This window comes from Scyliorhinus torazame, chromosome 20, assembly GCF_047496885.1.
Source record: "Scyliorhinus torazame isolate Kashiwa2021f chromosome 20, sScyTor2.1, whole genome shotgun sequence".
Lineage (NCBI taxonomy): Eukaryota > Metazoa > Chordata > Chondrichthyes > Carcharhiniformes > Scyliorhinidae > Scyliorhinus > Scyliorhinus torazame.
The window spans coordinates 96,032,126-96,320,483 of record NC_092726.1 but is presented as its reverse complement, the minus strand read 5'-3'; positions in this window follow the sequence as shown (position 1 = coordinate 96,320,483).

Below are 288,358 nucleotides of genomic sequence, written 5' to 3'. Positions count from 1 at the left end.
CGACAGCAATCAATTGCATGCCTCTGTGGAAAGGTCGGTCGAGTGGGATTGATTGATCTGCTAATCTAAAGAGCCGCTGAGGTTAAACGGAATGAATGTCCTCTGTCGGTACTTCGCGCACTTTTAAGTTTTTAGTCGCGTCTGGCTGTGAGATGATGTGCACCAACACACTGGAGTTTCCCTCAATGCTACCCACTACGGCGATTATGATCACTGTAATCCTTCATATACAATGTGTCCATGCTTGAGACCAGCGTCAACTTTAGCTCACTGCTTACTTCTCAGCATCAACTTAATTGTAAGTTTAAACCTATCTTACCGTGGGCGCTGCCTTCCGTTTTTATTATTTTCAAAACATGTGTTGCATAAGTAAAAGTAGCAGCACATTTATAATTAGAAGTAGGTGTATTTTGTTTAGAGGTTGCATTAATTGTTTATAAAAGAGGCTTGTGCCCCGTGTTTACTTTCTGATCTCACACTGCGGAAACCCAAGTTCGAGTCCAGCTCTGTATAATACCTGACCTATCACACTCTGTCAATTGCTCACGACCTAAATGCAGGAAAAGAGCATGAAAGATTATCGATTATACAATTTTACATTCCGGACCAAGAGTGTCTACTCAGGCAAATTGATTAATCCATTATTTTCCACGTGAAACGCTGTGCCCCAGATCTCCAAGAACACCCAGTGAGTTCGAAAGCTTCCAGGACCAAGCAGTGCGCTTGTTTGCTCCTCCTGCCACAAGCATTCAATCCCTCAGCCACAGCCATCCCAAAATGCACCGCACTAACTCAACAAACTTCCTCAGGCAATTGTTCCTTCAACAGCACCTTCCAGACGTACGACCACTATCATTTTGAAGAACTAGACAAGCCCCTACTTGGAACAATCACCAACTGGAATTTCCCTCCAAATCACTCACCACTCCCACTCGGAACCATATTAACGTTCCTTCACATTAACGGGAAAACTTAATTGAGCTTCATCCATAAAGGCACGTTGGGTGCACCCAAACTTCAACGGCCTGCAACGCTTCAACAAAGCAGCTCACCACCACCTTCTGATGGGAAACTAGAGATGGTGAATAAATTCTGTCCTAACCAGCAACTCTCACATCCAGTGAAAGTGATATTTTTAATGCATTGGTGCTTAGAATTCCTGGGGCCCGGGATGAACTGTTCTCCATTCTTGAAACAAAAGTATCGTGTACCCAATTCATTTTTTCCTATTAAGGCGCAATTTAGCGTGACTAATCTACCTACTCTGCACATCGTTGGGTTGTGGGAGCATAACCCACGCAAACACGGGGAGAATGTGCAAACTCCACACAAAGAGTGACCCAGAGCCGGGATCAAACCTGAGCACACGACACCGTGAGGCAGCAGTGCTAACCACTACGCCACCGTGCTCCCCCTATTTGCCATTCTAACGGTGGAATGAATCATGTAACGTCTTCTTCGGAGGAAACTGGATCGAAGGTATTTCTAGCAGCATGAATCCTGGAAGATAGAAACAATGTGCTTGCTGCAGTAGGTGGAAGGTAATGGTGTGCAATGTATCCAGCAGTAAACGCTCTCTCCCCATTTCTCTCTTTACCTTTATTCTGTTTCTGTTTTGTTTCTATTGGTATCATGTGAAAATTTGATTTACCGTGGGTCTCTTGAGCAAGACATTCTTCATCATCTTATTCCAGTCAGACACATTTTGCGACTTATTTGCTATTTGCACGACTGTAAACATGATGAATAATTGTAAATTCAGAACACTGACGGAGGCTCTTTGTTCCACAATTACTGTGTCTGTGCCCATTGTTACTATTATACAGGTACATCGTCAGATTATTAAATGCAGGAGTTGGGACGTCTTGCTGAAGTTGCACAAGACATTGGGAAGGACACACTTGGAATACTGTGTACAATTCTGGTCACCGTAATATAGAAAGAGGGCAGAAATGATTTGCTCTGCTGCTTCTGGTCTTGAAAATTTAAGTTATAAGGAGCGGCGGATAGACTGGAACATTTTTCTTGGAGGCTAGGGGTGATCTTGACAACTGCTATAAAATAATGAGGGGCATAGATGAGGTAGATTTTCGCAAAGGTACTGTAATCCAAAACTAGAGGGCATAGGCTTAAGTTGAATGAGAAGAGAAAGAGAAGGGTCCAGAGGAACAATTGTTTCACACAGAGGGTGATGAGTGTCTGGAACAAGCTGGCAGAGGCAGTAGTGGAGGCGGCTACATTGTAGTCTTTTCAAAAGCATTTAGATAGTTATATGGAGAAGGTGGGTGTAGAGGAATATGACAAATGTGGGCAATTGGACAGGCTTTGTGTAGTAAAAACTGGGCGGCATGAACAAGTTAGGCGGAAGGGTCTATTTCCATGCTGTAAATCTCTATGACTCTAACCTGTCCCACCTTCCAGATCTGTGTCGCTGAAGATTCGAGCACTCCATCTAATGTCCAAATCGGTTTGAAATTTTGCTGTGGGGGTCTGCCTCCATTTTTCTTCTGGACAGTGAACTTTGAGGGAGTGGAAGTCTCTGAGGTACAGGCAGGAATTGACATTGAGGTAGAATCTCAGCTGCGATCAAACTTAATGTTGGCGCAGGAGTGAGTGGCCCTGTTGTAATTTGCTGTCAGTTCCAGTTGCCACAGCACTCGCAGGTGAATATAACTGCGAGATAAGATTTTTAAGTTATATCTTTCGAATAATGATTTCATTGTACTGGCATACAGATCAATTATCTGGTCCGCACTGCCTGTGAGATTGGTGGACGCAGTCACAACAATGGCTTTCAAATGTCAATGCGAGAAATGACAGGAAATCAAATGCATGCCTCTGGGGAAAGGTCGGTCCAGTGGGATTGAATGAACCGCTAATCTAAAGAGCCGCTGAGGTTAAACGGAATGAATGTCCTCCGTCGGTAATTCACGCACCTTCACGTTTCTGGTCACGTCTGGCTGTGAGATGATGTGCACAAACACCTGGAGTGTCACCTTAATGTTACCGACCACGGCGAGTATGATTACGGTAATCATTTATATACAATGTGCCCATGCTTGAAACCGACGTCAGCTTTAGCTCACTGGTTACTTCACAGCATCAACTTAATTGCGTGTTCGGACCTGTTTCACCGTGGGCGCTTCCTGGCGTTTTTAATATTCCCAAAACATGTGTATTGCATAAATAAAAGCAGCAGCACATTTATAATTAGAAGTACGTGTATTTTGTTCAGAGGTTGCATTGATCTGTTTGGAAAAGAGGCTTGTGCCACGTGTTTACTTTCTGATCTCACACTGCGGAAAGCATAGTTCGATTCCTGCTCTGTACACCTTGAAGGTGGTTTGTGGAGGAGCTGTTGTGAAGTGACAGTTAACACGAGTCACTTCTTCAGTGTTTCCCTCCCTACCTCCTCCTCTAACAGAAAAAAAGACAATCACTGTAAGGATCCCAGCCGAGTAACAGCCTACAGTAAAAGAGCGCGAAGAGAGCGGCGGGGACTCAGTGAAAGAGGGCGAGGAGAGCTTCGGGGACACACGATAAAAGAGCGCGAGGAGAGCGGCGGGGAGGCAGTGGAAGAGCGCGAGGAGAGCGGCGGGTACACAGGATAAAAGGGCGCGAGGAGGGGAGCGTGCAGAGAGGATAAAACGACGCGAGGATAGGGACGGGGTGAGAGGATAAATGAGCGCGAGGAGAGCGGCGGGGACACAGCTGCCGGAGAAGCGGCCTTCAGATTTTCGGCGGGAGCAGTGGCCAGGGGTCTGTCGGGAAGGTAAGTTTTCCTCTTTCAAAACTTAAAAAACTTACCTTGAAGAGTGACATCACAGCAAAGCAGTGATCTGATTGGCTGGGAAGGAAAGTGCTCCAATTAGCAGTAGCTGGGAGAAATTTAACTCTTTGTGTGTCGGTAAGTGTGGAAGGGAAGTTAATGAGTTACCAATTTAGAAGCATGCTGGGAATATTAACTATATTTTAACACTGCTTTTGAGCGAAAATAAGGAGGTCAAGTAATGTAAACGAAATACTGCTTAGTATGTGGTACTGGCCTTATTATGATAATAAGTTGTTCTTCCGAAGGACAACAAAATGCGGACTCGAATTGTTTTTAAACCAAGGGCAAAACATTCATATTTCCTCTTGCGTATGTTCCCAAGCTTTATCTCTTCAAAGTTGTTTCTTTCAACCTATAAATATAATGGTATTTGACTGCATAACTCAGAGTGCAGTGTCTTGGCTTTGCAGCTGAAACACTCTCTCTCCACAAGTATATTTGTGTAAATAAATTTCCTTAAATCGAACCTCGAGGAATTTGTCCTTATTCTGATTTTCATGACAAATTGGCGCAGTCGGTGCAGTTTCCCTAATTTAACGGGACGTGAAACCCGAAACGAATCTCTAAACAGGACTGTCTCAGCTGAAAGGGAGAGAGCTATAGCGCGACCCCAGCTGAAAGGGGGGTCTGCGGCTCGGCAGCCTTAATTACTGGCCAGTGACTCATGCTCGAAGAGCTAGCTTAGTGTAGAAATTAATGATAGCTGCATGGGAAGAAAAAGGTGCCTTAGAGACTAAAATAAATAAAAAAGACTTCGAGGTTCGTGAAAGGATAAATAGCGGTGTGCGCTCCCTGTAGTATTTGTGAATGATTTCCGATTTCCGCGGTTGTTGTTATTGTTATATATATGTTCTAAAGTATTTTCCAGAACGAACGATTAGCACTAAACTCACCGCTCCCTCACAGGTCCTCCCAAAGCCTCGGTAAAGATATCCGGAGCGAGAAAGAAGGTGAACTCCGTAAAGAGGACAGATAAGGGAGTCAAAATGAGTAAGAAAATGAAAATAAACAATCGTAAAGCAACGGAATGAGGTTGGTGAACCTATATGTCCCGCATAGGAATGTAATGAAGCTGACCCACTTTCGAAACAAAAAACAGGGGAGTAAAAGTAAATCGAAGATTTAGTTAAAAGCGAGATTTGTCTGTAGCCGTGAGATAAGGCTAACAGTTAACTGTGATATTTGTGAGCTGTGAGAATCTGTGTGTTTTGTTTAACCAATTCATTTTTGTCAACGCATGAAGTGGGTTGTATTTTTTATCGTCTGTCTTTATGAGTCGGAGATTATAAATTGAGTGATTTTTGTTGAGATTACTCGAATGAACGGAAACATAGGAAATTAAAATCCGTTTAAAAGAAAGAATATGCCTTTACGAATAAAAGTAATTGAATATGAATAAGTTTTAGATTATGTAAAAAAAACGTAAATGGCATCATTCCACGTCTCTGACACTTAGATTCTGCAGGAAACATGAACCATTTCAGCAGACAGTTGATCTTTTCTGAATTGACAAAGAAAAAATATACATCTCTAAGAATAGCTAATGCCTATAAAATCAATCATTAGAAATTGACTTAAATGTGTGCTATTCATAGCCCCCTCCCAGGGGATGTTTTGCTGCTTCTAACATACTCTTATGGTGCATCTTTGCTTTGAAGTTGGTATCCCACCCGGCATAGATGGGGCTGCGTTCCCAATAATGATAATCATTTGAACGAAGGAAATGCGTCCCTCGAACACTGGTTGGAAATAGAGGGAAGAGGCTGTCATGCAAGGGGCCAAGAAACATTTAACCCCCAGGAAGGATGTACCGCAACTGGCGACACCTGACCCTATTAGGCAGACAGACACTCTGCAAATTAGGAACGGTAATATATCGCATTGATAATGGAATGTTTATCGAACTGTCTCAAATACGAGCTCAGCGTCCCCTTCAGTCTATAGTTTTTATGTAAACTGTACACTACTGTAAACAGTCTGTGTAAACAATGCCTTACAGTAAATATTGTTCATGTAAACCATAGAGTGCTTTAAAGAGAGTATATGTAAATTGTGTCCTACTGTAAACAGTGTTTATGAAAAATGTAAACTACTGTAAACAGAGTGAATGTAAACAGTGCCTTACAATAACCAGTATTTATGTGAACCGTACACCGCTGTAAAAAAAACTCTATGTCAACAGTGCCCTAAATTGAATAGAGATTATTAAATCGTGTACTGCTCTAAACAAAGTCCATGTAAACACTGCCCTACAGTAAACAGTCCTAATGTAAACCGGACACCACGGCAAACAGCGTTTATGTAAACAGCGCCTCACAGGAAACAGTGCCGACGTAAACCGTACTCTGCTGTAAACAGAGTCTGTGTAAACAGTGTCCTGCAGTACAGTGTCTGTGAAAACCGTGTTATGCTGTAACTGGAGTCTATGTAAACAGTGCCCTACAGTAAAACTTTTTTGAAAAACGTAACCTGCTGTAATAAGAGTCTGTGTAAAGAGTGCACTGCAGTAAGTAGTGTTTATGTAAACCCTCTGATGTTGTTAACAAAGTCTATGTAAACAATGCCATACATTTAGATACACCGTACACGGCTGTAATCAGAGACTATGTAAACAATGCCCTACAGTAAACAGAATGAAAGTAAACCGTGCGCTAATATGAACAGAGTCTGTGTAAAGAGAGCCCTACAGGAAGCAGTATTTAGGTAAACTGTACACGACTGTTAAAAGCGTCAGTGTAAACAGTGCCGTACAGGGACTATGTAAACAGTGCACTACAGTAAACTAAATGTAAACTGTGCCCCACAGTAAACAGCGTCTATGTAAACAGTGCCCTACAGTAAAACGTTTTTGAAAAACGTAACCTGCTGTAATAAGTGTCGATGTAAAGAGTGCACTACAGTAAGCAGAGTTTATGTTAACCCTCTGCTGTTGTAAACAGAGTCTATGTAAACAATGCCATACATTTAGATACACCGTACACGGCTGTAACCAGAGTATATGTAAACATTGCCCTACAGTAAACAGAGTGAAAGTACACCATACACTGCTGTAACTGAGTCTATGTAAACAGCGCCCCACAGTAAACAGAGTGAAGGTACACCATACACTGCTGTAACAGAGTCTATGTAAACAGTGCCCTACAGTAAACAGAGTGAAAGTACACCATACACTGCTGTAAACAGAGTCTATGTAAACAGTGCCCTACAGTAAACAGAGTGAAAGTACACCATACACTGCTGTAACAGAGTCTATGTAAACAGTGCCCTACAGTAAACAGAGTGAAAGTGAACCGTACACTGCTGTAAACAGAGTCTATGTAAACAGTACCCTACAGTAAACAGAGTGAAAGTACACCATACACTACTGTACACTGAGTCTATGTAAACAGTGCCCTACTGTAAACAGAGTGAAAGTACACCATACACTGCTGTAACAGAGTCTATGTAAACAGTGCCCTACAGTAAACAGAGTGAAAGTCACCATACACTACTGTACACTGAGTCTATGTAAACAGTGCCCACAGTGAACAGAGTGAAAGTACACCATACACTACTGTACACTGAGTCTATGTAAACAGTGCCCTACTGTAAACAGAGTGAAAGTACACCATACACTGCTGTAACAGAGTCTATGTAAACAGTGCCCTACAGTAAACAGAGTGAAAGTGAACCGTACACTGCTGTAAACAGAGTCTATGTAAGCAGTGCCCTACAGTAAACAGAGTGAAAGTACACCATACACTGCTGTACACTGTGTCTGTGTAAACAGTGCCCTACTGTAAACAGAGTGAAAGTACACCACACACTGCTGTAAACAGAGTCTATGTAAACAGTGCCCTACAGTAAACAGAGTGAAAGTTCACCACACACTGCTGTAACAGAGTTTATGTAAACAGTGCCCTACAGTAAACAGAGTGAAAGTACACCACACACTACAGTAAACAGAGTATATGTAAACAGTGCCCTACAGTAAACAGTGTTTCTGTAAATCGTATACTGCTGTAAACAGTGACTATGTAAACAGTGTCCCGCAGTAAAACCGTGCAATTGCGGTAAGTGGCGTATATGTAAACAGTGCCCTACAGTAAAACAGAGCCATGTGGAACACAATCGATTCTAATGAGAAACGTGCCGGATTCGCCGGTTTCACGATTGACACTCAGGAGGCTGACAAGCTGCAGCCGCATATACACACTGCACTCCCCACACACACCATCACAACCAACAAGATGGCAGCGAGGAGAACGGCTCCAAGATTCACGCATGCCGAGTTGGAGATCCTCCTGTTTTTTTTAATTTATTAACAAGAACTTGGCTGAAAGTAAGAGGAATGGCAGGGAAGGGAGTGCAATGTTCTTCCTGCAGGATGTTTGAGGTGAGGGACGCCGTTAGTGTCCCTGCTGATTTTACCTGCAGGAAGTGCAGCCATCTCCAGCTCCTCTAAGACCGAGTTAGGGAACTGGAGCTGGAGTTGGATGAACTTCGAATCATTCGGGAGGCAGAGGGGGTCATCGATAGCAGCTTCAGGGAATTAGTTACACCAAAGATTGGAGATAGATGGGTAACTGTAAGAGGGACTGGGACGAAGCAGTCAGTGCAGGGATCCTCTGCGGTCGTTCCCCTGAGTAACAAGTATACCGCTTTGGATACTGGTGTGGGGGGGGGGGGCTTACCAGGGGTAAGCCATGGGGTACGGGCCTCTGACATGGCGTCTGTCCCTGTTGCTCAGAAGGGAAGGGGGAGAGGAGCAGAGCGTTAGTAATTGGGGACTCGATAGTCAGGGGCCCAGATAGGAGATTTTGTGGGAGCGAGAGAGACTCACGTTTGGTATGTTGCCTCCCAGGTGCAAGGGTACGTGATGTCTCGGATCGTGTTTTCCGGGTCCTTAAGGGGGAGGGGGAGCAGCCCCAAGTCGTGGTCCACATTGGCACTAACGACATAGGTAGGAAAGGGGACAAGGATGTCAGGCAGGCTTTCAGGGAGCTAGGATGGAAGCTCAGAACTAGAACAAACAGAGTTGTTATCTCTGGGATGTTGCCCGTGCCACGTCATAATGAGATGAGGAATAGGGACAGAGGGCAATTAAACACGTGGCTACAGATATGGTGCAGGCGGGAGGGATTCAGATTTCTGGATAACTGGGGCTCTTTCTGGGAAAGGTGGGACCTCTACAGACAGGATGGTTTACACCTGAACCTGAGGGGCACAAATATCCTGGGGGGGGGGAGAGATTTGTTAGTGCTCTTTGGGGGGGGGGGCGGTTAAGCTAATGCAGCAGGGGCAGGGGAACCTGGATTGTAGTTTTAGGGTAAGGGATATTGAGAGTACAGAGGTCAGGAGCACAGATTTGACATCGCAGGAGGGTGCCAGTGTTCAGGTAGGTGGTTTGAAGTGTGTCTACTTCAATGCCAGGAGTATACGAAATAAGGTAGGGGAACTGGCAACATGGGTTGGTACCTGGGACTTCGATGTTGTGGCCATTTCGGAGACATGGATAGAGCAGGGACAGGAATGGGTGTTGCAGGTTCCGGGGTTTAGGTATTTTAGGAAGCTCAGAGAAGGAGGCAAAAGAGGGGGAGGTGGGGTGCTGCTAGTCAAGAATTTTATCACGGTGGCGGAGAGGATGCTAGATGGGGACTCTTCTTCCGAGGTAGTATGGGTTGAGGTTAGAAACAGGAAAGGAGAGGTCACCCTGTTGGGAGTTTTCTATAGGCCTCCTAATAGTTCTAGGGATGTAGAGGAAAGGATGGCGAAGATGATTCTGGATAAAGCGAAAGTAACAGGGTAGTTATTATGGGAGACTTTAACTTTTCAAATATTGACTGGAAAAGATATAGTTTGAGTACATTAGATGGGTCGTTTTTTGTACAGTGTGTGCAGCAGGGTTTCCTGACACAATATGTTGACAGGCCAACAAGAGGCGAGGCCACATTGGATTTGGTTTTGGGTAATGGACTAGGCCAGGTGTTAGATTTGGAGGTAGGTGAGCACTTTGGGGACAGTGACCACAATTCTGTGAAGTTTACGTTAGGGGCAGCACGGTAGCCATGTGGATAGCACAATTGCTTCACAGCTCCAAGGCCCCAGGTTCGAATCCGGCTTGGGTCACTGTCTGTGCGGAGTCTGCACATTCTCCCCGTGTGTGCGTGGGTTTCCTCCGGGTGCTCCAGTTTCCTCCCACAGTCCAAAGATGTGCAGGTTAGGTGGATTGGCCATGAAAAAGTGCCCTTAGTGTCCAAAATTGCCCTTAGTGTTGGGTGGGGTTACTGGTTTATGGGGATAGGGTGGGGTTGTTGACCTTGGGTAGGGTGCTCTTTCCAAGAGCCGGTGCAGACTCGATGGGCAGAATGGCCTCCTTCTGCACTGTAAATTCTATGATAATCTATGATTCTATGAACGTTTATTGGATTAGCATATGGATGATGATGGCATAGTGTAGGTTAGATGGCTTTTGTTTTTTGACTTCCCATGTGGGTGCAACATCGTGGGCCGAAGGGCCTGTACTGCGCTGTATTTTTCTATGTTCTATGTTCTAAGGTATTTCTAACAGCATGAATCCAGGAAAACAGAAACAATGTGGTTGCGGCAGTAAGATGGAACGGAGTGTTGTGCAATCTATCATGGATTTAAACACTCTCTCCCGCTTTCTCTCTTTAACACTCTCATTTGTTCTGTTTCTGTTTTGTATCTCTTGGTTTCGGGTGAAGTTTGAAGTTGAGCAGAATATTGTTCCATATTTTCTGTTCAGTAAGACATATTTTGCGACTTTGTTACATTGTGGAACCATTCCAAACATGAAGAATAATTGGCACTACATGACACGAAAGGAGGGTATTTCCTCCATGATTACTGTGTCTGTACCCATCATTACTGTTATACAGACACATGGTCAGAACATTGAATACAGGAGTTTGGACGCCTTGTTGAAGTTGTACAAGACATAAGTAAGTCTACACTTGGAATACTGTGTGCAGTTCTGGTCTCACTATTATAGAGATGATATTATTCAACTAGAAATAGTGCTGAAACGTTTTACAAGGATGTTACCGTAAATTGACAGTTTGAGTTATAAGGTGCGTTTGGTAAGCTGGGACATTTTCCCCTGGAGTGTAGGAGGCATAGGGGTGAAATTCTCGAGGTCTATAAGGTTAATAGGGCAGAGGTAATGTACATCGTCAAAATATTTTCCCAAAGATAGGGGAGTGTAAAACAAGTGGGTATAGGTTTAAAGTTAGAGAGGAGACACACAAAAGTGTCCAGAGAGTAATGTCTTCACAAACAGTGTGCTGAGTGTCTGGACCGAGTTGACAGAAGCGGGTACTATGTTGTCTTATTAAAGGGATCAGGTGTTATGGGATGAATGCAGAAGAATGGGCAGCATGGATAAGTTGGACCGAAGGGCCTTTTCCATGCTGTAAACCTCTTGCACTCTGTGACCCTATCCCATCTTCCAGCTCTGTAACGTTGCAGATTCGAGCACTCTATCTCTATGTCCAAGTGATTTTGAAATTTTCCTATGGGTGTCTGCATTTATCATTCTCATGGACAATGGTCCCTGAGTGATTGAAAGGATCTGAGGAACAGGCAGGAAATGACATTGAGGCAGAAGCTCAGCTGCGATCAAACTGGATGTTGGGGCAGGAGTGAGTGGCCGGGAGGTCTCACTATGTTGTTATTTACTATCAGTTCCAATTGCCACAGTACTCGCAGATGATTATAACTGCGCGATAAGATTTTTAAGTTACATCTTTCCATCAATTAATTCAATGTTCGGGGATACAGTTCAGTTATCTCGTCTGCACAGCCTCTGAGGTTGGTGGAGGAAGATACAACAGTAGTTTTCAAATTTCAATGCGAGAAACGACAGCAATCAATTGCATGTCTCTGGGGAAAGGTCGGTAGAGTGGGATTGATTGATCTGCTAATCTAAAGAGTCGCTGAGGTGAAACGGAATGAATGTCCTCTGTCGGTACTTCGCGCACTTTTAAGTGTTTGGTCACGTCTGGCTGTGAGATGATGTGCACCACCACACTGGAGTTTCCCTCAATGCTACCCACCACGGCGATTATGATCACTGTAATCCTTCATATACAATGTGTCCATGCTTTAAGCCAGCGTCAGCTTTAGCTCACTGGTTACTTCACAGCATCAACTTAATTGTAAGTTCGAACCTGTCTTACCGTGGGAACTGCCTGGCGTTTTTATTATTTCCAAAACATGTGTTGCATAAATAAAACAGCAGCACATTTATAATTAGAAGTAGGTGTATTTTGTTTAGAGTTTGCATTAATTGTTTTTAAAAGAGGCTTGTGCCCCGTGTTTACTTTCTGATCTCACACTGCGGAAACCCAAGTTCGAGTCCAGCTCTGTATAATACCTGACCTATCACACTCTGTCAATTACTCACAACCTAAATGCAGGAAAAGAGCATGAAAGATTATCGATTATTCAATTTTAAATTTCGGAACAAGAGTGTCTACGCAGGCAAATTGATTAATCCATTATTTTCCTCGTGAAACGCTGTTCCCCAGTTCTCCAAGAACACCCAGTGAGTTCGAAAGCTTCCAGGACCAAGCAGTGCGTTTGATTGCTCCTCCTGCCACAAGCATCCAATCCCTCCGCCACAGTCATCCCAAAATGCACCGCAATAACTCAACAAACTTCCTCAGGCAATTGTTCCTTCGACAGCACCTTCCAGACGTACGACCACTATCATTTTGAAGAACTAGACAAGCCCCTACTTGGAACAATCACCAACTGGAATTTCCCTCCAAATCACGCACCACTCCCACTCGGAAGCATATTAACGTTCCTTCACATTAACGGGAAAACTTAATTGAGCTTCCTCCATAAAGGCACGTTGGGTGTACCCAAAACTCAACGGCCTGCAACGCTTCAACAAAGCAGCTCACCACCACCTTCTGATGGGCAACTAGAGATGGTCAATAAATTCTGTCCTAACCAGCAACTCTCACATCCAGTGAAAGTGATATTTTTAATGCATGGGTGCTTAGAATTCCTGGGGCCCGGGATGAACTGTTCTCCATTCTTGAAACAAAAGTATCGTGTACCCAATTCATTTTTTCCTATTAAGGCGCAATTTAGCGTGACTAATCTACCTACTCTGCACATCATTGGGTTGTGGGGCATAACCCACGCACAAATGGGAAGAATACGCAAACTCCACACGGACGGTGACCCGGAGCTGGGATCGAATCTGAGAACTCGGCGCCTTCCGGCAGCAGTGCTAACCACTGCGCCCACGTGCTGCCGCTATTTTTTAATTCTAACGGTGGAATGAATCATATAACTTCTACCTCCGAGGAAACTGGACCTCAGGTATTTCTAACAGCATGAATCCTGGAAGACAGAAACAATGCGCTTTCTTCAGTCAGCTGGAACTGAGTGGCGTGCAATCTACTCTGGCGTTAAACGGTCTCTTCCCCTTTCTCTCTTTACCACCCTCCTTTATTCTGTTTCTGTTTTGTTTCTATTGGTATCGGCTGAAGATTTGATTTGCTGTGGGTCTCTTGACGAAGATATTCTGCTGAATCTTTTTCCAGTCAGGCACATTCTGCGACTTTGTTGCTTTTTGGAACCAGTGCAAACATGATGAATAATTGGAAATTCACAATACTGAAGGAGGCTCTTTGTTCCCCAATTACTGTGTCTTCCCATTATTACTACTATACCGATACATGGTCAGATAATTGAGCACACGTGTTGGGATGTCTTGCTGAAGTTCTACAGGACGTTGGGAAGGACACACTTGGAATATTGTGCACAGTTCTGGTAACCCTAACATAGAAAGGATATTATTAACCTAGAAAAAGGGCAGAAAAGGTTTGCCATGCTGCTACCGGATTTGATGGTTTGAGTTATAAGGAGCGGTTGTTTAGACTGGAATATTGTTCTTGGAGCCTCGGGGTGATCTTGACGACCGCTGTAAAATAATGGGGGACATTGATCAGGTAGATTATCCCAAAGGTAGTGGAATCCAAAACTAGAGGGCATAGGTTTAAATTGAGAGCAGAGAGATACAAAACGGTCCAGATGAACAATTGTTTCATTCAGGGCGGTGAGTGTCTGGAACGAGCTGGCAGAGGCAGTAGTAGAGGCGTGTACAATTCTGCCTTTTGAAAAGCATTTAAATAGTTATATGGAGAAGATGGGTATGGAGGAATATGAACAATTGTGGGCAATTGGACAGGCTTTGTGTAGTAAAAACTGGGCGGCATGACAAGTTAGGCCGAAGGGCCTATTTCAACGCTGTAAACGTCTATGACTCGATGACCTGTCCCACCTTCCAGCTGTGTGTCGCTGCAGATTCGAGCACTCCATCTTTATGTCCAAATTCGTTTGAATGTCTGCCTCCATTTTTCTTCGCGACAGTGAACTTTGAGGCAGAATCTCAGCTGTGATCAAACTGAATGTTGGGACATGAGTGAGTGGCCGTGTAGTCTCCCTATGTTTTCATTTGCTATCAGCTCCAGTTGCCACAGTACTCGCAGATGAATATAACTGCGAGATCAGATTTTTAAGTTATATCTTTCGAACAATGATTTCAATGTTCTGGGATACAGTTCAATTATTTGGTCCGCACTGCCTGTGAGATTGGTGGAGGCAGATTCAACAATGCCTTTCAAACTTCAATGCGAGAAATGACAGGAATGAAATGCATGCCTCTGGGGAAAGGTCGGTCCAGTGGGATTGAATGATCTGCTAATCTAAAGAGCCGCTGGTGTCAAACGGAATGAATGTCTTCCGTCGGTACTTCACGCACTTTTAAGTTTTTGGTCACGTCTGGCTGTGAGATGATGTGCAGCAACACCTGGAGTTTCGCCTCAGTGTTGCCCACCACGGCGAATACCGATCACGGAAATCCTTTATATACAATGTGCCCATGCGTGACGTCAGCGTCAGCTTTAGCTCACTGGTTACTTCACAGCATCAACTTAATTATAAGTTCGAATCTGTCTCACCGTGGGCGCTGTTTGGCGCTTTTAACATTTCCAAAACATGTCTGTCTAAGCAGTAGCACATTTATAATTATAAGAAGGTGTATTTTTTTCAGAGGTTGCATTAATCTGTTTTAAAAAGAGTCGTGTGCCACCTGTTCACTTTCTGAACTCACACTGCGGAAAGCCAAGTTCAATTCCAGCTCTGTACAATAACTTTGTCAAACTTTGTCAATTATTCACAACCTAAATGGAGAAAAAGAGCTTTAACGATTATCTATTATAGCTTCTTTGACATTTCGGAACAAGATTCGTTACGCAGGCGAATTGATTAATCCATTTCTTTCCACGTGAAACGCTGCTCCCTCGTTCTCAAAGAACACTCAGGGAGTTGGAAAGCAAATGCACTTCAATAACTCAACAAAGTGCCTCGGGCAATTGTTCCTCAAGCAGCACCTCCAGACCTCCGACTACTATCATTTTGAAGAGCTAGACAAGCCCCTACTTGGGACAATCACCAACTGGAATTTCCGTCCAAATCACTCACCAATCACACTTGGAAACAGATAAACGTTCCTTCACGGTAACGGGGTAAAAAAATAATTTAGCTTCCTCCATAAAGGCACGTTGGGTGTACCCAAACTTCACCGGCATGCAACGCTTCAAGAAAGCAGCTCACCACCACCTTCTGAAGGTCAACTCGGGATGGGCAATGAATTATGTCCTAACTAGAAACTCTAACATCCAGTAAAAGTGATCTTTTTAATGCATTGGTGCTTTGAATTTCTGGGACCTGGGATGAACTCTTCTCCATTCTTGAAACAAAAATATCGTGTACCCAATTCATCTTTTCCAATTAAGGCGCAATTTAGCGTGACTAGTACACCTACTCTGCACATCATTGGGTTCTGGGAGCATAACCCACGCAAACACGGGGAGAATGTGCAAACTCCACACAAAGAGTGACGCAGAGCCGGATTCGAACCTGAGAACACGACACCGTGAGGCAGCAGTGCTAACCACTGCGCCACCGTGCTGCCCCTGTTTGTCATTCTAACGGTGGAATGAATCATGTAACTTCTGCTTCGGAGGTAACTGGATCGAAGGTATTTCTAGCAGCATGAATCCTGGAAGATAGAAACAATGTGCTTGCTGCAGTAAGGTGGAAGGTAATGGTGTGCAATGTATCCAGCAGTAAACGCTCTCTCCCCATTTCTCTCTTTACCTTTATTCGGTTTCTGTTTTGTTTCTATTGGTATCGGGTGAAGATTTCATTTGCCGTGGGTCGCTCGAGCAAGACATTCTTCATCATCTTATTCCAGTCAGACACATTTTGCGACTTATTTGCTTTTTGCACGACTGTAAACATGATGAATAATTGTAAATTCTCAACACTGACGGAGGCTCTTTGTTCCACAATTACTGTGTCTGTGCCCATTGTTACTATTATACAGATACATGGTCAGATTATTGATTACAGGAGGTGGGACGTCTTACTGGAGCTGTACAAGACATTGGGAAGGACACACTTGGAATAATGTGTACAGTTCTGGTCACCGTAATATAGAAAGAGGGCAGAAAAGATTTGCTCTGCTGCTTCTGGTCTTGAAAATTTTAGTTATAAGGAGCGGCTGGATAGACTGGAACATTTTTCTTGAAGGCTAGGGGTGATCTTGACAACGGCTATAAAATAATGAGGGACAGAGATGAGGTAGATTTTCGCAAAGGTACTGAAATCCAAAACGAGAGGGCGTAGGTTTAAGTTGAATGAGGAGAGAAACAAAAGGGTCCAGAGGAACAATTGTTTCACACAGAGGGTGGTGACTGTCTGGAACGAGCTGGCAGAGGCAGTAGTGGAGGCGGCTACATTGTTGCCTTTTAAAAAGCATTTAGATAGTTATATGGAGAAGGTGGGTGCAGAGGAACATGACAAATGTGGGCAATTGGACAGGCTTTGTGTAGTAAAAACTGGGCGGCATGGACAAGTTAGGCCGAAGAGCCTATTTCCATGCTGTAAAACTCTATGACTCTATGACCTGTCCCACCTTCCAGATCTGTGTCGGTGAAGATTCGAGCACTCCATCTAATGTCCAAATCGGTTTGAAATTTTGCTGTGGGTGTCTGCCTCCATTTTTCTTCTGGACAGTGAACTTTGAGGGATTGGAAGTCTCTGAGGAACAGGCAGGAATTGACATTGAGGCAGAATCTCAGCTGCGATCAAACCTAATGTTGGGGCAGGAGTGAGTGGCCCTGTTGTAATTTGCTGTCAGTTCCAGTTGCCACAGCACTCGCAGGTGAATATAACTGCGAGATAAGATTTTTAAGTTATATCTTTCGAATAATTATTTCAATGTACTGGCATACAGATCAATTATCTGGTCCGCACTGCCTGTGAGATTGGTGGACGCAGTCACAACAATGGCTTTCAAATGTCAATTCGAGAAATGACAGGAATCAAATGCATGACTTTGGGGAAAGGTCGATCGAGTGGGATTGAATGAACCGCTAATCTAAAGAGCCGCTGAGGTTAAACGGAATGAATGTCCTCCGTCGGTAATTCACGCACCTTCACATTTCTGGTCACGTCTGGCTGTGAGATGATGTGCACCAACACCTGGAGTTTCCCGTCAATGTTACCCACCACGGCGAGTATGATCACGGTAACCCTTTATATACAATGTGTCCATGTTTAAAACCGACGTCAGCTTTAGGTCACTGGTTACTTCACAGCATCAACTTAATTGTAAGTTCGGACCTGTTTCACCGTGGGCGCTTCCTGGCGTTTTTAATGTTCCCAAAACATGTGTGTTGCATAAATAAAAGCAGCAGCACATTTATAATTAGAAGTGGGTGTATTTTGTTAGAGGCTGCATTGATCTGTTTTGAAAAGAGGCTTGTGCCACGTGTTTACTTTCTGATCTCACACTGCGGAATCCCGAGTTTGATTCCAGCTCTGTACACATTGAAGGTGGTTTGTGGAGGAGCTGTTGTCAAGTGACAGTTAACCCGAAACATTTCTTCAGTGTTTCCCTCCCTACCTCCTCCTCTAACCGAAAAAAGACAATCACTGTAAGAATCCCAGCCGAGTAAAGATCAAGAGGGAGACTCGAGGGCAGGTTGAAGTGGAAAGAAGCTAAACTGTGACGTCACAGCCTACAGTAAAAGAGCGCGAAGAGAGCGGCGGGGACTCAGTGAAAGAGGGCGAGGAGAGCTTCGGGGACACACGATAAAAGAGCGCGAGGTGAGCGGCGGGGAGGCAGTGGAAGAGCGCGAGGAGAGCGGCGGGTACACGGGATAAAAGGGCGCGAGGAGGGGAGCGTGGAGAGAGGATTAAAGGGCGCGAGGATAGGGGCGGGGAGAGAGGATAAACGAGCGCGAGGAGAGCGGCGGGGACACAGCTGCCGGAGAAGCGGCCTTCAGATTTTCGGCGGGTGCAGTGGCCATGGGTCTGTCGGGAAGGTAAGTTTTCCTCTTTCAAAACTTTAAAAACTTACCTTGAAGAGTGAGATCACAGCAAAGCAGTGACCTGATTGGCTGGGAATGAAAGTGCTCCAATTAGCAGTAGCTGGGAGAAACGTAACTCTTCGTGTGTTGGTAAGTGTTGAAGGGAAGTTAATGAGTTACCAATTTAGAAGCATGCTGGGAATAGTAACTATATTTTAACACTGCTTTTGAGCGAAAGTAAGGAGGTCAAGTAATGTAAACCAAATACTGCTTAGTATGTGGTACTGGCCTTATTATGATAATAAGTTGTTCTTCCGAAGGACAACAAAATGCGGACTCGAATTGTTTTTAAACCAAGGGCAAAACATTCATATTTCCTCTTGCGTATGTTCCCAAGCTTTATCTCTTCAAAGTTGTTTCTTTCAACCTATAAATATAATGGTTTTTGACTGCATAACTCAGAGTGCAGTGCCTTAACTTTGCAGCTGAAACAATCTCTCTCCACAAGTATATTTGTGTAAATAAATTTCCTTAAATCGAACCTCGAGGAATTTGTCTTTATTATGATTTCCAAGACAAATTGGCGCAGTCGTTGCAGTTTCCCTAATTTAACAGGAAGCGAACCCCCGAAACGAATCTCTAAACAGGACTGTCTCAGCTGAAAGGGAGAGAGCTAATGCGCGACCCCAGCTGAAAGGGGGGTCTGCGGCTCGGCAGCCTTAATTACTGGCCAGTGACTCATGCTCTGAGAGTTATCTTAGTTAATAAATTAATGATAGCTGCATGGGAAGAAAAAGGTGCCTTAGAGACTAAAATAAAAATAAAAAGACTTCGAGGTTCATGAAAGGATAAATAGCGGTGTGCGCTCCCTGTAGTATTTATAAATTATTTCCGATTTCTGCGGTTGTTGTTATTGTTATATATATGTTCTAAAGTATTTCGCAGAAGGAACGATGAGCACTAAACTCGCCGCTCCCTCACAGGTCGTCCCAAAGCCTCAGTAAAAATATCCGGAGCGAGAAAGAAGGTGAACTCCGTAAAGAGGACAGATAAGGGAGTCAAAATGAGTAAGACAATGAAAAGAAACAATCGTAAAGCAACGGAATGAGGTTGGTAAACCTATATGTCCCTCATAGGAATCTAATGAAGCTGACCCCCTTTCGGAAAAAAAACAGGGGAGTAAAAGTAAATAGAAGATTAAGGGAGAAGCGAGATTTGTCTGTAGCCGTGAGATAAGGCTAACGGTTAACTGTGATATTTGTTAGCTGTGAGAACCTGTGTGTTTTGTTTAACCAATTAATTTTAGTCAAAGCATGAAGTGGGTTGTATTTTTTATCGTCTGTCTGTGTGAGTCAGAGATTATAACTTCAGTGATTTTTGTTGAGATTTCTCTAATGAACGGAAACATTGGAAATTACGATCAGTTTAAAAGAAAGAAAGTGCCTTTACGAATAAAAGCAATTAAATATGAATAAGTTTTAGATTATGTGAAAAAACGTAAATGGCATCATGCCAAGTTCTCTAGCAAATATAGGGAAAGAGGCTATCATGCAAGGGGCCAAGAAGCATTTAACCCCCAGGAAGGATGTACCGTAACTGGCGACACCTGACCCTATTAGGCAGTCAGATACTCTGTAAATTAGGAACGGTAATACATCGCATTGATAATGGAATGTTTATAGAACTGTCTCAAATACGAGCTCACCGTCCCCTTCAGTATACAGTCTTTATGTAAACTGTACACTACTGTAAACAGTCTATGCAAACATTGTCTTACAGTAAATATTGTTCGTGCAAACAGTACAGTGCTGTAAAGAGAGGACATGTAAATTGTGTCCAACTGTAAACAGTGTTTATGTAAAATGTAAACTACTGTAAACAGAGTGAATGTAAACAGTACCCTACAATAAACAGTATTTATGTGAACCGGACACCGCTGTAAAAGAAACTCCATGTGAACCGTGCCCTAAATTAAACAGAGTTTATTAAATCATATACTGCTGTAAACAAAGTCCATGTAAACACTGCCCTACAGTAAACCGTGCTAATGTAAACCGGACACCACGGCAAACAGCGTTTATGTAAAAAGCGCCTTACAGTAAACAGTGCCGACATAAACCGTACTCTGCGTAAACAGAGTCTATGTAAACAGTGCCTTACAGTAAACAGAGTTTAATTACACCATACACTACTGTAAACAGAGTCTAGGTAAACAGTGCCCTACTGTAAACAGTGTTTGCGTAAACCGTACAATACAGTAAACATGGTCTATGTAAACATGGTCGACAATAAACAGAGTGAAAGTTAACCATGCGCTGCTGTAATCAGAGTCCATGAACACAGTTACCTGCAGTAAAGTATTTATATAAGACGTAGCCTGCTGTAAACAGAGCCTCTGTAACAGTCCCCGTCAGTAAATAGTTTATATGTAAACCGTACACTGCTGTAAACAGAGTCTATTAAACAGTGTCCTACTGTAAACAGTGTTTATGTAAAATGTACACTGCTGTAAACAGAGTGAATGTAATCAGTGCCCTTCAATAAACAGTGTTTATGTGAACCGTACACTGTTGTAAAAAAACTCTATGTGAACAGTGCCTTAGACAAAACAGTGTTTATGAAATCGTATACTGCTGTAAACAAAGTCCATGTAAACACTGCCCTAAAGTAAACATTGTTAATGTAAACCGGACGCAACTGCAAACAGCGTCTATGTAGACAACTCCCTACAGTAAGCAGTGCCAACGTAAACCGCACTCTGCTGGAAAACAGAGTCAATGTAAACAGTGTCCTGCAGTAAACAGTGTCTATGTAAACCGTTCACTGCTGTCAGCAGAGTCGATGTGAAGAGTGCCCTACAGTAAACAGTTTTTAAAAACCGTACCCTGCTGTAATAAGAGTTTAAGTAAACAGTGCAACACAGTAAGCGGTGTTTATGTAAACCCTACACTGTTGTAAACAGAGTCTAAGTAAACAGTAACCTCCAGTAAACAGTGTATATGTAAATCGTACGCTGCTATAAACAGAGTATATGTAAACAGTGCACTACAGTAAACAGTGTTTATGTAAATCGTAACTACTGTAAAGAGGGTCTACGCAAACAGTGCCCTACAGTAAACAGTATTTGAACAGTGCCATACAGTAAACAGAGTCTATATAAAAAGTCCCAAACAGTAACCATTTATGCAATGCCCTACAGTAAACAGTCTATGTAAACAGTGCCAACAGTAAACAGTGCTGATGTGAACCGTGCGCTGATGTAAACGGCGTCAAGGTAAACAGAGCCCTGCGGTAAACAGCGTTTAGGTTATCCGTACACTGCTGTAAACAGAGTGTTTGTAATCAGTGACCTACTGGAAACAGTTGTTATGTAAAAAGTACCATGCTGTACTGAGCAGTGCTCCGAAAGCTAGTGATTTGAAACAAACCTGTTGGACTTCTTACTCTGCTCACCCCAGTCCAACGCCGGCATCTCCACATTATGTAAACAGTGCCCTAGAGTAAACAGCGTGTATGTAAAATGTACAAGGAAAGTCGTTGAAAACAGTGCCTTACAGTGAACAGAGAAATTAAACCGTGCACTACTGGAAACAGTCTATGTAAAAGTGCCCTCCAGTAAGCAGTATTTAAACAGCACCATACAGTAAACAGAGTGAAAATAATCCTTACATTAAAGTAAACAGACCCTTTGTAAACTGTGCCTTCTAGTAAAAAGTGTTAATGTAAACCGTACACTGCTGTAAAGAGAGTCTATGTAATCAGTGCCCTACAGTAAACAGTGTTTCTGTAAATCGTACACTGCTGTAAACAATGTCTGAGTAATCAGTGGACTACACTAAACAGTGTATATGTAAACAGTACACTGCTGTAAACAGAGTGTACGTAAACAGGGCCCTGTAGTAAACAGAATAAAAGCAAACCGTACACTGATGTAAACATAGTCTGTGTAAACAGAGCCTTACAGGAAGCAGTGTTTATGTAAACTGTACACTACTGTAAACGGAGTCTGTGCAAAGTGTGCCCTACAGTAAAACGTGCATATATAAAATGTACACTGTAAACAAAGACTATGTACACAGTGCACTAAAGTAAACAAAATGTAAACTGTGCCCGATGAAATGAAAATCGCTTATTGTCACAAGTAGGCTTCAAATAAAGTTACTGTGCAAAGCCCCTAGTCGCCACATTCCGGCACCTGTTCGGGAAATCGAACCGTGTTGCTGGCCTGCTTTCGTCTGCGTTCAAAGCCAGCGATTTAGCCCTGTGCTAAACAGCCCCTACAGTAACAGACTCTATGTAAACAGTGCACTACAGCAACAGGGTGAAAGTAAACCATACACTTCTGTAAACAGAGTCTATGTAAACAGTGCCCTACAGTAAAGAGAGTGAAATTAAACCGTACACTACTTCAACCAGAGTCTATGTAAACAGTGACCTATAGTAAACAGTGTTTCTGTAAATCGTACACTGCTGTAAACAGCGTCTATGTAAACTGTGCCCTACTAGGAAACAGAGTTTCTGTAAATCGTACACTGCTGTAAACAGTGACTATATAAACAGTGTCCTACACTAAACAGTCATCGTAACAGTGCGCTACTGTAACCAATGTTTATGTAAACCGTACACTACTGCAAACAATCTTTGTACATGTGCCCTGCAGTTAACATAGTCTATTTAAATAGTGCCCTGCATTAAACAGTAAACTTAAACCGGACATTTCTGCAAACGGAGGCTGTGGAAACAGTGCCGGACAGTAAACAGTCTTATTGTAAACCGTACACTGCTGTAAATAGTCTCTGTAGACAATGCCCTACAGTTATCAGTGTTTATGTAAATCGTACACTACTGTAAACAGAGTCTATGTAAATATAGCACGACAGTAAACAGTGTTTATATAAACGGTATACACTGGAAACACACTATATAAACAGTGTCCTGCTGTAAACAGGCTATATAAACAGTGCCGGATAGTTAACAGTCTTTATGTAAATCGTACACTGCTGTAAATAGTCTACGTAAACAGTGTCCTGCTGTAATCAGTGTTAATGTAAACCGTACACTGTTGCAAACAGTCTATGTAAACAGTGCCTAAAGTAAACATTGTCAATTTAAACAGTGCCCTGCAGTAAACAATATTTAAACCGGACATTGCTGCAAGCAGAGTCTATGTGAACCGGACTTGCAGTAAACAGTGTTTATGTGAACCGTACACTGTTGTAAACATAGTCTATGAAAACAGCGTACTTCAGTAAACAGTGTGTATGTAAACCGTACACTGCTGTAAAGTCGACGTAAACAGTGCCCTACAGTAAAATGTGTTTATATGAACCGTACACTGCTATAAATAGAATATACAAACAGTGCGTACTGTCAACAGTGTTTATGTGAACCGCACCCTGCTGTAAAAAGAGTCTGTGTAAACATTGCCCTACAAGATTGCTGACCATACAACTGTATTGGGTAGGATCTCGAACAGCGACTAGTCAGAATGCTGGACGGAGATAGAGAACACAGTGGTGTGGTTTAACGACAATAATCTCACCCTCAATGTCAGCAAAACTGAAGAGCTGGTCATTGACTTCAGGAAGTGAAGTATTTTATACACCCCTCTCTGCATCAACGAAGCAGTGGTGGGGATGGTTTACAGCTTCAAATTATTAGGTGTGCACATACAGATCATATGTCCTTCGTCGACGCTAGGACCAAGAAAGCACTGCAGCGCCTATACGTCCTCAGGAAACTAAGAAAATTCGGCATGTCCAAACTGACTCTTACCGATTTTAGTAGATGCACCATAGAAAGCACCCTATCTAGCTGCATCACAGCCTGGTATATCACCTACTCGGCCTAAGAACGTAATAAACTATAGACAGTCGTGAACACATCCATTCCATCACACGAACCCGCCTCCCGTCCATTTACTCTGTCTACACCTACCGCTGCCTTGGGAAAGCGGGCAGCAGAATCAGATACCCCTAACACCCGGTCTACTCACTCTTCCAACCTCTTCCATCGGGCAGGAGGTACAAACGTTTGAAAACACGCACGAACAGCCTCAAAAACAGCTTCTTCCCCGCTGTTACCAGACTGCTAAACGAACCTCTTATGGACTGGTCTGATCTATTCGCACGCTTCTCTACTGCGTAGTACTATACCTGTATGCTTCACCCGATGCCAGTGTCTATGTATTTACATGGTGTATTTTATGTTTACCCGATGTATTTTCTTTTCATTTCCGGAATAATCTGTGTGAACTGTACGCAGAACAATGCTGGTCACTGTACCCCGGACACGTGACAATAAACCACCCCAATCCAATCAGCTGTGCCCAATAACCTAAAGCCTGGGTTCCAGGATGTGCGCGACTGCTGCAGTCATGGATAACGAAAAATCTTAGGCTGAAAGACAACAAAGATTTTAGGACCAGAGCTGCAATTCGGCATTGTAAAAGCTTGGGCGAATGCAATTCTGTTTGGATTAAGGAGATTCCCTGTGGAGTTGCTTATCACACGTTGTCAATTGTTCACCACTTAAATGGAGGAAATGTTCATTAAGAATACTTTCTTTATGGATTATCTCATTTTTGAATTTAAGAAGAGGATGTTTACTCAAGCAAATTAATGAATCCATTTTGTGTTTTTCACGTGACACACTGTACCCCATAACTGCAAGAACACTCAAGACGTTCTGCTCCACCCAGGACCAAGCATCCCGCTTGACTGCGCTCACTTACAGAAGCACTGACCCTCCACCGCGGACGCACAGTGACAGCGCTGCAGACGATCACAAAATGCACTGCGGTAACTCATCAAGGATCCTGAGCCAGCACCTTCCAAATCCACAACCACTATCCTCTGGAAGGACATCAAAAGGCCGTAGGTGGAGGTCTTCCCTCAAGTCACTCACAACTCCCACTTGGAATTATATAATTGTTACTTCACGGCACCGGGAAAAATTCCTGAAACTCCCTCCCTAAAAGCACGGTGGGTGCACCTGCACCTCATGGATTGCAGCGGTTCAAGAAGGCAGCTCACCACCTCCTTCTCGAGGAGAACTAGAGATGGGAATTAAATCCTGCCCGAACCAGCAACTCGCAAACCCCATAACAGTTATCTCTTTAATGATTTGAAATTCTGCGAGCTGGTTTGTACAGTGGGCTAATCAGCTGGCTTCTAATGCCGAACAATGTCAGCGGCACGGCTTCAATTCCGGAACCGGCCTCCTCGAACAGGCGCCGGAATGTGACAACTAGGCGTTTTTCACAGTAACTTCATTGAAGCCTCCTTGTGACAATAAGTGATTGCCATTATTATTATGAACTGTTCTCAATTCTTCCGATGGAGTGCATCATGTTACTTCTACTTCATAGGAACCTGCATCTAAGGTATTTCTAACAACAGGACTCCTGGTACACAGAAACAAAGTGCTTGATGCAGTATAGTGGAAGGGTGTGGGGTGCAATCTAACCTGGCTTCAAACGCTCTGCCCCTTTCTCTCTTTAACACTCCTTCGTTCTGTTTCTGTTTCTGTTTTCTTTCTCTTGGTATCGGGTGAAGGTTTGATTTGCTGCAGTTCTCCTGAGCAGAATATTCTTCCACATCTTTTTCCAGTCAGACATACTCTGTGACTTTGTTACTTTTTGGAACCACTGCAAACTAGAAGTGCACTTGGAATTTCGCAACAGGATATTTGCTCCATCATTACTCTGTCTGTACCCATCATTACTGCATTACAGACACATGGTTAGGACATTGAATACAGGATTGAGACGTCTTGTTGAAGTTGCAAACGACATTAGTAAGGTCACACTTGGAATACAGTGTATAGTTCTTTTATTCAAACGACATTATTAAACCAGAAAAAGGGCTGAAAAGATTTACAAGGGTGCTATAGGTACTTAATGGTTAGAGTTGTCAGGAAAGACTGGATCGAATGGGTATATTTCCCCGAGGATCTTTGGAGGTTTAGGGGTGAACATATAGAGGCCTATAAAATAATGAAGGGCATAGATAAAGTACATAGACAACACCTTTCTCCCAGAGGTAGGGAGTCGACAACCAGAGGGAATAGGTTTAAGGTGAGACGGGAGAGATACGAAAGTGTACAGACGGCAATGTTTTCACACTGAAGGCGTTGAGTGTCTGGAACGATCTGTAATTGGCAGTAATCGAGGCGGTTACAATTTTGCTTTTTAAAAAGCGTTTTGATTGTTATATGGGTAAGATGAGTACAGCGGGATATGGGCGAAATGAGGGCAATTGGGACAGGCTTAGTGGTAAAAACTGAGCGACATTTGCAAGTTGAACCTACGGGCCTGTTTCCATGCTGCAAACCTGTTTGACTCTATCCCACCTTCCATCTCTGGAATGCAGCAGATTCGAGCACATCCTCTGTCTGGCCAAATCGGTTTGAAATGTTGCTGTGGGTGTCTCCATCCATTATTTTTATGGACAATGATCTTTAAGGGAATGAATGGATCTGAGGAACAGGCAGGAAATGACATTCAGGCAGAAGCTCAGCTATGATCAAGTTGAATGGTGGAAGAGGAGTCAGTGGCTGTGCAGTCTCCCCATGTTGTCATTGGTTATCAGTTCCAGTTGTCACATTACTTGCTGATGGATATGGCTGCAAGATACGATTTCTAAGTTACATCCAAGAGTTATTTCTATATTCATGGATACAGTTCATTTTTAGCCACATTATGTGGACCTAACGTAATTTGAGATGTGTCGAACGGATCTCACATCGTCACCTTTTATATGCAATAACGCAGCCCAAGCGTATCCCAGCATCCCGAACGGGGAACTACTAACCGATTCCCACAGCGAGTGGTTCTGATCTGGTCTGCACGGCCTGGGATTTCTGTGGAGGCAGATACAACAGCGGTTTCAAAAGGGAATGGGAGTGACAAGAATCAAATGCATCCCTCTGAGGAAAGGCGGTAGAATGAGATTGAATGATCTGCTAAATCCATATTGGCGCTGAGGCCAAACGGAATGAATGTCCTCCGTAGCTACGCCACGCACTTTTAAGTTGTTTGGTGTCGCCTGGCTGTGAGATGGTAGGGACCAACACCTGGAGTTTCCCCTCAATGTTATCCACCACGTGAGTATGATCACTGTAATGAGACCATAAGACCATAAGACATAGGAGCAGAATTAGGGTACTTGGCCAAAAGAGTCTGCTCCGCCCTTCAATCATGGTTGATATTTTTCTCATCCCTATTCTCCTGCCTTCTCCCCATAACCCTGATGCCCGTATTAAACAATAATCTATTTATCTCTGCCTTAAAGACACCCAGTGAATTGGCCTCCACAGCCTTCTGCGGCAAAGAGTTCCACAGATTCACGACCCTATGGCTGAAATAATTCCTCCTGATCTCTGTTTTAAAGGATCGTCCCTTCAATCGGAGTTGGTGTCCTCTGGTTCTAGTTTTTCCTACAAATGGAAACATCCTCTCCACGTCCACTCTATCCAGTCCTCGCAGTATCTTGTATGTTTCAATGAGATCACCTTTCATCCTTCTAAACTCCAACGAGTACAGACCCAGAGTCCTCAACGTTCCTCATACGACAAGTTCTTCATTCCAGGGATCATTCTTGTGAACTTCCTCTGGACCATTTCCAAAGCCAGCACATCCTTCCTTAGATATGCCCAAATCTGCTCACAGTACTCGAAATGGGTCCTTATACAGCCTCAGAAGTACATCCCTGGTCTTATTCTAACCCTGTTGACAGGAATACTCACATTGCATTTGCCTTCTTAACTGTTTTTCAAACTTTTATTTACAAGGACTCATTTTCAGCAAACGACCAACCTTCGGGACCCACTCCGGCCGACCTTCGTGACCCAGGAAGGCAGTCATTCGTGACCCACCATTTTTGCTTACCTTTAATGCGAGAGCTGAGCCTGCTTGGTCCTCACAATCTCACTCCAAGCAGGTTCACAGGGGGAGAGGGTTCGGCACATTCCGGGTTCTGGATTCAGCCGGGTCATTTCATAGAATTTGCAGTGCAGAAGGAGGCCATTCGGCCCATCGAGTCTGCATCGGCTCTTGGAAAGAGCACCCTAACCAAGGTCAACACCTCCACCCTATCCCCATAACCCAGTAACCCCACCCAACACTAAGGGCAATTTTGGACACTAAGGGCAATTTATCATGGGCAATCCACCGAACCTACACATCTTTTGACTCTGGGAGGAAACCGGAGCACCCGAAAGAAACCCACGACCACACGGGAAAGATGTGCAGACTCCGCACAGACAGTGACCCAAGCCGGATTCGAACCTGGACCCCTGGAGCTGTGAAGCAATTGTGCTATCCACAATGCTACCGTGGTGCCCCTTTGCGCCGTCTTCATCTTTGTGAGGGCGGAAATTCCAACCTCGGACACGGAGGTCGTTGTGAAGGGCAAAATCAACAAAATGCTTGTTTTACTCAGCTCCGGATACTCCTCGGAGACGCTACTCCAAAATGCTGACAGTTTGATTGACTCGTGCCGTGATTTTAATGTGCTGTCAAAACTGAGGCGCAGAAGTTCAGTCAGCTTCATTTGGAGTCAGCCTATCCAGTCCATCTACACTTTCCTTACTAATGCTGTTTTCTTTGATGTCCCGGGGCAGTGTGGGGGACATCTGGTGATTTTGGCTTTGCATCGCAATTCCAAACTTTCAATGGGTTTTGGAAAGCTGCGATTTCTTCACAGAGCGGAAAGCCATCACCATCCTTCTCTTGTTATTTGAGGTTCAGTTCATTTAGAATTGAAAAGATGATCGTTAGCATTCAAATTTCATCAGCAATCGAATCAGCAGAGAGGACAATTTCTCCAGGAGGAAAGTGTGGAATTCGTACCTCAGTTCGTAAACTCTGAATATTTCCCTTGTTCAGTGATCATTACTTCAAGCGGATGATGTCAACCGTCATTGGGATTGACTGGTCACTGTATCGATTCAATGCTTTAATGTAGTTTTAATGGTCAGCAAAACACTTTCAGCCATCCTTCGAGGGCGACGATGTGGTGAATTCCAAAGGCTCTCATTATATCCCTTGCCAAACGTTCAGTTCAGTGCATGGTGTGACCACGAGGGATATAGACTCTCTCCAGAGCACTTGAGTAATGTTCAGCGATGCAAAAAAGATCGAGATAATAGCCTTGTTCATCATCAGTGATCACCGCGCCTTCAGCCGACGCCATCCGCGATCGCACTTTGACCCAGGTTCAGGTCCCAACACTCCGGGCCGCATGAGCACTGATGAACGCCGCAAAGGCTGGCCCCGTGACCCTCCCGACACCCGCCCGCGACCCACCTGCGTGTCCCCACCGCCACTTTGACAATGCCTGCTTTATATACATTGTATCCGTGTCTGAAGCCAGCGTCAGCTTTAGCTCGCTGGCTAATTCACAGCGTCAACGTAGTTGTAAGTTCAAACGTGCTTCACCGTGGGCGCTTTCTGCCGTTTTTAATATTTCCAAAACACGTGTTTGCAACGATTAAAAGCCGACCCAGATTTCTAAATTAGAAGTAGGTGTATTTTTTAGAGGTTGCACTACAATTATTTTTTAATGCGTCTTGTGCCACGTGTTTATTTTCTGGTTCTCACTGAGGAAACGCAAGTTCGATTCTAGCCCTGCACAATAACTGACCTATTTGATTTAATTTATTAGTCTCACATTATTAGTCTACAGTGAAAAGAATGGTTTCTTGCATGCTATACAGAGAACGCATACCGTACATAGGGAAGGAAGGAGCGACTGCAGAATGTAATGTTCCAGTTATAGCCCTGGTGGAGAGAAAAGATCAACTTAATACAAGGTTGGTCCATTTAAAAGTCTGATGGCAGCAGGGAAGAAGCTGTTCTTGAGCCGGTTGGTACGTGACCTCACACTTTTGGATATTTTTCCTGACGGAAGAAGGTGGAAGATGGTATGTCCGCGGTTCGTGGGGTCCTTAATTATGCTGGCGTCCTTTCAAAGGCAGCGGGAATTATAGATAGAGTCAATGGATGGGAGGCTGGTTTGCGTGATGGATTGGGCTACATTCACGACCTTTTCTAGTTTCCTGCGGTCTTGGGGAAAAGCAGGATCCATACCAAGCTGTGATACAACCAGGAAGAATGCATTTTTTGTGCATCAGTAAAAGTTGGTGAGAGTCGTAGCTGACATGCCAAATTTCCTTAATCTTCTGAGAAAGTAGAGTCTTTTGTGAGCTTTCTTAACTATAGTATCGGCATGCGGGGACCAGGTCAGGTTGTTGGTGATCTGGACACTTAAAAGATTGAAGCCTTTGTACTTAATTCCCATTGATGTAAACCGGGGCATGTTCTCCACTACGCTTCCTGAAGTCGATGACAATCTCCTTCGTGTTGTTGACATTGTGGGAAAGATTATTGTCGTGTACCAGTTCACCATATTCTCTATCACACTTGGTCAATTATTCATAACTTTAATGGAGTAAAAGTGCATTAGCGCAATTTACTTTATTGATTATCTGATTTTATAATTTAGAAACAATATGATGTCGTGGGAGTGTGCCTTTAAGAAAGGTTTTTGCCTCATCACATGGCTTCAGTGATGACATTTTGTGGGTGAAGCTGAGCTGTGGTTGTGTGATGTTTTTACTTTCGCTTTCAATTTTGATTGTTGTGGACTCAGAGGAAAGAAGTGTTTTGACCTGTTTCTCTATTTTCACTGTTAATATCTGAGTCAGTTAAAAAAAACATTGATTATAGTTACCTGCTTTGCTAAATTAGAAAAATATAGTTTTCTCTCCGGAATGGTTTTAAACCTGCTGGTGAGACGAAATTAAATTCTCAGGAAAAGTCAGTCTTATTCAGGTGAGAATGCAGAGTGCTGGGCTACGGCCGTGAAATGTGGTTTTTCGTTCATGGGATTTCGATTTCGATTTGGAACAGTTAAGGGGGAATTCATTAAGTATGATACATAGATTACTGTAGCTGTATGGCCATGTTATGTTTGTAATTGATAATAATTCTTGCTGTGCTTGTTTATTTACATATGTTAACTAAGTTCTTAGAATAAAGCTTGTGTTGATTAAAGTGTTGAGGAAGACTGTTGAATCACACCTGAAGGGGAGGCTCTTGTGTTCATTCCAGCCAATTTCAACATAAAGGTTGTCGGTCAGTTGGACTTCATAACATTGTTTGGAGTTTCATAACCCTGGCCTATAACAATTATTTACTCAGGCAAATTTTGTGTTTTGTACATGATACAGTATTCCACATATCACGAAAAGCACTCAAGTAGTTCGACACCATCCTGGACCACGTATCCCTCTTGATTGCTCCCTCTTCCAGAAACATTCAATCCCTGCACCACAAACGCACTGTAGCAGCCCTGTTTACCATCCCAAAATGCACTGCAGTAACTCACCAAGGTTCCTTAGACATCAACCTCCAATCGCACGACCACTATCATCTTGAAGGACAATAACTCCCTAAAAGCACGTTGGGTGTACCCACACCTTACTGACAGCAGCGGATCAACAAGGCAGCGCACCGCCACCTACTGAAAGGCAATTCGGGATGGGAATTAAATGCTGCCCGAACCAGAAACTCGCAAATCCCGTAAAAGTGAACTTTTTATAGCATTGCTGCTTTGAATTTCTGGGACATGGGATGAACTGATTTCCATTATTATGATGTGGAGATGCCGGCGTTGGACTGGGGTGAGCACAGTACGAAGTCTTACAACACCAGCTTAAAGTCCAACAGGTTTGTTTCGATGTCACTAGCTTTCGGAGCGCTGCTCCTTCCTCAGGTGAATGAAGAGGTCTGTTCCAGAAACACATATATAGACAAATTCAAAGATGTCAAACAATGCTAGGAATGCGAGCATTAGCAGGTGATTAAATCTTTACAGATCCAGAGATGGGGTAACCCCAGGTTAAAGAGGTGTGAATTGTCTCAAGCCAGGACAGTTGGTAGGATTTTGCAGGCCAGATGGTGGGGGATGAATGTAATGTGACATGAATCTCAGGTCCCGGTTGAGGCCGCACTCATGTGTGCGGAACTTGGCTATAAGTTTCTGCTCGGCGATTCTGCGTTGTCGCGGGTCCTGAAGGCCGCCTTGGAGAACGCTTACCCGGAGATCAGAGGCTGAATGCCCTTGACTGCTGAAGTGTTCCCCGACTGGAAGGGAACATTCCTGCCTGGTGATTGTTGCGCGATGTCCGTTCATTCGTTGTTGCAGCGTCTGCATGGTCTCGCCAATGTACCATGCTTCGGGACATCCTTTCCTTCAGCGTATGAGGTAGACAACGTTGGCCGAGTCGCACGAGTATGTACCGCGTATCTGGTGGGTGGTGTTCTCACGTGTAATAGTGGTAACCATGTCGATGATCTGGCACGTCTTGCAGAGATTGCCATGACAGGGTTGTGTGGTGTCGTGGTCACTGTTCTGAAGACTGGGTAGTTTGCTGCAAACAATGGTTCGTTTGAGGTTGCGCAGTTGTTTGAAGGCAAGTAGTGGGGGTGTGGGGATGACCTTGGCAAGATGTTCATCGTCATCAATGACGTGTTGAAGGCTGTGAAGAAGATGACGTAGTTTCTCCGCTCCGGGGAAGTACTGGACGACGAAGGGTATTCTGACGGTTGTGTTCCATATACACAGGATCTGCTCAGACGAGGAGGAGCGTAACAGACATCTACAGACGTTGAAAGATGCCCTCGTACGAACGGGTTATGGCACCCGACTCATCGATCGACAGTTCCAACGCGTCACAGAGAAAAACCGGACCGACCGCCTCAGAAGACAAACATGGGACACAACCGTCAGAATACCCTTCGTCGTCCAGTACTTCCACGGAGCGGAGAAACTACGTCATCTTCTTCACAGCCTTCAACACGTCATTGATGACGATGAAAATCTTGCCAAGGTCATCCCCACACCCCCACTACTTGCCTTCGAACAACCGCGCAACCTCAAACGAACCATTGTTTGCAGCAAACTACCCAGTCTTCAGAACAGTGACCACGACGCCACACAACCCTGCCATGGCAATCTCTGCAAGACGTGCCAGATCATCGACATGGATACCGCTATTACACGTGAGAACACCACCCACCAGGTACGCGGTACATACTCGTGCGACTCGGCCAACGTTGTCTACCTCATGCGCTGCAGGAAAGGATGCCCCGAAGCGTGGTACATTGGCGAGACCATGCAGACGCTCCGACAACGAATGAATGGACATCGCGCAACAATCACCAGGCAGGAATGTTCCCTTCCAGTCGGGGAACACTTCAGCAGTCAAGGGCATTCAGCCTCTGATCTCCGGGTAAGCGTTCTCCAAGGCGGCCTTCAGGACCCGCGACAACACAGAATCGCCGAGCAGAAACTTATAGCCAAGTTCCGCACACATGAGTGCGGCCTCAACCGGGACCTGGGATGCATGTCACATTACATTCATCCCCCACCATCTGGCCTGCAAAATCCTACCAACTGTCCTGGCTTGAGACAATTCACACCTCTTTAACCTGGGGTTACCCCATCTCTGGATCTGTAAAGATTTAATCACCTGCTAATGCTCGCATTCCTAACATTGTTTGGCATCTTTGAATTTGTCTATATATGTGTTTCTGGAACAGACCTCTTCATTCACCTGAGGAAGGAGCAGCGCTCCGAAAGCTAGTGACATCGAAACAAACCTGTTGGACTTTAACCTGGTGTTGTAAGACTTCGTTCCATTATTATGGTAGAGCTCATCATATATCTTCTGCTTCATGGGAACCTGGATCTAAGGTATTTCTAACAGCAGGAATCCTGGAAAACAGAAACAATGTTGTTGCGGCAGTAAGGTGGAACGGAGTGTTGTGCAATCTATCATGGATTTAAACACTATCTCCCCCTCTCTCTCTTTAACACTCTCCTTTGTTCTGTTTCTGTTTTGTATCTCTTGGTTTCGGGTGAAGATTTAAGTTGAGCAGAATATTGTACCATATTTTCTGTTCATTAAGACATATTTTGCGACTTTGTTACTTTGTGGAACCATTGCAAACATGAAGAATAATTGACACTATATGACAGGAAAGGAGGGTATTTGCTCCATGATTACTGTGTCTGTGCCCATCATTACTGTTATGCAGACACATGGACAGAACATTGAATATAGGAGTTTGGACGCCTTGCTGAAGTTGTACAAGACATAAGTAAGTTTACACTTGGAATACTGTGTACAGTTCTGGCCTCACTATTATAGGGATGATATTATCCAACTAGAAATAGTGCTGAAACGTTTTACAAGGCTGCTACCGTAAATTGATAGTTTGAGCTATAATGTGCGTTTGGTACGTTGGGTCATTTTCCCCTGGAGTGTAGGGGGCATAGGGGTGAAATTCTCGAGGTCTATAAAGTTAATAGAGCAAGGTAATGTACATCGTCAACATATTTTCCCAAAGATAGGGGAGTGTAAAACAAGTGGGTGTAGGTTTAAAGTTAGAGAGGAGACACACAAAAGGGTCCAGAGAGTAATGTCTTCACAAATAGTATCCTGAGTATCTGGACCGAGTTGCCAGAGGAAGTAATAAAAGCGGGTACAATTTTGTCTGATTAAAGGGACCAGGGGTTATGGGGAGAATGCAGAAGAATGGGCGGCATGGATAAGTTGGGCCGAAGGGCCTATTTCCATGCTGTAAACCTCTCGCACTCTGTGACCCTACCCCATCTTCCAGCTCTGTAACGCTGCAGATTCGAGCACTCCATCTCATTGTCCAAGTGATTTTGAAATTTTCCTATGTGTGTCTGCCTCTATCATTCTCATGGACAATGGCCCCTGAGTGATTGAAAGGCTCTGAGGAACAGGCAGGAAATGACATTGAGACAGAAGCTCAGCTGCGATCAAACTGGATGTTGGGGTAGGAGTGAGTGGCCGGGTCATCTCACTAAGTTGTCATTTACTATCAGTTCCAGTTGCCACAGCACTCGCAGATGATTATAACTGCGCGATAATATTTTTAAGTTACATCTTTCCATCAATTAATTCAACGTTCGGGGATACAGTTCAGTTACCTGGTCTGCACAGACTCTGAGATTGGTGGAGGCAGATACAACAGTCGTTTTCAAATGTCAATGCGATAAACGACAGCAATCAATTGCATGTCTCTGGGGAAAGGTCGGTCGAGTGGGATTGAATGATCTGCTAATGGAAAGAGCCGCTGAGGTTAAACGGAATGAATGTCCTCTGTCGGTACTTCGCGCACTTTTACGTTTTTGGTCACGTCTGGCTGTGAGATGATGTGCACCACCACACTGGAGTTTCCCTCAATGCTCCCCATCACAGCGATTATGATCACGGTAGTCCTTCATATACAATGTGTCCATGCGTGATGTCAGCGTCAGCTTTAGCTCACTGGTTACTTCACAGCATCGACTTAATTGTAAGTTCGGACCTGTTTTACCGTGGGCGCTGCCTGGCGTTTTCATTATTTCCAAAACATGTGTTGCATAAATAAAAGCAGCAGCGCATTTATAATTAGAAGTAAGTGTATTTTGTTTAGAGGTTGCATTAATTGTTTTCAAAAGAGGCTTGTCCCACGTGTTTACTTTCTGATCTCACACTGCGGAAACCCAAGTTCGATTCCAGCTCTGTACAATAACTGACCTATCACACTTTGTCAATTACTCACGACCTAAATGGAGGAAAGGAGAATTAACGATTATCTATTATACATTTTTTTAAATTTCGGAACAAGATAGTTTACGCAGGCGAATTGATTAATCCATTTTTTTCCACGTGAAACGCTGTTCCCCAGATCTCCAAGAACACTCAGGGTGTTCGAAACCATCCAGGACCAAGCAGTGCGCTTGATTGCTCCTCCTGCCACAAGCATTCAATCCCTCCGCCACAGCTATCCCAAAATGCACCGCAATAACTCAACAAAGTTCCTCAGGCAATTGTTCCTTCGGCAGTACCTTCCAGACCTACGACCACTGTCATTTTGAAGAACTAGACAGGCCCCTACTTGGGAAAATCACCAACTGCAATTTCCCCTACAAACCACTCACTACTCCCACTTGGAACCATATAAACGTTCCTTCACGGTAACGGGGGAAACACTCATTTAGCTTCCTCCCTTAAAGCACGTGGGTGCACCCAAACCTCACGGCCTGCAACAATCCAAGGAGGCAGCTCACCACCACCTTCTGAAGGGCAACTTGGGATGGGCAATAAATTCTGTCCCAACCAGCAACTCTCACATCCAGTAAAAGTGATCTTTTTAATGCATTGGTGCTTTGAATTTCTGGGGCCTGGGAATGAACTGTTCTCCAATCTTCAAAAATAAATATACAGTACCCAATTCCTTTTTTTCCAATTAAAGGGCAATTTTGTGTGTCCAATCCACCTATCCTGCAGATCTTTGGTTGTGGGGCGAAACCCACGCAAAAACGGGGAGAATGTGCAAACTCCACACGAACAGTGACCCAGAGCCGGAATCGAACCTAAGAACTCAGCGCCGTGAAACAGTAGGGTTAACCACTGGGCCATCCTGCTCTCCTTATTTGTCATTCTAACGGTGGAATTAATCACGTGCAAACGTGATTTAACTGTTTAAAAAAGGAGGGAGGCAGAAAGCGGGTAATTATAGGCCAGTGAGCATAACTTCGGTAGTAGGGAAGATGCTGGAATCCATCATCAAGGAAGAAATAGCGAGGCGGCTGGATGTAAATTGTCCCATTGGGCAGACGCAGCATGGGTTCATAAAGGGCAGGTCTTGCCTCAGTAATTTAGTGAAATCTTTTGAGGACATTACCAGTGCGTAGATAACGGGGAGCCAATGGATGTGGTATATCTGGATTTCCAGAAAGCCTTTGACAAGGTGCCACACAAAAGGTTGCTGCATAAGATAAAGATGCATGGCATTAAGGGGAAAATAGTAGCATGGATAGAGGATTGGTCAATTAATAGAAAGCAAAGAGTGGGGATTAATGGATGTTTCTCTGGTTGGCAATCAGTAGCTAGTGGTGTCCCTCAGGGATCAGTTTTGTGCCCATAACTGATCACAATTTACATAGATGATTTGGAGTTGGGGACCAAGGGCAATATGTCTAAGTTTGCAGACGACACTAAGATAAGTGGGAAAGCAAAAAGTGCAGAGGATACTGGACGTCTGCAGAGGGATTTGGATAGGCTAAGTGAATGGGCTAGGGTCTGGCAGATGGAATACAAAGTTGACAAATGTGAGGGAATCCATTTTGGTAGGAGTAACAGCAAAAGGGATTATTATTTAAATGATAAAATATTAAAACGTGCTGCTGTGCAGCGAGACCTGGGTGTGCTAGTGCATGAGTCGCAAAAAGTTGGTGACAGGTGCAACAGATGATTAAGAAGGCAGATGGAATGTTGACCTTCATTGCTAGAGTTATGGAGTTTAAGACTAGGGAGCTTATGCTTCAATTGTATAGGGTGATAGTGAGGCCATACCTGGAGTATTGTGTACAGTGTTGGCCTCCTTACTTGAGAAAGGACCTACTGGCACTGGAGGGTGTGCAGAGGAGATTCACTAGGTTAATCCCAGAGCTGAAGGGGTTGGATTACGAGGAGAGTTTGAGGAGACTGGGAATGTACTCGTTGGAATTTAGAAGGATAAGGGGGGGATTTTATAGAAACATATAAATTTATGAAGGGAATAGATAGGATAGATGCGGGCAGGTTGTTTCCACTGGCGGGTGAAAGCAGAACTAGGGGGCATAGCCTCAAAATATGGGGAAGTAGATTTAGGATTGAGTTTAGGATGAACTTCTTCACCCAAAGGGTTGTGAATCTATGGAATTCCTTGCCCAGTGGGCAGTAGAGGCTCCTTCATTAAATGTTTTTAAGATAAAGATAGATAGTTTTTTGAAGAAACAAGGGATTAAGGGTCATGGTGTTCGGGCCGGAAAGTGGAGCTGGGTCCACAAAAGATCAGACATGATCTCATTGAATGGTGGAGCAGGTTCGAGGAGCCAGATGGCCAACTTCTGCTCCGAGTTCTTATGTTCTGATTTAACCTCTGCTTCAGAGGAAAGTCAATCTAATGTATTTCTAACAGCATGAATCCTTGAAGATAGAATCTATGTGGTGGAAGGGAGTGGTGTGCAATATAGTCCAGCATTAAACGCCCTCTCCCCCTTTCTCTCTTTACCATTCTCCTTTATTCTGCTTCTGTTTTGTTTCTATTGATATCGGGTGAAGATTTGATTAGCTGTGGGTCTGTAGAAGAGCAAGACATTCTTCTACATTTTTTCCAGTCAGCCACATTCTGCGACTGCGTTGCTTTTTGCAACCACAGCAAACATGATGAATAATTGGAAATTCCCAACACTGAAGGAGTCTCCTTGTTCAACAATTACTGTTTCTGTGCCCATTATTACTATTCTACAGATACATGGTCAGATTATTGAAGACAGGAGTTGGGACGTCTTACTGAAGTTCTTCAGGACAGTTTCAAGAACACACTTCGAATATTGTGTACAGTTCTCGTAACCTTAAGATAGAAAGGATATTATTATTAAGAGATCAGAAAATATTTGCTCGGCTGCTACCGGACTTGATGTTTTGATTTAAACGGAGCGGTTGGATAGACTGGAACATGTTTCTTGGAGGCTAGGGGTGATCTTGACGTCGGCTATAAAATAATGAGGGTCATAGATGAAGTAGATTATCCCAAGGTTAGTGGAATTCAAAACTAGAGGGCATAGGTTTAACGTGAGAGAGGAGAGATTCAAAAGGATCCAGAGGAACAATTGTTTCACACAGAGTGTGGTGAGTGTCTGGAACGAGCTGGCAGAGGCAGTAATAGAGGCGTCTGCAATTCTACCTTTAAAAAGCATTTACATAGATACATGGAGAAGATGGGTATAGAGGAATATGACCAAATGTGGGCAATTGGACAGGCTTTGTGTAGTAAAAACTGGGCGGAATGGACAAGTTACACCAAAGGGCCTATTTCCATGCTGTAAACGTCGATGACCCTATGACTTGTCCCACCTTCCAGATCTGTGTCGCTGCAGATTGGAGCACACCACACAATGTCCAAATCGGTTTGAAATTTTGCTGTGGGTTCTGCCTCCATTTTTCTTATCGACAGTGAACTTTGAGGGAATGAAAGTATCTGAGGAACAGGCAGAAATTGACATTGAGGCAGAAGCTCTGCTGTGATCAAACTGAATGTTGGGGCAGGAGTGAGTAGCCCTGTTGAAATTTGCTATCCGTTCCAGTTGCCACAGCACGCGCAGCTCGCAGATGAATATAACTGTGAGATAAGATTTTGAAGTTACATCTTTGGAATAATGATTTCATTGTTCTGGGGCACAGTTCAATTATCTAGTCCGCACTGTCTGTGAGATTAGTGGAGGCAGATACAACTGTGGCTTTCAAATGTCAATGCCAGAAACGACAGGAATCAAATGGATGTCTCTGGGGAAAGGTCGATCGAGTGGGATTGAATGAACGGCTAATCTAAAGAGCCGCTGAGGTTAAACTGAATGAATGTCCTTCGTCGGTAATTCATTAATTCATTCACTTTTAAGTATTTGGTCACGTCTGGCTGTGAGATGATGTGCACCAACACCTGGAGTTTCCCGTCAATGTTACCCACCAGGGCGAGTAGGATCACGGTAATCCTTTATATACAATGTGCCCATGCTTGGCACCGCCGTCAGCTTCAGCTCACTGGTTACTTCACAGCATCAACTTAATTGCGAGTTCGGACCTGTCTCACCGTGGGCACTTCTTGGCGTTTTTAATATTCCCAAAACATGTGTGTTGCATAAATAAATGCAGTAGCACATTTATAATTAGAAGTAGGTGTATTTTGTTTAGAGGTTGCATTGATCTGTTTTGAAAAGCGGCTTGTGCCACGTGTTTACTTTCTGATCTCACACTGCGGAAACACAAGTTCGATTCCAGCTCTGTACACTTTGAAGGTGGTTTGTGGAGGAGCTGTTGTCAAGTGACAGTAAACCGGAAACATTTCTTCAGTGTTTCCCTCCCTACCTCCTCCTCTAACCGAAAAAAAAGACAATCACTGTAAGGATCCCAGCCGAGTAAAGATCAAGAGGGAGACTCGAGGGCAGGTAGAAGTGGAAAGAAGTAGAACTGTGGCGTCAAAGCCTGCAGTGAAAGAGCGCGAAGAGAGCGGCGGGGACACAGTGAAAGCGCGCGAGGAGAGCGGCGGGGATTCAGGGAAAGAGGTCGAGGAGAGCTGCGGGGACACACGATAAAAGAGCGCGAGGAAAGCGGCGGGGACGCAGTGAAAGAGCGCGAGGAGAGGCGCGGGGACACAGGATAAAAGGGCGCGGGGAGAGCGGCGGGGACAAGGATAAAAGAGCGCGAGGAGAGCGGCGGGTACACAGGATGAAAGGGCGCGAGGAGAGACGCAGGGAGAGAGGATAAAAGAGCGCGAGGAGAGCGGCGGGGACACAGCTGCCGGAGAAGCGGCCTTCAGATTTAAGGCGGGAGCAGTGGCCAGGGGTCTGTCGGGAAGGTAAGTTTTCCTCTTTCAAATCTTTAAAAACTTACCTTGAAGAGTGACATCACAGCAAAGCAGTGACTTGATTGGCTGGGAAGGAAAGTGCTCCAATTAGCAGTAGCTGGGAGAAATGTAACTCTTCGTGTGTTGGTAAGTGTGGAAGGGAAGTTAATGAGTTACGAATTTAGAAGCATGCTGGGAATATTAACTATATTTTAACACTGCTTTTGAGCGAAAATAAGGAGGTCAATCAATGTAAACGAAATACTGCTTAGTATGTGATACTGGCCTTATTATGATAATAAGTTGTTCTTCCGAAGGACAAAAAAATGCGGACTCGGATTGTTTTTAAACCAAGGGCAAAACATTCATGTTTCCTCTTGCGTATGTTCCCAAGCTTTATCTCTTCAAAGTTGTTTATTTCAACCTATAAATATAATGTTTTTTGACTCCATAACTCAGAGTGCACTGCCTTGGCTTTGCAGCTGAAACACTCTCTCTCCACAAGTATATTTGTGTAAATAAATTTCCTTAAATCGAACCTCGAGGAATTTGTCTTCATTATGATTTTCACGACAAATTGGCGCAGTCGGTGCAGTTTCCCTAATTTAACTGGGCGTGAACCCCGAAACGAATCTCTAAACAGGACTATCTCAGCTGAAAGGGAGAGAGCTATAGCGCGACCCCAGCTGAAAGGGGGGTCTGCGGCTCGGCAGCCTTAATTACTGGCCAGTGACTCATGCTCGGAGAGTTATCTTAGTTAATAAATTAATGATAGCTGCATGGGAAGAAAAAGGCGCCTTAGAGACTAAAATAAAATAAAAAAAGACTTCGAGGTTCGTGAAAGGATAAACAGCAGTGTGCGCTCCCTGTAGTATTTGTAAATGATTTCCGATCTCCGCGGTTGTTGTTATTGTTATTTATATGTTCTAACGTATTTTGCAGACGGAACGATGCGGACTAAACTCGCCGCTCCCTCACAGGTCGTCTCAAAGCCTCGGTAAAGATATCCGGAGCGAGAAAGAAGGTGAACTGCTTAAAGAGGACAGATAAGGGAGTCAAAATGAGTAAGAAAATGAAAAGAAACAATCGTAAAGCAACGGAATGAGGTTGGTAAACCTATATGTCCCACATAGGAATGTAATGAAGCTGACCCCCTTTCGGAAAAAAAAAACAGGGGAGTAAAAGTAAATCGAAGATTAAGGTAAAAGCGAGATTTGTCTGTAGCCGTGAGATAAGGTTAACGGTTAACTGTGATATTTCAGGCAATGGGACCCTGTGTGAGAACCTCTCTGGCTACATCGAGGGCATCTTGAAACCCATCGTACAAGGTACGCCCAGCTTCTGTCGCGACACGACGGACTTCCTACAGAAACTCAGCACCCATGGACCAGTTGAACTAGGAACATTCCTCGTCACAATGGACGTCTCGGCACTCTACACCAGCATCCCCCATGACGACAGCATTGCTGCAACAGCCTCAGTACTCAACATCGACAACTGCCAATCTCCAGACGCAATTCTGCAACTCATCCGCTTCATTCTGGATCACAACGTCTTCACCTTCGACAACAAGTTCTTCATCCAGTCCCACGGAACAGCCATGGGGACCAAATTCGCACCCCAATACGCCAACATCTCCATGCACAAGTTTGAACATGACCTACTCACCGCACAGGACCTTCAACCGATGTTATACACCAGATACATCGATGACATTTTTTTCCTTTGGACCCACGGCGAAGAATCACTGAAACGACTACACGATGACATTAATAAGTTCCATCCAACCATCAGACTCACCATGGACTACTCTCCAAAATCAGTTGCATTCTTGGACACACTCGTCTCCATCAAGGATGGTCACCTCAGCACTTCGCTTTACCGCAAACCCACGGATAACCTCACGATGCTCCACTTCTCCAGCTTCCAACCTAAACACATTAAAGAAGCCATCCCCTATGGACAAGCTCTCCGTATACACAGAATCTGTTCAGAAGGGGAGGAGCGTAACAGACATCTACAGACGTTGAAAGATGCCCTCGTACGAACGGGATATGGCGCTCAACTCATCGATCGACAGTTCCAACGCGCCACAGCAAAAAACCGCACCGACCTACTCAGAAGACAAACATGGGACACAACCGACAGAGTACCCTTCGTCATCCAGTACTTCCCGCAGCGGAGAAACTACAACATATTCTTCACAGCCTTCAACACGTCATCGATGAAGATGAACATCTTGCCAAGGTCATCCCCACACCTTCACTACTTGCCTTCAAACAACCGCGCAACCTCAAACAAACCATTGTTTGCAGCGAACTACCCAGCCTTCAGAACAGTGACCACAACACCACACAACCCTGCCATGGCAATCTCTGCAAGATGTGCCAGATCATCGACATGGATACCACCATTACACGTGAGAACACCACCCACCAGGTATGCGGTACATACTCGTGCGACTCGGCCAACGTTGTCTACCTCATACGCTGCAGGAAATGATGTCCCGAAGCGTGGTACATTGGCGAGACCATGCAGACGCTGCGACAACGAATGAACGGACATCGTGCGACAATCACCAGGCAGGAATGTTCCCTTCCAGTCGGGGAACACTTCAGCAGTCAAGGGCATTCAGCCTCTGATCTCCGGGTAAGCGTTCTCCAAGGCGGCCTTCAAGACGCGCGACAACGCAGAATAGCCGAGCAGAAACTTATAGCCAAGTTCCGCACACATGAGTGCGGCCTCAACTGGGAACTGGGATTCATGTCGCATTACATTCATCCCCCACCATCTGGCCTGCGAAATCCTACCAACTGTCCTGGCTTGATACAATTCACACCTCTTTAACCTGGGGTTACCCCATCTCTGGATCTGTAAAGATTTAATCACCTGCTAATGGTCGCATTCCAAGCATTGTCTGGCATCTTTGAATCTGTCTATATATATGTTTCTGGAACATACCTCTTCATTCACCTGAGGAAGGAGCAGCGCTCCGAAAGCTTGTGACATCGAAACAAACCTGTTGGACATTAACCTGGTGTTGTAAGACTTCTTACTGTAAATAATATATAGGGCCCAGGGACCACTGTAAATAATCTCATACTGCCCAGGGACCACTGGAAAGAATGATACATTATCCAGGGACAACTCTAAATAATGAAATTCCACCCTGGGTCGGTTATAAATAGAACATAGAACAGTAAAGCACAGAACAGGCCCTTCGGCCCTCGATGTTGTGCCGAGCATTGTCCGAAACCCACATCAAGCTATCCCACTCCCTGTCCTTCTAGTGTGCTCCATGTGCCTATCCAATAACCGCTTGAAAGTTCCTAAAGTGTCCGACTCCACTACCACAGCAGGCAGTCCATTCCACACCCTAACCACTCTCTGAGTAAAGAACCTACCTCGGACATCCCTCCTATATCTCCCACCCTGAATCTTATAGTTATGCCCCCTTGTAACAGCTACATCCACCCGAGAAAATAATCTCTGAACGTCCACTCTATCTATCCCCCGCATTATCTTATAAACCTCTATTAAGTCGCCTCTCATCCTCCTCCGCTCTAAAGAGAAAAGCCCTAGCTCCCTCAACCTTTCCTCATGAGACCTATCCTGCAAACCAGGCAGCATCCAGGTAAATCTCATTTGCACCCTTTCCAATGCTTCCACATCCTTCCTATAATGAACTGACCAGAACAGCACACAATATTCCAAATGTGGTCTCTCCAGGGCCATGTATAATTGCAGCATAACCCCGCGGCTCTTAAACTCAAGCCTCCTGTTAAAAAACACGAACACACTATAAGCCTTCTTCACGGCTCTATCCACTTGAGTGGCAACCTTCAGAGATCTGTGGACATGAACCCAAGATCTCTCTGTTCCTCCACATTCCTCAGGACACTGCCGTTGACCCTGTAATCCGCATTCGGTTTTTTTCTACCAAAATGAATCACCTCGCATTTTCAGGCTTAAACTCCATCTGCCATTTTTCGGCCCAGCCCTGTATCCGATCAATGTGTCTTTGCAGCCTACAACAGTACCTCCACCTCAACCACTACTCCACCAATCTTGGTGTCATCAGCAAATCTACTGACCCACCCTTCAGCCCCCTCGCCCAAGTCATTGATAAAAATCACAAACAGCAGAGGACCCAGCACTGATCCCTGTGGTATACCGCTGGTAACTAGTCTCCAGTCTGAAAATGTTCCATCCACCACCACCCGCTGCCTTCTATGTGATAGCCAGTTACTTACCCAATTGGCCAAATTTCCCTCTATCCCACATCTCCTTACCTTCTTCATGAGCTGTCCATGGGGAACCTTATCAAACGCCTTACTAAAATCCATGTATACGACATCGACTGCTCTACCTTCATCTACACACTTAGTTACCTCCTCAAAGAAGTCAATCAAAGTTGTGAGGCAAGACCTATCCTTCACGAATCCGTGTTGACTATCCCGGATTAAGCTGCACATTTCCAAATGGTCATACATCCTATCCTTCAGGAGCTTTCCCATCATCTTCCCGACCACTGAAGTAAGACTAACTGGCCTATATTTACCAGGGTCGTTCCTATTCCCTTTCTTGAACAGAGGAACAACATTTGCCACTCCAGTCCTCTGGCACTATATCCGTGGACAGCGAGGACCTAAAGATCAAAGCCAAAAATTCTGCAAGCTCATCCCTTGCCTCCCAAAGAATCCTTGGGGATATCTCATCTGGCACAGGGAACTTGTCGACCCTCAGGTTTTTCAAAATTGCTAATATATCCTTCCTCAGAGCATCTACTTGCTCCAGCCTACCCGCCTGAATCACACGCTCATGCTCAAAAACATGACCCCTCTCCTTTGTGAACACTGAGAAAAGTATTCATTCAACGCTTCTCCTATTTCTTCTGACTCCATGCACAAGTTCCTACTACTGTCCTTCAACGGCCCTACCCTCACCTTGGTCATTCTTTTATTTCTCACATAAGAGTAAAAAGCCTTGGGGTTTTCCTTGGACCAACCAGCCAAGGACTTGTCATGTCCCCTCCTAGCTCTCCGAAGCCCTTTTTTCAGCTCATTCCTTGCTTCCTTGTAACCCTCAAGCGACCCGACTGAACCTTGTTTTCTCATCCTTACATATTCTTCCTTTTTCCTCTTGACAAGACATTCAACCTCTTTTGTGAACCATGGTTCCCTCACACGACAATTTCCTCCCTGCCTGACAGGGACATGCCTATCAAGGGCACACAGTATTTGTCCCTTGAAGAAGCTCCACTTTGTATTTGTGCATTTCCCTGACAGTTTCTGTTCCCATCTTATGCTCCCTAATTCTTGCCTAATCGCATCATATTTACCCCTCCCCAAATTATAAACCTTGTCCTGCCGTATAGCCCTATCCCTCTCCATTGCAAGTGTGAAAGGTGCCGAATTTTGGTCACTATCTCCAAAGTGCTCTCCCACAAACAATTCTAACACTTGGCCCGGTTCATTATCCAGTACTAAATCCAATGTGCCCCCCCCCCCTTTCTTGTCGTCCTATCCACATATTCTGTCAGGAAACCCTCCTGCACACAATGTACAAAAAGTGCCCCATCCGAACTGTTCGACCTATAGAGGTTCCAATCAATAAATGGAAAGTTAAATTCACCCATGACAACTACCCTGAGACCTCTACACCTATCCATAATGTGATTTACAATCTCTTCCTCCAAATCTCGATTACTATTTGGGGGCCTATAGAAAACACGCAACAATGTGACCGCTCCCTGCCTATTTCTAACTTCGGCCCATATTACCTCAGCAGGCAGAACCCCTTCAAACTGGCTTTCTGCAGCCGTTAAAATATCCTTGATAAACAATGCTACACCCCACCTCTTTTACCACCTTCCCTACTCTGACTGAGGAGCGGTTGAATAAACTCGGTTTGTTCTCACTGGAACTAAGGAGGTTGAGGGGCGACCTGATATAGGTCTACAAAATTATGAGGGGCATAGACAGAGTGGATAGTCAGAGGCTTTTCCCCGGGGTAGAGGGGTCAATTAGTAGGGGGCATAGGTTTAAGGTGAGGGGCAAGGTTTAGAGTAGATGTACGAGGCAAGTTTTTTATACAGAGGGTAGTGGGTGCCTGGAACTCGCTACCGGAGGAGGTGCTGGAAGCAGGGACGATAGTGACATTTAAGGGGCATCTTGACAAATACATGAATAGGAAGGGAATAGAGGGATACGGACCCAGTAAGTGTAGAAGATTGTAGTTTAGTCGGGCAGCATGGTCGGCACGGGCTTGGAGGGCCGAAGGGCCTGTTCCTGTGCTGTACATTTCTTTGTTCTTTGAAACACTGTACCCCGTACTTCCATCAGCCATTCCTGCCCCTGTTCTAACCATGTCTCCATATTGGCCACAACATCGTAGTCCCAAGTACCAATCCGCGCTCCAAGTTCACCTACCTTATGCCGGATGCTTCTTGCATTGAGGTAGACACAGTTCAACCCACCTTTCTGTCTGCCGGTACACTCCTGCGACCTTGATACCCTCCTCAATACCACACTACTCTCAACACGGGCTTCTGGACTACAGCTCACTTTTCCAGCCCCCTGACAAATTAGATTAATCCCCCCCACTCCGACCCTCGAAGAGCCGTAGCATATTTCCCTCCCAGGATATTGGTGCCCCTCTGGTTCAGGTGGAAACCGTCCTGTCTGTACAGGTCCCACCTTCCCCAGAATGTGCTCCAATTATCCACGTACTTGAAACCCTCCCTCCTACACCATCCCTGCAGCCCCGTGTTTATCTGCCCTCACTCCCTGTTCCTCACCTCACTAGCACGTGGCACCGGCAACAAACCAGAGATGACAACATTGTTTGTCCTGGCTCTCAGCTTCCACCCTAGATCCCTAAATTCCTGTTTTAAATTCCCGTCCCTACTCTTACCAAGTCACCGATGTGTACCACGACTTGTGACTGTTCCCCCACCCCTTTAAGGATTTTGAAAACTGAAAACACGGTCCGAGACATCACGGACCCTGGCACCCGGGGAGAAACATACCATCCGTGAGTCTCTTTCGCTGCCATAGAACCGTCTATCTGTCCCTCGAACTATCGAGTCCCCAATAACTATTGCTGTCCTGCTCTCCCTCCTTCCCGTCTGAGCCACAGGGACGGGCTCAGTGCTGGAGATCCGTTCACTGTGGCTTACCCCTGGTAGGTCGTCCCCCTCAACAGTATCTAAAGCGGTATACTTTTTACTGAGGGGAACGACCACAGAGGATCCCTGCACTGACTGCTTTCTCCCAGCCCCTCTCACCGTCACCCATCTACCCTGATTCTTCGCAGTAACCACATCTCTGAAGCTTCTACCAATGACCACCTCTGCCTCCCGAATGATCCGAAGTTCATCCAGCTGCAGCTCCAGTTCCCTAACGCGGTTTCCGAGGAGCTGGAGATGGGTACACTTCCCACAGCTGAAATCAGCAGGGTAACTGACGGTGTCCCTCACCTCAAACATTCTGCAGGAGGAACATTGCACTGCCTTCCCTGCCATCCCCTCTAGATAAAAAAAGAAAAAGAAAGAAAGAGCTTACCTGTTATTCACTCTACCCCTTAGGTTAAAGGAGGTGGAAGGGTGGGGGACACTACAAGTGTAGTGTCTAGGGTTCAGAAACTGCCCAACTTAAATACAGGTAAAAATAAAACACTTAACCAGCAATCACTGCACCCCGCAATCAGCTGTTATGGGCCTGCGTAAACAATTTAAATCTTCACTAGTTACCCAGCAGTCACCCTGTCCTTACTCCGATTGGCAAACTCTTGGCCGATATGCACCTTGATGACCCATCTCCGATGAAGAAAGACTAGTGCTCAGGGAGCCGGTGCCGTCCCTGACATTCCGGCACCACGACCTCAGCAAGAACACACAAACAAAGCAAGGCCAGCGGTCACTTAGGACAGGCCCAGCCATCAAGGCACCCGCCCCTTTATTGGCTTAGATCGATGGCAGTGATCGAGAAGCTGCCCAATTAATTGGGACCAAATTTAAGGCCCGCCCAAAAGTGCGCGAAGGCCCCGCAAGTATAAGAAGGAACCCTCATCCTGTCTTCGCTCTCTTGGAATTGGCTCTCAATCAGAGAGACCCTTCCACCTGCACCACCAGAAGCAAGTGACTTCAAGTTCAACGCTCGCTAGCAGACGGACGACGTTAGCTGTCCTCCTGTTACCACTTCGAACCCAACAGCCTCAGATCGGAACAACGGCCATTGTTCCTCTGACCAAAGTGGGCACCCGAAGTTAAGTATAGGTGTTAGTGATGTACCTAGTTTAGCCTGTAGTGTTATTATGCATGAGTAAATCATACTGTGTGTATATAAGTATCATTGACTTTGGACTAACTACCTGGTGTATTGGCGCTCGGATCGGAATTCAGTTGAACCTTGTCAGGCATCAAGGGATACCTGGCGACTCTGAAAGCATATTCATAATTAAGATTAAGAAAGGCGATCTTATTAATCGCTATATTTATAGCCATTAAAATATAGCACCATTTTCTTAGCCAATATCACATTCACACTGTCACAGACCCTTTAATACACGGCTTTGGGACTCGATAACAACTCTAATAAATGACATTTAATCACAATATGTTCCAGTACATGAATTCATATCAGTTCCCCCATTAGTCCTTCAGTTATTTTGAAATATGACTGCAATAAGAACATGCGATGTGATTTCCCACGAATCTCGCCGTGTTTCTGGTCACTCATTACACCATTTCCTCGCGAAGGAGCAATATTCCTGTCATCCAGTCTGACCCCTAGAAATGTCCTGGTGACTAACATTATACTGATTGCTCTGTCATTCCAGGGTTTATCCCTCTCTCTCCTTTTATAAACAGGATGGGACAGTGAAAATATCCCAGTTCCCTGAAACCACTCAGATATCAATGAGGATTGAGTATCAGGGTCAGTGTGTCCACTATTTCCACACTCCATCCCTCAGTCACTCACATACAGCCAATCCAGACCCGGTTAATCTTCTATTTCATTGTGATATAAAACGTTTTGGATTGAAAGGGGTGAACTGAGCCTGTTTGTTCAGTGATTGTGATTAATGTCAGTCTCCATGGATTCTAACCGTGTCACTGGAGGGTTTGTCTCTGCTATTAATAAAGGATTCATTTCACTGTGTTATCCCAAACTGTCAGCGGGAGCGTCAACTCCAACACTGACAGAGATCAGCGGCTCCAGAGAGACCGAGAAGAGGGAGCAGAATCTGGGAACTATCCACAGGAACGTTACAGCAATGGATCAGAATCTGGGAACTATCCACAGGAACGTTACAGCAATGGATCAGAATCTGGGAACTATCCACAGGAACGTTACAGCAATGGATCAGAATCTGGGAACTATCCACAGGAACGTTACAGCAATGGATCAGAATCTGGGAACTATCCACAGTGACGTTACAGCACTGGATCAGAATCTGGGAACTATCCACAGGAACGTTACAGCAATGGATCAGAATCTGGGAACTATCGACAGTGACGTTACAGCAATGGATCAGAATCTGGGAACTATCCACAGTGACGTTACAGCAATGGATCAGAATCTGGGAAATATCCACAGGAGCCTGACAGCAACGGGCAGGAGTTTATTCTGGGGTCTTGTCTATGTGTCTTTCCAAAATTTACCATACCGGCTCTACGGCGCACTGATGATAATTCAGGCGGGTTACTATCCCCTCCTGGCTGTTGTCGGTGCGTCTGGTAAGTCTCCCTGTCCAGTTATTTATTGTATAAACCACTTTCAGTGTATTATTGCTCTCGTCATTTACATCTTGGAAAGATTGAATCCACGTTCTTCAGTTCAGAAGTTTGTAAGTTCATAAGGTCCAGGAGCAGAATGAGGCCATTTGGCCCATCGCGTCTGCTCCGTCATTCGGTCTTGGCTGATATCATCCTTGGTTTAACGCCGCCGTCCTGCCCATTATCTAAAATTCTCAACCCATTGCCAATTCACAATCTATATAACTGCTCTTTAAATTTACTCACTGTCCCAGCATGCACCTCACTCTGGATAGCGAATTCCACAGATTCCCATCCCATTGGGAGAAGTAGTTTCTCCTCAGCTCTGATTATCATTTGCTGCCTGTTATCCTGAGATTCTGACCTCTCGTTCTAGAACGCCCCACAAGAGAAAACATCCGCTCCACTTCCACTTTACCCACAGCTTTTATCATCTTATAAACCACAATTGGATCTCCACTCCTTCTTAACAACTCTCTTGATAAGACACAGCCCTCATCTCTGCGATCAATCCAGTCAACCTCCTGTGAAATGCCTCTAAAGCCACTACATCTTTCCTCAAATCAGGGGCCACAACTGTGCAATGCTCCAGGTGCGGTCTGACCAACATCTGGAATAGTTGCAATAACACTTCCTTACCTTTAAGCTCTGTGCCTTTAGCTATAAATATCAACATCGATTCCAGTCACGGAGGTCATTCCCTATCCAGTGGCTCCACTCGCTCTCTGGTTAATATCGGAGGCTGTTCACAATACCTGCGCTCCCTTTGACAGTAAAGTTATAATAGCCAGACCTTCTCTCCATTCCCAATCCTGCTCACTTGCCATCGCCACCTCTGCTTCATCTCAGCTGCAGAATAAATCATCATCTGTGACTTTGTTAAATCCACACTCGACTAATCCAATGATATTCTGTCACACAATTTCTGATACAAATCTTCATGAAGAGCAGCTCATCTCCAACTCTGCTACCATATCCTAACACACACAATCCCAGTCACATATCATCCCTGTGCTCACTGATGTAGATTGGTTCCCAGTCTGGGTCCTAACCCTCACACAATCCCAGTCACCTGTCATCCCTGTGCTCACTGATGTAGATTGGTTCCCAGTCTGGCAGCATCTCACTATCTGAATTCTCATTAAGTGATTGAAATTCTCCAGTCTCACTGAATCAATTTAGAACAACCCCATGCCCAATTTCAATGAATGTGGAAATGAGTTATTTTTCATTACTTTTACAATTCTGTTATTGGAAGGTGAGTGGAGATGCTGAGGATGGGTTTCTGCAGGTTATGTTACTGGAAGGTGAGTGGAGATGCTGAGGATGGGTTTCTGCAGGTTGTGTTATTGGGAGGTGAGTGAAGATGCTGAGGGTGGGTTTCTGCAGGTTGTGTTATTGGGAGGTGAGTGGTGATACTGAGGCTAGGTTTCTGCAGGTTGTGCGGTTGGAAGGTTAGTCAAGATGCTGAGGATGGGTTTCTGCAGGTTGTGTTATTGGAAGGTGAGTGACGATGCTCAGGATGGGTTTCTGCAGGTTGTTATTGGGAGGTTAGTCAAGATGCTGAGGATGGGTTTCTGCAGTTGGTGTTATTGGGAGGTGAGTGAACATGCTGAGGATGGGTTTCTGAAGGTTGTGCTATTGGAAGGTTAGTCAAGATGCTGAGGATGGGTTTCTGCAGTTGGTGTTATTGGAGGATGAGTGGAGATGCTGACGATGGTTTTCTGAAGGTTGTGTGAGTGGAAGGTGAGTGGAGATGCTGAGGATAGGTTTCTGCACTTCGTGTTATTGGGAGGTGAGTGGAGATGCTGGGGTTGGGTTTCTGCAGGTTGTGATATTGAGAGGTGAGTGGAGATGATGAGGCTAGGTTTCTGCAGGTTGTGCTATTGGAAGGTTAGTCATGAGGCAGATGATGGGTTTCTGCAGTTGGTGTTATTGGGAGGTGAGTGAAGATGCTGAGGATGGATTTCAGCAGTTGGTGATATTGGGAGGTGAGTGAACATGCTGAATTTGGGTTTCTGCAGGTTGTGTTATTGGGAGGTGAGTGAAGATGCTGAGGTTGGGTTTCTGCAGGTTCTGTTATTGAGAGGTGAGTGAAGATGCTGAGGATGGGTTTCTGCAGGTTGTTATTGGGAGGTGAGTGGAGATGCTGAGGATGGGTTTTCTAGAGGCTGTGTTATTGGAAGGTGAGTGAAGATGCTGAGGGTGGGTTTCTGCAGGTTGTGTTATCGGAAGATGAGTGAAGATGCTGAGGGTGGGTTTCTGCAGGTTTTGTTATTGGGAGGTTTGTGAAGATGCTGAGGCTGTGTTTCTGCAGGTTGTGTTATTGGGAGGTGAGTGAAGATGATGAGGATGGGTTTCTGAAGGTTATGATATTGGAATGTTAGTGAAGATGCTGAGGATGGGTTACTTCACGTTGTGTTATTGAAAGGTGAGTGGAGATGCTGAGAGGGGTTTCTGCAGTTTGTGTTATTGGAATGTGAGTGAAGATGCTGAGGATGGGTTTCTTCACGTTGTGTTCTTGAGGGGTGAGTGAAGATGCTGAAGATGGGTTTCTGCAGGTTTTGTGATTGGACGTTTAGTGAAGATGCTGAGGATGGGTTTCTGAAGGTTGTGTTATTGGAACGCGAGTGAACATGCTGAGGATGGGTTTCTGCAGGTTGTGTTATTGGGAGTTTTGTGAAGATGCTGAGGATGGGTTTTTGCAGGTTGTGTTATTGGAAGTTGAGTGGAGCTGCAGAGGATGGGTTTATGCAGGTTGTGCTATTGGGAGGTGAGTGAAGATGATGCGGATGGGTTTCTGCAGATCGTGTTATTCGGAGGTGAGTGAAGATGATGAGGATGGGTTTTTGCAGGTTGTGTTATTGGAAGGTAAGTGAAGATGCTGAGGATAGGTTTCTGCAGGTTGTGTTATTGGGAGGTTTGTGAAGATGCTGAGGCTGTGTTTCTGCTGGTTGTGTTATTGGGAGGTGAGTGAAGATGATGAGGATGGATTTCTGTAGATTGTGTTATTGGGAGTGGAGTGGAGATGCTGAGGATGTGTTTTCGCAGGTTGTGATATTGAGAGGTGAGTGGAGATGCTGAGGCTCGGTTTCTGCAGGTTGTGCTATTGGAAGGTTAGTCAAGATGCTGAGGTTGTGTTTCTGCAGTTGGTGTTACTGGGATGTGAGTGAAGATGCTGTGGCTAGGTTTCTGCAGGTTGTGCTATTTGAAGGTTAGTCAAGACGCAGAGGATGGGTTTCTGCAGTTAGTGTTATTGGGAGGTGAGTGAAGATGCGGTGGATGTGTTTCTGCAGATTGTGTTATTGGAAAGTGAGTGAAGATGCTGAGGATGGGTTTCTTCAGGGTGTGTTATTGAGAGGTGAGTGAAGATGCTGAGGATGGGATTCTGCAGGTTCTGTAATTGAGAGGTGAGTGAAGATGCTGAGGATGGATTTCTGCAGGTTGTGTTATTGGGAGGTGAGTGAAGATGCTGAGGTTGGGTTTCTGCAGGTTTTGTTATTGGAAGTTGAGTGGAGCTGATGAGGATGTGTTTCTGCAGGTCGTGTTATTGGGAGGTGAGTGGAGCTGATGAGGATGTGTTTCTGCAGGTTGTGTTATTGGAAGGTGAGTGAAGATGATGAGGATGTGTTTCTGCAGGTTGTGTTATTGGAAGTTGAGTGGAGCTGATGAGGATGTGTTTCTGCAGGTTGTGTTATTGGGAGGTGAGTGAAGATGATGAGGATGTGTTTCTGCAGGTTGTGTTATTGGAAGTTGAGTGGAGCTGATGAGGATGTGTTTCTGCAGGTTGTGTTATTGGGATGTGAGTGAAGATGCTGAGGATGGGTTTCTGCAGGTTGTGATATTGAAAGGTGAGTGGAGATGCTGATGATGGGTTTCTTCACGTTGTGTTATTGAGAGGTGAGTGAAGATGCTGAAGATGGGTTTCTGTAGGTTAAGTTATTGGAAGGTTAGTGAAGATGCTGAGGTTGGGTTTCTGCAGGTTGTGTTATTGGGATGTGAGTGAAGATGCTGAGGATGTGTTTCTGCAGGTTGTGTGATTGGACGGTTAGTGAAGATGCTGAGTATGGGTTTCTGGAGGCTGTGCTATTGGAACGTGAGTGAAGATGCTGAGGATGGGTTTCTGCAGTTTGTGTTATTGGGAGGTTTGTGAAGATGCTGAGGCTGTGTTTCTGCAGGTTGTGCTATTGGGAGTTGAGTGAAGATGATGCGGATGGGTTTCTGCAGATTGTTTTATTCGGAGGGGAGTGGAGATGCTGAGGATGGGTTTTTGCAGGTTGTGTTATTGGAAGTTGAGTGGGGCTGCAGAGGATGAGTTTCTGCAGGTTGTGTTATTGGAAGTTGAGTGGAGCTGCAGAGGATGAGTTTCTGCAGGTTGTGTTATTGGGAGGTGAGTGAATATGCTGAGGATGGGTTTCTGCAGGTTGTGCTATTGGAAGGTGAGTGAATATGCTGAGGATGGGTTTCTGCAGGTACTGTTATTGGAAAGTGATTGGAGATGCTGAGGATGGGTTTCTGCATGATGTGTTATTGGGATGTTCGTGTAGATGCTGAGGATGGGTTTCTGCAGGTTGTGTTATTGGAACGTGAGTGAAGATGCTGAGGATGGGTTTCTCCATGTTGTGTTATTGGGAGGTTTGTGAAGATGCTGCGGCTGTGTTTCTGCAGATTGTGCTATTGGGAGGTGAGTGAAGATGATGCGGATGGGTTTCTGCAGATTGTGTTATTCGGAGGGGAGTGGAGATGCGGAGGATGGGTTTTTGCAGGTTGTGTTATTGGAAGTTGAGTGGAGATGCAGAGGATGTGTTTCTGAAGGTTGTGTTATTGGAAGGTTAGTGAAGATGCGGAGGTTGGGTTTCTGCAGGTTGTGTTATTGGAAGGTGAGTCGAGATGCTGAGGATGTGTTTCTGCAGGTTGTGATATTTGAAGATTAGTCAAGATGCTGAGGTTGGGTTTCTGCAGTTGGTGTCATTGGGAGGTGAGTGAAGATGCTGAGGCTAGGTTTCTGCAGGCTGTGCTATTTGAAGGTTAGTCAATACGCAGAGGATGGGTTTCTGCAGTTAGTGTTATTGGGAGGTGAATGAAGATGCTGAGGATGGATTTCAGCAGTTGGTGTTATTGGGAGGTGAGTGACCATGCTGAGGTTGGGTTTCTGCAGGTTGTGTTATTGGGAGGTGAGTGAAGATGCTGAGGATGGGTTTCTGCAGTTAGTGTTATTGGGAGGTGAATGAAGATGCTGAGGATGGATTTCAGCAGTTGGTGTTATTGGGAGGTGAGTGACCATGCTGAGGTTGGGTTTCTGCAGGTTGTGTTATTGGGAGGTGAGTGGAGATGCTGAGGATGGGTTTCTGCAGGTTGTGTTATCGGAAGGTGAGTGAAGATGCTGAGGATGGGTTTCTGCAGTTAGTGTTATTGGGAGGTGAATGAAGATGCTGAGGATGGATTTCAGCAGTTGGTGTTATTGGGAGGTGAGTGACCATGCTGAGGTTGGGTTTCTGCAGGTTGTGTTATTGGAAGGTGAGTGACGATGCTGAGGATTGGTTTCTGCAGGTTGTGTTATTGAGAGGTTAGTGGAGATGCTGAGGATGGGTTTCTGCAGGTTCTGTTATTGAGAGGTGAGTGAAGATGCTGAGGATGGGTTTCTGCAGGTTGTGTTATAGGGAGGTGAGTGGAGATGCTGAGGTTGGGTTTCTGCCGGTTGTTTTATTGAGAGGTGAGTGAAGATGCCGAGGATGGGTTTCTGCAGGTTGTGTTATCGGAAGGTGAGTGAAGATGCTGAGGATGGGTTTCTGCAGGTTTTGTTATTGGAAGGTTAGTGAAGATGCAGAGGATGGGTTCCTGCAGGTTGTGTTATTGGGAGGTGAGTGAAGATGCTGATGATGGGTTTCTGCAGGATGTGTGATTGGACGGTTAGTTTAGATGCTGAGTATGGGTTTCTGGAGGTTGTGTTATTGGAACGTGAGTGAAGATGCTGAGGATGGGTTACGGCAGGTTGTGTTATTGGGAGGTTTGTGAAGATGCTGAGGATGAGTTTTTGCAGTTTGTGTTATTGGAAGTTGAGTGGAGCTGCAAAGGATAGGTTACTGCAGGTTGTGTTATTGGAAGGTTGGTGAAGATGCGGAGGATGGGTTTCTGCATGTTGTTATATTGTAAGGTGAGTGAATATGCTGAGGATTGTTTTCTGCAGGTACTTTATTGGAAAGTGATTGGAAATGCTGAGGATGGGTTTCTGCAGGATGGGTTATTGGGATGTTCGTGTAGATGCTAAGGATGGGTTTCTGCAGGTTGTGTTATTGGAAGGTAAGTGAAGATACTGAGGATAGGTTTCTGCAGGTTGTGTTAGTGGGAGGTTTGTGAAGTTGCTGAGCTGTGTTTCTGCAGGTTGTGTTATTGGTAGGTTAGTGAAGATGCGGAGGATGGTTTTCTGCAGGTTGTGTTATTGGATGGTGAGTCGAGATGCTGAGGATGGGTTTCTGCAGGTTGTGATATTTTAAGGTGAGTGAATATGCTGAGGATGGGTTTCTGCAGGTTGTGTTGTTGGGAGGCGAGTGTAGATGCTGAGGATGGGTTTCTGTAGGCTGCGCTATTGGAAGATGTGTGGAGATGCTCAGGAAGGGTTTCTGCAGATTATATTATTGGGAGGTGAGTATAGATGCTGAGGATGGGTTTATGCAGGTTGTGTTATTGGAAGGCGTGTTGAGATGCTGAGGATGGGTTTCTACAGCTTCTGTTGTTGGAAGGGTAGTGAAGGTGCTAAGGATGGGTTTCTGCAGGCTGTTTTGTTGGAAGGTTCGTGAAGGTGCTGAGGATGGGTCTCTGTAGGTTGTGTTATTGGAAGGTGTGTGAAGATGCAGAGGATGGGTTTCTGCAGGTTGTGTTATTGGAAGGTGAGTGGAGATGCTGAAGATGGGTTTCTGCAGGTTGTGTTATTGGAAGGCGTGTTGAGATGCTGAGGATGGGATTCTACAGGTTGTGTTGTTGGAAGGTTAGTGAAGGAGCTGAGAATGGGTTTACCAGGTTGTTATGTTGGAAGGTTAGTGAAGGTGCTGAGGATGGGTTTCTGCAGGTTGTGTTATTGGAAGGTGAGCGAAGATGCAGAGGATGGGTTTCTGCAGTTGTGTTATTGGAAGGTGAGTGGAGATGCTGAGGATGGGTTTCTGCAGGTTGTGTTATTGGAAGGCGTGTTGAGATGCTGAGGATGGGTTTCTGCAGTTGTGTTATTGGAAGGTGAGTGGAGATGCTGAGGATGGGTTTCCGCAGGTTGTGTTATTGGAAGGTGAGTGGAGCTGATGAGGATGTGTTTCTGCAGGTTGTGATATTAGAATGTTAGTGAAGATGCTGAGGATGGGTTTCTTCACGTTGTGTTATTGAAAAGTGAGTGGAGATGCTGAGAATGGGTTTCAGCAGTTTGTGTTATTGGAATGTGAGTGAAGATGCTGAGGATGGGTTTCTTCACGTTGTGTTATTGAGGGGTGAGTGAAGATGCTGAAGATGGGTCTCTGCAGGTTGAGTTATTGGAAGGTTAGTGAAGATGCAGAGGATGGGTTTCTGCAGGTTGTGTTATTGGGAGGTGAGAGAAGATGCTGATGATGGGTTTCAGCAGGATGTGTGATTGGACGGTTAGTTTAGATGCTGAGTATGGGTTGCTGGAGGTTGTGTTATTGGAACGTGAGTGAAGATGCTCAGGAAGGGTTTCTGCAGGTTCTATTATTGGGAGGTGAGTATAGATGCTGAGGATGGGTTTATGCAGGTTGTGTTATTGGAAGGCGTGTTGAGATGCTGAGGATGGGTTTCTACAGCTTCTGTTGTTGGAAGGGTAGTGAAGGTGCTAAGGATGGGTTTCTGCAGGCTGTTTTGTTGGAAGGTTCGTGAAGGTGCTGAGGATGGGTCTCTGTAGGTTGTGTTATAGGAAGGTGTGTGAAGATGCAGAGGATGGGTTTCTGCAGGTTGTGTTATTGGAAGGTGAGTGGAGATGCTGAGGATGGGTTTCTGCAGGTTGTGTTATTGGAAGGCGTGTTGAGATGCTGAGGATGGGATTCTACAGGTTGTGTTGTTGGAAGGTTAGTGAAGGAGCTGAGAATGGGTTTACCAGGTTGTTATGTTGGAAGCTTAGTGAAGGTGCTGAGGATGGGTTTCTGCAGGTTGTGTTATTGGAAGGTGAGCGAAGATGCAGAGGATGGGTTTCTGCAGGTTGTGTTATTGGAAGGTGAGTGGAGATGCTGAGGATGGGTTTCTGCAGGTTGTGTTATTGGAAGGCGTGTTGAGATGCTGAGGATGGGTTTCTGCAGTTTTGTAATTGGAAGGTGAGTGGAGATGCTGAGGATGGGTTTCTGCAGGTTGTGTTATTGGAAGGTGAGTGGAGCTGATGAGGATGTGTTTCTGCAGGTTGTGATATTAGAATGTTAGTGAAGATGCTGAGGATGGGTGTCTTCACGTTGTGTTATTGAAAAGTGAGTGGAGATGCTGAGAATGGGTTTCAGCAGTTTGTGTTATTGGAATGTGAGTGAAGATGCTGAGGATGGGTTTCTTCACGTTGTGTTATTGAGGGGTGAGTGAAGATGCTGAAGATGGGTTTCTGCAGGTTGAGTTATTGGAAGGTTAGTGAAGATGCAGAGGATGGGTTTCTGCAGGTTGTGTTATTGGGAGGTGAGAGAAGATGCTGATGATGGGTTTCTGCAGGATGTGTGATTGGACGGTTAGTTTAGATGCTGAGTATGGGTTTCTGGAGGTTGTGTTATTGGAACGTGAGTGAAGATGCTGAGGATGGGTTTCGGCAGGTTGTGTTATTGGGAGGTTTGTGAAGATGCTGAGGATGAGTTTTTGCAGTTTGTGTTATTGGAAGTTGAGTGGAGCTGCAGAGCATAGGTTACTGCAGGTTGTGTTATTGGAAGGTTGGTGAAGATGCGGAGGATGGGTTTCTGCATGTTGTTATATTGTAAGGTGAGTGAATATGCTGAGGATTGTTTTCTGCAGGTACTTTATTGGAAAGTGATTGGAGATGCTGAGGATGGGTTTCTGCAGGATGGGTTATTGGGATGTTCGTGTAGATGCTAAGGATGGGTTTCTGCAGGTTGTGTTATTGGAAGGTAAGTGAAGATACTGAGGATAGGTTTCTGCAGGTTGTGTTAGTGGGAGGTTTGTGAAGGTGCTGAGGCTGTGTTTCTGCAGGTTGTGTTATTGGTAGGTTAGTGAAGATGCGGAGGATGGTTTTCTGCAGGTTGTGTTATTGGAAGGTGAGTCGAGATGCTGAGGATGGGTTTCTGCAGGTTGTGATATTTTAAGGTGAGTGAATATGCTGAGGATGGGTTTCTGCAGGTTGTGTTGTTGGGAGGCGAGTGTAGATGCTGAGGATGGGTTTCTGTAGGCTGCGCTATTGGAAGATGTGTGGAGATGCTCAGGAAGGGTTTCTGCAGATTATATTATTGGGAGGTGAGTATAGATGCTGAGGATGGGTTTATGCAGGTTGTGTTATTGGAAGGCGTGTTGAGATGCTGAGGATGGGTTTCTACAGCTTCTGTTGTTGGAAGGGTAGTGAAGGTGCGAAGGATGGGTTTCTGCAGGCTGTTTTGTTGGAAGGTTCGTGAAGGTGCTGAGGATGGGTCTCTGTAGGTTGTGTTATTGGAAGGTGTGTGAAGATGCAGAGGATGGGTTTCTGCAGGTTGTGTTATTGGAAGGTGAGTGGAGATGCTGAGGATGGGTTTCTGCAGGTTGTGTTATTGGAAGGCGTGTTGAGATGCTGAGGATGGTGAATCTACAGGTTGTGTTGTTGGAAGGTTAGTGAAGGAGCTGAGAATGGGTTCACCAGGTTGTTATGTTGGAAGGTTAGTGAAGGTGCTGAGGATGGGTTTCTGCAGGTTGTGTTATTGGAAGGTGAGCGAAGATGCACAGGATGGGTTTCTGCAGGTTGTGTTATTGGAAGGTGAGTGGAGATGCTGAGGATGGGTTTCTGCAGGTTGTGTTATTGGAAGGCGTGTTGAGATGCTGAGGATGGGTTTCTGCAGTTGTGTTATTGGAAGGTGAGTGGAGATGCTGAGGATGGGTTTCTGCAGGTTGTGTTATTGGAAGGTGAGTGGAGCTGATGAGGATGTGTTTCTGCAGGTTGTGATATTAGAATGTTAGTGAAGATGCTGAGGATGGGTTTCTTCACGTTGTGTTATTGAAAAGTGAGTGGAGATGCTGAGAATGGGTTTCAGCAGTTTGTGTTATTGGAATGTGAGTGAAGATGCTGAGGATGGGTTTCTTCACGTTGTGTTATTGAGGGATGAGTGAAGATGCTGAAGATGGGTTTCTGCAGGTTGAGTTATTGGAAGGTGAGCGAAGATGCAGAGGATGGGTTTCTGCAGGTTGTGTTATTGGAAGGCGAGTGGAGATGCTGAGGATGGGTTTCTGCAGGTTGTGTTATTGGAAGACGTGTTGAGATGCTGAGGATGGGTTTCTGCAGGTTGTGTTATTGGAAGGTGAGTGGAGATGCTGAGGATGGGTTTCTGCAGGTTGTGTTATTGGGAGGTGAGTGGAGATGCTGAGGATGGGTTTCTGCAGGTTGTGTTATTGGGAGGTGAGTGAAGATGCTGATGATGGGTTTCTGCAGGTTGTGTGATTGGACGGTTAGTTTAGATGCTGAGTATGGGTTTCTGGAGGTTGTGTTATTGGAACGTGAGTGAAGATGCTGAGGATGGGTTTCTGCAGGTTGTGTTATTGGAAGGTTTGTGAAGATGCTGAGGATGGGTTTTTGCAGTTTGTGTTATTGGAAGTTGAGTGGAGCTGCAGAGGATAGGTTACTGCAGGTTGTGTTATTGGAAGGTTGGTGAATATGCGGAGAATGGGTTTCTGCATGTTGTGATATTGTAAGGTGAGTGAATATGCTGAGGATTGTTTTCTGCAGGTACTTTATTGGAAAGTGATTGGAGGTGCTGTGGATGGGTTTCTGCAGGTTTGGTTATTGGGATGTTCGTGTAGATGCTAAGGATGGGTTTCTGCAGGTTGTGTTATTGGAAGGTAAGTGAAGCTACTGAGGATAGATTTCTGCAGGTTGTGTTAGTGGGAGGTTTGTGAAGGTGCTGAGGCTGTGTTTCTGCAGGTTGTGTTATTGGTAGGTTAGTGAAGATGCGGAGGATGGCTTTCTGCAGGTTGTGTTATTGGAAGGTGAGTCGAGATGCTGAGGATGGGTTTCTGCAGGTTGTGATATTTTAAGGTGAGTGAATAAGCTGAGGATGGGTTTCTGCAGGTTGTGTTGTTGGGAGGCGAGTATAGATGCTGAGGATTGGTATCTGTAGGCTGCGCTATTGGAAGATGTGTGGAGATGCTCAGGAAGGGTTTCTGCAGCTTCTGTTGTTGGAAGGTTAGTGAAGGTGCTGAGGATGGGTTTCTGCAGGCTGTTTTGTTGGAAGGTTAGTGAAGGTGCTGAGGATGGGTTTCTGTAGGTTGCGTTATTGGAAGGTGTGTGAAGATGCAGAGGATGAGTTTCTGCAGGTTGTGTTATTGGAAGGTGAGCGGTGATGCTGAGGATGGGTTCCTGCAGGTTGTGTTATTGGAAGGCGTGTTGAGATGCTGAGGATGGGTTTCTACAGGTTGTGTTGTTGGAAGGTTAGTGAAGGTGCTGAGGATGGGTTTCTGCAGGTTGTTTTGTTGGAAGGTTAATGAAGGTGCTGAGGATGGGTTTCTGCAGGTTGTGTTATTGGAAGGTGAGCGAAGATGCAGAGGATGGGTTTCTGCAGGTTGTGTTATTGGAAGGTGAGTGGAGATGCTGAGAATGGGTTTCTGCAGGTTGTGTTATTGGAAGGCGTGTTGAGATGCTGAGGATGGGTTTCTGCAGGTTGTGTTATTGGAAGGCGTGTTGAGATGCTGACGATGGGTTTCTACAGGTTGCGTTTTTGGAAGGTTAGTGAAGATGCTGAGGATGGGTTTCTGCAGTTGTGTTATTATATTGTGAGTGATGATGCTGAGGATGTGTTTCTATAGGGTGTGTTATTGGCAGGTTATTGGAGATGCTGAGGATGGGTTTCTGCAGGGTGTGTTATTGGGAGGTTAGTGAAGGTGCTGAGGATGGGTTTCTGTAGGTTGTGTTATTGGAAGGTGTGTGAAGATGCAGAGGATGAGTTTCTGCAGGTTGTGTTATTGGAAGGTGAGTCGAGATGCTGAGGATGGGTTTCTGCAGGTTGTGTTATTGGAAGGCGTGTTGAGATGCTGAGGATGGGTTTCTACAGGTTGTGTTGTTGGAAGGTTAGTGAAGGTGCTGAGGATGGGTTTCTGCAGGTTGTTTTGTTGGAAGGTTAGTGAAGGTGCTGAGGATGGGTTTCTGCAGGTTGTGTTATTGGAAGGTGAGCGAAGATGCAGAGGATGGGTTTCTGCAGGTTGTGTTATTGGAAGGTGAGTGGAGATGCTGAGGATGGGTTTCTGCAGGTTGTGTTATTGGAAGGCGTGTTGAGATGCTGAGGATGGGTTTCTGCAGGTTGTGTTATTGGAAGGTGAGTGGAGATGCTGAGGATGGGTTTCTGCAGGTTGTGTTATTGGGAGGTGAGTGGAGATGCTGAGGATGGGCTTCTGCAGGTTGTGTTATTGGGAGGTGAGTGGGGATGCTGAGGATAGGCAGGTTGTGTTATTGGGAGGTGAGTGAAGATGCTGAGGATGTGTTTCTACAGGTTGTGTTGTTGGAAGGTTAGTGAAGGTGCTGAGGATGGGTTTCTGCAGGTTGTTTTGTTTGGAAGGTTAGTGAAGGTGCTGAGGATGTGTTTCTGAAGGTTGTGTTACTTGAAGGTGAGTGGAGATGCTGAGGATGGGTTTCTGCAGGTTGTGTTATTGGGAGGTAAGTGGAGATGCTGAGGATGGGTTTCTGCAGGTTGTTTTATTGGGAGGTGAGTCGAGATGCTGCGGATCGGTGTCTGCAGGATGTGTTATTGGGAGGTGAGTGGAGATTCTGAGGATGGGTTTCTGCAGGTTGTGTTACTGGAAGGTTAGTGAAGAAGCTGAGGATGAGTTTCTGCAGTTTGTGTTATTGGGAGGTGAGTGGAGATGCTGAGGAAGGGTTTCTGCTGGTTGTTTTGTGAGCTGTTGCAGACATTAAGGTAGAACCGATAATGTGGTGACCCAGCTCTGAACGAGGTCAGGGGACTATAGTTACCGTGAATCAGAGAATGGAACATGACCAAGAAATGGAGCAAAGTCTGCAGAAAGGGAAGGTGAGTGAAGATGCTGAGGACGGGTTCCTGCAGGTTGCGTTTTTGGAATGTTAGTGAAGATGCTGAGGATGGGGTTCTGCAGGTTCTGTTATTGAGAGGTGAGTGAAGATGCTGAGGATGCGTTTCTGCAGGTTGTGTTATTGTATTGTGAGTGATGATGCTGAGGATGTGTTTCTATAGTGTGTGTTATTGGCAGGTTATTGGAGATGCTGAGGATGGGTTTCTGCAGGTTGTGTTATTGGGAGGTGAGTGAAGATGCAGAGGATGGGTTTCTGTAGGTTGTGTTATTGGGAGGTTAGTGGAAATGCTGAGGATGGGTTTCTGCAGGTTTTGTTATTGGAAAGCGTGTTGAGATGCTCAGGATGCGTTTCTGCAGGTTTGTTATTGGGAGGTGAGTGGAGATGCTGAAAATGGGTTTCTGCAGGTTGTGTTATTGGGAGGTGAGTGAAGATGCTGAGGATGGGTTTCTGCAGCTTGTGTTGTTGGAAGGTTAGTGAAGGTGCTGAGGATTGGTTTCTGCAGGTTGTTTTGTTGGAAGGTTAGTGAAGGTGCTGAGGGTGGGTTTCTGCAGGTTGTGTTATTGGAAGGTGAGTGGAGATGCAGAGGATGGGTTTCTGCAGGTTGTGTTATTGGAAGGCGTGTTGAGATGCTGAGGATGTGTTTCTACAAGTTGTGTTGTTCGAAGGTTAGTGATGGTGCTGAGGATGGGTTTCTGCAGGTTGCTTTGTTGGAAGGTTAGTGAAGGTGCTGAGGATGGGTTTCTGCAGGTTGTGTTATTGGAAGGTGAGCGAAGATGCAGAGGATTTGTTTCTGCAGGTTGTGTTATTGGAAGGTGAGTGGAGATGCTGAGGATGGGTTTCTGCAGGTTGTGTTATTGGGAGGCGTGTTGAGATGCTGAGGATTGGTTTCTGCAGGTTGTGTTATTGGAAGGTGAGTGGAGATGCTGAGGATGGGTTTCTGCGGGTTGTGTTATTGGGAGCTGAGTGGAGATGCTGCGGATGGGTTTCTGCAGGTTTTGTTATTGGGAGGTGAGTGGAGATGCTGAGGATGGGTTTCTGCAGATTGTGTTATTGGGAGGGAAGTGGAGATGCTGAGGATCGGTTTTTGCAGGTTGTGTTATTGGAAGTTGAGTGGAGCTGATGAGGATGTGTTTCTGCAGGTTGTGATATTGGAATGTTAGTGAAGATGCTGAGGAAGGGTTTCTTCACGTTGTGTTACTGAAAAGTGAGTGGAGATGCTGAGAATGGGTTTCAGCAGTTTGTGTTATTGGAATGTGAGTGAAGATGCTGAGGATGGGTTTCTTCACGTTGTGTTATTGAGGGGTGAGTGAAGATGCTGAGGATGGGTTTCTGCAGGTTGAGTTATTGGAAGGTTAGTGAAGATGCTGAGGATGGGTTTCTGCAGGTTGTGTTATTGGGAGGTGAGTGAAGATGCTGATGATGGGTTTCTGCAGGTTGTTTGATTGGACGGTTAGTTTAGATGCTGAGTATGGGTTTCTGGAGGTTGTGTTATTGGAACGTGAGTGAAGATGCTGAGGATGGGTTTCTGCAGGTTGTGTTATTGGGAGGTTTGTGAAGATGCTGAGGATGGGTTTTTGCAGTTTGTGTTATTGGAAGTTGAGTGGAGCTGCAGAGGATAGGTTACTGCAGGTTGTGTTATTGGAAGGTTGGTGAAGATGCGGAGGATGGGTTTCTGCATGTTGTGATATTGTAAGGTGAGTGAATATGCTGAGGATGGGTTTCTACAGGTTGTGTTGTTGGAAGGTTAGTGAAGGTGCTGAGGATGGATTTCTGCAGGTTGTTTTGTTGGAAGGTTAGTGAAGGTGCTGAGGATGTGTTTCTGCAGGTTGTGTTACTAGAAGGTGAGTGAAGATGCAGAGGATGGGTTTCTGCAGGTTGTGTTATTGGGAGTTGAGTGGAGATGCTGAGGGTGGGTTTCTGCTGGTTGTTTTATTGGGAGGTGAGTCGAGATCCTGCGGATGGGTGTCTGCAGGATGTGTTATTGGGAGGTGAGTGGAGATTCTGAGGATTGGTTTCTGCAGGTTGTGTTATTGGAAGGTGAGTGAAGATGCAGAGGATGGGTTTCTGGAGGTTGTGTTATTGGAAGGCGTGTTGAGATGCTGATGATGGGTTTCTACAAGTTGTGTTGTTCGAAGGTTAGTGATGGTGCTGAGGATGGGTTTCTGCAGGTTGCTTTGTTGGAAGGTTAGTGAAGGTGCTGAGGATGGGTTTCTGCAGGTTGTGTTATTGGAAGGTGAGCGAAGATGCAGAGGATTTGTTTCTGCAGGTTGTGTTATTGGAAGGTGAGTGGAGATGCTGAGGATGGGTTTCTGCATGGTTGTGTTATTGGACGGTGAGTGGAGATGCTGAGGATGGGTTTCTGCGGGTTGTGTTATTGGGAGGTGAGTGGAGAAGCTGAGGATGGGTTTCTGCGCGTTGTGTTATTGAGAGGTGAGTGGAGATGCTGAGGATGGGTTTATGCAGGTTGTGTTATTGGGAGGGAAGTGGAGATGCTGAGGATCATTTTTTGCAGGTTGCGTTATTGGAAGTTGAGTGGAGCTGATGAGGATGTGTTTCTGCAGGTTGTGATATTGGAATGTTAGTGAAGATGCTGAGGAAGGGTTTCTTCACGTTGTGTTATTGAAAAGTGAGTGGAGATGCTGAGAATGGGTTTCAGCAGTTTGTGTTATTGGAATGTGAGTGAAGATGCTGAGGATAGGTTTCTTCACGTTGTGTTATTGAGGGGTGAGTGAAGATGCTGAGGATGGGTTTCTGCAGGTTTTGTTATTGGAAGGTTAGTGAAGATGCTGAGGATGGGTTTCTGCAGGTTGTGTTATTGGGAGGTGAGTGTAGATGCTGATGATGGGTTTCTGCAGGTTGTTTGATTGGACGGTTAGTTTAGATGCTGAGTATGGGTTTCTGGAGGTTGTGTTATTGGAACGTGAGTGAAGACGCTGAGGATGGGTTTCTGCAGGTTGTGTTATTGGGAGGTTTGTGAAGATGCTGAGGATGGGTTTTTGCAGTTTGTGTTATTGGAAGTTGAGTGGAGCTGCAGAGGATAGGTTACTGCAGGTTGTGTTATTGGAAGGTTGGTGAAGATGCGGAGGATGGGTTTCTGCATGTTGTGATATTGTAAGGTGAGTGAATATGCTGAGGATGGGTTTCTACAGGTTGTGTTGTTGGAAGGTTAGTGAAGGTGCTGATGATGGGTTTCTGCAGGTTGTTTTGTTGGAAGGTTAGTGAAGGTGCTGAGGATGTGTTTCTGCAGGTTGTGTTACTGGAAGGTGAGTGAAGATGCAGAGGATGGGTTTCTGCAGGTTGTGTTATTGGTAGTTGAGTGGAGATGCTGAGGATGGGTTTCTGCTGGTTGTTTTATTGGGAGGTGAGTCGAGATGCTGCGGATGGGTGTCTGCAGGATGTGTTATTGGGAGGTGAGTGGAGATTCTGAGGATGGGTTTCTTCAGGTTGTATTGTTGGGAGGTGAGTGGAGATGCTGAGGAAGGGTTTCTGCTGGTTGTTTTGTGAGCTGTTGCAGACATTAAGGTAGAACCGATAATCTGGTGACCCAGCTCTGAACGAGGTCAGGGGACCACAGTTACCGTGAATCAGAGAATGGAACATAACCAAGAAATGGAGCAAAGTCTGCAGAAAGGGAAGGTGAGTGAAGATGCTGAGGACGGGTTCCTGCAGGTTGCGTTTTTGGAAGGTTAGTGAAGATGCTGAGGATGGGATTCTGCAGGTTCTGTTCTTGAGAGGTGAGTGAAGATGCTGAGGACGGGTTCCTGCAGGTTGCGTTTTTGGAAGGTTAGTGAAGATGCTGAGGATGGTATTCTGCAGGTTCTGTTATTGAGAGGTGAGTGAAGATGCTGAGGATGTGTTTCTATAGGGTGTGTTATTGGCATGTTATTGGAGATGCTGAGGATGGGTTTCTGCAGGTTGTGTTATTTTAAGGTGAGTGATGATGCTGAGGATGTGTTTCTATAGGGTGTGTTATTGGAAGGTGAGTGAAGATGCAGAAGATGGGTTTCTGCAGGTTGTGTTATTGGGAGGTGAGTGGAAATGCTGAGGATGGGTTTCTGCAGGTTTTGTTATTGGAAAGCGTGTTGAGATGCTGAGGATGGGTTTCTGCAGGTTTGTTATTGGGAGGTGAGTGGAGATGCTGAAGATGGGTTTCTGCAAGTTGTGCTATTGGGAGGTGAGTGAAGATGCTGATGATGGGTTTCTACAGCTTGTCTTGTTGGAAGGTTAGTGAAGGTGTTGAGGATGGGTTTCTGCAGGTTGTTTTGTTGGAAGGTTAGTGAAGGTGCTGAGGATGGGTTTCTGTAGGTTGTGTTATTGGAAGGTGAGTGAGGATGCAGAGGATGGGTTTCTGCAGGTTGTGTTATCGGGAGGTGAGTGGAGATGCTGAGGATGGGTTTCTGCAGGTTGTGTTATTCGGAGGTGAGTGGAGATGCTGCGGATGGGTTTCTGCAGTTTGTGTTATTGGGAGGTGAGTAGAGATGCTGAGGATGGGTTTCTGCAGGTTGTGTTATTGGGAGGTGAGTGAAGATGCTGAGGATGGGTTTCTACAGGTTGTGTTGTTGGAAGGTTAATGAAGGTGCTGAGGATGGGTTTCTGCAGCTTGATTTGTTGTAAGGTTAGTTAAGGTGCTGAGGATGTGTTTCTGCAGGTTGTTTTACTGGAAGGTGAGTGAAGATGCAGAGGATGGGTTTCTGCACGTTGTGTTATTGGAAGGCGTGTTGAGATGCTGAGGATGGGTTTCTGCGGGTTGTGTTATTGGGAGGTGAGTGGAGATGCTGCGGATGGGTTTCTGCAGGTTATGTTTTTGGAAGGTGAGTGGAGATGCTGAGGATGGGTTTCTGCAGGTTGTGTTATTGGGAGGTGAGTGGAGATGCTGAGGATGGGTTTATGCAGGTTGTGTTATTGGGAGGTGAGGGGAGATGCTGAGGATGGGTTTATGCAGGTTGTGTTATTGGGAGGGAAGTGGAGATGCTGAGGATCGTTTTTTGCAGGTTGTGTTATTGGAAGTTGAGTGGAGCTGATGAGGATGTGTTTCTGCAGGTTGTGATATTGGAATGTTAGTGAAGATGCTGAGGAAGGGTTTCTTCACGTTGTGTTATTGAAAAGTGAGTGGAGATGCTGAGAATGGGTTTCAGCAGTTGTGTTATTGGAATGTGAGTGAAGATGCTGAGGATGGGTTTCTTCACGTTGTGTTATTGAGGGGCGAGTGAAGATGCTGTGGATGGGTTTCTGCAGGTTTTGTTATTGGAAGGTTATTGAAGATGCTGAGGATGGGTTTCTGCAGGTTGTGTTATTGGAAGGTGAGTGAAGATGCAGAGGATGGGTTTCTGCAGGTTGTGTTATTGGGAGGTGAGTGGAGATGCTGAGGATGGGTTTCTACAGGTTGTGTTATTGGGAGGTGAGTGGAGATGCTGCGGATGGGTTTCTGCAGTTTGTGTTATTGGGAGGTGAGTGGAGATGCTGAGGATGGGTTTCTGCAGGTTGTGTTATTGGGAGGTGAGTGAAGATGCTGAGGATGGGTTTCTACAGGTTGTGTTGTTGGAAGGTTAATGATGGTGCTGAGGATGGGTTTCTGCAGCTTGATTTGTTGTAAGGTTAGTTAAGGTGCTGAGGATGTGTTTCTGCAGGTTGTTTTACTGGAAGGTGAGTGAAGATGCAGAGGATGGGTTTCTGCAGGTTGTGTTATTGGGAGGTGAGTGGAGATGCTGCGGATGGGTTTCTGCAGGTTGTGTTATTGGGAGGTGAGTGGAGATGCTGAGAATGGCTTTCTGCAGGTTGTGTTGTTGGAAGGTTAATGAAGGTGCTGAGGATGGGTTTCTGCAGGTTGATTTGTTGGAACGTTAGTGAAGGTGCTGAGGATGTGTTTCTGCAGGTTGTGTTACTGGAATGTGAGTGAAGATGCAGAGGATGGGTTTCTGCAGGTTGTGTTATTGGGAGGTGAGTGGAGATGCTGAGGATGGGTTTCTGCAGGTTTTGTTATTGGAAGGTTAGTGAAGATGCTGTTGATGAGTTTCTGCAGGTTGTTTTATTGGGAGGTGAGTCGAGATGCTGCGGATGGGTGTCTGCAGGTTGTGTTATTGGGAAGTGAGTGGAGATTCTGAGGATGGGTTTCTGCAGGTTGTGTTATTGGAATGTTAATGAAGATGCTGAGGATGAGTTTCTGCAGGTTGTCTTATTGGGAGGTGAGTGGAGATGCTGAGGATGGGTTTCTGCTGGTTGTTTTGTGAGCTGTTGCAGACATTAAGGTAGAACCGATAATTTGGTGACCCAGCTCTGAACGAGGTCAGGGGACTGTAGTTACCGTGAATCAGGGTATAGAACATGACCAAGAAATGGAGCAAAGTCTGCAGAAAGGGAAGAGCTGAACAGATAGAGGAGAATGGTCTCTGGACCAGCAACTTTGGGAATTACTAAAACACTTTACCAACATACTCCAAACCCAGGAGCAAAGTGTGAGGGAGATCTGACATAACAAGGAGCTGGTTACAGAACGGTGTCGCCTCCTTCAGCACGGCCTGGAGCCTGACACCAGGCTGTGGATGGTCCTGTCAAATCTGATATAACAAGGTGCTGGTTACAGAACGGTGTCGCCTCCTTCAGCACGGCCTGGAGCCTGACACCAGGCTGTGGATGGTCCTGTCAAATCTGATATAACAATGTGCTGTTTACAGAACGGTGTCACCTCCTTCAGCACGGCCCGGAGCGTGACACCTGGCTGTGGATGGGCCTGTCAAATGATATAACAAGGAGTTGACTACAGAACGGTGTCGCCTCCTTCAGCACGGCCTGGAGCCTGACACCAGGGTGTGGATGGTCCTGTCAAATCTGAGATAACAAGGTGCTGGTTACAGAACGGTGCCGCCTCCTTCAACACGACCTGGGGCCTGACAACCCAGTGTATTCGTGCCTCTGGTTACGTCTGTGTATATTTGTGTAGCAGTGTCGATCTGTGTGTCTGTGAGTGTGTGTTTTTGTGTTTGTGTGTGTGCCTGTGAGTATATGTATTACTGTTTCTGTGTGAGTGTGTGTATGAATGTATCTGTGTGTGTGCGTTTAATGTCTCTGTGTGTGAGTGAGTGTGTATATTTGCGTCTCTGTTTAGGTCTGTGAGTGTGTTTCTTACTGAATGTGTGTATCTGGATGTGTGTATTCGTGTCTCTGTTTCTTTGAGTTTTTGTATAAATGAATGTGTGTCAGTGAGTGTGTATTAGTGTATGTTTGTGCGAGTGTGTGTATTAGTGTATTTGTGAGTGTGAGTGTATGTGTGTGTATTAGTCTCGCTGTATAGGTCTGTGAGCGTGTTATTAATTTCTGTGTGTGCACATGCGTGTCTCTGTGTGTCTGTGAGTGGGTGTATTCATGTTGTGTGAGTCAGTGATATTGTGTATTAGTGTATATGTGTGTTTGTGTTTATTAGTGTCGCAGTGTGTCTGTGAGTGTGTGTATTAGTATCTGCGTGTCTCTGTGTAGTTAATGAGTCTGTGTTTGTCTGTGAGTTTGTACTAGTGTATCTGCGTGTCAGTGAGTGTGTGTATTAGTGTCTCTGTGTGTGAAAGAGTGAGTATTAGTGTCAGCAGTGTCTGTGGGTATGTATATTTCTGTCTCTACGTGTCAGTGAGTGTGTGTATTAGTGCATGTGTGTGTGTATTAGTGTGTGTGAGTCTGTGAGTTTTTATTCGTGTATCTACGTGTCAGTGAGTGTGTGTATTAGTGTCTCTGTGTGCGAGAGAGTGTGTATTAGTGTCAGCAGTGTCTGTGGGTACGTATATTTATGTCTCTATGTGTCAGTGAGTGTGTGTATTAGTGCATGTGTGTGTATTAGTGTGTGTGAGTCTGTGAGTTTGTATTCGTGTATCTACGGGTCACTGAGTGTGTGTATTAGTGTCTGTGTGTGTGAGAGAGTGGATATTAGTGTCAGCAGTGTCTGTGGATATGTATATTTCTGTCTCTATGTGTCAGTGAGTGTGTGTATTAGTGCATGTGTGTGTGTATTAGTTTGTGTGAGTCTGTGAGTTTTTATTCGTGTATCTACGTGTCAGTGAGTGTGTGTATTAGTGTCTGTGTGTGTGAGAGAGTGTGTATTAGTGTCAGCAGTGTCTGTGGGTATGTATATTTCTGTCTCTATATGTCAGTGAGTGTGTGTATTAGTGCATGTGTGTGTGTATTAGTGTGTGTGAGTCTGTGAGTTTGTATTCGTGCATCTACGTGACAGTGAGTGTGTGTATTAGTGTCTGTGTGTGTGAGAGAGTGGATATTAGTGTCAGCAGTGTCTGTGGGTATGTATATTTCTGTCTCTATGTGTCAGTGAGTGAGTGTATTAGTGCATGTGTGTGTATTAGTGTGTGTGAGTCTGTGAGTTTGTATTCGTGTATCTACGTGTCAGTGAGTGTGTGTATTAGTGTCCCTTTGTGTCTTTAAGTGTGTGTATTAGTGTCTCGGTTTCTGTGTGTGTTTGTATTAGTGTCTCCGTGTGTCTGTTAGTGTGTGTCTTAGTGTCTGTGTGTGTGAGTCTATTTTTGTATTAGTGTCTTTGTTTAGGTCACTGAGTGTGTGTATATTAGTTTATCTGTGTGTGAGATTGTGTGCATTGGTGTCTTTGTGTGTGTGTGAGTGTGTGTATTAGTGTCTATCTGTGTGTTTGAGTGTGTGTATTTGTGTTTGTGAGTGTGTGTATTACTGTCTCTGGTCTGTGTCTGTATTAGTGTCTCTGTTTCTGTGAGTGCGTGTATTAGTGTCTCTGTGTGAGTGAGTGTGTATTTATGTCCCTGTGTGTGCCTGTGAGTGTGTGTATTACTGTCTGTGTGTAGTAGTGTCTCTGTTTCTGTTAGTGTTTGTATTGGTGTATGTGTGTGTCAGTGAGTATGTGTATTAGTCTGTTTGAGCGAGTTTGTGTATTAGTGTCTATTTGTGTGAGTGTGTGCATCCGTGTCTTTGTGAGTGTGTATTAGTGCCTTTGTGTGTGAGTATATTACTGTCTCTGTATGTGTGTGTGTTAATGTATGTGTGTGCGTGAATGTGTGTATTCGTGTTTTTTGAGTCAGTAATTTTGTGTATGAGCGTATCTGTTTGTGTGTTTATTAGTGTCTCAGTGTGTCTGTGAGTGTGTATGAATGTCTGTGTGTGAGTGTGTGTACTATTGTCACTGTGTCTGTGAGTGTGTATTAGTCTCTCTCTGTGTGTGTATATGTGTATTAGTGTTTATGTGTATCTGTGAGAGTGTATTAGTGTCTGTGTGTGAGTATTATTCTGTCTGTGTCTGTGAGCGTGTGCGCCAGTGTCTGTGTGTGTGAGAGAGTGTGTATTAGTGTCAGTGGTGTCTGTGAGTATGTATATTTCTGCCTCTATGTGTCAGTGAGAGTGTGACTTAGTGTATGTGTGTGTGTATTGCTGTGTGTGTGTCTGTGAGTTTGTATTTGTGTATCTGCGTGTCAGTGAGTGTGTGTATTAGTGTCCGTCTGTCTTTGAGTATGTGTTTTAGTGTCTGTGTGTGAGTGTGTGTGTTAATGCCTCTGTGTGTCTGTGACTGTGTGTATTAGTGTCAGTGCGTGTCTGTGAGAGTATATTTCTGTCTTGATGTGTCAGTGAGACTGTGTATTAGTGTCTCTTGTGTCTGTGAGTGTGTGTATTAGTGTCTGTGTCTGTGTGTGTATTTAGTGAATTTGAATTAGTGTTTCTGCGTGTCAGTGAGTGTGTGTATTAGTGTCTCTCTGTATCTTTAATTGCGTGTATTAGTGTCTCTGTTTCTGTGTGTGTTGTATTAGTGTCTCCATGTGTCTGTGAGTGTGTGTAGAAGTGTGAGTGGGTGTGAGTGGGTGTGTGTATGACATGAAATGAAATGAAAATCGCTTATTGTCACAAGTAGGCTTCAAATGAAGTTACTGTGGAAAGCCCCTAGTCGCCACATTCCGGCGCCTGTTCGGGGACACTATTAGTGTCTTTGTTTAGGCATGTGAGTGTGTGTGTACTGGTGTATCTGTGTGTGAGATTGTGTGCATTGGTGTCTTTGTTTGTGTGAGTGAGTGTGTGTATTAGTGTCTATCTGCGTGTCTGTGACTGTGTGTATTTGTGTTTGTGAGTGTGTGTATTACTGTCTCCGGTCTGTGTCTGTATTCGTGTCTCTGTTTCTGTGAGTGTGTGTATTAGTGTCCCTGTGTGAGTGAGTGTGTATTTATGCCCCTATGTGTGTCTGTGAGTGTGTGTATTACTGTCTGTGTGTAGTAGTGTCTCTGTTTCTCTGAGTGTTTGTATTATTGTATGTGAGTGTCAGTGAGTGTGTGAGTATGCGCATTACTGTCTGTGCGTTTCTGTGAGTGTGTGTATTCATGTCAGTGTGTGTGAGTGTGTGTATTAGTGTCTTTGTGTAGGTCTGTAAGTGTCTCTATTAGTTTCTGTGTGTGTGTGTATCCATGTATCTGTGTGTCTGTGAGTGTGTATTAGTGTCTGTGTGAGTCAGTGATTGTGTGTATTAGTGTATCTGTGTGTGAGTGTGTGTATTATTGTGTCTGTGTTTGTGAGTGTGTTTGTCAGTGGCTGTGTGTGTGAGAGAGTGTGTATTCGTGTCTGTGTGTCTCAAAGACTGTGTGTATTAGTGTCTGTGTGTGTATTATGTAGCCACCTAAAATGGCTGATACCCGATTAATTTGGCCAAAACCCGATGTAAAATGGCTAAACGAAAAGGCTGATGGGAAAAGCAGTCAACAGAGCACAAACGGACAGCTGCAGACAGAAAAGCGTATTCGGCTCTGCGGAAGTCGGTCCAGACCGATACCTGCAACCATTAGCAGCACATCAACCCAGACATCTGCAGTTTAATCGGCTATCCCCGGGAACAATTGCAATATATCAGCAATTGAATGCCGATCCAGACCTCTCGGCGCCAGCAGTGGCCGAGACAAAGAAAGGTGAACGACCGCCCCCCGATCAAGGAATCGCCCCATTATTAGAGCATATCGAACCCAGTGATTGGGACCATGTCCAATCACTTGTGACCAGGGTCAAGGTCCGCCCCGAGAGGCGCGAAGCCCCTGGGGCCTATAAAAGATAGGGGCCAAGTTCAGATCGACCCTTCTCTCCCTTCTTCTCCTGCTCGCAACCTTTGCAAGAACCATCGAACAGCAACCGTAAGTTTGACTCCAGCGATCGCTACCCGATAGAGACTCCCAGCCATCGAACTGTATCAGCCTTTGAATCCCGCAGGCCAGACCCAATTCGATAAGCCATTCGTTTCCCTGACCTGGTGGGCCATTCCCAAAAGTTAAACATTGGCCAGTAGTGGTAGATTTTGATATAGAAAGTATGATTATTGTGTAAGTATTTATTGCTGTACATAATAAATGATCGCTGATTTTAATCTTACTAAGAGGTGTGCTGTCTTATTAATCATAACTACAGCTTGAACCACGTGGCGGTATCAGAAAGAGATATGGCGAGTCGTGAGCAAAGGTGACATAATTAGAGCGAATAAAACTAAGGCTAATAACAGCAACAATTAGTGTCTGTGTGTGTCGGTGAGTGTGTGTATTAGTGTTTGTTTGTGTATTAGTGTGTGTGTGACTGTGAGTTTGTATTAGTGTATTTGCGTGTCTGTGAATGCGTGTATTAGTGTCTGCGTGTGTGTGTATTAATGTCTCTGTTCCTGAGAGTGTTTGTATTAGTGTTTCTGTGTGTCAGTGAGTTGGTGTATTAGTGTATGTTTGTGTGAGTGTGTGCATTGGTGACTTTGTGAGTGTGTATTCGTGCCTTTGTGTGTGAGTGTATTAATGTCTCTGTATGTGTGTGTGTCTGTCAATGTATGTGTGTGCGTGAGTGTGTGTATTAGTGCTGTTTGTGCGAGTGTGTTTATTAGTGGCTTTTTGAGTGTGCGTGTGTATTAATGCCTCTGTGTAGGTCTGTGATTGTGTCTATTTGTTTCTTTGTTTGTATATGTGTGTCTCTGTGTGTCTGTGAATGTGTGTATTCGTGTTGTGTGAGCGAGTGATTTTGTGTATGAGTGTATCTGTGTCTGTGTTTATTAGTGTTTCAGTGTGTCTGTGAGTGTGTATTAGTGTCTGTGTGTGAGTGTATGTATTATTGTCTCTGTGTCTGTGAGTGTTTATTAGTGTCTCTCTCTGTGTGCATGTGTGTATTAGTGTTTCTGTGTATCTGTAAGAGTGTACTAGTGTCTGTCTATGAGTGTGCGTATTATTCTGTCTGTGTCTGTGAGTGTGAGAACGTGTGTATTAGTGTCAGTGGTGTCTGTGAGTGTGTATATTTCTGTCTCTATGTGTCAGTGTGTGTGTGTATTAGCGTATGTGTGTGTGTATTAGTATCTGCGTGTCTTTGACTGTGTGTATTAGGTCTGTGTGTGAGTGTGTTATTAATGCCTCTGTGTGTCTGCGACCGTGTGTATTAGTGTTAGTGCGTGTCTGTGATTGTGTATATTTATGTCTCTATGTGTCAGTGAGAGTGTTTATTAGTGTCTGTGTGTGTGTGTATTTAGTGAATTTGTATTAGTGTATCTGCGTGTCAGTGAGTGCGTGTATTAGTGTCTCTCTGCATCTTTAAGTGTGTGTATTAGTTTATCTGTTTCTGTGAGTGTGTATATTAGTGTCTCTGTGTGAGTGAGTGTGTATCTGTGTTCCTGTGTGTGCCTGTGATTGTGTGTATTACTGCCTGTGTGTATTAGTGTCTCAGTTTCTGAGAGTGTGCGTATTAGATTCCCTGTTCCTGTGAGTGTTTGTATTAGTGTATGTGTGTCAGTGAGTGTGTGTATTAGTCTGATTGAGCGAGTGTGTGTATTAGTGTCAGTGTGTGTGTGAGTGTGCATATTTCTATCTGTGCGTGTCTGCGAGTGTGTGTATTCATGTCTCTGTGTGTCTGTGTGTGTGTGCATTAGTGTCTGTGTGAGTCAGTGATTGTGGGTATTCGTGTATCTGTGTGTGAGTTTGTGTATTATTGTCTCTGTGTCTGTGAGTGTGTTTATCAGTGTCTGTGTGTGTGAGAGTGTCTATTCGTGTCTGTGTGTCTCAAAGACTGTGTGCATTAGTGTCTGTGTGTGTATTAGTGCCTGTGTGTGTTTGTGTGTATTAGTGTATGTGTGTCTGTGAGTTTGTATTAGTGTATCTGCGTGCCAGTGACTCTGTGTATTAGTGTCTGTGTGTGTATTAGTGCCTGTGTGTGTTTGTGTGTATTAGTGTATGTGTGTCTGTGAGTTTGTATTAGTGTATCTGCGTGCCAGTGACTCTGTGTATTAGTGCCTGTGTGTGTGAATTAATGTCTCTGTTCCTGCGAGTGTTTGTATTAGTGTTTCTGTGTGTAAGTGAGTATTAGTGCCTGTTTGTGTGATTGTGTGCATTGGTGTCTTTGTGAGTGTGTATTTGTGCCTTTGTGTGTGAGTGTATTACTGTCTCTGTATATGTGTGTGTGTTAGTGTCTGTTTGAGCGTGAGTGTGTTACTGTCTCAGTATGTGTGTGAGTGTGTGTATTTGTATATATTTATTTGACTTCCTCAACACCACGTCGACCATGATTGTAATGTCTTTCCCAGGGTGATGTATAATTTCATTGTGTGTTTCCCTTCCTCACAGTGAACCTCATCACAATTGTGATCCTGAAGAGAAGAAACTGTGGACTGTCCAAATGTGTGACTTGTTACCTGTTGGCCATGGCAGTGGAGGATCTACTGGTCGTTATTCTCGACCTGATATTGAGACACATTCCCATTGTTTTTTATGATCAGTTTAATTTCCTGCGGTCCATCCCCGTGTGTAATATCCACGCCGTCCTGCTTTATGCAGCCACTGACTGTTCTGTCTGGTTCACCGTCACTTTCACCTTTGATCGATTTGTGGCCATTTGTTGCCCGAAGCTGAAAAGTAAATATTGCAGCGAGAAAACGGCGGCTGTGGTTCTGGGAACAGTAGCTGTGCTGAGCTGTTTGAAGGACATTTCCTGGGGTTTTATGTACACCGGTCTGTATATGCTGGCGAACTTCCCCTGGTTTTGTGCTGTCACAGGGGATGTTATGTTGTCTCCTGTCTGGACAACAATCGAGTTCCTCCACAACATTCTGACCCCGTGTGTTCCATTCGCCCTGATTCTGCTGCTCAATGTTCTCACCGTCAGACACATTGTCCTGAGCAGCAGGGCCCGCAGGAGACTCCGGGCTCACAGCAGTGGGCACAGTCCCAGAGACCCAGAGATGGAGAGTCGGAGGAAATCCATCATTTTACTCTTTATTATCTCGGCCAATTTCATCCTGTTATGGTCAACGTTAATGGTTTATTCTATATGGTGGCGGATGCGGAATCTAGGGTATTACTCTGTACGGTTAGATGCTTATGTTCGGGAATTGGGCTTCATGCTGCAGCTCCTGAGTTGCTGCACAAACACTGCGATTTACGCTGTGACACAGACTCAGTTCAGACAGCAGTTGAAGAATGTGCTGAAAGTTCCCCTTAGTTCAATTGTTCAATTCATTAAAGCCTGAGAGGAACCCCCACCCACACGGCATCTCTCTCCTCGCACTACCGGTAAAACTGACCATCCCCAGCCAGCCTCACCCTGATTTACCATTCTGCTTTACCAGGAGGGACTATCGGTGGGTAGGTGTGTCTCCCCCATGGCCAATCAGCAGGGTCAGTGGGACTCCACCATGACCGATCAGCTGGGTCAGTGTGACTACCCCACGGCCGATCAGCTGGGTCTGTGTGACTCCCCCATGGCCGATCAGTTGGGTCACTGTGACTCACCCATGGCCCATCAGCTGGGTGTGTGTGACTCCCCGATTGCCGATCAGCTGGGAGTGTGCTTCCCACAATTCCCCATCAGCTGGGTGTGTGCTTCCCCCAATTGCCGACCAGCTGGGTATGTGCCTCCGCCATGGCCGATCAGCTGGGTGTGTGTGACCCCCCAATGCCGATCACCTGGGCAAGTGTCTCCGCCATGGCCGATCAGTTGGATGTGTGCCTACCCCCCATTTCCGATCAGCTGGGCGTGTGCCTCACACTTAAACACAGTCTGTGCAGCAGTATGTGCCCCAGATAGAGGCACAGGCAGAGACACAGACAGACACAGAGACACAGACAGAGACACAGACAGAGATACAGACAGAGACACAGATAGAGTCAGGGACACAGACAGAGACACAGACAGAGACATAGACACAGGCAGAGACAAAAACAGAGAGACATACAGAGGCTGAGACGGACACACATACAGAGACACAGACAGAGATACAGAGACAAACAAAAACACCGACACAGACAGAGAAAGAGACACAGACAGAAACACAGGCAGCGACACAGGCAGAAACACAGGCAGAGACACAGGCACAAACACAGGCAGAGACACAGACAGAGACACAGACAGAGACTCAGACACAGACACAGGCAGAAACACAACAGAGTCACAGACAGAAACACAACAGAGTCACAGACAGAAACACAACAGAGTCACAAACACAGACAGAGACACAGACACATACACAGGCACAGACAGAGACACAGAAATAGACAGAGACACAGACAGAGACACAGACAGAAACACAGGCAGGGACACAGACAGAGACACAGACACAGGCACACACAGACACAGAGGGAGAAAATAACACAGGCAGAGACACAGACAGAAACGCAGATTAAGGGACACAGACAGAGACACAGACAGAGACATAGACTCACACAGAGACCCCCTACTGACACCCATACTGAGACACAGACACAGATACAGACACCGACACGATACAGACAGACACGGACAGAGACACAGACAGAGGCATAGAAATACACAGAGCCCCAGACAGAGACGCATACACAGACAGAGGAAGAGACAGAATCACTGATAGAGACACACACGCAGACAGAGACAGAGACTCAGACAGAGACAGGGACACAGACAGAGTCACATACGCAGACAGAGAGACAGTCAGCGACACAGACACAGGCAGAGACATAGGTAGAAACGCAGACAGATACAGAGACACAGACAGTGATACCCATACTGAGACACATGCACGGACAGAGACACAGACACAGACACGGACACAGACACAGAAAGCGACACAGACAGAGACACAGACAGAAACACAGACATATACAGAGACCCAGACAGAGACACAGTCAGAGACACAGCCACTGACACAGACAGAGACACGGACAGAGAAAGAAACAGAATCACAGACAGAGTCACAAACACAGACAGAGGGAGAGACACAGGCAGAGAGAGAGACATGGACAGAGACACAGCAACTGACATAGATAGGGACACAGGCAGAGACACAGACACAGGCAGAGAGCCAGTCAGCGACACAGACATAGACACAGACACAGACAGAGACAGATACACGGGCACAGGCAGTGACACAGACAGAGACTCAGGGGCAGACAGAGACACAGTCACAGATATAGACAGAGACACAGGCATAGACAGAGAAACAGCCAGAAACACAGACAGAAACGCAGACAGATTCAGAGACACAGACAGAGATACAGACAGTGACTGAGACTCACACAGAGACCCATACCGAGACCCATACCGAGACACAGCCACAGATGCAGACACCGACACAGACAGAAACACAGACAGAAACACAGACAGGGACATAGAAATACACAGCGACCCAGACAGAGACACAGACAGACACACAGACAGAGACAAAGGCACTGAAACAGTCAGATACACAGACAGAGGAAGAGACAGAATCAGAGATAGAGACAGAAACACTGACAGAGACACAGATAGATACACAGACAGAGACACAGACAGAGACAGACTCACAGACAGAGGCACAGACACTGACACAGACAGAGACACAGACAGAGACATAGATACAGGCAGAGACAAAAACAGAGAGACATACAGAGGCTGAGACGGACACACATACAGAGACACGGACAGAGATGCAGAGACAAACACAAACACCGACACAGACAGAGAAAGAGACACAGACAGAAACACAGACAGCGACACAGGCAGAACACAGGCAGAGAGACAGGCACAAACACAGGCAGAGACACAGACAGAGACACAGACGGAGACTAAGACACAGACACAGGCAGAAACACAACAGAGTCACAGACAGAAACACAACAGAGTCACAGACAGAAACACAACAGAGTCACAAACACAGACAGAGACACAGACACATACACAGGCACAGACAGAGACACAGACGGAGACTCAGACACAGACACAGGCAGAAACACAACAGAGTCACAGACAGAAACACAACAGAGTCACAGACAGAAACACAACAGAGTCACAAACACAGACAGAGACACAGACACATACACAGGCACAGACAGAGACACAGAAATAGACAGAGACACAGACAGAGACACAGACAGAGACACAGGCAGGGACACAGACAGAGACACAGACACAGGCACGCACAGACACAGAGGGAGAAAATAACACAGGCAGAGACACAGACAGAAACGCAGATTAAGGGACACAGACAGAGACACAGACAGAGACATAGACTCAAAGAGAGACCCCCTACTGACACCCATACTGAGACACAGACACAGATACAGACACCGACACGATACAGACAGACACGGACAGAGACACAGACAGAGGCATAGAAATACACAGAGCCCCCGACAGAGACGCATACGCAGACAGAGGAAGAGACAGAATCACTGATAGAGACACACACGCAGACAGAGACAGAGACTCAGACAGAGACAGGGACACAGACAGAGTCACATACGCAGACAGAGAGACAGTCAGCGACACAGACACAGGCAGAGACATAGGTAGAAACGCAGACAGATACAGAGACACAGACAGTGATACCCATACTGAGACACATGCACGGACAGAGACACAGAAACAGACACGGACACAGACACAGACAGCGACACAGACAGAGACACAGACAGAAACACAGACATATACAGAGACCCAGACAGAGACACAGTCAGAGACACAGCCACTGACACAGACAGAGACACGGACAGAGAAAGAAACAGAATCACAGACAGAGTCACAAACACAGACAGAGGGAGAGACACAGGCAGAGAGAGAGACATGGACAGAGACACAGCAACTGACATAGATAGGGACACAGGCAGAGACACAGACACAGGCAGAGAGCCAGTCAGCGACACAGACATAGACACAGACACAGACAGAGACAGAGACAGATACACGGGCACAGGCAGTGACACAGACAGAGACTCAGGGGCAGACAGAGACACAGTCACAGATATAGACAGAGACACAGGCATAGACAGAGAAACAGACAGAAACACAGACAGAAACGCAGACAGATTCAGAGACACAGCGAGAGATACAGACAGTGACAGAGACTCACACAGAGACCCATACGGAGACACAGCCACAGATGCAGACACCGACACAGACACAGACAGAAACACAGACAGAAACACAGACAGGGACATAGAAATACACAGCGACCCAGACAGGGACACAGACAGACACACAGACAGAGACACAGGCACTGAAACAGTCAGAGACACAGACAGAGGAAGAGACAGAATCAGAGATAGAGACAGAAACACTGACAGAGACACAGATAGAGACACAGACAGAGACACAGACAGAGACACAGACAGAGACAGACTCACAGACAGAGGCACAGACACTGACACAGACAGTGACACAGGCACAGACACAGACACATACAGAGAGACAGTCGGCGACACAGACATAGACAATGACACAGGCACAGGCAGAGACTCAGGCCCAGACAGAGACACGGACACATATATAGACAGAGACACAGACCGAGACACAGACAGAGACAGAGAAACAGAAAGAAACACAGACAGAATCACATGCAGGGACAGAGACAGAGACACAGACACAGACAGAAAGACAGTCGGCGACACAGGCATAGACATAGACAGTGGCACAGGCACAGACAGAGACACAGGCAGAGACTCAGGCCCAGATAGAGCCACAGACACAGATATAGACAGAGACACAGACAGAGATAAAGAAACAGAAAGAAACACAGACAGAATCATAGACAGACACAGACTCACACAGAGGCACAGACACAGACAGAGACACAGGCAGAGACACACACGGAGACACAGACACCGACAGAGACACATACAGAGACACAAACAGAGACAGAGACACAAACACAGACAGAAACAAATACAGAGTCACAGTCCAAGATAGAAACACAGACATCCTCACAGAAACACACAGAGACACAGACAGATACACAGGCTCAGACAGGGACACAGGCATAGATAGAGACACACACACAGACACAGGCAGATACACAGACAGAGACACAGACAGAGACACAGACAGAGACGCAGACACAGACAGACTCAGACAGAGAGAGAAAAAGACACAGGCAAAGGCATAGACAGAAACGCAGACAGATTCAGAGACACAGACAGAGACACAGGCAGAGATAAAAACCCACACAGAGACCCATACTGAGACCCATACATAGACAGAGACACAGATACAGACACCGACACAGACACAGACAGAGACACAGAAAGAATCATATACATACACAGAGTCCCAGGCAGAGACAGAGACAGAGATACAGACAGAGACAAGTACACTTACACAGACAGGGACACAGACAGAGACACAGAAACAGACAGAGAGACAGTAAGCGGCACAGACATAGACACAGATAGATACACAGGCACAGCCAGAGACAGAAACCCAGGCACAGACAGAGACCCAGACATAGATATAGACAGAGACACAGGCAGAGACACAGCAGAGACAGAGAAAAAGACATAAACACAGACAGGATCACAGACAGAGAGACAGACAGAGGGAGTCACACAGATACATGCAGAGACACAGACAGAAACAGTGACACAGACAGATGCATAGACAGAGACACAGATAGAGACGCAGATACAGACACAGACACGGACACAGGTACAGACCGAGACACAGACACAGACACAGAGAGCGAGACACAGACACAGACACAGGGACAGACAGAACACAGACACAGACCAAGACACAGACTGAGGCACAAACAGAGACACAGACAGAGAAAGAGACAGAATCACAGACAGCGACACAAACACATACAGAGACAGAGACACAGACAGAGACACAGACACGGAAAGAGGCACGGACAGAGACAGAGACATAGACACAGGCACAGACAGAAACACAGACAGAGGCACAGGCACAGGCACAGGCAGAATAGCGAAACATGTTAAGCAATGGGTTAAGTGTTAAGTAATGCATGAAGAGACATTGCAATTAGTTGTCTCATTTATGTTAAGTATCCAATGATTGACACTGATATGTAAAGGGGCTTAAGGTGGCCCTTGTGTCAGGTGGTGTGTTGTTGGAGTTTTGTGCAGAGGTTGTGGAAGTGAAATAAATTGTGTTTTGGTGAAAAGGAACAGAAATTCTGACTCTTCATACAACGGTAATTAAAACGTACAGCAACGGTAGCAGAGGACGGTAGCTGTGCAAATGTGAAGGTTTGAAAGATACAACTTTTCCTGATCAAACCAAGGAGTGAGTGAGAAGGAAAAAAAAACATGGCTGAACCCAGGATAAAGATGGCTGGATATGACTATCCCCCCTTATTTTCTGAAAGGAAACTTACGACCAATGGAGAAGTGCAGTAATTATGTGGACTCAGGTAGACAAAACAAGGTATGGCATTGGCTCTTTCTCTATCTTAGGACAGTAAAATCCGAAGCTTTCTGTGCTGGAATTGGAAGAGTTAGACTCAGAAAAATGTCTGGAGACTCTATTACAGTATATGGATAAGATTTACAAGAACAATGACTTGTTAAGTGCGTATGAAGCACGGTCGGATTTTGATAAGTTCCGGAAAATAGAGGAATTATCCATAGAAGACAATATTATGGAATTTGGAAGACTACATAAAAGGCTGAAGAAACTCAACCTGGAATTTCCACAGTCTGTGTTGGCCTTTAAATTACTTGACTGTGCTAGAGTGAGCAACATGGATAGGCTCCTGGTTTTGACAGGAGTTCAGTTGACGGATGAGGTTACTTTATTCGATCAGATGACAAAAGCTTTAAAGAAGTTACTGCGGAAACATTCGATTCCGATGGCTCTGATGACTGAAATAGGTCGGTCTGCTATTAAGCAGTATATGGAAGATACACTACTTACAGGATAGCGAAACTGTACGGCTACGAACAAGGCCCAAGAGTATAGAAGGCGATAGAGACAAGGAAACTATGAAGACAGAACCCCAGTTAGAACCTACAATAGGAAGATGAATCCCAGAAATACACGGGGCATGATAAATCGATGTTTTCGATGTGACTCTCAATACCATTATCTCTTCAACTGTCCAAAACGTTATGATAGAGTGTTTGAACCGAAACATGACACGGAAGAGTCAGAAGAGGAAAAAGATAGTGTTCAGAGAGAAGACATTGTCCTATTAACAAGCAGTTTTACGCCGGTAATGAGGGTGTTGGTTGTAGAATCCTTCAATTGTGCTGTATTGGACAGTGGCTGCACATCTACTGTCTGTGGAATTGATTGGTTAAAATGTTACCTGGACTTCTTGAATGCTAAAAGTCGTAACAATGTTAAGAAATTTGAAAATTCCACAAGCTTCAGGTTTGGGGATGATAATACTCTGAAGTCGCTGAAAAGAGTGGTGCTCCCTTGCAATATTGCCGGAGTGAATCATTTCATCAGCACGGATGAATGTTGTATCAAGTGAGATACCTTTGCTTCTGAGCAAACTGTCGATGAAGAAAGCACACATGAAACTGGATAAGGCAACAGTTTTGGGAAAGACAGTGGACTTACAATTTACACATTCGGGCACTATTGTATTCCATTGCTGACAAATAATATTTCAAGTAGAGTGGTTAAGGATGTGTTAATGGCAGTTGAAAATGTGACTTTCGCTGATAAAAAGTTTGTTGTATTAAAACTGCAAAGGCAATTTGCACATCCGTCTCCTTGGAGGCTGAAAGTTTTATTAACGGATGCAGGGGTAAGGGATGGAGACTATACTAAACTGATAGAACATGTTAATGATTGCTGTGAAGTTTGCAGGAAGTACAGAAGGACACCAGCACGACCGATAGTAACCCTACCTTTCGCCAGAGATTTTAACGACATTGTGGCTGTGGACCTTCAGATCTGGGATAAGGCCATTTTTCCGAAAGGACAACTAGCAAACGTTGGTACAAAGGTGACATACTTGCCTGAAGGGTCCAGTCAATGGAATGATGCAACAGTTATTAGAGCAGGGAAGACCACTGGAAAGTATACACATTGGTTGAATGTATAGCATTCAGGGGAGGGAGTTAAGACAATGGATTGGGAACATGAAGTTCAAAAATGGATGTCACAAAAACGCAGTGCCAGTTCAGATAGTACATCGGTTAGTCAACAGGTCCGCAGGAAAAGGTCGAGAATTTTGAAAGGACATCCCATAGCAGATAGGAAAGATCAAGCAGTAACATTTAGGACACGTTACCAGGCGGGACAGGAGTCGTAGTTTATCAAGGTCTCGGAACATGAGTAAGACTACGAATACTAATAGCAGTAGAAGCCCACATGCACGTGAGATTTTGGTGGCTTCCAATCAATTATATGAAAAGTTAAACAGCAAGAACTGCATAGTTGGAGTGAATTTGGGGTATACACGGAAGTACCGGATAGGGGACAAAGAGCTCTGTCCCACAGATGGATTTTAACAGAAATGTTTCTTCCGGATGGAACTTACAAGGCAAAGGCCAAGCTTGTGGCAAGGGGATTTGGAGAAAGCTGAGAAGATCAGGATGTAAGGGTAGATTCACCTAAAGCAGGAAAGGCTAATTTTAAAGATCTTCTTTTAGCCACAAAGGCATGGGAATGCAAATCTATAGATATGAAAGCTGCCTTCTTGCAAGGGCATCTTCTCCAGAGAGACATTTTTCTCCGTCCTCCAAAAGAAGCAGCTAACACAGAAGGGGCATTCTGGAAGTTGAACACATGTGTATGTGGTTTAAATGTCGCATCTGGAGTCTGGTATTTTTCGGTAAGGTCAGTTTTGTTAAAGTTAGGCTGGTACCAGTTGAAAGTAGATCCGGTAATGTTTTACTGGCACTATAAAGGAAACCTGTCTGGCATCTTTATGAAGCATGTCAAATAAATTTTGTGGGGTGGGTCTAGTGATTTTGAAACTTTTGTAACCTCTGGTTTGAGGAAAGAATTCAGGGTCGGAAGTCAGGCTTCCGGTGCATTTAAATATATTGGACTGGAAATCGGACAGACTAAGTTAGGGGCAAATTTACGGCAGCAATCTTATTTGGAAAGCATCAGCCCAAAAGCAATTAGTCGTGACCGGGTTTCACAAAAAGATGCAAGGTTTCAAAGATGGAAAAGAGTAACTGCAAAGTTTAATTGGGCTACTGAATTGGTTAGATAGACAGACTAGACCGGACGTGAGTTTTGATGTCTTAGAGTTGAGTACAAAAATGAATGATCCCAAAGTGGAAGACATAATAAGAGCAAATAAAGCGTTTGGCCAAACTAAAAATGCAGGAGTGTGTTTTGATGTTCCCGATTTTAGGTGACCTTAAGCACTTGAAACTCATAGTTTATAGTGATGCGTCCTATGCAAATCAAGCACAGGAGGTTTTATAATTTTCCTATTTGGGAACAATGGTAAATGTTGTCTTCTTGTGTGGGAAAAAAAGAAAATAAGGAAAGTGGTCGAAGTACTTTGGCTGCTGAGACGTTAAGCTTTGTAGGGGCGGTGGATATGGCCTTTTATATATCTCAGATATTGACAGAAATGTAACTTTTGGATATTATTAATGAAGGGCGCCTTTTTCTGTGATTTTTTCTTCTTCCAAAAAAAAAGAATTTGAAAAGAAAGGTGGGGGGTGGGGGGGGAGATTTGCGTATGTGTTTTTGAGTTTATTTAAATTTTGTTTTCACCTAATTATTTTTTTCTCGAAGGAAGGGGAGACTGTTAAGTAATGGGTTAAGTGTTAAGAAATGCATTAAGAGACATTGCAATTAGTTGTCTCATTTATGTTAAGTATCTAATGATTGACACTGATATGGAAAGGGATTTCAGGTGGCCCTTGTGTCAGGTGGTGTGTTGTTGGAGTTTGCAGAGGCTGTGGAAGTGAAATAAATGGTGTTTGGTGAAAAGGAACAGGACTTCTGACTCGTCATACAACGGTAACTAAATCGTATAACATATACAGCCTCAGAACAAAGAACAAAGACACGTACAGCACAGGAACAGGCCCTTCGGCCCTCCTAGCCCGTGCCGACCATGCTGCCCGACTAAACTACAATCTTCTACACTTCCTGGGTTCGTATCCATCTATTCCCATCCTATTCATGTAAATAGGAAATACATCCCTGGTCTTGTATTCCAGCCCCCTTGACATTAATGTTAATATTGCATTTGCCGTCTTAACTGATCCCTGAACCTGCACATTAACCTTAAGAGAATCGTAAACAAGGACTTCCAAGACCCTTTGTGCTTCTGATTTCCTCAGCATTTCCCCATTTAGAAAATAGTCTATGTCTACATTCCTCCTTCCAAAGAGCATAAGCTCACACTTTTCCACATTGTATTTAATCTGCCACTTTATTTCCCACTTTCATAGCCTGTCCAAGTCCTTCTGCAGCCCGCTTACTTCCTCAATATTACCTGCCCTCTACAGATCTTTGTTTTATCTGCAAAGTTAGCAAGAGTGCCTTCAGTTCCTTCTTCCAGATCATTAATGTATATTGTGACATGTTGTGGTCCCAGTTCATACCCCTGAGGCACACCGCTAGTCACCGGCTACTATCCTGAAAAAGACCCCTTTATCCGCACTCTCTGCCTTCTACCAGTCAGTCAATCCTCTATCCATTCCAGGATCTTACCCTTAATATCTTGGGCTCACAATTTATTTAACAGTCTCCTACGTGGCATATTGTCAAAGGCCTTCTGGAAATCGAAATAAATCATATCCACTGCTTCTCCTTTATCTAACATCCTTGTTAACTCCTCAAAGAACTCTAACTGATTTGTCAGACAGGTCCTCTCTTTGACAACGCCGAGCTTACTCAGTCCTATTTTACCATGCTCTTCCAAGTACTCCGTGGTCTCATCCTTAATAATGGACTCTAAAATCTTACCAATGACCGAGGTCAGGCTAACCGGCCTATAATTTCCAGTCTTCTGCCTCCCTCCCTTCTTAAACAGCGGTGCTACATTCGCCACTTTCCAGTCCTCTGGGACCCTTCCTGCCTCCAGTGATTCCTGAAAAATCATCACTAATGCCTCCACAATCTCCTCAGCTATCTCGTTTAGGACCCTGGGGTGTAGTCCAACTGGTCCGGGTGATTTAGCCACCTTCAGATCTTTCAGTTTGCCCAGAATCTTCTCCTTAGTAATGGTCACTGCAGTCACCTCTGTCCCCTGGTTCTCCTGGATCTCCGGCATCCCACTGGCGTCTTCCACCGCGAAGACTGATGCGAAGTAACTATTCGGTTCATCTGCCATTTCTTTGTTTCCTGTTATTAACTCTCCAGCCACGTTTTTCAGTGGTCCAATGTCTATTTTTGCCTCTCTCTGACCTTTTATATGTTGAAAGAAACTCTTCCTTTTATATTACTAGCTAACTTGCACTCATATGTCATCTTCTCCCCCCTTATTGCTTTTTTAGTTGTCCTCTCGTCACTTCTGAATGATTCCCAATCCTCTGGCTTCCCAGTAATACTCGCCACTTTGTCTGCTTTCTCTTTAGCTTTTATTCTGTCCTTGACATCCCTCGTCAGCCATGGATGCCTTTTCCTCCCCTTAGCATGTTTCCTCCTCCTTGGGATGCATTTCCCTTGTGACTCCCCAATAACCACCCAAAACTTCTGCCATTGCGTTTCCAATGTCTTCCCTGCTGGGCTCCTTCTCCAATCAACTCTGGGCAGCTCCTCCCTCATGTCTTTGTAGTTACCCCTATTTAATTGTAGTACCGTTAAATCTGATTGCAGCTTCTCGCTCTCAAACTGCAGGGTAAATCATATCATATTGTGGTCTCTGCTGCCTAAGGGTTCCTTCACGTTAAGTTCCCGAGTCAAGTCTGCCTCATTACACATCACCAAATCCAGAATTGCCTGTTCCCTAGTGGGCTCTACAACACGCTGCTCCAAAAAACCATCTCTTAAACATTGCACAATTTCCTTTTCTTGGGGTCCACTACCAACCTGATTTTCCCAGTTCACCTGCATATTGAAGTCCCCCATGATCATTGTAGTATTGCCTTTTTTACACGCCTTTTCTATCTCCTGATTTATTTTCTTCCTCACATCCTGACTACTGCTAGGGGGCCTGTACATAACCCCATCAGGGTCTTTTTACCTTTGCGATTCCTCAACTCTTTTGCAACTTCAATTGCATGCGGGTAAAGTGGATCTGGGACCTGTGCTGAGGGCTCTCTTTCAAGCATCCACGGCATCCGTGTGCTGTGGAAGCCATTCCCAAGGTGCCTGCTTATTGAGAAGTTCGGATAGGGGTGCTGCATTTGTAGCGAATCCATCGATATCGTTTCGGCAATAGCCAACCAGTCCTAAAAATGACCGGGGGGCTGTTACGTTATGGGGAAGGGACAATTTGACGATCGAATCAATTTTCCTTTGCTCGATCTCGCGTTTACCATGTGTGATTACTTTACCCAAGTCAACCACTTTTTCTTGCAAAATCTGGGCCTTCTTGGGGTTGACTTTACATCCAATCTGTTTTAGGAGTACTATGAGTTCGGCGAGAAGAGAAATGTGCTCTCCTTTTGTGTCTGTCATCTACATACTGGACCAGACAATCGGGGCGGGAAAATGTTGCTAGTCCATTTGCCAGCTGTCGGTGGAAAATGGAGGGGGAGTTGTGGACTCCTTGTGGAAGGCACGTCCACGTATACTTTTGTCCCTGGAATGTAAAGGCGAATTTCTATTGGCCCGCTTTATCCAACGGAATGGACCAAAAGCCGTTGCTAATGTCCAAAACCGAAAAAGGTTTTGACTGGAGTCCCTGTTTGAGCATGGTCTCGGGACGCGTGGCAACCGTGGGGGCTGCTACTGCGGTTACTTTGTCCAGTTCCGGTAATAAATGGTCAGTCTCCATGATCCATCCGGTTTCCTGATGGGCCAAATCGGTGCGTTATTTGTGGAGGCTACTGATTGGAGTACGCCTTGATCAAGCAAACTCTCTGTTACCTTTGAGATTTCTCCCTCTGCCTCTTGGGGAAAACCATATCGCTTTTGGGGTCGGGGTTGGGACCTGTAATGTTCACTAAGTCAGCTATCTTGCCACAGTCGTGCTTGTGCTGTGCAAATGCTGCTTTGTGTTGCTGCAGGACTCCCCTAACCTATTTGTCCTGACTAATGGCTCGAGGGTCGAACCAGAAGTCTCCTCCTGAGCTAATCCTGTTTTCATAGCGTCCAACGGTGAGCGTGGCGGGGGCTCGTGCTGCCTTTGGCATTCTCCATACACATTTATTAACTGGAACAAAAGAGAGGTTGTGGGAGCTCATAAAATCGATTCCTAGGATGTGTTCAACTGTCTGGGGTAGATCGACCAAAACTACGGGGTGTTTAGTTGTAATGTTCCCTATTTGTATCGCTACAGGGGCTGTGATGTGTCCGTGTTGTAAGTGACCTGTAAAGCCGCTGAGTGTGATGGTGTCAGTTGTGGGCCACGTGTCTGGCTGAAACACCGTGGAGGAATTGAGCGGGACCCTCCTGTGTCCCAAATAAATTCTACGGGGTGTCCCCGGACTTTGCTTGCTACGACCGGTCTACCGGACTTGTCCCAAAGGGTGTCGCAGACCCAAGTTGGGGAGCCCGAACACCGTCAGTCGGTGCCGTTCAGGTCTATGTTCTCTGAACGGGCGCTAACGCTATAGATTGGCTTTGCCCTATTCCTATTTAGGGTGCCTTGCTGTTTGTTTCTCTGCTGCTTTTGGGATGCGTTGCTCTCTCGTGCAAAGTGTCCTAATTGGGCGTTGCGTGTCCTGGTAGGCCTTATCGTATTGGGTCTGAAAACTACTCAAGTGGGCGAGACAAGACTGGTGTGCAAACTTGGCATCACCCACCTCTCTGTCCCTCGCTGCTAACTGTTCTCTGCAATCTTTATTCTCTTTCTCAAACTCGCTCACATCTCCCTCACTATTTCTGACTCTCTTCTCAATCTCTCTCCGGAGCGTCCTAACGACCTCCGCTGTGCCTCGTAATTGTGCCAAGCAGGACACGATTGCCATCGGCTTGCGAGCTTTTCCCAAGCTCTTCTTGTGGATCTCTGTCAGGTTCTCCCACCAAGTATGTCCTATACTCCCGGGACCTGTTTCGTCATTCACGCAGGCTTCGATCCAAGGGGCCATCCTTTCCCTTTCAGGTACTTTCTGATTTCCTCTTCCCATACGGGACACTGTCCTACTCTACTGGTCGCTGCGACCTCGAATTCCTGGGGGTTCATAATGCGTTCCATTGCCTTCATTGCCATTTTCTCTATCTGAGTTCTGTACTGAATTTGGAAGAGGGGGTGAAAGAGTGGTGATGTAAACACGGGTACGGCTTCCGCTATTTTCCGGCCGACAAAATTCCCGACAGTTGTCCGCAACAAAATGTCTCAGGTTTACCTTAAATCCTTGTTAGTACGCACGCATTAACCCACTTCCGAATCTCGGAGGTTTGGTCAGTATTGTTCTCACACTTGTGGCTTTGCTGTTTCCAATTGGATTCTAATTCAAATTTGGGTTCTCTCGGAGTGAGCCGGCCACTTCTAAGTCGAGTCCCACCGGAGTCGCAAATAAATGTTGCTAATTGTGTTTCTCTTTATTAGGCTCAGAAGATGGCGGCCAATATGGTCGCCACTCTTAATTCTAATTACGTTTCGCGCTAGAGTCTCCAGGTATCTCTCGATACCGCCGCAAGTTTCAAAACCGAATACTGATCAAAGACTCGATACACCAGTTAGTAAGTTCAAACTCAATGCTCATTTATTTACACACAGTCAAATATACTCATGCACAAAACTCGACAGTCTAGACTATCACTACTGCTAAAGCCTATACTTAGCTTCAGGCGCCCACTCAGTCAGAGGAACAATGGCCGTTGTTCGGTTCTGCATCTGCTGGGGTTGAACTGAAATGGAATAACAGCTAGGAGCATCTGTCTGGTAGCGTGCATCGACCTTGGACTTACTTGTTCTGGTGCAGCTGTTGGGCAGGTCTCTCCTCAGTGAGAGCCGGAGCCAAGAGAATGATTCTCTCTTGGGGGATCCCTCTCATACCCAAAGGGGCTTTGCGCGCTTTTAGGCGGGCCATGAACTTGGCCCCAATTAATTGGGCAGCTTCTCAATCGTTCCTATTGATTTCTTCCAATAAAGGGGTGGGTGCCCTAGGTGGCCGTTGGCCTGCGTTATTCTCCTCTCCTCTGGCGCCGGGGTGTTTGCCTTGGTATTGTTCACTTAAATGTTACTCTTTTGTCCCCAGGGGTGGCTCATTAGTATTGTGATGGTTTTGCAGTTTCGGTCTTGACAGGGAGCTGCGGCCCCAATCAACAGACAAACCCTGCACCTGCTTTCTTTCTCAGTATTGTCCATTTTCCCTGCATTCTTTGCAGTGTCCATTGTGTAATCGGGACGTGGCCATCCCAGATGGCTACAACCTGCATTTTGAAGTCCCACATGATCATTGTAATATTGCCTTTTTTACATGCCTTTTCTATCTCTTGATTTATTTTCTACCCCACATACTGACTACTGCTCGGGGGCCACTACATAACTCCCATCAGGGTCTTTTTACCTTTGCGATTCCTCAACTCTACCCACAGAGATTCTATGCCTTCTGATCCTATATCGCTCCTTGCTATCGATTTAACTTAATTCCTAACTAACAATGCGACCCGCCCCCTTTGCCATCTGCCTATCCTTTCGATCGGACAAATATCCTTGTCTGTTCAGATCCCATGTTTAGATCCCAGCCCTGATCCCCTTGCAGCCACGTCTCTGTGATGCCCACAACATCGTAACGGCCAATTTCAATGTGCGCAATAAGCTCATTTACCATGTTCCGTATACTGCGCGCATTTAGGTACAACACCCTCAGTCCTGCTTTGACCACCTCCCTTCTCACACTTGTCACCTTTTTGCTCTGCCTGAGGGTGATGTTGTTCTATTATTTTTGTTCTCCATTTCCCCTTCAGATATGACACTTTGTAACCTAACACTCTGTTTCTCACCCCCTGCCATACTCGTTTAAATCCTCTAGTTTTAGCATCAACTACTTCCTGTGGTAATGAATTCCACAGGCTCACCACTCTTTGTGTGCAGAAATGTATCCTTATCTCTGTCTGAAATGGTTTACCCTGAATCCTCAGACTGTGACCCCTGGTTCTGGACACACCCATCATTAGTAACATCTTCCCTGCACCTACCCTGTACAGTTCTGTTAGATTTTTATAAGTCTCTATGAGATCCTCCCTCATTCTTCTGAAGTCCGGCGAGAACAATCCCAACCTGGTCAATATCGCCTCATATGACAGTCCCACCATCCCTGGAATCAGTCTGGTAAACCTTCGCTGCACTCCCTCGAGACCAAGAACATCCTTCCTCAGAGAAGGAGACCAAAAACTTCACACAATACTCCAAGTGTGGCGTCACCACGGCCCTGTACAATTGCAGCAACACATCCCTGCTTCTGTACTAACCCTCACCCCATCCCTAACCCTAAAGATGCTGCTGCTTTTCAATTGCTGCACTAACACATTTATTTATTTGGTGACTCTGTCCAAGTTCAGGGAGTAGGTCAACAAAGCGATGAAATATCTATCCCATCACATCAATTATTCAATTCACAAAGAAACATAACAGTAGCCCATTGGCGGACTCCATGGTTCCTGGACTGCAACACTCATCCTCAAACCCATCAGGGAGTTCCTCCTTGTGATCCGCAGCCGCCTCAGGGAATCTTGGAGCAATGCTATTGTGAATGGAAATCCACCTCTGCCAATCAAACATCCGGCCTGGGTTCTCTGAGCCCCTGATTCTCCGGCCTGCTGAGTGGCTCCGCCATGTCACGTGGTGCCGGCGACGCTTGCGCGGACCCGCGGCCGGAAGTGCAGGGCCCCGCATCGGCAGCAGGAATTGCGTGGAACACTCCGGGGCCCTGCTAGCCCCCTTAAAGTCGGAGAATTATTGCGGACTTTTTGGGGAAAAGTGCTGAGTGACTCGCCCCCGTTTTCTGGCGGGCATCTCTCTGAGGCAGCCTGTCGACCAATACAAAGTGCTGAACTGTGGAATTATGAATTTGTGTGTTGTCACGTGCACCGTGGTACAGTGAAAAGTATTGTTCTGTGTCCCGTTCAGGCACATCATTCCACACATAAAAAAATACATTGGACTTACAGGAATCCACAATGAAAATACATAGACACAGGCATCGGGTGAAGCATACAAGCCGGGAGTCTCCATATTGGGGACTAAGACCTCACAACGGCGGGAAAGCTGGCGCCAACCAATCAGGCGTCTACAGACCACGGAGGGGTTGGCGCCCCTCCAGCTGGTGACAAAGGGCCGGCTTGATTTCGTGCATGCGCAGATTGGCTGGCGTATTTTGGCGCATGCGCGGGAGGTTCTCTTCTCCTCGCCGGCCATGGCGCAGCACTACAGAAAGGAGTGCCCCCCACAGAACAAGCCCGCCCACAGATTGGTGGGCCCCGATCGCAGGCCAGGCCACCGTGGGTCGGATTCCCCCCCCTCCCCCCCCCCCTCCCCCCACCTCCGGCGAGGACCGCCCATGCATACTCACCTGCCAGGTCCTGCCACTGCGTGCGTTGAGTGATTCACGTCGGCGGGACTGGACATAAATAGACGGCCGCTCGGCCCACCGGATTCCGGAGAATCGCCGGAGGGGGGCGGGGGGGGGGGCTGCCAATGGCGCCCGATTGGCGTGGTGGGAATCCCGTCCCCGCCCGAAATACATCATGGGAGAATACGCAAGCCGGCTCCGGGGCGGCGGCGTGGGATTCGCGCCCCCCCCCCCCCCCCCCCCGGGATACTCTGACTCGGCTTGAGATCGGAATATCCCGCCCACGGAGTGCAGTACTACTCAGTGTGCAGATTTGTGAAGAGATCAGATCTGTCCATAGAGTCATGTATTATATCTCACCTTCTCTTCTTTAATACATGTTAATTCTTCTGTTCAAAGCTGGCTCTTGAGAATCTGTTCAGTAACTTCCATCCATGTGTTGAAACAGAAAGAAACGTTTTGCATCTATTAAGATGGTTTGCACCCTAGCATCTGATGTGCCAATAACAACATCAGCTGGGATGGTAACACAAGTATGGAGAATGGAATAAAAAGCTGAAGGTTCCGTGCAAGTACCCTCACTATTTATGGACCATTGTGCTCCACAATTAAACTCACCACAAAGCTTTTTATATTTTTTAATACCTTTTCAAATTGTGGGGGGAAAAAAACTGATGTGACGTCTCAGTAAAGCTGTGACCTGATTGGCTGGTAGAAAATCTGTTAAATTTAAAAATGAATATCATTGGAAAACTAATTAAACCTGCAGGTAGAGGAGTAACTAAACCTGAGGGCAGAGATTAGGATTTAGCATCTAAAATGTGCAGTAATAATCTAGCACCAGGGCCGTATAGTTAATTGTAACTTAAACTCACAATAATTTAAGTATTTATTTTAAATTAATTAACTAGTGCTTAAATGTCAATCAGTGGGGTGCAGTGCTGTAACTGTGAAGTGTGGGAGATCTGTGATGCTAAAAAGCAGGACCTCTGTGGTTGTAATCTCAGGATTGCCCCTGTGCCACGTGCCAGTGAGGCAAGAAAGAGGAGGATAGTGCAACTAAACACGTGGCTAAACTGGTGGTGTAGGAGGGGGTGTTTCAGGTTTCTGGACCATTGGGATCTCTTCCGGGGCATATCTGTACAAGAAGGACGGGTTGCATTAAATGGAGAGGCACCAATATTAAGACAGTCGTGAGAAAGGATATTAGCTCTGACAATGTGGAATCTGTATGGGTAGAGTTGAGAAATACCAAGGGGCAAAACACATTAGTGGGTGTCATATATAGACCCCCAAACTGCAGTGGTGAGGTTGGGAATGGCATTAAACACAAAATTAGAGATGTATGTAATAAGGGAATATTGGTGATCATGGGTGATTTTAATCTGCATACAGATTGCGCAAATCAAATTAGCCACAATGCCGTAGAGGAGGAATTCCTGGAGTGTATACGGGATGGTTTTGTTGACCAATATGTAGAGGAACCAACTAGAGAGTAGGCCATCTTAAACTAGGTACTGTGTAATGAGAAGGGGATCATTGCCAATCTGGCTGTACGAGATCCCTTGGGGATGAGCGACCATAAATTGCTAGAATGTTGTATCAAAATGGAGAGTGAAGTAGTTGATTCGGAGACTAGGTGCTGAATCTTAATAAAGGGAACAATGAAGATATGAGGCGTGAGTTGGCCTTGATAGATTGGGGAGAGTTACTTAAAGGGATGACAGTAGATAGACAATGACAAACATTCAAGGATCGCATGGAAGAACTACAGCACCTCTTCATTCCTATCTGGCACAAAAGCAACGGGGGTAAGACGGCCAATCCATGGGTTACAAAGGAGATTAGAAATAGTATCCGATCCAAGGAAGAAACATACAGATTGGCCAATAAAAATAATATGTCTGAGGATTGGGAGCAGTTTTGAATTCAGCAAAGAAGGACGGAGGGATTGAATAAGAAGGGGAAAGTACAGTGTGAATGGAAGCTTGCAGGGAACATAAAGACTGACACTAAGAGTTTCTACAGATATGTGACGAGAAAGAGATTGGTAAAGACAAATGTAGGCCCCCTACAGACAGAAACAGGGGAATGCATAATAAGGGACAAAGAAATGGCTGAGCAATTAAATACATACTTTGGTTCTGTCTTCACAAAAGAGGACACAAATCAGATACCAGAAATGCTGGAGAATGAAGGGTTTAGTGAGAGGGAAGAACTGAGGGAGATCAACATTAGTAGAGAAATGGTGCTGGGAAATTGATGGGATTGAAGGCGCCTGAAAATCTGCATCCCAGCGTGCTGAAGGAGGTGGCTCTGGAAATAGTGGACGAAATGGTGGTCATCTTCCTTGATTCTATAGACTCTGCAACTGTCCCTGAAGATTGGAGGGTAGCTCACGTCACTCCGATATTCAAAAGCGAGGTAGAGCGAAAGCAGGGAATTATAGACCAGTAAGCCTAACATCGCTGGTGGGAAAATGCTTGAATCTATTATCAAGGACTTTATAGCGGAACATTTAGAAAGCAGTGGCAGGATCAGTCAGAGTCGGCATGGATTTAGAAAGGGAAAATCATGCGTGACAAATCTGTTGAAATTCTTTGAAGATGTAACCAGCACAGTTGGCAAGAGGGAGCCAGTCGATGTGGTATCTTTGGACTTTCAAAAGGCGTTGGACAAAGTCCCGCAAAAGAGATTATTGTGCACGATTAAAGCGCATGGGATTGGGGGAAATGTATTGAGGTGGATAGAAAACTGGTTGGCAGAGAGGAAGCAAAGAGTAGGGATTGATGGATCATTTTCAAATTGGCAGGCAGTAACCAGTGGGGTACCACAGGGATCGGTGCTGGGACCCCAACTATTCACAATATATCTCAATTATTTGGATGAGAGAACAAAATGGATCATCTCAAAGTTTGCAAATGATACCAAGTTAGGCATGAGGCTGAATTGTGACAAGGATGCAGGGATCCTACATCAAGATCTGGACAGGTTGGGCGAGTGGGCAAATCAATGGCAGATGCAGTATAATTTAGATAAGTGTGAAGTTATTCACTTTGGAAGTAAAAACAGGAAGGCAGATTACTACCTGAAATGTTGTAAATTGGGAGAGGGGAGTGTGCAGCGGGACCTGGATGTCCTTGTGCACCAGTCGCTGAAGGGAAGCATGCAGGTGCAGCAAGCGGTAAAGAAGGCTAACGGTATGTTGGCTTTCATTGTGAGAGGTTTTGAGTATAGAAGCAGGGATGTGTTGCTGCAATTATACAGGGCTTTGGTGAGGCCACACCTAGAATATTCTGTGCAGCTTTGGTCGCCTTCTCTGAGGAAGGATGTTCTTGCTCTCGAGGGAGTGCAGCGAAGGTTTCCCAGACTAATTACAGGAATGGCAGGACTGTCATATGAGGAGAGTTTGACGAGGTTGGGACTGTTCTCGCAGGAGTTCAGAAGAATGAGGGGGCATCTCACAGAAACCTATAAAATTCTAACAGGACTAGACAGGGTACTTGTACCGAAGATATTACCAATGATGGGTGTGTACGAAACCAGGGGTCACAGTCTGAGGATTCTGGATAAACCAATTCGGACAGATATAAGGAGACATTTTTCACCCAAAGAGTGGTGAGCCTATGGAATTCATTACCACAAGAAGTAGTTGATGCTAATACTATAGGATTTAAACGAGTGTGGCAGGGGGTGAGAAACAGAGCGTTGGCTTACAAGGTGTCATAACTGAAGCGGAATTGGAGAACAAAAATAATAGAACAGCATGACCTTCAGGCTGAGCAAAAAAGATGACAAGTATGAGACGGGAGGTGGTCAATGCAGAGTTGAGGATGTTGTACCTAAACGCGCGCAGTATATGGAACAAGGTAAGTGAGCTTGTTGTGCATATTGAAATTGGACGGTACAATGTTGTGGGCATCACAGACACGTGGCGGCAAGGGGATCAGGGCTGGGATCTAAATAGACAAGGATATGTGTCCAATCGAAAGGACAGGCGGATGCGCAAAGCGGGCACGGTTGCATTGTTCGTAAGGAATGAAGTTAAGTCGATAGCAAGGAGCGATATAGGATCAGAAGGCCCAGAATCTCTGTGGGTATATTTGAGGAATCGCAAAGGTAAAAAGACTCTGATGGGAGTTATGTACAGGCCCCCTAGCAGTAGTCAGGATGTGGGGCGGAAAATAAATCAGGAGATAGAAAAGGAATGTAATAAAGGCAATATTACAATAATCATGGGGGACCAATATGCAGGTGGACTGGGAAAATTATGTTGGTAGTGGATCCCAAGAAAAGGAATTTGTGGAAGTTTAAGAGGTGTTTAATTTGAGCAGCTTGTTGTAGAGCCCACTAGGGAACAGGCAATTCTGGATTGGGGCTTAATATTTATGCTTAAACAGCTATCTTTTACCTATACTAGTTGTATTAGAGATACCTGACTTCTACTGTCAGCTCTTTGATAAATCGAAAGATTAAGTGAGATATATCAGAATAAGATAAAAGACATAATTAATGCGATAGGATAGATAAAAGCGCAAAGTACAACTCATTCATATTGTCATTGCACTTTTAAACAATAGAATGGACACTTAGCATTGCAACAGGCATTTCAAAATAATTATTATAATTAATAAATTAATCAAATTTGATCCTTCTGATTCAGTATTAATAAATGATACAATATGTTAATAATACAGTCAAATAGTCGATTGATCAGTAACATTTCAACAATAACATTTCAGCTCTAATTCATCAATTGGGGGTACAGTTGGGTTAGTTTGAATCATTCTTATAGTTAGTCCCCTGCGTTTAGCGAATACTTCTTTGATGCACATAGCACATTTGTATGCTGTGTAAATGATGAATACAGCTACACAGGAGAATAGGATTATTCTTATTGTGGACATTCCAGTGTGTCCAAGCCACTCGCAACTTTTATCCCAGAGAGAGATAAATGGATCAGAGAGAGATCAAGTTTTTTGATTTATTTTTGGATATGTAATGCCAAATCTATAACTTCTTTAGAGTGATCGGGAATGAGAGTGCAACATTCTGCACCAATCAGGGCGCAGGTGCCACCTTTTTCAGCTAGCACATAGTCAAGTGCCATTCGATTTTGTAATACTACGGTTAACATTTTACAGATCTTAACATTGATATACTGATTGAAAATTGATATCATGATTACATAATTCAACAATAAACAATTAATAATAACTTCATGTATACAAATAAAATGATTATACAATAAAAAATTGAACATATGATTTAGTAATAAATAGTAAAATGATTATCAAAATTGAACAATGAAACTTTGTATTGCATGTGAATTGTCAAGTCTTTGACATCTTCTGGATTATCCCCAAAAGCTTTTGAAAGGGTTAATTTTCTTGCAGAGACAAAAAGGGGCGTGAAGCTTGGAATGATGCCATTCACATCTCTAAACGTTTTTATATTTGAAAATAATAGTCACTCAAATGGACTGGGAGTAAAAGTTGGATTGCTGCCAAATTCCCGTTATCAAATGTCTTTGAACGATCTGTTCTTTTGGAATATAGATTTGTTTTTAACCAGAGTTTTTAAAAAAATAAATCAGCTTCCACATTGTTTGAAGTTTTAATTGCCAGGCTAATTTTAAACATGTATTTTAAAATATCAAACACAATAACTTTTTGAATATATAACTGAACCAATTTTGCGCTGTATCTTGGTTGTCTGTAGATCAATTCGTTGATTCTGTTAAAGGAAACACAGCTAACAAGATATGTTAATCTCTTTAAATTAATAAAGCAACGTTCAGAATAATGACAGTTTTCTTAAGTTGACAGTTCTTGGAAACTTTTTAGCGATACGTTGAGGTTTCTTTAGCTGCTTTGATGGCAGCTGTTCTGTTCTGAGTAAGTTCCCTTTTTCCTTTGGAAATTATCTGTCCCAAGGAAACACCTTCTTTCTGGGCAATTTGTGCTTTGTGAAAGCTAGCTTTGTGACTGTTAGTACTGAGGTGGTTCAAGACCACCCGTAAGTCTTTGTCATGATCAACTTTATTGATGGAGGTTATCAGAACATCATCTTCATACTGGATAATGGTGGAAGGCCGAACAGGCAGTTTCTTGAGATTATTCTGTAGAGCCATGTGGAAAACAGTTGGGTTATTATGATACTGTTGCTGATTAACTCTAAAAGCAAACCATGGTTGTAGTTGCTTAGCCAGTGGTACTGACCAGACGCCATATTGGATGTGGCTTGTTGGTAAGCGTTACATGGTTGATCACGAAGTGGAAATGTATTGTAGTGAACATTGTCTACTTCATTATCATCTCTCGAATCCATCCGTTGTTTATGATAGCATTTTGCCATCCAGTGTCCCACTCTACCACAGAAAAGACATTGTGGTATTTTCTTACGTGATTTTAATGGAGCAAGGGTACATGTTTGCCCTGGTGCTGGTGGTGAAATTGTAGTTACTGCTGATATTCCTGCAGGTGCTGCAGCAGCCTCCGCTGGAGCAGCAGGCAACATGGGCTGGATTTGAGCAATAGGCTGCATTTGAGCAGCTGCAGTGTTAAAAGTTGCCTGATTGTGCAAACCACGATCTATCTGAATGCATCGGTCAACTATGTCTCGGTATGTGCCAGCTGTGGCCCAAGCTGGTAAAACCAAATTCAAGACAGCAGAAACTTCAGGTTTAACACCGGCGATAAAAGCCGTTTTTAATGGACTTAAAGTGCTTGCATCCCATGTGTCATTTTCCTGGTCGAGTGTCACCCCTGAATATTCCATCCAAGTATGTAAAAATCTTTCCTCAAAATCCTGAATATCTTCATTATTTTTTTGAATGCAAGATGTGATCTTAGACCAATTGGTCCTCGGGTGGCGAAATTTTAATAGCCCATTCATGACTGCTAGCCAACCAGCTTCTAAATTTTGCAAATTGTCTCCAAGGGCAACTTCTACTTCATTTCTAAGGGTTGAAATTACACGAGTACCTAGCATGATAGTCAGAATTTGTACTCCATCAAATGGGTGGAGACTGTAAATGGCTTGTAATCTGTGAATTCCATCCCATGTGGTCATACCACCTTTTTAGGGTGTGGAAGATCTTTGGACCATTCGTCAATTTTTGAAGGATCTGTTGGTTCATGAACCCATTGGTGGTCAAATATGTTTCTCGTGATAGTTTCACCATTTTCTTCTATTTTTTTTGCTTCCAACTCTAACCCGCTTGCGTTTTAAAGGGGCTAGTCAAATTCATTTAGTATTTTGCATTGTAGGGACAGTATCTTCGTATGATTCATCTAACAAAGGAACAGATTTATTATTGACACTTGATCTCGGCTGTGCAATTTATGATAGAATTTTGCCATCCAGTGTCCTACTCTACCACAGAAAAGACATTGTGGTATTTTCTTACGTGATTTTAATGGAGCAAGGGTACGTGTTTGCCCTTGTGCTGGTGGTGAAATTGTAGTTACTGCTGATATTCCTGCAGGTGCTGCAGCAGCCGCCGCTGGAGCAGCAGGTAATATGCTGCTAGGTGGGGTGCTTGTGCCGCTTTCTCAGTTTGTACAGTTTGTTAAAATTTCTGCACAGAAAGATTGCAGTGTTCAGTGCCGTTGTTTATATCTCTTTCTAAAACACATCTTTCTTAGATTAACTTGCAATTTTCAAGTTCAATTCGCTCAGTTGTTAATTGCAGCTGTTGGTATTCTGACTCCACTTTGAAAACTTGAATTTCGAATTCTGCTATTTGAAAAGATAACTGCTGGAGTTCAGAGGTTCTATTTTGCAAATCTGTTTTGATTTCATCACTCAAGTTTGGATTTTGCATCTCGCAATTCTGTTTTAAATTCTTCATAATGCTCAAGTTTGGATTTTGCATCTTGCAATTCTTCAACAACTGCAATTAGTTGGTCTTTAGTGGACCTATACTCATCATCACTTCGCTCAGTATTTAATTGCAACGGTTGGTATTTTGACTCCACTTCAAAAACTTGATTTTGTAATTCTGAATCCACTTTAAAAACTTGAATTTGGAATTCTGCTATTTGAAAAGATAACTGCTGGAGTTCAGAGCGTTTATTTTGCAAATCTGTTTTAATTTCATCATAATGCTCAAGTTTGGATTTTGCATCTCGCAATTCTCCAACAACTCCAATTAGTTGGTCTTCAGTGGACCTATACTCATTATCACTTTTATTTTTAATAATGATCTCTTGCTGACTGCGTATCTATCCCGTAATTACCAGGGACCATTTGACACGTTCTGCGCGGTGTAATCGTGTGCATTTTCCCCATGCTCTCTTGATATTATCGATGGACAACTGTCCTCTGGGGATATCATACTTTGATTCAATTTTTTGGGAGGTTTCACATAGGTCAAATTGTCTACGAATGAAAGATCTACAATCCCCCAACATATCTTCAACAGAAACATCTGGTATTCCAGCACCCCCCCCTTGGATGTAGTGGGGAGTAATGTTCTGCTTGCTAAAGGCTCTGAACCTACACTTTGATTTGGATCAGCCATACATTTTCCTTGATTGTTGACTGCCGTCACTATTTTTTCAGTCCCGTTTTATTTTAGTTATTGCAGTGACTAATCTTCCAGCCACGTCCATGTTAGTCTCAATGACTGGCACCTGATTGATTTAACACAGTCTATAAAAATGTTCTTTTCAGGGGTCGAAGCACTGATTGATGAGGCTTTAAGACTTTTAATGGGTGAAAAATATATTTCTCACCCTCGTCGAGTCGTGGGTTCCGGCTGTCCTCCGGGCCTCCTCTGATTATCTCCGAAGCTTCCCGATGGTTCCGAGCCTCCTCCGATTATCTCCGAAGCTTCCCGAAGGTTCCGGGCCTCCTCCGATTATCTTCGAAGCTTTCTGTTGTCGTCTGAGCCTCCTTCAAACGTCGTTCTCAGTAGTCCCCCTTCTGCCGACTACGCCAAGTTGTAAGATTCCTATTATTGGACTACACCAAGTTGAAGGAATTTATAGTATTCCTTCTATTATTCGGTTACCAGCAGCACTTTGCGATTACTGGGACTCAGTAGAAATTTGCAGTTAGAACTTCTCAGGTGCCAATAGGAATTGTTTTATTAGTCTTCTATTGATTACAATTTGAAAGTCATTTAAAAGGCAATTCGTAGACAATTTCAAGCTTTCAGAGAATCAAAGACATGATCTTCTTGCTTAGGCAGACAGCTCGACAATAACTTTTAAAAGGTCAAAGTCTGGAATTGAAACATGAAAAAGAGAGAGAACTAAACTACAACTAAACGTCAAAACCTCAAAAACACTCCCCAAAATGGCGGGGGAATCTTTTTCAGTTATACGCTTTCATTTCTGTCATAAGTCATGTAATCACAATACAATATAATCCTAATTGGTTTGGGTTAGACTCAAACACATTTGATTTGTCGGCAAGCCGTCCATCTTCAATGTGCAACATTAGCTTTAAATTGTTTCATGTCTGCATGTTATGGAATGCGATTTTCTGCTTAATCTTTACCAACAAAAACTGGTCTTCTGCTGACTTAGCTGTTATCTGCATTGTGAACAATTATGCCTTCATGTTGCTATGGTGCCTGCTTCGTCCTTGATGTGATTACTGGTACAGCTCATTTCTTAATGTCAAATTGTATTTGAAAGTATCTTCGTGAAAATGTTGTCTTTATCTCCAATTAGTTGATGCATGTGTCAGGCCTTTGTGTGCCTCTGTTGAAGCTATTTGTTTTGTCATGACCTGTGGTTATGGGTGCGGAAATTCTCATTTTAAATGGGTATTTAAAACTGGGGCTTATTATTTATGCTTAAACAGCTATCTTTTACCTATACTAGTTGTATGAAAAATACCTGGCTTCTACATGCGCGCAGTATACGGAACAAGGTAAATGAGCTTGTTGCGCATATTGAAATTGGCCAGTACGATGTTGTGGGCATCACAGAGACGTGGCTGCAAGGGGATCAGGTCTGAGATCTAAATATACCAGCATATGAGCCCTATTGAAAGGAGAGGCGGATGGGCAAAGGGGGCGGGGTTGCATTGTTAGCAAGGAATTAAGTTAAATCGATAGCAAGGAGTGGTACATGATCCGAAGGCATAGAATCTCTGTGGGTAGAGTTGAGGATTCGCAAAGTTAAAAATGACCCTGATGGGAGTTATGTACAGGCCCCCTAGCAGTAGTCAGAAGGTGGGGCAGGAAACAAACCAGAAGATAGAAAAAGCATGTATAAAAGGCAATATCACAATAATCATGGGAGTCTTGAATATGCAGGTGGACTGGGAAAATCAGGTTGGTAGCGGATGCCAAGAAAAGGAATTTGTGGAATGTGTAAGAGATGTTTTTTTGGAGCAGCTTGTGGCAGAGCCCACTAGGCAACAGGCAATTCTGGATTTGGTGATGTGTAATGAGGCAGTCTTGATTAGGGAACTTCAGGTGAAGGAACCCTTAGGGAGCAGTGACCACAATATGACAGAATTTACCCTGCAGTTTGAGAGGGAGAAGCTGCAATGAGATGTAACGGTATTACAATTAAATAGGGGTAACTACAAAGATATGAGGGAGGAGCTGGCCAGAGTTGATTGGAGAAGGAGCCTAGCAGGGAAGACAGTGCAACAGCAGTGGCAGGAGTTTTGGGGGTTATTCGGGAGCACAACTTAACTTCAGCCCAAGGAGGAGGAAACATGCTGAGGAGAGGACAAGGCATCCAAGGATGACGAGGGATGTCAAGGACAGCATCCAAGCGAAAGAAAAATCATATAAAGTGGCGAGGATTAGTGGGAATCCAGAGGATGGGAAGCTCTTAAAAGTGAGCAGAGGACAACTAGAAAAGTAATAAGGGGAGAGAAGATGCAATTTGAGTGCAAGCTAGGAATATAAAAGAATTAAGGAAGAGGTTTTTTTCAACATATAAAACTTAAGAGAGAGGCAAAAATAGACATTGGACCAGTGGAAAACGTGGCTGCCGAAGTAATAATAGGAAACAAAGAAATAGCAGACGAACTGAATAGTAACTTGTCATCAGTCTTCACGGAGGAAGACACCAGTGGGATGCCAGAGCACCTGGAGAACCAGGGGGCAGAGGTGAGTGCAGTGACCATTACTAAGGAGAAGGTTCAGGGGAAACTGAAAGGTCTGAAGGTGGATAAGTCAGCTGGACGGATGGACTACACCCCAGGGTTCTAAAAGAGCTAGCTGAGGAGGTTGTGGAAGCATTATTGATGATCTTTCAGGAACCACTGGAGCAGGAAGGGTCCCAGTGGACTGGGAAGTGGCTAATGTTACACCCCTGTTTAAGAAGGGAGGGAGGGAGGCAGAAAACGGGAAATTATAGGCCGGTTAGCCTGACTTCGGTCATTGGTTAAATTTTAATGTCCATTATTAACGATGAGAAATGCATGATAAAATAGGACTGAGTCAGCACGGTTTTGTCAAAGGGAGGTCATGTCTGACGAATCTGTTAGAGTTCTTTGAGGAGTTAACAAGGAAGTTAGACAAAGGAAAACCAGTGGACGTGATTTATTTAGATTTCCAGAATGCTTTTGACAAGAAACTGCATAGGAGACTGTTAAGTACGTTAAGGGCCCATGGTGTTAAGGGTAATATCCTGGGATGGATAGAGGATTGGCTGACTGGCAGAATGCTGAGAGTGGGGATAAAGGGGTCTTTTTCAGGATGGCAGCCGGTGTCTAGTGGTGTGCCTCAGGGGTCCGAGCTGGGACCACAACTTTTCACAAAATACATTAATGATCTGGAAGAAGGAAATGAAGGCACTTTTGTTCAGTTAGCAGATGATACAAAGATCTGTAGAAGGACAGGTAGTATTGAGGAAGCAAGGGGGCTGCAGAAGGACTTGGACAGGCTAGGAGAGTGGGCAATGAAATGGCAAATGAAATACAATGTGGAAAGGTGTGAGGTTATGCACTTTGGAAGGAAGAATTCAGGCATAGACTGTTTTCTAAATGGGAAGTTGGTTAGGAAATCAGAAGCACAAAGGGACTTCGGAGTCCTTGTTCACGATTCTCTTAAGGTTAACGTGCAGGTTCAGTCGGCAGTTAGGAAGCAAATGCAATGTTAGCATTCATGCCAAGGGGGCTAGAACACAAGACCAGGGGTGTACATCTGAGGCTATATACGGCTCTGGTCAGACCCCACTTGGAGTAGTGTGAGCAGGTTCGGGCCCCGTATCCAAGGAATGATGTGCTGGCCTTGGAAAGGGTCCGGGTAGGTTCATAAGAATGATCCCTGGAATGAAGAACTTGTCGTATGAGGAACGGTTGAGGACTCTGGGTCTGTATTCATTGGGGTTTAGAAGGATGAGGGGAGATCTCATTGAAACTTACAGGATACTGCGTGACCTGGATAGAGTGGACGTGGAGAGGATGTTTCCACTTGTAGGAAAAACTACAACCAGAGGACACCATGTTAGGCTAAAGGGACTATCCTTTAAAACAGAGATGAGGAGGAATTTATTCAGCCAGAGGGTGGTGAATCTGTGGAACTCTTTGCCGCAGAAGGATGTGGAGACCAAATCACAGTGTCTTTAAGACAGAGATAGATAGGTTCTTGATTAATGAGGGGATCAGGGGTTATGGGGAGAAGGCAGAAGAATGGGGATGAGAAAAATAAGAATGGGGATGATAAAAATATCAGGCATGATAGAATGGTGGAGCAGACTCGATGGACCGAGTGGCCTAATTCTGCCCCTATGCCTTATGGTCTTTTGGCAAATTCAATCAATGGCATTCTCGCCAGAACCTTCGGATTATAGTGCACACTCACGTGTCTTGTTTCCTGTCTCCTGGAACGCCAATGTCCTCACGTGGAGGGGTGGCTCCAGTTTGTATTGAATCCCTGCAGTTCTCAAAGAGGCTATTCTGCCCACCGATGCCACACTGACCCTTTGAAAGATCACCGTACCTAAGCCCATGCCTCTGCCCTGTACTGGAAAACCTGCCGTCCCACCTGACCTGCACATCTTCGACACTAAGGGACAATTTATCGCGGCCAGTCCAACTGAACTGCATATCTTTGGGCTGTATAGGGCGGCACCTGACACAGTGGTTAGCACTGCAACATCGCTCCGCTGAGGACCCGCGTCCAAATCCCGGCACTGCGTCACTGTCCGTGTGGAGTTTGCACATTCTCCCGGTGTCTGCGTTGTTCTCACCACCACAGCCCAAAGATGTGGAGGGGAGGTGGATTGGCCACGCTAAATTGCCCCTTAATTGGAAAAATAATAATTGGGTACTCTGAATCTTTGGACTGGTAGGAGTAAAGCTGAGCACCCGCTGGAATCCCCGCAGACACGGGGAGAACATAACATTCCAGACAGACCTGAGGCCGGAATTGAACCCGTGTGTGTGGCATTGTGAGGCAGCAGTGCTAACCACTATGTCACTGTGCCACCCTGCTACATTGCCTTGTAGCTTTTGAACTGACGTACGTGACGATAGTGATGTTTAAGCGGCACCTTGACAAATACGTGAATAGGATGGGAATAGAGGGATGCGGACCCAGGAAGTGTAGAATATTGTAGTTTAGACGGGCAGCATGACCGGTGCAGGGCCGAAGGGCCTGTTCCTGTGCTAACTTTGCTTTGTTCTTTGTTCATTGTTCTTTGATGGAGGCATCTCGCTGATTGTCTGTTCCTCTGTTCCGAACTCCCTTTCATTCTAAATAATATTGGAAATAAGGTACTTCCAAGCTGTACGTCTGGCAACGTCATAACTTTGTGTTTGCTGCATGAAGAACTTGCCTAGGTTCCGGGTCTTGGACATGGGGAATCTCGCTCGCTATCTCCTTCCCTGTTCCAGGGTTTCGCTGTTCCATGTTTGATGGGCAATGCGGCTGTACGAGCTGCAACTGCTCGATGAGGAGGAAGCTGCAGCAGTGGAGAGAGCAGCAGTGTAGCGGGCAGCAGCGGAGCGGGCAGCAGTGGAGAGGGCAGCAGCGGAGCGGGCAGCAGCGGAGCGGCCAGTAGTGGAGCGGGCAGCAGCGGAGCGGGCAGCAGCGGAGTGGGCAGCAGCGGAGCGGGTAGCAGCGGATCGGGACGCAGCGGAGTGGGCAGCAGCGGAGTGGGCAGCGGCGGAGTGGGCAGCAGCGGAGTGGGCAGCAGTGGAGTGGGCAGCAGCGGAGCGGGCAGCAGCGGAGTGGGCAGCAGCGGAGCGGGTAGCAGCAGAGCGGGCAGCAGTGGAGCGGGCAGCAGCGGGACGGGTAGCAGCGGAGCGGGCAGCAGCGGAGTGGGCAGCAGTGGAGAGGGCAGCAGTGGAGCGGGCAGCAGCGGAGTGGGCAGCAGTGAAGTGGGCAGCAGCAGCGGAGCGGGCAGCAGCGGAGTGGGCAGCAGCGGAGCGGGTAGCAGCAGAGCGGGCAGCAGTGGAGCGGGCAGCAGCGGGACGGGTAGCAGCGGAGCGGGCAGCAGCGGAGTGGGCAGCAGTGGAGAGGGCAGCAGTGGAGCGGGCAGCAGTGGAGTGGGCAGCAGCGGAGTGGGCAGCAGCGGAGCGGGCGGCAGTGGAGCGGGCAGCAGTGGAGCAGGCAGCAGTGGAGCGGGCAGCAGTGGAGCGTGCAGCAGCGGAGTAGGCAGCAGTGGAGCGGGCAGCAGTGGTGCAGGCAGCAGTGGAGCGGGCAGCAGCGGAGCGGGCAGCAGTAGAGCGGGCAGCAGTGGAGCGGGCAGCAGCGCAGCGGGCAGCAGCGGAGAGGGCAGCAGAGGAGTGGGCAGCAATGGAGCGGGCAGCAGCGGAGCGGGCAGCAGCGGAGCGGGCAGCAGTGGAGCAGGCAGCAGCGCAGCGGGAAGCAGCGGAGAGGGCAGCAGAGGAGTGGGCAGCAATGGAGCGGGCAGCAGCGGAGCGGGCAGCAGTGGAGCGGGCAGCAGTGCAGTGGGCAGCAGCGGAGTGGGCAGCAGTGGAGCGGGCAACAGCGGAGTTCGCAGCAGTGGAGCGGGCAGCAGTGGAGAGAGCAGCAGTGGAGCGGGCAGCAGTGGAGAGAGCAGCAGCGGAGCGGGCAGCAGCGGAGCGGGCAGCAGTGAAGTGGGCAGCAGCACAGCGGGCAGCAGCGGAGTGGGCAGCGGCGGAGTGGGCAGCAGCGGAGTGGGTAGCAGCGGAGTGGGCAGCAGCGGAGTGGGCAGCAGCAGAGCGGGCAGCAGCGGAGCGGGCAGCAGCGGAGTGGGTAGCAGCTGAGTGGGCAGCAGCAGAGTGGGCAGCAGCGGAGCGGGCAGCAGCGGAGTGGGTAGCAGCGGAGTGGGCAGCAGCGGACCTTTAACCATGTTTCAGTAATGGCCACTAAATCATAGTCATTCGCGATGATTTGCGCCATTATTTACCTTATTCCAAATACTACGAGCATTCAGGTAAAGTACACTTATGTTGGCTTTTTTACCTCTGTTCTGAATCTTAATACCTCGATCAGTAACCTCTCCTAAGTTATATTTCCTCTTAACCTTTCTCCTAATTTTCCTTGTCGTTGAACCCATATCTTCCTGTAACAACCTGCCGCGTCGCTTACCATTAATGTTTTCACTTCCCGTTTTATTTATTTTAGTATTCCTGGTCCTATTCACTGAGCTCCCCTCAGTCACTGTACCTTGTATTGTCGCCGTTTTTCATTTTTGACTATGGCTTCTCTGCCTTACACTTTCCCCCTTACTTCCTTTTGTTTCTGTTCCTGTTTCACTACCTTCCAACTTCCTTCATCGGTTCCCATCCCCCTGCCACATTACTTTAAACCCTTCCCATTAACAAGGGGATTGAGTTTAAGAGCGGCAAGGTTTTGCTGCAGCTTTATAAAACTCTAGTTAGACCACACTTGGAATATTGTGCCCAGTTCTGATCGCCTCATTATAGGAAGGATGTGAAATTAAATGAAATTAAATGAAAATCACGTATTGTCACAAGTAGGCTTCAAATAAAGTTACTGTCGCCACATACCAGCGCCTGTTCTGGGAGCCTGGTATGGGATGTGGATGCTTTGGAGACTTATTTGTTCTTAAGGGCAGCACGGTAGCATTGTGGATAGCACAATTGCTTTACAGCTCCAGGGTACCAGGTTCGATTCCGTCTTGGGTCACTGTCTGTGCGGAGTCTGCACGTCCTCCCCCTGTGTGCGTGGGTTTCCTCCGGGTGCTCCGTTTTCCTCCCACAGTCCAAAGAGGTGCAGGTTAGGTGGATTGGCTATGCTAAATTGCCCTTAGTGTCCAAAATTGCCCATAGTGTTGGGTGGGGTTGCTGGGTTATGGGGATAGGTTGCTCTTTCCAAGAGCCGGTGCAGACTCGATGGGCCGAATGGCCTCCTTCTGCACTGTAAATTCTATGAAATCTATGAGACGGTGCAGAGTAGATTTACCAGGATGCTGCCTGGACTGGAGGGCATGTCTTATGAAGAAGGGTTGAGGGAGCTTGGGCTTTTCTCACTGCAGCGAAGAAGGCGGAGAGGTGAGTTGATAGAGGTGTACAAGGTGATGAGAGACATGGATAGAGTGGATAGCTAGAGACTTTTCCCCAGGATGGCAATGGCTGTCACGAGGGGACATAATTTTAATGTGATTGGCGGAAGATGGGAGATGCCAGAGGTAGGCTCTTTATACAGAGAGTGGTGGGTGTGTGGAATGCACAGCCGGCAGAGGTGGTGGAGTCCGAGTCACTCGGGACATTTAAGCGACTCCTGGACAGGCACATGGGCAGCAGTAAATTGAAGGAGTGTAGGTTAGGTTGATCTTAGGTTAGGATGAATGGTCGGCACAACATCGTGGGCCGAAGGGCGTGGCCATCGTGTGCTGTACTGTTCTATATTCTATGTAAATGCTCTCCACGCTACAGCGTTCAATGACATTGTTTAAACGTAAGTGCGTAAAGTATATCCTCCTGTTCCCCATTTAAGGGCAAGGCATTAATTTCTACTTGTGTAGGTTGTATATTAAGAATAAACATTTTGGAAAACAAACAGCAACTAAATACTGACTTGAATTGCTAAATTCAGAAGTTGGAATTGGAGTTCCAGAGGTGAATAAGATTGTTGTTCTGTTATCCAATTTAAAGTGCCTTCGAACAGCATTGCAGCAGTCCGTATATTAGGGGTGCTCCCGGAATGGCGCTATTCCTCCACATGGTTGGTCTTTTAAAACCCTTACTGCTGAGTCGCCACCTCCACTGCTCAACCGACCCACTTACCACCCCTACTGCGAATGAGTGGGGACTTGGGAAAGGTAGCAGATTGAGTCAATAAGAATTTACGATCTATCCACAATGTAAACTACCTTTATTACATGGGTTTCTTATGGAACGATGATTTTCATTTAACATGTCGTTATTAAATAAGGAAAACATTAGGAGTTGTAAACGAGGGGTAGCTGCAGTTCCATCACCCCCACGCCCCCCCCCCCCACCCACGCCCCCCTCCATCCCCCACGCCCCCCGCACCCCCATCGACACACCAGTTGTCCACCAACTGATGCATTCTAGTGTAACGTAATTTTTAATTGAATAAATATAAAATACGGCTAAAAAAAGTTATAATTCTTGAATGAGTGGACTCCCATCCATTCATAATGTAGCCACTCTTCCGTGGAAGAGCCCATTAACAGAAGTACAGAAGGTTGATGTGTTGGGTGTTCTGGATCACAAACAGGTCACCAACACTGGAAGTGGTGCAACTCTATTTTATTATACGGTTAACTATATTAACATACTTGAACTGTGGGTAAATACAATACCAGCTTTAACTGTTGACCCTTGCCTAGTCCGAACCGGTTGATGCACTCAGCACATGGTGAATGGCTGTGTTGCAGGCTGTGAGCTCTGTGCTCCGAGCTGGCTGCTACTAGAATGAGCGGGAACTCTCCTGTCCCCTGACTTTATAGTGCGTGTGCTCTCTCTGGTGATTGGCTGCGGTGTTGTGGGCGGACGAACCAGGAATGAGCGGGGAGACACCTGCCGAAGATCCACAGACGTTGCAGACCAGCCACCCTCCGGAAGATGGATGCGGACATTGTCATCCGGCGCCAGAGCAGTGAGAGCAGTCGCCCGAGCGTCATGCGCCGCCTTGTGTGGTGCAAGAGACTGTTGCATCCGCTGACGGACCGGAACGTGGTCGAGGTCTGGGACGTGAATGGACGGCACCGTGGTCCTGAGAGTGCGACCCATGAGCAGCTGGGCTTGCGACAGGCCCGTGGAGAGTGTGGCCAAACGATAGGTCAGCAAGGCGAGGTAGAAGTCGGATCCTGCATCGGCAGCCTTGCAGAGGAGCCGTTTGACGATGTGGACGCCCTTTTCCGCTTTGCCATTGGATTGGGGATGCAGGGAACTGGATGCCACATGCACAAAGTTGTACCTGCTGGCAAAGTTGGACCATTCCTGGCTCGCGAAGCAGGGGCCATTGTCCGACATCACAGTGAGTGGGATTCCGTGACGAGCAAAGGTCTCCTTGCAGGCACGGATGACCGCCGATGATGTGATGTCGTGCAAGCGTACGACCTCTGGGTAGTTCGAAAAAAAGTCTACAATCAGAACGTAGTCCCTGCCGAGCGCAAGGAACAGGTCAACGCCTACCTTAGACCAAGGGGATGTGACAAGCTCATGGGGCTTTAGGGTATCACGTGGTTGGACCGGCTGGAACCGCTGACAGGTTGGGCAGTTGAGCACAGTGTTGGCGATGTCCTCATTGATGCCGGGCCAGTACACAGCATTTCGGACCCTCCGTCATCACTTCGCCACGCCAAGATGGCCCTCGTGTAGCTGTTCCAAAACGAGCTGGCGCATGCTGTGCGGGATCACGATGCGGTCCAGCTCCAGCAGGGCACCATCGACTACTGCCTGATCGTCTCTGATATTGTAGAACTGCGGGCATTGGCCCTTGAGCCACCCGTCCGTCATGTGGCGCATGACACGTTGTAGTAGGGCGTCAGCCGCATTCTCATGGCGAATGTGGATAAGACGCTCATCCGTGGCCGGAGGATTGGAGGCCGTGAAGGCCACATGGGCGTCAACCTGGCAGACGAAGCCATCTGGCTCACACGGCGTGTTGACTGCCCTGGACAGAGCGTCGGATATGATCAGGTCCTTGCCCGGGGTGTATTGGAGCTGGAAATTGTACCGCTGGAGTTTAAGCAGCATGCGCTGGAGGCGAGGGGTCATATCATTCAGGTATTTTTGTATAATGTTGACCAGCGGTCGATGGTCGGTCTCGACAGTGAATTGGGGGAGGCCGTAAAAGTAATCATGAAATTTGTCGATCCCAGTCAACAGGCCCAGGCACTCCTTTTCGATCTGCGCGTCGCGCTGTTCCGTGGGGGTCATGGCACGTGACGCATATGCAACGGGGGCCCATGATGAGGCCTCATCGAGTTGCAGGAGCACCGCCCCAATACCGGATTGGCTGGCATCCGTTGAAATTTTTGTTTCCTTCGTGGGATCAAAAACTGCCTCTACCGGGGCCGTGGTAGTCTTGGTCTGAAGCTCCACCCATTCGTGCTCGTGGGCGGGAAGCCATTGGAAGTCTGTCGTCTTCCTCACCAGGTTCCGGAGAGCTGTGGTATGGGAGGCGAGGTTGGGGATGAACTTCCCCAGGAAGTTGACCATGCCCAAAAAATCGGAGGACCGCCTTCTTTTCCGTTGGCTTTTGCATGGCCGTGATGGCTGCCACCTTGTCCGCATCCGGCCGGACACCCAACCGGGAGATGTGGTCCACTAGGAACTTGAGTTCCGTCTGGCTGAAGGAACATTTGGTTCTGTTGAGGCGAAGGCCTTGGTCCCGTATTCGTTTGAAAACGCGCTGGAGGCGACTGATATGCTCCTGTGGGATGGTGGACCAAATGATGATGTCGTCAACATGGACGTGCACACCCTCAATGCCCTCCATCATTTGCTCCATGATCCTGTGGAATACTTCTGATGCCGATATAATCCCAAACGGCATCCTGTTGTAGCAGCATCTGCCAAACGGGGTATTAAAGGTACACAGCTTTCTGTTGGACCTGGCTAGTTAAACTTGCAAAAATCCTTTCGAGGCGTCACGTTTGGTGAAGATGTTGGTCTGAGCCATCTCGCATGCGGACGCCATTCTCCGACCCCCCAGAGGTGTGTGTCATGAAAATTTGCCAGTCGATCGTGAAGGTTGTTCATGTGCTTCGTGACGTTCAGCTGGCGCGGGTCGCAAAGGTCAGCCGATGTGGGTCCCAGAGGAGCGCAGGTTGGCAGAAATGTGTCCCGGGCCAAAAAAAATTAAAACGTTGCTCTAAGGTCTATATCCCTGGCAACATTGTGAAAAAATATTAACTCTTTAATCTACAAATTGCTGCCACCTATTGCTGCATAAGGCCCCTTAGACAGGATCTGGTGTTGCCTGCGAACTTACTCACCATACCTCCTACATTTTCATGTCGATCAACAGTGTAAACGGCATTCAATAATTGCGGACTTCCTCTTCCTTTGGTTGAAATAAACAACGTATCGTCAAACCCGGACGTCAAAAAGCGCTGCACAGTCAAATACGCATTTTATCACATGTACACCCTTTTGTAATTATGTGGAAAGGAGTACTCCCTTTTCGAATGTAGACAGGAGTCACTCAGACAAATAACACAAATAATAGCAATATCTCACAAATAACAATGAAGTAATACCAGCTCAACAATTGTTTTGCATTATTGAGTAAACAATGCACCAGGAAACCTGGGTGAAAGTACCCTGTTTCATTTCAATGATGTACTTGGGATCTATTTTCTCACTGAAACATCCAGCGTGTCTGGCACTCTGAATTTATTAACGCTCTGTTGTGTCCATAAACTGCAGGTCAAATCCCGACCGACCAATCACCGGACTACGCGACTAAGCGCAATGACGAGCATCGTGGCCGGAGGTGCTTTTCACAATGCACAGTGGCACTCCCTCGAGTAACTTGCTGCCCAGTGCACAGTTTGGATTTGATGAGGGTTATCCAACTCCAAATCTAATTATGGGGTTGCTCCAAAAATAGCATCATGGTGAAACGTAAGAAGCCGCATGACAGTGGCATTACTTAACATCAAATAAATGTAGCGACGTAATTAACCAGAGGAAATTTGAGGTTTCGGGTGTCAGAATGCATGTCTGCACCATTTGTGATGATATGTTACAGAGGAAAATGGATGTGTCTTGTAGAAACTATTCATCAACTGTGCATCTGTGCATCTCATCAGTCTTGTTAGGCCTAAAGATCTTCAATGTTTTCACTAGCGTCCTTCAATATAAGCTGATGAAACAAGCTAAGATAGTCTGATCACCAAATGCAGCTGTCCATGGCTATATGTGGAATGATGCAGGCAATACTGATGATTCAGCTGTTACTTACATAAGCACACTCCATTGGTCCTCAGCTACGCGCAGGCTGCTCGATACCCGCACGGCGGTAGAATATACTGCAATTTACATGATGTAGTGAAGTAACGCATCAGGCTCGTCAGCCCATTCCACAGCGAGCAGTTTGAATGTCACGTTCTGGCAACATTATACGGCCAAACTTCAAGAGAAAATTGAGAGATGATTTCCTGTCCGAAATCGACACTGCTGACATTGGTGTACCGTGGATGGCACGGAGCAGTTCTGAACTCAGGCTCAATGTTGGACAGTTGTTGGTCCATGAACACATCAGAGGTGGAAATTGAGCTGAATTTTATGCAAACCTTTTTTTTTATTTAGAGTACCCAATTATTTTTGTTTCTCCAATTAAGGGTCAATTTAGCGTGGCCAATCCACCAAGCATGCACATATTTTGGTTGTGGGGCGAGACAGACACAGACATGTGGGGAATCTGGAAGCTCCACACGGACAGTGACCCAGGGCAGGATTCGAAACCGAGTCCTCAGCGCCGCAGTCTCAGTGCTAACCACTGCGCCACATGCCGCCCCCCGAACTTTATGCAAACCCGAGGAAACTTAGCAATGACATAGTATTCCCCAGCCACACTTTCACCATCGTTGCCTCCACTCTCTCCATTTATGTCCATTCTCTAGTTATACCCTTCCCTCTTTATCAATTTGTCGTTGGGCAGAATGCTTGGACACACACATAGAACAGAGAATCAGGAGGAGGGCACTCTGTCCTTCGAGCCCGGTCCGCCATCCATTATGATGATTGCTGATCATCAACATCAACAGCCAGGTGCGCACCCCCACCCCGCTGCCATCCATTGATTCATTTAGCTCTAGCTATATCTAATCCCTTCTTGAAGTTTTGCAACGTTTTGACCTCAACTGTAACAATAATGTAATAAACATTATTGTCATAAGAAGGCTTACATTAAGCAATCAAGTAACTGTGAACGTCCCGTAGTCGCCACATTCTTCGACTTTTCGGGGACACCGAGGGAGAATTCAGAATGTCCAATTCACCTGACAGTACGTCTTCCGAGGCTTCTGCAAGAAAACCCGAGAACCCGGAGGAAACCCACGCAGACACGGGGAGAACGCTCAGACTCCGCCCAGTCAGTGAGCCAAGCTGGGAATCGAACCTGGTACCCTGGAGTTGTGATATAATAGTTCTACCAACTGTGCTACCATGCCTCCCCACTACTTTATGTGGTAGTGCAGCCCATAGACTTATCACTCTCTCTATTATGTTATTTCTCCTCACCTCAGTTCTAAAATGTTGACGCCTTATCCTCAAACCATGCCTCCCAGTTCTGGACGCCCCTGCCATAGGGAACATTCTTTATGAATGTCCAGGTCTTATCCTGTTAGATTCTTCTATGTTTCTATGACATCTCCGCTCACTCTTATGAACTCCAATGAATATAATTTTGACCGACTTAGTCTACCTCGTATTACAGTCCCGCAATACCAGGATTCAGCCTGGTAATCCGTCCGTAACAAGTACACCGGTCCTCAGGTAATGATTCCAAAACTGCACACAACACACTAGATGTTATCTCACCAATGCCCTATACACCTGCGGTAAAACATTTTTAATCGTATACTCAAATCCTCTCGCTATGAAGGCCAACGCACCATTAGCCTTATTTGCTGCCTGCTGTTCATGTGCGCTTACTTTCAAGGATTTATGCACGAAGGCAACAAGGTCTCGCGGAGTATCCACCTCTCTCAATTTACACCCATTAAAAATAATCGGCCTTCCTAATTTGACGAGTTCTCTCGTCCAAATCACTAATATATAATGCGAACAATTGGGGTCGTAGCACAGATCCCTGTGGTACCCCACTAGTCACTGCCTGCCAGTCGAAAAAAGACCCATTTCGATCAAATGTTTGCTTCCTGTCTGCTAACCAACTTACTAACTATCACAAAAACGAGATGCAACCCGTGTACATTTAGCATACCGAAAGATCCGCAACGTGAGACCTTGTCGACAGCCTTCTGCAGGCCTGAATTAGCCCTATCCACCAGTTCTACCTGGTCGACAATATTAGTCACAGCTTAATATAATTCTAGTAGATTTGTCAATCATGATTTTCCTTTTATTAATCGATCTGAGTTTGTCTCATTGTACCACTGCTTTCCAAGTGCTGTGTTATGATATAGTTGATGATGGACTCCAGCAACTGTCCACCTCCCGACTTTAGGCTCGCGGCTCCATCGTTCCCTGTTATCTCTCTACCGAAATATTTGAATAGCGGGGTTATATTAGCCACCATTAGGCATTCCTTTGTTCCAGTTTTAAATTGCCCCGTTTCATTACCTTTTACCAAGCTTTTTTCTCTTTACATAACTCGAGAAATCTTTACAGTTAGTTTTTATATCCCCCGATATTTTTCATTCATGTTGTATATTTTCCTTCGAAATCAATCCCTTGGTCCTCCTTTGCTGAATTTCGAGCTGATCCCAGTCCTTATGTCAATATTTTTTCTTGCTAACCAATATGCCTCTTATTTGAATCTAATACTATATTTAATTTGCTTTCTCAGCGACGGTTTGAGGCACCTACCTTGTTAATCTTTCACCAAATAGGAAAAAGCAGCTTTTGGACTTCACCTATTCGACCCTTGAATGCCTGCCATCGCCTTTCCACTGTCCATCCTTTCAGAATTATTTCCCAATCCATCATACCCATCTCAAGCCTCAAGCCATCATAGTTATATTTATTGAGATTTGGGACACTGGTCTCAGAATTAACTACCTCACTCTCCAGCTTCATAAATAAATCTTGCATGTTATTGTGACTCACCCCCAAAGTTAATCTCACAACTAGATTGCCAACTAATCATTTCTCATTGCACCTTTGAAGATGGCCTGATTCTTTGTTGGATCCTCAAAGTAGTAGTCCAGATAACCATCCGGGATGCACTCCAGAAGTCCCTCCTCAGATGTACTGTGATTAATTTCATAGATTATCATAGAATTTACAGTGCAGAAGGAGGCCATTCGGCCCATCGAGTCTGCACCGGCTCCGGGAAAGAGCACCCTACCCAAGGTCCACACCTCCACCCTATCCCCATAACCCAGTAACCCCACCCAACACTAAGGGGAATTTTGGACACTAAGGGCAATTTATCATGGCCAATCCACCTAACCTGCACATCTTTGGACTGTGGGAGGAAACCGGAGCACCCGGAGGAAACCCACGCACACACAGGGAGGATATGCAGACTCCGCACAGACAGTGACCCAAGCCGGAATCGAACCTGGGACCCTGGAGCTGTGAAGCAATTGTGCTAACCACAATACTACCATGCTGCCCAATTTGACTCACCGAATCAATATGCAGATTAAAGTCACCCATAATCACAGATCTTCCTTTATCACGTGCGTCTCTGACTTCTTGTCGAACGCTCTTCGCAACATTTCCACCATCGTTTCATGGTCGGTACTCCAGGCCAACGAATGCATTTTTCCCTTTGGTATTTCGTAACTTGATCCATAGATTCCACATCATCTGTGCTCATATCCTTCCTCAATATGATTGCAATATCGTCTTTCATAATTAATGCAACTCTATCACTTGTTCCTTTCTGTTCGTCCTTCCTAAAAACGTAATAACCCTCCGTGTTTCATTGTCATCCTTGATCACCTTAAAGCGTCTCCGAAATCTGTCCTGTATCATTCCTCTTTACATCCATCTGTGCAACTCATTCGTACATTTTACTTCGAATACGCCGTGCATTCAGCTGCAACACATTAGGTTTAGCCCTTTTAACGTTCCTTATCATGTCCCTAGAGGTTCTGTTTTTAGTGTGCCGTTATCTGATAGAGGTTCTGGAGTTCTCCGCCTATCACATTTCGTATTCCCCTTGCTGTACATTTCACTTTTCTTGCTCCTCCATCTCTGAATCCAGGCATAGAATCCCATACACCTGCCGTATTCGGTTAAAGCGCCCGCAACTGCCCCCCCCCCCCTCTCCCCAGTCCAACGACGTGCAGCTTAGATGGATTAGACACGCTAAATTCCCCTTAGTGTCCAAAATAGTTCGGAGGGTAGGGTGTAGATGAGGGTTAAGCTGGTCGGTGCAAACACGAGAGGCCGAATGGCCTCCTTCTGCACTGCATCACCAATGTTCTTTTCTCTCCTTATAGATGCTGCCCGACCAGCTAAGATTTTCCAGCAATTCCTCTATTGGTTTCAGATTCCAGCCTCGGCAGTAACTCGCCGCAGTCTCACTGTTTCACTTTCAGATTCCAGCCTCGGCAGTAATATTCTACATTCCGTCAATCAGTTTTACTCTCCCTGCGGCATCTCATCCCTTCAGGAAATGCATTCCTTCCCTCTGCCGTCTTTGCCACTACGTCCTCTGGTAACCATTCCACTGTTCTTCCTTTAATTTATTGTGATGGAAATATCTTTCCGTGCACCGTCCTCACTTTATTTCTCTTCAGCTTCCTCAGCCAACGAACTTACTGCATTACAAGGATTTTGCTCATCGCCCTGTGTTTCTCCATTTCTCCACATTTAGAATCTTCCAGTTCTATTTTCCTTTGTCTGCTGCTCTCTCTCTCTGTTTCCCTCTCTCTATTCCTTTACCTTTCAATTACTTTAGTCCGAATAGCTTTCTCTCCTCCTCCCTCTCTTTAGCTCCCATCCATACTTTTGCAATTGCTAATGACATTACTGATGCGTTATCTCTCAATCTCGCTGTGTGTTCTCTTTTCACACACCAGACGTCGACACAGAGACGTGCACTGCTGCCATTCCTCTCTTTCCTTCTGTTTTACTTCCCCTCTCCCACTTAATCCACACCTCCTCCACATACATAGATACACATGTCTGCCATTGTTCTCTCTGGCTAGAGTTGTGCAGCGGGACCCATAAGTCAAGAGAATGGTCTTACTTCCTCAGCACGAAGAGGAGTGCGCCAATGTGACGATCACACCCACGAAGCCCAGATATTCGAAAAGTCCCAAGGCAAAGTACAAATACCACGAAATCATTTGAATTATAAAAAAAAACTCGATTCTCCTTAATCCTTGACTATTCTGTTCAATACGTTGGAACACTCCTGTCTAAGTGATGAAAATGTATAGAAAAACTCACACCCTCAACATTTCTCACGAATCCAGAACTCTCAATCGAGCTTCAGAGAAAGGAAGCACAAATGTTGTAAATTGTAACTGTTATTGCACTGTTGTTACATATCACTTGGTTCAGGGCAAAAATCGATCCAGACATTTGTATGTTCTAATGTAATGAGATTTTTTCATTGAACCTAAATGTTGGATAGATCTTTTACTCAGATTAGTTTTATACCTACCCTTTTTGTCCTCCAGTAGTGGAAGTTCTACCATTTAACCCACATTAGGGGTCAGATATTGCTAATTTTGTCATGAGCAATCATTTTTTAAACTTGAAAGTACCCTATTTATTTTGATTTCTAACGGACGATTTAGTGTGCCTAATACACCTACCCTGCACGTTTTTGGCTTGTGAGGTGAAAGCCATGCAGTCACGGGGCGAATGAGCAAACTCCACACGGGCAATGGCCCGTGGCGCAGCACGAATGCAGGATCGAATCCGGGGCCGGAATCCAGCATTGAAAAAATGCCACTTCCAAGTTACAAGTATTGCCTCAGTCCTGAATATCTAAAACAGCATCATATCTTCTGTGTTGAATAAATAATAAGTGAGATTTTCCTCAGACAGCAACCTATGTCACTTCAGGGCTTCTTCTGAAGAGATCTTGACGCAATGCTGAGTTCTCCTAATCCTCCTGTTCAGCCCGTGCAGCACACGCTCAGTAGCGAACATCTAGCCGCTACAATATCCCTGAGGATGAACATTCTGCAAGTTCTGCTGTGACTCAGTAGTGATGGAAGTCAGGACCGCATTCCCTCTGGGATGAAAGAAAGACTTTACATTCCTGATTATGTGCTGAATCCCACAGAGGGCTATTCTCCCTCAGCACAAACATTTCCGAGTGTTGAAAAATTGTGGCTTTGAATCCATGTCCAATGATCGGGATGATCAATTTGCATAAAGGAATGTAGTTTTTCTGTTTTTATACTCATGTCAAAACCAGGCCAGGATAAGGAGCCGGACACGCTGCAGGCCATGAGCTGGGTAAACATTTATATCGGTATGTGAGAGAAAGGGCACAAGAAGTAGAGAGAAATAAATGAGAGAAGAAGAGGACAGTCAAATAAAAACAAAAACATGAAATTGAGACAGACTTGCATTTATAAAAACCTGTAATCAAATCAGGACGCCCAGCGGCGCTGCACAGAAAGATAAGCATGTGAGAACGCGCTCTCCCATTTGTAATGTGAAACCGTGTCAGATAATTTAACTGAAGCAAATTTAAAAAAAACAGCCATGAAGTAAAACCACCGAAACTGGTTTTTGTTTGCGTTGCTGAATAGCAATGGACAGAAGACCAGGACAGGTGTGTGAATGTTGCCTGTTCTGATTTAAATAACGCCCCTAGCGTATATTTTCTCACTGCAAAGGGCTGAGTGCCTGGCAATACATTTTTTCCACTCTGTTCTCTCCACAACCTGCAGCTCTCATCCAGCCCTCCAATCCAGCCCTATGTGTCTATTTGCAAAGGTCAGCTTCGTGACCTAGTGTGTTTTCCAGAATGCTGTCAACGGCACTTTATGGAATAACGTGGGGTAGCACGGTAGCACGCGGATAGGGACTGTGGCTTCACAGCGCCAGGGTCCCAGGTTCGATTCCCGCTTGGGTCACTGTCTGTGCGGAGTCTGCACATCCTCCCCGTGTGTGCGTGGGTTTCCTCCGGGTGCTCCGGTTTCCTCCCACAGTCCAAAGACGTGCAGGTTAGGTGGATTGGCCATGCGAAGTTTCCCTTAGTATCCAAAAAGGTTAGGAGGGGTTATTGGGTTACTGGGATAGGGTGGAAGTCAGAGCTTAATGTGGGTCAGTGCAGACTCGATGGGCTGAATGGCCTCCTTCTGCACTGGATGTTCTATGTAAACAACGATCAGAATGGGTTGCGGAAGAGTCAGGTTTCATTAAACCTCATTGCAGCCTTACTCTAAAAAAGGCAAAACAGAACTCAGTAAAGGAGGCAAGTGAATTCCTTACCTTACAACGAGCGAAGTACAATCGCCTGAAATTCCCTGAGGAAAATTGAAGTCTGGTATTCGGGACAAAATTCTACATCCCACATAATCATTGAATCCCTTCATGAAAAAGGAGGTTTTCCGGCCAATCGGTCTCTACCGACCCTCTAACACAGCACCCACTCGCCCGTCCACTATCCCTGTTAATCTACCTAACCTTTGGACATGATGCGCGATTTGCATGGCCAGTCCATCTCACGTGCACTTCTTTGGTCTGTGTGAGGAAATCGCAGCACCCGGCAGAAACCGATGCAGACACGGGGAGAACGTGCAAACTCTACAAGAGTGTCTTGCAAGTTTGGAATGGAACCCGGCTTCGAGGCGGAGAGACAGCACGGCGAACCTCTGTGCCACCTTGCCACCCATCTGAAGTGGTACATCATAAATGAATTCGCTGTGGTTCTGTAGGCTGGTCTTCTTAGCCATCCGTTCAGCAGGTCAGCAGGCTTTTCGGGTCAAAATTTCTTCAATGGTTTCATTAGAATGGAAGGTAAGAATCTCTGATGTTCTCCCATTTGAGAATTATTGATTCGGAAAAGAAGCAGCCCATTCCTGCATGTGGAAAGACAAAGGGAACATAGCGGCTTCTGCTGATGGACGGAGAAACCCACTTGCCTGAAACGTGACCTTTTTGAATGGCACCAATTAAAGAGCAATTCAGCTTTGCCTACCCGGCAAATCTTTGTGTTGTGATGGTGAGACCCAAGCAGAAACAGGAAGGATGTGTCATCTCCACAGGGACAGTGCTCCAAGGCTGGGGTCGAACCCGCGACATAGGCGCCATGAGGCAGCATTGCTAACCACTGTTCTACCTTGTAGCCCAACTCTCAACCTCATAAAAAGTCACTCCGCATTGTGGAATGGTGTCAGAATTGTTTGCTGTACACAAGATGCAGCGTAATTCCGGACCGAGGCTGTTTCCATTGTACTCTCCATAGCCAGGACTTTCAATTAGGGAAGAGAATGCCAGAGAGCAATCGTTTCATTCAGTAAAGAAGACGCCCTTCAGCCCAGGGAGTCTAAACCTACAAAACTATCCGAAACCTAACAAATCCTACTTTCCAGCACTCCGCCTACTTATGACATTTCAGGAGCTCATCCACCGCACATTCCAAAAGTTGCGAGGTGTCTCGCCTCCCCTACCCTCCAGGACGTGAATTCAAGACTTGCATCACAGGCTATTTTTAAAAAGTTTCTCCATTACACAATTGCGTCATCTCAGCCATCTTCCTTGTGAATCTCATCGGTTACTCACCAGTGCAATCGCATCCTTTCTGCAGTGACATGACCAGAATTGCACACAGTACACCAGCTATGGCCTAACGAAAGTTATATCCAGCTCTACAATATCCTGTCTGTTCTTATAATAGATGTCAGGACTGATAAACGCGAGTGTGGGGAGCCTGTCCCAGAACTGCTATCTCTCCCTCTTGTGTTTATTCTGCCCCCTCCGGTTGTTTACTGCCTCGTTTAAAATAAAGGCACAAACACGAACAAATCCCCTTCCCGCTCATTACCCACCTACCCACTCTACCTGCGCACTCCAGTATTGGAGCTGTTTATAAATCCAACTAACCTTCCACTTCCTGGCCACAGACTCCACATATGACACTCCCAGTGCTTTTTACCTGTTCTTCCGTTCCCCACAAACCTCCAATCTGCTTTGCTATCTCTTCCATCACTCACCCTTCCTCTTTCAATCTCCCCAGCCATTTCTCTTAATCTGCTAGAAATAAAATGTCTGCCGGACCACTCACTCTAGGATTGCTGCTGTTTATTTATTCGATATTAGTCAGAAAATAAGCAATAGTAACTCTCGTTATTGTCACAAACACTGACATTAGCAGTGCAGTGAAGTTATTGTGAAAATACTCTAGCCGACATATTCCGGCGCCTGTTCGGGTACACAGAGGGAGAATTCAGAATGCCCAAATTACCTAACAGCAAGTCTTTCTGTAGTTGTGGTATGAAACTGGAGCACCAGGAGAAACGCCACGCAGCCTCTCCCTCCCTCTGATTCTTTTATTCCTTCCCATTTAATTTCTGTCCCTCCCTCACCCATTTCATTTCTCTCCCTCCATGTCTCTCTTCCCCTATCTCGCATTTCATTTTTCTTCCTCCCTCCCTTCCGCCATCCGTCCCTCCCTACTCCCCTTCATCCCTCACTCCTTCCCTCCTATCTCTCTCTCTCTCTCTCTCAAGGGGTTAATTGTCCACACCCTACTCTATTTCGGTCTTCCACACACACACCCCCCCCCCTCTACGAGTCCCCCTCTCACTGTCTCTCTTTCGCCCCCAAAACATTTGCATTTAATACAAACATTTTAAGAGTGCATTACTGTTTATGGACAGAGACAAAGACAGAAGGAGAGATACTGGCAGGGAGAGAGAGGTAAAGACATGGCGAGGTAAACACTGGCAGAAACAGAAAGACGGAGGGAGAGGGAGATGATGACAATGAGATAGAAAGAGAATCAGGCATTCACACAGAGAGCGGAAAAGAGACAGAACTAAACACGGACTGAGGAGGAGACAGAGAGAGACAGGCTGAAGAGAAAGTCGGGGAGACAAAAGTACAAATACAAAGTCAGGACCTGACTGTAAGTGAACACAAAATAATTCCGGTGCATTTCACCAAGGCCTCAATTCGCCGCGGTATCAACACCTGCCAGCATCAATACAGAACGCAGCCTCGTGTGAAACAACTTTAAATTGAGCCTGTCGTGACTTCTACCCCTTGATTTACGAGTTAATCCATTCATTTATTTTTCAAACGTTCGTAATGCAATCTGCCATCTCCCTCTCTTACTCTTCAAAGTAAACCTTGACTGGGTTAATGCGCCGGCACAGTGTCCCCTGAGTGATTCATGCAGAATAGTCCGAAGTGAGCAGTCAGCTATTTTGAGCACTTTTTCAAATTTGACATACGTGTGTACAGAGACAGACAGCTGGAGAGAGAGAGAGAGAGAGAGAGAGAGAGAGAGAATCAGGCAGAGAGATGGAGACAGAACGGGAGACAGGCAGGTAGTGTCAGAGGGAGAGGGGGCGAGAGAGACTGGGAGAGACAATCAGAGAGAGATAAAGGGACGGATGCAACGTCAGTCCGTCACTAAAACTCAATCCCAAATGATTCCGCTTCATGCCACTAACGCCTCAATTCATCATAGGGTATAAACCTGCCAGCTTTAATCCAGAATGCAGCCTCGTGTTAAATAACTTAAAACTCAGCATCCTGTGACTTCTCTCATTCGTTTTACAAGTCAATCCATGCATTTATTTTTTAAACGTTCTCATTCACATCTCTGTCCCCTCCGTCTTAAAATTTGATTGGGCCCTAGATTAGGCCTTGAATTAATACCTGGCAAAAGAGACTGCATTAAATCTCATGGGATAAGGAAGAGCCCCCCGCCTTGCACCCTCCCCCCCCCCCCCCCACAGTTAAACTGAATGGTGCTCTCCACCATTGCTTCTCCCACCCACCCCTCCACACTCTGACACACTCACAGGGCTGGACAACAGCCAGAGGGTGATGGGACCCACTCCCTCCACACACACTCCCTCCCCCATTCCTAAATTATCCAAATCCCACCGACCTTTCCGAAAACACAAACACCAGCCAGTCATTGATATAAACAAGCCGTTACCCAGGCTCCAGGCCGGGACATTTAGATTCAACGATTCAGCTCCAATCTTCCTCCTTCCCCACGCAAGTCGTTTGTAGTCTATCAACTAATTAAATTTCAAATTTTGTGTGGTCACTAAGCTGACAGTCCAGGGAAGGTGCACAGCAGGATACCACTGAGAGCAATGTGATCCTATCCTGTTCGAGAGGGGAGGTTCGAGACACATTTTCTTGACCGTGTCTGATGTAATTCTCATTCCCTCTCCTTCCATTCGCACTCAATCCCCCGGACCACGCAACCTGATTGCCTTTTCTGGAGACACCTCCCCTCTGTCCACATATTAAACTCCCCGCTTTAATCTGGGAAACCAGCTGCCCAATCCCAAAGGCGCCTTTTCAAATTCGCCCTCACACCATTTTGTTTATACGGAAAACAGGGAATCCCCAGAAGGTGTGACCTCCCCCTGAGACTAGGAGCTGGGCACGGATTCCACACTGGAGATCTTCAGGTATTGTGCGCGTATTCTCCACCCCCACACCCATCTGACACCCCCACCCCCCGTGTATTCTGCTCTCTACTCCGACTACCCCCGCGTTCCTCTTTCTCAATCTCTCTCTCTTTTCACCCAGTTCTCTTATTCAGGGAGAAAGATGGGGAAGGAGACACAGAGACTGAACATGTTGCAAATAGAAGCTCAATAAAAGTTATTTCAGCCTGATCCCTGGGCATTTTTATGGAACCGTGACATTAATTTCTGTAAAGCACGGTTTGTATTCACATTAATTAACATTCATCTAAATTATATTATATGAAAGCCTCTCTTCAGAACTGACAGTGGGTTGGGGGAAGTGGGGTGGGGGGGTGGGGGGGGGGGGGGATGCTCGAAGACTTAAGAGAACTCAGTGAGCTGAATTAAATACTTCCTCCCCCAAAAAACCCCGGCCCATTACCCAGACTTCGCTGAACAGTCCAGTTAATCACTGGGTTTTCAGCACGGGAGACATTCTGGGATTTAATACAATCCTTTACACAGCCTCCCATTTATAAATTCAACTCCAGGATCGCGGGAAAATGATGAAAGTCAATATCTTCATGTCCACATGTGTCAATGCAAAGCAGAATTCGACAAATATCGCCACAGGATGGCGACAGGAGACCAGCCCAGATCGTGTATCTCTATTAATAACTCCCGACACTCTGCCCGCAACAACTCACAGACGTACCAAACTCCGCCCTCTCGTGAACCAAGGGTTCATTCCCTCTCTAGACATTTTCAAAACGGCTGTACCAGGATTGTAGTTTGTATAAAATCGCACTTTCTATAAAGATTTAATGGGTCTATGACTGCACACCAGACCACCAACCCGAGTCGCTGTCACCCTACCCCATATGTTTTCTGTTTGACTATCTCTCTGCCTGTTTCCCCAGGCACTCCCTCTTCTGTCTCCCCTCTCTTTTTCACCATCTCGCTCTCCCTCCACCCTCTCTCTGTCTTTCTCTCTCTCTCTCCTTCACTATTCCTATCCCCCTTACCGCACTCTTTCTGTCCATTCACTCTTTATCACATCCCAGATAATAGGAAAGGGGAGCCAGAGAGACACAGACAGAAATCCAACCATCACAACCAAAGCACACTGAATTCAAATGGCCCCCTATGACATTAATTTCACCCGCACATTTAAGTTTTGGCCTAAAATACAGGCTTTATTCCAGAATTATACTCGCTTTAAGTTAAAGCACTTTCATTCCGGCCCAATTTACAGTCAATGAATTCAAGTTTTAAGTTACTCCATTGTTGCCAATTTAGTGAATTCTGCAGGCAACCTTTGCACAGGGAGATCCCAATAATGCCGAGGCTTTCAAAATTGAGTTCAGAGTTTCTCTGAATGGATCTCTCTCTCTTTCTGTTGCTGCACTATTGTTGTATTGTACAAATTGGAGGCAGGCATATGGATACACAGTGGGATTCCAAAAGCAGCAATGCGATCATGGCTGAAAATCCCCCCCCCCCCCCAGTGGCCTGTGGAATGGGGTTATTAACTCCCTTATTCACCATCATTCACGTTTATGACGTTAAGATTCGAGACATTGGAACAGACTTTGCAGTACGTGAGCTATTTTATTTTAAACGTTTTGGTCACTGCTGCTGGGGAGCAAACGTCACAGGCCAGCGTAGTGCATAGTACGATCCCACAACAGCAGAAATCTGAGCGTAACCAATTGGAAACGGTCATTTCTCCCTCCACCCGAACGTCCACATACCCTCACACCTGCTACAATCTCCTTTCGACTCTGCACCTGACCCACACACGAGCCCCATCCCATCACCATGTGATGGTTGGATTTCGCTCTGTGTCTCCGGAGCTCCTCTTTCACATTGTCTGGGATGTGAGAAAGAGTGAGAGGACAGAACGAGAGCGGTAGAGGGATAGAGAGAGTGAGGAAGAGAGAGATTTCTGTCCCCATCCTCGCTCCCTGCTCCCTCTCTACGTTCCTCACTCACTCATTCTCATTTTCCCTCAGGTATTAAAATTAAACCTGGGTCATGCTAATAACCAGACACACGCTCACCCTGGGTGAAGTCTGTAGAATGGGCCTCAGTCCAGCCACCGATCCTCTGGAAAAAAGCCTTTGTCTAATGATCCCTGGTCACATTACAGTCTTCAAAATGCAAATTTGAAGAAGGATAAACTTAACTAAAACTAGGAAAATGTCTAAACTAATTAACACAGCAAGAGTCCAGTTTCCCCACCCAGTTACACAAACTCTCAGCGACATCTACCAAAATTTCAAAGCTTTCAACCACCGCCTGAAAAATATTTAGAGACAGAGATTGTGTTTCTCTCTGTCTTTCCATCCCTATGTTATTCATATTTCTGTCTCCCTTCCTCACGCGCACTCTCTTTGTCCCTCATGTATTAAAATTAAACCTGAGGTAAGGTAAATAGCAGGCAAAAGAAATCTAGGGTAACAGGCCTCAGCCAGCGCTCCCTCTGGAAGAATTTCCACTCTCTCGCCTACCTCACCAACTTCCCCTCTTTGGATTCCTGCCGACCTTCCAGTTTTCAAAATAAAAATCCCTCCGGAGAAAAAAATATAACATTGTCTTAAAAGACAAAAACAGGGACAATGTTTTTAAAAATACGCAAAATAGCACAACAGAAGTCCAGCATGTGCACTCTTGACTCAATGTCTCAACAACATGAAACTCACACAATCCACAGGTGAAAAACAAACAGATTGTGACATTCAGCAACCCCCCCCCACACACACACACAGCCACAGATACACACACATATATATATATACACACACACGTTCACACATACACAGAAACACACACTTACACACACACGTACACACACACACACAGCCAAACACACACACACACTTAAACACATACAGACACACACAGCCACACATATACACACATTCACACAAACACACATACACACACGCATACAAATACACACACACATACACACGCACGCACATACACACAGACATACACACACACATACACACACACATACAAACAACACGCACACAGACACACACAAACATACACCCACACCTTTACACAGCCACACGCACATACTCACTTACACACACACAGACACACATAAGCAGACGCATACACATTCACACATACATACACACATACAAACAAACATACTCAGACACACACACACATGCACGCACGCACACACACACGCACATGCTCATGCACACACGCACACACATACACAGACACACACACACCCACGCGCCCACACACATATGCACACACACACACATACACACGCACACACACACACACATACATACACACGCATACACACACACACACATACCCACACGCGCACACACACACACACACACACACTGAACCAGAGGGACAATGGGACTAGTTTGTGAACTGAAGTGCATCAAACTCAGATTGATCCTCAGTGAGCTGTGAGCAAACTCCACCGATGGTCTCTGGCATGTGTGGAATGTCTGTCTCCAAGGTGGCTCTCGATTGAGGTGTAAATGGCTCAACAATAGATACTGATCTCCTTGCTATTGATGAACGACACAGCAAGCGACCCAACAGGCTGCTGTCTTCATTTATCTATTTTTATTTTGGAAACAGCCATATTTCCCCTGTTTGTAATTTTCCTCTCGGTCAAACGCTGACATCTACAAAAGCACGTGAAATATTTCCAGCAAGCCGCCAGAACACAGGGAGTGGGCAGAGAATGGTGTTGTGTTGCTAAGCTCATTGTGGATTGCAGAGTGTGTCAGCTTCAAATGTATCCCTGCTGGCAGGTCCTCCTATGCCCCATACTGACGTGGAAATAATGTGATTTCAACGAAACCTCTTTTCTGCAACGCTTTTACTAGAGATTTGGCCCTTTCTCACACCAGTGTTATATTACAGTCTGTAGCTCACTCCCAGGTATCTGCTCTGTATATAAACCGTCCCGAACCCCTCGGTTCGGTTTCAGATTGTAACTCACTTCCGGGAATCTTTTGTTCAAAAGAGAAACCACCCTGAACCACTCATTTCCGGGTATCTGTTATTCTATGTGTGCACCATCTCAGAACTCTCAATTCGATTCCAGTCTGTTATTTGTTGACGGATATCTGTTCTACTGTATATACAACCCCCAACCTCTGGAATAGTTTCCAGTCTGCAATTTACTCCGTGGTTTCTGATATTCAAATGCAAACTACTCTGACTCCACGATTAGATGTTGGTCCGTAACTCTCGCCCGCCTATTTGGTATTCATATATAAAGCAATCGGGACCCTTCACTTCGAAACCACCCCCAAAGCCCCGATTAGGTTCCAGTCTATAACTTACTCTCGGTTATCTATTATTCAATGTATATACCATCGCGAATCCCTCGATTAGATTCCTTTTTGAAGATATATTATTCTAAACAGAGCGTACAACAACCGAATAGAATGTCTGTCAAAAGATAGCCAACAGGTTGTACAGTTTATTCCCTTTTACTTCCTCCCCTATCCCCCTTCCCGCAATGAACAATTCCTCAAATAACGTGATTGACGGCCTACACCGCACATTGTACGGAGGTGCATCCGACCTCGAATTTAACAGAATCCTCCACCGGGCAATCAGAGGAGACGGCAGATATATCAGCCCCATTCCCCAGACCTGTCTACTCCGAAAGTCCAAATATTACCACCATATTGTGTGGCCTTACCTCAGCCTCCACTACCTTAGATAGCGTGGCAGACACCGCCTACCAAAAAGCCTCCAGCTTCTCACAAGCCCTGAACATGTGAACCCGAGGCGCTGGTCCCCGCCCACACTTCCCACACCCATTGGCCACTATCTGGAAAACCCCCTGATCCTCCCCGAGCCATAAGCAACCGGTGCACCACAATGAACTGAATCAAGCTCATCTTTCACAGGAGGAGGTTATGTCCCCTCCCCCCTCCCGCGTCGCCTCACACAGGGACCCCATCCTATTCCCCTTTCCAGCTCCTCCTCCAACTTACGCTTTATCCTCACCCCATGTGCCTTGCCCTGCTGCCCAATCACCAGTAAATGTCCCCAGCCCCACCCTCTCCCAAATCATCCGGGAGCAGCAGTTTCTCCAACAAGGTGTATTCTGGTAACTGAAGGAACATCCGCCACTCCGTTTGCACGAAATTACGCCCTTGTATGTACTTAACCTACAGCTCGGCAGCTCAAACCTCTCCCGCAGCTCGGCCGCCCCACAATCCTCCCCTCGAGAACATTTTGCCCACCCGCTCCAGACCTGCCTCCCGCCACTTCAGTTACATGACGTCCACTAACCCCTGGTTTGAACCTGTGGTTCCCGCACAGTGGCGTCGGAACCAACATTTAGCGCAACGTAAAGTGCTTCCTCAACTGCTCCCATATCCCCGTGGTCGAATGCACCACCAGACTTCCCGTATACCTCCCCGGGGCTACGGCAAAGGCGCACAAACCGGAACCCCTGCAGGACTCCTCCTCCAACATGATCCACTCCGTACACTCTTCCCCTCCACATTCGCCGCCCAGGACTAATACAACATGTTCTGGAGCGCCACGTTCCCCTGCCCCCCCCCCCCCCACCCCCCGCCCCTTCTACCTTTGCTTCACTAACAGCGCCCTCTTCACCCTAGGCACGTTCGCCACGCATATCAACTCCGAGACCAGTTTCTCTTTCTCTCCAGTACTCTGGCACCTCCTCCATGGCCAGAGTGGAATTAGAAATTTGGGTCAGAACCGCGTCATCTCAATCGCCGCCTACCATAGGATGCTGGGACACAATTCAATCGGATCAGGAGATTTGTCCACTTTTAAGCTATCAACACCTTGCCACTCCCCATGTTGATTTCCAGCAGAACCTCGCAGTCTGTCTCGCTGAATTCCATACGTACCTCATTATTATCTTGGGTGAAGACCAATGTGAAGTATTTCTTTAACACCCTACCAATTTCCTCTGGCTCCACCCACTGATTGTCCCATTTCATCCCTTATGGGCCCTACTCCTTCCCTCGTTATCCTCTTCCCATTAATAATCTTTCATAAAATCTTGGTATTTTCCCTAATTTCCCTAAAGCAGAGTTTTCCCATATCCGCTCTTTGCTCTCATAGTTGCATTCCGAAGCTCCACCCTGCACTTTCTCTACTCCACGAATGCCTCCATTCATTTGTTCTCCTTGTACTTTTTAAAACCTTCGCTTTTCCTTCTCATCGTTCGTGAAAATCCCTGGTCATCCACTGACCCCATCAGTCACTACCAGCACAGGCACATCACGGGGAGAGAGAGAGAGTAATCAACTTGAGCGAATGTTTGCTAGAAGTGTACAGGAATAAGTTACAATCCGCCAGCCTAGTGTCGAAACTGCAAGATTCTTTATAGTATTCCCACTCCCAGGAATACTGTAAAAAATTTATTTTCAGTTGCCCCTCAGTTTGCTATGAAGTGCCTGATGGAATCTGCTTCCCCCTCACACAGAGGCAGCACATTTCAGATACCAGCCACTCACTCTGTTAAAACATTACCTCGTTGCTGCTGTTGGTATCTACCTTAAATCCATATCATCTGATTTTCAACTTTCCACCAATGTGCCGACTACCTCAAAGCCAATCATCTCAATTCCGGACAGCACTGTCAGAGATCATTAGGGCAGTGTCCTTGGTCCAGCCACCTTCAGCTGCGTCCTGGATGAGCTTCCCTCCAACGCAAGATAAGCTGGCGAGGCAGCATCTGTGGAGGGAGAGACCGTCTTGCACTAGGGTACACATTTTTAAACCCAGGGTCCCGGCCCATGGGGGGTCGCGGGCGGGTGAAAGAAGGTTCACGGACCGTGTGTCGTTAGATTCATGATCGCGGTCCCAGGCGGCACGGCATTACCGAGTGCGCAACATATAGCCCAATGGCACGACCGACATTTCAAAATGCCGGCCGCGACGGGCTTTCAGATTCTGTACGTTCCCGCATGCGTGTAGCCTCAGCAATGCGCAGGAACAGCGTCCATCAAGGAAGAAAGACTCCTCCTGAGGTCAGCACGCTGGCCTGGGACCAGATGATTTGTTTTAAATCGCTGGAGTCTTCCTGCCTTGAGCGGTGCCAGAGATCAGGTCAAGTCAGCTGACGTCACGTGTTCTTGGCTCGAGGCAGATTCCTCCATTGTGCAGCTGCCAGCTGTGCTGGTGTGAACCAGGACCTCTGGTAAACAACCGGTGAAGCAGATTCTTCCATCGTGCAGCTGCCAGCTGTGCTGCTGGGAACCAGGACCTCTGGTAAACAACCCGTGAAGCAGCTGCCTCCATTGTGCAGCTGCCAGCTGTGCTGGTGTGAACCAGGGCCTCTGGTGAACAACCCATGAAGAAGATTCCTCCATTGTGCAGCTGCCAGCTGTGCTGCTGGGAACCAGGACCTCTGGTAAACAACCCGTGAAGCAGATTCCTCCATTGCGCAGCTGCCAGCTGTGCTTTGTGTGAACCAGGACCTCTGGTGAACAACCCGTGAAGCAGATTCCTCCATTGTGCAGCTGCCAGCTGTGCTGGTGTGAACCAGGACCTCTGGTAAACAACCCGTGAAGCAGCTGCCTCCATTGTGCAGCTGCCAGCTGTGCTGGTGTGAACCAGGGCCTCTGGTGAACAACCCATGAAGAAGATTCCTCCATTGTGCAGCTGCCAGCTGTGCTGGTGTGAACCAGGACCTCTGGTGAACAACCCATGAAGCAGATTCCTCCATTGTGCAGCTGCCAGCTGTGCTGCTGGGAACCAGGGCCTCTGGTGAACAACCCATGAAGCAGATTCCTCCATTGTGCATCTGTCAGCTGTGCTGGTGTGAACCAGGGCCTCTGGTGAACAGCCCATGAAGCAGATTCCTCCATTGTGCAGCTGCCAGCTGTGCTGGTGTGAACCAGGGCCTCTGGTAAACAACCCGTGAAGCAGATTCCTCCATTGTGCAGCTGCCAGCTGTGCTGGTGTGAACCAGGGCCTCTGGTAAACAACCCGTGAAACAGAATCCTCCTTTGTGCAGCTGCCAACTGTGCTGGTGTGAACCAGGGCCTCTGGTGAACAGCCCATGAAGCAGGTTCCTCCATTGTGCAGCTGCCAGCTGTGCTGCTGGGAACCAGGGCCTCTGGTGAAGAACCCATGAAGCAGATTCCACCATTGTGCAGCTGCCAGCTGTGCTGATGTGAACCAGGGCCTCTGGTGAACAGCCCATGAAGCAGAGTCCTCCATTGTGCAGCTGCCAGCTGTGCTGGTGTGAACCAGGGCCTCTGGTGAACAACCCATGAAGAAAGCGCTTAAAACAGAACAAAGCTGCATAAATATGATTACATCACGTGTAGGTTTATTAACTGTGCCACTGCAAATCAGAATTGAAAGTTCATGTTTGTTTAATGCATTGGCAAATGACAGATTAAAACACAAAACTTGAAAGATATTTGAAGTCTCAGCATGGGGAGTTCGTGGACAAATCTCTTGCTTTTGTTCAATGGATGCACATTTTTCTCGTGTCTGTGTGGATTTCCTTCGATTGCTCCGATTTCCTCCCACAGTCCAAAAATATGCGCGTTCGATGGGCCATGCTAAATTGCCCCTAGGTGGGGTTACGGGGATGGGGTGGGGGATAGGACTTGCTGGATGCTCTTTCCGAGGGAGGTGCAGACTGGATGGTGCTAATCTCGTCCTTCTGCACTGGAATTCTGTGATTGTATGAATTGAAACCTTGACGACCCAGCAGTCTCACCTGCCACATTAAAGGTATGTGAAACTCGCGGGTCGCTATGGCCGGCCAGCGTACATCACAACGTTTGGCCAGAGTGGGTCTCGAAGCATATCCAGTTGTTAAAAATGAGTCCCGCGTAAAAACGTTTGAAAAGCACTGGGCTAGGGGGAATGACATACAGACAAATATAGAAAAAACGCGCGCACACAGCAACACACATACTCATCACAGACAACCTGCAGTTAACAGATATAGAAATGCAGGATATTCCTTCTACACCTCTACAACGGAGTTAGATCCCGTCTCCATCTGTAAGTGGAAGGAGATTAACACACGCACACACACTACACAGAGATATCACATATACACAAGGGAAACATACACATGTACACACACACATACTCACACAGGCATGCACGTGCACACAGTGATTCCTGTGAGATTATCATCAATGCTGCCAAAATCTCCTCAGTTAACATCGACCAAAACCTGGAGTGTAGTCCATCCGGTCCGGGTGATTGATGCACCTTATGATCTTTGAGTTTACCCAGGTCATCTCCGTAGTGATGGGCAGTACTCTTCTCTGACCGTTTTCTCTCTTAAACTTCTAGTATCCCACTGGTGTCCTCTATAAAATTATGAAGGGCATGGACAGAGCGGATAGTCAAAAGGACAGTTTTCCCAGTCTGGAAAAATCAACTATTAGGGGACATAACTGATACCGGGGAGTGAACATAGAACATAGAATATAAAGTCTGTCATAAACTAGGCGGCAAACCCGGGACAGGAACGATCGATTCCTCCGTGTGGCTCGGGGATTATGAGCTCCCGGGCTAACTACAGGACTGTTAACGGTGTGCATAAATCGGTCGGCCGGTCTGAAATGAGACATAGGAGCAAAATGAGGCCACTCGGCTCATCGAGTCTGCTCCACCATTCAATCATGGCTGATACTTTCTTATCCCCATTCTCCTGCCTTCTCCCCATAACCCCCGATCCCCTTATTAATCAAGAACCTATCTATCTCTCTCTTAAAGACACTCAGTGAATTAGCCTCCACAGCCTTCTGCAGCAGAGTTCCACAGATTCACCACCCTCTGGCTGAAAACATTCCTCCTCATCACTGATTTAAAGGATCATCCCTTTAATCTGAGTTGTCCTCTGGTTTTAGTTTTTCCTCCAGGTGGAAACATCCTCCCCACGTCCACTCTATCCAGACCTCGCAGTATCTTGTACTTTTCAATAAGATCCCCTCTCATCCTTCTGAACTCCAACGAGTACAGACCAGAGTCCTCAAAAGTTCCTCAGACGATAAGTTCTTCATTCCAGGGATCATTCTTGTGAACCTCCTCTGGACCCTTTCCAAGGCCAGCACATCCTTCCTTAGATATGGGGCCCAACAATGCTCACAATACTCCAAATGGGGTCTGACCAGAGCCTTATACAGCCTCAGGCGTACATTCGTGGTCTTATGTTCTAGACCTCTTGACATGAATGCTAACATTGCATTTGCCTTCTTAACTGCCGACTGAACCTGCACAGGCCTTCTGGAAATCTAAATAAATCACGTCCACTCATTCTCCTTTGACTAATTTGCTTGTTACCTCCTCAAAAAATTCCAACAGATTTGTTAGACACGACCTCCCTTTGACAAAGCCGTGCTGACTCAGTCCTATTTTACCAAGCACTTCCAAGTGCTTCGCGATCTCATCTTTAATAACAGACTCTAAAATCTTACCAATGACGACGTCAGGCTAACCGGCCTATAATTTCCCGTATTCTGCCTCCCTCCCTTCTTAAACAGTGGTGTTACATTCGCCACCTTCCAGTCATCTGGGACCCTTCCTGCCTCCAGTGATTCCTGAAAGATCATCACTAATGCCTCCACAAATTCCTCAGCTATCACTTTTAGGACTCTGGGTCTGAAAATCACCATCCGGTCCACGTGATTTATCCACCTTCAGACATTTCAGTTTCCCCAGAACGTTTTCCTCAGTAATGGTGACTGCACTCACCTCTGCCCCCTGGTTCTCCCGAAGCTCTGGCATCCCACTGATGTCTTCCACCGTGAAAACTGATGCAAAGTAACTATTCAGTTCGTCTGCCATCTCTTTGTTTCCTATTATTACTTCTTCAGTCATATTTTCTAGTTGCCCAATGTCTATTTTTGCCTCTCTCTTTCATTTTATATATTGAAAAAAATCTCTTCCTACCTCCCTTTCTATTACTAGCTAGCTTGCACTCGTCCTTCATCTTCTCTCCCCCTTATTGCTTGTTAGTTGTCCTCCACTCGCTTTTAAAGGCTTCCCAATCCTCTGGTATCCCACTAATCCTCTCCTCTTTGTATGCTTTTGCCTTAGCCTTTATGCTTTCCTGACATCCCTCGTCAGCCACGGATGCCTTGTCATCCCCTTAGCATGTTTCCTCCTCCATGGAATTTCTGTTGTGCCTCCCTCATAACCCTCCAAAACTCCTGCCACTGCTGTTCCACTGCCTTCCCTGCTCAGCTACTTCTCCAATCAATTCTAGCCAGCTCCTCCCTCATATCTTTGTAGTTACCCTTATTTACTAGTAATACTGTGACATCTGATTGCAGCTTCTCCCTCTCAAACTGCAGAGAAATTCTATCATATTGTGGCCACTGCTTCCGAAGGTTTCCTTCACCTTCAGTTCCCAAATCAAATCTGCCTCATTACACATCACCAAATCCAGAATTGCCTGTTCCCTTGTCGGCTCTGTCAAAAACTGCTCCAATAAACCATCTCTTAGACATTCCACACATTCATTTTCTTGGGATCCACTACTACCAATCTGATTTTCCAAATCCACCTGCAGATTGAAGTCACCCATGATTATTGTAATATTGCCTTTTTTACATTCCTTTTCTATCTCCTGATTTATTTTCTGCCCCACATCCTGATTACTGTTAGGGGGCTTGGACATAAGTCCGATCAGGGCCGTTTTACCTTTGCGATTCCTCAACTCTACCCACAGAGATTTCTGATCCTATATCGTTCCTTGCTATCGATTGAGCTTCATTCCTTACTAACAATGAAACCCCGCCCCCTTTGCCCATCTTTGCCCATCCGCCTGCCCTTTCGATAAGACATATATCCTTGGATATTTAGATCCCAGCCCTGGTCCCTTTGCAGCCACGTCGCTCTGATGCCCACAACATCGTACCAGCCAATTTCAATGTGCGCAAAACGGTCATTGACCTCGTTCCATATACTGCGCGCATTTAGGTACAACACCCTCAATGGACCGACAGCGAGCGAGTACCCGGTGAATTATAATCGGACCTTGGTGTACATAGTTGTTCTTTAAAATAAATGTATTTTTTAAATAATATATGCTTTACTTTGTGCTTTACCTTCCTTATCGTGTGCTGTACCTGCATTCTGCTTTTCCAGATACCCTCAATTTTTTAAAATGGTGTTAGCGGGAGAGAATCTCAAATAAATCACCCAGCGCTCAGGGCTGCTGGTCCTTGCACCAAACGGTTTATTTGACCGGTGGGAAGATGGCGTCAGTTAAAGTCCCAGGCCGTCTCTCCACCGAACAAAGGAAAACATCCATTCTTATAGATCTTCTAAACAGCTACACAGTCCATTTCGGCTGGACATTTTCCAATAATATTGATTATATGTGGCATAATTTGTTACATATCCAATTCAATTTGGCATTACATAAAGTAAGTTGATGTCCTTACCAGCCCCTGACATCAAGAAGAAATCACTCATACTAGCTGTTAAAGTTACCTTTCCTTTCTGCACCTGACCTTGGGCTGGCTAGGATGAACAATGCTCCTTGAATTTCTCTGTGCATGCCTCCCTAGAATCTACAATGTCTGTTCCCCATTCAATGCCTTAATATCAGTCATCTTTGTCTCCCTGACTATCTCTGCTGGCTGCAATTAAATCAAGTTAGTTATACCAGCGTCCGACTCAACACAACAAATGGTTGTTCAGAATGTGGCTAATTCCGCTGAAGGACATTAGTATGGCTAACTCGGCAAACGGTCATTTCCTGTAACTTCCTTTAATTGTATGTCGTCCTTTCTGATATTAGTAATTCTTAGGTTATAAAGTCACATTCTAATTGCCTCTTAGGCAGGCATCGAAGAGAGGGTACCTTTATCTAAAGTCTTCTTTCTAAATCTGACGTCCACACAAATATATATCCCCCTCCATTTTGAAATCTCCTCTGAGTGAAGAGGTTTCTCAGTCCGAGCTCTCTTGCTGAGCATCTTGTATTTGCAACTCCCAGTCACTGACATACCAACTGGTGGAAATAGAATAATCTTCTTAACGCAGTCAAAGTTGGTCAGAATTTTGAACATCTCGATAAGGTCAATCTTATCTTGGAGATTCTCCAAGGAAAACCCAATACCGCCAATATGTCCTTGTATCTAAATGTCCTCATTCCTTGTATCATTCTAGTAAAACCCCTCTGCACTCTCCCCACGGCTTTAACATAGTTCCATAAATAGGTTTCCCAGAACTGAACACAATACTCCATATGTGGTCTGGCCAATAGTTTATATAGTTGCTGCATCACTTCCTACCTTTTAAATTCTGCCTCTATTTGTAAACACAGGAATGTTATGAACCTTCTTAACAACTATTTCACCTTCCTAACCTACATTCAGATAATGACACACCTGAACTCCGAGGTCCTTCTGCTCCTGTACTCAACTGAAAGTTGCACCATTGAACCGACATTGTCTCCCCATGTTTCATCTAACAGATTTCACTGCAGTGAAGTTCACCTGCCAGGTGTCTGCCCATTTGGCCAACTTGTCAATATCCCTCTGAAGCCGCTCAGCGTCATCCTCCCAATTCACTATTCTCCCAACTGAGTATCATCTGCATATTTAGAGATTTTGCTCTCAACACCCACTTCGAAATCATGCATACAAATCAGAAAGGGCACGGGTCCCATCACTGAGCTCTGGGCAACATCACTACAATAGCAGCAAAATCATTTATAAGGAAGAGCAGCAGATGTTCCTAGTTTTCGTCACACTAAATCTAAGTGACAACGCAAGAGGAGAATAACAAATGAATTCCTCTGGAAACATAGCAGAATGTTTTTACCCACTGATTGGAGAGCATGTGAAAATTGCGCAGCTGTCATTCAGCAGACTGATTCTCTGATTAGCTGTGGCAGCTGTAAGTCAGCGGGCGGTGTCTCAGGTTGATTGCGGCAGCTCTCAGTCTGAAAGCGGCATATCCGATTGGCTAGGATAAATAAAATGCGGTAATGAAAGGATCTGAGGGCCAAGCGGGAAATGACATTGAGGCAGAAGCTGAGCAGTGAATAATTGAATGGTGGAGGAGGTGTGAGTGACCGTGTAGTCTCCCCATGTTGTCATTTGTTAACAGTTCCGGTTCAGCAATACTCGCTGATGACTGTAGCTTCATGATAATATATTTCAGTTACATCATTGCAAGAGATATTTATATTGTTCATGGAAACAGTTCATTTATATCCAGATTATGTGTCGAACGAATCTTACATCAGCGTCCTTTATTCCCAATAACCCAACCCCAGCCAATCCAATCATCCCGAAGGGAAAACTGCTTCCAAACGATTCACACAGCGAGTGGTTCTGATCTGGTCTACACGGCCTGGGACACTGGTGCAGGCAGATACAACAGTGGTTTCACAGGGAATGGCTGGAATGACAGAAATCAAATGTATGTCTCCAGGGAAAGGGCGCTCCAGTCGGATTGAATGATCTGCTCATCTATAGAGCCGCTGAGGTCAAACAGAATGAATGTCCTCCTTCGGTACTTCACGCACTTTTAAGGCTTTGGATGTGGTCTGGCTGTGAGATGATGTGGACCAACACCTGCAGGTTCCCTCCAAGTTCCCCACCACCGCGAGTATTCTCACTGTAATCCTTTCTATTCACTGTGTCCATGTGTGAACTCAGCGTCCACTTTCGCTCACTGCTTACTTCACAGCATCAACGTCATTGTAAGTTCCAATCTGTCTGACCCTGGGCGCTATCTGTGCTGTTAATATTGAAAACATCTGTGTTGCTCCCAATAAAAGCAGACGCACATTTAATAATTAGAGGGAGGTCTATCTTTTTTCAGGTTGCTTTACAATTATTTTTAAAAGCGGCTGTGCCACGTGTTTGCTTTCTGGCCTCTCACTGGGGAAAGACAAGTTCTATTCCAGCTCTGCACAATAACTGACCTGTCACACTCTGTCAGCTATTCACAACTTAAATGGTGGAATACTGCATGAAGGACATTTACTTTATCCAGGATCTGAGTTTATAATTTAGGAACAAGTTTGTTTATTCAGCAAATGTATTAATCGGGATTGTGTTTTCCACACAATACCCAGTTCCCCATATCTCCAAGAACTCCCTCACACTCTATCTCTCCCTTGCATTCTCTCCCTCTCTCACACTCACTCCCTCTCTCGCACTTTAACCCTCTCACGCACTCACTCTCTCCCCCTTTCGCATTATCTCTCTATTGTACTCTCTCTCACACATTCTCTCCCTCTCTCACACACCCTCCTCTCGCACTCTCTCACTCTCTCCCCCGTTCGCACTCTCTCTCTCTCTTGCACTCACCCTCTCTCACACTCTCCCCTCTCACACTCTCTCCTTCTGACGCATTATCGACCTCACTCACATACCTTCTCTCCAACTCTCTCACACTCTCCCTCACTCACAGTCTCCCTTTCTAGCACACTCTCCCTATCTCATGCACTCTTCTTCTCTCACACTCTCTCCCTCACTCATACTCCCTCCATCTCTCACACACCCACCAACTCTCACACCCTCCCTCTCTCACACTCCCTCCATCTCTCACACCTCCTCTCTCAAATCTGCCTCTCTCATACCTTGTTCTCCATTTATACTCACTCCCACTCTCCCACTCTCTCTGACACATTTCTCCTTGTCTCACACTTACCCCTCTCTCACGTTCTGCCCCTCTCTCACGCACTCTCCCTTCCTCTCTCTCCCTCCATGCCTCCCTCCCTCTCTCACTCCTCCTTTAGATACTTGCTCTCACACTCTGTCCCTCTCTCACGCTCTCTCCATCCCTACATCTCTCTCCTTCCATGCCTCCCTCATTCTCACACAACTCCCTCGCTGCCATTTCTCTCACACTCTTTCCTCTCCCACACTTTCTCTCACACTCTTTCCCTGTCTTACATTTTCTATCACTCTTTCCCTCTCTCACACTTTCTCTCACACCCTTTCCCTCTCTCACACTTTCTCTCACATTCTTTCCCTCTCTCACACTTTCTATCACATTCTTTCCCCCCTCACACTTTCTCTCACAATCTTTCCCACTCCCACTCCCTCAGGCACTCGCTCGCTCTCTCCTTTGCTTATGTCTGAGATTATGTTAGTATTTTATACACCATCCTTCTCACCCAATCTGCCTCCCTCACCCACACCCGCTCGGACTCCACTCTCTGCTTCTCTTTCTCTCAGACAATCTGCCTCCCTCACCCACACCCGCTCAGTCTCCACTCTCTGCTTCCCTTTCTCTCACACAATCTGCCTCCCTCACCCACACCCGCTCGGTTTCCACTCCCTGCTTCCCTTTCTCTCAGGCAATCTACCTCCTTCTCTCGTTTTACCCTTTATTTCTCCCACCACCTTTCACTCCCATTCTATCTCCGACCACCGTCTTTCTCTCTCAGCCTGTCTTCTATCAGCACTTTTCACTGACCAGTTCTCACTTCCTCCACATCTCACACTGCCACTCTTCCAGTTGAAGTGTGTGTATCAGATGGACGGCCGGTATCAGTTAGAGATGGGGTATCAGTTTTCACAGCTGAATATGTTTTAAAGCTGCTCTCTGAGGTGATGAGTTTGTATCTGCTGCAGCCTCTGAGTTTTCTGGAGTTCCAACAGGGGCTGTTTAGCACAGGGCTAAATCGCTGGCTTTGAAAGCAGATCAAGGCAGACCAGCAGCACGGTTCAATTCCCGTAACAGTCTCCCCGAACAGGCGCCGGTATGTGGCGACTAGGGGCTTTTCACAGTAAATTCATTTGAAGACTACTTGTGGAACCACCCAGAGACACACACTGACAATTGGAACTGAATCACTGAATGGTCACAGTTACAGAGGCTGCTACACCCCAGAGCGCAGTGGAACCACCCAGAGAAACACTCTGACAATTGGAACTGAATCACTGAATGGTCACAGTCACAGAGACAGCTACATCCCAGAGTGCAGTGGGACCACACAGAGAAACACACTGACAATTGGAACTGAATCACTGAATGGCCACAGTTTCAGAGGCAGCTACAGCCCAGAGTGCAGTGGAACCACCCAAAGAAACACACTGACAATTGGAACTGAATCATTGAATGGTCACATTGGAGTGAGGGATATCACTGAAACAATCGAAGATCTAGAGATGGGAATGATGGTGTCTGAGTGGACAACATCCTTTCTGCTAATATTAGCTGAATAATGTGATCAACACAGTCCAGTGTTTGGAAAGAGGTCACTCACTCACAAAAATAATATTTGCTTTCACTGAACACAATATCGTAATCTGTTTGTTCACATCTTTGAAAAATAAGTTAAATGATGTAACACCTCAATATCCCTGACGTGGTTCCACAGGGTATTAATTAAAGACTTGGAGAATATATAACCTCAGTGTTTCAGACAGAGAGATTGCCAATCGCAGGAAGGGACACATCACTTCACACTGAAAATGCTTTATCCAATTCAGACTGCTGAGAAAATATTCTACCCAATCCTTGCTATTGTTGGTGTTCCTGGTAAGTGACTATCACCATTGAAGTTGTGTAAATCTGTGTGTGAGCGGCTCTCTGATTTTAAACTATGACTGAAAATGTTTAACACTGGTCTCGTGCTCACTGTTACACACACACCTGGTCAACGATACAATTCAGTTAATTCAAATCTCGTTAATAATGTCTATGGTTTGAATCCATTTAATCAACTAACAATAACCCTGTTTGTAACTTGCGGGACCTCTGATCAATAAAGTTATTATATTGAGTGGAATCTTGCATAATGTTAGATTGGAACTTAGGGAAGGCAATCTCTCTGAAGGATGGTTTAGTAGGAGTAAGAATGAAATCACACTGAGGGTGGATCAATAATCAGATTGGAATATCTGACAGCGGTGAACAACGATTACTGGAAGTATCTGTCAGTGTAGAATTGTACTGAGCGTGGGTCTCTCGCCAGAGTGGAATATCTGATCGAATTATCTGTCTCCCACTGGGACTATCTGTCCTTGTGGAATTGTATTGCGTATGGGTCAGTAAGTGGACTGAAATTAGTTGGTTCTATTTTGAAATTATGTATTTTATTGGTGAGTGGTCGCTCCATTCTGTACAGTTCTCTCTGTGAGTTTAAACTTTGGAATAGGTTGAAATCAGAAAGAGTTTGGCTGTTTTGAAGATATTTGATATTAATTGTATGAAGTGAAATGTCTTTATCTCTGTTTTCTATTGATCTACTCTAACAGGAACAGATATCACCCACACTAATATTTCATAAAACCCACAGCAGTGCAGTATTCCAATAGGTTTTGTGATATTTTCTCATTCCTATTCATCCTGAAATGAACACACATGTTTGATCAATTTTTATGGGTGTTTATGAACAGTGTTTCTGCGTCACACGATTTGTGAATCTATTCACCTGAACCCAGAAATCCCTTCAGTCCATTCACACACTTGTTTTCCAAAGAGTGATTGGGGGACTTAGTGTTCTGATCAAAATGCAGCAGCGGACACTGATCTGTCGGAACATTTATTTCCCATCGAAATACCCACTTTACAAATTCATAATGAATGATGATGTGCGCCTGCAATTAGTTGCATTGTTCCTCTGTATTCACCATTACTCTCAATCTGAATGTGTCTGTAAATTGTGTAATTATCATTCTGCTTCCCGGTCCCGTACTGTTGATGGACATGGTGCAGGAGAGTGATCCCAGTGGTGATCCTTGTGGAACACCACTTCCCACCTTCCACCAATCAGCCTAAATCCCTTTAACTCTCCATGTTTACTGTGTGTGTCGCCAGCATGTGTCCATTCTGCTGCTGTGTCCCCTAACTCCACTGGCTCTGAGATTACTCATCAGTCTGTTATGTCGGATCTTACTGACGGCCTTCAGAAAATCTAATTGTTTAACATCTATCATACTACTCAGATCTATTATTTCTGATAGTTATGGCAATAATTGTATGCAATGTGTCAGGAATAATGTTGACGTTGGAATATGTACCGACTATTTAGTGTACTCTGTGTTACTGGATTTCTGTTAAGTCAGACTTCTAATTCCATTTTTTCAACTGTTGACATTGTGACTGGAAGATTTTATTATATCCTGTTCTTAATTTAAGAATAACAGAGACCGACTTCTGCTTTTGAATTCTTTGGCAATTATTCTAATGATGATCAGTGCCAGAAGACTGGAGGACAGCAAATGTTGTCCCCTTGTTCAAGAAGGTGAGCAAATATAACCCCGCTAACTATAGACCAGTGAGCCTTACTTCTGTTGTCGGAAAAATCTTGGAAAGGTTTATAAGAGATAGGATATATGATCATCTGGAAAGGAATAATTAGATTAGAGATAGTCAACGCGGTTTTGTGAAGGGTAGGTCGTGCCTCACAAACCTTATCGAGTTCTTTGAGAAGGTGACCAAACAGATGGATGAGGGTAAAGCAGTTGATGTGGTGTATATGGATTTCAGTAAAGCGTTTGATAAGAGTTCCCCATGGTAGGCTACTGCACAAAATACATATGGTATTCAGGGTGATTTAGCAGTTTGGATCAGAAATTGGCTAGCTGGAAGAAGACAAAGGGTGGTGGTTGATGGGAAATGTTCAGACTGGAGTCCAGTTACTAGTGGTGTACCACAAGGATCTGTTTTGGGGCCACTGCTGTTTGTAATTTTTATAAACGTCCTGGAGGAGGGCGTAGAAGGATCGGTGAATACATTTGCAGATGACACTAAATTCGGTGGAGTTGTGGACAGTGCGGAAGGATGTTACAAGTTACAGAGGGACATAGATAAGCTGCAGCGCTGGACTGAGAGGTGTCAAATGGAGTTTAATGCAGAAAAGTGTGAGGTGATTCATTTTGGAAGGAATAACAGGAAGACTGAGTACTGGGCTAATGGTAAGACTATTCGCAGATGAGCAGAGAGATCTCGGTGTCCATGTACATAGATCCCTGAAAGTTGCCACCCAGGTTGAGAGGGTTGTTAAGAAGGCGTACGGTGTGTTAGCTTTTATTGGTAGAGGGATTGAGTTTAGGAGCCATGAGGTCATGTTGCAGCTATACAACACTCTGGTGCGGACGCATTTGGAGTATTGCGTGCAATTCTGGTCGCCGCATAAGAGGGAGGATGTGGAAGCATTGGAAAGGGTGGAGAGGAGATTTATCAGAATGTTGCCTGGTATGGACCGAAGATCTTATGAGGAAAGGCTGAGGGACTTGAGGCTGTTTTCGTTAGAGAAAAGAAGGTTAAGAGGTGACTTAATTGAGGGATACAAGACGATCAGATGATTGGATAGGGTGGACAGTGAGAGCCTTTTTCCTCGGATGGTGATGTCTAGCACGAGGGGACATACCTTTAAATTGAGTGGAGATAGATATAAGACAGATGTCAGAGGTAGGTTCTTTACTCAGATAAGGGCGTGGAATGCCCTGCCTGCAACAGTAGTGGACTCGCCAACACTAAGGTCATTCAAATGGTCATTGGATAGACATATGGACGATAAGGGAATAGTGTAGATGGGCTTTAGAGTGGTTGCATAGGTCGGCGCAACATCGAGGGCCGAAGGGCCTGTACTGCGCTGTAATGTTCTATGTTCTATGTTCGAATAGATAATATTGTCTCTGCACTTTCTCACTGTCTATGTTATTAAAATGTGTTGTTGAAATCCATCCGCCTCCAATAATCTCCCTCTACTTGGCCTCCGATCCTCTGGCCTCCGATCAGCTCTTGATCTTTTCACTGAGATCTGTCATTGCGACATCGTTCGTCTCAATTTCTCTGTGCCTCTCACCAAACCTATCCTGACTCACTCTAAACTTGCTCAAATCCTCTCTCTAATATCTTACCCTGACCTGGTGATCAAAGCTGCTCACAAAGGTCGTGCCATTATTGTCTGGTGTCCTGACTTCTTCCTCACAGAGGCTGGCCGTCAACTCTCAGACCCATCCTGCTGCCTCTCCCTGGACCAGCAGCACACCACCAAACATCATGATATTGTTTCCTGGACTTTCACTGACCGCATCGACTCTGGATATCTTCTGTCCACAGCCTCTAACATCATAGTCCCACAATCCCACACATCCTGCATCAACCTCCCGCTTCTACCTCCTTCCCAAAATCCACAAACAGGAAAGGCCCAGTACACCCTTATTTCGGCCTGTTCCCGTCCCACCAAGATCAGGTCTTCCTAGTTTGATCCCATCCGCTTTACCCTGTTCTGCCCCTTTCCGAAGACATTGGTGGCACAGTGACACAATGGTTTGCACTGCTGCCTCACTGCACCAGGGCCCCTGGATCAATTCCTACCTTGGGTGACTGTCTGTGTGGAGACTGCACTTTTTCTCCGTGTCTGCGTGGGTTTCCTCCGGGGGCTCCGCTTACCTCCCACAGTCCAAAGATATGCAGGTTAGCTGGATTGACCATGCTAAATTACTCCGTAGTGTCCAAAAAGATGTGTAGGTTAGATAACGGGGTTAATGAGATAGGCGGGGGAGTGAGCTTGGTTGAGGTAATCTTTCACAGTTTGGTACAGACTGAATGGGCCGAATGACCTCCTTCTGCGCTGTGGGGATTCTATGATTCCTGATTCCTCTGGTGCCATATGTCATATAAATAACGTCCATTACCCTGGCCGTTGTAGCCATCTAAGATGGCCACCTGCAAAGGACCATGGGAATTGTCGCCAACCCAGGTCTCAGACAGGTACAGAGCTTATGTGTTTTTGAAACACAGGTAGCTGGACCTGGTCGAAACCCCCGCTCGTTTGCATTCTTAATGGCCCGGTTCCCAGGACAAGAGGACTCCAATCAAAAATCTGGAACAGCCAGAGACTGAGCGGCACCACTCCCTTTACTCAGAGAGCCCAACTGCCAAGGTCAATGACCGCTGAGGACCCGTCCATCCACTAAGGCACCCGCCGCTTTATTGGCCAAAATCGAAGACAGTGTTCAGAGCACTGTCGAACTATTGTGTCCATATTTAAGGACCGCCCCAAAGAGCAAGAAATCCCAGAGGAATAACAGGGGAAACAGCCATGTGTTCTGTCTCTTTTGGATCTGGCCTGTGCCAGCCTGCTTTGAATCCGACCTGTGCCAGCCAACTATAGCAGGAACAGCCAGCCATATTCAAGACCAACGATCGCTGCGTGACTGCTAAGCCCAGCAGAGACAGAGCCACTTTTTTTCGAACCAGCCGAGTGAAATCCATAGAAAGGCCTTATCCATTTGCACAGTGCCGGTCCCTCTGAAGTTAAGTATAGGTTATTGTAGCTGATAGATGTAGTTTAACTCGTAGTGGATATTGTGTTTGCTTATCGAAGTAACCCTTATGCATGTTAATAAACCACCTTTTGGACTAAATAACTGGTTGTGTGGTCTTTTGATCGATATAAGGAAAGGCTTGTGGTTCACCAACATTATCATTAATATTAGCAAGAGTAATGGTGACGCTGTTTGGTAGACCCACAAGTGTAGGGCAACAATATTGGCGACCCAGATGGGTCTCAATTCGAAGTGACTTTGTCACTCCGAGAGAACCCACAAACTTTGAATCCCATTGCGAGAAAGTACCAAAAGTGCAAATCCCATATCGATCAACTTACCGAATTTCGGAAGTGTGTACTAACCCGCATACGTACCTAACGGGAAGAGCAAGGTAAACTCGTTAGAATTGTGTACAACTATCGAGAGATGGTGAGCCAGAAGATAGCTAAGGCCATACCCGCTGTTCAAATCGCCGCCTTATTCCCCTGTCCCAAATCAAAAATAGAGCAAGAGATAAGAGAAGTAATGGCCACGAAAACAATGGATTGATTGATGAACCCACAGGAACCCGAGGTCGCAGCGCCCAACAGAGCAATACCCATATGGGAGGAAGAGTTAAGGAAATAATTAAAGGGGAAGGGATAGCCCCTTTGGTCGAATGTTTGCGCTAATGATGACTCAGGTCCAGGAAACATAGGAAAAACTTGGTGGGAGAACCTAAGCGAGGTAAACAAGAAAAATTTAGGAAAGATCGGAAAGCCGATGGCAATAGTGTCCTGTTTGGCACATTGCGAGGCACAGAGGAGGTCGAGAAGACCCTCCACAGGCAGTTAATTGAGAAGGAAGAAAAGAAGGAGAGAAACAGTAACGAAAGTGAGAAGATAATTGAGCAACTCCGGGAACAGTTAGCAGCTGAGGTTAAGGAAATGGCCGATGCAAAACGTGCATAACAATCTTGTCTAGTTCACCTTAGTAGCTTCCAGACCGAGTGTGATAAAGCCTACCAAGATACACAGCGCGCTGTCCTGGTAAGAGAGGAAACAGAACAACAGGCTAACTAGCAAATGCGGAGGTCTAAAAGCAGCATTGAGAGCACTCCACAGCTCCACGAAGGAACACAGGCAGAGTCCCATTGACCATGCTAAATACCAGCAGAAGATAGAAAAGTTACAGTCGCTACTCTCAGTACAGAATAGCTTTATGTACACTTTCGGAGAGGATTTAGATGAGGAAGATATTCCCCATTGGCAATAATTAAACGAAAGCGCCCAAAGAAATGAAGAGGGCACGGGAAATCAAAATCGAGCGACCCCCACGCCCCAGAAAGTAAAACACCCGCCCTACCGACTGCAGATACAGCACACACCCCCACTCACAATTCGACCCCCATGAATCCGGTACCACACAACGCAGGTCATCGGATCAGGATGAGCCTGATATCCTTTACACAATCCCACTGTTCATAACCCAATTAAGAGAGGCTTGCACGAAAATTAGCCCATTCCAGCCCATCGCAGACCTGCACAGCTTCTTTGCGGAGGTGCGACAACAAAACGTTATCTACGGCCGAGTCAAGAGAGAGGAAGTAAAGCTAATAGTTCAGAGTCTTAGCTAGTCCGTAAGATCAGCTTTGCCGCAACCCTAAAATGTAGCAGGAGGAACCATACAGGAAATGAAGACAGCCATGTTAGATGCCATCGGGTATAACAAAGGAGCCCCAGTCGAGGGTTTATATCACTGCAGGCACAGAAGAGACAGCATCCGACCGCATTTGCTGGTCGCATTTGAAAATGAAAAAATGAAATGAAAATCGCTAATTGTCACAAGTAGGCTTCAATTAAGTTACTGTGAAAAGCCCCTAGTCGCCAAATTCCGGCGCCTGATCGTGGAGAGATTTACCAGGGTGTTGCCTGGCATGGCGGCCATTAGCTATGAGGAGCGGTTGAATAAACTCGGTTTGCTCTCACTGGAACGAAGGAGATTGAGGGGCGACCTGATAGAGGTCTACAAAATTATGAGGGGCATAGACAGAGTGGATAGTCAGAGGCTTTTCCGCAGTGTAGAGGGGTCAATTACTAGGGGGTATAGGTTTCAATTGCGAGGGGCGAGGTTTAGAGTAGATGTACGAGGCAAGTCTTTTACACAGAGGGTAGTGGGTGCCTGGAACTCGCTACCGGAGGAGGTGGTGGAAGCAGGGACGATAGTGACATTTAAGGGTAATCTTGACAAATACATGAATAGGATGGGAATATATGAATACGGACCCCGGAAGTGTAGATGATTTTAGTTTAGACGTGATGTGGAGACCCGGCATTGGACTGGGGTGAGCACAATACGAAGTCTTACAACACCAGGTTAAAGTCCAACAGGTTTATTTCGATGGCTAGTTTAGTTTAGACGGGCAGCATGGTCGGCAGAGGCTTGGAGGGCCGAAGGGCCTGTTCCGATGCTGTACTTTCTTTTGTTCTTTGTTCTTTGAGGCCGGTACGGGAATTGAACCCACGCTACTGGTCTGCCTTGGTCTGCTTTTAAAGCCAGCTATTTAACCCTGTGTGCTAAACCAGCCCCGAATAATAATTGCTTGTCAAAAGTAGGCTTAATCAAATTACTGTGAAAAGCCCCTAGTCGCCACATTCCAGCGCATGTTCGAGGAGGCTGGTACGGGAATTGAACCCGCGCTGCTGGCATTGTTTTACATTACAAGCCAGCTGTTTAACCCACTGTGCTAAACCATCCCCGTGAATCAGGCACCACGAGGTTGTTACAATTGTGGCCACATGGGACATTACGCCCCCAATTTCCGACTAAACCGCACGAACCAGCACCGATACCAACAACCAAACCCCCACCCAGGAACAATGTTAGGCCCATGCATAATGTTATCAACCGTTCAGACGATGTAGCGTTTGGTTCCACAGATTGACGTGTTCGGTCTCCCCAACGTGGGTCCGTGACACATGCTGGGACAAATCAGGGAGACCAGGCGTTACAGGCACAGTCCGGGGAGGTACAGTCGACTTCGTTTGGGACACAGGAGGATCCCGCACCACTTTAGACTCCTCCACCATGTTCCAACGTGACAAATGGCCCAGCACAGACATCATCACCCTGAGTGGATGCGCCGCCCACATACAGCAAGGATATATCACAGCTCCCGTACAAATTCAGACGGGGAACATTAGCAACCGACACCCCCTCGTTTTCGTTCACTTGCCTCAAACAGCAGAGCACATTTTAGGCATTGATTTTATGAGCTTCCATAACCTTTCGTTTGACCCAGTAAACAAATGTGTCAGGCGAATGGCCAAAACAGCTAGGGTTCCCGCTACGCTCACAGTAGGGGATTTTGAAAACAGGATTTGCTCTGTAGAGGACCATTGGTTTAATCCGCAAACAATTAGTGCAGACCAGACGATTAGAGAAGTCCTCATTAAACACAAAGCTTCATTCGCACAACCACGATTGGGGGAGGATCCAAGGTACGGTAAGGATTCCAGGGCCCGATCCAAAGCCTCAAAAACAATACGGTTTCCCACAGCTGCCAAGGGTCAGATTTCGAAGGTTATTTACAGTTTGTTAGACCGAGGAGTTATTCGATCCATAGCGTCCACAAATAATGCCCCAATTTGGACCATAAAAAAGTACGATGGTTCATGACGCCGACGATAACTTAATAAAGTAAGACCTTTAGCAGCCCCCACTTTTTCCACGTGTCCCGAGACCATGCTCAAGCAGGGAGTACAGGCCAAGTACTTCACAGTGCTGGATATCAGCAATGGCTTTTGATCCATCCCGTCAGCCAAGCCCTGCCTGTATAAGTTCGTGTTTACCTTTTAAGGGCAGCACTACACATGAACATGCGCCCCCCCCCCCTCCCAAGGATTCCATAACTCCCCCTCCAATTCCCATGGACAATTGGCCAACAGTCTTTCTTAATTTCCCCGACCCGAATGCCGAATACAACATGTCGACCATCTGCTTTGCACAGCAGCACAAAATAGGAACACATGGAATCCTTATCGGAATTACTATGCCTACGGCAATCCATCGGATGCAAGGAAAACCCCAAAAAGGCACAGATTTTAAAGGAATAATGTATTTATTTTGGCGCCATCATCACCCACGGGAAGAGAGAAATTGAGCAAAAACGGATTGAGTCCATCGTTAAATTGCCCCTGCCCCAAAATGTCAGTGCACTCCGGTCATTCCTACGTTTCGTAGGATATTGCCGAAATCATATAGCTGCTTTTGCCACTAAAGCAGCCCCACCCTCAGAGCTCTTTAAAAAGAACGCCCCATGGGAATGGCTTCTGCAACGCACAGACACCATTGATTATTTAAAACACGCCCGAGGCACAGCCCCCACTTTACAAGTTCCAGACCCAGACTTGCCCTATGCCATCGATGTAGCAACCATCGCCTGAACCCTATCAGCAGCACTCCTGCAAGAGCGACACCATCACTTAGGACGTAGCCTACGCCTCAAGAATATGAGAAATCGTAGAACAAGAATTCTCAGCCTGCGAACGGCATTTGCTGGCAGTCTTTTGGGCAGTACAGTACTTTGCGTATATCACAGGCCTCAACTAAGTCACGATCTTGACCGAGCGCACCCCCACGCAACTATTACTAGACGGTAGATTAAAGGGTGGTTCCGTCAGCCAAATCAGAACAGCTCGCTGGACACTACTGCTACAAGGCAGGGGCTTACGGTAAAATGCACCAAGACTCACACATTTCTGGCCGATAATCTCCAACATGCAGATACCCCACATGAGTGCCAGATCATAGCAGCCCAACACCACACAGGACCCTTTAGCCCAAAGTCACTACATCCACGAGCAGGCAATGAGACACAGGATTCTCAAACGACAGGGAATGCTTAAAAATTTGATGTAGACTGTTCCTCCACAATCGAAAATGGAGTTAGAAAACTGGTTGTGGAATTTACGTAGAAGACGCGCAGGGACGCCCACTAGAAGAGATCTCTTTAAAATTACCCGGCCATCTAGGTTCAGAGGCAGCAGAACTCGCACCATAGCCTATGTAATCCGGCACCCCACCTGTTTTACAATCCCCGCAGACATACACTCGGACAGACTGTATGTGTGCAACAGTTTAACAGAATTCCTGCCCCTGTGGGAATCTCCAGGTCTTGTTTCAGCCGATGGAAACCCGCTACCCTCTGCCCCATTGTTAAATCACATTTCCAAGGCAGCCTCAGATCGCACGTATGGTATTATTAATGCAAGAAACCATCATCATTCGTCCGCACCCGGTAATGTACAACAGGCGCCTTAACCAAAGCAGGATCCCGCCCTGGTCACTTCTGGCAGCCACCCGAAAGCGAACCGATACACGCAGTTCAGGTTTCCCAGACCAATATTGAGGATCTATCTACAAGCCCACAAAGCAGACGACACCTTCAAACAGGTTTTCGACGGCACCTTCCCTGCCCCCTGGAAGGATGCAATTATTGTACAGGACGGCATTGTTTTCAAAAATTGATTTTATATGGTCCCCACCCAGAATATAAACCATCTAATTTTCCAATTTCATGACGGACACGGACATACTATTGCCCATTTAAGACCTCTGTGTTGGTGGACCGCCCTCACCCACGAAAAAGCAGTCCAACAGGTTTCAGAAAACATTAAAGCGGCACAATTTGTTGCAGCTGTCCGATTAGGCGCGAGAAGGAAGCACAGTAAAACCTACTCTGACAAAATCGACCACCCCGTAGACACACAGTTGGTCAGCAAGTTATGGTTTCACTTTACAATCCCGGTTCTTTCCTCTTCCCCAAATTTGCAGGACCCTACTCTATTTCCGACAAAATGAGCCCCTCCGTGTGCAAGATAACGTCCCCCCGTCCCCCCCCAACGGTAAAACTGGTTGGTTCCACATCAACCAACTCAAAGTCTACGGATCCCAATTTAGCCACTCCCACCACATCTCTCTGGCAATAGGAGACGGTTCTTCCCCGCCTATCGATAACCTAGTCCGACCGCTACGGAAACACTCTCCCAGCCATGACAGGATGTATCCCACAGACCAGAACGTGTCTCCGCCCACAGGTACAAACTTCCACCTTGAACTTGACTCCGACGACAGCGAGAATCTCCCGGATTTGATTACTATCCCTGAACACTGGCGCAATCTCTCGTGCCTGTCACCCCAGCTCCCAGAACAACGACTTAGATATCTCGAACCTCTTTATGCACTTCCGCACCTATCGCCACAGCCACCGCCCGACCACAGTGATTTGTCCTCCACTCCTACCGCCCCTGCTCCTCACGACAAGCCAGCGCCTCTTTGGCACCGCGACAACTCTTGCAGACTAATAAGGCACAACAATTCGGTTTACCAATGGCCCACGCGGCCACGGCACAGAAACGGCAGACACGAGTCTGGCAACCGGGAGATGGTGATGACTCAGATACTGAAATGAAATGAAATGAAAATCGCTTATTTTCACAAGTAGGCTTCAAATGAAGTTGCTGTGAAAAGCCCCTTGACGCCACTTTCCGGCGCCTGTTCGCAGACGCTGGAATGGGAATACTGACTCTCGTTTCGGTAATGATTTTACAACACTGTTTGGTACAGAACCCTGAGGTGTCCAGGTGATGAGAAAGAGACACCTCCTAAGTATTAATGTATCCAAAGTTCCGATGGAGCCTGTCCGCCTATTTCCTTCTTTTTTTCTAATACATGGTTTTAATTCATGTCACCCGACACAAAATTACTCTTCTGATTCGAGGGTGCGATGCGCAATGTCAGTTAAAGGCACATGTTTGTCGGAAAACAGATTACTCTTCTCCCAGTCTTAAGGACAAGTTGCCACACAACGACACACTCTTCCCTTCCACCCAGGTCACCCAGGGAGGGTGTAACGGCACTAATCCCCGCCCTACCTGAGGACCCCTAATGCATCCGGTCAGTTAAGCTCGGGTAGTGGAGTAACGGTTCTAATCCCCACCCTACCCGGGGATTCCACTCATTCTTGTCCTGCAGCGGCCCACACGCACCTCATGTTCCCGTCACTTCATACGCTCTGGAATGGTTATCTACATTCTGCGTTGCCTTTGGCAGGTCTTAGTTTCACCTTCTGTGCTTTCCTTTTAGTTGTGGTAGAAAGGATGCATTTTGCCATATTCTGTCCCGCTCAGCCCCTTCTTTCCTTTACCTCCCGCGACCCCCTGGTCGCTCTCCACCTGCTATTTACACATATGACACACTTGGTTGCTGCACACGGTGCTGCACGCGAAATACATCTGAACCCTGGGACAAAATTCTATAAAATTGGCCGCCCTGAAGTTCGGCTGGTTAAGATAATCCTCAACCTCCCATGGTTGTGATTGAAGAAAAGACAGCTGAAGAATTGTCGTGGTCGTCCCCCCCCCCACCCCCCACCCCCACCCCCACTCCCCGCATCGACCAGAAGCTGCGAGAGTCTCTGTGCTGTAAAAAGTTCCATTTCTTGTCTCTGAAAATAATATGTTTTTAAAAACGAGGGAGTAAATCAGGGTGACACTCATAACGGGTAATTAGAGCGAGGAAAGACCAATAAAACTGTCTTATTAACAGATATATTAACCAAATATAATAACAGAGACGATGCTTGCATCCCCGGGATTACCCGGTAAACAGAAAACACAGGATGAAGCAACGACTGCTGACATTCGTTTGGATCATCGCTGGACTTCTGCAACTGCGCGCGCAACACACGTTCGATACAAACCCCACCCCGGACCCGAACACTACCACACAACAGGCCACGCCCAGCCCGGACACCACACCACACATATAGGCAGACAGCGAGAATCACACCTGTTGCGAAAACATTGCCCAATGGGACCCGTTTTCAGACACAGCAGAGGCCATTCTAGTAATTAAAATAATCTGCAGTGTCATCCAGACACTCCGACTCTGTAAATGGCGCGGCAAAGCCTCCCGCTCCCCGATATAAACAGTCGGAGCCCCCTTCTTTGGAGTTCAACAAAACTAAAGTCATGTATCTTATAGCTGCTAAGAATCAACCATGTAACTCGCTAACTTTACCAGGTTTAAGTAGAAATGTGATGCTGCTGTTTTACAATGTTGTACTGTATATACGTTCATTGATATCCACCAGCAGCATGAGAGAAGCTTAGATAGTGTTAGCGAGAGATGAACTGTGCGGATAAATTAAAAGTTTTATAGTGACTGTTAGAGATTAATTAATTTGTGATGCTTTAATAAAATATGAGGTCAATGTCCCAAACCATAGGATAGAGTAGATCAGAACCTTTCCTTGACCAAGGCTGACTGGCCCACCAAGGATGAACAGGGATCAATACTGTGATCCATCCACGCTTCGCGATCAGGATCAAGAGGACGGGATATAGCCATCTAAGATGGCCACCTGCAAAGGACCATGGGAATTATGGCCAACCCAGGACTCAGACAGATACAGAGCTTATGTGGATTTGAAACACAGGTAGCTCGACCTGATCGAAAACCCCGCTCGTTTGCATTGTCAATGGTCCGGTTCCCAGGACAATAGGACTTCAATCAAGAAACCAATACAGCCACAGGCTGATCGGCGCCACTCTCTTTACCCAGGAAGCCCAACTGCCAAGGTCAATGACCGCTGAGGACCCGCCCAGCTACCAAGGCACCCGCCCCTTTATTGGCCAAAATCGAAGGCAGTGATCAGAGCCCTGTCGAACTATTGGGTCCAAGGTTAAGGACCGCCCCAAAGAGCGCGAAATCCCAGAGGCATAAAAGAGGACATAGCCATGTGTTCTGTCTCTATTGGATCCGGCCTGTGCCAGTCTCCTGTGATCCGCACTGTGCCAGAAAACTGTCGCAGGAACAGCCAGCCTAGTTCAAGACCAACGATCGCAACCTGACTGATGTGCCCAGCATCGTTCTTCGAACCAGCTGAGTGAAATCCAGATAAAGGCTTTATCCATTTGCACAGTGCCGGTCACCCTGAAGTTAAGTATGGGTTATTGTAGCTGACAGGTGTAGTTTAACTCGTAGTGGATATTGTGTTTGCATGTCGTAGTAACCCTTTTGCATGTAAATAAACCATCCTTTGAACTAACTAACTGGATTTGTGGTAATTTGATCCATATAAGGGAAGGCTTGTGGTTCACCAACATTATCATTAATATTAGCAACAGTATTGCCGACACTGTTGGGATAGAGCAACATTATAGGGCAACACCCTGACCGCCGTATCTTCACAATGGATGTCCAATCCCTCTTCACCTCCGTTCCCCAACACAATGATTGTGTTCAGACCCTCATACACTGCTTCCTGTAAAGACTGCATCTCATTCTCCCACTTTCTCCTCCTCCATCGCCTCTGTTCTGATGATGACGTGTCCTCTGGCATGTCTGTCTTTCCTTAACAGGGACTGGCCCTACCACCTTCATTTTGATTACAGGGCTCTCAATCGTGTTCAATTAAGTTCTCACACCTCTGCCCTCACACATCCCCCTCCCTCCCTGAAACATGATCGTGTCTACCTATCCCCACTTTCCACACCAACAGCCTCCACATTGAAAGGAAAATCCTTCACCATTTCTGCCAGCTCCAGCATGACGTCACCACCAATCACATCTTCACCTCTCTCCAACCACCCCCTCAATTTCTGCGTTCCTCAGGTACCGCTCCCTCCCCCTTGTCCACTTCCCCCTCACACCCCACACCCCTTTCCCTTCCCCCAGCACATTCCCCTGCAATCACAGACGGTGCAACAACTGTCCCTTTACCTCCTCCCGTCCCATGGTTCTCAGCAGCAAACTCTCCTTTCTGGGGAAGCAGCGTTTCACTTCTGTGCCTTCAATTTGTTCTACTGTATTCGCTGCTGCCAATACCGTCCACTCTTCATTGGGGAGACTAAACACAAACTGGGAGACTGCTTTGTGGAACATGGCCCCAGCCTTCCTGTTGCGGCCAAGTGAACTCAACACCTTGCTCTCAGGCCCACATGTCTGTCCTTGGCCTGCGACAAGAATGCAGTGAAGCCCAACGCAAGCTAGAGGAGCAACATCTCATCGTCCAATTAGGATGTTACATGCTGCAGGACGTACAGTGCAGAAGGAGGGCAGTCGGCACATCGACTCTGCACCGACCGACATAAGCCCTCACTTCCACTCCATCCCCGTAATCAAATAACCCTTCCTAACCTTGTTTGGTCACAAAGGGCAATTTATCATCGCCAATCCACCTAACCTGCACGTCTTTGGACTGTGGGAGGAAACTGGAGCACCCGGAGGAAACCCAGGCAGACACGGGGAGAACGTGCAGACTCCGCACCGACAGTGACTCAGCGGGGAATCAAACCTGGGACCCTGGAGCTGTGAAGCCACAGTTCTGTCCACTGGTGCTACCGTGCTGTCCGATTTCAACAATTTAGACTGGAAACTTTCTCCTCCATCTTAACGCCCTTGTTTTGGAATTTCCCTACTTTTTGGTCGAATGCAATGAGTCCGAAACTGGAGAGAGTCTATTCCGGCCAAGTGAACCCTGGGGAATGTCCAATGCCGGAGCGGGAATATTCCTGAGAAAAGCTTGGCAGGGATTGTTTTCAAACAGGGAGAGGATGGATTCCTGGGAATAGTGATGCTGGGATGTTCCAGACATGGCAATGGGGGATTCCTGGGAGCGGGTGCTTTAAGAATGTCTAAACCTGGGAGGGGTGTGCCCTCGGAATGTTCTGGAGACTGGACAGACTCTATTCTGGACAGAGTGGGCTGCACGGTAGCACAGTGGTTAGCACAGTTTATTCACAGCTCCAGGGTCCCAGGCTCGATTCCCGGCTTGGGTCTCTCTCCGTGCGGAGTCTGCACTTTCTCCCCCGTGTCTGCGTGGGTTTCCTCCGGGTGCTCCGGTTTCCTCCCACAGTCCAAAGATGAGCAGGTTAGGTGGATTGGCCAAGATAAATTGTGTTTAGTTTCCAAACAATTTAGATGGGGTCACTGGGTTGTGGATATGGGGTGGGCTTAACTGGTTTTCTCTTTCCAAGGGCCGGTGCAGACTCGATGGGCCGAATGGCTTCCTTTTGCACTGTACATTCTATATTTCTATTCCTCCCATGATTATGAAGTGGGAAGGTCCTGCGTTTGTTATATTTTTTCCATTGATCGCTGAATATTCAAATAAACCAGGAGTGATGTCCAACCCCATCAGAAATCCAGTCCAGGGAACGGTCCAATCCGGGGTGTGGTCCAATAATTGAGCTGGGATGACAAACTCTGGTATGTTTGTATCCGGTTTGGGAAAGCTGGCCGGCCTGAGTGAATCCTGTAAATCAGACTAAATGAGAAATGTTACCTCTCCCAAAGGTATCTGAATTATAAACATTTTCCTACCACTGCCATCAAACTGACAGAGCTGCAATTCACACTCCCCCCCCCCCCCCATTCCCCATCTTTAACACTGGAGTTACATTTTCTACTTCCCTCTCTGCAGTGTTAATCTCTGTGCCCACTCCTCTCCCAACACTGCCACCCTCCCACTGTCTTTTATATTGGTGCTGCAATTGTGTCCTGGTTCAGACAGGGAGATTCATTATCCAATAATTTCCCGCGTCTCTCCTTTCTCTCTCTGACAGTTAATTTACTGGGAATTGTGATACTGTGTCGGGGGAAGTGTGGCCTCTCTACCTGCACCACTCGCTACCTGGTGGCCATGGCAACGGCGGATCTGCTGTTTATTATCATTAACCCCATACTGACCATGATCAATGAATATTATTTCCCCCGGAGTTTCCTGGACCTCACCTCTGTGTGTAGTGTTAAATCTGTCCTGTACGCTTCAGCCACTGACTGTTCTGTCTGGTTCACCCTCACTTTCTCCTTTGATCGATTTGTGGCCATTCGCTGCCACAAACTGAAAACTAAATATTGCACCGGGAAAGCTGCGGCTGTGGTTCTGTCAACAAGCGGCCTCCTGCTCGGTGTGAAAAACATCCCCCAGTACTTTACATATGAACCTGGAGAGATATCCGACAATGTCCAGTGGTTCTGTCAGACAAAGAGCGGCATTTTCACTGACCCCGAATGGGTTCGATATAACTGGTTTGATCAGGTTTTAACCCCATTGATTCCGTTCTTCTCAATCCTGTTGATCAACGCTCTGACAGTCAGACACATTTTACTGACCAGTCGGGTCCGGAAGGCACTGAGGGCTCAGAGTCAGGGAGACAACCGCACCGACCCAGAGATGGAGAGCAGAAGGAAATCAATGATTTTACTCTTCAGCATCTCCGGAACTTTCATCCTCCTCTGGACCGTGTCTGTTATTAAATTTTTCTATGTTGAACTGAGTGGATTATATGACATCACCCTTCCTCAATATAATTTACAACAAGTCGGATGGATGCTGCGGGATCTAAATTGCTGCACAAACACATGTATTTATGTGGTGACTCAGTCCAGGTTCAGGGAGCAGATCAAGATCGCGGTGAAATATCCGTTTACATCAATGATTAAATTAATAAATGAATAGAACTGACTGACAACCTCTCAGCCAATCAGGAACGCAAGACAACTATTGACACCCTCTCAGCCAATCAGCAGCTCCAGCCACTCACTGACAGCCTCTCAGACATTCAGCAGCTCCAGCCACTGACTGACATCCTCTCAGCCAATCGGCTCCTCCAGTCTCTGACTGGCAGCCTCTCAGCCAATCAGCAGGTCCACCCTCAAATAGACAGCCTCTCAGCCAATCAGGAGCTTTAGTCTCTTGCTGACAGTCTCTCTGCCAATCAGGAGCTCCAGCCGCTGAATGACAGCCCCTAGGCGAATCAGGAGCTCCAGCTGCTGACTGGCAGCGCCTTAGCCAATCAGGAGCTCCAGATACAGGATCAAAGTTGCCTCAGTCAATTAGAGGTCTCCCGTACTACCTGACAACACGGTCTAACCAATGCGGGAACGGGGAACACTGACTGACGGAACGTTTAGCCAATCAGAAACTCCGCGTTCTGACTGCCTCCGCTGCAGCCAATCAGAAACTCCGATTTCAGAATGACAGCTGGTGGCACCAACATAGACAGCACCATGGCCTGATTGGCTGTCGGGGAAGCACTGGCAGGGATGGCTGTGGGGGAGCACTGGCAGTGCTGGCTGTGGGGGTGGGGGGGGGGGGGAGAACTGGCATGGCTGGCTGTGGTGGTGGGGAGCACTGGCAGAGCTGGCTTTGGGGGGACTGGCAGTGCAGGCTGTGGGGATGGGGATAACGGGCAGGGATGGCTATGTGGGCACTTTCAATGATGGCCACTGAATGCCCACCCCAAAATTGATGTGGCATACCCGATTGGATTTTATCGATCAGGCTCAAAGAACAAAGAACAAAAAAAAGTACAGCACAAGAACAGGCAAATCGGCTCTCCAAGCCTGCGCCGACCATGCTGCCCGTCTAAACTAAAATCTTCTACACTTCTTGGATGTCTGCGTCCAAGCTGCGAGCTTCTATTGTGCACTTCAGAGTGGTGTTCGTTCTGAAGCCACATAATGCATGCTCATTTAGATAGACTGGGTACGCGCATGCAATAATTTCATCAGTTTGCTGACATCTGTCCAGAGTGGTCCCTATGAGCCTCCCTTCCTTTTCTACAGCGCATGGTAAAGTTCAGCCATGTCCTATTCAGATGTCCTCCTGTATGGTCCCTATGTTGTCTGGCTCGAAAACTCAGAACCCTACTTAGTCACTGGTGATGATGGGGAGCCGAAAGATCGTTCCCACAGCCTTCCCTAGGGTTCCTCTGCAGTCATCATTGAACCATACTTTAGCCAACTGTTTCATTTGGCAGCCAGATAACTTTGAATGTTTGTTCCCGGTGAATAATTGCTCAATCTGCTCGTCACTGATCCACGATGGGGCCTGTCCTCTATGTACCTGTTGTAAATTTTCCCTCAGCTGTTCTATCATCCAATGTCCATATACACTGCAGAGAGGCCTATTGTGCTGTTGGTCATAGTCTTGCAATTTGTCCTTAATAATTTGATTAATGTTCCTGGCATGTCCCTCTAACACAGCTACCATATGGCTGTGAGCTGCATTTCCAGTTAATTATCCGTATGCGTCCTGTCGACAGTCCACATTGATGGAATTTAGAGCCCGTTTAACCTGTCGGATCAGCCGCCTAAGTTTATAGTCCAAATTAGCCAAATCAAGGGAATTAATAGTGGATACGACGGCTCCATATGCTGTTACGACATCATTCACTAATCCTCGTTTAACTCGGTCCTGTCTCTAATCCATTCCTACCTCCCTTCCTAACAGGCGGCGGGTCAGGTGAAGATAACTTTTCGTTTAAGTAGAGGGGAGCACTACTTTGACTGTTGGGTTCCAGCTATTTCAACCACCACAGGTACCAATTCGTGGTGGATGTTACCATAAAGGATTATCCCTGTGTATTTTAGGAATAATTTATTTTGTGGTCCGGGAGTGGCTTCAGGACAAATAGAGTGTGGTGTCCCTGGTGCTGGCTTTGGTCCTGTCCTCATCTCGCACATGGCAAGACTGCTCTCTATCAATGTCCCAGGGCACCTCTGTCCACGTTATAATCCTTTCTCGTGGCTATTAGCTGAACATCCAATTGCGGGACAACCATTATTTGGAAAAACACACCAATCCCCTGTTATAGTGACGCTCAGGTAGCATTTGGCTGAGCTTCCATTTAGTTCTTTGTAAATAAGCCTCCGATTCTTACACCCAAAAATGATGCTTTTATTGGAGTGTATCCGTGATACACCATCCGGACATTTCCCCGCGTCAGGTGGAGCAACCCATAAATAACCTGGACTTAAAACCCATAAAAAACCTGGACTCTGATTTGGAATGTCCTGAGTGCTGAGTCCGGGGAATCCGATGAAAAGTAGACCGATAATGGTGTAATGTTCCATCTCATCGTGGTTCCTGGTCCGGTGATACCCTGAGGAAATGACGCAGAGTTTCTGTTGTGATCGCATGCTTAATATCTGCATTTATATTATCACTACACGTGACCCCCCCTCCCGCCCGCCCCCTCCGTTTTAGTTTAATAAAACGAAAGGAGACAGGGCACTTAATGTATCTTTAAACACAGCCGATTGCGGTCGATGCCTAGAGTGGTCGGAGTGCAACCTGCTTCACTGCCTGAATTGTAAGGCTGTCAGCTTTATAATGTTTCATCCCGGGAGCAAGGAAGTTTGTATCAGGCCAGATGCAGTGCAATCAGGTGTGTCCAATTAGGCAACATACACATGTTTAGGAATGTCAAATCAGCAAACACCTTAACAAGATATAGTCTTTCGTCATTGCCATTGCGATTCAACGAGAGCGCCGGTGGCGATGGCTGTATGGGGCAGGCACCACCAGAAATTCTGCTACCTGAGGACTGTGAAGAGGGAGGCCGAACATCATCATCTGGGCACCTCAATAATCCGCGTGCCACATTACAGTATGTAGTTCACCCATGAGAGGCTCATCCGCAAAATCACTGGACACGCCTGGGTCCCAAACCTGCGATCGATCAGTATCCTCCTGAGCGGAACTGGTCTGCTCAGTGTCATCATCAGGTACAAGAACAAGACGACTGCTATGATCCCTTCCCCAAGATGGGCAAGGGCCGGGAGTGAACGTAATAGACGTCTGGTGAAGTACAGGGAGAACAGAACGTTGCTGACCAGAGGCCACAGAAAGAACACGTCCAGGTTAGGGAAGAATAACCGATACAATACGGCCATCCTCAAACGTACTGGCATTACGGGTTACGCCCATGTCAGGTGGAGGGACTTGGACTACGGGTGGAACGCTAGGTCGAGACAGAGTGCCACTGGTGAGCGGGAATCGTGAAGGGATGGAACAGAGGCGTCATCTTCACCGGTGCTAACGTAAGATGATGGGCGTGGCTACGCTGTGTCCCGTAAGCTGTGAGCTGATTAACATGGAACCACCCAGTCTTTCCATTAGCATGAAGGATTTTGTTCATTGTAGTGTAGTGTAAGGAACTGCAAATTTTGGGGAGAGGAAGGAACTGGGGTTGTCGAGGGTGACCATCACTTGCTGTCCGACTGCGTATTCGACCGGGTGCACTTGCTTATCAAAATAGGCTTCGCTCTGCTTCTTCCGAGCCACTAACCGGACTGCAGCAGCTATCTGGGCTGCATTAATATCGTCGGTTAGTTGCTCGGCGGCCTTCTCATGTATCAGGGCTGTAATAGTGGGGTCGGCAAGATCGAATCCAAACAGGTATTCAACGCCCTTCATAGCTCGACCCGTCATAAGCGAGTGCGGGGTCAATCCTTTGGAACTGGAAACAGTATTTCTAATGATCATCGGGACAAAAGGGAAGCACTGTGTCCCAGGTGGTGTTATTCTGCTGCACTGTCTTCCTAATGACAGCCTTTAAAGTGCGATTCACCCGCTCCACAGTTCCACTGGACTGGGGTGGGATGCAATATGGAACTTTTGTTTAATCCCAAACCTGGCTGTAACGATTTGCACCATGCGACCTGCAAAATGTGTTTCCTGATCGGACTCTGTACTGCGGGGAAGACCCCAACACGTAAAGATTTGGTGGGTTAAGATTTTTGTGGATGCCTTGGCTGTGCTGGACAGGGTAGTAAATGCTTCAACCCATTTAGTGAAGGTATCAATAACTATCAACACGTTCTTATATCCATTACTGCATTGCTGGAGCGGGCCGATATAGTCCAGCTGGTGATTCGTCCAGGAACCAGGAGTGTGTCTTAATTGCTCCTTCCTGGTATATCTATCGGGGTTATTCTGGGCGCAGATGAGACAATTTTCAACAGAATGCGCGACATTGTCCCGAAGATCCGGCCATCAACAGAGTGCCGTAAGGTGATCTAATGTGACATCTGTGCCTTGTTGTCCTGGTCCATCGTGGAACTGTTAATAAGCTGGTTCTGATACTGAGTGGGGGGGGGGGCACATAATTTCAAAATCAGTCCATCCGGATATCGAGTTTATCTCTCCAGTTGTCATAGGGGGTCGGGGATGTTCCGTCTCGGACTGCTTTGTAATTTTTGTCAGCGCGCTGGGCCTGGGAAAAGTCAGCAATATTGGCCTCTGAAAAGTGACTGCGCTTATCGGTTTACCTACAGGTGTTTGCCAGAATTACCCATTGAGGGCACAGGCTATGGCTACGGCTTCAACCTTGCAGTTACCGGGAGGGAGGCAAGGTGGAGGCTCTTGACTTCCACAATGCCATATGTGCGATCAGCAGCATCTTGTAAAATATATTTTAACAACGGGGCTGATGGGAGAGGTTTGCCGTTTGCAGCGACGAAACCTCGGGGTTGCCAGAGGGGAAGGATATCTGTGAGGGTGTTACAGACATACAGGCTGTCTCGGTATTGCCAGAGGTGAAGGATATATGTGAGGGTGTTACAGACATACAGGCTATTTCGGAGTTGCCAGAGGGAAAGGATATATGTGAGGGTGTTACAGAAATACAGGCTGTCTCGGGGTTGCCAGAGGTGAAGGATATCTGTGAGGGTGTTACAGACACACAGGCTGTCTCGGGGTTGCCAGAGGTGAAGGATATCTGTGAGGGTGTTACAGACACACAGGCTGTCTCGGTATTGCCAGAGGGGAGATATATCTGTGAGGGTGTTACAGACATACAGGCTGTCTCGCTATTGCCAGAGGGGAGATATATCTGTGAGGGTGTTACAGACATACAGGCTGTTTCGGAGTTGCCAGAGGGGAGATATATCTGTGAGGGTGTTACAGACATACAGGCTGACCCGGTATTGCCAGAGGTGAAGGATATCTGTGAGGGTGTTACAGACATACAGGCTATCTCGGGGTTGCCAGAGGTGAAGGATATATGTGAGGGTGTTACAGACATACAGGCTGTCTCGGTATTGCCAGAGGTGAAGGATATATGTGAGGGTGTTACAGACATACAGGCTATCTCGGGGTTGCCAGAGGTGAAGGATATATGTGAGGGTGTTACAGACATACAGGCTGTCTCGGGATTGCCAGAGGGGAGAGATATCTGTGAGGGTGTTACAGACATACAGGCTATCTCGGGATTGCCAGAGGTGAAGGATATATGTGAGGGTGTTACAGGCAAGGGCAGCACGGTAGCATTGTGGGGCAACACGGTAGCATTGTGGGGCAGCACGGTAGCATTGTGAATAGCACAATTGCTTCACAGCTCCAGGGTCCCAGGTTCGATTCCGGCTTGGGTCACTGTCTGTGCGGAGTCTGCACATCCTCCCCGTGTTTGCGTGGGTTCCCTCCGGGTGCTCCGGTTTCCTCACACAGTCCAACGATGTGCAGGTTAGGTGGATTGGCCATGATAAATTGTACTTAGTGTCCAAAATTGCCCTTAGTGTTGAGTGGGGTTACTGGGTCATGGGGATAGGGTGGAGGTGTTGACCTTGGGTAGGGTGCTCTTTCCAAGAGACGGTGCATACTCGATGGGCGGAATGGCCTCCTTCTGCACTGTAAATTTTATGATCTATGATACGGGCTGTCTCGGGATTGCCAGAGGGTATGGATATCTGTGAGGGTGTTACTGAGTCCACCCACTTTTTCCATAATAATAATCTTTATTGTCACAAGTAGACAGACATTAACACTGCAATGACGTTGCTGTGAAAATCGCCTCGTAGCCACACTCCAGCGCCTGTTTGGGTATACTGGGGGAGAATTCAAAATGTCCAATTCAACTAAATGCACGTCTTTCCGGGCCTGTGGGAGGAAGCTGGAGCACCCGGAGCAAACCCACGCAGAGACGGGGAGAACGTGCAGACTCCGCATAGACAGTGACCCAAGTTGGGAATCAAACCTGCGACCGTGGGCCAACTGGCTACCATGTTGCTTTTTATGTATGTGTAAAAAGACTTGGGATTTTCCTGAACGCTATTTGCCAATGAGTTTTCGTGACCTCCTCTAGCCTTCCTGACTCCTTGCTTAAGTTCCTTCCTACTTCCCTTATATTCCACCAGGCTTCGTCTGTTCCCAGCCTTCTATCACGGACAAATGCCTCCTTTATCTTTTTGACGCGGCCTACAATAGCCCTCGTTATCCAAGCTTCCCGAAATTTGCCGTATTTACCCTTCTTCCGCACAGGAACATGCCGGTCCTTAATTCCTTTCAACTGACATTTGAAAGCCTCCCACATATCAGATGTTGATTTACCCTCAAACATCCGTGCCCACTCTAAGTTCTCCAGTTCCCTCCTAATATTGTTATAATTAGTCTTCCCCCAATTGAGCACATTCACCATAGGACCACTCTTATACTTGTCCAGCAGCACTTTAAAACCTACTGAATTGTGGTCACTGTTTCCGAAATGCTCCCCTACTGAATCTTCGACCACCTGGCCGGGCTCTTTCCCCAATAACAGGTCCAGTGCAGCCGTTCCCTAGTCGGACTGTCTACATATTGTTTTAAGATACCCTCCTGGATGCTCCTTACAAACTCTGCCCCGACTAAGCCCCTGGCACTAAGTCAGCCCCAATCGATATTGGGGAAGTTGAAGTCGCCCATCACAACAACCATGCTGTTTTTGCTCGTTTCCAAAATCTGTCTAGCTATCTGCTCCTCTATCTCCCGCTGGCTGTTGGGAGGCCTGTAGTAAACCCCCAACATTGTGACTGCACCCTTTTAATTCCTGATATCTACCCATATCGCTTCGCTGTCCTCTGAGGTGTACTCCCGTAGTAAAGCGGTGATATTCTCCCTAACCAGTAGCGCAACTCCTCCACCCCTTTTAAATCACCCTCCATCCCGCCTGAAACATCTAAATCCTGGAACGTTTAGCTGCCAATCCTGCCCTTCCCTCAACCAGGTCTCTGCAATGGCAACAACACCATAGATCCAAGTACTAATCCAAGCTCTAAGTTCATCTGCCTTATCCGTAATACATCTTGCATTAAAACATATGCACATTAGTACCAGGCCCGCTGTTTTTAGCATCATCTCCCTGTCTGCTCTGCCTCAGAACCATATAGGCCCGATTCCCTAGTTCTCCCTCAATGCTCTCACCTTTTGGCCAATTGCTCCCGTGCCCATTCCCCTGTCATACTAGTTTAAGTCCTCCCATCTGACACTAGCAAACCTCGCGGCCAGCATATTTATGCCTCTCCAATTTAGATGCAACCCGTCCTTCTTATATAGGTCACACCTGCCCCGGAAGAGCTCCCACTGGTCCAGACAACGGAAACCCTCCCTCCTACACTGGCTGTATAGCCACGTGTTTAGCTGCTCTATCTTCCTATTTCTAGCCTCATTGGCACGTGTCACAGGGAGTAGTCGCGAGATTACAACCCCAGAGGTCCTGTGTTTTAACTTTCTACCTAACTCCCTGAACGCCTGCTGGAGGACCTCATGCCCCTTCCTGCCTATGTCCTTAGTACCAATATGTACAACGACCTCTGTCTGTTTGCCCTCCCCCTTCAGGATGCCCACGACCGTTCGGAGACATCCTGGACCCTGGCATCAGGGAGGCAACATACCATCCTGGAGAATCGTTCAGGTCCACACATGCGCCTCTCTGTGCCCCTGACTATAGAGTCCCAAGTTACTATCGCTCTTCTGCGCTTTGACCCTTCCTTCTGAACATCGGACCCAGCCGTGGTGCCACTGCTCTGGCTGCTGCTGTTTTCCACTGACAGGCGACCCCCCCCCCCCCACCGACAGTGTCCAAAGGGATACACCTGTTCGAGAGAGGGACAGCCACAGGGGATTCCTGCACTGACTGCCTGCCCCTTCTGGTGGTCACTCATTTCTCTGCCTGCACCTTGGGTGTGACCACATTTATATAACTGCTATCTATGATGATTTCCACCACCTGCATGCTCCTACGTGCATCCAACTGCTTCTCCAACCGAACTATGCGGTCTGTGAGGAGCTCCAATTGGGTGCACTTTCTTCAGATGAAGCCATCCTGGACGCTGGAAGCATTCCGGTCCTGCCACATGTAACAGTCAGAGCACTGCACCCCTCTAACTGACATTGCGTCTATTAATTAGCAAATTAAGTTTAGAATTTAAAAAAAGTTACTTTTAAGTATATATTTCCTAGCAATAGATTTCTACTATAAGTGTGAAAGCTAAATACTGTACTCTCCGATCTCTGGCTCAGGTATACCTCTAAATTATAATTAAGTAATTAAGTTTAATTAGCTTTGCAATGATTAATTTTTAAATTTAGTGTTGATTCCCAACCAGCCAATCATGTCACAGCTTTACTGTGATGTCACTTCAGCCCCCCCCCCCCCCCCCCCCCACACACACACACATAATTTGGAAAGGTAATAACAATAAAAATAAATATAAATCACTTACCTTCCCAGGTTCTCAGATGCTCTCTGGTGCTCTCCTTGCAGATTTAAAATTACAGGCCAGAAGAAAGAGAGAGAACAAAACATTAGGGAAAAAGCACCTTCTCCCATTCTACACCGCATTAACTCACTGCACCAAATTACCAAGTTGCAATTCCCACTCTGGATGTGTCTCACTCAGAATGGGTCTCCTTGGCCTGCGCAAAGCTAGGCTTCATAAAAGGCTTCAATGGGCACTGTTTAATACTCGTCCACACAAACAGCACCCGTGAGGGTCTTCCAGGACATTGGGGACCCCTGGGTGCTCTTGAACAGGGTACTTTAGTCACTGGCACTCGCAGGCATCAGGGCAGGCAATTCCAGGATGCCTGGGTGACAGGTTGGCACAGTCATGGGTCGGGACTGGGGCAGAGGGGTTAAGGGGGGCTTCCTAGGAGCCTTCACAAGATTGTTGGATCAGGGATGGGGGTCATAAAAATGAAGGGGAATGTGCGACGAGCATTTAGGAAATCAATCCAAGTGCGGCCTCGACAGAGGGAATCTTCCCAACACAAACCAAACAGTGACTTGTTGTTGGACAGCTTGGTGTTTCTTGGCACTGCAGCTGTACAGAAGGACCCACAGCTCAACGTTCATCTGACTTTAACAAAAATCCGCTTAATGACTCCCATTGTAGTTGTTTATGGGAACAAATTCCCTGGACATTGTGTCTAACTCTAACACCTGCGGCTCAGATGAAATTTGGCGTAAGTTAAACCTCGTGCCAATTTGGCGACTAAATTGTGGAATTCATAGAATAGTGATCATTGAATTCCTACAGTGCAAAAGGAGGCCATTTGGCCCAGAAAGCATGCACTGACCATCCAAAAGAGCAGGCCACCCATGCCCACGGCCCCAGTGCATCGGGATAAAACTTGTCTCATTTCTACAGGCCGTCATTAAGTTTAACATAGAATTTACAGTGCAGAAGGAGGCCATTCGGCCCATCGAGTCTGCACCGGCTCTTGGAAAGAGCACCCTACCTAAAGTCGATACCTCCACTCTATCCCCATAACCCAGTAACCCCACCCAACACTAAGGTCAATTTTGGACACTAAGGGCAATTTATCATGGCCAATCCACCTAACCTGCACATCTTTGGACTGTTGGAGGAAACCGGAGCATCCGGAGGAAACCCACGCACACACGGGGAGGATGTGCAGAAACAGTGAACCAAGCCGAACTTGTGACCCTGGAGCTGTGAAGCAATATTGCTACCCACAATGCTACCGTGCTGCCCCATCACTCCATCACGAATGTGAAAGATCTGCAGCATTTTATTTTTCTAAATTTATCGTGCCAGGATTTCAGTTCAATTAAGGGGCAATTCAGAACGGCCAATCTCCTAACCCTCAGATATCTTTGGTTGTGGGGGAGATACTCACGCGGACACGCGGAGAGTGGGTAAATTCCCCACGGATAGTGATGCGGGACTGGGATCGAACCCGGGTCATCAGCACCATGAGGTCGAAGCCCTGCAAATTTAATTACATTTGGTGTAGCCAATCCCAGCACATCAGACTTGGCCCGTCGCCTCTCCTTTACTATGAGGGGAAGTTGAGCTGACTGCTGTCAGTAGCTTACGGACTTTGTGGAAGATATTTCTTGGGTAGCGTGTGTGGATCGTATGGGTTTTGTTGACTTCAAAATGGCAGAAGTATGGGGTGGTTTAAAATGCATTTAGGCGGATAAGTCTCCTGGGCCGAATGAGATTTACCCCACAATCCGAGGGAAGCAAGGGATGACATGTCTGGTGTTTTGACTGACATTTCCACATTGGCTACTGGTGAGATCCCAGAGAAATGGAGAATAGCTAATGTGGTACCGCTGCTTAAGAAAGGTAGCAGCGATAAGCCAGACAATAATAGGCCGGTGAGACTCACGTCTACCACAGAAACCCAGGGAAACGGGGTGCCAATGGCCACAGAATGGCCGGCTGCTAATGGCACTTGGGTTTCTGTGGCTGTGACTCATCTTTCATTGTTACTCCACAGTATAAATATTTCCCACTTTCTCTGTCTGTTAGCTTTGACAAAGCGCCAACGGACTCGAAACGTTCGCTCTTTTCTCCCCCTACAGACGCGCCAGACCTGCTGAGATTTTCCAGTATTTTATCTTTCGTTTCAGATTCCAGCATCCGCAGTAATTCGCTTTTATCCAGTGTTTAACTCACTGCCACCTCTCTTCCAGGAATGCGTACCCTGAAGAAGTACTGTTCTTCTCTCCGACAGGATTTCGTAAGTCCCTCCTTCACTATCTCACTATCTCTGTCAGAGCTATCCCTTTTCCCAGTTTCATTTCATCCTTCGCCTCATTCGACGCATTAACAATAATTTTTTCTTGTTTCTCACAGGTATCAAGGAACGCAAGCTTCAACAACTGAATACCACAGCCCCTCCTAGGCACTCCACCAGTCCCAATGCCACGTCCCCCATTTCTCCCAGCCCCAGCCCTTACCGCATGTTCACTATGCCTTCTGACCTTCTTCTCTCTGAGGCTGAGCGTGCTGTTCTCAGCAAAGGACTCAGCTTTGTATCCTTACGTCCCCACCTCAATTAATTCCGGGCTCGACATGGCGTTGAACTCTTCATTCGTCTCCTTCGTCTCCGTGCCCACCTCTTTGGGCAAGAGTGCGCCCCACGTTCCCCTGATCCTTTCATGTGCCTCCAAAATGCTGCCTCCTTGTGGACCACCCCCGCTGGGACAATTACTTGCACTTGATCTTTTCACCGAGAACTGTCGACGGGACAATACCGTGTTAATGTTTCTGCCCCTCCCCCTCACCCATTTCAACTTCTCTCCTCCCAAACGTTCTGCTCTTCACTCCGTCAGGTCTAAACCCGACTTTGTCATCAAACGTGCAGACAAAGGGGGTGCTGTTGTCTACCTCGCGCATGCTGAGCGCCAACTCGGAGCTACTTCCTCTTACTTGCCCCTCGACCATGGCCAGACCACTGAACATTAAGCTATTATCTCCAACACCGTAAGCGACATAATTTCCTCCGGATGACTTCCCCTTACGGCTTCCAACCAAATAGTCTCCAAATCCTGGACAGCCCGCTTTTACCTACTTCTCAGTATCCACAAAAACGACTTTGGGTGAAGAAGTTCCTCCTAAACTCAGTCCTAAATCTACTTCCCCTTATTTTGAGGCTATGCCCCCTAGTTCTGCTTTCCCCGACCACTGGAAACAACCTGTCCGCATCTATCCTATCTATTCCCTTCATCATTTTATATGTTTCTATAAGAACCCCCCTCATCCTTCTAAATTCCAACGAATACAGTCCCAGTCTACTCAACCTCTCCTCGTAACCCAACCCCTTCAGCTCTGGGATTAACCTAGTGAACCTCCTCTGCACACCCTCCAGTGCCAGTACGTCCTTTCTCAAGTAAGGAGACCAAAACTGAATACAATACTCCAGGTGTGGCCTCACTAACACCTTATGCAATTGCAGCATAACCTCCCTAGTCTTAAAAACAATCGGGAAAAAGCATCTCCTCCCACTTCTTTTTAATTGTGGGGAGAAACCGGAGCATGATGTGGAGAATGATTGACAGCATGCCATCTGATGTGGATAAAGTATCCAATGACCATCCTGAATAACACTTGAGATTTTGCCGTTTTGAACTGACCAATAATCATCCCTCTCGCAAATTCATACAATCGGGTTACATGTTCTTTATTAAAATGCTGTGATGTCCGTGATAGATCGCAATTCACATATTAACTGCTGGGTTCCCACATTGGAACAACGACTAATTTTTAAAGTATATCTTTAGCTGAAAACAGTGTGAAACCTGCTGGTCATCAAAAATACATTATACAAATTGTTGTTTCATGAGTGTGGATTCACGTGGCAAGCAGAAGAATTGATCCCATCTGGTTGTGATACAAACATTTAATGGTCGGGATAATGCACTCATATAGATGGAAGAAGATGAGAGTTGTATTCTGCACGAAATGGAACTACGATGAATGTTGCTTGTAATTTATTACAAACTTACAAATTTATAAACTTTGAGTTTGGAGTCAAAAGAGCATTTTAACGATGGTAGCAAATTGCGGTGGGTGAGGTAGTGACGCAACTTACAAGAATATATTTGAAAATTTTCTGTAATAGATATACGATTGGAAAATGAAATACTACAAACCTAACGAACATACATGAATACATTGTGAGAAAAGGCTCAATGTCATGTATTCAATGAAGAATAATCTAAATGACATAGTTCATAAAAGTGATTGGGAACACAAAGGTATAAAAATAATCCGACGAAAATTAAAAAGGTCAGCTAAAGCCAAACCAAACACAAAAGTTCATTGCTAACACAGGGAAAAGCAGAAAATGGCGGACCAAGTCATCAGGTGTGACAGGATTCTTGGGGACTGTAGCGCACAATGACTCACGAGAGACGAATAGAGATGAAGTCGATGAGGCTTTATTAAGCGCGACTTGTTCCCCGCAGTTCAGCAACAGACTGGAGCTGCGGGGAGAACTTCTGGTTCTTATACTCCGCCTTCAGGGCGGAGCTAGAGATCAACAGCCAACCAGGACCCGGGATCTGTCAGCCAATGGCATCACGGCTTCACAGTCCCACATGACCCCTAATGCATACTACCACATTCACCCCTTGTTAAAAATGAACCCGGCGGGGTGGTGCTTCGCATGGTGGTAGGGGTTTACAAGGCTGGTCCTGGGAGGAAAAACTTTTTTTGCATGTCATTACAGTGCCCTACACTTTGCCCTACACTGGGCTATGTACAGGGTTTGTGAACTTCTTACAATATTCGTAAGAAGAAAAAAAACATTCTCGTTAAAGTCCACAACATTCTTGTGTTACACCGATGCCACGAGTCGAGCGGGCGGTCTGGTCTTCCTTGTCGATCGCCTCAGCCCCGGTGGTGGTGCAGGTGCTTGTTCCAGCGTTGTCGTCTCCGGGAGCTTTACAGTGTCTGCTTCTGCTTCACTCCTGGTCGTACATGGGAGGAGGACCGATCCTCCCGGGAAGGGGACGGTGGTCGCGGGGTGCGCCGGTGGCAGGGAGGAGGTGATTGGTGTCGGGAGAGTGTTCGTGTTGCCGGCGGGCGCCAGGTCTCGCAGGGAGACCGTGTCCTGTCGGCCGTCGGCGTACGCCACGTAGGCGTACTGCGGGTTCGCGTGGAGGAGGTGAAACCTCTCGACCAACGGGTCCGACTTGTGCGCCCGCACATGTTTCCACAGCAAGATGGGTCCTGGGGCCGCCAGCCAGGTCGGCAGCGACGTTCCAGAGGAGGACTTCCTGGGGAAGACAAGGAGGCGCTCATGAGGCGTTTGGTTAGTGGTGGTACACAGCAGCGACCGGATGGAGTGGAGAGCGTCCGGGAGGACCTCCTGCCACCGGGAAACTGGGAGATCCCTGGACCGTAGGGCCAGTAGGACGGTCTTCCAGACCGTGCCGTTCTCCCTCTCTACTTGCCCGGTCCCCCGGGGGTTGTAGCTGGTCGTCCTGCTCGAGGCTATACCCTTGCTGAGCAGGAACTGGCGCAGCTTGTCACTCATGAAGGAGGACCCCCTGTCGCTATGGATATATGCGGGGCAACCGAACAGTGTGAATATGATGTTAAGGGCTTTAATAACTGTGGCCGCTGTCATGTCGGGGCAGGGGATGGCGAAAGGGAAACGAGTGTACTCGTCCACCACGTTCAGGAAGTATGTGTGGCGGTCGGTGGAGGGCAGGGGCCCTTTGAAATCCAGACTGAGGCGTTCAAAGAGACGGGAAGCCTTGATCAGGTACTCTCTATCCGGCCTGAAAAAAGTGCGGTTTGCACTCTGCGCAGATGTGGCAGTTCCTGGTGACTGTACGGACCTCCTCCACGGAGTAGGGGAGGTTGCGGGACTTTATAAAATGGTAGAACCGAGTGACCCCCGGGTGGCAGAGGTCCTCGTGGAGGGTTTGGAGACGGTTTATTTGTGCGTTGGCACATGTGCCGCGGGATAGGGCATCGGACGGCTCGTTCAGCTTTCCGGGATGGTACAAGATCTCATAGTTGAAGGTGGAGAGCTCGATCCTCCACCTTAAGATCTTGTCATTTTTAATTTTGCCCCGCTGTGCATTATCGAACATGAAAGCGACCGACCGTTGGTCAGTGAGGAGAGTGAATCTCCTGCCGGCCAGGTAATGCCTCCAATTTCGCACAGCTTCCACTATGCCTTGGGCTTCCTTTTCCATTGAGGAGTGGTGGATTTCTGAGGCGTGGAGGGTTCGGGAGAAAAAGGCCATGGGTCTGCCCGCTTGGTTAAGGGTGGCCGCTAGAGCTACATCGGAGGCGTCGCTCTCGACCTGGAAGGGGAGGGACTCGTCGATGGCGCGCATCGTGGCCTTTGCGATATCCGCTTTGATGCGGCTGAAGGCCTGGCGAGCCTCTGTCGACAGGGGGAAGGTAGTGGTCTCTATTCGGGTCGGGCCTTGTCTGCGTACTGGGGGACCCACTGGGCGTAATATGAAAAAAAACCCAGGCAGCGTTTCAGGGCTTTGGAGCAGTGGGGGAGGGGAAATTCCATGAGGGGGCGCATGCGTTCGGGGTCGGGGCCTATTATCCCATTGCGCACTACATATCCCAAGATGGCAAGCCGATTAGTGCTAAACACGCACTTGTCCTCGTTGTATGTGAGGTTCAAGGCTTTAGCGGTCTGGAGGAATTTTTGCAGGTTGGCGTCGTGGTCCTGCTGATCGTGGCCGCAGATGGTTACGTTGTCGAGATACGGGAACGTGGCCTGCAACACGTGTTGATCAACCATTCGGTCCATCTCCCGTTGGAAGACCGAGACCCCGTTTGTGACGCCAAATGGGACCCTTAGGAAGTGGTATAGTCGCCCGTCTGCCTCGAAGGCTGTGTACTTCCGGTCACTTGGGCGGATGGGGAGCTGGTGGTAGGCGGACTTGAGGTCCACGGTGGCGAAGACCTTGTATTGGGCAATCCGATTGACCATGTCAGATATGCGGGGGAGAGGGTACGCATCTAGCTGTGTGTACCTGTTGATGGTCTGGCTATAGTCTATGGCCATCCTTTGCTTCTCCCCTGTCTTCACTACTACCACCTGTGCTCTCCAGGGACTATTGCTGGCCTGGATTATGCCTTCCTTCAGCAACCGCTGGACTTCGGACCGAATAAATGTCCGGTCCTGGGCGCTGTACCGTCTGCTCCTAGTGGTGACGTGTTTGCAATCCGGGGTGAGGTTTGCAAACAAGGATGGGGGTTCAACCTTGAGGGTTGCGAGGCCGCAGATAGTGAGTGGGGGTATTGGGCCGCCAAATTGGAATGTTAGGCTCTGCAGGTTGCACTGGAAGTCTAATCCCAGTAATGTGGGCGCGCAGTGTTGGGGAAGGACGGAGAGCCTGTCGTTTTTAAACTCCCTCCCTTGCACCGTTAGGGTCACTATGCAGAACCCTTTGATCTGTACGGAGTGGGATCCTGCAGCTAGGGAAATCTTTTGCGTACTGGGACGGATGGTCAAAAAACAGCGTCTTACCGTGTCGGGGTGGATGAAGCTTTCTGTGCTCCCGGAGTCGATCAGGCATGGTGTCTCGTGTCCGTTGATCAGCACCGTTTTTGTCGTCGTCAGGAGCGTCCGGGGCTGTGCTTGGTCCAGCGCCACCGAGGCCAAACGTCGTCGCAGTGTCTCAGCGTCTTCTTCGAACCCCGTGGAGCCGTCGATGCTGGGGTCCATTGTTGTCGTCCAAGATGGCGGCGGGGTGAACAAAATGGCCGCCCCCATGCATCGCACATGGCTGGGGGGGTCCCAAAATGGCGGCGGGGGTGGACAAAATGGCCGCCCCCATGCATCGCACATGGCTGGAGGGTCAAAAGATGGCGGCGCCCATTCTCCCCTCGTGGTGGCCGGGACCCAAAATGGCGGCGCCTGCGGGTCGCACATGGGGCGCTGGGGGGGGGGGGGGGGGGAGGGGGTTGGGGGGGGGGGGGGTTGGGGAGCGTTTGGGATGCGCTGGACTCTTTCTTCTCCGGGGACAGCGGCGACCCCCCGGGACCGGCACACAGCCGCGAAATGGCCCTTTTTGCCGCAGCTCTTGCAAATCGCTGCACGGGCTGGGCAGCGCTGCCGGGGGTGTTTCGCCTGGCCGCAGAAATAGCAGCGGCCCCCCCCCCCCAGGATGATCTGGCGCTTTAACCGCGCAAGCCTTTGAGGGGGGGGGGTTGTCGCGACGGGGGTCCACGGAGCCCAAGGGGCTGCCGCGCGGTCGGGGCCGTCTGCGCGGGCATTTTGCACGGCCACATCTAGGGAGGCTGCGAGGGCCCGTGCCTCTGAGGGTCCTAGCGACTCTTTTTCTAAAAGTCTTTGGCTGATTTGGGGAGAGTTCGTACCTGCCACAAACGCATCGCAAATTAACATGTCCGTGTGTTCAGCCGTGTTTACTGGCGGGCAGCTGCAGGCCCGTCCCAAAGTTAGCAGCGTGGCGTAGAATTCGTCTAGCGATTCTCCGGGGCTTTGCCGTCTCGTTGCGAGTTGGTAGCGTGCGTAGACCTGGTTCACTGGACGAACATAGACGCTCTTTAGTGCTGTGAACGCCGTCTGGAAATCCTCTGCGTCTTCTATGAGAGGGAAAATTTCCGGTCTTATCCTCGAATGCAGGACCTGCAGTTTCTGGTCTTCTGTGATCCGGCCGTGGGCCGTTCGGAGGTAGCCTTCGAAACAAGTCTGCTAGTGTTTAAAAATTGCTGCTGAGTTCACTGCGTGGGGGCTGATCCTCAGGCATTCCGGGACGATCCTGAGCTCCATAGTCCTTTAATAAATTGTAGCGCACAATGACTCACGAGAGACGAATAGAGATGAAGTCGATGAGGCTTTATTAAGCGTGACTTGTTCCCCGCAGTTCAGCAACAGACTGGAGCTGCGGGGAGAACTTCTGGTTCTTATACTCCGCCTTCAGGGCGGAGCTAGAGATCAACAGCCAACCAGGACCCGGGATCTGTCAGCCAATGGCATCACGGCTTCACAGTCCCACATGACCCCTAATGCATACTACCACAGGGACACAAACAAATCCAACACATTGGCACCACGTGACTCTTCATGCCGGGCCTGCTGACTTTGTCTGACATTCTCTGATTTTCGGCATCCGCAGTATTTTGATTTTATAAAAGTTATTTGTAGACAGGTAGAACTGAAGTTAAGATGAAAGTCAATCGAAATTTGGTTTGATGGAATTTGATTAGAATTTCTGGCTCTGAACAGGATGTTATTAAAATGCTATAACCGTTCAGGAGAGAGCTGAACACAATGTGCAAGAGTGTGAACAGTATTGTGATGTGATGTGTATCCAGAACGGCTGAACAGAAAGGAAACAAAATGAACCCATTTGGCCCATTCTTGCTCTTTCCTGGTCCATTGTCCGCGGGTCCCACGACCTGATCCCACGACTGATGTATTTACCGTTTCTGAAATTAAAACAGGAAATGATTGGGCGGGGGAGGGTGTTCTGTATCATTAACCCAACGACTGACGCAGACGTCACGGATTATGTGTTATATTATTCCCTCCACTCGGATATCTGACACATTAACTATCCACATGGACTCAACTGTTCGATGGCAGAAGTGACATTTATTGTACACCTGAAGGATACAAATAACAGAGCAGACATTTTCTGGAACACAGGGTTTAATGAAAGGGAGGAACTGAAGAAAGTCAGTATTAGTAGGGAGGTGGAGAGGGGAAATTGATGACAGTGAAGGCGGATAAATCAGAGGACTTGATAATATACATTCCAGGCTACTTACCAACGTGGCGCTAGATATAGTTGATGCATTGTTCGTCATCTTTTATGATTATTTGGCTTTGTAATTAATCATTGGAGGGGAGATCATGTAATCCCACTATCCACAAAGGGACGTCGTGTGAAAATGGGAAATGATAGATCAGTACATCTGACGTCATTAGTGGGGACAATTCTCGAGTTATTATGAAAGTCCTGATAGCAGGCCACATGCAAAACAATTATAGAATCGGAAAGAGTAAACATGATTTACGATAGGTAAAACATGCTTGTAAAATCGCATGGAATTATTTGAGTATATAACTAGTCGAGTTGATAAGATGGGGTTTGGTTTACCCGGACTTTCATCAGGATTCCGACAATGTTCCTCATAAGATTATTAGCAAATATCATTGAAGCGCAAGCGATTAGAACATAGAACATACAGTGCAGAAGGAGACCATTCGGGCCATCGAATCTGCACCTACCCGCCTATGCCCTCACTAGCACCCTATCCCCGTGACCCAATAACCACTTCTAACCTTTTTTGGGCACTAAGGGCAATTTATCAAAGTCAATCCACCTAACCTGCACATCGTTGGACTGTGGGAGGAAACCGGAGCACTGGCGGAATCCCACGCACACACGGGGAGAACGTGCAGACTCCGCACAGACTGACCTAGTAGGGAATAGAACTGGGACCCTCACGCTGTGAAGCCACAGTGCTAATCAATTGTGCTACCGTGCTGCCATTTAGGATAAGTATTGAGATGGATGCCAAAATGTTTGGCAGAGAAGATGAAGAGTAGGAATAAACACATTTTCTTCCAAATGGAGGCATGTCCAGTGAGGTATCACAGCATTTCGGAGATGAGACCCAATATATACTGATGATTTGGATGTGAATACGAGAATAAATTTATGCCCAGCTTTGCAGATGACACAAGCTGGGTGAGAGGGTGAGATTTAAAAAAGATGCAAAGATGTTTCAGTGTGATTTGGCCGAGCTGAGTAGGAAAATGCGTGGATGCAGCAGTGTTATGTGGATAAATGCGAGGATTCTGCAAAGATAAAAAGGCAGATTATTACCTGAGTGGCTATAATTTGATAGGGGGTTGTGTTCAGCGAGACCCGAGTGTCTTCTCACACCAGTCGTGGATGGGAATCCTGCAGGTACAGGAGGCAGAAAAGAAGGCAATTGGTTTGTTGGCCATGATAGCGAGAGGACACAAGTAGCAGAACAAGATGTCTTGCTGCAATTAGAAAGTGCCTTAATGAGACCACAGGAAAACTATGTGCAGAATTTGTCTCCTTATCGGACGTTTTTTTTTTTCGCTATAAAAGGAGTGCAATGAATATTTACCACGCGGATTCCTGTAATGCTCGGTTTGACACATGGCAAAAGATGGAGTTCTTTACTATCACTTACGCTTGAGTTCAGAAAAATGAGGACAGGTTGTGCGACCTATCTGAAACCTATAAAATGCAATCAGGATTAGTTCCTTCACAAAGTTATGATACTGAGTAAATCGCTACTATAAAATACAGTTGAGGCCAAAACACATCATGATTTCAAGAACGAATTTGGAGGCCCGAAGGGCCTACTCCTGTTCCTACGTTCCGTATTTTTATGTCATTCTATGTTCCTCTGTAGAGTTATCCTGATAGGTTTGTGCAGGACCTTGAGGTTGATCTGCTAAAGCTGAATATTCTCCCAAAGTGATGTAATGTACCAATTTCACAGATCATGAAGTTATTGATACATCGTCTCCGTTTGGTTGAAGAATTATGTGTCATGATGATTCCATGATGACTCAACCACAAACAGGTGAACCATGAACCAATCATTTTCTGTTTACAAGATTTTTGCGACCATTGACTCCCTCAATCAGATTGATAATTACACCAGTCACCGTTTGGGTGGCATAGTTCCAGGATCTGCATAACCTGAAATTGAATGCTCAATATTCAGGGGATGTAAAAGTTTGCTTTCCACCATCTGCCCCAATAATTCTCTAAGCTCAAACTCAATGACGTCACACCGCAATTGATTCACTTTCCTTCCCTGGTAATACTTGGTAGAGAAGGATTAATAAATATAATTCTAACTGTCCTTTAACCGTAAATAACCTCAATTTCAAATGCTTGAGCCTCGAAGCTCCTGTTTGTGCCGTCTATGACGATGCTGAGAGTGAAACCATTTACTCTCAGGGTGGACACTTGCTTCGGATCCTGGGTCTGATGATCTCTTCACATTGGGAAAGTTCAGCGGTGATTTCCCCCCTCTGGGTAAGATAAACCTTTCATTCCTCTGCTTCTTTGACAATCGTTCTGCATCGACGATGATTTTCTCCAACTTTGCTGAGATACGCTCTGGGATGGCTGATTAGCCCAATGGCCAGCCTAAAGGACCTGCTACATGTGGGACTGACGGCGCTTGATGCGCTGGCTAAAGAGGTTGTTTGACAGGAGGACAATACACATTTCACGAGTCAAGCACGGCTTTGAACATTTCGATGAAGACTCTTGATGTGCTTCATGCCATTGGGGGTGAACTTTCTACATTCTTGGGCTGTATAATTCCAGGGCCTTCCATTGGTCATCGTGCATATTTGAATTTTCTTAGATGTTTTGAGGACATCCGTAGACTTTTACACGTCCCTCTTGCAGTCTCCTACTGCGACTGCGGTCCGAGTATATTATCACATCTGGTTATTGCTCAGTCACCCACTCTCTTGTGCAGAATTGACTCTCTCTCTGTATTGGAGTTATTCCAATCGGTCAAGGAGCAAACTGGCATTTGCGATCAGTTCATGTCTTGAAAGCAAATAATTTAAACAAAGCATCTCCTTTCGCCCAATGTTTATCTGAAGTGTGTTTATCCCCACAATGTATAATTGATTGACCCTCATTGACCCCGAGTTATCGGTTCCTTCCCTGTCCAGGAACAATACAAATTGATCTGTGACACATGCCTCTGGTTCTCCCGACATTGGGCAGTGAACGTTTACTTCGAAAGTTTACAAATCAGCATTGCACTGTTAAACGGTAATGTTTCATTCCATTTCCCTGTGGATGTGGCGCGGTGCTAGGGAGTGACCAGTCCCATATGACTTTTGGTCTTCTTGAGTATTCCCACTGGTTTACTGAGAGTGAAATTATGAGAGAGAAGATGCAGAATGTCTTGGATAGAACTGAAAAATGCCAGTTGCATTGTAAATTTGCCGAAAGAAAAAATAAATAGATGTGATCTCTTTTAGATGATGATGGAATTGGTTGTACCTGTATTTAAGTTGGGCGGTTCCTAAACCCGAGACACTACACTTGTAGTGTCCGCCACCCTTCCGCCTCATCTAACCTGAAGGATTGAGTAAATATCAGGTCAGCTCTTTCTTTCTTTCTTTCTTTTTCTTGTTTTATCCGCAAGTTATATAGAGGGGATGGCAGTGCAATGTTTCTCGTGCAGAATGTTCGAGGTGAGGGACATCGTCAGATTTCACCTGTGGGAAGTGCACCCATCTCCAACTTCTCAAAACCGCGTTAGGGAACTGGAGCTGGATGAACATAGGACCATTCGGGATGCAGAGGTGGTCATAGATAGAAGCTTCAGGGATGTAGTTACTCCGAAGAATGAAGATAGATGGGAGGCTGTGAGAGTGACTGGGCGGAAGCACTCAGTACAGGGATCCCTTGTGGTCGTTTCCCTTAGTAACAAGTGTACCACTTTGGATACTGGTAAGGCGGGGGGGGGGGGGGGCATGGGGTACAGGCCTCTGGCACAGAGTCTGTCCCTGTTGCTCAGAAGGGAAGAGGGGAGAGGAGCAGAGCATTAGCCATTCGGGACTCCATACTTAGGGGGGAAGATATGAGATTCTGTGGGAACGAGAGAGACTCGCGGTTGGTGTGTTGCCTCCCAGGAGCAAGGGGCCGTGATTTCTCGGATCGTGTTTTCGGGATCCTGAAGGGGGAGGGAGAGCAGCCCCAAATCGTTGTCCACATAGGCACCAACAACAGAGGTAGGAAAAGGGATGGGGATGTAAGGCAGATATTCAGGGTGCTAGAGTGGAATCTTAGAGCTAGAACAAACAGAGTTATTATCTTTGGGTTGTTACCCGTGCTACGTGATAGCGAGACGAGGAATGTGGAGCGAGAGCAGTTGAATACGTGGCTACAGGGATGGTGCAGGAGGGAGGGATTCAATGCCTGGATAATTGGGACTCATTCTGGGGAAGGTGAACCTCTACAAACGGGATGGTCTACAGCTGGACCAGAGGGGTACCAATATCCTGCGGAGGAAATTTGCTAATGCTCTTCGGGAGGTTTTAAGCTAATTCATCAGGGGGTTGGGAACCTGAATTGTAGCTTCAACATACAGGAGGTTGAGAGTAGTTAGGTCATGAGTTAGGTTTCAAAGTTGCAGGAGTGTACCGGCAGGCAGGAAGGTGGTTTAAAGTGTGTCTTCTTCAATGCCAGGAGCATCCGGAATAAGGTGGGTGAACTTGCGGCATGGGTTGATACCTGGGACTTCGATGTTGTGGCCATTTCGGAGACATGGATAGAGCAGGGACAGGAATGGTTGTTGCAGGCTCCGGGGTTTAGATATTTCAGTAAGCTCAGGGAATGTGGTAAAAGAGGGGGAGGGGTGGCATTGTTAGTCAAGGACCGTATTACGGTGGCAGAAAGGACTTTTGATGAGGATTCGTCCACTGAGGTGGTATGGGCTGAGGTTAGAAACAGGAAAGGAGAGGTCACCCTGTTGGCAGCTTTCTGTAGGCCGCCGAAAAGTTCCAGAGATGTAGAGGAAAGGTTTGAAAAGCTGATTCTGGACAGGAGTAAAAGTCACAGGGTAGTTGTTATTGGGGACTTTCTAAATATTTACTGGAAACGCTGTAGTTCGAGAACTTTAGATGGGTCCGTTTTTGTCCAATGTGTGCAGAAGGATTTCCTGACACAGTATGTAAATAGGCCAATAAGAGGCGTGGGCACATTGGGTTTGGTACTGGGTAATGAACCAGGACAGGTGTTAGATTTGGAGGTAGGTGAGCACTTTGTTGATAGTGACCACAATTCGGTTACCTTAACTTTAGCGATGGAAAGGGATTGGTGGAGCCCGCAGGACAAGAGTTATAGCTGCGGGAAAGGCAATTATAATGCGATGAGGCATGACTTAGGATGACATAGGATGGGGAGGGAAACTGCAGGGGATGGGCACAATGGAAATGTGGAGCTTGTTCAAGGAACAGCTACTGCGTGTCCTTGATAAGTATGTACCTATCAGGCAGGGAGGAAGTGGTCGAGCAAGGGAACCGTGGTTCAGTAAAGCAGTCAAGAGGAAGAAGGAGGCTTATGTAAACATGAGCCGTGAAGGTTCAGTTAGGGCGCTCGAGAGTTACAAGTTAGCTAGGAAGGACCTAAAGAGAGAGCTAAGAAGAGCCAGGAGGGAACATGAGAAGTCTTTGGTCGGTAGGATTAAGGATAACCCTAAAGCTCTAAATAGGAATGACAGGAATAAAAGAATGACTAGGGTAAGAGTAGGGCCAGTCAAGGACAGTAGTGGGAAGTTGTGCGTGGAGTCCGAGGAGATAGGAGAGGTGCTAAATGAATATTTTTCGTCAGTATTCTCACAAGAAAAGATAATGTTGTCGATGAGAATACTGAGATACATGCTACTATACTAGAAGGGCCTGAGGATCATAAGGAGGAGGTGTTAGCAATTCTGGAAAGTGTGAAAATAGATAAGTCCCCTGGGCCAGGGGGGATTTATCCTCGGATTCTCTGGGGAGCTAGGGAGGAGATTGCTGAAACTTTGGCTTTATGTCATCATTCTCCACAGGAATAGTGCCAGAAGACTGGAAGATTGCAAATGTTGTCCCCTTGTTCAAGAAGGGGAGTAGAGGCAACCCCGTTAACTACAGACCAGTGGGCCTTACATCTGTTGTGGGCAAAGTCTTGGAAATGTTTATAAGAGATAGGATTTATAATCAACTGGAAAGGAATAATTTGATTAGCGATGGTCAACACGGTTTTGTGAAGAGTAGGTCGTACCTCACAAACCTTATTGGATCCTTTAAGAAGGTGGACGTGGGTAAAGCAGTTGACGTGGTGTATATAAATTTCAGTAAAGCGTTTGATAAAGTTCCCCGTGGTAGGCTATTGCAGAAAATACGGAGGCATCGGTTTCAGGGTGATTTAGCAGTTTGGATCAGAAAAAGGCTTGCTGGAAGAAGACAAAGGGTGATGGTTGATGGGAAATTTACAGCCTGGAGTTCAGTTGCTAGTGGTGTACCACAAGGATCTGTTTTGGGGCCACTGCTGATTGTCATTTTTATATATGACCTGGAGGAGGGCGTAGAATGATGAGTGAGTAAATTTGCAGATGACACTAAAGTCGGTGGAGTTGTGGACAGTGCCGAAGGATGTTGCAAGTTATAGAGGGACATAGATACGCTGCAGAGCTGGGCGGAGAGGTGGCAAATGGAGTTTAATGCAGAAAAGTGTGAGATGATTCATTTTGGAAGGAATAACAGGAAGACAGAGTACTGGGCTAATGATAAGATTCTTGATAGTGCGGATGAGCAGAGAGATCTCGGTGTCCATGTACATAGATCCCTGAAAGTTGCCACTCAGGTTGATAGGGTTGTTAAGAAGGCGTACGGTGTGTTAGCTTTTATTGGTGAGGGATTGAGTTTCGGAGCCAGGAGGTCATGTTGCAGCTATACAACACACTGGTGCGGCCGCATTTGGAGTATTGCGTGCAGTTCTGGTCTCTGCATTATAGGAAGGAGGTGGACGCATTGGAAAGGGTGCAGAGGAGATTCACCAGAATGTTGCATGGTCTGCAGGGAACATCTTATGAGGGAAGGCTGAGGAACTTGGAGACTGTTTTCGTTAGAGAGAATAAGGTTCAGAGGTGACTTAATTGAGGCATACAAGATGATAAGAGGATTAGATAGGGTGGACAATGAGTACCTTTTTCCTTGGATGGTGATGTCTAGCACGAGGGGGCATAGCATAACATTTAGGGGAGATAGATATAGGCCAGGTGTCAGAGGTAGGATTTTACTCAGAGAGTAGAAAGGGCGTGGAATGCCCTGCCTGCAACAGTAGTGGGCTGGCCAACATTAAGGGCATTTAAATGGTAATTGGATAAACATATGGATGATAAGGGAATAGTGTAGATGGGCTTTAGAGTGGTTTCACATGTCGGCGCAACATCGAGGAAGGGCCTGTACTGCGCTGTAATGTTCTGTGTTCTATCTTATCTGAACATTCAAACACAATACCTACTCCGAATTAAGGTACACCTATCAACTACAATAACCTATACTTAACTTCAGGGCGGCCGGCACTGTGCAAATGGATAAAGGCCTTTTTCTGGATTTCACTTGGCTTTTTCGAAGAAAGTGGCTCTGTCTCTGCTGGGCTCAGCCATCAGGCAGCGATCGTTGGTCTTGAACTTAGCTGGCTGTCCCCGCTGCACTTGGATAGGCACAGGCCGGATTCAAAAGAGACAGAACACATAGCTGCGCTCTTTTTTATCCCCCTGGGATTTCGTGCTCTTTGGGGCGGTCCTTATCCTTGGACCGAAAAGTTCGACAGGGTTCTGATCACTCTCTTCGATTTCGGCAATAAAGGGGCGGGTGCCTTGGTAGCTGGGCGGGTCCTCAGCGGTCATTGACCTTGGCAATTGTGCTTTCTGAGCAAGGGGAGTGGCGCCGATAAGTCTGTGGCTGGACCGGTTGCTTGAATGGAGTCCTGGGTTGGCAATAATTACCATGGTCCTTTGCTGGTCACAGGCTTAGATGGCCACAGTTATAAATTCTGTCCCTGCGAATTCTTTCCAATAATTTACCAACGTCAGGTTTACCGGCCTGTAGTTTCCAGAATTATCCCCACTAACTTTCCTAAACAGCGGTACCACATTAGCTATTCTCCCGTCGTCTTGGTCTCACCTGTAACCAATGAGGATACAAAGATGTCAGTCAAGGGCCCAGCAATTTACTCCCTTGCTTCCGCCTGTGTTCTGGGATAAATCCCACCTGGCCCAGGAGTCATATCTACCATAATACCTTTTAAAATACCCATTACCTCCTCCTTTTTGATGTTAACATGATCCAGACTGTACACACACCCTACCCAAGAATCATCTTCAACAAAGTCCCATTCTTTGGTGAGCACGATACAACAGATTAATTTCGTACCTCGCCCATTTCCTCTGACTCACCAGTTGGATTACCCCCACTGTCTTTAAGTGGTCAAATCCTTTCCCTGGCCACCCTTTGTTTTTTACATATGAATAAAAAGCTTTGGGATTCATCTTAATCCTACTTGCCAGGGACATTTCATGATCCCTCCTAGCCCTCCTTATTTCCCGCCTCAGTACCTTCCTACTTTATTTATACTCCTCAAGAGTTTGGAAGATTTTCACCATTCTAGACCGTACAAAAGTCTCCTTTTTCTTTTTGACGAGGTTCACGATATCGCTCGTTATCGAAGGCTCCCTAAACTTCCCGTATTTCTCCTTCATTCTCTCAGGAACGTGACTTGGATCCTAACCGATTGTCGCTTGACAGACTCCCACATGTCCAAAGTTGATATACTATTCAACAGCCGCACCCAATCCAAATTCTTCAATTCCTGGCTAATGTTATCGTAATTTCCCTTTTCACAGTTTCGCACCTGAACACGAGGGTTACCCTCATCCCTGTCCAAAAGTACCCTAAAAACCTCCGGAATTGTGGTCACTGCTCCCAAAATGTTTCCCTACTGAAACTTCAACCACCTGTCCAGGTTCATTCCCCAGTACCAGATCCAGACTGCCCCTTTTCTAGTTGACTATCTACATCTTGCATCAAGGAGGCTTCCTGGATACACCGAACAGACTCTGCCCCCTACTCATTGCAGTTTAGAAGGATGAGGGGGATCTTATTGAAACTTACAGGATACTGCGAGGCCTGGATAGAGTGGACGTAGAGAGCATGTTTCTACTTGTAGGAAAAACTAGAACGAGAGGACACAATCAAAGACGAACATGACAATCCTTTAAAACTGAGATGAGGATAAATTTCTTCAGCCAGAACGTAGTGAATCTGTGGAGCTCTTTGCCACAGAAGGCTGTGGAGCCCAAATCACTGAGTGTCTTTAAGACAGAGATAGATAGGTTCTTGATTAATAAAGGGATCAGGGGTTATGGGAAGCAGCCAGGAGAATGGGGAGGGGCAAAGTATCAGCCGTGATTGAATGGCTGAGCAGACTCGGTGCGTCAAGTGAGCTAATTCTGCTCCTATATCTTATGGTCAATTTCCTGGAAATCCTTTGCATCAGGATAGTAGGTGTACTTACAAATTAGGTACGGCAGTGGTTAAAGGAGGCAGCCCAGTACCTCCTGGTGAAGGTCAACAGCACATGGTCAATGAATGCCGGCCGAGCCAACGTCGCCAACGTACCAAATATTAATTTCACAGACAGAACTATCCTGGGGTTCTGAAACTGATCGTACTTCTCCCGAATTGCCTCGTGAGTGTCACTTTGTTGATGCTGACATTTATCAGTAATATTAGCATAATACGTGAATACCAAGAATATTTATACATATCGAACAGCGACATCAACACGATGCAGCGCCAGCACATGGATTTTACTGCCCGCATTCCCAGTGTTCTGTGCAATGTGGTGCCCACTTCCTGCTCCAGGAAGCCTGACTGCAATGAGACATATTTGGTTTGGAACATAATCGTAGGAGCACTGTCGGCCATTAGACAAAAGCAACAAAAGTGATCGCTGTAATTTTGATCAACATGGACACTTTAACTGTCAATTAAACTCAACGAAACTTAAGATATTTGTGCTGCACATTTAGAAAAAGATGATCAAGAGGAATGAAACTTTTCTCGGAAGTAGTAAGTCCAATAGTGATAAGATTAAACCGGTTGCTGTCGTATTTCCAACACATTCACGATTTTACCAAGATAAAACTCGCCATGTCACATCGAGCTGCAAAAGTTTAAATACTTTATAACAGCTGGCAAATATCACAGTACATCGAGGAGAAAACTCAGAGCACAGACATTACCACAACGGCAGGTGCTTCCTGTCAGTTCACCGAAGAGCAATAACCAGAATGTGTTTGCAGTTCCTGCAGGTGGCGACCTAGTTTGTGGTTAGGGAAAGTCATCGTCAGTTACCATCGCTACACTGCTGTTAAACATGTTTCGCCCTGTTTACTGTAAAACGTAAAGCTTCTCTGCTGTTGAAGAGGCTAGCTGACAAATGGAACTCCCCTGGTCTGATGATCCTAGTTGCCTGGAGAAAGTGCATGTTCATTTGCGCAGTATAACGTTACGGAGGGTAATGGGTCCGGCAGACACAGTCACTGTAAACTGCAGGCAGTCAGTACAATCGCTCAAAAACATTTGTCGTCTTTAAAAATCTCTGAATGATGGTCATGAGATACAAAGAGTGACTACGTTCCCTTCTCATGAAACCATTGACCACAGGTGGCTCTAATCTGTCCCAGTTTATTTGAAATCATTGGAAATTCAGCTGACAGTTAAATTAAAGTTGGTTTCAATCGCAGCGTCTCGCGAGATTAGTCAATTAAATAATTGCCCTTTCTGAAATGCAGGTCATATATTTTGGGTATCTCTGTACAAATTACTAGCACGGATTTATCTGCATGTTTTAGTAAATTAGCACTTTCAGGTGATCGAGATTACTAGACTAATAGAATATCGAAGTTTAATATCGTGCAGAAAAGCAGATTAAATTAATCCAAGAAACTGGAGAAGAGAATGTGCGGCACGGCGGTGCAGTGGTTAGCACTGCTGCCTCCGGCGCTGAAGACCCGCATTCGATCCCAGACTCGATCACTGAATGTGTGGAGTTTGTAGATACCCCCGTATCTTCGTGTGCTTCCCTCCCGCAATCCAAAGACGTGCAGGGTAGTTGGATTGGCCACGCTGATTTGCCCCTTAATTGGTAAAAAGAAAGATTGGAAATCTTAATTTATTCCAAAAAATCTACCGAAGAGAGAGAAATGAACGAAATGACCGAGAAAGGGTGCTGGAATCTATTCTCGAACTTATGTTGTTAGTTTACAAAGGACAAAGAAAAATCCAGCACAGGAACAGGCCCTTCGGCCCTCGGCACGACCATACTGCCCGTCGAAACTAAAATCTTCCACACTTCCTGGGTCCGTATCCCTCTATTCCAATCCTATTCATGTATTTGTCAAGATGCCCCTTATATGTCACTATCATCCCTGCTTCCACCACCTCCTCTGGCAGCGAGTTCCAGGCACCCACAACCATCGATGCAAATAAAATGCCTCGTATATCGCATCTAAACCTTGCCCCTCGCACCGTCAACCTATAGCCCTAGTAAATGGCCGCTCTACCCTGGGAAATGGTCTCTGACTATCCACTCTGTCTATGCCTTCATAGTTTTGTAGACGTCTATCAGGTCGTCCCTCAACCTACGTCGTTCCAGTGAGAACAAACTGAGTTTATTCAACCTCTCATCATACCTAATGACCTCCATATCAGGCAACATCCTGGTAAATCTCTTCGGCCCCCACTCTAAAGCCTCCATATCCTTCTGCTAGTGTGGCGACCAGAATTGAACACTATACCCCAAGTGCGTCCGAACAAAGGTTCTATACAGCTGCAACATGAGTTGCCAATTTATTTACTCAATGTCCCGGCCAATGAAGGCAAGCATGCCGTATGCATTCTTGACTACCTTCTCCACCTGTGTTGCCCCCCTTCAGTGACCTGGGGACCTGTACACCAAGATCTTTCTGACTGTCAGTACTCTACCATTCACGGTATATTCCCTCCCTGTATTACCTCACATTTGACAGGATTAAACGCCATCTGCTATCTCTCTGCCCAAGTCTCCAAACAATCTAAATCCTGCTGTATCCTCTGAGAGTTCTCATCGCTATCCGCAATTCCACCAATCTTTTTGTCGTCCACAAACTTACTAATTAGACCAGTTTAATTTCCTGCAAATGATTTATATATACTACGAACAGCAAAGGTTATCACTGAGAAACACCACAAGTCACAGCTTTCCGTTCAGAAAGGCAACCTTCCATTGCTACTCTCTGCCTTCCATGACCGAGCCAGTTCTGGATCTATCTTGCCAGCTCAGCTCTTATCCAGTTTGACTTCACCTTTTGTACCAGTCTGCCATGAGGGACCTTGTCAAAGGCCTAAGTGAATGATATATAGACAACATTCACTGCCCGACCTGCATCACTCATCTTTGTGACCTCCTAGAAAAACTCTATCAAGTTCGTGAAACACGATCTCCCTTCACAAAAGCCTGCTGCCTCTCGCTAATACGTCCACTTTCTTCCAAATGGAAGTAGACCTGCCTCGAAGAATTCTCTCCAAGAATCTCCCTACCACTGACGTAATGCTCACCGGCCTATAGTTGCCTGGAACATCATTGGCTATTCTCCAGTCCTCCGGAACGTCACCTGAAGAGATGAGGACCCAAAGATTTTGGTCATTGCCTCAGCAATTCCCTCTCTTGCCTCCTTCAGTATTCTGGGGTAGATCCCATCAGTCCCTGTGGACTTATCGACCTTAATATTTTTCCAAGACGGTCAGCTCCTCGTCTTTTTGAATCTCAATGTGACCCAGGCTCTCTCCACACCGTTCTCCAGACTCAACATCCGCCAGTTCCTTATATTGGTGAATACTGATGAAAAGTATGTATTTGGTACCTCTCCATTTCCTCTGGCTCCACACATAGATTGCCGCCCCTGTCCTTCAGTTGGCCAATCCTTTCCCTGGCTACCCTCTTGCGTTTTATGTACGTGTAAAAAGCCTTGCGATTTTCCTTAACCATGTTTGCCAATGACTTTTCATTACCCCTTTTAAGTCCTCCTGGCTCCTTGCTTAAGTTACTTCCTACTTTCCTTATATTCCCCACGATAAATACACCTGGTGATGTGTTCCACTGCCACTATTTTTTCGAATAATTTAAGTCGAGTATTCTTTGATCGTTCCTCCATAATATCGCTCTTACGTTTGTTTCGAGTTTTCCTACGTATACCACGTTCTGAACGAACACAGGACATCCTGAACTGAAAGGCGAACAACCAGAGGTCGGAATACCAATAGGTACGAACGACATAGGCAGGAAGAGTGATGAGGTGCAGAAGAAGGAATTCAGAGCGTTAGGCAGGAAGCTAAATAGCAGGACATCTCAGTTGTTACATAAGGGTTACTCCCTGTGTCTCGTGCCTGTAGGGCTAGAAATAGTAGGACAGTGAAGATAAATACGTGACTAAACTGGTGGTAAAGGAGGGAAGCTTTCAGTTTCCTGGACAATTGCGATCTCTTCCGGGGCAAGTAGGACCCGTACAGGAAGGACAGGTTCACCTAAACTAGAGGGGCACCAATACCCTCGCTGCGAGGTTTGCGACAGTCACTCGGGAGGATTTAAACTAGTATAACAGAGGTGGGAATCAGAGCGTTGGCTTAGAAGGTGCAATAACTGAAGGGGGAAAAGAGAACAAAAATAACATAACAATATCACCCTGAGGCAGAGCAAATAAGGTGACATTTGTGAGAAGGCAGGTGGTCAATGCAGGACTTAGGGTTTTGTACATAAGTGCGCGCAGTATATGGAACAAGGTAAACGAGCTTGCTCCACATATTAAAATTAGCTGGTACGATGGCAGCATGGGTTGGTACCTGGGACTTCGATGTTGTGGCCATTTCGGAGACATGGATAGAGCAGGGACAGGAATGGATGTTGCAGGTTCCGGGGTTTAGGTGTTTTAGTAAGCTCAGAGAAGGAGGAAAAAGAGGGGGAGGTGTGGTGCTGCTAGTCAAGAGCGGTATTACTGTGGCGGAGAGGATGCTAGATGGGGACTCTTCTTCCGAGGTAGTATGGGCTGAAGTTAGAAACAGGAAAGGAGAGGTCACCCTGTTGGGAGTTTTTTATAGGCCTCCTAATAGTTCTAGGGATGTAGAGGAAAGGATGGCGAAGATGATTCTGGATATGAGCGAAAGTAACAGGGTAGTTATTATGGGAGACTTTAACTTTACAAATATTGACAGGAAAAGATATAGTTCGAGTACAATAGATGGGTCGTTTTTTGTACAGTGTGTGCAGGAGGGTTTCCTGAAACAATATGTTGACAGGCCAACAAGAGGCGAGGCCACGTTGGATTTGGTTTTGGGTAATGGACCAGGCCAGGTGTTGCATTTGGAGATAGGAGAGCACTTTGGGGACAGTGACCACAATTCGGTGACGTTTACGTTAATGATGGAAAGGGATAAGTATACACCGCAGGGCAAGCGTTATAGCTGGGGGAAGGGCAATTATGATGCCATTAGACGTGACTTGGGGGGATAAGGTGGAGAAGTAGGCTACAAGTGTTGGGGACACTGGATAAGTGGGGCTTGTTCAAGGATCAGCTACTGCGTGTTCTTGATAAGTATGTACCGGTCAGACAGGGAGGAAGGCGTCGAGCGAGGGAACCGTGGTTTACCAAGGAAGTGGAATCTCTTGTTAAGAGGAAGAAGGAGGCCTATGTGAAGATGAAGTGTGAAGTTTCGGTTGGGGCGATGGATAGTTACAAGGTAGCGAGGAAGGATCTAAAGAGAGAGCTAAGACGAGCAAGGAGGGGACATGAGAAGTGTTTGGCAGGAAGGATCAAGGAAAACCCAAAAGCTTTCTATAGGTATGTCAGGAATAAACGAATGACTAGGGAAAGAGTAGGACCAGTCAAGGACAGGGATGGGAAATTGTGTGTGGAGTCTGAAGAGATAGGCGAGATACTAAATGAATATTTTTCGTCAGTATTCACTCAGGAAAAAGATAATGTTGTGGAGGAGAATGTTGAACCCCAGGCTAATAGAATAGATGGCATTGAGGTACGTAGGGAAGAGGTGTTGGCAATTCTGGACAGGCTGAGAATAGATAAGTCCCCGGGACCTGATGGGATTTATCCTAGGATTCTCTGGGAGGCCAGGGAAGAGATTGCTGGACCTTTGGCTTTGATTTTTATGTCATCATTGGCTACAGGAATAGTGCCAGAGGACTGGAGGACAGCAAATGTGGTCCCTTTGTTGAAAAAGGGGAGCAGAGACAACCCCGGCAACTATAGACCGGTGAGCCTCACGTCTGTAGTGGGTAAAGTCTTGGAGGGGATTATAAGAGACAAGATTTATAATCATCTAGATAGGAATAATATGATTAGGGATAGTCAGCATGGCTTTGTGAAGGGTAGGTCATGCCTCACAAACCTTATTGAGTTCTTTGAGAAGGTGACTGAACAGGTAGACGAGGGTAGAGCAGTTGATGTGGTGTATATGGATTTCAGCAAAGCGTTTGATAAGATTCCCCACGGTAGGCTATTGCAAAAAATACGGAGGCTGGGGATTGAGGGTGATTTATAGATGTGGATCAGAAATTGGCTAGCTGAAAGAAGACAGAGGGTGGTGGTTGATGGGAAATGTTCAGAATGGAGTACAGTCACAAGTGGAGTACCACAAGGATCTGTTCTGGGGCCGTTGCTGTTTGTCATTTTTATCAATGACCTAGAGGAAGGCGCAGAAGGGTGGGTGAGTAAATTTGCAGACGGTACTAAAGTCGGTGGTGTTGTCGATAGTGTGGAAGGATGTAGCAGGTTACAGAGGGGTATTGATAAGCTGCTGAGCTGGGCTGAGAGGTGGCAAATGGAGTTTAATGTAGAGAAGTGTGAGGTGATTCACTTTGGAAGGAATAACAGTAATGCGGAATATTTGGCTAATGGTAAAGTTCTTGAAAGTGTGGATGAGCAGAGGGATCGAGGTGTCCATGTACATAGATCCCTGAAAGTTGCCACCCAGGTTGATAGGGTTGTGAAGAAGGCCTATGGAGTGTTGGCCTTTATTGGTAGAGGGTTTGAGTTCCGGAGTCGGGAGGTCATGTTGCAGCTGTACAGAACTCTGGTACGGCCGCATTTGGAGTATTGCGTACAGTTCTGGTCACCGCATTATAGGAAGGACGTGGAGGCTTTGGAGCGGGTGCAGAGGAGATTTACCAGGATGTTGCCTGGTATGGAGGAAAAATCTTATGAGGAAAGGCTGATGGACTTGAGGTTGTTTTCGTTGGAGAGAAGAAGGTTAAGAGGAGACTTAATAGAGGCATACAAAATGATCAGGGGGTTGGATAGGGTGGACAGTGAGAGCCTTCTTCCGCGGATGGATATGGCTGGCACGAGGGGACATAGCTTTAAACTGAGGGGTAATAGATATAGGACAGAGGTCAGAGGTAGGTTCTTTACGCAAAGAGTAGTGAGGCCGTGGAATGCCCTACCTGCTACAGTAGTGAACTCGCCAACATTGAGGGCATTTAAAAGTTTATTGGATAAACATATGGATGATAATGGCATAGTGTAGTTTAGATGGCTTTTGTTTCGGTGCAACATCGTGGGCCGAAGGGCCTGTACTGCGCTGTATTGTTCTATGTTCTAAGCCCTGTTTACCATCCCAAAATGCACTGCAGTAACTCACCAATGTTCCTTGGACATCAACTACCAATCGCACGGCCACTATCATCTTGAAGGACAAGAACTCCCTAAAAGCAGGTTGGGTGTCCCCACACCACACTGACAGCAGCGGATCAACAAGGCAGCTCACCGCAACCTACTGAAGGGTAATTCGGGGTAGGAATTAAATGCTGCAAGAACCAGAAACTCGCAAATCCCGTAAAAGTGAACTTTGTATAGCATTGCTGCTTTGAATTTCTGCGACATGGGATGAACTGATTTCCATTATTACGGTAGAGCTCATCATATATCTTCTGCTTCAGAGGAACCTGGATCTAAGGTATTTCTAACAGCATGAATCCAGGAAAACAGAAACAATGTGGTTGCGGCAGTAAGGTGGAACGGAGTGTTGTGCAATCTATCATGGATTTAAACACTCTCTCCGCCTTTCTCTCTTTAACACTCTCCTTTGTTCTGTTTCTGTTTTGTATCTCGTGGTTTAGGGTGAAGGTTTAAGTTGAGCAGAATATTGTACCATATTTTCTGTTCAGTAAGACATATTTTGCGATTTTGTTACTTTGTGGAACCATTGCAAACATGAAGAATAATTGGCACTACATGACACGAAAGGAGGGTATTTGCTCCATCATTACTGTGTCTGTGCCCATCATTACTGTTATATAGACACATGGTCAGAACATTGAATATAGGCGTTTGGACGCCTTGCTGAAGTTGTGCAAGACAAAAGTAAGTCTACACTTGGAATACTGTGTACAGTTCTGGTCTCACTATTATAGAGATGATATTATTCAACTAGAAATAGTGCTGAAACGGTTTACAAGGGTGCTACCGTAAATTGATAGTTTGAGCTATAATGTGCGTTTCGTACTCTGGGACATTTCCCCCTGGAGTGTAGGTCATCGTCAACATATTTTCCCAAAGATAGGGGAGTGTAAAACAAGTGGGTATAGGTTTAAAGTTTGAGAGGAGACACACAAAAGGGTCCAGAGAGTAATTCCTTCACAAATAGTGCGCTGAATGTCTGGACAGAGTTGCCAGAGGAAGTAATAGAAGCGGGTACAATTTTGTCTGATTAAAAAGATCAGGGGTTATGGGGAGAATGCAGAAGAATGGGCGCCATGGATACGTTGGGCCGAAGGGCCTGGTTCCATGCAGTAAACCTCTCGTAATCTGTGACCATATCCAACCTTCCAGCTCTGTAACGCTGCAGATTCGAGCACTCCATCTCTATGCCCAAGTGATTTTGAAATTTTGCTCTGGGTGTCTACCTCTATCATCCTCATGGACAATGGTCCCTGAGTGATTGAAAGGATCTGAGGAACAGGCAGGAAATGACATTGAGGCCGAAGCTCAGCTGTGATCAAACTGGATGTTGGGTCAGGAGTGAGTGGCCGGGTCGTCTCACGATGTTGTCATTTACTACCAGTTCCAGTTGCCACAGTACTCGCAGATGATTATAACTGTGCGATCCGATTTTTAAGTTACATCTTTCCATCAATTAATTCAATGTTCGGGGACACAGTTCAGTTATCAAGTCGACACAGCCTGTGAGGTTGGTGGAGGCAGATACAACAGTGGTTTACAAATTTCAATGCGAGAAACGACAGCAATCAAATGCATGCCTTTGGGGAAAGGTCGGTCGAGTGGGATTGAATGATCTGCGAATCTAAAGAGCCGCTGAGGTTAAACGGAATGAATGTCCTCTTTCTTTACTTGACGGACTTTTACGTTTTTGGTCACGTCTGGCTGTGAGATGATGTGCACCACCACACTGGAGTTCCCCTCAATGCTCCCCACCACGGCGAGTATGATCACGGTAATGCTTCATATACAATGTGTCCATGTCTGAAGTCAGCGTCAGCTTTAGCTCACTGGTTACTTCACTGCACCAACTTAATTGTAAGTTTGAACCTGTCTTACCGCGGGCGCTGCCTGGCGTTTTTATTATTTTCAAAACATATGTTACATAAATAAAAGCAGCAGCACATTTATAATTAGAAGTGGGTGTATTTTGTTTAGAGGTTGCATTAATTGTTTTTAAAAGAGGCTTGTGCCACGTGTTTACTTTCTGATCTCACACTGCGGAAACCCAAGTTCGATTCCAGCTCTGTACAATAACTGACCGATCACACTTTGTCAATTACTCACTACCTAAATGGAGGAAAGGAGCATTAACGATTATCTATTATAGATTTTTTGAAATTTCGGAACAAGATAGTTTACGAAGGCGAATTGATTAATCCAGTTTTTTTCCACGTGAAACGCTGTTCCCAGATCTCCAAGAACACTCAGGGAGTTCGAAAGCATCCAGGACCAAGCAGTGCGCTTGATTGCTCCTCCTGCCACAAGCATTCAATCCCTCGGCCACAGCCATCCCAAAATGCACCACATTAACTCAACAAAGTTCCCCAGGCAATTGTTCCGAAGACAGCACCTTCCAGACTGCGACCACTATCATTTTGAAGGAGTAGACAAGCCCCAACTTCGGAAATTCACCAACTGGAATTTCCCTCCAAATCACTCACCACTCCCACTTGGAACCAGATAAACCTTCCTTCACGGTAACGGGGAATAATACATTTAGCTTCCTCCCTAAAAGCACGCTGGGTGTACCCAAAAATCATGGTCTGCAACGAGTCAAGAAAGCAGCTCACCTTCTTCAGGGCAACTTGGGATGGACAACACATTCTGTCCTAACCAGCAACTCTCACATCCAGGAAAGTGATATTTTGAATGCAATGGTGCTTTGAATTTCTGGGGCCTGGGATGAACTGTTCTCCGTTCTTAAAAAATAAACATCGATTACCCAATTCATTTTTTCCAATTAAGGGGCAATTTAGCGCGGCCAATCCACCTACAGTGCACGTCATTGGGTTGTGGGGGGAAACCCACGCAAAAACGGGAAGAATGCGCAAACTCCACACGGACGGTGACCCGGAGCCGGGATCGAAACTGTGAACTCGGCGCCTTCTGGCAGCAGTGCTATCCACTGCGCCAACGTGCTGCCGCTGTTTTTTTAATTCTAACGGTAGAATGAATCATATAACTTCTACCTCAGAGGAAACTGGGCCTCAGGTATTTCTAACAGCATGAATCCTGGAAGACAGATACAATGTTCTTGCTGCAGTCAGGTGGAACTGAGTAGTGTGCAATCTACTCTAGCGTGAAATGGTCTCTTCCCCTTTCTCTCTTTACCACCCTCCTTTATTCTGTTTTTGTTTTGTTTCTATTGGTATCGGGTGAAGATGTGATTTGCTGTGGGTCTCTTGACCAAGATATTCGTCGGCACCTTTTTCCAGTCAGACAGATTCTGCGACTTTGTTGCTTTTTGGACCCAGTGCAAACATGATGAATAATTGGAAATTCACAACACTGAAGGAAGTTCTTAGTTCCCCAATTACTGAGTCTGCCCATTATTACGATTATACAGATGCATGGTCAGATAATTGAACACAAAAGTTGGGATGTCTTGCTGAAGTTCTACAAGACGTTGGGAAGGACACACTTGGAATACTATGCACAGTTCTGGTACCCTAATATGGAAAGGATATTATTAACCTAGAAAGAGGACAGAAAAGATTTGAAAGGCCGCTACCGAATTTGATGGTTTGAGTTATAAGGAGCGGCTGTTTAGACTGGAACATTCGTCTTGGAGCCGAGGGGTGATCTTGACGACGTCGATAAAATAATGGTTCAGGTAGATTATCCCAAAGGCAGTATCCAAAACTAGAGGGCATAGGTTTAAGGTGAGAAGGGAGAGATACAAAACGGTCCAGGTGAACAATTGTTTCACACAGAGGGTGGGGAGTGTCTGGAATGAGCTGGCAGAGGCAGTAGTAGCGTCTACAATTCTGCCTTTTAAAAAGCATTTAAATAGTTATATGTACAAGATGGCTATATAGGAATATGACCAATTGTGGGCAATTGGACAGGCTTTGTGTAGTAAAAACTGGGCGACATGGACAAGTTAGGCCGAAGGGCCTATTCCCATGCTGTAAAGGTCTATGACTCTATGACCTGTCCCACCTTCCAGATCTGTGTCGCTACAGCTTCGAGCACTCCATCTGTATGTCCAAATCGGTTTGAATTTCTGCCTCCATTTTTCTCATGGACAGCGAACATTGAGGGATGAAAGTATCTGAGGAATAGGCAGGAAATGACATTGAGGCAGAAGCTCAACTGTGATCAAACTAAATGTTGGGGCAGGAGTGAGTGGTCGTGTCGTCTCCCTATGTTGTCATTTGCTATCAGTTCCAGTTGCCAGAGTACTCGTAGATGAATATAACTGCGAGATAAGAGTTTTAAGTTACATCTTTCCAACAATTATTTCAATTTTCTGGGATAGATTTCAATTATCTGGTCTGCACTGCCAGTGAGATTGGTGGAGGCAGATACAACAGTGGATTGCAAATTTCAACGCGAGAAACGACAGCAATGAAATGCATGCCTCTGTGGAAAGGTCGGTCGAGTAGGATTTAATGATCTGCTAATCTAAATAGCCGCTGGTGTCAAACGGAATGAATATCCTCCGTCGGTCCTTCACGCAGTTTTAAGCTTTTGGTCACGTCTGGCTGTGAGGTGATGTGCACCAACAACTGGAGTTTCCCGCTATGCAACCCACCACGGCGAGTATGATCACGCTAATCCTTCATATACAATGTGTCCATGCTTTAAGCCAGCGTTAGCTTTAGCTCACTGGTTACTTCACAGCATCAAATTAATTGTAAGTTCGAACCTGTGTCACCGTGGGCGCTGCCTGGCGTTTTTAACATTTCCAAAACATGTGTTGCATAAATAAAAGCAGCAGCACATTTATAATTAGAAGTAGGTGTATTTTGTTAGAGGTTGCATTGATCTGTTTTGAAAAGAGGCTTGTGCCACGTGTTTACTTTCTGATCTCACACTGCGGAAACCCAAGTTCGACTCCAGCTCTGTACAATAGCTGACCCATCACACTTTGTCAATTACTCACAACTTAAATGGAGAAAAATAGCTTTAACGATTATCTATTATAGGGTCTTTGAAATTTCGGAACAAGATTTGTTACGCAGGCGAATTGATTATATCCATTTCTTTCCACGTGAAACGCTGCTCCGCAGATCTCCAAGAACACTCAGGGAGTTGGAAAGCATCCAGGACCAAGAAGTGCGTTTGATTGCTCCTCCTGCCACAGCATCCAATCCCTCCGCCACAGACATCCCAAAATGCACCACAATAACTCAACAAAGTTCCTCGGGCAATTGTCCCTCAGGCAGCACCTCCAGACCTTCGAATACCATCATTTTGAGGAACTCGACAAGCCCCTACTTGGGACAATCACCAACTGGAATGTCCCCTCCAAATCACTCACCACTCTCCCTTGGAACCATATAAACGTGCCTGCAGGTGAAAGGGGAAAATCATTTGGCTTCCTCCCTAAAAGCACTTTGGGTTACCCAAAAGTCAGGGCCAGCAAAGATTCAATAAAGCAGCTCACCACCACCTTCTGAAAGACAACTCGGGATGGGCAATAAACTCTGTCCGACCCAGCAACTCTCGCATCCAGTAAAAGTGATCTTTTTAATGCATTGGTGCTTTGAATTTCTGAGGCCTGGGATGAACTGTTCTCCATTCTTAAAAAAAAAACATTGATCACCCAATCCATTTTTTCCAATTAAGGGGCAATTTAGCGCAGCTAATCCTCAGCGTCAGCTTTAGCTCACTGGTTACTTCACAGCATCAACTTAATTATAGTTTCGAACCTGTCTAACCGTGGGCGCTGCCTGGCGTCTTTAACATTTCCAAAACATGTGTTGCATAAATAAAAGCAGCAGCACATTTATAATTAGAAGTGGGTTTATTTTGTTTAAAGGCTGCATTGATCTGTTTTAAAAAGGGGCTTGTGCCACGTGTTTACTTTCTGATCTCACACTGCGGAAACCCAAGTTCGATTCCAGCTCTGTACAATAACTGACCTATCAAACTCTGTCAATTACTCACAACCGAAATGGAGAAAAAGAGCTTTACAAATTATCTATTGTATGTTCTTTGAAATTTCGGAACAAGATAGTTTACGCAGGCGAATTGATTAATCCATTCTTTTCCACGTGAAACGCTGTTCCCCAGATCTCCAAGAACACTCGGGGAGTTCGAAAGCATCCAGGACCAAGCAGTGCGCTTGATTGCTCCTCCTGCCACAAGCATTCAATCCCTCCGCCACAGACATCCCAAAATGCACCGCAATAACTGTATGTCCAAATCGGTTTGAATGTCTGCCTCCATTTTTCCTATCGACAGTGAACATTGAGGGAATGAAAGTATCCGAGGATCAGGCAGGAAATGACATTGAGGCAGAAGCTCAGCTGTGATCAAACGGATGTTGGGGCAGGAGTGAGTGGCCGGGTCGTCTCACTATGTTGTCATTTGCTATCAGTTCCAGTTGCCACAGTACTCGCAGATGAATATGACTGCGAGATGAGATTTTTAACATACATCTTTCCAACAATTATTTCAATGTTCTGGGATGCAGTTCAATTATCTGGTCCACACTGCCTGTGAGATTGCTGGAGGCAGATACAACAGTGGCTTTCAAATTTCAATGCGAGAAACGATAGAAATCAAATGCATGCCTCTGGGGAAAGGTCGGTCGAGTGGCATCGAATGATGTGCTAATCTAAAGAGCCACTAAGGTTAAACGGAAAGAATGTCCTCCGTCTGTACTTCACGCATTTTTAAGTTTTTGGTCACGTCTGGCTGTGAGATGGTGTGCACCAATACCTGGAGTTTCTCGTCAATGTTACCGACCACGGCGAGTATGATCACGGTAATCCTTCCTTTACAATGTGTCTATGTTTGAAGTCAGAATCAGCTTTAGCTCACTGGTTACTTCACCGCATTAACTTAATAGTAAGTTTGAACCTGTCTCACCGTAGGCGCTACCTGGCGTTTTTAATATTCTAAAACATGTTTGTTGCATAAATAAAAGCAGCAGCACATTTATAATTATTAGTAAGTGTATTTTGTTCAGAGGTTGCATTTATCTGTCTTAAAAAGAGGCTTCTGCCACCTGTTTACTTTCTGATCTCACACTGCGGAAACTCAAGTTCGATTCCAGCTCTGTACAATAACTGATCTTTCACACTTTGTCAATTACTCACTACCTAAATGCAGTGAAAGAGCATTAACGATGATCTATTATACATTTTTTGAAATTTCGGAAAAAGATTGGTTACGCAGGCAAATAGATTAGTCCATTGTTTTCACGTGTAACCCATTTCCCCAGATCTCCGAGAACACTCAGCGAGTTTGAAAGCATCGTGGACAAAGCAGTGCGTCTTATTGCTCCTCCTGTCACAATCCCTCCGCCACAGCCATCCCAAAATGCACCGCAATAACTCAACACAGTTCCTCGGGCAATTGTTGCTTAGAAAGCGCCTTCCAGACCTACGACCACTATCATTTTGAAGAACTAGACAAGCCCCTACTTGGGAAAATCGCCAACTGGATTTCCCCTCCAAATCACTCACCACTCCCACTTGGAACCATATCAACGTTCCTTCACGATAACGGGGAGAAATCCTTTAGCTTCCTCCCTAAAAGCGCGTGGGTGTACCCAAAACTAACGCCCTGCAACGATTCAAGAAATCAGCTCACCACCACCTTCTGAAGGGCAACTAGGGATGGGCAATAAATTATGTCCCATCCAGCAACCCTCACATCCAGTAAAAGTGATCGTTTTAATGCATTGGTGCTTTGAATTCCTGGGGCGTGGGATGAACTGATCTCCATTCTTGAAACAAAAATATAGGGTACCCAATTCATTTTTTCCGATTACGGCGCGATTTAGCACGGCCAATCCACCTACTCTGCACATCATTGGGTTGTGAAGGCATAACCCACGCAAACACGGGGGAAACGTGCAAACTCCGCACGGACAGTGTCCCAGAGCCGACATCGAACCTGAGAACTCGGCGTCGTGAGGCAGCAGTGCTAACCACTGGGCCATCGTGCTGCCCGTTTGTCATTCTAACGGTGCAATGAATCAGGTAACTTCTGCTTCAGAGGAAACTGAATATAATGTATTTCTAACAGCATGAATCCTTGAAGACAGAAACAATGTGCTTGCTGCAGTGAGGTGGAAGGGAGTGGTGTGCAATATACTCCAGCAGTAAACGCTCTCTCCCCCTTTCTCTCTTTACCATTCTCCTTTATTCTGTTTCAGTTTTGTTTCTATTGGTATCGGGTGAAGATTTGATTTGCTGTGGGGATCTTGTGCAAGATATTCTTCTACATTTTTTCCAGTCAGACACATTCTGCGACTTCGTTGCTTTTTGGAACCACTGCAAACATGATGAATAATTGGAAATTCACAACACTGAAGGAGGCTCCTTCTTCCACAATTAATATTTCTGTGCCCGTTATTACTATTCTACAGTGCATGGACAGATTATTGAATACAGGAGTTGGGACGTCTTGCTGAAGTTCTACAGGACATTGGGAAGAACACACTTCGAATACTGTGTACAGTTCTGGTCACCCTAATATAGAAAGGATGTTATTAACTTGGCTGGAGATCAGAAAAGATTTGCTAGGCTGCTACCGGACTTGATGGTTTGAGTTAAACTGAGCGGCTGGATAGACTGGAACATTTTGGAAGGTAGGGGTGATCTTGACGTCGGCTATAAAATAATGAGGGGCATAGATGAAGTAGATTATCCCGAGGTTAGTGGAATTCAAAACTAGAGGGCATAGTTTTAACGTGAGAGGGGAGATTCAAAAGGGTCCAGAGGAACCATTGTTTCACACAGAGGGTGGTGAGTGTCTGGAACGAGCTGGCAGAGGCAGTGATAGAGGCGTCTACAATTCTACCTTTAAAAATCATTTAGATAATTATATGGGGAAGGTGGGTACAGAGGGATATGACCAATTGTGGGCAATTGGACAGGCTTTGTGCAGTAAAAACTGGGAGGCATGAACAAGTTAGGCGGAAGGGTCTATTTCCATGCTGTAAACTTCGATGACCCTATGACCTGTCCCACCTTCCAGATCTGTGACGCTGCAGATTCGAGAACTCCATCTATATGTCCAAATCGGTTTGAAATTTTACTGTGGGTGTCTGCCTCCATTTTTCTTATCGACAGTGAACTTTGAGGGAATGAAAGTATCTGAGGTACAGGCAGGAAATGACATTGAGGCAGAAGCTCAGCTGTGATCAAACTTAACGTTGGGGCAGGAGTGAGTGGCACTGTTGTAATTTGCTATCAGTTCCAGTTGCCACAGCACTCGCAGCTCGCAGGTGAATATAACTGCGAGATAAGATTTTTAAGTTATATCTTTCGAATAATTATTTTAATGTTCTGGGATACAGTTCAGTTATCTAGTCTGCACTGCCTGTGAGATTGGTGGAGGCTGATACAACAGTGGCTTTCAAATGTCAATGCGAGAAATGACAGGAATCAAATGCATGCCTCTTGGGAAAGGTCGATCGAGTGGGATTGAATGAACCGGTAATCAAAGAGCCGTTGAGGTTAAACGGAATGAATGTGCTCTGTCGGTACTTCGCGCACTTTTATGTTTTTGGTCACGTCTGGCTGTGAGATGATGTGCACCAACAACTGGAGTTTCTCGTCAATGTTACAGACCACGGCGAGTATGATCACGGTAATCATTTATATACAATGTGTCCATGTTCAAAGCCAGCGTCAGCTTTAGCTCGCTTGTTACTTCACAGCATCAACTTAACTGTAAGTTCGAACCTGTTTCACCGTGGGCGCTGTCTGGCGTTTTTAATATTCCCAAAACATGTGTTGCTTAAATAAAAGCAGCAGCACATTTATAATTAGAAGTAGGTGTATTTTGTTTCGAGGTTGCATTGATCTGTTTTAAAAAGGGGCTTGTGCCACGTGTTTACTTTCTGATCTCACACTGCGGAAACCCAAGTTCGATTCCAGCTCTGTACACCTTGAAGGTGGTTTGTGGAGGAGCTGTTGTCAAGTGACAGTTAACCCGAGTCAATTCTTCAGTGTTTCCCTCCCTACCTCCTCCTCTAACCGAAAAAAAGACAATCACTGTAAGGATCCCAGCCGAGTAAATATCAGGAGGGAGACTCGAGGGCAGGTAGAAGTGGAAAGAAGTTGAACCGTGACGTCACAGCCTGCAGTGAAAGATCGCGAGGAGAGCGGCGGGGACACAGTGAAAGAGCGCGAGGAGAGCGGCGGAGACTCAGTGAAAGAGCGCGAGGAGAGCGGCGGAGACACAGTGAAAGAGCGCTAGGAGAGCGGCGGAGACACAGTGAAAGAGCGCGAGGAGAGGGGCGGGGACACAGTGAAAGAGCGCGAGGAGAGCGTCGGAGACTCAGGGAACGAGCGCGAGGAGAGCGGCGGGAACTCAGTGAAAGAGCGCGAGGAGAGCGGCGGAGACTCAGTGAAAGAGCGCGAGGAGAGCGTCGGAGACTCAGGGAACGAGCGCGAGGAGAGCGGCGGGGACTCAGTGAAAGAGCGCGAGGAGAACGGCGGGGACACAGTGAAAGAGCGCGAGGAGAGCGGTGGGGACTCAGAGAAAGAGCGCGAGGAGAGCGGCGAAGACTCAGTGAAAGAGCGCGAGGAGAGCGGCGGGGACACAGTGAAAGAGCGCGAGAAGAGCGGTGGGGACTCAGTGAAAGAGTGCGAGGAAAGTGGCGGGGACTCAGTGAAAGAGCGCGAGGAGAGCGGCGGGGACTCAGTGAAAGAGCGCGAGGAGAGCGGCGGGGACTCAGAGAAAGAGTGCGAGGAGAGCGGCGGGGACTCAGAGAAAGAGCGCGAGGAGGGCGGCGGGGACTCAGAGAAAGAGCGCGAGGAGGGCGGCGGGGACTCAGTGAAAGAGCGCGAGGAAAGTGGCGGGGACTCAGTGAAAGAGCGCGAGGAGAGCGGCGGGGACTCAGTGAAAGAGCGCGAGGAGAGCGGCGGGGACACAGTGAAAGAGCGCGAGGAAAGTGGCGGGGACTCAGTGAAAGAGCGCGAGGAGAGCGGCGGGGACTCAGTGAAAGAGCGCGAGGAGAGTGGCGGGGACTCAGTGAAAGAGCACGAGGAGAGCGGCGGGTACACAGTGAAAGAGCGCGAGGAGAGCGGCGGGGACTCAGTGAAAGAGCGCGAGGAGAGCGGCGGGGACTCAGTGAAAGAGCGCGAGGAGAGCGGCGGGGACGCAGTGAAAGAGCGCGAGGAGAGTGGCGGGGACTCAGTGAAAGAGCGCGAGGAAAGTGACGGGGACTCAGTGAAAGAGCGCGAGGAGAGTGGCGGGGACACAGTGAAAGAGCGCGAGGAGAGCGGCGGGGACACAGTGAAAGAGCGCGAGGAAAGTGACGGGGACTCAGTGAAAGAGCGCGAGGAGAGTGGCGGGGACACAGTGAAAGAGCGCGAGGAAAGTGGCGGGGACTCAGTGAAAGAGCGCGAGGAGAGCGGCGGGGACTCAGTGAAAGAGCGCGAGGAGAGTGGCGGGGACTCAGTGAAAGAGCACGAGGAGAGCGGCGGGTACACAGTGAAAGAGCGCGAGGAGAGCGGCGGGGACTCAGTGAAAGAGCGCGAGGAGAGCGGCGTGGACTCAGTGAAAGAGCGCGAGGAGAGCGGCGGGGACACAGTGAAAGAGCGCGAGGAGAGTGGCGGGGACACAGTGAAAGAGCGCGAGGAAAGTGACGGGGACTCAGTGAAAGAGCGCGAGGAGAGTTGCGGGGACTCAGTGAAAGAGCGCGAGGACAGCGGCGGGTACACAGTGAAAGAGCGCGAGGAGAGGGGCGCGGACACAGGATAAAAGAGCACGAGGAGAGCGGCGGAGACACAGGATAAAAGGGCACGAGGAGGGGAGCGGGGAGCGAGGATAAAAGAACGCGAGGAGGGCGGCGGGGACACAGCTGCCGGAGAAGCAGCCTACAGATTTTCGGCGGGAGCAGTGGCCAGGAGTCTGTCGGGAAGGTACGTTTTCCTCTTTAAAAACTTACCTTGAAGAGTGACATCACAGCAAAGCAGTGACCTGATTGGCTGGGAAGGAAAGTGCTCCAATTAGCAGTAGCTGGGAGAAATTTAACTCTTCGTGTGTTGGTCAGTGTGGAAGGGAGGTTAATGAGTTACCAATTTAGAAGCATGCTGGGAATATTAACTATTTTAAATCTGCTTTTGAGCGAAAATAAGAAGGTCAAGTAATGTAAACCAAATACTGCTTAGTATGTGGTACTGGCCTTATTATGATAATAAGTTGTTCTTCCGAAGGACAACAAAATGCGGACTCGAATTGTATTTAAACCAAGGGCAAAACATTCATATTTCGTCTTGCGTATGTAGTATGTTCCCAAGCTTTATCTCTTCAAATTTGTTTATTTCAACCTATAAATATAATGGTTTTTGACGGCAGAACTCAGAGTGCAGTGCCTTGGCTTTGCAGCTGAAACACTCTCTCGCCACAAGTATATTTATGTAAATAAATTTCCTTAAATCGAACCTCGAGGAATTTGTCTTCATTATGATTTTCACGACAAATTGGCGCAGTCGGTGCAGTTTCCTGAATTTAACGGGACGTGAACCCCGAAACGAATCTCTAAACAGGACTCTCTCAGCTGAAAGGGAGAGAGCTACAGCGCGACCCCAGCTGAAAGGGGGGTCTGCGGCTCGGCAGCCTTAATTACTGGCCAGTGACTCATGCTCGGAGAGTTATCTTAGTTAATAAATTAATGAGAGCTGCATGGGAAGAAATAGGTGCCTTAGAGACTGAAATAAATAAAAAAATAAACAATCGTGAAGCAACGGAATGAGGTTGGTAAACCTATATGTCCCGCATAGGAATCTAATGAAGCTGACCCCCTTTCGGAATAAAAAAACAGGGGAGTAAAAGTAAATAGAAGATTAAGGTAAAAACGAGATTTGTCTGTAGCCGTGAGATAAGGCTAACGGTTAACTGTGCTATTTGTGAGCTGTGAGAATCTGTGTGTTTTGTCGAACCAATTGATTTTAGTCAAAGCATGAAGTGGGTTGTATTTTTTATCATCTGTCTTTGTGAGTCAGAGATTATAAATTGAGTGATTTTTGTTGAGATTTCTCGAATGAACGGAAACATTGGAAATTACGATCAGTTTAAAAGAAAGAAAGTGCTTTTACGAATAAAAGTAATTGAATATGACTAAGTTTTAGATTACGTGAAAAAACGTAAATGGCATCATGCCAAGTTCTCTGCCCCTTAGATTCTGCAGGAAACATTAACCATTTCAGCAGACAGTTGATCTTTTCTGAATTGACAAAGAGAAAATATACGTCTCTAAGAATAGCTAATGCCTATACAATCAATCATTGGAAATGGACTAAAATGTGTGCTATTCATAGCCCCCTCCCAGGGAATGTTTTGCTGCTACTAAAATACTCTTATGGTGCATCTTTGCTTTGAAGTATGGGATCCCACCCGGCATAAAAGGGGGCTGGGTTCCCAATAATGATAATCATTTGAGCGAAGGAAATGAGTCCCTCGAACTGGTTGGAAATAGAGGGAAAGAGGCTATCGTGCAAGGGGCCAAGAAGCGTTTAACTCCCAGGAAGAATGAACCGGAACTGGCGACACCTGACCCTATTAGGCAGACAGACACTCTGCAAATTAGGAGCAGTAATACATCGCATTGATAATGGAATGTTTATAGAACTGTCTCAAATACGAGCTCACCGCCCCCTTCAGTATATAGTCTTTATGTAAACTGTTCACTACTGTAAACAGTCTATGTAAACAGTGCCTTCCGTAAATATTGTTCGTGTAAACTGTACAGTGCTGTAAAGAGAGTATATGTAAATTGTGTCCTTCTGTAAAAAGTGTTTTATGTAAAATGTAAACTACTGTAAACAGAGTGAATGTAAACAGTACCCTACAACAACCATTATTTATGTGAACCGTACACCACTGTAAAAGAAACTCGATGTGAACAATACCCTAAATTAAACAGAGTTTATTAAATCATATACTGCTCTAAACAAAGTCCATGTAAACATTGCCCTGCAGTAAACAGCTAATGTAAACCGGGCACCGCGGCAAACAGCGTTTATGTCAACAGCGCCTTACAGTAAACAAGGCCGACGGAAACCGTACTCTGCTGTAAACAGAGTCTATGTAAACAGTGTCCCGCAGTAAACAGTGTCTGTGAAAACCATGCACTGCTGTCCGTGGAGTCTATGTAAACAGTGCCCTACAGTAAAACGTTTTTGAAAACCGTAACCTGCTGTAATAAGAGTCTGTGTAAAGAGTGCACTACAGTAGGCAGTGTTTGTGTAAACAGTGCCCGACAGTAAGCAGTGTTTATGTAAATCGTACACTGCTGTAAACAGTGACAAATGTAAACAGTTCCCTACGCTAAACAGTCTATGTAAACAGTGCGCAACTGTCAACAATACTTATGTAAACCGTACAATACTGCAAACAGAGTCTATGTACACAGTGCTTTATAGGAAACAATATTAATGTAAATCATACACTACTGTAAACAGAGTCTTTGTAAACATAGCACTGCAGCAAACGGTGTTTATATAAACGGTATACTGCTGGAAACAGATTCTATATAAACGGTGCTCTACAGTAAACAGTTTATTTAAAATATATACTGCTGTAAACATGGTCTATTTAAACAGTGCCCTGCAATAAACAGTGGTTACGTAAACCATACAATACGGAAAACCTCGTCTATGTGAACAGTGCCCTCGAGTAAACTGAGAGAAAGAGAACCATGCACTGCTGTAAACAGAGTCTATGTAAACAGTTCCCTACAGTAAATAGTGTTTATGTCAGCAATATCAGCTCTAAATAGAGTCAATGTAACAGTGCCCAATAGTAAACCGTACACGACTGTAAATAGAGTCTATGTAAACAGTGCCTTACAGTAAACAGAGTTAAAGTACACCGTACACTACTGTAAACAGAGTCTAGGTAAACAGTGTCCTACTGTAAACAGTGTTTGCGTAAACCGTACAATGCGGTAAACATGGTCTATGTAAACATGGTCTAAAATAAACAGAGTGAAAGTTAACCATGCGCAACTGTAAACAATACTTATGTAAACCATACACTACTGCAAACAGAGTCTATGTACACAGTGCTCTATAGTAAACAATGTTAATGTAAATCATGCACTACTGTAAACAGAGTCTTTGTAAATATAGCACTGCAGCAAACAGTGTTTAAGTAAACGGTATACTGCTGGAAACAGATTCCATATACACGGTGCTCGACAGTAAACAGTTTATTTAAAATATATACTGCTGTAAACAAAGTCCATGTAAACAGTTCCCTACAGTAAATAGTGTTTATGTCAGCTCTAAATAGAGTCTATGTAACAGTGCCCAATAGTAAACGGGACACTACTGTAAATAGAGTCTATGTAAACAGTGCCTTACAGTAAACAGAGTTAAAGTACACCATACACTACTGTAAACAGAGTCTAGGTAAACAGTGCCCTACTGTAAACAGTGTTTGCGTAAACCGTACAATACAGTAAAGATGGTCTATATAAACATGGTCTACAATAAACAGAGTGAAAGTTAACCATGCGCTGCTGTAATCAGAGTCCATGAAAACAGTTACCTGCAGAAAAAAGTGTTTATATAAGCCGTAGCCTGCTGTAAACAGTCAATCTCACAGTCCCCTTCAGTAAATAGTATTTATGTAAACCGTACACTGCTGTAAACAGAGTCTATTAAACAGTGTCCTACTATAAACAGTGTTTATGTAAAATGTACACTGCTGTAAACAGAGTGAATGTAAACAGTGCCCTTCAATAAACAGTGTTTATGTGAACCGTACACTGCTGTAAACAGAGTCTATTAAACAGTGTCCTACTGTAAACAGTGTTTATGCAAAATGTACAATGCTGTAAACAGAGTGAATGTAATCAGTGCCCTACAATAAACAGTATTTATGTGAACCGTACACTGCTGTAAACAGAGTCTAGTAAACAGTGTCCTACTGTAAACAGTGTGTATGTAAAATGTACACTGCTGTAAACAGAGTGAATGTAAACAGTACCCTACAATAAACAGTGTTTATGTGAACCGTACACTGCTGTAAACAGAGTCTATTAAACAGTGTCCTACTGTAAACAGTGTTAATGCAAACCGGACGCAACTGCAAACCGCGTCTATGTAAACAACGCCCTACAGTAAACACTTCCAATGTAAACCGCACTCTGCTGGAAAACAGAGTCTATGTAAACAGTGCCCGGCAATCAACAGCGTCAATGTAAACCATTCAGTGCTGTCAGCAGAGTCTATGTGAAGAGTGCCTTACTGTTAACAGTTTTTAAAAACCGTACCCTGCTGTAATAAGAGTCATTGTAAACAGTGCCCTCCAGTAAACAGTGTTCATGTAAATCGTACCTGCTATAAAGAGGGTCTACGCAAACAATGCCCTACAGTAAACAGTGTTTAAACACTGCCAGATAGTAAACAGAGTCTATATAAAATGTGCCAAACAGTAACCAGTATTTAAGCAATGGCCTACAGTAAACAGTCTATATAAACAGTGCCAACAGGAAACAGTGTGTATGTAAAATGTACACTGCTGGAAGGAAAGTCGGTGAAAACAGTGCCTTACAGTAAACAGAGAAATTAAACCGTACACTACTGGAAACAGTCTATGTAAAAGTGCCCTCCAGTAAACAGTATTTAAAAAGCACCATACAGTAAACAGAGTGAAAGTAATCCTTACATTAAGGTAAACAGACCCTTTGTAAAATATGCCTTCTAGTAAAACGTGTTAATGTAAACCGTACACTGCTGTAAAAAGAGTCTATGTAATCAGTGCCCTCCAGTAAACAGTGTTTCTGTAAATCGTACTCTGCTGTAAACAATGTCTGAGTAATCAGAGGACTACACTAAACAGTGTATATGTAAACGGTACACTGCTGTAAACAGAGTCTACGTAAACAGGGCCCTGCAGTAAACAGAGTGAAAGCAAACTGTACACGACTGTAAACAGAGTCTGTGCAAACAGTGCCCTAAAGTAATCCGTGCATATGTAAAATGTACACTGTTATAAACAAAGACTATGTACACAGTGCACTAACGTAAACAATATTTAAACTGTGCCCTACAGTAACAGAGTCTATGTAAACAGTGCCCTACAGAAAACAGGGTGAACGTCAGCCATACACTTCTGTAAGCAGAGTCTATATAAACAGTGCCCCACAGTAAACAGAGTGAAAGTACACCATACACTACTGTAAACAGAGTCTATGTAAACAGTGCCCTACACTAAACAGTCATCCTAACAGGGCGCTACTGTAAACAATGTTTATGTAAACCGTATACTACTGCAAACAATCTTTGTACATGTGCCCTGTAGTTTATATAGTCTATTTAAACAGTGTCCTGCATTAAACAGAATACTTAAACCGGACATTTCTGCAATCGGAGACTATGGAAACAGTGCCGTACAGTAAACAATCTTATTGTAAACCGTACACTGCTGTAAATAGTCTCTGTATACAGTGACCTACAGTTATCAGTGTTTAAGTAAACCGTACACTACTGAAAACAGAGTCTATGTAAATATAGCACAACAGTAAACAGTGTTTATATAAACGGTATACACTAGAAACAGTCTAGAAAACAGTGCCCTGTTGTAAACAGGCTATATAAACAGTGCCGGATAGTCAACAGTCTTTATGTAAACCGTACACTGCTGTAAATAGTCTATGCAAACAGTGCCCTGCAGTAAACATTATTTATGTAAACCGTACACTGCTGTAAATAGTCTATGTAAGCAGTGCCCTGTTGTAAACAGTGTTAATGTAAACCGTACACTGTTTTAAACAGTCTATGTAAACAGTGCCTAATGTAAACATAGTCAATTTAAACAGTGCCCTACAGTAAACAATATTTAAACCGGACATTGCTGTAAGCAGAGTCTATGTTTACTGGACCTGCAGTAAACATTGTTTATGGGAACCGTACCACTGTTGTAAACATAGTCTATGTAAACAGCGTACTGCAGTAAACAGTGTGTATGTAAACCGTACACTGGTGTAAAGTCGACGTAAACAGTGCCCTACAGTAACCAGTGTTTATATAAACCGTACCTGCTATAAATAGTATATGCAAACAGTGCGTACTGTAAACAGTGTTTATGTGAACCGCACCCTGCTGTAAAAAGAGTCAGTCTGTGTAAACAGTGCCAGACAAGATTGCTGACCATACAGCTATACTGGGTAGGATCTCGAACAGCGATGAGCCAGAATACTGGACGGAGATGGAGAACCCAGTGGTGTGGTTTAACGACAATAATCTCACCTTCAATGTCAGCAAAACTGAAGAGCTGGTCATTGACTTCAGGAAGTGAAGTATTTTATATACCCCTCTCTGCATCAACGAAGCCGTGGTGGAGATGGTTTACAACTTCAAATTATGAGCTGTGCACACACAGATCATATGTCCTTGGTCGACGCTAAGACCAAGAAAGCACTGCAGCGCCTATACGTCCTCAGGAAACTAAGAAAATTCGGCATGTCCACACTGACTCTTATCGATTTTAGTAAGTGCACCATAGAAAGCATCCTATCTAGCCTGCTATGTCACCTACTCGTCATAAGAACGTAAGAAACTATAAACAGTCGTGAACACATCCAGTCCATCACGCGAACCCGCCTCCCGTCCATTTACTCTGTCTACACCGACCGCTGCCTTGGGAAAGCGGGCAGCAGAATCAGATACCCCTAACAGCCGGTTTACTCACTCTTCCAACCTCTTCCATCGGGCAGGAGGTACAAAAGTTTGAGAACACGCACGAACAGACTCAAAAACAGCTTCTTACCCGCTGTTACCAGACTCCTAAACGAACCTCTTATGGACTGGTCTGATCTATTCGCACGCTTCTCTACTGCGTAGTACTACACCTGCGTGCTTCACCCGATGCCAGTGTCTATGTATTTACATGGTGTATTTTATGTTTACCCTATGTATTTTCTTTTCATTTCCGGAATAATCTGTGTGAACTGTATGCAGAACAATGCTTGTCACTGTACCCCGGAGCAGGTGACAATAAACCATTCCAATCTGATCCATCTCTGCCCAATAACCAAAAGTCTGGGTTCCAGGGTGTGCGCGACTGCTGCAGTCATGGATAAAGAAAAATCTTAGGTTGAGATGCAATTTGGCATTGTAAAAGCTTGGGCGAATGCAATTTTGTTTGGATTAAGAAGATTCCCTGAGGAGTTATTTATTGCACTTTGTCAATTGTTCACCACTTAAATGGAGGAAATGTGCATTAAGAATACCTTCTTCATGGATTATCTCATTTTTGATTTGAAAAAGAGGATGTTACTCAAGCAAATTATTGAATCCATTTTGTGTTTTTCACGTGACACACTCTACCCTATATCTGCAAGAACACTCAAGACATTCGGAACCACCCAGGATCAAGCACCCCGCTTGATTGCGCTCACTCCAGAAACATTGACTCCCTCCACCGCGGACGCACAGTGACAGCGCTGCAATCCATCCCAAAATGCACTGCAAATTAAGGTTCCTGAGCCAGCACCTTCCAAATCCACAACCACTATCCATTGGAAGGACAACAAAAGGCCGTAGGTGGAGGTCTTCCCTCAAGTCACACACAACTCCCACTTGGAATCATAGAATCGTTCCTTCACGGCACCGGGAAACATTCCTGAAACTCCCTCCCTAAAAGCACGGTGGGTGTACCTGCACCTCATGGATTCAGCGGTTCAAGAAGGCAGCTCACCACCTCCTTCTCGAGAAGAACTAGAGATAGGAATTAAATACTGCCCGAACCAGCAACTCGCAAATCCCATAACAGTGATATCTTTAATGCTTTGAATTTCTGGAACTGGTTTAGCACAGTGGGCTAAACAGCTGGCTTCTAATGCCGAACAATGTCAGCAGCGCGGCTTCAATTCCGGAACCGGCCTCCTCGAACAGGCACCGGAATGTGACAATTAGGCGTTTTTCACAGGAACTTAATTGAATCCTACTTGTGACAATAAGCGATTGCTATTATTATTATGAACTGTTCTCAATTCTTCCGGTGGAGTGCATCATGTTACTTCTGCTTCAGAGGAACCTGGGTCTAAGGTATTTCTAACAACAGGACTCCTGGTACACAGAAACCATGTGCTTGATGCAGTAAAGTGGAAGGGTGTGGGGTGCAATCCAACCTGGCTTCAAACGCTCTCCCCCTTTCTCTCCTTCGTTCTGTTTCTGTTTCTGTTTTCTTTCTCTTGGTATAGGGTGAAGGTTTGATTTGCTGCAGTTCCCCTGAGCAGAATATTCTTCGACATATTTTTCCAGTCAGACACATTCTGTGACTTTGTTGTTTTTTGGAACCACTGCAAACATGAACTGTACTTGGAATTTCACAACACTGAAATGCTCCATCATTACTGTGTCTGTGCTCCTCATTACTGTGATACAGGCACATGGTTGGACATTGAATACAGGAGGTGGGACGTCTTGTTGAAGTTTTAAACGACATAAGTAAGGTCACACTTGGAATACGGTGTAAAGTTCTGTTATAGAAACGACATTATTAAACCAGTAAAAGGGCAGAAAAGATATAGAATTGTGCTAGCGGTACTTAATGGTTTGAGTTGTCAGGAAAGACTGAATCGAATGGGTCTTTTTCCTGGTGGATCTTTGGAGTTTTAGGGTTGAACTTATAGAGGTCTATAAAATAATGAAGCGCATAGATAAGGTACATAGACAACACTTTTCTCCCAGAGGTAGGGAGTCGACAACTAGAGGGAATAGGTTTAAGGTGAGACGGGAGAGATACAAAAGTGTAGAGAGGGCAATTTGTTCACACTGAAGGCGGTGAGTGTCTGGAACGATCTGTAATTGGCAGTAATCGAGGCGGTTACAATTTTGCTTTTTAAACAGCGTTTTGATAGTTAAATGGGTAAGATGAGTACAGCGGGATATGGGCTAAATGAGGGCAATTAGGACAGGCGTACTGGTAAAAACTGAGCGACATTTGCAAGTTGAACCTACGGGTCTGTTTCTATGCTCCAAATATGTATGACTCTATCCCACCTTCCATCTCTGGAATGCAGCAGATTCGAGCACATCCTCTGTCTGGCCAAATCGGTTTGAAATGTTGCTGTGGGTGTCTCCATCCATTATTTTTATGGACAATGATCTTTAAGAGAATGAAAGGATCTGAGGAACAGGTAGGAAATGACATTCAGGCAGAAGCTCAGCTATGATCAAGTTGAATGGTGGAAGAGGAGTCAGTGGCCGTGCAGTCTCCCCATGTTGTCATTGGTTATCAGTTCCAGTTGTCACATTACTTGCTGATGGATATGGCTGCAAGATAAGATTTCTAAGTTACATCCAAGAGTTCTTTCTATATTCATGGATACAGTTAATTTAGAGCCACATTATGCGGACCTAACGTAATTTTAGATGTGTCGAACGTATCTCACATCTTCACCTTTTATATCCAATAACGCAGCCCCAGCGTATCCCAGCATCCCGAACGGGGAACTACTAACCGATTCCCACAGCCAGTGGTTCTGATCTGGTCTGCACGGCCTGGGATTTCGGTGGAGGCAGATACAACAGTGGTTTCAAAAGGGAATGGGAGTGACAAGAATCAAATGCATCCCTCATGGGAAAGGCGGTCGAATGTGATTGAATGATCTGCTAATCCATATTGCCGCTGAGGTCATACGGAATGAGTGCCCTCCGTCGCTACGTCACGCACTTTTAAGTTGTTTGGTGTCGCCTGGCTGTGAAATGGTATGGACCAACACCTGGGGTTTCCCCTCAATGTTACCCACCACGTGGGTATGATCACGGTAATGAGACCATAAGAACATAAGATATTGGAGCAGAATTAGGCCACTCGGCCCATCAAATCTGCTCCGCCATTCAATCATGGTTGATACTTTCCTCATCCCTATTCTCCTGACTTCTCCCCATAACCACTGATCCCCTTATTAAACAAGAATCTATCTATCTCTGCCTTAAAGACACTCAGTGAATTGGCCCCGCAGCCTTCTGCAGCAAAGAGTTCCACAGATTCACCACCCTCTGGGTGAAAAAAACCCTCCCTATCTCTGTTTTAAAGGATCGTCCCTTCAATCTGAGATGGTGTCCTCTGGTTCTAGTTTTTCCTACAAGTGGAAACGTCCTCTCCACGTCCACTCTATCCAGTCCTCACAGTATCTTGTACTTTTCAATGAGATCACCTTTCATCCTTCTAAACTCGAACGAGTACAGACCCAGAGTCCTCAAACGTTCCTCCTACGACAAGTTCTTCATTCCAGGGATCATTCTTGTGAACCTCCTCTGGACCGTTTCCAAGGCCAGCACATCCTTCCTTAGATATGCCCAAATCTGCTCACAGTACTCGAAATGGGGCCTTATACAGCCTCAGAAGTACATCACTGGTCTTATTCTAGCCCTGTTGACATGAATGATAACATTGCATTTGCCTTCTTAACTGTTTTTCAAACTTTTTTTACAGGGACTCATTTTTAGCAAACGACCAATCTTCGGGACCCACTCCGGCCGACCTTCGTGACCCAGGAAGGCAGTCATTCGTGACCCAACATTTTTGCTTCCCTTTAATGCGACAGCTGAGCCTGCCTGGTCCTCACAATCTCACTCTAAGCAGGTTCACAGGGGGAGGGGGCTATGTACATATGGGGTGCAGGATTCAGCCGGGTCCTTTGTGCCGTCTTCATCTCAGTGAGGACGGAAAATCCAACCTCGTACACGGAGGTCGTTGTGAAGGGCAAAAGCAACAAAATGCTTGTTTTACTCAGATCCCGATACTCCTCGGAGACGCTACTCCAAAATGCTGACAGTTTGATTGACATGTGCCGTGATTTTAATGCGCTGTCAAAACTGAGGCGCAGAAGTTCAGTCAGCTTCATTTAGAGTCAGTCTATCCAGTCCATCAACACTTTCCTGACTAATGCTGTTTTCTTTGATGTCCCAGGGCAGTGTGGGGGACATGTCGTGATTTTGGCTTTGAAGTCGCAATTGCCAAACTTTCAATGGGTTTTGGAAAGCTGCGATATCTTCACAGTGACGAAAGCAATCACCATCCGTCTCTTGCTATTTGAGGTTCAGTTCATTTAGAATTGAAAAGATGATAGTTAGCATCCAAATTTCATCAGCAATCGAATCAGCAGAGAGGACAATTTCTCGAGGAGGAAAGCGTGGAATCCGTACCTCAGTTCGTAAACTCTGAATATCTGCCTTGTTCAGTGATCATTACAGTAACACTTCAAGCGGATGATGCCAACCGTCATTGGGATTGACTGATCACTGTATCGATTCAATGCTTTAATGTAGTTTTAATGGTCAGCAAAACACTTTCAGCCACCCTTCGAGGGCGACGATGTGATGAATTCCCATGGCTCTCATTATATCCCTTGCCAAACGTTCAGTTCAGTGCATGGTGAGACCATGAGGGATATAGACTCTCTCCAGATCACTTGAGTAATGTTTAGGGGTGCCAAAAAGATCGAGATAATAGCCTTGTTCATCATCAATGATCACCGCGCCTTCAGCTGCCGCCATCCGCGATCGCACTTTGACCCCAGGTTCAGGTCCCAACACTCCGGGCCGCATGAGCACTGATGAACGGCTGGCCCCGTGACCCACCCGACACCCGCCCGCGACCCACCTGCGTGTTGCTACCTCCACTTCGAAAATGCATGCTTTATATACATTGTATCCGTGCCTGAAGCCAGCGTCAGCTTGAGATCACTGGTTACTTCACAGCGTGAACTTAATTGTAAGTTCAAACCTGTCTCACCATGAGCGCTGTCTGACGGTTTTAATATTTCCAAAACATATGTTTTGCCCTGATTAAAAAGCAGACCCAGATTTCTAAATTAGATGTAGGTGTATTTATTAGAGGTTGCACTACAATTATTTTTTAATGCAGCTTGTGCCACGTGTTTACTTTCTGGTTCTCACTGAGGAAACCCAAGTTCGATTCCAGCTCTGCACAATTACTGATCTGTTTGATTTGATTTGAGTTATTATTCTCACATTATTAGTCTACAGTGAAAATAATTGTTTCTTGCATGCTATACAGAGAACGCATACCGTACATAGGGAAAGAAGGAGCAACTGCAGAATGCAATGTTACAGCTATAGCTCTGGTGTAGAGAAAAGATCAACTTAATACAAGGTAGGTCCATTTAAAAGTCTGATGGCAGCAGGGAAGAAGCTGTTCTTGAGCCGGTTGGTCGCTACCTCAAACTTTTGTATATTTTTACTGACGGAAGAAGGTGGAAGATGGTATGTCCGCGGTGCGTGGGGTCCGTAATTATGCTGGCTGCCTTTCCAAGGCAGCGGGAATTTAAGATCGAGTCAATGGATGGGAGGCTGGTTTGCGTGATGGATTGGGCTACATTCACGACCTTTTGTAGTTCCCTGCGGTCTTGGGGAAGATCAGGATCCATACCAAGCTGTGATACAACCAGGAAGAATGCATTTTTTGTGCACCTGTAAAAGTTGGTGAGAGTCGTAGCTGACATGCCAAATTTCCTTTGACTTCTGAGAAAGTAGAGTCTTTGGTGAGCTTTCTTAACTATAGTATCGGAATGTGGGGACCAGGACATGTTGTTGGTGATCTGGACACTTAAAAGATTGAAGCCTTTGTATTTAATTCCCATTGATGTAGACCGGGGCATGTTCTCCACTACGCTTCCTGACGTCGATGACAATCTCCTTCGTTTTGTTGACATTGAGAGAAAGATTATTGTCGTGCACCAGTTCACCATATTCTCTATCACACTTTGTCAATTATTCACAACGTAAATGGAAGAAAAGTGCATTAGCGAAATTTTCTTTATTGATTATCTGATTTTATAATTTAGAAACAATATTATGTCGTGGGAGTGTGCCATTAAGAACGGGTTTTGTCTCATCACATGGCTTCAGTGATGTCATTTTGTGGGTGAAGCTGAGCTGTGGCTGTGTGATGTTTTTACTTTCGCTTTCAATTTTGATTGTTTTGGACTCAGACAGAGAAAAGAAGTGTTTTGGCCTGTTTATCTATTTTCACTGTTAATATCTGACTCGGTTAAAAAAAACATTGGTTGTAGTTACCTGCTTTGCTAATTAAGAAAAATATAGTTTTCTCTCCGGAATGGTTTTAAACCTGCTGGTGAGACGAAATTAAATTCTCAGGAAAAGTCAGTCTTATTCAGGTGAGAATGCAGAGTGCTGGGCCACACCCTTGAAATGTGGTTTTTCGTTGGGATTTTGCTTTCGATTTGGAACAGTTAAGGGGGAATTCATTAAGCATTATACATAGATTACTGCAGCTATATGGTGTCGTTATGATCGTAATTGATAATAATTCTTGCTGTGTTTCTTTATATACATATGTTAACTAAGGTCTTAGAATAAAGCTTGTGTTGATTAAAGTGTTTAGGAAGACTGTTGAATCACACCTGAAGGGGAGGCGCTTGTGTTCATCCTAGCCCAAATCAACATAAGGGTTGTCGGTCAGCTGGACTTCATAACATTGTTTGGAGTTTCTTAATCCTTGCCTATAACAATTATTTACTCAGGCAAATGTAATAATCCATTTTGTGTTTTGTTCATGATACAGTGTTCCACATATCACGAAAAGCACTCAAGTAGTTCGACACCATCCTGGACCAAGTATCCCGCTTGATTGCTCCCCCTTCCAGAAACATTCAATCCCTGCACCTCAAACGCACTGTGGAAGCCCTGTTTATCACCCCAAAATGCACTGCAGTATCTCACCAAGGTTCCTTAGACATCAACTACCAATCGCACGACCACTATCATCTTGAAGGACAAGAACTCCCTAAAAGCAGGTTGGGTGTACCCACATCTCACGGACAGCAGCGGATCAACAAGGCAGCTCACCGCCACCTACTGAAGGGCAATTCGGGGTGGGAATTAAATGCTGCCCGAACCAGAAACTCGCAAATCCCGGAAAAGTGAACTTTTTATAGCATTGCTGCTTTGAATTTCTGGGACATGGGATGAACTGATTCCCATTATTACAGTCGAGTTCATCATATATCTTCTGCTTCAGAGGAACCTGGATCTAAGGTATTTCTAACAGCATGAATCCAGGAAAACAGAAACAATGTGGTTGCCGCAGTAAGGTGGAACGGAGTTGTTGTGCAATATATCGTGGATTTAAACACTTTCTCCCCCTTTCTCTCTTTAACACTCTCCTTTGTTCTGTTTCTGTTTTGTATCTCTTGGTTTCGGGAAAAGGTTTATGTTGAGCAGAATATTGTTCCATATTTTCTGTTCAGTAAGACATATTTTGCGACTTTGTTACTTTGTGGAACCATTGCAAACATGAAGAATAATTGACACTACATGACACGAAGGTGGGTATTTGCTCCATCATTACAGTGCCTGTGCCCATCATTACTGTTATACAGACACATGGTCAGAACATTGAATATAGGAGTTTGGACGCCTTGCTGAAGGTGTACAAGACATAAGTAAGTCTACACTTGGAATACCGTGTACAGTTCTGGTCTCACTATTATAGAGATGATATTATTTAACTAGAAATAGTGCTGAAACGTTTTACCAGGATGCTACGGTAAATTGACAGTTTGAGTTATAAGGTGCGTTTGGTCCGCTGGGACATTTCCCCCTGGAGTGTAGGAGGCATAGGGGTGACATTCTCGAGGTCTATAAAGTTAATAAGGCAGAGGTGATGTACATCGTCGACATATTTTCCCAAAGATAGGGGAGTGTAAAACAAGTGGGCATAGGTTTAAAGTTAGAGGGGAGACACACAAAAGGATCCAGAGAGTAATTTATTCACAAATACTGTGCTGATTGCCTGGACCGAGTTGCCAGAGGAAGTAATAGGGTACAATTTTGTATTATTAAGGGCATCAGGGCTTATGCAGAAGAGTGGGGATGAGAAAATATCAGCCAGTGTTCAAAGGCGGAGCAGACTCGATGGGCCGAGTGGCCTAATTCTGCGCCTATGTCTTATGGTTTTATGGTCTTTAAAAAAGCATTTCGAGAGTTATACCCGAAAAATTGGTATGGAGGGATGTTGGCCAAATGTTGGCAATTGAGACAAGCCTCATTGGTAAACATTGTGCGGCATGGATGAGTTGGGCCGAAGGGCCTATTTCCATGCTGTAAACCTCTCTGACTCTGTGACCATATCCCATCTTCCAGCTCTGTAACGCTGCAGATTCGAGCACTCCATCTCTATGTCCAAGTGATTTTGAAATTTTGCTATGGGTGTCTGCCTCTATCTTTCTCATGGACAATGGTCCCTGAGTGAATGAAAGGATCTGAGGAACAGGCAGGAAATGACATTGAGGCAGATTCTCAGCTGCGATCAAACTGGATGTTGGGGCAGGAGTGAGTGGCCGGGTCGTCTCACTATGTTGTCATTTACTACCAGTTCCAGTTGCCACAGTACTCGCAGATGACTGTAACTGAGCGATACGATTTTTAAGTTACATCTTTCCATCAAATAATTCAATGTTCGGGGATACTGTTCAGTTATCAAGTCTGCACAGCCTCTGAGGTTGGTGGAGGTAGATACAACAGTGGATTTCAAATTTCAACGCGAGAAACGACAGCAATGAAATGCATGCCTCTGGGGAAAGGTCAGTCGAGTGCGATTGAATGATCTGCTAATCTAAAGAGCCGCTGAGGTTAAACGGAATGAATGTCTTCCGTCGGTACTTCACGCACTTTTAAGTTTTTGGTCACGTCTGGCTGTGAGATGATGTGCAGCAACACCTGGAGTTTCGCCTCAGTGTTGCCCACCACGGCGAATACCGATCACGGAAATCCTTCATATACAATGTGTCCATGCGTGACGTCAGCTTCAGCTTTAGCTCACTGGTTACTTCACAGCATCACCTTAATTGTAAGTTCGAACCTGTTTCACCGTGGGCGCTGCCTGGCGTTTTTAACATTCCCAAAACATGCGTGTTGCATAAATAAAAGCAGCAGCACATTTATAACTAGAAGTGGGTGTATTTTGTTTAGAGGTTGCATTAAACTGTTTTGAAAAGAGGCTTGTGCCACGTGTTTACTTTCTGATCTCACACTGCGGAAAGCCAAGTTCGACTCCAGCTCTGTACAATATCTCACCGATCAAACGTTGTCAATTACTCACTACCTAAATGGAGAAATAGAGCTTTAACGATGATCTATTATAGATTCTTTGAAATTTCGGAACAAGATTTGTTACGCAGGCGAATTGATTAATCCATTTCTTTCCACGTGAAACGCTGCTCCCCAGATCTCCAAGAACACTCAGGGAGTTGGAAAGCATCCAGGACCAAGCAGTGAGTTTGATTGCTCCTCCTGCCACAGCATCCAATCCCTCCGCCACAGCCATCCCAAAATGCACCGCAATAACTTAACAAAGTTCCTCGGGCAATTGTTCCTCAGGCAGCACCTCCAGACCTCCGACTACTATCATTTTGAAGAACTCGACAAGCCCCTACTTGGGACAATCACCAACTGGAATGTCCCCTCCAAATCACTCCCCACTCCCCCTAGGAACCATATAAACGTTCCTGCAGGTTAACGGGAAAAATCATTTGGCTTCCTCCCTAAAAGCACTTTGGGTGTACCCAAACGTCAGGGCCAGTAACGATTCAAGAAAGCAGCTCACCACCACCTTCTGAAGGGCAATTCGGGATGGGCAATAAATTCTGTCATAACCAGCAACTCTCACATCCAGTAAAAGTGATATTTTTAATGCATTGGTGCTTTGAATTCCTGGGGCCTGGGATGAACTGTTCTCCATTCTTAAAAATGCACCGCAATAACTCAACAAAGTGCTTCGGGAACTTGTTCCTCAGGCAGCACCTCCAGACCTCCGACTACTATCATTTTGAAGAGCTAGACAAGCCCCTACTTGGGACAATCACCAAGTGGAATTTCCCTCCAAATCACTCACCACTCCCACTTGGAACCAGATAAACGTTCCTTCACGGTAAAAGGGGGAAAAATTATTTATCTTTCTCCATAAAGGCACGTTGGGTGTACCCAAACCTCAACGGCCTGCAACGCTTCAAGAAAGCAGCTCACCACCACGTTCTGAAGGGCACCTAGGAATGCGCAATTAATTATGTCCAAACCAGCAACTCTCACATCCAGTAAAAGTGATCTTTTTAATGCATTGGTGCTTTGAATTCCTGGGGCCCGGGATGAACTGTTCTCCATTCTTGAAACAAAAGCATCGTGTACCCAATTCATTTTTTCCAATTAAGGCGCAATTTGGCGTGACTAATCTACCTACTCTGCACATCATTGGGTTGTGGGGAAATAACCCACGCAAACCCTGGCAGAATGTGCAAACTCCACACAAAGGGTGACGCAGAGCCGGGATCGATCCTGAGAACACGACGCGGTGTTTATCATTCTAACGAGAATGAATCACGTAACTTCTGCTTCAGAGGAACCTGGATCAAAGTTATTTCTAACAGCATGAATCCTGGAAGAATGAAAAAACGTGCTTGCTGCAGTAAGGTGGAAGGGAGTGGTGTGCAATATACTCCAGCAGTAAACGCTCTCTCCCCCTTTATCTCTTTACCATTCTCCTTTATTCTGTTTCTGTTTTGTTTCTATTGGTGTCGGGTGAAGATTTGATTTGCCGTGGGTCCCTTGAGCAAGACATTCTTCGTCATCTTATTCCAGTCAGACACATTCTGCAACATTTTTTGCTTTTTGCACGACTGTAAACATGATGAATAATTGTACATTCATAACACAGACGGAGGCTCTTTGTTCCCCAATTACTGTGTCTGTGCCAATTGTTACTGTTATACAGAAACATGGCCAGATAATTGAATACAGGAGGTGGGACGTCTTGCTGAAGTTGTACAAGACATTGGGAAGGACACACTTGGAAAACCGTGTACAGTTCTGGTCACCGTAATATAGAAAGAGGGCTGAAAAGATTTGCTCGGCTGCTTCCGGTCTTGAAAATTTGCGTTATAAGGAGCGGCTGGATAGACTGGAACATTTTCTTGGAGGCTAGCGATGATCTTGACAACGGCAATAAAATAATGAGGGGCATAGATGAGGTAGATTTTCGCAAAGGCACTGGAATCCAAAACTAGAGGGCATAGGTTTAAGTTGAATGAGGAGAGAAACAAAAGGGTCCAGAGGAACAATTGTTTCACACAGAGGGTGGTGAGTGTCGGGAACGAGCTGGCAGAGGCAGTAGGAGAGGCGTCTACCATTCTGCCTTTTAAAAAGCATTTAGATAGTTATATGGAGAAGGTGGGTATAGAGGAATATGACCAAATGTGGGCAATTGGACAGGCTTTGTGTAGTAAAAACTGGGCGGCATGGACAAGTTAGGCCGAAGGGCCTATTTCCATGCCAACAGCAATCAAATGCATGCCTCTGGGGAAAGGTCGGTCGAGTGCGATTGAATGATCTGCTAATCTAAAGAGCCGCTGAGGTTAAACGGAATGAATGTCCTCTGTCGGTACTTCACGCACTTTTAAGTTTTTGGTCACGTCTGGCTGTGAGATGATGTGCAGCAACACCTGGAGTTTCCCCTCAATGTTACCCACCACGGCGAGTATGATCACGCTAATCCTTTATATACAATGCGTCCATGCGTGACCTCAGCGTCAGCTTGAGCTCACTGGTTACTTCACAGCATCAACTGAATTGTAAGTTCGAACCTGTCTCACCGTGGGCGCTGCCTGGCGTTTTTAATATTTCCAAAACATGTGTTGCATAAATAAAAGCAGCAGCACATTTATAATTAGCAGTCGGTGTATTTTGTTACAGGCTGCATTGATCTGTTTTAAAATGCAGCTTATGCCACGTGTTTACTTTCTGGACTCGCGCTGCGGAAACCCTAGTTCGATTCCAGCTCTGTACAATAACTGACCTGTCACACTTTGTCAATTACTCACTATATAAATGGAGGAAAAGAGCATTAACGATTATCTATTATACATTTTTTGAAATTTCGGAACAAGATTGTTTCCGCAGGCAAATTAATTCATCCATTGTTTTCTACGTGAAACGCTGTTCCCCTGATCTCCAAGAACACTCAGGGTGTTTGAAAGCATCCAGCACCAAGCAGTGCGCTTGATTGCTCCTCCTGCCACAGCATTCGATCCCTCCGCCACAGCCATCCCAAAATGCACTGCAATAACTCAACAAAGTTCCTCAGGCAATTGTTCCTTCGGCAGTACCTTCCAGACCTACGACCACTGTTATTTTGAAGAACTAGACAAGCCCCTCCTTGGGAAAATCACCAACTGAAATTCCGGCTCTAAATCACTCACCACTCCCACTTGGAACCATATAAACGTTCCTTCAGGGTAACGGGGGAAAACACACCATGTAGCTTCCTCCCTTAAAACACGTGGGTGCACCCAAACCTCACGGCCTGCAACATTTCAAGGAGGCAGATAACCACCACCTTCTGAAGGGCAACTAGGGATGGGCAATAAATTCTGTCCCAACCAGCAACTCTCACATCCAGTAAAAGTGATGTTTTTAATGGATTGGTGCTTTGAATTTCTGGAGCCTGGGAATGAACTGTTCTCCAATATTCAAAAATAAATATACAGTACCCAATTCCTTTTTTCCAATTAAAGGGCAATTTCGTGTGTCCAATCCACCTATCCTGCAGATCTTTGGTTGTGGGGCGAAACCCACGCAAAAACGGGGAGAATGTGCAAACTCCACACGGACAGTGACCCAGAGCCGGAATCGAACCTAAGAACTCAGCGCCGTGAAACAGCAAGGTTAACCACTGGGCCATCCTGCTCTCCTTATTTGTCATTCTAACGGTGGAATTAATCACGTGCAAACGTGATTTAACTGTTTAAAAAAGGAGGGAGGCAGAAAGCGGGTAATTATAGGCCAGTGAGCATAACTTCGGTAGTAGGGAAGATGCTGGAATCCATCATCAAGGAAGAAATAGCGAGGCGGCTGGATGTATATTGTCCCATTGGGCAGACGCAGCATGGGTTCATAAAGGGCAGGTCTTGCCTCACTAATTTAGTGAAATCTTTTGAGGACATTACCAGTGCGTAGATAACGGGGAGCCAATGGATGTGGTATATCTGGATTTCTAGAAAGCCTTTGACAAGGTGCCACACAATATGTTGCTGCGTAAGATAAAGATGCATGGCATTCAGGGGAAAATAGTAGCATGGATAGAGGATTGGTCAATTAATAGAAAGCAAAGAGTGGGGATTAATGGATGTTTCTCTGGTTGGCAATCAGTAGCTAGTGGTGTCCCTCAGGGATAAGTTTAGTGCCTATAACTGATCACAATTTACATAGATGATTTGGAGTTGGGGACCAAGGGCAATATGTCTAAGTTTGCAGACGACACTAAGATAAGTGGTAAAGCAAAAAGTGCAGAGGATACTGGACGTCTGCAGAGGGATTTGGATAGGCTAAGTGAATGGGCTAGGGTCTGGCAGATGGAATACAAAGTTGACAAATGGGAGGTAATCCATTTTGGTAGGAATAACAGCAAAAGGGATTATTATTTAAATGATAAAATATTAAAACATGCTGCTGTGCAGCGAGACCTGGGTGTGCTAGTGCATGAGTCGCAAAAAGTTGGTTGACAGGTGCAACAGATGATTAAGAAGGCAGATGGAATGTTTACCTTCATTGCTAGAGTTATGGAGTTTAAGACTAGGGAGCTTATGCTTCAATTGTATAGGGTGATAGTGAGGCCCTACCTGGAGTATTGTGTACAGTGTTGGCCTCCTTACTTGAGAAAGGACCTACTGGCACTGGAGGGTGTGCAGAGGAGATTCACTAGGTTAATCCCAGAGCTGAAGGGGTTGGATTACGAGGAGAGTTTGAGGAGACTGGGAATGTACTCGTTGGAATTTGGAAGGATGAGGGGGGGATCTTATAGAAACATATAAATTTATGAAGGGAATAGATAGGATAGATGCGGGCAGGTTGTTTCCACTGGCGGGTGAAAGCAGAACTAGGGGGCATAGCCTCAAAATATGGGGAAGTAGATTTAGGACTGAGTTTAGGATGAACTTCTTCACCCAAAGGGTTGTGAATCTATGGAATTCCTTGCCCAGTGGGGCAGTAGAGGCTCCTTCATTAAATGTTTTTAAGATAAAGATAGATAGTTTTTTGAAGAAACAAGGGATTAAGGGTTATGGTGTTCGGGCCGGAAAGTGGAGCTGGGTCCACAAAAGATCAGACATGATCTCATTGAATGGTGGAGCAGGCTCGAGGAGCCAGATGGCCTACTTCTGCTCCGAGTTCTTATGTTCTTATGTAACCTCTGCTTCAGAGAAAGTCAATCTAATGTATTTCTAACAGCATGAATCCTTGAAGATAGAAACTATGTGGTGGAAGGGAGTGGTGTGCGATATACTCCAGCATTAAACGCCCTCTCCCCCTTTCTCTCTTTACCATTCTCCTTTATTCTGTTTCTGTTTTGTTTCTATTGATATCGGGTGAAGATTTGATTAGCTGTGGGTCTGTAGAAGAGCAAGACATTCTTCTACATTTTTTCCAGTCAGCCACATTCTGCGACTGCGTTGCTTTTTGCAACCACAGCAAACATGATGAATAATTGGAAATTCCTAACACTGAAGGAGTCTCCTTGTTCAACAATTACTGCTTCTGTGCCCATTATTGCTATTCTACAGATACATGGTCAGATTATTGAAGACAGGAGTTGGGACGTCTTACTGAAGTTCTTCAGGACAGTTTGAAGGACACACTTCGAATATTGTGTACAGTTCTCGTAACCTTAAGATAGAAAGGATATTATTAACCTAGAAAGAGATCAGAAAAGATTTGCTCGGCTGCTACCGGACTTGATGTTTTGAGTTAAACGGAGCGGTTGGATCGACTGGAACATGTTTCTTGGAGGCTAGGGGTGATCTTGACGTCGGCTATAAAATAATGAGGGGCATAGATGAAGTAGATTATCCCAAGGTTAGTGGAATTCAAAACTAGAGGGCATAGGTTTAACGTGAGAGGGGAGAGATTCAAAAGGATCCAGAGGAACCATTGTTTCACACAGAGGGTGGTGAGTGTCTGGAGAGAGCTGGCAGAGGCAGTAATAGAGGCGTCTGCAATTCTACCTTTAAAAAGCATTTACATAGATACATGGAGAAGATGGGTATAGAGGAATATGACCAAATGTGGGCAATTTGTGTAGTTAAAAACTGGGCGGAATGGACAAGTTACGCCGAAGGGCCTATTTCCATGCTGTAAACGTCGATGACCCTATGACCTGTCCCACCTTCCAGCTCTGTGTCGCTGCAGATTGGAGCACACCACACAATGTCCAAATCGGTTTGACATTTTGCTGTGGGTTCTGCCTCCATTTTTCTTATCGACAGTGAACTTTGAGGGAATGAAAGTATCTGAGGAACAGGCAGAAATTGACATTGAGGCTGAAGCTCTGCTGTGATCAAACTGAATGTTGGGGCAGGAGTGAGTAGCCCTGTTGTAATTTGCTATCCGTTCCAGTTGCCACAGCACGCGCAGCTCGTAGATGAATATAACTGTGAGATAAGATTTATAAGTTACATTTTTGGAATAATGATTTCATTGTTCTGGGGCACAGTTCAATTATCTAGTCCGCACTGTCTGTGAGATTAGTGGCGGCAGATACAACTGTGGCTTTCAAATGTCAATGCCAGAAACGACAGGAATCAAATGGATGTCTCTGGGGAAAGGTCGATCGAGTGGTATTGAATGAACGGCTAATCTAAAGAGCCGCTGAGGTTAAACTGAATGAATGTCCTTCGTCGGTAATTCATTAATTCATTCACTTTTAAGTATTTGGTCACGTCTGTCTGTGAGATGATGTGCACCAACACCTGGAGTTTCCCGTCAATGTTACCCACCAGGGCGAGTAGGATCACGGTAATCCTTTATATACAATGTGCCCATGCTTGACACCGCCGTCAGCTTTAGCTCACTGGTTACTTCACAGCGTCAACTTAATTGCGAGTTCGGACCTGTCTCACCGTGGGCACTACTTGCCGTTTTTAATATTCCCAAAACATGTGTGTTGCATAAATAAATGCAGTAGCACATTTATAATTAGAAGTAGGTGTATTTTGTTTAGAGGTTGCATTGATCTGTTTTGAAAAGCGGCTTGTGCCACGTGTTTACTTTCTGATCTCACACTGCGGAAACACAAGTTCGATTCCAGCTCTGTACACTTTGAAGGTGGTTTGTGGAGGAGCTGTTGTCAAGTGACAGTTAACCCGAAACATTTCTTCAGTGTTTCCCTCCCTACCTCCTCCTCTAACCGAAAAAAAAGACAATCACTGTAAGGATCCCAGCCGAGTAAAGATCAAGAGGGAGACTCGAGGGCAGGTAGAAGTGGAAAGAAGTAGAACTGTGGCGTCAAAGCCTGCAGTGAAAGAGCGCGAAGAGAGCGGCGGGGGACACAGTGAAAGCGCGCGAGGAGAGCGGCGGGGATTCAGGGAAAGAGGTCGAGGAGAGCTGCGGGGACACACGATAAAAGAGCGCGAGGAGAGCGGCGGGGGCGCAGTGAAAGAGCGCGAGGAGAGGCGCGGGGACACACGATAAAAGAGCGCGAGGAGAGCGGCGGGGACGCAGTGAAAGAGCGTGAGGAGAGGCGCGGGGACACAGGATAAAAGGGCGCGGGGAGAGCGGCGGGGACAAGGATAAAAGAGCGCGAGGAGAGCGGCGGGTACACAGGATGAAAGGGCGCGAGGAGAGACGCAGGGAGATAGGATAAAAGAGCGCGAGGAGAGCGGCGGGGACACAGCTGCCGGAGAAGCGGCCTTCAGATTTACGGCTGGAGCAGTGGCCAGGGGTCTGTCGGGAAGGTAAGTTTTCCTCTTTCAAAACTTTAATAACTTACCTTGAAGAGAGACTTCACAGCAAAGCAGTGACTTGATTGGCTGGGAAGGAAAGTGCTGCAATTAGTAGTAGCTGGGAGAAATGTAACTCTTCGTGTGTTGGTAAGTGTGGAAGGGAAGTTAATGAGTTACGAATTTAGAAGCATGCTGGGAATATTAACTATATTTTAACACTGCTTTTGAGCGAAAATAAGGAGGTCAATCAATGTAAACGAAATACTGCTTAGTATGTGGTACTGGCCTTACATAGAACAATACAGCGCAGTACAGGCCCTTCGGCCCACGATGTTGCACCAAAGCAAAAGCCATCTAACCTACACTATACCATTATCATCCATATGTTTATCCAATAAACTTTTTAATGCCCTCAATGTTGGCGAGTTCACTACTGTAGCAGGTAGGGCATTCCACGGCCTCACTACTCTTTGCGTAAAGAACCTACCTCTGACCTCTGTCCTATATCTATTACCCCTCAGTTTAAGGCTATGTCCCCTCTTGCTAGCCATTTCCATCCGCGGGAGAAGGCTCTCACTGTCCACCCTATCTAACCCTCTGATCATTTTGTATGCCTCTATTTTATTATGATAATAAGTTGTTCTTCCGAAGGACAAAAAAATGCGGACTCGGATTGTTTTTAAACCAAGGGCAAAACATTCATGTTTCCTCTTGCGTATGTTCCCAAGCTTTATCTCTTCAAAGTTGTTTATTTCAACCTATAAATATAATGTTTTTTTACTCCATAACTCAGAGTGCACTGCCTTGGCTTTGCAGCTGAAACACTCTCTCTCCACAAGTATATTTGTGTAAATACATTTCCTTAAATCGAACCTCGAGGAATTTGTCTTCATTATGATTTTCACGACAAATTGGCGCAGTCGGTGCAGTTTCCCTAATTTAACCAGGCGTGAACCCCGAAACGAATCTCTAAACAGGACTCTCTCAGCTGAAAAGGAGAGAGCTATAGCGCGACCCCAGCTGAAAGGGGGGTCTGCGGCTTGGCAGCCTTAATTACTGGCCAGTGACTCATGCTCGGAGAGTTATCTTAGTTGATAAATTAATGATAGCTGCATGGGAAGAAAAAGGCGCCTTAGAGACTAAAATAAAATATAAAAAAGACTTCGAGGTTCGTGAAAGGATAAACAGTGGTGTGCGCTCCCTGTAGTATTTGTAAATGATTTCCGATCTCCGCGGTTGTTGTTATTGTTATATATATGTTCTAACGTATTTTGCAGACGGAACGATGCGGACTAAACTCGCCCCTCCCTCACAGGTCGTCTCAAAGCCTCGGTAAAGATATCCGGAGCGAGAAAGAAGGTGAACTCCTTAAAGAGGACAGATAAGGGAGTCAAAATGAGTAAGAAAATGAAAAGAAACCATCGTAAAGCAACGGAATGTGGTTGGTAAACCTATATGTCCCGCATAGGAATCTAATGAAGCTGACCCCCTTTCGGAAAAAAAAACAGGGGAGTAAAAGTAAATCGAAGGTTAACGTAAAAGCGAGATTTGTCTGTAGCCGTGAGATAAGGCTGACGGTTAACTGTGATATTTCAGGCAATGGGACCCTGTGTGAGAACCTCTCTGGCTACATCGAGGGCATCTTGAAACCCATCGTACAAGGTACGCCCAGCTTCTGTCGCAACACGACGGACTTCTTACAGAAACTCAGCACCCATGGACCAGTTGAACTAGGAACATTCCTCGTCACAATGGACGTCTCGGCACTCTACACCAGCATCCCCCATGACGACGGCATTGCTGCAACAGCCTCAGTACTCAACACCGACAACTGCCAATCTCCAGACACAATTCTGCAACTCATCCGCTGCATTCTTGGACACACTCGTCTCCATCAAGGACGGTCACTTCATCAGTTCGCTTTACCGCAAACACACGGATAACTTCACGATGCTCCACTTCTCCAGCTTCCACCCTAAACACATTAAAGAAGCCATCCCCTATGGACAAGCTCTCCGTATACACAGAATCTGCTCAGACGAGGAGGAGCGTAACAGACAACTACAGACGTTGAAAGATGCCCTCGTACGAACGGGATATGGCGCTCAACTCATTGATCGACAGTTCCAACGCGCCACAGCAAAAAACCGCACCGACCTCCTCAGAAGACAAACATGGGACACAACCGACAGAATACCCTTCGTCATCCAGTACTTCCCGGAGCGGAGAAACTACGACATCTTCTTCACAGCCTTCAACACGTCATCGATGAAGATGAACATCTTGCCAAGGTCATCCCCACACCTTCACTACTTGCCTTCAAACAACCGCGCAACCTCAAACAAACCATTGTTTGCAGCGAACTACCCAGCCTTCAGAACAGTGACCACAACACCACACAACCCTGCCATGGCAATCTCTGCAAGACGTGCCAGATCATCGACATGGATACCACCATTACACGTGAGAACACCACCCACCAGGTACGCGGTACATACTCGTGCGACTCGGCCAACGTTGTCTACTTCATACGCTGCAGGAAATGATGTCCCGAAGCGTGGTACATTGGCGAGACCATGCAGACGCTGCAACAACGAATGAACGGACATCGTGCGACAATCACCAGGCAGGAATGTTCCCTGCCAGTCGGGGAACACTTCAGCAGTCAAGGGCAATCAGCCTCTGATCTCCGGGTAAGCGTTCTCCAAGGCGGCCTTCAGGACGCGCGACAACGCAGAATAGCCGAGCAGAAACTTATAGCCAAGTTCCGCACACATGAGTGCGGCCTCAACTGGGACCTGGGATTCATGTCGCATTACATTCATCCCCCACCATCTGGCCTGCGAAATCCTACCAACTGTCCTGGCTTGATACAATTCACACCTCTTTAACCTGGGGTTACCCCATCTCTGGATCTGTAAATATTTAATCACCTGCTAATGGTCGCATTCCAAGCATTGTCTGGCATCTTTGAATCTGTCTATATATATGTTTCTGGGACATACCTCTTCATTCACCTGAGGAAGGAGCAGCGCTCCGAAAGCTTGTGACATCGAAACAAACCTGTTGGACATTAACCTGGTGTTGTAAGACTTCTTACTGTAAATAATATATACGGCCCAGGGACCACTGTAAATAATCTCATACTACCCAGGGACCTCTATAAAGAATGATACATTATCCAGGGACAACTCTAAATAATGAAATTCCACCCTGGATCGGTTATAAATAGAACATAGAACAGTAAAGCACAGAACAGGCCCTTCGGCCCTCGATGTTGTGCCGAGCATTGTTCGAAACCCACATCAAGCTATCCCACTCCCTGTCCTTCTGGTGTGCTCCATGTGCCTATCCAATAACCGCTTGAAAGTTCCTAAAGTGTCCGACTCCACTATCACAGCAGGCAGTCCATTCCACACACTAACCACTTTCTGAGTAAAGAACCTACCTCGGACATCCCTCCTATATCTCCCACCCTGAACCTCATAGTTATGCCCCCTTGTAACAGCTACAGCCACCCGAGAAAATAATCTTTGAACGTCCACTCTATCTATCCCCCGCATTATCTTATAAACCTCTATTAAGTCGCCTCTCATCCTCCTCCGCTCTAAAGAGGAAAGCCCTAGCTCCCTCAACCTTTCCTCATGAGACCTATCCTGCAAACCAGGCAGCATCCAGGTAAATCTCCTTTGCACCCTTTCCAATGCTTCCACATCCTTCCTATAATGAACTGACCAGAACAGCACACAATACTCCAAATGTGGTCTCACCAGGGCCATTTATAGTTGCAGCAAAACCCCACGGCTCTTAAACTCAAGCCTCCTGTTAATAAACACGAAGACACTATAAGCCTTCTTCACGGCTCTATCCGCTTGAGTGGCAACCTTCAGAGATCTGTGGACATGTACCCAAGATCTCTCTGTTCCTCCACATTCCTCAGGACACTGCCATTGACCCTGTAATCCGCATTCGTTTTTTTCTACCAAAATGAATCACCTCGCACTTTTCAGGGTTAAACTCCATCTGCCATTTTTCGGCCCAGCCCTGTATCCGATCAATGTGACTTTGCAGCCTACAACAGTACCTCCACCTCAACCACTACTCCACCAATCTTGGTGTCATCAGCAAATTTACTGACCAACCCTTCAGCCCCCTCGCCCAAGTCATTGATAAAAATCACAAACGGCAGAGGACCCAGCACTGATCCCTGTGGTACACCGCTGGTAACTAGTCTCCAGTCTGAAAATGTTCCATCCACCACCACCCGCTGCCTTCTATGTGATAGCCAGTTACTTACCCAATTGGCCAAATTTCCCTCTATCCCACATCTCCTTACCTTCTTCATGAGCTGTCCATGGGGAACCTTATCAAACGCCTTACTAAAATCCACGTATACGACATCGACTGCTCTACCTTCATCTACACACTTAGTTACCTCCTCAAATAATTCAATCAAAGTTGTGAGGCAAGATCTATCCTTCACGAATCCGTGTTGACTATCCCGGATTAAGCTGCAAATTTCCAAATGGTCATACATCCTATCCTTCAGGAGATTTTCCATCATCTTCCCGACCACTGAAGTAAGACTAACTGGCCTATATTTACCAGGGTCGTTCCTATTCTCTTTCTTGAACAGAGGAACAACATTTGCCACTCCAGTCCTCTGGCACTATCTCCGTGGACAGCGAGGACCTAAAGATCAAAGCCAAAAATTCTGCAAGCTCATCCCTTGCCTCCCAAAGAATCCTTGGGGGTATCTCATCTGGCACAGGGAACTTGTCGACCCTCAGGTTTTTCAAAATTGCTAATATATCCTTCCTCAGAGCATCTACGTGCTCCAGCCTACCCGCCTGAATCACACGCTCATGCTCAAAAAGATGGCCACTCTCCTTTGTGAACACTGAGAAAAGTATTCATTCAACGCTTCTCCTATTTCTTCTGACTCCATGCACAAGTTCCTACTACTGTCCTTCAACGGCCCTACCCTCACCTTGGTCATTCTTTTATTTCTCACATAAGAGTAAAAAGCCTTGGGGTTTTCCTTGGACCAACCAGCCAAGGACTTGTCATGTCCCCTCCTAGCTCTCCGAAGCCCTTTTTTCAGCTCATTCCTTGCTTCCTTGTAACCCTCAAGCGACCCGACTGAACCTTGTTTTCTCATCCTTACATATTCTTCCTTTTTCCTCTTGACAAGACATTCAACCTCTTTTGTGAACCATGGTTCCCTCACACGACAATTTCCTCCCTGCCTGACAGGGACATGCCTATGAAGGGCACACAGTATTTGTTCCTTGAAGAAGCTCCACTTTGTATTTGTGCCTTTCCCTGACAGTTTCTGTTCCCATCTTATGCTCCCTAATTCTTGCCTAATCGCATCATATTTACCCCTCCCCAAATTATAAACCTTGTCCTGCCGTATAGCCCTATCCCTCTCCATTGCAAGTGTGAAAGGTGCCGAATTTTGGTCACTATCTCCAAAGTGCTCTCCCACAAACAATTCTAACACTTGGCCCGGTTCATTATCCAGTACCAAATCCAATGTGCCCCCCCCCTTCTTGTCGGCCTATCCACATATTCTGTCAGGAAACCCTCCTGCACACAATGTACAAAAAGTGCCCCATCCGAACTGTTCGACCTATAGAGGTTCCAATCAATATATGGAAAGTTAAATTCACCCATGACAACTACCCTGAGACCTCTACACCTATCCATAATGTGATTTACAATCTCTTCCTCCAAATCTCGATTACTATTTGGGGGCCTATAGAAAACACGTAACAATGTGACCGCACACTGCCTATTTCTAACTTCGGCCCATATTACCTCAGCAGGCAGAACCCCTTCAAACTGGCTTTCTGCAGCCGTTAAAATATCCTTGATAAACAATGCTACTCCCCCACCTCTTTTAACACCTTCCCTACTCTGACTGAGGAGCGGTTGAATAAACTCGGTTTGTTCTCACTGGAACGAAGGAGGTTGAGGGGCGACTTGATATAGGTCTACAAAATTATGAGGGGCATAGACAGAGTGGATAGTCAGAGGCTTTTCCCCGGGGTAGAGGGGTCAATTAGTAGGGGGCATAGGTTTAAGGTGAGGGGCAAGGTTTAGAGTAGATGTACGAGGCAGGTTTTTTACGCAGAGGGTAGTGGGTGCCTGGAACTGGCTACCGGAGGAGGTGCTGGAAGCAGGGACGATAGTGACATTTAAGGGGCATCTTGACAAATACATGAATAGGATGGGAATAGAGGGATACGGACCCAGTAAGTGTAGAAGATTGTAGTTTAGTCGGGCAGCATGGTCGGCACGGGCTTGGAGGGCCGAAGGGCCTGTTCCTGTGCTGTACATTTCTTTGTTCTTTGAAACACTGTACCCCGTACTTCCATCAGCCATTCCTGCCCCTGTTCTAACCATGTCTCCATATTGGCCACAACATCGTAGTCCCAAGTACCAATCCGCGCTCCAAGTTCACCTACCTTATGCATGATGCTTCTTGCATTGAGGTAGACACAGTTCAATCCACCTTTCTGTCTGCCGGCACACTCCTGCGACCTTGATACCCTTCTCAATACCTCACTACTCTCAACACGGGCTTCTGGACGACAGCTCACTTTTCCAGCCCCCTGATAAATTAGATTAATCCCCCCCACTCCGACCCTCGAAGAGCCGTAGCATATTTCCCTCCCAGGATATTGGTGCCCCTCTGGTTCAGGTGGAAACCGTCCTGTCTGTACAGGTCCCACCTTCCCCAGAATGTGCTCCAATTATCCACGTACTTGAAACCCTCCCTCCTACACCAACCCTGCAGCCACGTGTTTATCTGCCTCACTCCCTGTTCCTCACCTCACTAGCACGTGGCACCGGCAACAACCCAGAGATGACAACATGGTTTGTCCTGGCTCTCAGCTTCCACCCTAGATCCCTAAATTCCTGTTTTAAATTCCCGTCCCTTCTCTTACCAAGTCACCGATGTGTACCACGACTTGTGACTGTTCCCCCACTCCTTTAAGGATTTTGAAAACTGAAAACACGGTCCGAGACATCATGGACCCTGGCACCCGGGGAGAAACATACCATCCGTGAGTCTCTTTCGCTGCCATAGAACCGTCTATCTGTCCCTCGAACTATCGAGTCCCCAATAACTATTGCTGTCCTGCTCTCCCTCCTTCCCGTCTGAGCCACAGGGACGGGCTCAGTGCTGGAGATCCGTTCACTGTGGCTTACCCCTGGTAGGTCGTCCCCCTCAACAGTATCTAAAGCGGTATACTTATTACTGAGGGGAACGACCACAGAGGATCCCTGCACTGACTGCTTTCTCCCAGCCCCTCTCACCGTCACCCACCTACCTTGATTCTTCGCAGTAACCACATCTCTGAAGCTTCTACCAATGACCACCTCTGCCTCCCGAATGATCCGAAGTTCATCCAGCTGCAGCTCCAGTTCCCTAACGCGGTTTCCGAGGAGCTGGAGATGGGTACACTTCCCACAGCTGAAATCAGCAGGGTCACTGACGGTGTCCCTCACCTCAAACATTCTGCAGGAGGAACATTGCACTGCCTTCCCTGCCATCCCCTCTAGATAAAAAATGAAAAAGAAAGAAAGAGCTTACCTGCTATTCACTCTACCCCTTAGGTTAAAGGAGGTGGAAGGGTGGGGGACACTACAAGTGTAGTGTCTAGGGTTCAGAAACTGCCCAACTGAAATACAGGTAAAAATAAAACACTTAACCAGCAATCACTGCACCCCGCAATCAGCTGTTATGGGCCTGCGTAAACAATTTAAATCTTGACTAGTTACCCAGCAATCACCCTGTCCTTACTCCGACCGGCAAACTCTTGGCCGATATGCACCTTGATGACCCATCTCCGATGAAGAAAGACTAGTGCTCAGGGAGCCGATGCCGTCCCTGACATTCCGGCACCACTACCTCAGCAAGAACACACAAACAAAGCAAGGCCAGCGGTCACTTAGGACAGGCCCAGCCATCAAGGCACCCGCCCCTTTATTGGCTTAGATCGATGGCAGTGATCGAGAAGCTGCCCAATTAATTGGGACCAAATTTAAGGCCCGCCCAAAAGCGCGCGAAGGCCCCGCAAGTATAAGAAGGAACCCTCACCCTGTCTTCGCTCTCTTGGAATTGGCTCTCAATCGGAGAGACCCTTCCACCTGCACCACCAGAAGCAAGTGACTGCAAGTTCAACGCTCGCTAGCAGACGGACGACGTTAGCTGTCCTCCTGTTACCACTTCGAACCCAACAGCCTCAGATCGGAACAACGGCCATTGTTCCTCTGACCAAAGTGGGCACCCGAAGTTAAGTATAGGTGTTAGTGATGTACCTAGTTTAGCCTGTAGTGTTATTGTGCATGAGTAAATCATACTGTGTGTATATAAGTATCATTGACTTTGAACTAACTACCTGGTGTATTGGCGCTTTGATCGGAATTCAGTTGAACCTTGTCAGGCATCAAGGGATACCTGGCGACTCTGAAAGCATATTCATAATTAAGATTAAGAAAGGCGATCTTATTAATCGCTATATTTATAGCCATTAAAATATAACAACATTTTCTTAGCCAATATCACATTCACACTGTCACAGACCCTTTAATCCACGGCTTTGGGACTCGATAACAACTCTAATAAATGACATTTAATCACAATATGTTCCAGTACATGAATTCATATCAGTTCCCCCATTAGTCCTTCAGTTATTTTGAATTTTAACTGCAATAAGAACATGCGATGTGATTTCCCACGAATCTCGCCGTGTTTCTGGTCACTCATTACACCATTTTCTCGCGAAGGAGCAATATTCCTGTCAACCAGTCTGACCCCTAGAAATGTCCTGGTGACTAACATTATACTGATTGCTCTGTCACTCCAGGGTTTATCCCTCTCTCTCCTTTTATAAACAGGATGGGACAGTGAAAATGCCCCATTTGCCGGAAACCACTCAGATATCAATGAGGATTGAGTATCAGGGTCAGTGTGTCCACTATTTCCACACTCCATCCCTCAGGCACTCACATACAGCCAATCCAGACCCGGTTAATCTTCTATTTCATTGTGATATAAAACGTTTTGGATTGAAAGGGGTGAACTGAGCCTGTTTGTTCAGTGATTGTGATTAATGTCAGTCTCCATGGATTCTAACCGTGTCACTGGAGGGTTTGTCTCTGCTATTAATAAAGGATTCATTTCACTGTGTTATCCCAAACTGTCAGCGGGAGCGTCAACTCCAACACTGACAGAGATCAGCGTCCCAGAGAGACCGAGAAGAGCGAGCAGAATCTGGGAACTATCCACAGGAACGTTACAGCAATGGATCAGAATCTGGGAACTATCCACAGGAACGTTACAGCAATGGATCAGAATCTGGGAACTATCCACAGGAACGTTACAGCAATGGATCAGAATCTGGGAACTATCCACAGTGACGTTACAGCAATGGATCAGAATCTGGGAAATATCCACAGGAGCCTTTCAGCAACGGGCAGGAGTTTATTCTGGGGTCTTGTCTATGTGTCTTTGCAGCATTTACCATACCGGCTCTACGGCGCACTGATGATAATTCAGGCGGGTTACTATCCCCTCCTGGCTGTTGTCGGTGTCCTTGGTAAGTCTCCCTGTCCAGTTATTTATTGTATAAACCACTTCAAGTGTATTATTGCTCTCTTCATTTGCATCTTGGAAAGATTGAACCCACGTTCTTCAGTTCAGAACTTTGTAAGTTCATAAGGTCCAGGAGCAGAATGAGGCCATTTGGCCTATCGCGTCTGCTCCGTCATTCGGTCTTGGCTGATCTCATCCTTGGTTTAACGCCGCCGTCCTGCCCATTATCTAAAATTCTCAACCCATTGCCAATTCAAAATCTATATAACTGCTCTTTAAATTTATTCACTGTCCCAGCATGCACCGCACTCTGCATAGCCCTCATCTCTGCGATCAATCTAGTCAACCTCCTGTGAAATGCCTCTAAAGCCACTACATCTTTCCTCAAATCAGGGGCCACAACTGTGCAATGCTCCAGGTGCGGTCTGACCAACATCTGGAATAGTTGTAATAACACTTCCTTACCTTTAAGCTCTGTGCCTTTAGCTATACATATCAACATCGATTCCAGTCACGGAGGTCATTCCCTATCCAGTGGCTCCACTCGCTCTCTGGTTAATATCGGAGGCTGTTCACAATACCTGCTCTCCCTTTGACAGTAAAGTTATTATAGCCAGACCTTCTCTCCATTCCCAATCCTGCTCGCTTGCCATCGCCACCTCTGCTTCATATCAGCTGCATAATAAATCATCATCTGTGACTTTGTTAAATCCACACTCGACTAATCCAATGATATTCTGTCACACAATTTCTGATACAAATCTTCATGAAGCGCAGCTCATCTCCAACTCGGCTTACATATCCTAACCCTCACACAATCCCAGTCACCTGTCATCCCTGTGCTCACTGATGTAGATTGGTTCCCAGTCTGGGTCCTAACCCACACCCAATCACAGTAACCTATCATCCCTGTCCTCACTGCTGTAGATTGGTTCCAGTCTGGGTCCTAACCCACACCCAATCCCAGTAACCTATCATCCCTGTGCTCACTGATGTAGATTGGTTCCCAGTCTCGCAGCATCTCACTATCTGACTTATCATTCAGTGATTGAAATTATCCACAGTCTCACTCAATCAATTTAGACCAACCCCATGCCCATTTTCAATGAATGTGGAAATGAGTTATTTTTCATTACTTTTACAATTCTGTTATTGGGAGGTGAGTGGAGATGCTGAGGATGGGTTTCTGCAGGTTGTGTTATTGGGAGGTGAGTGAAGATGCTGAGGATATTTTCTGCAGGTTGTGTTATTGGGAGGTGAGTGAAGATGCTGAGGGTGGGTTTCTGCAGGTTGTGATATTGGGAGGTGAGTGGAGATACTGAGGCTAGGTTTCTGCAGGTTGTGCTATTGGAAGGATAGGCAAGATGCTGAGGATGGGTTTCTGCAGGTTGTGTTATTGGGAGGTTAGTGAAGATACTGAGGATGGGTTTCTGCAGTTGGTGTTATTGGGAGGTGAGTGAAGATGCTGAGGATGGGTTTCTGCAGGTTGTGTTATTGAAAGGTGAGTGAAGATGCTCAGGATGGGTTTCTGCAGGTTGTGTTATTCGAAGCAGAGTGAAGATGCTGAGGATGGGTTTCTGCAGGTTGTGTTACTGGGAGGTGAGTGGAGATGCTGAGGCTAGGTTTCTGCAGGTGGTGCTATTGGAAGGTTAGTCAAGATGCTGAGGATGGGTTTCTGCAGTTGGTGTTATTGGGAGGTGAGTGAAGATGCTGAGGATGGGTTTCTGCAGGTTGTATTATTGGGAGGTGAGTGGAGATGCTGAGGATGGGTTTCTGCAGGTTGTGTTATTGAAAGATGAGTGGAGATGCTGACGATGGGTTTCTGAATATTGTGTGAGTGGAAGGTGAGTGGAGATGCTGAGGATGGGTTTCTGCAGGTTGTGTTATTGGGAGGTGAGTGGAGATGCTGAGGATGGGTTTCTGCAGGTTGTGATATTGAGAGGTGACTGGAGATGCTGAGGCTAGGTTTCTGCAGGTTGTGCTATTGGAAGGTTAGTCAAGACGCAGAGGATGGGTTACTGCAGTTGGTGTTATTGGGAGGTGAGTGAAGATGCTGAGGCTAAGTTTCTGCAGGCTGAGCTATTGGAAGAATAGTCAAGACGCAGAGGATGGGTTTCTGCAGTTACTGTTATTGGGAGGTGAGTGAAGATGCTGAGGATGGTTTTCTGCTGTTGGTGTTATTGGGAGATGAATGAACATGCTGAGGTTGGGTTTCTGCAGGTTGTATTATTGGAAGGTGAGTGAAGATGCTGAGGACGGTTTTCTGCAGGTTCTGTTATTGAGAGGTGAGTGAAGATGCTGAGGATGGGTTTCTGCAGGTTGTGTTATTGGCAGGTGAGTGGAGATGCTGAGGGTGGGTTTCTGCAGGTTGTGTTATCGGAAGGTGAGTGGAGATGCTGAGGCTGTGTTTCTGCAGGTTGTGTTATTTGGAGGGGAGTGAAGATGCTGAGGATGGGTTTCTGCAGATTGTGTTATTGAGAGGGGAGTGGAGCTGATGAGGATGTGTTTCTGCAGGTGGTGTTTTCGGGATGTGAGTGAAGATGCTGAGAATGGGTTTCTGCAGGCTGTGTTATTGAAAGGTGAGTGGAGATGCTGAGAATGGGTTTCTGCAATTTGTGTTATTGGAAGGTTAGTGAAGATGTTGAGGGTGGGTTTTGCTGGTTGTGTTATTGGGAGGTGAGTGGAGATGCTGAGGATGGGTTTTTGCAGGTTGTGTTATTGGAAGTTGAGTGGAACTGCAGACGATGGGTTTCTGCAGGTTGTGTTATTGGGAGGTTAGTGAAGATGCGGAGGATGGGTTTCTGCAGGTTGTGTTATTGGAAGGTGAGTCCAGATGCTGAGGATGGGTTTCTGAAGGTTGTGATATTGTAAAGTGAGTGAATATGCTGAGGATGGGTTTCTGAAGGTACTGTTATTGGAAAGTGATTGGAGATGCTGAGGATGGGTCTCTGCAGGTTCTGTTATTGGGATGTTCGTGTAGATGCTGAGGATGGGTTTCTGCAGGTAGAGTTATTCGGAGGTTTGTGAAGATGCTGAGGCTGGGTTTCTGCAGGTTGTGTTATTGGAAGGTTAGTGAAGATGCTGAGGATGGGTTTTTGCAGGTTGTGTTATTGGAAGGTTAGTGAAGATGCTGAGGATGGGTTTTTGCAGGTTGTGTTATTGGAAGGTGAGTGAAGATGCTGAGGATGGGTTTTTGCAGGTTGTGTTATTGGAAGGTGAGTGAAGATGCTGAGGATGGGTTTCTGCAGGTTGTGATATTGGAAGGTGGGTGGAAATGCTGATGATGTGTTTCTGAGTTTGTGTGATTGCATGGTGAGTATAGCTTCTCAGGATTGTTTCTGAAGTTGTGTTATTGGAAGTTGAGTGAGGTTGCTGAGGATGGGTTTCTGCACGTTGTGTTATTGGGAAGTTAGTGAAGATACTGAGAATGGGTTTCTACAGGTTGTGCTATTGGGAGGTGAGTGAAGGTGCTGAGGTTGGGTTTCTGAAGGGTGTGTTATGAGGAGGTGAGTGAAGATGCAGAGGATGGGTTTCTGCAGGTTGTGTTATTGGAAGGTGAGTGAAGGTGCTGAGGATAGGTTTCTGAAGGGTGTGTTATTGGGAGGTGAGTGAAGATGCAGAGGATGGGTTTCTGCAGGTTGTGTTATTGGGAGGTGAGTGGAGATGCTGAGTAATGGTTTAAGCAGGTTTTGTTTTTGGAAAGCGTATTGAGATGCTGAGGATGGGTTTCTGCAGGTTGTGTTATTGGGAGGTGAGTGGAGATGCTGAGGATGGGTTTCTGCAGGTTTGTTATTGGGAGATGAGTGGAGATGCTGAGGGTGGGTTTCTGCAGTTTGTGTTATTGGGAGGTGAGTAAAGATGTTGAGGATGGGTTTCTACAGGTTGTGTTGTTGGAAGGTTAGTAAAGGTGCTGAGGATGGGATTCTGCAGGTTGTTTTATTGGAAGGTGAGTGAAGATGCAGAGGATGGGTGTCTGCAGGTTGTGTTATTGGGAGGTGAGTGGGGATGCTGAGGATGGATTTCTGCAGGTTTTGTTATTGGAAGGCGTGTTGTGATGCTGAGGAAGGTTTTCTGCAGGTTCTGTTATTTGGAGGTGAGTGGAGATGCTGCGGAAGGGTTTCTGCGGGTTGTGTTATTGGGAGGTGAGTGGAGATGCTGAGAATGCGTTTCTGCAGGATGTGTTATTGGGAGATGAGTGAAGATGTTGAGGATAGGTTTCTGCAGTTTGTGTTATTGGGAGGTGAGTGGAGATGCTGAGGATGGGTTTCTGCAGGTTGTGTTATTGGGAGGTGAGTGAAGATGCTGAGGATGGGTTTCTGCAGGTTGTGTCATTGGGAGGTGAGTGGAGATGCTGAGGATGGGTTTCTACAGGTTGTGTTGTTGGAAGGTTAGTGAAGGTGCTGAGGATGGGTTTCTGCAGATTCTGTTCTTGGAAGGCGTGTTGAGATGCTGAGGATGGGTTTCTGCAGGTTGTGTTATTGGGAGGTGAATGGAGATGCTGAGGATGGGTTTCTGCAGGTTGTGTCATTGGGAGGTGAGTGGAGATGCTGAGGATGGGTTTCTACAGGTTGTGTTGTTGGAAGGTTAGTGAAGGTGCTGAGGATGGGTTTCTGCAGATTCTGTTCTTGGAAGGCGTGTTGAGATGCTGAGGATTGGTTTCTGCAGGTTGTGTTATTGGGAGGTGAGTGGAGATGCTGATTAATGGTTTATGCAGGTTTTGTTTTTGGAAAGCGTATTGAGATGCTGAGGATGGGTTTCTGCAGGTTGTGTTATTGGGAGGTGAGTGGAGATGCTGAGGATGGGTTTCTGCAGGTTTGTTATTGGGAGATGAGTGGAGATGCTGAGGGTGGGTTTCTGCAGTTTGTGTTATTGGGAGGTGAGTAAAGATGTTGAGGATGGGTTTCTACAGGTTGTGTTGTTGGAAGGTTAGTAAAGGTGCTGAGGATGGGATTCTGCAGGTTGTTTTATTGGAAGGTGAGTGAAGATGCAGAGGATGGGTGTCTGCAGGTTGTGTTATTGGGAGGTGAGTGGGGATGCTGAGGATGGATTTCTGCAGGTTTTGTTATTGGAAGGCGTGTTGTGATGCTGAGGAAGGTTTTCTGCAGGTTCTGTTATTTGGAGGTGAGTGGAGATGCTGCGGAAGGGTTTCTGCAGGTTGTGTTATTGGGAGGTGAGCGGAGATGCTGAGAATGCGTTTCTGCAGGATGTGTAATTGGGAGATGAGTGAAGATGCTGAGGATAGGTTTCTGCAGTTTGTGTTATTGGGAGGTGAGTGGAGATGCTGAGGATGGGTTTCTGCAGGTTGTGTTATTGGGAGGTGAGTGAAGATGCTGAGGATGGGTTTCTGCAGGTTGTGTCATTGGGAGGTGAGTGGAGATGCTGAGGATGGGTTTCTACAGGTTGTGTTGTTGGAAGGTTAGTGAAGGTGCTGAGGATGGGTTTCTGCAGATTCTGTTCTTGGAAGGCGTGTTGAGATGCTGAGGATGGGTTTCTGCAGGTTGTGTTATTGGGAGGTGAATGGAGATGCTGAGGATGGGTTTTTGCAGGTTGTGTCATTGGGAGGTGAGTGGAGATGCTGAGGATGGGTTTCTACAGGTTGTGTTGTTGGAAGGTTAGTGAAGGTGCTGAGGATGGGTTTCTGCAGATTCTGTTCTTGGAAGGCGTGTTGAGATGCTGAGGATGGGTTTCTGCAGGTTGTGTTATTGGGAGGTGAGTGGAGATGCTGAATAATGGTTTATGCAGGTTTTGTTTTTGGTAAGCGTATTGAGATGCTGAGGATGGGTTTCTGCAGGTTGTGTTATTGGGAGGTGAGTGGAGATGCTGAGGATGGGTTTCTGCAGGTTTGTTATTGGGAGATGAGTGGAGATGCTGAGGGTGGGTTTCTGCAGTTTGTGTTATTGGGAGGTGAGTAAAGATGTTGAGGATGGGTTTCTACAGGTTGTGTCGTTGGAAGGTTAGTAAAGGTGCTGAGGATGGGATTCTGCAGGTTGTTTTATTGGAAGGTGAGTGAAGATGCAGAGGATGGGTGTCTGCAGGTTGTGTTATTGGGAGGTGAGTGGGGATGCTGAGGATGGATTTCTGCAGGCTTTGTTATTGGAAGGCGTGTTGAGATGCTGAGGAAGGTTTTCTGCAGGTTCTGTTATTTGGAGGTGAGTGGAGATGCTGCGGAAGGGTTTCTGCAGGTTGTGTTATTGGGAGGTGAGTGGAGATGCTGAGAATGCGTTTCTGCAGGATGTGTTATTGGGAGATGAGTGAAGATGCTGAGGATAGGTTTCTGCAGTTTGTGTTATTGGGAGGTGAGTGGAGATGCTGAGGATGGGTTTCTGCAGGTTGTGTTATTGGGAGGTGAGTGAAGATGCTGAGGATGGGTTTCTGCAGGTTGTGTCATTGGGAGGTGAGTGGAGATGCTGAGGATGGGTTTCTACAGGTTGTGTTGTTGGAAGGTTAGTGAAGGTGCTGAGGATGTGTTTCTGCAGGTTGTGTTACTGGAAGGTGAGTGAAGATGCAGAGGATGGGTTTCTGCAGGTTGTGTTATTGGAAGGTAAGTGTTGATGCTGAGGATGGGTTTATGCAGGTTTTGTTATTGGGAGGTGAGTGGAGATGCTGAGGATGGGTTTATGCAGGTTTTGTTATTGGGAGGTGAGTGGAGATGCTGAGGATGGGTTTCTGCAGGTTGTGTTATTGGGAGGTGAGTGGAGATGCTGAGGATGGGTTTCTGCAGGTTGTGTTATTGGAAGGTGAGTGGAGATGCTGAGAATGGGTTTATGCAGGTTTTGTTATTGGGAGGTGAGTGGAGATGCTGAGGATGGGTTTCTGCAGGTTGTGTTATTGGGAGGTGAGTGGAGATGCTGAGGATGGGTTTCTGCAGGTTGTGTTATTGTGAGGTGAGTGAAGATGCTGAGGATGGGTTTCTACAGGTTGTGTTGTTGGAGGGTTAGTGAAGGTGCTGAGGATGTGTTTCTGCAGGTTGTTTTTTTGGAACGTTAGTGAAGATGCTGAGGATGAGTTTCTGCAGGTTCTGTTATTGGGAGGTGAGTGGAGATGCTGAGGATTGGTTTCTGCATGTTGTTTTGTGAGATTTTGCAGACATTAAGGTAGAACCGATAATTTGGTGACCCAGCTCTGAACGAGGTCAGGGGACTGTAGTTACCGTGAATCAGAGTATGGTACATGACCAAGAAATGGAGCAAAGGCTGCAGAAAGGGAAGAGCCGAACAGATAGAGGAGAATGGTCTGTGGACCAGCAACTTTGGGAAATACTAGAGCACTTTACCAACATACTCCAAACCCAGGAGCAAAGTGTGAGGGAGATCTGACATAACAAGGAGCTGGTTACAGAACGGTGTCGCCTCCTTTAGCACGGCCTGGAGCTCTGTGTGTGTACATGCGTGTCTCTGTGTGTCTGTGAGTGGGTGTATTCGTGTTGTGTGAGTCAGTGATTTTGTGTATTAGTGTATCTGTGTGTTTGTGATTATTAGTGTCTCAGTGTGTCTGTGAGTGTGTGTATTAGTATCTGCGTGTGTGTCTGTGTGTGAGTGTGTGTTAATGCCTCTGTGTGTCTGTGACTGTGTGTATTAGTGTCAGCGCGTGTCTGTGAGAGTATATTCCTGTCTCTATGTGTCAGTGAGACTGTGTATTAGTGTCTCTTATGTCTGTGAGTGTGTGTATTAGTGTCTGTGTCTGTGTGTGTATTTAGTGAATTTGAATTCGTGTATCTGCGTGCCAGTGAGTGTGTGTATTAGTGTCTCGCTGTATGTTTAATTGAGTGTATTAGTGTCTCTGTTTCTGTGTGTGTTGCATTAGTGTCTCCATGTGTCTGTGAGTGTGTGTAGTAGCGTGAGTGGGTGTGAGTGGGTATGTGTATGAAATGAAATGAAATGAAAATCGCTTATTGTCACAAGTAGGCTTCAAATGAAGTTACTGTGAAAAGCCTCTAGTCGCCACATTCCGGCGCCTGTTCGGGGACACTATTAGTGTCTTTGTTTAGGCCTGTGAGTGTGTGTGTACTGATGTATCTGTGTGTGATATTGTGTGCATTGGTCTCTTTATTTGTGTGAGTGAGTGTGTGTATTAGTGTCTATCTGCGTGTCTGTGACTGTGTGTATTTGTGTTTGTGAGTGTGTGTATTACTGTCCCTGGTCTGTGGCTGTATTAGTGTCTCTGTTTCTGTGAGTGTGTGTATTAGTGTCCCTGTGTGAGTGAGTGTGTATTTATGCCCCTGTGTGTCTGTGAGTGTGTGTATTACTGTCTGTGTGTAGTAGTGTCTCTGTTTCTCTGAGTGTTTGTATTATTGTATGTGAGTGTCAGTGAGTGTGTGAGAATGCGCATTACTGTCTGTGCGTTTCTGTGAGTGTGTGTATTCATGTCAGTGTGTGTGAGTGTGTGTATTAGTGTCTTTGTGTAGGTCTGTAAGTGTCTCTATTAGTTTCTGTGTGTGTATATTCATGTATCTGTGTGTCTGTGAGTGTGTATTAGTGTCTGTGTGAGTCAGTGATTGTGTGTATTAGTGTATCTGTGTGTGAGTGTGTGTATTATTGTGTCTGTGTTTGTGAGTGTCCTTGTTAGTGGCTGTGTGTGTGTGTGAGAGTGTGTATTCCTGTCTGTGTGTCTCAAAGACTGTGTGTATTAGTGTTTGTGTGTGTATTATGTAGCCACCTAAAATGGCTGATTCCCGATTAATTTGGCCAAAACCCGTTGTAAAATGGCTAAACGAAAAGGCTGATGGGAAAAGCAGTCAACAGAGCACAAACGGACAGCTGCAGACAGAAAAGCGTATTCGGCTCTGCGGAAGTCGGTCCAGACCGATACCTGCAACCATTAGCAGCACATCAACCCAGACATCTGCAGTTTAATCGGCTATCCCCGGGAACAATTGCAACATATCAGCAATTGAATGCCGATCCAGACCTCTCGGCGCCAGCAGTGGCCGAGACAAAGAAAGGTGAACGACCGCCCCCCCGATCAAGGAATCGCCCCATTATTGGAGCATATCGAACCCAGTGATTGGGAACATGTCCAATCACTTCTGACCAGGGTCAAGGTCCGCCCCGAGAGGCGCGAAGCCCCTGGGGCCTATAAAAGATAGGGGCCAAGTTCAGATCCACCCTTCTCTCCCTTCTTCTCCTGCTCGCAACCTTTGCAAGAACCATCGAACAGCAACCATAAGTTTGACTCCAGCGATCGCTACCCGATAGAGACTCCCAGCCATCGACCTGTATCAGCCTTTGAATCCCGCAGGCCAGACCCAATTCGATAAGCCATTCGTTTCCCTGACCTGGTGGGCCATTCCCAAAAGTTAAACATTGGCCAGTAGTGGTAGATTTTGATATAGAAAGTACGATTATTGTGTAAGTATTTATTGCTGTACATAATAAATGACCGCTGATTTTAATCTTACTAAGAGGTGTGCTGTCTTATTAATCATAACTACAGCTTGAACCACGTGGCGGTATCAGAAAGATACATGGCGAGTCGTGAGCAAAGGTGACATAATTAGAGCGAATAAAACTAAGGCTAATAACAGCAACAATTAGTGTCTGCGTGTCGGTGAGTGTGTGTATTAGTGTTTGTTTGTGTATTAGTGTGTGTGTGACTGTGAGTTTGTATTAGTGTATTTGCGGGTCTGTGAATGCCTGTATTCGTGTCTGTGTGTGTGTGTATTAATGTCTCTGTTCCTGAGAGTGTTTGTATTAGTGTTTCTGTGTGTCAGTGAGTTGGTGTATTAGTGTCTGTTTGTGTGAGTGTGTTCATTGGTGTCTTTGTGAGTGTGTATTAGCGCCTTTGTGTGTGAGTGTATTACTGTCTCTGTATGTGTGTGTCTGTCAATGTATGTGTGTGCGTGAGTGTGTGTATTAGTGTTGTTTGTGCGAGTGTGTGTATTAGTGGCTTTGTGAGTGTGCGTGTGTATTAATGCCTCTGTGTAGGTCTGTGATTGTGTCTATTTGTTTCTTTGTTTGTATATGTGTGTCTCTGTGTGTCTGTGAACGTGTGTATTCGTGTTGTGTGAGTGAGTGATTTTGTGTATGAGTGTATCTGTGTGTGTGTATTAGTGTCTCAGTGTGTCTGTGAGTGTGTATTAGTGTCTGTGCGAGAGTGTATGTATTATTGTCTCTGTGTCTGTGAGTGTTTATTAGTGTCTCTCTCTGTGTGCATGTGTGTATTAGTGTTTCTGTGTATCTGTAAGAGTGTACTAGTGTCTGTGAGTGTGCGTATTATTCTGTCTGTGTCTGTGAGTGTGAGAACGTGTGTATTAGTGTCAGTGGTGTCTGTGAGTGTGTATATTTCTGTCTCTATGTGTCAGTGAGTGTGTGTATTAGCGTATGTGTGTGTGTATTAGTATCTGCGTGTCTTTCAGTGTGTGTATTAGGTCTGTGTGTGAGTGTGTTTATTAATGCCTCTGTATGTCTGTGACTGTGTGTATTAGTGTCAGTGCGTGTCTGTGGTTGTGTATATTTCTGTCTCTATGTGTCAGTGAGAGTGCTTATTAGTGTCGCTGTGTGCCTGTGAGTGTGTGTATTAGTGTATGTGTGTGTGTGTGTATTTACTGAATTTGTATTTGTGTATCTGCGTGTCAGTGAGTGCGTGTATTAGTGTCTCTCTGCATCTTTAAGTGTGTGTATTAGTGTCTCTGTTTCTGTGAGTGTGTATATTAGTGTCTCTGTGTGAGTGAGTGCGTATCTGTGTTCCTGTGTGTGTCTGTGAGTGTGTGTATTACTGCCTGTGTGTATTAGTGTCTCAGTTTCTGAGAGTGTGTGTATTAGTTTCTCTGTTTCTGTGAGTGTTTGTATTAGTGAATGTGTGTCAGTGAGTGTGTGTATTAGTCTGATTGAGCGAGTGTGTGTATTAGTGTCAGTGTGTGTGAGTGTGCATATTTCTATCTGTGCGTGTCTGCGAGTGTGTGTATTCATGTCTCAGTGTGTCTGTGTGTATGTATTAGTGTCTGTGTGAGTCAGTGCTTGTGGTTATTCGTGTATCTGTGTGTATTATTGTCTCTGTGTCTGTGAGTGTGTTTATCAGTGTCTGTGTGTGTGAGAGTGTCTATTCGTGTCTGTGTGTCACAAAGACTGTGTGTATTAGTGTATGTGTGTGTATTAGTGCCTGTGTGTGTTTGTGTGTATTAGTGTATGTGTGTCTGTGAGTTTGTATTAGTGTATCTGCGTGTCAGTGACTCTGTGTATTAGTGCCTGTGTGTGTGAATTAATGTCTCTGTTCCTGCGAGTGTTTGTATTAGTGTTTCTGTGTGTCAGTGAGAGTGTGTATTAGTGTCTGTTTGTGTGATTGTGTGCATTAGTGTCTTTGTGAGTGTGTATTTGTGCCTTTGGGTGTGAGTGTATTACTGTCTCTGTATATGTGTGTGTGTGTGTTAGTGTCTGTGTGAGCGTGAGCGTGTTACTGTCTCAGTATGTGTGTGAATGTGTGTTTTTGTATATATTTATTTGACTTCCTCAACACCACGTCGACCATGATTGTAATGTCTTTCCCAGGGTGATGTATAATTTCATTGTGTGTTTCCCTTCCTCACAGTGAACCTCATCACAATTGTGATACTGAAGAGAAGAAACTGTGGGCTGTCCAAATGTGTGACTTGTTACCTGTTGGCCATGGCAGTGGGGGATCTACTGGTCGTTATTCTCGACCTGATATTCAGACACATTCCCATTGTTTTTGAGGAACAGTTTAATTTCCTGCGGTCCATCCCCGTGTGTAATATCCACGCCGCCCTGCTTTATGCAGCCACTGACTGTTCTGTCTGGTTCACCGTCACTTTCACCTTTGATCGATTTGTGGCCATTTGTTGCCCGAAGCTGAAAAGTAAATATTGCAGCGAGAAAACGGCGGCTGTGGTTCTGGGAACAGTGGCTGTGCTGAGCTGTTTGAAGGACATTTCCTGGGGGTTTATGTTGTCCGGTCTCTATATGCTGGCGAACTTCCCCTGGTTTTGTGATGTCACAATGGGTGTTCGGTCCTCTCCGGTCTGGACAACAATCGAGTTCCTCCACCACATTCTGACCCCGTGTGTTCCATTCGCCCTGATTCTGCTGTTCAATGTTCTCACCGTCAGACACATTGTCCTGAGCAGCAGGGCCCGCAGGAGACTCCGGGCTCACAGCAGTGGGATCAGTCCCAGAGACCCAGAGATGGAGAGTCGGAGCAAATCCATCATTTTACTCTTCATTATCTCCGCCAATTTCATCCTGTTATGGTCAACGGTAATGGTGTTTTCTATATGGTGCCGGATGTGGTGGCTGGGGTATCAGTCTGTACGGTTAGATTATTATGTTATGGAATTCGGCTTCATGCTGCAGCTCCTGAGTTGCTGCACAAACACTGCGATTTACGTCGTGACACAGACTCAGTTCAGACAGCAGTTGAAGAATGTGCTGAAAGTTCCCCGTAGTTCAATTGTTCAATTCATTAAAGCCTGAGAGGAACCCCCACCCACACGGCATCTCTCTCCTCGCACTGCCGGTAAAACTGACCATCCCCAGCCAGCCTCACCCTGATTTACCATTCTGCTTTACCAGGAGGGACTATCGGTGGGTGGGTGTGTCAGCCCCTATGGCCGATCAGTTGTGTCTGTGTGACTCCCCCATGGCCAATCAGCAGGGTCAGTGAGACTCCACCAAGACCGATCAGCTGTGTCAGTGTGACTCCCCCACGGCCGATCAGCTGGGTCTGTGTGACTCCCCCATGGCCGATCAGTTGGGTCACTGTGACTCACCCATGGCCCATCAGCTATGTGTGTGTGACTCCCCCCATTGCCGATCAGCTGGGAGTGTGCTTCCCACAATTGCCCATCAGCTGGGTGTGTGCTTCCCCCAATTGCCGACCAGCTGGGTATGTGCATCCGCCATGGCCGATCAGCTGGATGTGTGTGACTCCCCCAATGCCGATCACCTGGGTAAGTGTCTTCGCCATGGCCGATCAGTTGGATGTGTGCCTACCCCCCATTTCCGATCAGCTGGGCGTGTGCCTCACACTTAAACACAGTCTGTGCAGCAGCATGTGCCCCAGATACAGGCACAGACAGAGACACAGACAGGCACAGAGACACAGACAGAGACACAGACAGAGATACAGACAGAGACACAGATAGAGTCAGGGACACAGACGGAGACACAGACAGAGACATAGACACAGGCAGAGACAAAAACAGAGAGACATACAGAGGCTGAGACGGACACACATACAGAGACACAGACAGAGATACAGAGACAAACACAAACACCGACACAGACAGAGAAAGAGACACAGACAGAGACACAGACAGCGACACAACCAGAAACACAGGCAGAGACACAGGCACAGACACAGAGAGAGTCACAGAGAGAGACACAGACACAGAGAGAGAGATGCAGACACAGAAAAAGTCAGAGACACAGACACAAACAGAAACTCAGACAGAGACACAGACACAGGCACAAACACAGGCAGAGGCATAGACAGAGACACAGACGGAGACTCAGACACAGACACAGACAGAAACACAACAAAGTCACAGACAGAAACACAACAGAGTCACAAACACAGACAGAGACACAGACAGATACACAGGCACAGACAGAGACACAGAAATAGACAGAGACACAGACAGAGACACAGACAGAGACACAGGCAGGGACACAGACAGAGACAGAGACACAGACACAGAGAGAGAAAATAACACAGGCAGAGACACAGACAGAAACGCAGATTAAGAGACACAGACAGAGACACAGACAGAGACATAGACTCACACAGACACCCCCTACTGACACCCATACTGAGACACAGACACAGATACAGACACCGACACGATACAGACAGACACGGACAGAGACACAGACAGAGGCATAGAAATACACAGAGCCCCAGACAGAGACACATACACAGGCAGAGGAAGAGACAGAATCACAGATAGAGACACACACGCAGACAGAGACAGAGACTCAGACAGAGACAGGGACACAGACAGAGTCACATACACAGACAGAGAGACAGTCAGCGACACAGATACAGGCAGAGACATAGGTAGAAACGCAGACAGATTCAGAGACACAGACAGTGATACAGACACACACAGAGACCCATACTGAGACACATGCACGGACAGAGACACAGATACAGGCACGAACACAGACACAGACAGCGACACAGACAGAAACACAGACATATACAGAGACCCAGACAGACACACAGTCAGAGACACAGCCACTGACACAGACAGAGACACGAACAGAGAAAGAAACAGAATCACAGACAGAGACACAAACACAGACAGAGGGAGAGACACAGACAGAGAGAGAGACATGGATAGAGATACAGCAACTGACAGATACAGGGACACAGGCAGAGACACAGACACAGGCAGAGAGACAGTCAGCGACACAGACACAGACAGAGACAGAGACAGACACACGGGCACAGACAGTGACACAGACAGAGACTCAGGGGCAGACAGAGACACAGTCACAGATATAGGCAGCGACACAGACATAGAAAGAGAAACAGACAGAAACACAGACAGAAACGCAGACAGATTCAGAGACACAGACAGAGATACAGACAGTGACAGAGACTCACACAGAGACCCATACCGAGACCCATACCGAGACACAGCCACAGGTGCAGACACCGACACAGACACAGACAGAAACACAGACAGAAACACAGACAGGGACATTGAAATACACCAAGACACAGACAGAGACCCAGACAGAGACACAGACAGAGACACAGACACTGAAACAGTCAGAGACACAGACAGAGGAAGAGACAGAATCATAGATAGAGACAGAAACACTGACAGAGACACAGATAGAGACACAGACAGAGACACAGACAGAGACAGACTCACAGACAGAGGCACAGACACTGACACAGACAGTGACACAGGCACAGACACAGACACATACAGAGAGACAGTCGGCGACACAGACATAGACAATGACACAGGCACAGGCAGAGACTCAGGCCCAGACAGAGACACAAACACAGATATAGACAGAGACACAGACCGAGACACATACAGAGACAGAGAAACAGAAAGAAACACAGACAGAATCACAGACAGACACAGACTCACACAGAGACACAGGCACAGACAGAGGCACAGACAGAGACAGAGTCACAGCCAGAGGCACAGACACTGACACAGACAGGGATACAGACATAGACACAGACACAGACAGAGAGACAGTCGGCGACAGACATACACATAGACAGTGGCACAGGCACAGACAGAGACACAGACAGAGACTCAGGCCCAGATAGAGACACAGTCACAGATACAGACAGAGACACAGACAGAGACAGAGAAACAAAAAGAAACACAGACAGAATCATAGACAGACACAGACTCACACAGAGGTACAGACACAGACAGAGACACAGGCAGAGACACATACAGAGACACAGACAGATACACAGACAGAGACACAGACAGAGACACAGACAGAGACGCAGACACAGACAGACTCAGACAGAGATAGAGAAAAAGACACAGGCAAAAATATAGACAGAAACGCAGACAGATTCAGAGACACAGACAGAGACACAGGCAGAGATAAAAACCCACACAGAGACCCATACTGAGACCCATACATAGACAGAGACACAGATACAGACACCGACACAGACACAGACAGAGACATAGAAAAAATCATATACATACACAGAGACCCAGGCAGAGACACAGACAGAGATACAGACAGAGACAGAGAAAAAGACAGAAACACAGACAGGATCACAGACAGAGAGACAGACAGAGGGAGTCACACAGATACATGCAGAGACACAGACAGAAACAGTGACATAGACAGAGACACAGATAGAGACACAGATACAGACGCAGACACGGACACAGATACAGACCGAGACACAGACACAGACACAGAGAGCGAGACACAGACACAGTCACAGGGACAGACAGAACACAGACACAGACCAAGACACAGACAGAGGCACAAACATAGACACAGACAGAGAAAGAGACAGAATCACAGACAGCGACACAAACACATACAGAGACAGAGACACAGACAGAGACACAGACAGAGACACGGAAAGAGGCACGGACAGAGACAGAGAGATAGACACGGGCACAGACAGAAACAAAGACAGAGGCACAGACGGAAACACAGACAGAGACACAGGCACAGACACAGGCAGAATAGAGAAACATGTTAAGCAATGGGTTAAGTGTTAAGTAATGCATTAAGAGACATTGCAATTAGTTGTCTCATTTATGTTAAGTAGCCAATGTTTGACACTGATATGTAAAGGGGCTTCAGGTGGCCCTTGTGTCAGGTGGTGTGTTGTTGGAGTTTTGTGCAGAGGTTGTGGAAGTGAAATAAATGGTGTTTTGGTGAAAAGGAACAGAAATTCTGACTCTTCATACAACGGTAATTAAATCGTACAACAACGGTAGCAGAGGACGGTAGCTGTGCAAATGTGAAGGTTTGAAAGATACAACTTTTCCTGATCAAACCAAGGAGTGAGTGAGAAGGAAAAAAACAAACATGGCTGAACCCAGGATAAAGATGGCTGGATATGACTATCCCCCCTTATTTTCTGAAAGGAAACTTACGACCAATGGAGAAGTGCAGTAATTATGTGGACTAAGGTAACTGCCTTGGGTAGACAAAACAAGGTACGGCATTGGCTCTTTCTCTATCTTAGGACCGTAAAATCCGAAGCTTTCTGTGCTGGAATTGGAAGAGTTAGACTCAGAAAAATGTCTGGAGACTCTATTACAGTATATGGATAAGATTTACAAGAACAATGACTTGTTAAGTGCGTATGAAGCACGGTTGGATTTTGATAAGTTCCGGAAAATAGAGGAATTATCCATAGAAGACAATATTATGGAATTTGAAAGACTATATAAAAGGCTGAAGAAACTCAACCTGGAATTTCCACAGTCTATGTTGGCCTTTAAATTACTTGACTGTGCTAGAGTGAGCAACATGGATAGGCTACTGGTTTTGACAGGAGTTCAGTTTACGGATGAGGATACTTTATTCGATCAGATGACAAAAGCTTTAAAGAAGTTACTGCGGAAACATTCGATTCCGATGGCTCTGATGACTGAAATAGGTCGGTCTGCTATTAAGCAGAATATGGAAGATACACTACTTACAGGATAGCGAAACTGTACGGCTACGAACAAGGCCCAAGAGTATAGAAGGCGATCGAGACAAGGAAACTATGAAGACAGAATCCCAGTTAGAACCTACAATAGGAAGATGAATCCCAGAAATATACGGGGCATGATAAATCGATGTTTTCGATGTGACTCTCTATACCATTATCTCTTCAACTGTCCAAAACGTTATGATAGAGTGTTTGAAGCGAAACATGACACGGAAGAGTCAGAAGAGGAAAAAGATAGTGTTCAGAGAGAAGACATTGTCCTATTAACAAGCAGTTTTACGCCGGTAATGAGGGTGTTGGTTGCAGAATCCTTCAATTGTGCTGTATTGGACAGTGGCTGCACATCTACTGTCTGTGGAATTGATTGGTTAATATGTTACCTGGACTCCTTGAATGCTAAAAGTCGTAACAATGTTAAGGAATTTGAAAGTTCCACAAACTTCAGGTTTGGGGATGATAATACTCTGAAGTCGCTGAAAAGCGTGGTGATCCTTGCAATATTGCCGGAGTGAATCATTTCATTAGCACGGATGGATTGTGTATCAAGTGAGATACCTTTGCTTCTGAGCAAACTGTCGATGAAGAAAGCACACATGAAACTGGATAAGGCAACAGTTTTGGGAAAGACAGTGGACTTACAATTTACACATTCGGGCACTATTGTATTCCATTGCTGACAAATAATATTCCAAGTAGAGTGGTTAAGGATGTGTTAATGGCAGTTGAAAATGTGACTTTCGCTGAAAAAACGTTTGTTGTATTAAAACTGCAAAGGCAATTTGCACATCCGTCTCCTCGGAGGCTGAAAGTTTTATTAACGGATGCAGGGGTAAGGGATGAAGACTATACTAAACTGATAGAACAGGTTAATGATTGCTGTGAAGTCTGTAGGAAGTACAGAAGGACACCAGCACGACCGATAGTAACCCTACCTTTGGCCAGAGATTTTAACGACATTGTGGCTGTGGACCTTAAGATCTGGGACAAGGCCATTTTTCCGAAAGGACAACTAGCAAACGTTGGTACAAAGGTGACATACTTGCCTGAAGGGTTCAGTCAATGGAATGATGCAACAGTTATTAGAGCAGGGAAGACCACTGGAAAGTATAAACATCGGTTGAATGTATAGCATTCAGGGGAGGGAGTTAAGACAATGGATTGGGAACATGAAGTTCAAAAATGGATGTCACAAACACGCAGTGCCAGTTCAGATAGTGCATCGGTTAGTGAACAGGTCCGCAGGAAAAGGTCGAGAATTTTGAAAGGACATCCCACAGCAGATAGGAAAGATCAAGCAGTAACATTTAGGAAACGTTACCAGGCGGGACAGGAGTCGTAGTTTATCAAGGTCTCGGAACATGAGTAAGACTACGAATACTAATAGCAGTAGAAGCCCACATGCACGTGAGATTTTGGTGGCTTCCAATCAATTATATGAAAAGTTATCAAAGATGCTAAACAGCAAGAACTACATAGTTGGACTGAATTTTGGGTATACACGGAAGTACCGGATAGGGGACAAAGAGCTCTGTCCCATAGATGGATTTGAACGGAAATGTTTCTTCCGGATGGAACTTACAAGGCAAAGGCCAAGCTTGTGGCAAGGTGATTTGAAGAAAGCTGAGAAGATCAGGATGTAAGGGTAGATTCACCTAAAGCAGGAAAGGTTAATTTTAAAGATCTTCTTTTAGCCACAAAGGCATGGGAATGCAAATCTATAGATATGAAAGCTGCCTTCTTGCAGGGGCATCAGCTCCAGAGAGACATTTTTCTCCATCCTCCTAAAGAAGCAGCTAACACAGAAGGGGTACTCTGGAAGTTGAACACATGTGTATGTGGTTTAAATGTTGCATCTAGAGTCTGTTTTTTTTCGGTAAGGTCAGCTTTGTTAAAGTTAGGCTGGTACCAGTTGAAAGTAGATCCGGTAATGTTTTACTGGCACTATGAAGGGAACCTTTCTGGCATCTTTATGAAGCATGTCAAATAATTTTTGTGGGGTTGGACTAGTGATTTTGAAATTTTTGTAATCTCTGGTTTGAGGAAAGAATTCAGGGTCGGAAGTCAGGCTTCCGGCGCATTTAAATATATTGGACTGGAAATCGGACAGGCTAAGTTACGGGCAAATTTACGGCAGCAATCTTATTTGGAAAGCATCAGCCCAAAAGCAATTAGTCGTGACCGGGTTTCACAAAAAGATGCAAGGTTTCAAAGATGGAAAAGAGTAACTGCAAAGTTTAATTGGGCTACTGAATTGGTTAGATAGACAGACTAGACCGGACGTGAGTTTTGATGTCTTAGAGTTGAGTACAAAAATGAATGATCCCAAAGTGGAAGACATAATAAGAGCAAATAAAGCGTTTGGCCAAACTAAAAATGCAGGAGTGTGTTTTGAGGTTCCCGGTTTTAGGTGACCTTAAGCACTTGAAACTCATAGTTTATAGTGATGCGTCCTATGCAAATCAAGCACAGGAGGTTTTATAATTTTCCTCTTTGGGAACAATGGTAAATGTTGTCTTCTTCTGTGGGAAAAAAGAAAATAAGGAAAGTGGTCGAAGTACTTTGGCTGCTGAGACGTTAAGCTTTGTAGGGGCGGTGGATATGGCCTTTTATATATCTCAGGTATTGACAGAAATGTAACTTTTGGATATTATTAATGAAGGGCGCCTTTTTCTGTGATTTTTTTCTTCTTCCAAAAAAAGAATTTGAAAAGAAAGGTGGGGGGGGGGGGGGGGCGACGGAATTTGCGTATGTGTTATTGAGTTTATTTAAATTTTGTTTTCACCTAATTATTTTTTTCTCGAAGGAAGGGGAGACTGTTAAGTAATGGGTTAAGTGTTAAGAAATGCATTAAGAGACATTGCAAGTAGTTGTCTCATTTATGTTAAGTATCTAATGATTGACACTGATATGGAAAGGGATTTCAGGTGGCCCTTGTGTCAGGTGGTGTGTTGTTGGAGTTTGCAGAGGCTGTGGAAGTGAAATAAATGGTGTTTGGTGAAAAGGAACAGGACTTCTGACTCGTCATACAACGGTAACTAAATCGTATAACATATACAGCCTCAGAACAAAGAACAAAGAAACGTACAGCACAGGAACAGGCCCTTCGGCCCTCCTAGCCCGTGCCGACCATGCTGCCCGACTAAACTACAATCTTCTACACTTCCTGGGTTCGTATCCCTCTATTCCCATCCTATTCATGTAAATAGGAAATACATCCCTGGTCTTGTATTCCAGCCCCTTGACATGAATGCTAATATTGCATTTGCCGTCTTAACTGATCCCTGAACCTGCACATTAACCTTAAGAGAATCGTAAACAAGGACTTCCAAGACCCTTTGTGCTTCTGATTTCCTAAGCATTTCCCCAATTAGAAAATAGTCTATGTCTACATTCCTCCTTCCAAAGTGCATAAGCTCACACTTTTCCACATTGTATTTAATCTGCCACTTCATTTCCCACTTTCCTAGCCTGTCCAAGTCCTTCTGCAGCCCGCTTACTTCCTCAATATTACCTGCCCTCTACAGATCTTTGTTTTATCTGCAAAGTTAGCAAGAGTGCCTTCAGTTCCTTCTTCCAGATCATTAATGTATATTGTGACATGTTGTGGTCCCAGTTCATACCCCTGAGGCACACCGCTAGTCACCGGCTACTATCCTGAAAAAGACCCCTTTATCCGCACTCTCTGCCTTCTACCAGTCAGTCAATCCTCTATCCATTCCAGGATCTTACCCTTAATACCGTGGGCTCTCAATTTATTTAACAGTCTCCTACGTGGCATATTGTCAAAGGCCTTCTGGAAATCGAAATAAATCATATCCACTGCTTCTCCTTTATCTAACATCCTTGTTAACTCCTCAAAGAACTCTAACTGATTTGTCAGACAGGACCTCTCTTTGACAAAGCCGTGCTGACTCAGTCCTATTTTACCATGCTCTTCCAAGTACTCCGTGGTCTCATCCTTAATAATGGACTCTAAAATCTTACCAATGACCGAGGTCAGGCTAACCGGCCTATAATTTCCAGTCTTCTGCCTCCCTCCCTTCTTAAACAGCGGTGCTACATTAGCCACTTTCCAGTCCTCTGGGACCCTTCCTGCCTCCAGTGATTCCTGAAAGATCATCACTAATGCCTCAACAATATCCTCAGCTATCTCGTTTAGGACCCTGGGGTGTAGTCCAACTGGTCCGGGTGATTTAGCCACCTTCAGATCTTTCAGTTTGCCCAGAACCTTCTCCTTAGTAATGGTCACTGAACACACCTCTGTCCCCTGGTTCTCCTGGAGCTCTGGCATCCCACTGGCGTCTTCCACCGCGAAGACTGATGCGAAGTAACTATTCAGTTCATCTGCCATTTCTTTGTTTCCTGTTATTACTTCTCCAGCCACGTTTTTCAGTGGTCCAATGTCTACTTTTGCCTCTCTCTGACCTTTTATATGTTGAAAGAAACTCTTCCTTTTATATTACTAGCTAACTTGCACTCAAATATGTCATCTTCTCCCCCCTTATTACTTTTTTAGTTGTCCTCTCTTCACTTCTAAATGATTCCCAATCCTTTGGCTTCCCAGTAATACTCGCCACTTTGTCTGCTTTCTCTTTACCTTTTATGCTGTCCTTGGCATCCCTCGTCAGCCATGGATGCCTTTTCCTCCCCTTAGCATGTTTCCTCCTCCTTGGGATGCATTTCCCTTGTGACTCCCCAATAACCACCCAAAACTTCTGCCATTGCTGTTCCAATGTCTTCCCTGCTAGGCTCCTTCTCCAATCAACTCTGGGCAGCTCCTCCCTCATGTCTTTGTAGTTACCCTTATTTAATTGTAACACCGTTACATCTGATTGCAGCTTCTCGCTCTCAAACTGAAGGGTAAATTCTATCATATTGTGGTCTCTGCTGCCTAAGGGTTCCTTCACCTTAAGTTCCCGAGTCAAGTCTGCCTCATTGCACATCACCAAATCCAGAATTGCCTGTTCCCTAGTGGGCTCTACAACACGCTGCTCCAAAAAAACATCTCTTAAACATTGCACAATATCCTTTTCTTGGGGTCCACTACCAACCTGATTTCCCCAGTTCACCTGCATATTGAAGTCCCCCATGATCATTGTAATATTGACTTTTTTACACGCCTTTTCTATCTCCTGATTTATTTTCTGCCTCACATCCTGACTACTGCTAGGGGGCCTGTACATAACCCCCATCAGGGTCTTTTTACCTTTGCGATTCCTCAACTCTTTTGCAACTTCAATTGCATGCGGGTAAAGTGGATCTGGGACCTGTAATGGCTGTGCTGAGGGCTCTCTTTCAAGCATCCACGGCATCCGTGCTGTGGAAGCCATTCCCAAGGTGCCTGCTTATTGAGAAGTTCGGATAGGGGCGCTGCATTTGTGGCGAATCCATCGATATGGTTTCGGCAATAGCCAACCAGTCCTAAAAATGACCGGAGGGCTGTTACGTTATGGGGAAGGGTCAATTTGACGATCGAATCAATTTTCTTTTGCTCGATCTCGCGTTTACCATGTGTGATTACTTAACCCAAGTCAACCACTTTTTCTTGCAAAATCTGGGCCTTCTTGGGGTTGACTTTACATCCAATCTGTTTTAGGAGTACTATGAGTTCGGCGAGAAGAGAAATGTGCTCTCCTTTTGTGCCTGTCATCTACATACTGGACCAGACAATCGGGGCGGGAAAAGTTTGCTAGTCCATTTGCCAGCTGTCGGTGGAAAATGGAGGGGGAGCTGTGGACGCCTTGTGGAAGGCACGTCCACGTATACCTTTGTCTCTGGAATGTAAAGGCGAATTTCGATTGGCCCGCTTTATCCAATGGAATGGACTAAAAGCCGTTGCTAATGTCTAAAACTGAAAAAGGTTTTGACTGGAGTCCCTGTTTGAGCATCGTCTCGGGACGCGTGGCAACCGTGGGGGCTGCTACTGCGGTTACTTTGTTCAGTTCCGGTAATCAATGGTCAGTCGCCATGATCCATCCGGTTTCCTGATGGGCCAAATTGGTGCGTTATTTGTGGAGGCTACTGATTGGAGTACGCCTTGATCAAGCAAACTCTCTATTACCTTTGAGATTTCTCCCTCTGCCTCTTGGGGAAAACCATATCGCTTTTGGGGGTCGGGGTTGGGACCTGTAATGTTCACTAAGCCAGCTATTTTGCCACAGTCGTGCTTGTGCTGTGCAAATGCTGCTTTGTGTTGCTGCAGGACTTCCCTAACCTGTTTGTCCTGACTAATGGCTCGAGGGTCGAACCAGAAGTCTCCTCCTGAGATAATCCTGTTTTCATAGCGTCCAACTGTGAGCGTGGCGGGAGCTCGTGCTGCCTTTGCCATTCTCCATACACATTTATTAACTGGAACAAAATAGAGGTTGTGGGAGCTCATAAAATCGATTTCTAGGATGTGTTCAACTGTCTGGGGTAGATCGACCAAAACTACGGGGTGTTTAGTTGTAATGTTCCCTATTTGTATCGCTACAGGGGCTGTGATGTGTCCGTGTTGTAAGTGACCTGTAAAGCCGCTGAGTGTGATGGTGTCTGTTGTGGGCCACGTGTCTGGCTGAAACACCGTGGAGGAATTGAGCGGGACCCTCCTGTGTCCCAAAGAAATTCTACGGGGTGTCCCCAGACTTTGCATGATACGACCGGTCTACCGGACTTGTCCCAAAGGGTGTCGCAGACCCAAGTTGGGGAGCCCGAACACCGTCAGTCGGTGCCGTTCAGGTCTATGTTCTCTGAACGGGCGCTAACGCTATGGATTGGCTTTGCCCTATTCCTATTTAGGGTGCCTTGCTGTTGGTTTCTCTGCTGCTTTTGCGACGCGTTGCTCTCTCGTGCAAAGTGTCCTAATTGGACGTTGCGTGTCCTGGTAGGCCTTATCGTATTGGGTCTGAAAACTACTCAAATGGGCGAGACAAGACTGGTGTGCAAACTTGGCATCATCCACCTCTCTGTCCCTCGCTGCTAACTGTTCTCTGCAATCTTTATTCTCTTTCTCAAACTCGCTCACATCTCCCTCACTATTTCTGACTCTCTTCTCAATCTCTCTCCGGAGCGTCCTAACGACCTCTGCTGTGCCTCGCAATTGTGCCAAGCAGGACACAATTGCCATCGGCTTGCGAGCTTTCCCCAAGCTCTTCTTGTGGATCTCTGTCAGGTTATCCCACCAAGTATGTCCTATACTCCCGGGACCTGTTTCGTCATTCACGCAGGCTTCGATCCAAGGGGCCATCCTTTCCCTTTCAGGTACTTTCTGATTTCCTCTTCCCATACGGGACACTGTCCTACTCTACTGGTCGCTGCGACCTCGAATTCCTGGGGGTTCATAATGCGTTCCATTGCCTTCATTGCCATTTTCTCTATCTGGGTTTTGTACTGAATTTGGAACAGGGGGTGAAAGAGTGGTGATGTAAACACGGGTACGGCTTCCGCTATTTTCCGGCCGACAAAATTCCCTACAGTTTTCCGCAACAAGATGTCTCAGGTTTACCTTAAATCCTTGTTAGTACGCACGCATTAACCCACTTCCGAATCTCGGAGGTTTGGTCAGTATTGTTCTCACACTTGTGGCTTTGCTGTTTCCAATTGGATTCTAATTCAAATTTGGGTTCTCTCGGAGTGAGTCGGCCACTTCTAAGCCGAGTCCCACCGGAGTCGCGAATAAATGTTGCTAATTGTGTTTCTCTTTATTTGGCTCTGAAGATGGCGGCCAATATGGTCGCCTCTCTTAATTCTAATTACGTTTCGCGCTAGAGTCTCCAGGTATCTCTCGATACCGCCACAAGTTTCAAAACCGAATACTGATCAATGACTCGATACACCAGTTAGTAAGTTCAAACTCGATGCTCATTTATTTACACACACAGTCTAATATGCTCATGCACAAAACTCGACAGTCTAGACTATCACTACTGCTAAAGCCTATACTTAGCTTCAGACGCCCACTCAGTCAGAGGAACGATGGCCGTTGTTCGGTTCTGCAACTGCTGGGGTTGAACTGAAATGGAATAACAGCTAGGAGCATCTGTCTGGTAGCGTGCATTGACCTTGGACTTACTTGTTCTGGTGCAGCTGTTGGGCAGGTCTCTCCTCAGTGAGAGCCGGAGCCAAGATAACGATTCTCTCTTGGGGGATCCCTCTCATACCCAAAGGGGCTTTGCGCTCTTTTAGGCGGGCCATGAACTTGGTCCCAATTAATTGGGCCGTTTCTCAATCGTTCCTATTGATTTCTTCCAATAAAGGGGCGGGTGCCCTGATGGCTGGGCGTGTCCTAGGTGGCCGTTGGCCTGCGTTATTCTCCTCTCCTCTGGCGCCGGGGTGTTTGCCTTGGTATTGTTCACTTAAATGTTACTCTTTTGTCCCCGGGGGTGGCTCATTAGTATTGTGATGGTTTTGAAATGTCGGCCTTGACAGGAAGCTGCGGCCCCAATCAACAGACAAACCCTGCACCTGCTTTCTTTCTCAGTATTGTCCATTTTCCCTGCATTCTTTGCAGTGTCCATTGTGTAATCGGGACGTGGCCATCCCAGATGGCTACAACCTGCATATTGAAGTCCCACATGACCATTGTAATATTGCCTTTTTTACATGCCTTTTCTATCTCTTGATTTATTTTCTACCCCACATACTGACTACTGCTAGGGGGCCACTACATAACTCCCATCAGGGTCTTTTTACCTTTGCGATTCCTCAACTCTACCCACAGAGATTCTATGCCTTCTGATCCTATATCGCTCCTTGCTATCGATTTAACTTCATTCCTTACTAACAATGCGACCCGCCCCCTTTTCCATCTGCATATCCTTTCGATAGGACAAATATCCTTGTCTGTTCAGATCCCATGTTTAGATCCCAGCCCTGATCCCCTTGCAGCCACGTCTCTGTGATGCCCACACCATCGTACCGGCCAATTTCAATGTGTGCAAGAAGCTCATTTACCATGTTCCATATACTGCGCGCATTTAGGTACAACACCCTCAGTCCTGCTTTGACCACCTCCCTTCTCACACTTGTCACCTTTTTGCTCTGCCTGAGGGTGATGTTGTTCTATTATTTTTGTTCTCCATTTCCCCTTCAGATATGACACCTTGTAACCTAACACTCTGTTTCTCACCCCCTGCCATACTCGTTTAAATCCTCTAGTTTTAGCATCAACTACTTCCTGTGGTAATGAATTCCACAGGCTCACCACTCTTTGTGTGCAGAAATGTATCCTTATCTCTGTCTGAAATGGTTTACCCTGAATCCTCAGACTGTGACCCCTGGTTCTGGACACACCCATCATTAGTAACATCTTCCCTGCACCTACCCTGTACTGTTCTGTTAGATTTTTATAAGTCTCTATGAGATCCTCCCTCATTCTTCTGAAGTCCGGCGAGAACAATCCCAACCTGGTCAATATCTCCTCATATGACAGTCCCACCATCCCTGGAATCAGTCTGGTAAACCTTCGCTGCACTCCCTCGAGACCAAGAACATCCTTCCTCAGAGAAGGAGACCAAAAACTTCACACAATACTCCAAGTGTGGCGTCACCAAGGCCCTGTACAATTGCAGCAACACATCCCTGCTTCTGTACTAACCCTAACCCCATCCCTAACCCTAAAGATGCTGCTGCTTTTCAATTGCTGCACTAACACATTTATTTATTTGGTGACTCTGTCCAAGTTCAGGTAGTAGGTCAACAAAGCGATGAAATATCTATCCCATCACATCAATTATTCAATTCACAAAGAAACATAACAGTAGCCCATTGGCGGACTCCATGGTTCCTGGACTGCAACACTCATCCTCAAACCCATCAGGGAGTTCCTCCTTGTGATCCGCAGCCGCCTCAGGGAATCTTGGAGCACTGCTATTGTGAATGGAAATCCACCTCTGCCAATCAAACATCCGGCCTGGGTTCTCTGAGCCCCTGATTCTCCGGCCTGCTGAGTGGGTCCGCCATGTCACGTGGTGCCGGCGACGCTTGCGCGGACCCGCGGCCGGAAGTGCAGGGCCCCGCATCGGCAGCAGGAATTGCGTGGAACACTCCGGGGCCCTGCTAGCCCCCTTAAAGTCGGAGAATCATTCCGGACTTTTGGGGGAAAAGTGCTGAGTGATTCGCCCCCATTTTCTGGTGGGCATCTCTCTGAGGCAGTCTGTCGACCAATACAAAGTGCTGAACTGTAGAATTATGAATTTGTGTGTTGTCACGTGCACCGTGGGACAGTGAAAAGTATTGTTCTGTGTCCCGTTCAGACACATCATTCCACACATATAAAAATACATTAGACTTACAGAAATCCACAATGAAAATACATCGGCACAGGCATCGGGTGAAGCATACAAGCCGGGAGTCTCCCTATTGGGGACTAAGACCTCACAACGGCGGGAAAACTGGCGCCAACCAGTCAGGCGTCTACAGACCACGGAGGGGTTGGCGCCCCTCCAGCTGGTGACAAAGGGCCGGCATGATTCCGTGCATGCGCAGATTGGCTGGCGTATTTTGGCGCATGCGCGGAAGGTTCTCTTCTCCTAGCCGGCCATGGCGCAGCACTACAGAAAGGAGTGCCCCCACAGAACAAGCCCGCCCACAGATTGGTGGGCCCCGATCGCAGGCCAGGCCACCGTGGGTCGGATCCCCCCCCCCCCCCCCCCCCCCCCCCCCACTCCGGCGAGGACCGCCCATGCATACTCACCTGCCAGGTCCTGCCACTGCGTGCGTTGAGTGATTCACGCCGGCGGGTCTGGACATAAATAGACGGCCGCTCGGCCCACCGGATTCCGGAGAATCGCCGGAGGGGGGCGGGGGGGGGGGGGGGGGGGGCTGCCAATGGCGCCCGATTGGCGTGGTGGGAATCCCGTCCCCGCCCGAAATACATCATGGGAGAATACGCAAGCCGGCTCCGGGGCGGCGGCGTGGGATTCGCGGCAACCCCCCCCCCCCCCCCCCGGGGATACTCTGACTCGGCTTGAGGTCGGAATATCCCGCCCACGGAGTGCAGTACTACTCAGTGTGCAGATTTGTGAAGAGATCAGATCTGTCCATAGAGTCATGTATTATATCTCACCTTCTCTTCTTTAATTCATGTTAATTATTCTGTTCAAAGCTGATTCTTCAGAATCTGTTCAGTAACTTCCATCCATGTGCTGAAACAGAAAGAAACATTTTGCATCTATTAAGATGGTTTGCACCCTAGCATCTGACGTGCCAATAACAACATCAGCTGGGATGGTAACACAAGTATGGAGAATGGAATAAAAAGCTGAAGGTTCCGTGCAAGTACCCTCACTATTTATGGACCATTTTGCTCCACAATTAAACTCACCACAAAGCTTTTTATATTTTTTAATACCTTTTCAAATTGTGGGGGGAAAAAAACTGAAGTGACGTCTCAGTAAAGCTGTGACCTGATTGGCTGGTAGAAAATCTGTTAAATTTAAAAATGAATATCATTGGAAAACTAATTAAATCTGCAGGTAGAGGAGTAACTAAACCTGAGGGCAGAGATTAGGATTTAGCATCTAAAATGTGCAGTAAAAATCTAGCACCAGGGCCGTATAGTTAATTGTAACTTAAACTCACAATAATTTAAGTATTTATTTTAAATTAATTAACTAGTGCTTAAATGTCAATCAGTGGGGTGCAGTGCTGTAACTGTGAAGTGTGGGAGATCTGTGATGCTAAAAAGCAGGACCTCTGTGGTTGTAATCTCAGGATTGCCCCCTGTGCCACGTGCCAGTGAGGCAAGAAAGAGGAGGATAGTGCAACTAAACACGTGGCTAAACTGGTGGTGTAGGAGGGGGTGTTTCAGGTTTCTGGACCATTGGGATCTCTTCCGGGGCATATCTGTACAAGAAGGACGGGTTGCATTAAATGGAGAGGCACCAATATTAAGACAGTCGTGAGAAAGGATATGAGCTCTGACAATGTGGAATCTGTATGGGTAGAGTTGAGAAATACCAAGGGGCAAAACACATTAGTGGGTGTCATATATAGACCCCCAAACTGCAGTGGTGAGGTTGGGAATGGCATTAAACACAAAATTAGAGATGTATGTAATAAGGGAATATTGGTGATCATGGGTGATTTTAATCTGCATGCAGATTGGGCAAATCAAATTAGCCACAATGCCGTAGAGGAGGAATTCCTGGAGTGTATACGGGATGGTTTTGTTGACCAATATGTAGAGGAACCAACTAGAGAGTAGGCCATCTTAAACTAGGTACTGTGTAATGAGAAGGGGATCATTGCCAATCTGGCTGTACGAGATCTCTTGGGGATGAGCGACCATAAATTGATCGAATTTTGTATCAAAATGGAGAGTGAAGTAGTTGATTCGGAGACTAGGTGCTGAATCTTAATAAAGGGAACAATGAAGATATGAGGCGTGAGTTGGCCTTGATAGATTGGGGAGAGCTACTTAAAGGGATGACAGTAGAAAGACAATGACAAACATTCAAGGATCGCATGTAGGAACTACAGCAACTCTTCATTCCTATCTGGCACAAAAGCAACGGGGGTAAGACGGCCAATCCATGGGTTACAAAGGAGATTAGAAATAGTATCCGATCCAAGGAAGAAACATACAGATTGGCCAATAAAAATAATATGTCTGAGGATTGGGAGCAGTTTTGAATTCAGCAAAGAAGGACGGAGGGATTGAATAAGAAGGGGAAAGTACAGTGTGAATGGAAGCTTGCAGGGAACATAAAGACTGACACTAAGAGTTTCTACAGATATGTGACGAGAAAGAGATTGGTAAAGACAAATGTAGGCCCCCTACAGACAGAAACAGGGGAATGCATAATAAGGGACAAAGAAATGGCTGAGCAATTAAATACATACTTTGGTCCTGTCTTCACAAAAGAGGACACAAATCAGATACCAGAAATGCTGGAGAATGAAGGGTTTAGTGAGAGGGAAGAACTGAGGGAGATCAACATTAGTAGAGAAATGGTGCTGGGAAATTGATGGGATTGAAGGCGCCTGAAAATCTGCATCCCAGCGTGCTGAAGGAGGTGGCTCTGGAAATAGTGGACGAAATGGTGGTCATCTTCCTTGATTCTATAGACTCTGCAACTGTCCCTGAAGATTGGAGGGTAGCTCATGTCACTCCGATATTCAAAAGCGAGGTAGAGAGAAAGCAGGGAATTATAGACCAGTAAGCCTAACATCGGTGGTGGGAAAATGCTTGAATCTATTATCAAGGACTTTATCGCGGAACATTAGAAAGCAGTGGCAGGATCAGTCAGAGTCGGCATGGATTTAGAAAGGGAAAATCATGCTTGACAAATCTGTTGAAATTCTTTGAAGATGTAACCAGCACAGTTGGCAAGGGGGAGCCAGTCGATGTGGTATCTTTGGACTTTCAAAAGGCGTTTGACAAAGTCCCGCAAAATAGATTATTGTGCACGATTAAAGCGCATGGGATTGGGGGAAATGTATTGAGGTGGATAGAAAACTGGTTGGCAGAGAGGAAGCAAAGAGTAGGGATTGATGGATCATTTTCAAATTGGCAGGCAGTAACCAGTGGGGTACCACAGGGATCGGTGCTGGGACCCCAACTATTCACAACATATCTCAATTATTTGGATGAGAGAACAAAATGGATCATCTCAAAGTTTGCAGATGATAGCAAGTTAGGCATGAGGCTGAATTGTGACAAGGATGCAGGGATCCTACATCAAGATCTGGACAGGTTGGGCGAGTGGGCAAATCAATGGCAGATGCAGTATAACTTAGATAAGTGTGAAGTTATTCACTTTGGAAGTAAAAACAGGAAGGCAGATTACTACCTGAAATGTTGTAAATTGGGAGAGGGGAGTGTGCAGCGGGACCTGGATGTCCTTGTGCACCAGTCGCTGAAGGGAAGCATGCAGGTGCAGCAGGCGGTAAAGAAGGCTAACGGTATGTTGGCCTTCATTGTGAGAGGTTTTGAGTATAGAAGCAGGGATGTGTTGCTGCAATTATACAGGGCTTTGGTGAGGCTACACCTAGAATATTCTGTGCAGTTTTGGTCGCCTTCTCTGAGGAAGGATGTTCTTGCTCTCGAGGGAGTGCAGCGAAGGTTTCCCAGACTAATTACAGGAATGGCAGGACTGTCATATGAGGAGAGTTTGACGAGGTTGGGACTGTTCTCGCAGGAGTTCAGAAGAATGAGGGGGCATCTCACAGAAACCTATAAAATTCTAACAGGACTAGACAGGGTACTTGTACCGAAGATATTACCAATGATGGGTGTGTACGAAACCAGGGGTCACAGTCTGAGGATTCAGGATAAACCAATTCGGACAGATATAAGGAGACATTTTTCACCCAAAGAGTGGTGAGCCTATGGAATTCATTACCACAAGAAGTAGTTGATGCGAATACTATAGGATTTAAACGAGTGTGGCAGGGGGTGAGAAACAGAGCGTTGGCTTACAAGGTGTCATAACTGAAGCGGAATTGGAGAACAAAAATAATAGAACAGCATGACCTTCAGGCTGAGCAACAAAGATGACAAGTATGAGACGGGAGGTGGTCAATGCAGGGTTGAGGATGTTGTACCTAAACGCGCGCAGTATATGGAACAAGGTAAATGAGCTTGTTGTGCATATTGAAATTGGACGGTACAATGTTGTGGGCATCACAGACACGTGGCGGCAAGGGGATCAGGGCTGGGATCTAAATATACAAGGATATGTGTCCAATCGAAAGGACAGGCGGATGGGCAAAGCGGGCACGGTTGCATTGTTAGTAAGGAATGAAGTTAAGTCGATAGCAAGGAGCGATATAGGATCAGAAGGCCCAGAATCTCTGTGGGTATATTTGAGGAATCGCAAAGGTTAAAAGACCCTGATGGGAGTTATGTACAGGCCCCCTAGCAGTCGTCAGGATGTGGGGCGGAAAATAAATCAGGAGATAGAAAAGGAATGTAATAAAGGCAATATTACAATAATCATGGGGGACCAATATGCAGGTGGACTGGGAAAATTATGTTGGCAGTGGATCCCAAGAAAAGGAATTTGTGGAAGTTTAAGAGGTGTTTAATTTGAGCAGCTTGTTGTAGAGCCCACTAGGGAACAGGCAATTCTGGATTGGGGCTTAATATTTATGCTTAAACAGCTATCTTTTACCTATACTAGTTGTATTAGAGATACCTGACTTCTACTGTCAGCTCTTTGATAAATCGAAAGATTAAGTGAGATATATCAGAATAAGATAAAAGACATAATTAATGCGATAGGATAGATAAAAGCGCAAAGTACAACTCATTCATATTGTCATTGCACTTTTAAACAATAGAATGGACACTTAGCATTGCAACAGGCATTTCAAATTAATTATTATAATTAATAAATTAATCAAATTTGATCCTTCTGATTCAGTATTAATAAATGATACAATATGTTAATAATACAGTCAAATAGTCGATTGATCAGTAACATTTCAACAATAACATTTCAGCTCTAATTCATCAATTGGGGGTACAGTTGGGTTAGTTTGAATCATTCTTATGGTTAGTCCCCTGCGTTTAGCGAATACTTCTTTGATGCACATAGCACATTTGTATGCTGTGTAAATGACGAATACAGCTACACAGGAGAATAGGATTATTCTTATTGTGGACATTCCAGTGTGTCCAAGCCACTCGCAACTTTTATCCCAGAGAGAGATAAATGGATCAGAGAGAGATCAAGTTTTTGGATTTATTTTTGGATATGTAATGCCAAATCTATAACTTCTTTCGAGTGATCGGGAATGAGAGTGCAACATTCTGCACCAATCAGGGCGCAGGTGCCACCTTTTTCAGCTAGCACATAGTCAAGTGCCATTCGATTTTGTAATACTACGGTTAACATTTTACAGATCTTAACATTGATATACTGATTGAAAATTGATATCATGATTACATAATTCAACAATAAACAATTAATAATAACTTCATGTATACAAATAAAATGATTATACAATAAAAAGTTGAACATATGATTTAGTAATAAATAGTAAAATGATTATCAAAATTGAACAATGAAACTTTGTATTGCATGTGAATTGTCAAGTCTTTGACATCTTCTGGATTATCCCCAAAAGCTTTTGAAAGGGTTAATTTTCTTGCAGAGACAAAAAGGGGCGTGGAGCTTGGAATGATGCCATTCACATCTCTAAACGTTTTTATATTTGAAAATATTTGTCACTCAAATGGACTGGGAGTAAAAATTGGATTGCTGCCAAATTCCCGTTATCAAATGTCTTTGAACGATCTGTTCTTTTGGAATGTAGATTTGTTTTTAACCAGAGTTTTTAAAAAAATAAATCAGCTTCCACATTGTTTGAAGTTTTAATTGCCAGGCTAATTTTAAACATTTATTTTAAAATATCAAACGCAATAACTTTTTGAATATATAACTGAACCAATTTTGCGCTGTATCTTGGTTGTCTGTAGATCAATTCGTTGATTCTGTTAAAGGAAACACAGCTAACAAGATATGTTAATCTCTTTAAATTAATAAAGCAACGTTCAGAATAATGACAGTTTTCTTAAGTTGACAGTTCTTGGAAACTTTTTAGCGATACGTTGAGGTTTCTTTAGCTGCTTTGATGGCAGCTGTTCTGTTCTGAGTAAGTTCCCTTTTTCCTTTGGAAATTATCTGTCCCAAGGAAACACCTTCTTTCTGGGCAATTTGTGCTTTGTGAGAGCTAGCTTTGTGACTGTTAGTACTGAGGTGGTTCAAGACCACCGTAAGTCTTTGTCATGATCAACTTTATTGATGGAGGTGATCAGAACATCATCTTCATACTGGATAATGGTGGAAGGCCGAACAGGCAGTTTCTTGAGATTATTCTGTAGAGCCATGTGGAAAACAGTTGGGTTATTATGATACTGTTGCTGATTAACTCTAAAAGCAAACCATGGTTGTAGTTGCTTAGCCAGTGGTACTGACCAGACGCCATACTGGATGTGGCTTGTTGGTAAGCGTTACATGGTTGATCACGAAGTGGAAATGTATTGTAGTGAACATTGTCTACTTCATTATCATCTCTCGAATCCATCCGTTGTTTATGATAGCATTTTGCCATCCAGTGTCCCACTCTACCACAGAAAAGACATTGTGGTATTTTCTTACGTGATTTCAATGGAGCAAGGGTACATGTTTGCCCTGGTGCTGGTGGTGAAATTGTAGTTACTGCTGATATTCCTGCAGGTGCTGCAGCAGCCGCCGCTGGAGCAGCAGGCAACATGGGCTGGATTTGAGCAATAGGCTGCATTTGAGCAGCTGCAGTGTTAAAAGTTGCCTGATTGTGCAAACCACGATCTATCTGAATGCATCGGTCAACTATGTCTCGGTATGTGCCAGCTGTGGCCGAAGCTGGTAAAACCAAATTCAAGACAGCAGAAACTTCAGGTTTAACAGCGGCTATAAAAGCCGTTTTTAATGGACTTAAAGTGCTTGCATCCCATGTGTCATTTTCCTGGTCGAGTGTCACCCCTGAATATTCCATCCAAGTATGTAAAAATCTTTCCTCAAAATCCTGAATATCTTCATTATTTTTTTGAATGCAAGATGTGATCTTAGACCAATTGGTCCTCGGGTGGCGAAATTTTAATAGCCCATTCATGACTGCTAGCCAACCAGCTTCTAAATTTTGCAAATTGTCTCCAAGGGCAACTTCTACTTCATTTCTAAGGGTTGAAATTACACGAGTACCTAGCATGATAGTCAGAATTTGTACTCCATCAAATGGGTGGAGACTGTAAATGGCTTGTAATCTGTGAATTCCATCCCATGTGGTCATACCACCTTTTTAGGGTGTGGAAGATCTTTGGACCATTCGTCAATTTTTGAAGGATCTGTTGGTTCATGAACCCATTGGTGGTCAAATATGTTTCTCGTGATAGTTTCACCATTTTCTTCTATTTTTTTTGCTTCCAACTCTAACCCGCTTGCGTTTTAAAGGGGCTAGTCAAATTCATTTAGTATTTTGCATTGTAGGGACACTATCTTCGTATGATTCATCTAACAAAGGAACAGATTTATTATTGACACTTGATCTCGGCTGTGCAATTTATGATAGAATTTTGCCATCCAGTGTCCTACTCTACCACAGAAAAGACATTGTGGTATTTTCTTACGTGATTTTAATGGAGCAAGGGTACATGTTTGCCCTGGTGCTGGTGGTGAAATTGTAGTTACTGCTAATATTCCGGCAGGTGCTGCAGCAGCCGCCGCTGGAGCAGCAGGTAATATGCTGCGAGGTGGGGTGCTTGTGCCGCTTTCTGAGTTTGTACTGTTTGTTCAAATTTCTGCACAGAAAGATTGCAGTGTTCAGTGCCGTTGTTTATATCTCTTTCTAAAACACATCTTTCTTAGATTAACTTGCAATTTTCAAGTTCAATTCGCTCAGTTGTTAATTGCAACTGTTGGTATTCTGACTCCACTTTGAAAACTTGAATTTCGAATTCTGCTATTTGAAAAGATAACTGCTGGAGTTCAGAGGTTCTATTTTGCAAATCTGTTTTGATTTCATCACTCAAGTATGGATTTTGCATCTCGCAATTCTGTTTTAATTTCTTCATAATGCTCAAGTTTGGATTTTGCATCTTGCAATTCTTCAACAACTGCAATTAGTTGGTCTTTAGTGGACCTATACTCATCATCACTTCGCTCAGTATTTAATTGCAACGGTTGGTATTTTGACTCCACTTCAAAAACTTGATTTTGTAATTCTGAATCCACTTTAAACACTTGAATCTGGAATTCTGCTATTTGAAAAGAGAGCTGCTGGAGTTCAGAGCGTTTATTTTGCAAATCTGTTTTAATTTCACCATAATGCTCAAGTTTGGATTTTGCATCTCGCAATTCTCCAACAACTCCAATTAGTTGGTCTTCAGTGGACCTATACTCATTATCACTTTTATTTTTAATAATGATCTCTTGCTGACTGCGTATCTGTCCCGTAATTACCAGGGACCATTTGACACGTTCTGCGCGGTGTAATCGTGTGCATTTTCCCCATGCTCGCTTGATATTATCGATGGACAACTGTCCTCTGGGGATATCATACTTTGATTCAATTTTTTGGGAGGTTTTACATAGGTCAAATTGTCTACGAATGAAAGATCTACAATCCCCCAACATATCTTCAACAGAAACATCTGGTATTCCAGCACCCCCCTTGGATGTAGTGGGGAGTAATGTTCTGCTTGCTAAAGGCTCTGAACCTACACTTTGATTTGGATCAGCCATACATTTTCCTTGATTGCTGACTGCCGTCACTATTTTTTCAGTCCCGTTTTATTTTAGTTATTGCAGTGACTAATCTTCCAGCCACGTCCATGTTAGTCTCAACGACTGGCACCTGATTGATTTAACACAGTCTATAAAAATGTTCTTTTCAGGGGTCGAAGCACTGATTCATGAGGCTTTAAGACTTTTAATGGGTGAAAAGATACTTCTTACCCTCGTCGAGCCGTGGGTTCCGGCTGTCTTCCGGGCCTCCTCTGATTATCTCCGAAGCTTCCCGAAGGTTCCGGGCCTCCTCCGATTATCTCCGAAGCTTCCCGAAGGTTGCGGGCCTCCTCCGATTATCACCGAAGCTTCCCGATGGTTCCGGGCCTCCTCCAATTATCTTCGAAGCTTTCCGTTGTCGTCTGGCCCTCCTCCGAACGTCGTTCTCAATAGTCTCACTCCTGCCGACTACGCCAAGTTGTAAGATTCCTATTATTGGACTACGCCAAGTTGAAGGAATTTATCGTATTCCTTCTATTATTCGGTTACCAGCAGCACTTTGCGAATACTGGGACTCAGTAGAAATTTGCAGTTAGAACTTCTGAGCTGCCAATAGGAATTGTTTTATTAGTCTTCTAGTGATTACAATTTGAAAGTCATTTAAACGGCAATTCGTCGACAATTTCAAGCTTTCAGAGAATCAAAGACATGACCTTCTTGCTTAGGCAGACAGCTCGACAATAACTTTTAAAAGGTCAAAGTCTGGAAATGAAACATGAAAAAGAGAGAGAACTAAACTACAACTAAACGTCAAAACCTCAAAAACACTCCCCAAAATGGCGGGGGAAACTTTTTCAGTTATACGCTTTCATTTCTGTCTTAAGTCATCTAATCACACCACAATATAATCCTAATTGGTTTGGGTTAGACTCAAACACATTTGATTTGTCGGCAAGCCGTCCATCTTCAATGTGCCACATTAGCTTTAAAGTGTTTCATGTCTGCATGTTATGGAATGCGACATTCTGCTCACTCTTTACCAACAAAAACTGGTCTTCTGCTGACTTAGCTGTTATCTGCATTGTGAACAATAATGCCTTCATGTTGCTATGGTGCCTGCTTCGTCCTTGATGTGATTACTGGTACAGCTCATTTCTTAATGTCAAACTGTATTTGAAAGTATCTTAGTGAAAATGTTGTCTTTATCTCCAATTAGTTTATGCATGTGTCAGGCCTTTGTGTGCCTCTGTTGAAGCTATTTGTTTTGTCATGACCTGAGGTTATGGGTGCGGAAATTCTCATTTTAAATGGGTATTTAAAACTGGGGCTTATTATTTATGCTTAAACAGCTATCTTTTACCTATACTAGTTGTATTAGAAATACCTGGCTTCTACATGCGCGCAGTATACGGAACAAGGTAAATGAGCTTGTTGCGCATATTGAAATTGGCCAGTACGATTTTATTGGCATCACAGAGACGTGGCTGCAAGGGGATCAGTTCTGGGATCTAAATATACCAGCATATGATCCCTATTGAAAGGAGAGGTGGATGGGCAAAGGGGGCGGGGTTGCATTGTTAGCAAGGAATTAAGTTAAATCGATAGCAAGGAGCGATACAGGATCAGAAGGCATAGAATCTCTGTGGGTAGAATTGAGGAATCGCAAAGTTAAAAAGACCCTGATGGGATTTATATACAGGCCCCCTAGCAGTAGTCAGAAGGTGGGGCAGGAAACAAATCAGAAGTTAGAAAAAGCATGTAAAAAAGGCAATATCACAATAATCATGGGAGCCTTGAATATGCAGGTGGACTGGGAAAATCAGGTTGGTAGCGGATGCCAAGAAAAGGAATTTGTGGAATGTGTAAGAGATGTTTTTTTGGAGCAGCTTGTGGCAGAGCCCACCAGGCAACAGGCAATTCTGGATTTGGTGATGTGTAATGAGGCAGACTTGATTCGGGAACTTCAGGTGAAGGAACCCTTAGGGAGCAGTGAGCACAATATGACAGAATTTACCCTGCAGTTTGAGAGGGAGAAGCTGCAATGAGATGTAACGGTATTGCAATTAAATAGGGGGAACTACAAAGATATGAGAGAAGAGCTGGCCAGAGTTGATTGGAGAAGGAGCCTAGCAGGGAAGACAGTGCAACAGCAGTGGCAGGAGTTTTGGGGGTTATTCGGGAGCACAACATAACTTCAGCCCAAGGAGGAGGAAACATGCTGAAGAGAGGACAAGGCATCCAAGGATGACGAGGGATGTCAAGGACAGCATCAAAGCAAAAGAAAAATCATATACAGTGGCGAGGATTAGTGGGAATCCAGAGGATTGGGAAGCTCTTAAAAGTGAGCAGAGGACAACTAGAAAAGCAATAAGGGGAGAGAAGATGCAATTTGAGTGCAAGCTAGGAATATAAAAGAATTAAGGAAGAGGTTTTTTTCAACATATAAAACTTAAGAGAGAGGCAAAAATAGACATTGGACCAGTGGAAAACGTGGCTGCCGAAGTAATAATAGGAAACAAAGAAATAGCAGACGAACTGAATAGTAACTTGTCATCAGTCTTCACGGAGGAAGACACCAGTGGGATGCCAGAGCACCTGGAGAACCAGGGGGCAGAGGTGAGTGCAGTGACCATTACTAAGGAGAAGGTTCAGGGGAAACTGAAAGGTCTGAAGGTGGATAAGTCAGCTGGAAAGATGGGCTACACCCCAGGGTTCTAAAAGAGATAGCTGAGGAGGTTGTGGAAGCATTATTGATGATCTTTCAGGAACCACTGGAGCAGGAAGGGTCCCAGTGGACTGGGAAGTGGCTAATGTTACACCCCTGTTTAAGAAGGGAGGGAGGCAGGAAACGGGAAATTATAGGCCGGTTAGCCTGACTTTGGTCATTGGTTAAATTTTAATGTCCATTATTAACGATGAGAAATGCATGATAAAATAGGACTGAGTCAGCACGGTTTTCTCAAAGGGAGGTCATGTCAGACGAATCTGTTAGAGTTCTTTGAGGAGTTAACAAGGAAGTTAGACAAAGGAAAACTAGTGGACGTGATTTATTTAGATTTCCAGAATGCCTTTGACAAGAAACTGCATAGGAGACTGTTAAGTACGTTAAGGGCCCATGGTGTTAAGGGTAATATCCTGGCATGGATAGAGGATTGGCTGACTGGCAGAACGCAGAGTGGGGATAAAGGGCACTTTTTCAGGATGGCAGCCGGTGTCTAGTGGTGTGCCTCAGGGGTCTGTGCTGGGACCACAACATTTCACAAAATACATTAATGATCTGGAAGAAGGAACTGAAGGCACTTTTGTTCAGTTAGCAGATGATACAAAGATCTGTAGAAGGACAGGTAGTATTGAGGAAGCAAGGGGGCTGCAGAAGGACTTGGACAGGCTAGGAGAGTGGGCAATGAAATGGCAAATGAAATACAATGTGGAAAGTTGTGAGGTTATGCACTTTGGGAGGAGGAATTCAGGCATAGACTGTTTTCTAAATGGGAAGTTGGTTAGGAAATCAGAAGAACAAAGGGACTTCGGAGTCCTTGTTCACGATTCTCTTAAGGTTAACGTGCAGGTTCAGTCGGTAATTAGGAAGGCAAATGCAATGTTAGCATTCATGCCAAGGGGGCTAGAACACAAGACCAGGGATGTACATCTGAGGCTGTATACGGCTCTGGTCAGACCCCACTTGGAGTAGTGTGAGCAGGTTCGGGCCCCGTATCCAAGGAATGATGTGCTGTCCTTGGAAAGGGTCCGGGTAGGTTCATAAGAATGATCCCTGGAATGAAGAACTTGTCGTATGAGGAACGTTTGAGGACTCCGGGCCTGTATTCATTGGAGTTTAGAAGGATGAGGGGAGATCTTATTGAAACTTACAGGATACTGCGTGACCTGGATAGAGTGGACGTGGAGAGGATGTTTCCACTTGTCGGAAAAACTACAACCAGAGGACACCATGTTAGGCTAAAGGGACGATCCTTTAAAACAGAGATGAGGAGGACTTTATTCAGCCAGAGGGTGGTGAATCTGTGGAACTCTTTGCCGCAGAAGGCTGTGGAGACCAAATCACAGTGTCTTTAAGACAGAGATAGATAGGTTCTTGATTAATGAGGGGATCAGGGGTTATGGGGAGAAGGCAGAAGAATGGGGACGAGAAAAATAAGAATGGGGATGAGAAAAATATCAGGCATGATAGAATGGTGGAGCAGGCTCGATGGACCGAGTGGCCTAATTCTGCCCCTATGCCTTATGGTCTTATGGCAAATTCAATCAATGGCATTCTCGCCAGAACCTTCGGATTATAGTGCACACTCACGTGTCTTGTTTCCTGTCTCCTGGAACGCCAATGTCCTCACGTGGAGGGGTGGCTCCAGTTTGTATAGAATCCCTGCAGTTCTCAAAGTGGCTATTCTGCCCACCGATGCCACACTGACCCTTTGAAAGATCACCGTACCTAAGCCCATGCCTCTGCCCTGTCCTGGAAAACCTGCCGTCCCACCTGACCTGCACATCTTCGACACTAAGGGACAATTTATCGCGGCCAGTCCAACTGAACTGCACATCTTTGGGCTGTATAGGGCGGCACCTGACACAGTGGTTAGCACTGCAACATCACTCCGCTGACGACCCGCGTCCAAATCCCGGCCCTGCGTCACTGTCCGTGTGGAGTTTGCACATTCTCCCGGTGTCTGCGTGGGTCTCACCACCACAACCCAAAGATGTGGAGGGGAGGTGGATTGGCCACGCTAAATTCCCCCTTAATTGGAAAAATAATAATTGGGTACTCTGAATCTTTGGACTGGTAGGAGTAAAGCTGAGCACCCGCTGGAACCCCCGCAGACACGGGGAGAACATGACATTCCAGACAGAATTGAGGCCGGAATTGAACCCGTGTGTGTGGCATTGTGAGGCAGCAGTGCTAACCACTATGTCACTGTGCCACCCTGCTACAATGCCTTGTAGCTTTTGAACTGACGTACGTGACGATTGTGATGTTTAAGGGGCATCTTGACAAATACGTGAATAGGATGGGAATAGAGGGATGCGGACCCAGGAAGTGTAGAAGATTGTAGTTTCGACGGGCAACATGATCGGTGCAGGGCCGAAGGGCCTGTTCCTGTGCTATACTTTGCTTTGTTCTTTGTTCATTGTTCTTTGATGGAGGCATCTCGCTGTTTGTCTGTTCCTCTGTTACAAACTCCCGTTCTTCCTAAATAATATTGGAAATAAGGTGCTTCCCAGGTGTACGTCTGGCAACTTCATAACTTTGTGTTTGCTGCATGAAGAACTTGCCTAGGTTCCGGGTCTTGGACATGGGGAATCTCGCTCGCTATCTCTTTTCCTCTTCCAGGGTTTCGCTGTTCCATGTTTGATGGGCAATGCGGCTGTACGAGCTGCAACTGCTCGATGAGGAGGAAACTGCAGCAGCGGAGCGGGCAGCAGCGGAGCGGGCAGCAGCGGAGTGGGCAGCAGTGGAGAGAGCAGCAGCGGAGCGGGCAGCAGTGTAGCGGGCAGCAGCGGAGCGGGCAGCAGTGGAGAGAGCAGCAGCGGAGCGGGCAGCAGTGGAGCGGGCAGCAGCGGAGCGGGCAGCAGCGGAGCGGGCAGCAGTGGAGAGAGCAGCAGCGGAGCGGGCAGCAGTGGAGCGGGCAGCAGTGGAGTGGGTAGCAGCGGAGCGGGCAGCAGCGGAGCGGGTAGCAGCGGAGTGGGCAGCAGTGGAGCGGGCAGCAGCGGTGTGGGCAGCAGCAGAGCGGACAGCAGCGGAGCGGGCAGCACGGAGTGGGCAGCAGTGAAGCGGGTAGCAGCGGAGTGGGCAGCAGTGGAGCGGGCAGCAGCAGAGCGGGCAGCAGCGGACCGGGCACCAGTGGAGTGGGTAGCAGCGGAGTGGGCAGCAGCGGAGTGGGCAGCAGCGGAGCGGGCAGTAGCGGAGTGGGCAGCAGTGGAGCGGGCAACAGTGGAGTGAGCAGCAGCGGAGCGAGCAGCAGTGGAGCGGGCAGCAGTGGAGTGGGCAGCAGTGAAGCGGGCAGCAGCGGAGTGGGCAGCAGTGCAGCAGGCAGCACGGAGTGGGCAGCAGCGGAGTGGGCAGCAGTGGAGTGGGCAGCAGCGGAGCGAGCAGCAGTGGAGCGGGCAGCAGCAGAGCGGGCAGCAGTGGAGCAGGCAGCAGTGGAGCGGGCAGCAGTGGAGCGGGCAGCAGTGGAGCGGGCAGCAGCGGAGCGGGCAGCAGCGGAGTGGGCAGCTGTAGAGCGGGTAGAAGCGGAGCGGGCAGCAGCGGAGTGGGCAGCAGTGGAGCGGGCAGCAGCGGAGCGGGCAGCAGTGGAGCAGGCAACAGCGGAGAGGGCAGCAGTGGAGCGGGCAGCAGCGGAGCGGGCAGCAGTGGAGCGGGCAGCAGCGCAGCGGGCAGCAGCGGAGAGGGCAGCAGCGGAGCGGGCAGCAGTGGAGCGGGCAGCAGCGCAGCGGGCAGCAGCGGAGTGGGCAGCAATGGCGCGGGCAGCAGTGGAGCGGGCAGCAGCGGAGCGGGCAGCAGTGGAGTGGGCAGCAGTGGAGCGGGCAGCAGCGGGGTGGGCAGCAGTGGAGCGGGCAGCAGCGGAGTGGGCAGCAGCGGAGCGGGCAGCAGTGGAGCGGGCAGCAGCGCAGCGGCAGCAGGGGAGTGGGCAGCAGCGGAGCGGGCAGCAGCAAAGTGCGCAGCAGTGGAGTGGGCAGCAGTGGAGAGAGCAGCAGTAGAGCGGGCAGCAGTGGAGCGGGCAGCAGCGCAGCGGGCAGCAGCGGAGTGGGCAGCAGTGGAGCGGGCAGCAGCAGAGTGCACAGCAGTGGAGCGGGCAGCAGTAGAGCGGGCAGCAGCAGAGCGGGCAGCAGCGGAGCGGGCAGCAGTGGAGTGGGCAACGGTGCAGCGGGCAGCAGCGGAGTGGGCAGCAGTGGAGCGGGCAGCAGCGCAGCGGGCAGCAGCGGAGTGGGCAGCAGCGGAGTGGGCAGCAGCAGAGCGGGCAGCAGCGGAGCGGGCAGCAGCAGAGAGAGCAGCAGTGGAGCGGGCAGCAGTGGAGAGAGCAGCAGTGGAGCGGGCAGCAGCAGAGCGGGCAGCAGCGGACCGGGCACCAGTGGAGCGGGTAGCAGCGGAGTGGGCAGCAGCGGAGTGGGCAGCAGCGGAGCGGGCAGTAGCGGAGTGGGCAGCAGTGGAGCGGGCAGCAGTGGAGTGAGCAGCAGCGGAGCGAGCAGCAGTGGAGCGGGCAGCAGCGGAGTGGGCAGCAGTGAAGCGGGCAGCAGCGGAGTGGGCAGCAGTGCAGCAGGCAGCACGGAGTGGGCAGCAGCGGAGTGGGCAGCAGTGGAGTGGGCAGCAGCGGAGCGAGCAGCAGTGGAGCGGGCAGCAGCAGAGCGGGCAGCAGTGGAGCAGGCAGCAGTGGAGCGGGCAGCAGTGGAGCGGGCAGCAGTGGAGCGGGCAGCAGCGGAGCGGGCAGCAGCGGAGTGGGCAGCTGTAGAGCGGGTAGAAGCGGAGCGGGCAGCAGCGGAGTGAGCAGCAGTGGAGCGGGCAGCAGCGGAGCGGGCAGCAGTGGAGCAGGCAACAGCGGAGAGGGCAGCAGTGGAGCGGGCAGTAGCGGAGCGGGCAGCAGTGGAGCGGGCAGCAGCGCAGCGGGCAGCAGCGGAGAGGGCAGCAGCGGAGCGGGCAGCAGTGGAGTTGGCAGCAGCGCAGCGGGTAGCAGCGGAGTGGGCAGCAATGGCGCGGGCAGCAGTGGAGCGGGCAGCAGCGGAGCGGGCAGCAGTGGAGTGGGCAGCAGTGGAGCGGGCAGCAGCGGGGTGGGCAGCAGTGGAGCAGGCAGCAGCGGAGTGGGCAGCAGCGGAGCGGGCAGCAGTGGAGCGGGCAGCAGCGCAGCGGCAGCAGGGGAGTGGGCAGCAGCGGAGCGGGCAGCAGCAAAGTGCGCAGCAGTGGAGCGGGCAGCAGTGGAGAGAGCAGCAGTAGAGCGGGCAGCAGTGGAGCGGGCAGCAGCGCAGCGGGCAGCAGCGGAGTGGGCAGCAGTGGAGCGGGCAGCAGCAGAGTGCGCAGCAGTGGAGCGGGCAGCAGTAGAGCGGGCAGCAGCAGAGCGGGCAGCAGCGGAGCGGGCAGCAGTGGAGTGGGCAACGGTGCAGCGGGCAGCAGCGGAGTGGGCAGCAGTGGAGCGGGCAGCAGCGCAGCGGGCAGCAGCGGAGTGGGCAGCAGCGGAGTGGGCAGCAGCAGAGCGGGCAGCAGCGGAGCGGGCAGCAGCAGAGAGAGCAGCAGTGGAGCGGGCAGCAGTGGAGAGAGCAGCAGTGGAGCGGGCAGCAGCGCAGAGGGCAGCAGCGGAGTGGGCAGCAGTGGAGCGGGCAGCAGTGGAGAGAGCAGCAGTGGAGCGGGCAGCAGCGGAGCGGGCAGCAGTGGAGTGGGCAGCGGTGGAGCGGGCAGCAGCGGAGTGGGCAACAGTGGAGCGGGCAGCAGCGCAGCGGGCAGCAGCGGATGGGCAGGAGCGGAGTAGGCAGCAGCGGAGTGGGTAGCAGCGGAGTGGGCAGCAGCAGAGTGGGTAGCAGCGGAGCGGGCAGCAGCGGAGTGGGTAGCAGCGGAGCGGGCAGCGGCGGAGTGGGCAGGAGCGGAGTGGGCAGCAGCGGAGTGGGTAGCAGCGGAGCGGGCAGCAGCGGAGTGGGTAGCAGCGGAGCGGGCAGCAGCGGAGTGGGTAGCAGCAGAGTGGGCAGCAGCGGAGTGGGCAGGAGCGGAGTGGGCAGCAGCGGAGTGGGTAGCAGCGGAGCGGGCAGCAGCGGAGTGGGTAGCAGCGGAGC